This window comes from Penicillium cataractarum (genome assembly GCF_028827025.1).
Source record: "Penicillium cataractarum strain IBT 29864 chromosome Unknown utg000005l, whole genome shotgun sequence".
In the NCBI taxonomy this organism is placed as follows: Eukaryota; Fungi; Ascomycota; class Eurotiomycetes; order Eurotiales; family Aspergillaceae; genus Penicillium; species Penicillium cataractarum.
The window spans coordinates 1,532,567-1,798,680 of record NW_026622741.1 but is presented as its reverse complement, the minus strand read 5'-3'; the positions used below and the strand labels follow the sequence as shown (position 1 = coordinate 1,798,680).

The 266,114-nt window shown below is 49.3% G+C and overlaps 105 protein-coding genes across 105 annotated transcripts; 50 read left to right on the top strand and 55 right to left on the bottom strand.

Moving 5' to 3' along the window:
- Window positions 1–1,185: 1,185 nt before the first annotated feature.
- On the bottom strand, window positions 1,186–2,904 carry N7496_006328 (sugar porter family MFS transporter; the record flags this gene model as incomplete). Its single annotated transcript, XM_056699257.1, has 1 exon — window positions 1,186–2,904. The coding sequence occupies one exon, from the start codon at window positions 2,902–2,904 to the stop codon at window positions 1,186–1,188; it is 1,719 nt and encodes a 572-aa protein (XP_056554670.1).
- A 1,464-nt stretch (window positions 2,905–4,368) lies between these two features.
- On the bottom strand, window positions 4,369–5,340 carry N7496_006327 (uncharacterized protein; the record flags this gene model as incomplete). Its single annotated transcript, XM_056699256.1, has 4 exons — window positions 4,369–4,583; window positions 4,662–4,779; window positions 4,860–5,188; window positions 5,253–5,340. 4 exons carry the CDS (start codon window positions 5,338–5,340, stop codon window positions 4,369–4,371), a joined length of 750 nt encoding a protein of 249 aa, XP_056554669.1.
- Window positions 5,341–6,237: 897 nt separating this feature from the next.
- Window positions 6,238–8,917, bottom strand: N7496_006326 (C2H2-type zinc finger protein; the record flags this gene model as incomplete). Its single annotated transcript, XM_056699255.1, has 6 exons — window positions 6,238–7,180; window positions 7,243–7,361; window positions 7,422–7,478; window positions 7,524–7,904; window positions 7,958–8,702; window positions 8,727–8,917. 6 exons carry the CDS (start codon window positions 8,915–8,917, stop codon window positions 6,238–6,240), a joined length of 2,436 nt encoding a protein of 811 aa, XP_056554668.1.
- A 532-nt stretch (window positions 8,918–9,449) lies between these two features.
- Window positions 9,450–12,506, top strand: N7496_006325 (uncharacterized protein; the record flags this gene model as incomplete). Its single annotated transcript, XM_056699254.1, has 8 exons — window positions 9,450–9,603; window positions 9,647–10,205; window positions 10,274–10,510; window positions 10,565–10,617; window positions 10,664–11,336; window positions 11,393–11,984; window positions 12,106–12,244; window positions 12,322–12,506. 8 exons carry the CDS (start codon window positions 9,450–9,452, stop codon window positions 12,504–12,506), a joined length of 2,592 nt encoding a protein of 863 aa, XP_056554667.1.
- A 448-nt stretch (window positions 12,507–12,954) lies between these two features.
- Window positions 12,955–13,689, top strand: N7496_006324 (uncharacterized protein; the record flags this gene model as incomplete). Its single annotated transcript, XM_056699253.1, has 1 exon — window positions 12,955–13,689. One exon carries the CDS (start codon window positions 12,955–12,957, stop codon window positions 13,687–13,689), a length of 735 nt encoding a protein of 244 aa, XP_056554666.1.
- Window positions 13,690–14,094: 405 nt separating this feature from the next.
- N7496_006323 (uncharacterized protein) lies at window positions 14,095–16,539 on the top strand (the record flags this gene model as incomplete). Its single annotated transcript, XM_056699252.1, has 3 exons — window positions 14,095–14,163; window positions 14,414–14,881; window positions 14,968–16,539. The coding sequence occupies 3 exons, from the start codon at window positions 14,095–14,097 to the stop codon at window positions 16,537–16,539; spliced, it is 2,109 nt and encodes a 702-aa protein (XP_056554665.1).
- Window positions 16,540–17,424: 885 nt separating this feature from the next.
- Window positions 17,425–18,508, top strand: N7496_006322 (NmrA/HSCARG family protein; the record flags this gene model as incomplete). Its single annotated transcript, XM_056699251.1, has 4 exons — window positions 17,425–17,598; window positions 17,710–18,121; window positions 18,181–18,320; window positions 18,386–18,508. 4 exons carry the CDS (start codon window positions 17,425–17,427, stop codon window positions 18,506–18,508), a joined length of 849 nt encoding a protein of 282 aa, XP_056554664.1.
- A 2,053-nt stretch (window positions 18,509–20,561) lies between these two features.
- On the top strand, window positions 20,562–21,474 carry N7496_006321 (uncharacterized protein; the record flags this gene model as incomplete). The annotated part of the gene is made up of 3 exons (XM_056699250.1): window positions 20,562–20,604; window positions 20,666–21,072; window positions 21,133–21,474. 3 exons carry the CDS (start codon window positions 20,562–20,564, stop codon window positions 21,472–21,474), a joined length of 792 nt encoding a protein of 263 aa, XP_056554663.1.
- A 1,239-nt stretch (window positions 21,475–22,713) lies between these two features.
- On the bottom strand, window positions 22,714–23,322 carry N7496_006320 (uncharacterized protein; the record flags this gene model as incomplete). Its single annotated transcript, XM_056699249.1, has 2 exons — window positions 22,714–22,998; window positions 23,257–23,322. The coding sequence occupies 2 exons, from the start codon at window positions 23,320–23,322 to the stop codon at window positions 22,714–22,716; spliced, it is 351 nt and encodes a 116-aa protein (XP_056554662.1).
- Window positions 23,323–23,940: 618 nt separating this feature from the next.
- N7496_006319 (uncharacterized protein) lies at window positions 23,941–24,852 on the top strand (the record flags this gene model as incomplete). Its single annotated transcript, XM_056699248.1, has 1 exon — window positions 23,941–24,852. The coding sequence occupies one exon, from the start codon at window positions 23,941–23,943 to the stop codon at window positions 24,850–24,852; it is 912 nt and encodes a 303-aa protein (XP_056554661.1).
- A 383-nt stretch (window positions 24,853–25,235) lies between these two features.
- N7496_006318 (uncharacterized protein) lies at window positions 25,236–26,076 on the bottom strand (the record flags this gene model as incomplete). The annotated part of the gene is made up of 3 exons (XM_056699247.1): window positions 25,236–25,325; window positions 25,381–25,589; window positions 25,647–26,076. The coding sequence occupies 3 exons, from the start codon at window positions 26,074–26,076 to the stop codon at window positions 25,236–25,238; spliced, it is 729 nt and encodes a 242-aa protein (XP_056554660.1).
- A 1,392-nt stretch (window positions 26,077–27,468) lies between these two features.
- N7496_006317 (NmrA-like family protein) lies at window positions 27,469–28,529 on the bottom strand (the record flags this gene model as incomplete). Its single annotated transcript, XM_056699246.1, has 3 exons — window positions 27,469–27,631; window positions 27,698–27,860; window positions 27,917–28,529. The coding sequence occupies 3 exons, from the start codon at window positions 28,527–28,529 to the stop codon at window positions 27,469–27,471; spliced, it is 939 nt and encodes a 312-aa protein (XP_056554659.1).
- Window positions 28,530–29,227: 698 nt separating this feature from the next.
- Window positions 29,228–29,710, bottom strand: N7496_006316 (SRPBCC family protein; the record flags this gene model as incomplete). Its single annotated transcript, XM_056699245.1, has 1 exon — window positions 29,228–29,710. The coding sequence occupies one exon, from the start codon at window positions 29,708–29,710 to the stop codon at window positions 29,228–29,230; it is 483 nt and encodes a 160-aa protein (XP_056554658.1).
- Window positions 29,711–30,147: 437 nt separating this feature from the next.
- Window positions 30,148–30,801, top strand: N7496_006315 (glutathione S-transferase family protein; the record flags this gene model as incomplete). Its single annotated transcript, XM_056699244.1, has 1 exon — window positions 30,148–30,801. The coding sequence occupies one exon, from the start codon at window positions 30,148–30,150 to the stop codon at window positions 30,799–30,801; it is 654 nt and encodes a 217-aa protein (XP_056554657.1).
- A 913-nt stretch (window positions 30,802–31,714) lies between these two features.
- Window positions 31,715–31,958, top strand: N7496_006314 (uncharacterized protein; the record flags this gene model as incomplete). Its single annotated transcript, XM_056699243.1, has 2 exons — window positions 31,715–31,793; window positions 31,816–31,958. 2 exons carry the CDS (start codon window positions 31,715–31,717, stop codon window positions 31,956–31,958), a joined length of 222 nt encoding a protein of 73 aa, XP_056554656.1.
- Window positions 31,959–33,236: 1,278 nt separating this feature from the next.
- On the top strand, window positions 33,237–34,021 carry N7496_006313 (uncharacterized protein; the record flags this gene model as incomplete). The annotated part of the gene is made up of 2 exons (XM_056699242.1): window positions 33,237–33,314; window positions 33,581–34,021. 2 exons carry the CDS (start codon window positions 33,237–33,239, stop codon window positions 34,019–34,021), a joined length of 519 nt encoding a protein of 172 aa, XP_056554655.1.
- Window positions 34,022–34,307: 286 nt separating this feature from the next.
- On the bottom strand, window positions 34,308–36,406 carry N7496_006312 (flavin-containing monooxygenase; the record flags this gene model as incomplete). Its single annotated transcript, XM_056699241.1, has 8 exons — window positions 34,308–34,441; window positions 34,497–34,660; window positions 34,717–35,250; window positions 35,304–35,558; window positions 35,620–35,688; window positions 35,751–36,000; window positions 36,064–36,077; window positions 36,147–36,406. 8 exons carry the CDS (start codon window positions 36,404–36,406, stop codon window positions 34,308–34,310), a joined length of 1,680 nt encoding a protein of 559 aa, XP_056554654.1.
- Window positions 36,407–37,053: 647 nt separating this feature from the next.
- Window positions 37,054–38,898, top strand: N7496_006311 (uncharacterized protein; the record flags this gene model as incomplete). The annotated part of the gene is made up of 3 exons (XM_056699240.1): window positions 37,054–37,711; window positions 37,813–38,318; window positions 38,371–38,898. The coding sequence occupies 3 exons, from the start codon at window positions 37,054–37,056 to the stop codon at window positions 38,896–38,898; spliced, it is 1,692 nt and encodes a 563-aa protein (XP_056554653.1).
- Window positions 38,899–39,741: 843 nt separating this feature from the next.
- N7496_006310 (SDR family NAD(P)-dependent oxidoreductase) lies at window positions 39,742–40,503 on the bottom strand (the record flags this gene model as incomplete). Its single annotated transcript, XM_056699239.1, has 1 exon — window positions 39,742–40,503. One exon carries the CDS (start codon window positions 40,501–40,503, stop codon window positions 39,742–39,744), a length of 762 nt encoding a protein of 253 aa, XP_056554652.1.
- Window positions 40,504–41,296: 793 nt separating this feature from the next.
- Window positions 41,297–42,109, top strand: N7496_006309 (SDR family NAD(P)-dependent oxidoreductase; the record flags this gene model as incomplete). Its single annotated transcript, XM_056699238.1, has 1 exon — window positions 41,297–42,109. The coding sequence occupies one exon, from the start codon at window positions 41,297–41,299 to the stop codon at window positions 42,107–42,109; it is 813 nt and encodes a 270-aa protein (XP_056554651.1).
- Window positions 42,110–48,270: 6,161 nt separating this feature from the next.
- Window positions 48,271–49,215, top strand: N7496_006308 (endoglucanase; the record flags this gene model as incomplete). Its single annotated transcript, XM_056699237.1, has 4 exons — window positions 48,271–48,454; window positions 48,521–48,636; window positions 48,659–48,765; window positions 48,816–49,215. 4 exons carry the CDS (start codon window positions 48,271–48,273, stop codon window positions 49,213–49,215), a joined length of 807 nt encoding a protein of 268 aa, XP_056554650.1.
- A 745-nt stretch (window positions 49,216–49,960) lies between these two features.
- On the top strand, window positions 49,961–51,433 carry N7496_006307 (DMT family transporter; the record flags this gene model as incomplete). The annotated part of the gene is made up of 2 exons (XM_056699236.1): window positions 49,961–50,347; window positions 50,450–51,433. 2 exons carry the CDS (start codon window positions 49,961–49,963, stop codon window positions 51,431–51,433), a joined length of 1,371 nt encoding a protein of 456 aa, XP_056554649.1.
- A 950-nt stretch (window positions 51,434–52,383) lies between these two features.
- N7496_006306 (uncharacterized protein) lies at window positions 52,384–53,608 on the top strand (the record flags this gene model as incomplete). The annotated part of the gene is made up of 2 exons (XM_056699235.1): window positions 52,384–52,686; window positions 52,787–53,608. The coding sequence occupies 2 exons, from the start codon at window positions 52,384–52,386 to the stop codon at window positions 53,606–53,608; spliced, it is 1,125 nt and encodes a 374-aa protein (XP_056554648.1).
- Window positions 53,609–54,977: 1,369 nt separating this feature from the next.
- Window positions 54,978–56,666, bottom strand: N7496_006305 (choline-phosphate cytidylyltransferase; the record flags this gene model as incomplete). The annotated part of the gene is made up of 4 exons (XM_056699234.1): window positions 54,978–55,109; window positions 55,205–55,610; window positions 55,685–56,035; window positions 56,143–56,666. The coding sequence occupies 4 exons, from the start codon at window positions 56,664–56,666 to the stop codon at window positions 54,978–54,980; spliced, it is 1,413 nt and encodes a 470-aa protein (XP_056554647.1).
- Window positions 56,667–58,122: 1,456 nt separating this feature from the next.
- Window positions 58,123–60,281, bottom strand: N7496_006304 (PP2C family serine/threonine-protein phosphatase; the record flags this gene model as incomplete). Its single annotated transcript, XM_056699233.1, has 7 exons — window positions 58,123–58,468; window positions 58,526–58,781; window positions 58,838–59,044; window positions 59,162–59,246; window positions 59,312–59,385; window positions 59,504–59,825; window positions 60,246–60,281. 7 exons carry the CDS (start codon window positions 60,279–60,281, stop codon window positions 58,123–58,125), a joined length of 1,326 nt encoding a protein of 441 aa, XP_056554646.1.
- A 1,585-nt stretch (window positions 60,282–61,866) lies between these two features.
- On the top strand, window positions 61,867–62,256 carry N7496_006303 (mitotic-spindle organizing protein 1; the record flags this gene model as incomplete). Its single annotated transcript, XM_056699232.1, has 3 exons — window positions 61,867–61,950; window positions 62,021–62,098; window positions 62,179–62,256. 3 exons carry the CDS (start codon window positions 61,867–61,869, stop codon window positions 62,254–62,256), a joined length of 240 nt encoding a protein of 79 aa, XP_056554645.1.
- Window positions 62,257–62,598: 342 nt separating this feature from the next.
- On the bottom strand, window positions 62,599–64,073 carry N7496_006302 (CUE domain-containing protein; the record flags this gene model as incomplete). The annotated part of the gene is made up of 5 exons (XM_056699231.1): window positions 62,599–62,978; window positions 63,031–63,312; window positions 63,374–63,622; window positions 63,680–64,001; window positions 64,053–64,073. The coding sequence occupies 5 exons, from the start codon at window positions 64,071–64,073 to the stop codon at window positions 62,599–62,601; spliced, it is 1,254 nt and encodes a 417-aa protein (XP_056554644.1).
- Window positions 64,074–64,441: 368 nt separating this feature from the next.
- N7496_006301 (putative ATP dependent RNA helicase) lies at window positions 64,442–66,568 on the top strand (the record flags this gene model as incomplete). Its single annotated transcript, XM_056699230.1, has 3 exons — window positions 64,442–64,666; window positions 64,723–66,378; window positions 66,437–66,568. The coding sequence occupies 3 exons, from the start codon at window positions 64,442–64,444 to the stop codon at window positions 66,566–66,568; spliced, it is 2,013 nt and encodes a 670-aa protein (XP_056554643.1).
- Window positions 66,569–66,973: 405 nt separating this feature from the next.
- On the top strand, window positions 66,974–67,855 carry N7496_006300 (PITH domain-containing protein; the record flags this gene model as incomplete). Its single annotated transcript, XM_056699229.1, has 3 exons — window positions 66,974–67,115; window positions 67,191–67,302; window positions 67,435–67,855. The coding sequence occupies 3 exons, from the start codon at window positions 66,974–66,976 to the stop codon at window positions 67,853–67,855; spliced, it is 675 nt and encodes a 224-aa protein (XP_056554642.1).
- Window positions 67,856–68,077: 222 nt separating this feature from the next.
- Window positions 68,078–68,948, bottom strand: N7496_006299 (ESCRT-III subunit protein VPS20; the record flags this gene model as incomplete). Its single annotated transcript, XM_056699228.1, has 3 exons — window positions 68,078–68,302; window positions 68,362–68,725; window positions 68,905–68,948. 3 exons carry the CDS (start codon window positions 68,946–68,948, stop codon window positions 68,078–68,080), a joined length of 633 nt encoding a protein of 210 aa, XP_056554641.1.
- A 183-nt stretch (window positions 68,949–69,131) lies between these two features.
- On the top strand, window positions 69,132–71,468 carry N7496_006298 (putative AAA family ATPase/60S ribosome export protein Rix7; the record flags this gene model as incomplete). Its single annotated transcript, XM_056699227.1, has 3 exons — window positions 69,132–69,188; window positions 69,238–69,483; window positions 69,552–71,468. 3 exons carry the CDS (start codon window positions 69,132–69,134, stop codon window positions 71,466–71,468), a joined length of 2,220 nt encoding a protein of 739 aa, XP_056554640.1.
- Window positions 71,469–71,972: 504 nt separating this feature from the next.
- On the bottom strand, window positions 71,973–73,588 carry N7496_006297 (glycoside hydrolase family 76 protein; the record flags this gene model as incomplete). The annotated part of the gene is made up of 4 exons (XM_056699226.1): window positions 71,973–72,554; window positions 72,622–73,074; window positions 73,155–73,402; window positions 73,489–73,588. The coding sequence occupies 4 exons, from the start codon at window positions 73,586–73,588 to the stop codon at window positions 71,973–71,975; spliced, it is 1,383 nt and encodes a 460-aa protein (XP_056554639.1).
- Window positions 73,589–75,152: 1,564 nt separating this feature from the next.
- N7496_006296 (alpha/beta fold hydrolase) lies at window positions 75,153–75,902 on the bottom strand (the record flags this gene model as incomplete). The annotated part of the gene is made up of 1 exon (XM_056699225.1): window positions 75,153–75,902. The coding sequence occupies one exon, from the start codon at window positions 75,900–75,902 to the stop codon at window positions 75,153–75,155; it is 750 nt and encodes a 249-aa protein (XP_056554638.1).
- A 662-nt stretch (window positions 75,903–76,564) lies between these two features.
- N7496_006295 (putative lipase/esterase family protein) lies at window positions 76,565–77,754 on the top strand (the record flags this gene model as incomplete). Its single annotated transcript, XM_056699224.1, has 3 exons — window positions 76,565–77,155; window positions 77,205–77,598; window positions 77,663–77,754. The coding sequence occupies 3 exons, from the start codon at window positions 76,565–76,567 to the stop codon at window positions 77,752–77,754; spliced, it is 1,077 nt and encodes a 358-aa protein (XP_056554637.1).
- A 162-nt stretch (window positions 77,755–77,916) lies between these two features.
- On the bottom strand, window positions 77,917–80,257 carry erb1 (ribosome biogenesis protein ERB1; the record flags this gene model as incomplete). Its single annotated transcript, XM_056699223.1, is given in 2 exon segments — window positions 77,917–78,384; window positions 78,401–80,257. The coding sequence occupies 2 exon segments, from the start codon at window positions 80,255–80,257 to the stop codon at window positions 77,917–77,919; spliced, it is 2,325 nt and encodes a 774-aa protein (XP_056554636.1).
- Window positions 80,258–80,462: 205 nt separating this feature from the next.
- Window positions 80,463–81,803, top strand: N7496_006293 (Zn(II)2Cys6 transcription factor rglT; the record flags this gene model as incomplete). Its single annotated transcript, XM_056699222.1, has 2 exons — window positions 80,463–80,550; window positions 80,611–81,803. 2 exons carry the CDS (start codon window positions 80,463–80,465, stop codon window positions 81,801–81,803), a joined length of 1,281 nt encoding a protein of 426 aa, XP_056554635.1.
- A 462-nt stretch (window positions 81,804–82,265) lies between these two features.
- On the bottom strand, window positions 82,266–83,727 carry N7496_006292 (Paf1-complex subunit LEO1; the record flags this gene model as incomplete). The annotated part of the gene is made up of 3 exons (XM_056699221.1): window positions 82,266–83,258; window positions 83,315–83,486; window positions 83,543–83,727. 3 exons carry the CDS (start codon window positions 83,725–83,727, stop codon window positions 82,266–82,268), a joined length of 1,350 nt encoding a protein of 449 aa, XP_056554634.1.
- Window positions 83,728–84,349: 622 nt separating this feature from the next.
- On the top strand, window positions 84,350–85,466 carry N7496_006291 (Mob1/phocein family protein; the record flags this gene model as incomplete). The annotated part of the gene is made up of 3 exons (XM_056699220.1): window positions 84,350–84,650; window positions 84,722–84,836; window positions 84,908–85,466. The coding sequence occupies 3 exons, from the start codon at window positions 84,350–84,352 to the stop codon at window positions 85,464–85,466; spliced, it is 975 nt and encodes a 324-aa protein (XP_056554633.1).
- Window positions 85,467–86,090: 624 nt separating this feature from the next.
- On the bottom strand, window positions 86,091–86,489 carry N7496_006290 (uncharacterized protein; the record flags this gene model as incomplete). Its single annotated transcript, XM_056699219.1, has 1 exon — window positions 86,091–86,489. One exon carries the CDS (start codon window positions 86,487–86,489, stop codon window positions 86,091–86,093), a length of 399 nt encoding a protein of 132 aa, XP_056554632.1.
- A 656-nt stretch (window positions 86,490–87,145) lies between these two features.
- Window positions 87,146–91,850, bottom strand: N7496_006289 (uncharacterized protein; the record flags this gene model as incomplete). The annotated part of the gene is made up of 5 exons (XM_056699218.1): window positions 87,146–87,203; window positions 87,299–88,657; window positions 88,923–89,008; window positions 89,301–90,862; window positions 90,923–91,850. The coding sequence occupies 5 exons, from the start codon at window positions 91,848–91,850 to the stop codon at window positions 87,146–87,148; spliced, it is 3,993 nt and encodes a 1,330-aa protein (XP_056554631.1).
- Window positions 91,851–92,957: 1,107 nt separating this feature from the next.
- Window positions 92,958–94,127, top strand: N7496_006288 (uncharacterized protein; the record flags this gene model as incomplete). Its single annotated transcript, XM_056699217.1, has 1 exon — window positions 92,958–94,127. One exon carries the CDS (start codon window positions 92,958–92,960, stop codon window positions 94,125–94,127), a length of 1,170 nt encoding a protein of 389 aa, XP_056554630.1.
- A 1,263-nt stretch (window positions 94,128–95,390) lies between these two features.
- N7496_006287 (uncharacterized protein) lies at window positions 95,391–97,721 on the top strand (the record flags this gene model as incomplete). Its single annotated transcript, XM_056699216.1, has 3 exons — window positions 95,391–95,418; window positions 95,498–97,528; window positions 97,603–97,721. The coding sequence occupies 3 exons, from the start codon at window positions 95,391–95,393 to the stop codon at window positions 97,719–97,721; spliced, it is 2,178 nt and encodes a 725-aa protein (XP_056554629.1).
- Window positions 97,722–99,149: 1,428 nt separating this feature from the next.
- Window positions 99,150–100,775, top strand: N7496_006286 (putative amino acid permease; the record flags this gene model as incomplete). Its single annotated transcript, XM_056699215.1, has 2 exons — window positions 99,150–100,674; window positions 100,741–100,775. The coding sequence occupies 2 exons, from the start codon at window positions 99,150–99,152 to the stop codon at window positions 100,773–100,775; spliced, it is 1,560 nt and encodes a 519-aa protein (XP_056554628.1).
- A 2,186-nt stretch (window positions 100,776–102,961) lies between these two features.
- On the top strand, window positions 102,962–103,377 carry N7496_006285 (uncharacterized protein; the record flags this gene model as incomplete). Its single annotated transcript, XM_056699214.1, has 3 exons — window positions 102,962–103,012; window positions 103,127–103,197; window positions 103,269–103,377. The coding sequence occupies 3 exons, from the start codon at window positions 102,962–102,964 to the stop codon at window positions 103,375–103,377; spliced, it is 231 nt and encodes a 76-aa protein (XP_056554627.1).
- Window positions 103,378–103,548: 171 nt separating this feature from the next.
- On the bottom strand, window positions 103,549–105,557 carry N7496_006284 (triacylglycerol lipase family protein; the record flags this gene model as incomplete). The annotated part of the gene is made up of 4 exons (XM_056699213.1): window positions 103,549–104,280; window positions 104,354–105,134; window positions 105,188–105,318; window positions 105,474–105,557. The coding sequence occupies 4 exons, from the start codon at window positions 105,555–105,557 to the stop codon at window positions 103,549–103,551; spliced, it is 1,728 nt and encodes a 575-aa protein (XP_056554626.1).
- A 670-nt stretch (window positions 105,558–106,227) lies between these two features.
- N7496_006283 (60S ribosomal protein uL6) lies at window positions 106,228–107,303 on the bottom strand (the record flags this gene model as incomplete). Its single annotated transcript, XM_056699212.1, has 3 exons — window positions 106,228–106,278; window positions 106,389–106,870; window positions 107,258–107,303. 3 exons carry the CDS (start codon window positions 107,301–107,303, stop codon window positions 106,228–106,230), a joined length of 579 nt encoding a protein of 192 aa, XP_056554625.1.
- Window positions 107,304–107,704: 401 nt separating this feature from the next.
- Window positions 107,705–108,650, bottom strand: N7496_006282 (glutaredoxin; the record flags this gene model as incomplete). The annotated part of the gene is made up of 3 exons (XM_056699211.1): window positions 107,705–108,018; window positions 108,081–108,477; window positions 108,576–108,650. The coding sequence occupies 3 exons, from the start codon at window positions 108,648–108,650 to the stop codon at window positions 107,705–107,707; spliced, it is 786 nt and encodes a 261-aa protein (XP_056554624.1).
- Window positions 108,651–109,641: 991 nt separating this feature from the next.
- Window positions 109,642–112,463, bottom strand: N7496_006281 (alpha/beta fold hydrolase; the record flags this gene model as incomplete). Its single annotated transcript, XM_056699210.1, has 2 exons — window positions 109,642–110,570; window positions 110,630–112,463. 2 exons carry the CDS (start codon window positions 112,461–112,463, stop codon window positions 109,642–109,644), a joined length of 2,763 nt encoding a protein of 920 aa, XP_056554623.1.
- Window positions 112,464–114,093: 1,630 nt separating this feature from the next.
- N7496_006280 (uncharacterized protein) lies at window positions 114,094–118,087 on the top strand (the record flags this gene model as incomplete). Its single annotated transcript, XM_056699209.1, has 4 exons — window positions 114,094–114,387; window positions 114,480–116,094; window positions 116,153–116,266; window positions 116,328–118,087. The coding sequence occupies 4 exons, from the start codon at window positions 114,094–114,096 to the stop codon at window positions 118,085–118,087; spliced, it is 3,783 nt and encodes a 1,260-aa protein (XP_056554622.1).
- A 1,251-nt stretch (window positions 118,088–119,338) lies between these two features.
- N7496_006279 (cytochrome P450) lies at window positions 119,339–120,816 on the top strand (the record flags this gene model as incomplete). Its single annotated transcript, XM_056699208.1, has 3 exons — window positions 119,339–120,370; window positions 120,427–120,593; window positions 120,654–120,816. The coding sequence occupies 3 exons, from the start codon at window positions 119,339–119,341 to the stop codon at window positions 120,814–120,816; spliced, it is 1,362 nt and encodes a 453-aa protein (XP_056554621.1).
- Window positions 120,817–121,269: 453 nt separating this feature from the next.
- N7496_006278 (RXT2 domain-containing protein) lies at window positions 121,270–122,955 on the top strand (the record flags this gene model as incomplete). Its single annotated transcript, XM_056699207.1, has 4 exons — window positions 121,270–121,342; window positions 121,414–121,535; window positions 121,629–121,782; window positions 121,850–122,955. 4 exons carry the CDS (start codon window positions 121,270–121,272, stop codon window positions 122,953–122,955), a joined length of 1,455 nt encoding a protein of 484 aa, XP_056554620.1.
- An 828-nt stretch (window positions 122,956–123,783) lies between these two features.
- On the bottom strand, window positions 123,784–124,002 carry N7496_006277 (uncharacterized protein; the record flags this gene model as incomplete). The annotated part of the gene is made up of 1 exon (XM_056699206.1): window positions 123,784–124,002. The coding sequence occupies one exon, from the start codon at window positions 124,000–124,002 to the stop codon at window positions 123,784–123,786; it is 219 nt and encodes a 72-aa protein (XP_056554619.1).
- Window positions 124,003–124,484: 482 nt separating this feature from the next.
- Window positions 124,485–126,089, bottom strand: N7496_006276 (F-box protein; the record flags this gene model as incomplete). Its single annotated transcript, XM_056699205.1, has 2 exons — window positions 124,485–125,468; window positions 125,694–126,089. The coding sequence occupies 2 exons, from the start codon at window positions 126,087–126,089 to the stop codon at window positions 124,485–124,487; spliced, it is 1,380 nt and encodes a 459-aa protein (XP_056554618.1).
- A 612-nt stretch (window positions 126,090–126,701) lies between these two features.
- Window positions 126,702–127,510, bottom strand: N7496_006275 (uncharacterized protein; the record flags this gene model as incomplete). The annotated part of the gene is made up of 2 exons (XM_056699204.1): window positions 126,702–127,010; window positions 127,082–127,510. The coding sequence occupies 2 exons, from the start codon at window positions 127,508–127,510 to the stop codon at window positions 126,702–126,704; spliced, it is 738 nt and encodes a 245-aa protein (XP_056554617.1).
- Window positions 127,511–129,397: 1,887 nt separating this feature from the next.
- Window positions 129,398–130,264, bottom strand: N7496_006274 (bifunctional phosphatidyl-N-methylethanolamine N-methyltransferase/phosphatidyl-N-dimethylethanolamine N-methyltransferase; the record flags this gene model as incomplete). Its single annotated transcript, XM_056699203.1, has 5 exons — window positions 129,398–129,470; window positions 129,529–129,955; window positions 130,013–130,029; window positions 130,097–130,136; window positions 130,216–130,264. The coding sequence occupies 5 exons, from the start codon at window positions 130,262–130,264 to the stop codon at window positions 129,398–129,400; spliced, it is 606 nt and encodes a 201-aa protein (XP_056554616.1).
- A 401-nt stretch (window positions 130,265–130,665) lies between these two features.
- On the top strand, window positions 130,666–134,409 carry rgsC (putative intermediate filament protein (Mdm1); the record flags this gene model as incomplete). The annotated part of the gene is made up of 2 exons (XM_056699202.1): window positions 130,666–133,324; window positions 133,382–134,409. 2 exons carry the CDS (start codon window positions 130,666–130,668, stop codon window positions 134,407–134,409), a joined length of 3,687 nt encoding a protein of 1,228 aa, XP_056554615.1.
- A 1,126-nt stretch (window positions 134,410–135,535) lies between these two features.
- Window positions 135,536–136,349, bottom strand: N7496_006272 (uncharacterized protein; the record flags this gene model as incomplete). The annotated part of the gene is made up of 5 exons (XM_056699201.1): window positions 135,536–135,691; window positions 135,788–135,971; window positions 136,068–136,119; window positions 136,179–136,265; window positions 136,310–136,349. The coding sequence occupies 5 exons, from the start codon at window positions 136,347–136,349 to the stop codon at window positions 135,536–135,538; spliced, it is 519 nt and encodes a 172-aa protein (XP_056554614.1).
- Window positions 136,350–140,782: 4,433 nt separating this feature from the next.
- Window positions 140,783–141,296, top strand: N7496_006271 (DUF3759 domain-containing protein; the record flags this gene model as incomplete). The annotated part of the gene is made up of 3 exons (XM_056699200.1): window positions 140,783–140,798; window positions 140,908–141,054; window positions 141,127–141,296. 3 exons carry the CDS (start codon window positions 140,783–140,785, stop codon window positions 141,294–141,296), a joined length of 333 nt encoding a protein of 110 aa, XP_056554613.1.
- A 3,042-nt stretch (window positions 141,297–144,338) lies between these two features.
- N7496_006270 (DUF3712 domain-containing protein) lies at window positions 144,339–145,808 on the top strand (the record flags this gene model as incomplete). Its single annotated transcript, XM_056699199.1, has 3 exons — window positions 144,339–144,559; window positions 144,628–145,052; window positions 145,147–145,808. The coding sequence occupies 3 exons, from the start codon at window positions 144,339–144,341 to the stop codon at window positions 145,806–145,808; spliced, it is 1,308 nt and encodes a 435-aa protein (XP_056554612.1).
- A 125-nt stretch (window positions 145,809–145,933) lies between these two features.
- N7496_006269 (adenosine deaminase family protein) lies at window positions 145,934–147,031 on the bottom strand (the record flags this gene model as incomplete). The annotated part of the gene is made up of 1 exon (XM_056699198.1): window positions 145,934–147,031. One exon carries the CDS (start codon window positions 147,029–147,031, stop codon window positions 145,934–145,936), a length of 1,098 nt encoding a protein of 365 aa, XP_056554611.1.
- A 461-nt stretch (window positions 147,032–147,492) lies between these two features.
- Window positions 147,493–149,126, top strand: N7496_006268 (uncharacterized protein; the record flags this gene model as incomplete). Its single annotated transcript, XM_056699197.1, has 3 exons — window positions 147,493–147,681; window positions 147,737–148,045; window positions 148,101–149,126. The coding sequence occupies 3 exons, from the start codon at window positions 147,493–147,495 to the stop codon at window positions 149,124–149,126; spliced, it is 1,524 nt and encodes a 507-aa protein (XP_056554610.1).
- Window positions 149,127–149,450: 324 nt separating this feature from the next.
- On the top strand, window positions 149,451–150,488 carry N7496_006267 (F-box protein; the record flags this gene model as incomplete). Its single annotated transcript, XM_056699196.1, has 2 exons — window positions 149,451–149,895; window positions 149,956–150,488. 2 exons carry the CDS (start codon window positions 149,451–149,453, stop codon window positions 150,486–150,488), a joined length of 978 nt encoding a protein of 325 aa, XP_056554609.1.
- A 1,099-nt stretch (window positions 150,489–151,587) lies between these two features.
- N7496_006266 (uncharacterized protein) lies at window positions 151,588–152,662 on the bottom strand (the record flags this gene model as incomplete). Its single annotated transcript, XM_056699195.1, has 3 exons — window positions 151,588–152,198; window positions 152,268–152,511; window positions 152,594–152,662. The coding sequence occupies 3 exons, from the start codon at window positions 152,660–152,662 to the stop codon at window positions 151,588–151,590; spliced, it is 924 nt and encodes a 307-aa protein (XP_056554608.1).
- Window positions 152,663–153,534: 872 nt separating this feature from the next.
- Window positions 153,535–154,653, top strand: N7496_006265 (Endomembrane protein 70-like protein; the record flags this gene model as incomplete). Its single annotated transcript, XM_056699194.1, has 3 exons — window positions 153,535–153,563; window positions 153,803–153,933; window positions 154,010–154,653. 3 exons carry the CDS (start codon window positions 153,535–153,537, stop codon window positions 154,651–154,653), a joined length of 804 nt encoding a protein of 267 aa, XP_056554607.1.
- A 330-nt stretch (window positions 154,654–154,983) lies between these two features.
- N7496_006264 (uncharacterized protein) lies at window positions 154,984–157,035 on the bottom strand (the record flags this gene model as incomplete). The annotated part of the gene is made up of 1 exon (XM_056699193.1): window positions 154,984–157,035. The coding sequence occupies one exon, from the start codon at window positions 157,033–157,035 to the stop codon at window positions 154,984–154,986; it is 2,052 nt and encodes a 683-aa protein (XP_056554606.1).
- Window positions 157,036–158,791: 1,756 nt separating this feature from the next.
- N7496_006263 (uncharacterized protein) lies at window positions 158,792–160,780 on the top strand (the record flags this gene model as incomplete). The annotated part of the gene is made up of 4 exons (XM_056699192.1): window positions 158,792–159,369; window positions 159,429–159,539; window positions 159,665–159,959; window positions 160,157–160,780. 4 exons carry the CDS (start codon window positions 158,792–158,794, stop codon window positions 160,778–160,780), a joined length of 1,608 nt encoding a protein of 535 aa, XP_056554605.1.
- A 1,162-nt stretch (window positions 160,781–161,942) lies between these two features.
- On the bottom strand, window positions 161,943–162,550 carry N7496_006262 (uncharacterized protein; the record flags this gene model as incomplete). The annotated part of the gene is made up of 3 exons (XM_056699191.1): window positions 161,943–162,103; window positions 162,146–162,300; window positions 162,393–162,550. The coding sequence occupies 3 exons, from the start codon at window positions 162,548–162,550 to the stop codon at window positions 161,943–161,945; spliced, it is 474 nt and encodes a 157-aa protein (XP_056554604.1).
- Window positions 162,551–163,592: 1,042 nt separating this feature from the next.
- On the top strand, window positions 163,593–164,159 carry N7496_006261 (uncharacterized protein; the record flags this gene model as incomplete). The annotated part of the gene is made up of 1 exon (XM_056699190.1): window positions 163,593–164,159. The coding sequence occupies one exon, from the start codon at window positions 163,593–163,595 to the stop codon at window positions 164,157–164,159; it is 567 nt and encodes a 188-aa protein (XP_056554603.1).
- A 1,522-nt stretch (window positions 164,160–165,681) lies between these two features.
- sonA (putative nuclear pore complex protein (SonA)) lies at window positions 165,682–166,866 on the top strand (the record flags this gene model as incomplete). The annotated part of the gene is made up of 2 exons (XM_056699189.1): window positions 165,682–165,951; window positions 166,036–166,866. 2 exons carry the CDS (start codon window positions 165,682–165,684, stop codon window positions 166,864–166,866), a joined length of 1,101 nt encoding a protein of 366 aa, XP_056554602.1.
- Window positions 166,867–167,591: 725 nt separating this feature from the next.
- N7496_006259 (methionine--tRNA ligase MES1) lies at window positions 167,592–169,606 on the bottom strand (the record flags this gene model as incomplete). Its single annotated transcript, XM_056699188.1, has 2 exons — window positions 167,592–169,401; window positions 169,473–169,606. 2 exons carry the CDS (start codon window positions 169,604–169,606, stop codon window positions 167,592–167,594), a joined length of 1,944 nt encoding a protein of 647 aa, XP_056554601.1.
- Window positions 169,607–169,791: 185 nt separating this feature from the next.
- On the top strand, window positions 169,792–170,364 carry N7496_006258 (Yae1 family protein; the record flags this gene model as incomplete). The annotated part of the gene is made up of 1 exon (XM_056699187.1): window positions 169,792–170,364. The coding sequence occupies one exon, from the start codon at window positions 169,792–169,794 to the stop codon at window positions 170,362–170,364; it is 573 nt and encodes a 190-aa protein (XP_056554600.1).
- Window positions 170,365–171,033: 669 nt separating this feature from the next.
- On the bottom strand, window positions 171,034–172,173 carry N7496_006257 (MYG1 family protein; the record flags this gene model as incomplete). The annotated part of the gene is made up of 2 exons (XM_056699186.1): window positions 171,034–172,051; window positions 172,112–172,173. The coding sequence occupies 2 exons, from the start codon at window positions 172,171–172,173 to the stop codon at window positions 171,034–171,036; spliced, it is 1,080 nt and encodes a 359-aa protein (XP_056554599.1).
- Window positions 172,174–173,254: 1,081 nt separating this feature from the next.
- On the top strand, window positions 173,255–174,634 carry N7496_006256 (ICE2 family protein; the record flags this gene model as incomplete). Its single annotated transcript, XM_056699185.1, has 2 exons — window positions 173,255–173,776; window positions 173,831–174,634. The coding sequence occupies 2 exons, from the start codon at window positions 173,255–173,257 to the stop codon at window positions 174,632–174,634; spliced, it is 1,326 nt and encodes a 441-aa protein (XP_056554598.1).
- Window positions 174,635–176,580: 1,946 nt separating this feature from the next.
- On the bottom strand, window positions 176,581–177,296 carry N7496_006255 (endosulfine family protein; the record flags this gene model as incomplete). The annotated part of the gene is made up of 3 exons (XM_056699184.1): window positions 176,581–176,973; window positions 177,119–177,202; window positions 177,261–177,296. 3 exons carry the CDS (start codon window positions 177,294–177,296, stop codon window positions 176,581–176,583), a joined length of 513 nt encoding a protein of 170 aa, XP_056554597.1.
- A 905-nt stretch (window positions 177,297–178,201) lies between these two features.
- N7496_006254 (SAM-dependent methyltransferase) lies at window positions 178,202–179,207 on the top strand (the record flags this gene model as incomplete). Its single annotated transcript, XM_056699183.1, has 5 exons — window positions 178,202–178,532; window positions 178,659–178,676; window positions 178,767–178,877; window positions 178,962–179,080; window positions 179,151–179,207. 5 exons carry the CDS (start codon window positions 178,202–178,204, stop codon window positions 179,205–179,207), a joined length of 636 nt encoding a protein of 211 aa, XP_056554596.1.
- A 940-nt stretch (window positions 179,208–180,147) lies between these two features.
- On the top strand, window positions 180,148–182,132 carry kexA (serine-type carboxypeptidase kexA; the record flags this gene model as incomplete). The annotated part of the gene is made up of 3 exons (XM_056699182.1): window positions 180,148–180,272; window positions 180,352–180,712; window positions 180,777–182,132. The coding sequence occupies 3 exons, from the start codon at window positions 180,148–180,150 to the stop codon at window positions 182,130–182,132; spliced, it is 1,842 nt and encodes a 613-aa protein (XP_056554595.1).
- Window positions 182,133–182,324: 192 nt separating this feature from the next.
- Window positions 182,325–184,732, bottom strand: N7496_006252 (uncharacterized protein; the record flags this gene model as incomplete). The annotated part of the gene is made up of 3 exons (XM_056699181.1): window positions 182,325–183,996; window positions 184,051–184,214; window positions 184,280–184,732. The coding sequence occupies 3 exons, from the start codon at window positions 184,730–184,732 to the stop codon at window positions 182,325–182,327; spliced, it is 2,289 nt and encodes a 762-aa protein (XP_056554594.1).
- Window positions 184,733–186,361: 1,629 nt separating this feature from the next.
- Window positions 186,362–187,699, bottom strand: cia1 (iron-sulfur cluster assembly protein CIA1; the record flags this gene model as incomplete). Its single annotated transcript, XM_056699180.1, has 1 exon — window positions 186,362–187,699. The coding sequence occupies one exon, from the start codon at window positions 187,697–187,699 to the stop codon at window positions 186,362–186,364; it is 1,338 nt and encodes a 445-aa protein (XP_056554593.1).
- Window positions 187,700–188,169: 470 nt separating this feature from the next.
- Window positions 188,170–191,109, bottom strand: N7496_006250 (IQ calmodulin-binding motif domain protein; the record flags this gene model as incomplete). Its single annotated transcript, XM_056699179.1, has 1 exon — window positions 188,170–191,109. One exon carries the CDS (start codon window positions 191,107–191,109, stop codon window positions 188,170–188,172), a length of 2,940 nt encoding a protein of 979 aa, XP_056554592.1.
- A 1,485-nt stretch (window positions 191,110–192,594) lies between these two features.
- Window positions 192,595–194,804, bottom strand: N7496_006249 (glycoside hydrolase family 127 protein; the record flags this gene model as incomplete). The annotated part of the gene is made up of 5 exons (XM_056699178.1): window positions 192,595–192,843; window positions 192,902–193,123; window positions 193,178–193,603; window positions 193,654–194,338; window positions 194,398–194,804. The coding sequence occupies 5 exons, from the start codon at window positions 194,802–194,804 to the stop codon at window positions 192,595–192,597; spliced, it is 1,989 nt and encodes a 662-aa protein (XP_056554591.1).
- Window positions 194,805–196,261: 1,457 nt separating this feature from the next.
- Window positions 196,262–198,591, bottom strand: N7496_006248 (RING finger and CHY zinc finger domain-containing protein; the record flags this gene model as incomplete). Its single annotated transcript, XM_056699177.1, has 3 exons — window positions 196,262–196,859; window positions 196,910–197,274; window positions 197,332–198,591. 3 exons carry the CDS (start codon window positions 198,589–198,591, stop codon window positions 196,262–196,264), a joined length of 2,223 nt encoding a protein of 740 aa, XP_056554590.1.
- A 750-nt stretch (window positions 198,592–199,341) lies between these two features.
- N7496_006247 (uncharacterized protein) lies at window positions 199,342–199,826 on the bottom strand (the record flags this gene model as incomplete). Its single annotated transcript, XM_056699176.1, has 2 exons — window positions 199,342–199,456; window positions 199,522–199,826. The coding sequence occupies 2 exons, from the start codon at window positions 199,824–199,826 to the stop codon at window positions 199,342–199,344; spliced, it is 420 nt and encodes a 139-aa protein (XP_056554589.1).
- Window positions 199,827–200,291: 465 nt separating this feature from the next.
- On the top strand, window positions 200,292–203,442 carry N7496_006246 (DUF2293 domain-containing protein; the record flags this gene model as incomplete). The annotated part of the gene is made up of 5 exons (XM_056699175.1): window positions 200,292–200,426; window positions 200,482–200,601; window positions 200,659–200,949; window positions 201,030–203,239; window positions 203,313–203,442. 5 exons carry the CDS (start codon window positions 200,292–200,294, stop codon window positions 203,440–203,442), a joined length of 2,886 nt encoding a protein of 961 aa, XP_056554588.1.
- A 481-nt stretch (window positions 203,443–203,923) lies between these two features.
- Window positions 203,924–204,270, bottom strand: N7496_006245 (copper metallochaperone ATX1; the record flags this gene model as incomplete). Its single annotated transcript, XM_056699174.1, has 2 exons — window positions 203,924–204,075; window positions 204,183–204,270. The coding sequence occupies 2 exons, from the start codon at window positions 204,268–204,270 to the stop codon at window positions 203,924–203,926; spliced, it is 240 nt and encodes a 79-aa protein (XP_056554587.1).
- A 470-nt stretch (window positions 204,271–204,740) lies between these two features.
- N7496_006244 (uncharacterized protein) lies at window positions 204,741–207,814 on the bottom strand (the record flags this gene model as incomplete). Its single annotated transcript, XM_056699173.1, has 3 exons — window positions 204,741–205,719; window positions 205,777–206,452; window positions 206,512–207,814. The coding sequence occupies 3 exons, from the start codon at window positions 207,812–207,814 to the stop codon at window positions 204,741–204,743; spliced, it is 2,958 nt and encodes a 985-aa protein (XP_056554586.1).
- A 343-nt stretch (window positions 207,815–208,157) lies between these two features.
- N7496_006243 (kinetochore Spc25 family protein) lies at window positions 208,158–208,995 on the top strand (the record flags this gene model as incomplete). The annotated part of the gene is made up of 2 exons (XM_056699172.1): window positions 208,158–208,389; window positions 208,451–208,995. 2 exons carry the CDS (start codon window positions 208,158–208,160, stop codon window positions 208,993–208,995), a joined length of 777 nt encoding a protein of 258 aa, XP_056554585.1.
- Window positions 208,996–209,138: 143 nt separating this feature from the next.
- On the bottom strand, window positions 209,139–210,398 carry N7496_006242 (SKI complex subunit WD repeat protein SKI8; the record flags this gene model as incomplete). Its single annotated transcript, XM_056699171.1, has 7 exons — window positions 209,139–209,322; window positions 209,380–209,566; window positions 209,619–209,712; window positions 209,763–209,929; window positions 209,993–210,253; window positions 210,305–210,341; window positions 210,396–210,398. The coding sequence occupies 7 exons, from the start codon at window positions 210,396–210,398 to the stop codon at window positions 209,139–209,141; spliced, it is 933 nt and encodes a 310-aa protein (XP_056554584.1).
- A 516-nt stretch (window positions 210,399–210,914) lies between these two features.
- N7496_006241 (mitochondrial 54S ribosomal protein bL32m) lies at window positions 210,915–211,331 on the bottom strand (the record flags this gene model as incomplete). The annotated part of the gene is made up of 1 exon (XM_056699170.1): window positions 210,915–211,331. The coding sequence occupies one exon, from the start codon at window positions 211,329–211,331 to the stop codon at window positions 210,915–210,917; it is 417 nt and encodes a 138-aa protein (XP_056554583.1).
- A 313-nt stretch (window positions 211,332–211,644) lies between these two features.
- Window positions 211,645–213,056, top strand: aspD (septin aspD; the record flags this gene model as incomplete). The annotated part of the gene is made up of 6 exons (XM_056699169.1): window positions 211,645–211,783; window positions 211,852–211,980; window positions 212,051–212,132; window positions 212,214–212,351; window positions 212,439–212,652; window positions 212,718–213,056. 6 exons carry the CDS (start codon window positions 211,645–211,647, stop codon window positions 213,054–213,056), a joined length of 1,041 nt encoding a protein of 346 aa, XP_056554582.1.
- A 598-nt stretch (window positions 213,057–213,654) lies between these two features.
- On the bottom strand, window positions 213,655–214,663 carry N7496_006239 (guanylate kinase; the record flags this gene model as incomplete). The annotated part of the gene is made up of 5 exons (XM_056699168.1): window positions 213,655–213,815; window positions 213,892–214,098; window positions 214,169–214,233; window positions 214,292–214,514; window positions 214,648–214,663. The coding sequence occupies 5 exons, from the start codon at window positions 214,661–214,663 to the stop codon at window positions 213,655–213,657; spliced, it is 672 nt and encodes a 223-aa protein (XP_056554581.1).
- Window positions 214,664–214,975: 312 nt separating this feature from the next.
- N7496_006238 (putative Golgi matrix protein) lies at window positions 214,976–216,868 on the bottom strand (the record flags this gene model as incomplete). Its single annotated transcript, XM_056699167.1, has 6 exons — window positions 214,976–215,217; window positions 215,273–215,379; window positions 215,457–216,172; window positions 216,234–216,596; window positions 216,652–216,761; window positions 216,835–216,868. 6 exons carry the CDS (start codon window positions 216,866–216,868, stop codon window positions 214,976–214,978), a joined length of 1,572 nt encoding a protein of 523 aa, XP_056554580.1.
- Window positions 216,869–218,916: 2,048 nt separating this feature from the next.
- On the top strand, window positions 218,917–219,138 carry N7496_006237 (uncharacterized protein; the record flags this gene model as incomplete). The annotated part of the gene is made up of 1 exon (XM_056699166.1): window positions 218,917–219,138. The coding sequence occupies one exon, from the start codon at window positions 218,917–218,919 to the stop codon at window positions 219,136–219,138; it is 222 nt and encodes a 73-aa protein (XP_056554579.1).
- Window positions 219,139–220,180: 1,042 nt separating this feature from the next.
- Window positions 220,181–220,465, top strand: N7496_006236 (uncharacterized protein; the record flags this gene model as incomplete). The annotated part of the gene is made up of 1 exon (XM_056699165.1): window positions 220,181–220,465. One exon carries the CDS (start codon window positions 220,181–220,183, stop codon window positions 220,463–220,465), a length of 285 nt encoding a protein of 94 aa, XP_056554578.1.
- Window positions 220,466–222,940: 2,475 nt separating this feature from the next.
- Window positions 222,941–224,081, bottom strand: N7496_006235 (uncharacterized protein; the record flags this gene model as incomplete). Its single annotated transcript, XM_056699164.1, has 2 exons — window positions 222,941–223,661; window positions 223,924–224,081. 2 exons carry the CDS (start codon window positions 224,079–224,081, stop codon window positions 222,941–222,943), a joined length of 879 nt encoding a protein of 292 aa, XP_056554577.1.
- A 212-nt stretch (window positions 224,082–224,293) lies between these two features.
- Window positions 224,294–226,626, bottom strand: N7496_006234 (glycerol-3-phosphate dehydrogenase GUT2; the record flags this gene model as incomplete). Its single annotated transcript, XM_056699163.1, has 4 exons — window positions 224,294–224,376; window positions 224,456–225,784; window positions 225,851–226,110; window positions 226,196–226,626. The coding sequence occupies 4 exons, from the start codon at window positions 226,624–226,626 to the stop codon at window positions 224,294–224,296; spliced, it is 2,103 nt and encodes a 700-aa protein (XP_056554576.1).
- Window positions 226,627–230,666: 4,040 nt separating this feature from the next.
- On the bottom strand, window positions 230,667–231,023 carry N7496_006233 (uncharacterized protein; the record flags this gene model as incomplete). The annotated part of the gene is made up of 1 exon (XM_056699162.1): window positions 230,667–231,023. The coding sequence occupies one exon, from the start codon at window positions 231,021–231,023 to the stop codon at window positions 230,667–230,669; it is 357 nt and encodes a 118-aa protein (XP_056554575.1).
- Window positions 231,024–233,467: 2,444 nt separating this feature from the next.
- On the bottom strand, window positions 233,468–234,004 carry N7496_006232 (DASH complex subunit DAD2; the record flags this gene model as incomplete). The annotated part of the gene is made up of 3 exons (XM_056699161.1): window positions 233,468–233,589; window positions 233,669–233,728; window positions 233,794–234,004. 3 exons carry the CDS (start codon window positions 234,002–234,004, stop codon window positions 233,468–233,470), a joined length of 393 nt encoding a protein of 130 aa, XP_056554574.1.
- Window positions 234,005–234,259: 255 nt separating this feature from the next.
- Window positions 234,260–236,350, top strand: N7496_006231 (shugoshin family protein; the record flags this gene model as incomplete). Its single annotated transcript, XM_056699160.1, has 4 exons — window positions 234,260–234,308; window positions 234,390–234,825; window positions 234,889–235,403; window positions 235,470–236,350. The coding sequence occupies 4 exons, from the start codon at window positions 234,260–234,262 to the stop codon at window positions 236,348–236,350; spliced, it is 1,881 nt and encodes a 626-aa protein (XP_056554573.1).
- A 563-nt stretch (window positions 236,351–236,913) lies between these two features.
- N7496_006230 (PPP1R11/YPI1 family protein) lies at window positions 236,914–237,511 on the bottom strand (the record flags this gene model as incomplete). Its single annotated transcript, XM_056699159.1, has 2 exons — window positions 236,914–237,230; window positions 237,304–237,511. 2 exons carry the CDS (start codon window positions 237,509–237,511, stop codon window positions 236,914–236,916), a joined length of 525 nt encoding a protein of 174 aa, XP_056554572.1.
- A 1,071-nt stretch (window positions 237,512–238,582) lies between these two features.
- Window positions 238,583–239,167, top strand: N7496_006229 (uncharacterized protein; the record flags this gene model as incomplete). The annotated part of the gene is made up of 1 exon (XM_056699158.1): window positions 238,583–239,167. The coding sequence occupies one exon, from the start codon at window positions 238,583–238,585 to the stop codon at window positions 239,165–239,167; it is 585 nt and encodes a 194-aa protein (XP_056554571.1).
- Window positions 239,168–239,656: 489 nt separating this feature from the next.
- On the bottom strand, window positions 239,657–243,591 carry N7496_006228 (exportin CRM1; the record flags this gene model as incomplete). The annotated part of the gene is made up of 9 exons (XM_056699157.1): window positions 239,657–239,897; window positions 239,966–240,516; window positions 240,599–240,828; window positions 240,894–242,136; window positions 242,223–242,935; window positions 243,079–243,150; window positions 243,239–243,311; window positions 243,416–243,445; window positions 243,526–243,591. 9 exons carry the CDS (start codon window positions 243,589–243,591, stop codon window positions 239,657–239,659), a joined length of 3,219 nt encoding a protein of 1,072 aa, XP_056554570.1.
- A 3,205-nt stretch (window positions 243,592–246,796) lies between these two features.
- On the top strand, window positions 246,797–249,209 carry N7496_006227 (uncharacterized protein; the record flags this gene model as incomplete). The annotated part of the gene is made up of 2 exons (XM_056699156.1): window positions 246,797–247,679; window positions 247,888–249,209. 2 exons carry the CDS (start codon window positions 246,797–246,799, stop codon window positions 249,207–249,209), a joined length of 2,205 nt encoding a protein of 734 aa, XP_056554569.1.
- Window positions 249,210–249,873: 664 nt separating this feature from the next.
- On the bottom strand, window positions 249,874–251,055 carry N7496_006226 (porphobilinogen synthase HEM2; the record flags this gene model as incomplete). The annotated part of the gene is made up of 2 exons (XM_056699155.1): window positions 249,874–250,776; window positions 250,837–251,055. 2 exons carry the CDS (start codon window positions 251,053–251,055, stop codon window positions 249,874–249,876), a joined length of 1,122 nt encoding a protein of 373 aa, XP_056554568.1.
- Window positions 251,056–253,407: 2,352 nt separating this feature from the next.
- Window positions 253,408–254,700, bottom strand: N7496_006225 (uncharacterized protein; the record flags this gene model as incomplete). Its single annotated transcript, XM_056699154.1, has 5 exons — window positions 253,408–253,684; window positions 253,760–253,793; window positions 253,848–254,257; window positions 254,317–254,471; window positions 254,524–254,700. 5 exons carry the CDS (start codon window positions 254,698–254,700, stop codon window positions 253,408–253,410), a joined length of 1,053 nt encoding a protein of 350 aa, XP_056554567.1.
- A 1,196-nt stretch (window positions 254,701–255,896) lies between these two features.
- On the top strand, window positions 255,897–257,189 carry N7496_006224 (O-methyltransferase; the record flags this gene model as incomplete). The annotated part of the gene is made up of 2 exons (XM_056699153.1): window positions 255,897–256,064; window positions 256,164–257,189. 2 exons carry the CDS (start codon window positions 255,897–255,899, stop codon window positions 257,187–257,189), a joined length of 1,194 nt encoding a protein of 397 aa, XP_056554566.1.
- Between the last annotated feature and the right edge of the window lie 8,925 nt (window positions 257,190–266,114).

The following is a 266,114-nucleotide window of genomic DNA, read 5'->3' as shown; positions in this document are numbered from 1 at the left end:
GGTAGATGGCACTTAGCGTGATCTACCCTATACCCATCTACCCTTCTACCACTAGGGGTCACATGCCGGTTTACCGTTACCTAGTGTTGTGGCATAGTCTTGGCTGTGGTCAAATGGTAGCCGTTTCCTGCGTCTGGCTAACCGTCCAATCATATAATCGAGTATAATTTGGCACGGTTGGGGGAAGGTCATTTCCAGCCGCCTTCCTTGAATGTTCCACTCAGGGCTCATGGTGACGTGCTTGAGCGATGGGTGTCGCACGTGATGGCGCTAATGTATCGGCGCTGGGTTGCTGAGCTCATCTAAGTGCACCAATCGGATTTCAACAGGTCTGAATTGCAAAGAAGCCCCTAGCTAACCTAGTTAGCAATTTGGTGGGCAATACAATGACTAATACATGCGGATCCATAGTAATTCCTTCCTCCGAGTATCCACTACTGGTCTTGCTCCGACATAATGCATAGCGCCCGGGGGTTGATTGGCCTTCGGTTGCTCCTCAATTAGTTGCGGCCCCCGCGCCTTTTTGAGGTTCGCGACAATATCAAGCTTGTTAAACACTCTTACTATAACTATCGACTGGTACTAGGCCACTAGCTACGAAGCTATTTCGAATAATAGCTAGCTGCTAGAAGACCTCTAGCCGCGCGCTTAGTAGTCCTCCAAGAAATTCAATTTATTATATAGTTATAACCTTAGCGCGCAAGATCGCTAACGAAACGGCCGTACGCCTTCTTTAATAAAGCAAAGCAGCTAATATCTAGCGGTTATAGTAGATATAATAAGTGCGTAGGCATATAAAGCGGTATAATTTTGTTATTTTCGCAGACTCGGTCGAATAGTGGTGTAAGGTGGCTACTATAGACGTCAAGATTCAGTAGCCAGAACCGACCGCGTACGCGCGAATTAGTTTATGAAATAAAGTGCTTTTCTAGCTAGCGTAGGCCAATCTTATCCGTAGTCCAGCCGTCATTCGATACTGTTATGATATTCTAGTATCTCCTTTTTCTGGGTATCCAACAATCCTGCTGCTCCGACAATTCCCTTTTCCCTCACTTCGGTGGTTTCAGCGATCTCAATCTTGGGTGCATTGACCTACGTTCTGATACATCAGGAAAGGGGGAAGTTATAGCATCATTTCCCTAAACTTATTTGCACACTTAAAAATATGACACGTAGCGTCGGCAATCAAACATTCTCCATATGCTGCGATTGTCGTTTGTTATGGCCACAAGTCACGTCCCATTCCTGGGCTACTGGGGTGAGTGCCACCCACTCATGCCGTGGGGGGATTTGATACTGTTCACTGTGCCACGGGGCCACCTTCATCACATACATGTAGTCAATCTCTTCCAATGTTCGGCCTTTTCCTTCGATGACGAAAAGGTAGATGGAAAATGTCGCAAAAGCTAGGCAGCCTGCGAAGACATATCCATAGGTAAAATCAATCTTGTCCGTGATGAAAGGGGTAAAGAATCCTATCAGGAAGTTCCAGAACCAGTTGGACGCTGTTGCAAGAGCCATACCCTTTGCCCGGAATTGCGAGGGATACAGCTCTGCGACGATGGTCCAGACCATAGGACCCCAGGTCATGGCAAACGCTGCGATAAAGATGCAAGCGACAACCACCATAGTCTTGCCTGCACCTGGAGTTGCTTCTGGAACTTGAAAGTTGAGAGAAAAGTGACCCACGGACGCGAATATGATGAAGCAGATGAACATCACGACCGCACCCGTCATTAGTGACTTTCGACGACCAAAGCGTTCAATAGCATAGAGGCCGCCAAAGGTTGTTCCGAAATTCACAGCTCCTAGAATAACTTGGGTGACAAAGCTATTCGAAATTCCGGCACCCTTGAAAATGGTTGTTCCCTGTGAAGTTTTGTGAGTATAGAAAACGTCATAGTCAAAAAGGGCAGATAAACATACGTAGTAGAAGAAATAGTTCGCTCCAGTCAGCTGCTGCAAAGTTTGGAGCATCATCCCCAAGAATAATCGATAAGCCATCCGAGGTGCTTTAAATATCTCATACCAAACCCCGTTGTGATTCTCCTCTGATAGCTGAAGTGTGATATCCTCCAATTCCTGAATTATTTGAGTGTGATTCTCTGGGATCCCGTAAAGCTTAGCCATCGTTCGCCGCGCGGAATCAAGCTTTCCTTGACGGACTTCAAAGCGAGGGCTCTCTGGAAAAAAAACCACACCAATACCCAGGAGAAGAGCAAAGACGAAAGTAATGCCCAGGGTGATCCTCCACTGGCTTGATCCTTCCAGCTTCTCGGTACCCAAATTGATCAGGTATGCCAAAAGAATACCGAAGGTGACAAACAATTGATAGCAGCTGATCATAGCACCGCGAATATGCCGCGGTGCACTTTCACCTTGATACATGGGAACAATCAAAGAACAGGCACCAATTCCAAGACCTGTGACGAAACGGCCGACCACTAGCTGGTACCAATGACCATACGGGGCGGTTATCTGCACGATGAGACCGATAAGGATTATACCACACCAGACGGAGATTGACAGTTTGCGACCGAGGTGATCGGCGATAGGAGCCGCTGTCAAAGCCCCAATCAGGGTTCCAACGGACAAGATGGAGACAATCAAACCAGAGCGGACGTTGCTGAAGTAATAATCCCCATTGGCGTGCTGTTGGCCGTATCTCTGAACAAAGTCAGACATGTTTTCGAACCCAGAGATCTGGCCGGTATCATATCCAAAGAGGAGACCACCAATTGAGATAAAGGCACCCAATGCTAAGGTCTTCGCTGTCACTGGTGGTATTGGAATGTCGCTTGTTTCGAGATAGGATGAGCTTTTTCTGTGCGATATGGCGACCAAGTCATTGTTGGGATGGACTGAGGCGACGGGAGCCGTTTCAATACTCGTAGTGGATGCCATGGCAGCTGTCCTTCGCTATCAGAGGCGGGAACAGGAGTTTGGGTATGCAATTAATCGATCGTTGAAACGCAAACTATAAAGAATTCGATTACTGAGTGAGAGACCGTTTCTTTTATAATGTCCAAGGCTACTACACATTCCCGAGGTAGGTTTTTATTTCTGCGAGGCGGTAAAATGTTTCTGGATGTGGTATTCTATTCGGACCTCAGTAATCCGTTGGTAGATTCCAGTTCTCCCAATGGGATGGCCACAGCCATCTCTAATCTACACGACCACACAATGCCTAAGCCACGAAGAATAACAAAATCGAACTGTGGAACCATGCAAAGTTGGGACGAACCTTGTGGCCGTGGGGACTAGTTGGCTTAGTCAAGCCTTCGGGATTTCAAAGGTTCGGGTTTGGGAATTGGACTGTATTGGTCTCGATCGGCCTCGGGCCTGATTCCATAGGCCGAAGCCGTTGCCCTGGTGGCGAACAGCCCGGGACTAGTGACCTCGTACATCGGCCGAAGATGAGTTCTGCATATCTAAAAAGTTCCGAATATTCAACTTGGAGGCCAAATATTGATTCATGTTAGTGAGCATCTGTTGCTAGGCCTTTGGATTTTCAAAATAAATCCGCGAAGACTCCACACTGTCACGACACTTCAGCGTCAGTCGATCATTTTATTGATACCTATGCAAATCCATTTTTTTTTGCCTCGGGGGTCATCGATATTCTTTGTGCCGTGCCAAAATGATCATCAGCAGCTACTATGAATCTAGACTATCCAACCGATTCGTCGCGCGATTCCCGTACAGGTCACTTTCGCGAAACGTATTTGTGAAATGCGATTGGCTACTAGCGACTGTGCTAAGCTTCTCTCGTCGAAGTACCCAATGCTCAAGTGATAGCCTTTGTTCGGGACGTGCTTCGAAACGGAGAAGGCTATAGTCCCGGCATCTGATGCGGAGGAGAAAGCTACTGTTATGAACATGTTGCGATCAATGCTGTCTTTTGAGCCAAACAAGCGGTTGATTGCACATGATGTTCTTAAATGTGAATGGGTGGAAAGATGTGAATTGCCAGAACGGCAAGCGCCATTCACGCCTAGAATTTGATTGAAGGGTACTCCTATCGGAGAGAAGGATAAAAGTTTTTAAGAAGATCCAGCTGTCTTTTCATTCGAGATACACTTGAAAGACCTATGGTAATATGGATATCGCTGTATTCCGTGTATCGTCCAAATTCTCTGCAATGTTACACTATTGTGAAAGGTAGTAAAGAATTAGGAGTAGAAAGTCCAGATTATTTATCAAAGTTTATAATATCCGCGCTTGTAGTTTTAATCTAGTCGTGTTTGGCGATACACCTACTTATTGTGATACAGCCGGACCCTTAGAGACCAAGTGCCTCCTTCGGCAGATATCAAGCTTGATGATAGAAGGGAGAACACATTCTACCATGCGCGTCAGGTGGCCCTTTTATGCGTAGACACTCAACTCAAAGTTAAACCAAGCAATAGCCTGCAGGAAAGCCTGCTCCTTTCCAAACTTATTCTTAGGCTTTGTGAGATCGCTACGGATTGCAAACCCGTGCTCAACGCCGCTAAAAAGATTCAACTGGTAGTGCTGGCCTGTCTCGGAGAGAATCTCCTCTGACTTATGCCGCAACTCACGGGTGAAGATCTGATCGGTTTCTGTATATGAATGTTAGCGGATGCCTTCATTGCTCAATAATTCGTTTTAGAATCCTGTTAAGCATGCAAAGAACATACCCGCGGCGGAAATGGAGAGAGGATTCTCAATTGCGGCAAGCTCCTCATCCGTGATGAAGGAAGGATGAGCAGTATACCCGATATCAATCTTGCCTTGTTTCAAAAAGCGAGCAAGATACTAGAGAGGAGAAGAAATGTGACGGTCAGCGGCGGGTTCTACACATTGCGGATACGAGCTTTTGTGTGCATAGTACACACCTTGCCACCAAAACAGTATCCGGCGCATGCAATCTTCTTGACACTCAAGCTTTCTCTCAGATAACGCAGAACCGATTCCACTCTGGGATCAATGGCATCGGGGCCATTCCGGGAAAGCCACTCAGGAATATTGATTCGACCGGCTTCAAAGTCACTGATATCCATCTTATCACCTGCAAATAGATCCGGGAGCACTGCGAGATAACCATTGGCGGCGAAATCGTCAGCGATAAGCTGACTGTTGGTGAAAATGCCGAAAACATCGCTCAGGATTAAAACAGCCTTTTGGGGCGTGTCATCCCCCTTCGGACGTGCAATGTATGTAGAAACTGTACGAAGGCAATAGGGTCAGTGGATTATCCTTTTGTTGCGAGAAGTGGTTCAATATCTGACTGTTTCCAATGGATATCATTTCTCCAGTGGCAGTTCCTTCATGTTTGAAGCCGGTAAAGCAACAGTTTGATGGGGGGTTGGACGCCATATTTGCGGAAACTCGCCCTCGATAGAAATATAAAGCCGGCACTTGAAGCGTTCTTTCCCAAAACTTGGACGATGAGCAAATTATAAATTAAATGCCAAGGGGCTTCATCGCAGAAGCCTGGTTTTTTTCCCCCAGTGTTCGGGCTTCCTAGGACTTTGTCATAACCCCCGCAGAGCCCCGCTTATCCCACATAACCAAGGACGAACCCAGCTGCGGGGTGGCCACCCCACTAGACTCGGGCTCGGGAAAAGAACCATATGGCAGACTTAAAGGGGATTTGGGAGACACGGACTCCACATGTAGGGCCAGAGATTTCTAAACTGCCTAGTTCTCTTGAGTGATCCATGAGAAACTAGGGGCATTAGGGGCATTCGGAAAAATACGGATCTCTTCGATCTGATGATTTATGGAGAATATCTTGAATTGACGATTTTCTATCGAGGTCAATTTCAACACTCTTCGTTCTATCATCCAATAGTCGCAATTTCGAAAAGCCAGTCGAGGGGAAGAGAATGGATTAGATGCGCGCTAATAATGAAAAAAAAAACAGCGAAACTGGGGAGGGAAACAGGGTAGTCCTTGGGTCGTGTGGTTTCTTTGCCACGGCACGACTCCTCATGCGCCAAGTTTCATCTCGATCTGTCACTTGTTCTATTTAACTGGTATTCTCGGGTCCCCAATTGTCGTAGATCTGCACATTCGTCACATTGTTTAGCACGACATATATTCACAACGTTTTTATTTCCAGTTTACGTCTCACACAGGCCTGTCGCCACTCCCTCTTATTTCGACTAATTCGTTTCAGTATCTGGATACATTGCATATTTCATTGACATCAATTTGGAACTTAAAGTCTTAATCAAAGGATGGCGAGCTTGCCCTACTCGTAACCCCCTTTCATCCCACTTTCCCATCACTGTGAACCAGAGAAATCATCAACGAAGCAAATTTTCGTGAAATTGTCCAATGCCCTATACGCGTCAACAGATCAACTAGCCTTTCGAGGATGCGGGAAGTCATGACTGTCGGCTGTTGACTCTCTGACCATTCTTCCCCAAGAATTAGGTCAGGAATTCTGATTCCAAGCCTGTTAAACTCTTCGAAGCGCAAGTCTTCGTATGCGAGTTGGGTGGATTGGTCCCTTGCAAACTCCAAAAAGCAATACCAAACCAGGGCAGCCCAGTATAATACACGAGGTACATGAATTGCGACATTACTTCCCAAGGGCACCACTTCCGATTTTCGAAGAATAACGACAGCATGGGCGGCACAGCGGGCCCCATTTCTAGATCGTGCCCAACTCTTCGCGTGATCTAGGTGCGGTTGTGACTCCATATAGCCCTGTCGCCCGAGAGCCAGCTCCAGGCGATTCAGGTCAGCTGACATGAGAATAAAAGCTGAATGCCAGAGAATTTCCAGACTGTAGGGATCGTCTGCTGTAGTAGCATCGTCAATGCTATGGCGGAGGTAGGTATCGTGAAATTCCAATAGACTCATTTCAGCGTGGGCAGATGAAGCAGGCCAAGAACCCAGCATTTTAGCTGCGGAGATGGACCCTGAAATGTTTTCCAGTCTGCAATAGATACCAAAGGAGTTCAACCCATGTTCTTCTGCAAGCATCGGATACAGAAATGTTTGGCCAGATGATGGGGTACGTCGTACATTGGTCAAGTCTGTGGGTTCATTTTTCAGAGATTCCTGCCATTCGTGGGCGGTAGCTGCTTCCCAAGACCGCCTGGGAGATATATAAAGGATTCGACACGCGGTATGTCGCAGGAGAGGCTCTACATTTAAAAGCGTGCAGTACTCAGTGTCGTGGATGTGAAGCGCTGCCACAGCCCTGCTTCATCTTAATACGCGTATCCTGCGCGGATATTCATGATCCTTCATATGAAGACTCACCTTGCTTGTTCTTGATTCTGGATCCATAATCTCCATGATCCTTCGAGGTCCTGGTCGCCACCATCGCCGAGACTGGGAGGCCCCAAGTTTTGATTGAAGAGACGGCATGCTTTCGCCCACTATCGGCCCCAGATTAACATTCGAAGCCAGCTGACGATAGGCGGCTCTAGATAGCTTACCGTGATGATGGTTCCATGGAATGATTGCATAGTCAACAGATTCGAGGGTTGCTGGATCTGTTAGCCCACAACCGTTGAATGGATGATAGGTGCCCCACGTACACCTGATAACATTGCATACGTATGTCCGATTAAGGCAGCTTGAATGATCACAAGCGCGGTCTGCGGGCCCCGCGATACATATTTCTCCCACTGCATACTATCAGCTATCGACCTTTTATGGTTGCCCAGGCGGAAGAGCCATGACGGGAGGGGATAATGGACCGTTATCCCAATACGCACCGAGGCTAACGCGGCTTTATTCAGGCGATCGAAGATCTTTTGTCCAAGAACAGCCGCACGAGGAAAGCCTGAGAATAGGCTTCCCACGGTGCAGATGGACATCAACAGCAGAGTGTTCTTCCTGGACAACCGGAAGCTTGGCACATGGAGGATCGGGAAAATAGGATGAAAGCGAGTAAAATAGCTGCGGAGGCAATGGTTCTGTTTCTGTTAACTCCTGAACTCAAATTCAATAATGAGGTGTCACGACTCACTAAAAAGTCGGCAGGTGGAAGTGGTGTACTCGGAGGAAGTCGGCAGAGGCGTTTATGTAAGTCTTCTCGAAAGCTTTCATCGATGCGAGTCTGCTCTGTTTCAATCTCCGGCGTCACGTTGCCGGTATCAACGGGGTCCACGAAGGTGAACCATTGCCGACGAACAAGGTCTTCCTTGTGGGATATGATTGTGGTTGGAGGGTGATGCGGGTCATCAATAATGTTCACCTCATTTCGTCCCCCTAAATCTTGCTGGAGGTGATCGGGAGAGAAAGAAAAGAGGGCATTCAAGTTGGCCGAGTCTAGCTCCAGATTGAAGTCTCTCGCATTCAGCCATGTGGATGGATCTGAGCAGAAATAGGAGTCACTGAATACATCATCCGTAATGCGTCCCATTTCTCTTGAATCCGGGGGATGGACGGGCTGGAGAGGAAAGGGAGAGGCGTCATGGTCGGCGGAGCTCATGTCCAACAGAGACACTGTCTCGAGGGCCAAGGGTACAGTCATTTCAGGCGCCGACGGTGGTAACGAATCTAGCTGGGTTGTATCCGGCCCAAAGGCGTAGGAGCTTCGCCTTGAAACATTCTGCTCGGCTGGTTGTCCAGCCTGGAGGACATAGGAAACTGCGCTCTGGAGACAATCCTGAGAGACTTCTCCTGGGCTGGACTTGTGCGTGCGCGGAACCTGTGCGAGGGGATGGATCTGGGAAGGGTGGTGGGATCGGGTATGGCGAGTGAGGGTATCACTAGAAGACACAAGAACTCAGTACGCTGCTGGATGGAAGGCAAGCAGATTGACGGACTTGCGACCGAACCGCTTGCCACAAAATTGGCAGGGAAAAGGCTGTTCGCGAGTGTGGGAGCGTATATGTCGGGTGAGGTGCTCCTTCTTGGAGAAAGATTTGGCGCAGGCGGAGCAGTAATGTCGGCCTCCTCGCGGCCTTTTCTGCACGGGCAGCATCACGGAAGGTGGGGATGTCGGAGGGGTGGAATGTGGGAGAAGAGGAATGAATGACCGTGTACGACCTGGTTCCCTGGAGGGCCTCGAGAGGCTCGCAACGGGGGCGCCGTGAACAAAGCCACCGCCGATCGCGTTTGCCAGCATTCCACCCCTCCACCGTAAATCGATCATGGGATCGATCATATTCTTCCCCACTCTCCCACTCTGAGCCTCATTTGATGTCAAAGACTCTGATTTGAAATTTCTTCTCTTTCTACGGCTTAGAGCTAGAACAGTTTGGTAGGGAGTTAAGATTGGGAAGGACGGGGAAACCGGACGCCGAAGCAGCCCCAGGGTATGAGGCTCCATGACATCACGATAATCAATCGATTCAATCTAAATCCCCGGTCCCGCTCTCATTCGAACTTTTGACAACTTTTCGTTGATCTCCGTTAGGACCTATCCGGAGGTAGATCTCGCATTTTCCATATGCTAATCTTCCCTACCTCCTGTACTCAAACACCCGTGATCTTAGGAAACACAGCTACTGGCCATGCCTGCCGAGTCATCAAACTCACAGGATTGCCCTGTCAACACTGTCAAGAGACAGACAGATCAAATAGCACCGGAAACATCGCTAGGAACTGTTAAGGATGTCCGTTCACCAGACTCGCACGGTGGATCCAAGGCGGGGGTGCGAAGACTAAGTGAGTACAGGATTGTTAAGGCCAACCAGCCCCTGCTGATCAGGTTATTTCAAAGGTGATGGTCGGATAGATATTCAGCTCGATGAAGATCATACGGATATCACTCCATTCTTAAACTATCTACAACAAAGGACCATGACGTCGCAAGGGGAACAGGAGTTTGCCGACAAACCTTGCCCGCTGCATTTAAATATTGTTATTCAAGTCATCGGTTCTCGAGGCGACATTCAGCCATTTGTGGCTTTGGGGAAAGAGCTCAAAAAGCAAGGGCATCGTGTTCGTGTGGCCACCCACGAGAAATTCAGAGACTTTGTTCTTCAGGCTCATCTTGAGTTCTTCGACATCGGTGGAGATCCTGAACAGCTGATGGCGTTTATGGTCAGCAATCCGACCTTGATCCCCGATTTCCACACTATCCGCAGCGGAGACATACAAAAGCGACGAAAAGAAATGAAAGAAATCATCAATGGGTGTTGGAAATCCTGTTACGAACCGGATGAAAAACGCAACTTTGTTGCGGACGCAATCATTGCCAATCCCCCTAGCTTGGCCCATATACACTGTGCCCAGAGACTAGGTCGTCCGCTCCACATCATGTTTACGTGAGTATAATCTGGAAAAATGTGATGCCATACAAATCCTACAGTACTAATACGTCAACTTGGAGTAGCATGCCATGGTCACCAACTCAACAATTTCCCCATCCTCTTGCAATCACGCATCCCGAACATTGCAAAGAAACGGTGACGAACTATATTTCTTATGCTATTGTGGATATGATGGTCTGGGAGGGCCTCGGGGATATTGTTAATACATTTCGCAAAAGATCGCTGGCTCTTGATACTTTGGATCGAATCACTGCTGCGAGCATCATCCATCGCCTGCGCGTTCCGTGTGCCTACCTTTGGTATGACGAGCTTCCAGGAGCGTTCTGGGATTACTATTAACGACATGATAATAGGTCTCCTTCATTACTTGAAAAGCCTCGAGACTGGTCTGCGGACATAGACATTTGTGGATTCTCTGTGCTCCCCCCCCAAATCCAACTACCAACCCCCAGCGGACCTGCTGGCATTTCTCGAGGCAGGCCCGCCGCCTATTTATATCGGATTTGGATCAATCGTCATCGATGACCCAACTAAACTCACGAAGATCCTTTTCGATACTACCGAAAGTATGGGACAACGTGCCTTGGTATCAGCTGGCTGGGGCAATGTCGGGATGGTTGACAACATCGAAGTCCCGGACAATATACGTCTAGTGGGAAGCCTGCCTCATGATTGGCTTTTCCGACGGGTTTCCTGTGTAGTACATCATGGCGGTGCAGGCACTACAGCAGCTGGTCTCTCCATGGGATGCCCAACCGTTATTGTCTCTTTCTTTGGTGACCAGCAATTCTGGGGGAGAGTAGTGGAAAGAGCAGGGGCTGGCCCAAATCCCATCCCTTACAAGACATTGACTGTTGAGAAATTAACCGAGGCTCTTGAAATGGCCTTGATGCCATCGACAAAGGAAAGGGTAAAAGTAATCATGCAAAATATGGAGAAAGAGTCCGGGGCCCGGGATGGTGTTCGTAGTTTTCACCGACATCTCGACTACGATAAATTACGATGTGCGATTTGCCCTGATCGAGCGGCTTCTTGGCGCATCAAAGACACAGATATTGTTCTGAGCGATTTTGCCTCGGCTGTTCTGGTCAAAAACTGCCGGATAAAGCCTAAATCACTTGTCTTGTGAGTCTTTACGAAAGTGTTCCACCTACGCGAATACATCTGATATATTTTTATAGATATAGCTCCAAGGAATACGATACCTATCGCAATCCTAGCGAGCCTCTGAGTGCTAGTGCTCAGCTATTCTTCAGTGCGGTTGGAAATATCGTCACCGGCCTCGTAACCGCCCCCGCAGGTATTGTTACGAATGTGATCTCCGTACGTCGCGTTCTCACCCGTCCCCACGCGCATGGCGATCCTCAAACCCAGTGTGGATGTACAGATCATGGCACAGATCAGGAAATGCCAGACAGCACAGAGGGCAATGGAGATATCGATACTACCACAACAAGGGATCTTGGCCAGCATCTTAATGAGGACGCACGGAATTTGAATGAAAGGCCAGAGAGTGTTCTTCACCCGGAGGCACCCACAATGATCCGTAGCAACGTTCCAGCCGTTGGATTCCATGGAGTTGTGTCAGAATTAACAGTGCATGGCGTAAGAGGGTTAAAAAAGCTCGCAAGAATGGCCTTGTGGCTACCCACAGATATCACTATTACCCTGGCTAAAGGGTTTCGCAATGCCCCGAAGCTATATCACGATTATTCGATTCCACCCAATCCAATTTTGACTGGATTTCGAAGTGGTTTGAAGGCTGCCGGAAATGTGAGTGCTCTCTTTATCCAGCTTGGGACTTCCCTTTTCTCCTTCGCATGTGTATTTTTATCAACGTGTTCCTCATAATCATGAACATGGCATCGCTTGGATCCATTCTAACTTTTTCTAGGAATTCACGGGCGGCTTGTACCACGGAATCACTGGTTTGGTCATTCAGCCCAGGGATGGTCTAAAATCGGGCGGGGGCAAGGGGTTGGCTAAAGGAGTTGGGAAAGGTATCGGTGGGTTTGTATTGAAGCCTGTTGCTGGTAAGTCGAAACAAATATCAACCTCCTTTTTTTGTCGTTCAAAATCTCTGCATACGGTATCCTAACCAAGAGGCTAGGCATATGGGGGTTGGTAGGATATCCTTTAGGCGGCCTACGCAGGGAGCTTCTCAAATCTCTGGGCAAAGAGGTAGAGAGAAAGATCATCCGAGCACGAATTTTGCAAGGCTCAGAGGAGGTCGAGGCATCATCTTATGTGCAAAGAGTCGAGGTCATCAAGAGATGGGATCGACTTCAGAGATGATTTAAAGAGATGCTCGCAGATTGTCCTTACTCATAGTCGAAACCACTGTCAAAGTACCTGACTCTTTGTTGTCATATATTTATGAGTGATATTTATGCACAATTAAATAATGCGATTCTCGGGTTCACTCCAAAATAGTGGCATGGAATACCTCGTATGGCGTTGCACATCATTTGAGATTGAGAAGAGCTAAAAATGAAGATTATCAAGCCGTCGGTGCTCGGTGTACATTTTGTGACCGAGCGGAACTCCAGTAATCAAACACCGGAGCTCCAAAGCACCGAGCCCCGCCAAGCCACAAAGCCATAGGGGTTGGCTACGTGCCTTTGTTAAAGTGAATTTTGACTGGCCTTCATTTGCTGGTGGGGCCGTCTATATCCTCTACACCCTAGGTGAATTTTCCCTTCAACAGTTTATTGACCAAATCAGTCCTCATCGGTCATCTGCAATGGCGAACGACAAGAAATTACACGATAATCTCTCCCGTGTCAAAGCCCCGTCTCCCGTCGGAAAATCGATATTTGTTGGACTTCGCCTGGCAGATGCACTCTGGCAATATAACTTTCTACATCGCAGCTGGGCCTCTCAGCTTGTTTCTCGACTCAATGGCACACCTTTACCTGCGACAGCTGCCCTCAATGGACAGCTCCGACCCTACTACCAGATCCTCGTTGCTATGTCTCTTGGCAGTGGCATAAAACAGGCGATACATATGGCCTTTATTTCGGAACAGGAGCTGTCGGCTGGATTGGGATTTGGCATCGGATTCTTCAATACGGTTTTCAACTCGACTAATATCCTCTTTGGCATTTGGTCTGCGACGTCACAAGCTCCTGTGTCCGAAGATTGGCGTTCTGTTTTGTCCAAGGTGTCCTTGGTCGCGGGCATCTTAGCTTATTCAGTAGGTATCCTCGTAGAGCTTATCTCCGAGCTCCAGCGGCAGCGATTCAAGAAAAATCTTGCCAATAAAGGAAAGCCATATGGAGATGGATTATTCTCGCTCGCAACCAATATCAACTACGGTGCATATACATTGTGGCGAGGTGGGTTTGCGCTGGCAACCGGAGGCTGGCCATGGGGTCTCTTTACATTCGCATTTTTCTTCTATGATTTTGCAACCCGTGGGGTTCCAGTTCTCGACCAGTATTGCACCGAGAGAGTATGTTTTGTTTCCCGTTATTGAATCGGCTACCCTTCTTATTGTCCCTTTCTAACTGCTGAAATTCTAGTATGGAGAGCCGTGGAAGGCTATCAAAGCCCGTGTTCATTACCGCCTACTGCCGTGGATTTACTAGCCACCAATGGTCCGACAACAGCTCCATTAAAACAGAATAACTGTCAGGATGTGCGGAAATTGGCTTCTACTCCGGGTCCTTGTAGCTATATCGAATTACTCCGTTCCGGTGTTTCGACTAGCAGTGCTTCCATATCTAGATGTCAATACTGTTGGGGAGAAGAGGGAGAAGTGGGCCAAGATATGCATCCTTGTGACACTAGACCAGCAAACGCCAGCAAATCTATAATTGATTAAATATCTCGAATACAATATTCTGTTCACCCGTCCTTAAAACATCTATTTCGTCCAAAGATGCTGCCGGAAGTGGACTGCGGACTTGATAGCCTAGTGGGGTTCAGTACTCCGAGCCCAGAACCAAAGGTATGACAATTCGAGTCGTGACGTTTCTTGGGCACTCAATGGGGGAGGGCCAATGTGGGGCAGCTTCTGAGAGGGGTTTCTGCCCCGGGTCTAAACAATCTTCAAACTTCAACACTCTTATCCCTTCTTCCTCCTTTAGCACTCGCTGACATGGCTGAGGAACCCGACGAAATTATTGATTCACAAGCACCACACGGAGACGGCTCTACGTTCCCCCCCTCGTAGTTGCTATGACTGCCATCGAAGAAAGGTCAAATGCAGCAAAGTACGCCCGTGTGACAACTGCGTTCGACTTGGGGTTGAGTGCACATTCCCGCCGCCTGGACGCAAGCCCCGAAAAATATCGAAAAAGCCAAAGAATGCCGATCTCTTCTCTCGATTGAGCTTCCTGGAGCGGCAAGTTCAAGATCTTAGCGCATCAAATGTTGTCTTTATCCCTTCAAAGTCCCACCTGAAGGGGCTGGTCGATCAGCAGAGTCCAGATCGTAATCACAATTTTCAATCATCGCCTGCAGAACATCACCCTTCAGATCTGGAAAGGCGCAGTGCACAGACGGTACAGACGCAAAATGAGGCTCATAATGAGGAGCCTGGTGCTGCAAGTTCCCCGTCTGCGACAAATACCCTGACACATCAATTCGGCCAGCTGTTCATGGATCGGAACAGCGGACAATCCCAATATGTTAGTAATGATGTTCTAACAGATCTGGGTAGTCAGGTATGTCGCTCTAGCCTTTTATTGTTTCGGTTTGCGAATGAATCTGGCCATATAAGTGGCTTACGAGGCGCTTATGCAACTGTCAGATCAAAGAGCTCAGGGGCCTTTTTGAATCTGTTCCCTCGCCGAATCCATCCCTCTCATCCACTGAAGACCATTTATCGCCTACTTTGACCCCGTCTTCCGACAACAGTAACTTGTTCCTGTTTGGATACTATGCTCAGGCTCATTCCTTACGAAGCTATCACCCGACTCCGACAGACGCATATGTCCTATTGGATATTTTCGCACAAAATATTGCCCCATTAATTTTGATTGTTCATAAGCCGATCCTGAGAAGCCTCATTCACACTGCATGCACGGCTCCCGAACAACTTGACCGAGGCTCTGAGGCTTTGACATTTGCCGTTTATTTCGCCGCCGTGTCCAGTATAACGCGAGAGCAATGCCTGACGTACTTTTCAACCGACCACGATATTCTAGTCCAACGATATCGCTTCGCCGTCGAGCAGGCGCTGTCGCGTGCTGGTTTTATAAACACCAAGAAGCTCATAGTTGTCCAAGCGGCCGTTCTCTTTTTGACATGCGCCTGCCACCCCAAGGATGGGAGATTCGTCTGGACGATGATCGGTTTAATCACTCGACTTGGTCTAGGCCTTGGGCTCCATCGCGATGGCGGTCATTTTGGATTGAGTCCGTTCGAGACGGAAATGCGTCGGCGGCTCTGGTGGTATATTTATTTGTTAGATGTTCAAGCATCTGAATATCAGGCGACGAGCCCGCAGATCCGGGAAGGCGATTACGATACACAACTGCCATCGAATCTTAACGATAGTGATTGGTCCCTTGATTTGGAAAACCCTCCGCAAGAGCGGACTGGCTTTACAGACATGACTCTCACCTTGGTTCGCTGTCGGATCTTGATGGCCCATTGCAAGCTCATGCAAATGAAAAATTCGACCGAGGGTGACCATGCGCTCCTTTTTAAAAATCGCAATGGAGCAATCGACGAGCTTCGGACGACACTGGATCTCCAATATCTCCAATACTGCGACGTCCAAATTCCAATCCACTGGGTGGTTGCAACCATCGCACGGGTTGCCGTTTCACGACTGTGGCTTGTTTCTCATTTCTCGCTGCTGAATTCCCCGGGATTTGACCCGAACTTGTTGCCCGACCAGTGTGATATTCTGGTCAGAACTGCTATTGAAGTCCTCGAATTCGTCTACCTGCTGGAGACCCACCCGAAGACAAAGCAATGGACTTGGCTCTTTCAAGGGCACGCGCAGTGGCAATCGTTTGCTTTCGTTTTGTCGGAGCTTTGTGCACGGCCCACCTCTCCTTTGTCCGGTCGTGCATGGGCCGCCGTGATGAAAGTTTTCGAGCGATGGAAACAGCCTGGATATGAAAAAGAAGGCCTGATCATGCGAATTTTAGAACGTCTGATGAATCGTGCTGCTTCAATTAGAGACCAGGTTCGGGCGCTCACGGTGCCATTGGTGCTTGAATTCAATCCACCGAGCTCAAGCAATGTGGATTTGCCTGCAAACCTTGAGACTGAATATCCGACATCGGTCGCTCCTCCAAACACCAACGGTCTGGATATTTTCAGAGATGTGTTGTCCAACGTGGACCTTTACCAGTGGGGGTTAAAGTGAATGAGACCAGTGTGTCGAAATCGATTCCGTACCACCATACGTTACTGGTAGCACCGTGAGAAGTCTTCTTTCATCGTGCCCCGATGCCCCGTTTTGTATGGTCTTGAATACTGTACAGCACAGAGTATGTAACTTTACGTAAATGGAAACCGTATTACCGTATTCTCACTTGTCCTGTATTTCCACTTTTGTTTGCCCCTAATCGGTTTCTTACTGTCCTGCCAATCTGCACGATCTGTACGATCTAGTGAAGCCACATCCACTAAGACTGGATCCAGCGAGGCGACACCGCGGTCCCATGGCCGTAAACATGGTCGATCCTTGCATCCCGAACAGGCCTTACACTCTTACCAATCGGTCGGGATTCGGATGTAGGTTAAAAGACCGGGGGTGGGGGTTCTCGCGGGTTTGTAACTGCCCAACTGCCCTGTACTCCGTACTCTGCACAGACTCGGTCTCGCGGTCCTTCGGGACAACCTTCGATGACGTCAGCTCCTAGCGGTTGTTACCTGCGGGTTTGGCGTCGATTGAGTTGACTTAGGTCTATCATCACTTGAACCAAACGGAAGTGCGGGGCGCCCGAGCTCGGTGGCGCCCAGCGCCGATGTGGCAATCGGTCTCCCACTTGACGCCGAGATTACTCATAGCCAAAGACTAACTAATTCACTGTCATGGCTGTCGGCGCGACGGAAGTCCAGGTCCATAGTGAGGAACGGGGCCCGTATAAAGGGTGTTATAAAGGGTGTTTAAAACTCATTCCTCCCCGCTGGATTCCAACATCACAGCTCGATCATCCGCTCGCCTCTACTTCCTTTTAGATCACTCAATTGCACAAGTCGCTCAGCCTTCCAACTCCTCATTCCCCCTCAAATCCTCCCCGCCATCATGTCTAAGCTCATCACTGTTTTTGGTGCCACTGGCAACCAAGGTGGGTCCGTCATCGAGGCCATCCTCGCGGATGCCCAGCTCTCCAAGGAATTCAAGATCCGTGGTATCACCCGCGATACCACCAAGAAGTCTTCCCAGGAACTCGCCAAGCGTGGAGTCGAGGTAGTCACTGTAAGGGATGCCCATGGCCTTTATTTCCGGACACTTCGCGGCCAACAGCTCCGACGATGCCCTTGAGATTCACAACAATATGCTGACAGTTGTCGCTCCCCGCTCATCCAGGCTGACCTTAGCTCTCCTGAGTCTCTCACCGAGGCCCTGAAGGGCTCCCACACTGTCTTTCTCGTCACCAACTACTGGGAAACCATGAATGCCGATATTGAGTACGCGCAGGGTAAGAATGTGACCGATGCCGCTAAGGCTGTTGGCGTCTCCCACTTGATTTTCTCCTCCCTCCACCACGTCAAGGAAGAGACCAACGGCCGCCTCACCAAAGTCCCTCATTTTGACAGCAAGGCCAATGTCGAGAAGTACATCCGTGCCTCCGGAATCGGATGCAGCTTCGTTCTTCCTGGATACTACATGAGCAACTACACCCAGATGCTCACCCGCTCCGACGATGGCTCCTACACTCTCTACTATCCCGTTGGTAACAAGGCCAAGTTCCCCCTCTTCGATGCCGCTCAGGATACCGGTATGTTATTTTCTGTCCGACTATCCTTCCTCGGCAAACAACTAACATATCCTCCACAGGCCTTTTCACCAAAGTTGCCCTCAAGCACGCTGGTGGGCTGAAGAACAAGCAGGTTCTGGCCGCTTCTGCGTACTACACTCCCCAGGAGATTGTCGACATTTTCTCTCGTGTTACTGGCAAGAAGGCCTCCTTCGTCCAGGTTTCCGCTGAGCAGTACAAGGCTTCCCTCCCCCTGCTATTGCAGATGAATATCTCGAAAACCAGCTGTTCGTGGAGGAGCCCGGTTACTACCTGGGAGAGCCCCTTGAGCCCAGCCTGAAGCTTCTCGATTCTAAGCCTACCACTTGGGAGGAGTTTGTCAAGAAGAACGTTTCTGCTTGGAAATAAGTTTCCTACCCCTTTTTCTTGCGCAGGGATTTAGAAGCAAAATTCTTGATCATGAACAATATATAATCGTTCCAACTGTTGAGGTTTCAGCAGTCTTCGATACCGCCGAGGCTTCCTGATATATTTCACGTGACAAAGAGCTTCTGTTGTTCTCTGTCCTCCCTAAGACACGCTTCCACTCAGGGGTTGTCTTCGATTGTTAGACATCTTTAATATTACTGAGTTGCTAGCATACGCCTATCGCTTCTTCTAGATCCTATCCCCTCATCTCAACACCAACTACATACTACCCCCTTGATTTCAATTTCTTTTCCCTTTTGTACTTTGGTGATATTCTGTCCTGTATGCGACAACAGCTACTATCAGAAATCCGTGCCAATATAGATACCGTTGCTATCGCTTAGCTGTATTTTTGGGACATATCCAGTCTCGTCCATAACTTTTCATTCCATTCAATCACCTATATTCCTTTTCTTTCAATTGTGTTCTTTGTGGGACTTGCCATTGGGCGCATGTCGCGAAAAAATAGGTATACCTCCCAGTATTTTACACATTGCTTCAGCCAGACATAGCATTCTGACAGCAAGGCCGAGAACTACCCGAACCATCACGACAGCCTTCGTTCAGCTTTACAGCTGGTTTCTTCATACTGGATACCAGATTAATTTCCATTTAGCCAGCTTTGATACGAAGCATCTGTGGCTAGACTGTTACATTCCAATACAAGGTCCAACTCAGATCAAGTTTGAATCCCGTGTTTGTCTTATTAGGAATTCGCTTAAAACCAATAGATCCCATCGGAGTTCATTTTTCCGCTCTTCTCTAATTCCAGCAGGCAGTCCACGATTCTCGTCGCTAGCTGTTCCCCGTATTCGATCCCCACCTTAGGTCTAGGTCTTCTTGGGTCGATATCTCTAGTGACGTCATGACGTAGCCACGGAACTCTGCCTTTTCCCTCGGTAGCATTTCGAAGCTGTTCAAATTCCAGGTCGCCATATCCGCCCCCCACCACCACTGCGTGCACAGTTTTACCGTATTCCTGAGACCCAAGATTCGCCCATTCCCTGGACGGAGGGGGGAGGCTCTGCAAGAGAAATGGAATATCCCTCACTCCCGCGTCTACCGAATGAACGATGTGTAGTGCTTTCAACCATTAGCCATTCCATCGTTATAGGAGAAAATGCTGTTATTTAATGCGATATTATTTAATGCGATACCTTACCTTGATAAATTGGTCTGATGCCTTCTTTCACGCCAACTGAAACCGGCGTCGACTTGCCACACACGACTATGGGCAATGCATTCATCAGCCTTTTGCTAGCCAGAGGCATGCGGTAAGGACAATCGGCTCTCTGGCCGATCGTTGCAAGCAACAGAGCAACTATATAATGGTCCTGTTATGGGTTCCTTTGGAAGTGAAATCGGTTGGTGTAGCTTGCTGGTGGTGGGGGCAGGGAATTTTCTACTTGAATGCGCAATGCCGGCAGATAGGACCTCGGCCGGCCGGGTTCATCTTACTAGAGTGCGGGCAGCAAGGAATCGTTCGTTCTTTCCCGCTGATCATTAGTAAGATCGGGGCTCGGCGTTCTGCTCGGGCGAGCACTTGCTCATCGCCGTTTTCTGTCGAGTCTTTGGTAATCATTAGGCTATATTGTCTTTTGTAATTTACATTACGCTGCCATGGGCAAGAAAATGGCGTCGAAGCGAGGTCGATACATGGCCTAGATTTTCATATATCAATCGCAGTTATATATCCAGTTGTAGTTCTGATGATTTTAACAGCTGAAGACACATCCGCTAGATTAGTAGCACCGCGAACAATACCTGAAACCACCTTGATTGATACCAGTATAATTTCCTTGTCACTTCAAGATGGTTTCAGCTGAGTCCACCCTCATTAATTCGGTCTCACATCAAGCCCGAGCCCGATCTGTGGTGAAATAAAGGATCACCGATCTGCCGATGTTTAGGTGGAGCGATCCGAAGAATTCAACCATAAATTCAGTCCATTGAACCAGAGGAACTCTCCAAACTCATACGCCACTACCCAAAGATGTCTCCAATCTCTCAAAACCTAGCTGGAAAAGTCGCCCTCGGTATGGTTCTCCCAACCTGACAAGTAAAGAAATTGGGTCTGACAACTTTAACTCAATGAAGTGACTGGGTCGAGTCGGGGCATTGGGGCGGCAACCGCTTTGCGCCTGGCTCAACATGGCGCTGACGTTGCCGTGAACTATATCAACTCTGCAGCGGCGGCAGAGAGCGTTGCCGAGAAAATCAGATCATTTGGCGTCAGAGCCATTACCCTCAAGGCGGATGTCTCTAAGGAGACCGATATCAAGTCGATTTTCGAGAAAGTCATGGAGGAGTTTGGACGCTTGGATATTGTCATGAGCAACTCCGGTATTGAGCACTTCGGTAGTGTTCCTACCGTCACTGAAGCTGAAATCGATAACATCCTACGAGTGAATGTCAAGGGACAATTTTTTGTCACCCAACAAGCTTACAAGCATCTGGCCGATAACGGTCGCTTAATCTTGATGTCTTCCATCTCCGCTTTCAAGGTAGAAAACCGAAACTCTAGTAATGAAAGATAATGCCACACTAACATGAATTTTCCCTAGGGTGTGCCCGAACATGCAATTTATGCAGCTTCTAAGGCCGCAATCCACGGCATGATCAAGTGTCTTGCATACGATTTCGGTCCTCGTGGGATCACTGTTAATGCTATTGCACCAGGGGGAATCAAGACCGACATGTATAAGGAGGCAGCAGCCAAATATCTCCCCGGAGGTGAAAATATGTCAGAAGCTGAAATTGACGAAAAAATGTCTCAATGGTCTCCACTTGGCAGACCTGGGTTCCCAAATGATGTGTCCGGGGTGGTAGCGTTGTTGGCAAGTCCCGAGGCCCAGTGGCTCACTGGCCAAATTCTCCATGTTTCCGGTGGCGCTCAAATGAGTTAATCAGGCTCTCATGGTTTGTGACATGCCCAAGGCATTGCAGGGAGCAAAGTGCCAGACGCCACGTGGGCAATCAACCATTTTTTTGTATTTTATGGGATCTGAATGCTATAGTTATTGAAAGAATATGACAAAAACCAACCCCAGCATTCCCTTTGTTGCCAATTTTATATGCTTATTTCAGGGCTCAAAATAGAAACCGAGTGCTGATATCTAAACTGCACGCGCAAAACATATTAAAGAGGCGATGTTCGGTCAAGGAATATCATCGAATAAGTCTGGGTAGCAACTTGAAAGCCGAGTGGTACTACGCTTAAGGAGCCACAGATAGTCGTCATAGACCTTGGTCGTACTTGCACTCATGTGGATACGGGAAACAGAACCTGTGCTTGTGTCGCATAGAAGGCAGAATAGCCGCTGAAATACGGAGAATAAGGGTTTGTTATCGGTCGTGACCAAGACAACACTCATGCAGCGAATTTTATGGGGACCAGAAGCATGCTATCTGGAGTTGGACCCGCGAGATTCATGCTGCTGTACGCGCGTGTGTTGCTCTACTTCGAACAGGGATAACGATAAAGATTAGGTCAGTGCCGTCGCCGTTTGCTTTACTGGGTTAACCAGAAACTGGGAGTAAATCCGAAGAGAGGGGAACTAATATTAGAAAATCAAGCTCTTCTTTTACTTTAGACCATGTGAATGACTTTTTCTCCCGTGTCAGAACTTGAAATAGCGGTGGGCGTGGAACGCTACTCACCTGACCGCCCCGTTACCCTTTACGGTATTGCCAGTCAAATAGCAATTTAGCACGGAGGCAAAAATGAATTTCGGCATGAAAAGTAAGACCGAAATCCCGAAACTGACTAAGACGGCTAACTAACTAACGTTAGTGTTAGTTAGTTTAGTTAGTTAGTTAACTATGTGTAACTACATTACTCAGCCGTAAGCAAGAATCCCCCGCGAGCGTACAGGCTTGATCTTATGAAAATGACAACATACAAGTTTGGGACGGACAAATATGTATTATGTCAATACTGCATCACTTTCTTATGCACAGGAATGAATGGCTCACAGAAACATCGTATCGACCTTGCTGAAAACATCAATGAATACGTATCTTATCCGCCCATAATTCAAACATTTTACTTCACTCAAGCATACTAAAAGCACGAACGTATATGGCAATGCAGTACATTCATTTTATGCATTATGTGTTTTATTTTGTCTGTATCTATAACTAAGTTACATTGGCATCCTTGTCATTTCCTCTGCTGTCCAGTACTTTCGTGTTTGTTCTGCACCCAATTCTCTGACCTCGTCATCTAAATGATCCCATAGGGTCTTACCGAAGGAATCTAGTATCGACTTTATTTCATGCAATTTAAAGTCTTTCTGACCGCCAAGACAGTCTCGTGCATACGACTCTAACTTTTCCAGGCCTTGATGAATCACTTTATGCTGTGCGATCAATTGATCCTGGCGAGCGAAGGCAGGCATGCGCATTGCAAGATATGGAAACACACGGGTCTGGATGAGAGAAAGTATCTTGGTTAGCTCATGCGGGGTATAACTAGATTCATGAATGCATACCTCTTCAATGTTATGATGTCTTTCAAGATTGTCACAAAACTCCAAACATAATTGGAGGTATTTCTTGACTGGCATTCCGGCCGGGCGCTGAGATGATTCAGCCACCTGATATATGAAATCCCATCTCACTCGAAACCATTGATGCTACGAAATTAAATCAGTTCAAGCGATATTAACTCCGAGAAGAATACGTACAAGTGCTTGCATAGTATCTGCCATGCGGTTGAATAGTCTAAATTCATAATCGTTGCGGGTGGTCATGTTGCGCGGCACAAAGAACGTCGATCGTTGCTCTTCAAACCAAAACTGGAGTTCTATAAGTATCAATGAAATAGTCGACTGATACTAAAGTGCCTTGAGCGTGTGGACTATTCGTATATTTTATTTGAAAAAACTTCATGGCTTTATTAACGGATTCTAACTACCACAAATCGATATTCGGTCTCCGTGTTGGATAATCATACTGTAACGTTTTAGATGTAAAACTCTCCTTCGACCGATGTCCGAGCCTCCGGGTCCACTGGGCTGCCAGGGGTAACGTCCTCGGCCTGTGAGTCTGGCCCGAGGCCCCGAGGCCGATTTCAATAGCAGGCTACCAGCCAGCCACAATGACTAATAACGAATGCCCGAAAGCGAACCTCTCAGGTTCAAATTTGTGAGAGCTTGACTAAGCCCTCCGACGGATTGGAAACGGTAGGAACTACGTAGTACGCGATTGAGCTAATCAATACGAAGGATATTTATTGCTGAAGGGGTTTCAATATATATATTCCATCCATATCTATATTTTTCACATCTGGCTTGCTACTTATCTTCTATCCAAAAAGCCGCAACTCATAATATCAATTATCCTCATCTCTGCCTCTAAACAGAGCTGAAATGGCTTCACCATTTGTTGCAGTCGTGGGCGCGACTGGTGGAATGGGCCAGCTTGTCGTGATGGAGCTGATTAAACGAGGCGTGGCTGTGAAGGCCCTCGTGCGCCCGAACACCGATGCATCCCGCACCCAAAAACTCCGCGAGGCCGGCGTTATCATCACTCCAGTCAACCTCAGTGATGTCACATCCCTCACTCGCGAGCTTACCGGCGCTACATGTGTTGTCTCCACCCTACAGGGTCTGCGAGAGGTTATTCACAGTCTGCAGGGCAAACTGCTCCAGGCTTCCGTGGCTGCCAAGGTGCAGCGATTTATCCCATCCGATTTCTCCCTCGATTTCACCAAAACCAAGCCAGGATCCAACAGGAACTTGGACCTGCGTCGTGAATTCCACGCCCAGTTGAGAAACTCCGGCATTGCCTGGACCAGTATCCTCAACGGTGGCTTCATGGATCTGATGGCTGGCGACACACCTATGATCAACCACAAGAGCCACAAGGTCCCTTATATCGGAAAGCTGACCCAGCTGCTCGACTTCACAACTATGGCTGATACGGCTGCCTATACTGCTGCCGTGGCCGCTGACCCGAACCCTGCTCCTAACTTCCTCCGCATTGCAAGCGACATTGTCAGCGTGCAGGATATCGCCAACGCGCAAACCAAGGTGCAAGGTGTGCAATACAAGCCCAGCTGGATGGGCCCTATTGGATTCATGGAGTTCATGATCCGAGTCATGCGCCTGTTCGGCGGTGAAAATGATGTGTTCCCCGCCTGGCAGGGAATGCAATATATGGCAAATATGATGTCTGGCGCTGGCAAACTCGATCCTATCGACAACTCCCGCTATCCAGAGCTGACTTGGACAAAGGTTGAGGATTTCTTCCGTGATTGCAAAGCGAAGGAGGGTAAATGAAATCACTCTTAGTTTAGTCGCGGATGGGATATGCTTTTTTGTTTTCTTTGGGTACATATCATTTCCATATTTTTTCCGTACGTGAATGTATTGATAATATTATAATAGAACGGAATGGTGCTCCAAGACAATTGCATATTTGTCCCGGGCTTTCTTGGACCGAAAGATAACTGCCCTTATCGTATTTTTCGTGCTTCCAAAAAGCACTATCCCAACAAGTACTTGTCGGGGAGGTGGTACAAAAGGAGAATTTTCAGGAGTAAGATGACTGCTCCCGCACGAAACAAGGCACGCTTACAAATTACCATCGCGTACCCAAACACCAACCAGACCCACCCAGAACAATACGCAGGATGTTGCTAGATATAATACCTCTATCCCGTTTACCATGTTTCCGAGTATGGCCTAAGGTCCAGTTCGTGCGTGAACGATGTTCTGGGCTGGGTGTGCAGGAACCAGTATGATTCGGCGATCTAGAAAGAGGTAATTAATATCAATCTATTTATGATTAGTACCGAGATCACTTACCCATTGGGGATCGATTTTGGAATCTGGGATCTCCCGGCTATATTCCTTGGTCTTTTCGGTATCAATGATGCCGTCGATGATGGCGTGAGAGACATGAACACCCCTGGGGCCGAATTCGCGCGCGAGGGACTGTGATAACGCCCTGATTCCAAACTTGCTCATAGCGAAACCAGAAAGCCCCGAGCCACCCTTGAGTGCAGCTGTCGCGCCTTGGAATTCAATTAGAGAGGTTCTGTGAGTCCGTTTTTAACTTCTCTGTGGCGTACCGGTGAAAATAAGGGTAGGGTGATATTGTGCATTTTCTGCCCCCACCATCAAAGGTAGCGTGGCCTGGGCGAAATTGAAAGCCCCCTTTATCGAAGGCTCCAGACTTCCTAGGAAATCTTCCGAGGTCTGTTCCAGGAATGGTTTTCGAGTGAACTTGCTCGCAACGTTATAGATCGCCGCTGCGACACTAACATTGGAGCCAAAATTCTCCTTGATTTTCTCCACGGTTGAGTTCATGCTTGAGGAGCTGGTGACATCGGTGGGTATTCCAATTGCAGAACCACCGCTTCGCGTGATGTCTTGGACCAAAGCATCAAGGGATTGCGATCTGGCAAGCAAAACGACCGGGTATGCTCGAGCGAACCGGCGGGCGACGGCGCTCCCTGTTCCAGGGCCCGCACCGGCAATAATCGCAATTGGCTTCACCATTCTGAAGTCTGGATATGAATGTAAAGGATAATTGGGAGTGCGGGCGGTCCAAGTCTACTACTTATAGTTAAGCTCATTGGTCTGTGTGACATCATCGCAGTCACGGTCCCCAGTAAACCAAGGATGGGGCTTTGCGATTGGAGTACCTATTGGACAGTCTTGGTTGTGGGGCGAATTGCGACAGACACACTAGTTTGGAGTTGTATCGTAATACTGTACGGAGTAAAGTTCCGTATACTGTCCATAGAGTGTTATGGTACGGGTAAAGGAGATACGAGCTCTTTTCACCAAGGCATTTTGACGAAAGAATTGAAAATGGCTTGGACTGGTATGCAAGGAAGTGCGTCAAATTCTTCTTGTCCGAAGAAATCCAACAATCTATCCGAGTACTGGTTTCATAACATCTGCATGGTGCGGTCCTGCTGTCCTAAAATTAGAGGTTAATTAGGACCGCATCGTGGTGAAACCTCAATTGCATAATTATGCCAAGAATTACCTATTTTGGCTGGATATTTACCTTAATAATAATGTGTAATATATACGCGTCACACGTTATATAGTAGCATATACTACTATCTACAAGAAATATTCGTATTCTGGATGAAATTTCCATAGATCCATAGAAAATACTAATATATTAGGCCAATATGATGGCAAAAAGTATGCAGTAGCATATAGTAATAGGTACTGGTGGACCACCTATATTTAAGTATATTTATGTTTGTCATAGGAGCACTACCATTTTCAACAGCAAACGCCAAAAATTGATTACATTAAAAATCTCTGTTTTTTCTAACCGGACTAGACGGATATATTATGTATTAACTAGATATCTCTATATATAGCAATATAACAGTGTATATTTTAGATAAACAAACCACATAATAAACCTTCCGATACACTTCTAAAACAGACGAAATTTTCATAAAACTTGCCTATATGTGATAGTGCATGTTTGTCTTGTTTGCAGGACCGCAGCACCGCCCCGCGGTCCCAAGGACCAAAGACCGCAAGGTGCGGTGGTCTTTTCCCGTGCAGAGACCGAAACATCCCGTACAATGCTAAGCGCGTTACAGTGCAGTTTTCTAGTGCTGATTGCCATGCAAAACTAGCGAGGAAATCGTGTATTCCTGTTCATGGCGAGAGATTTTGGAAAACGATTCTGATATTCGGAAGTCTTATGAGGGAAACAAAGCTTTTTAAATAGGTGCTAGGCCCGTCACGTGGCGTATATTCAATCTCAGCAGTAAATTCCTATCACCTGTGAACCTGCCACAGTCTCCTCCAGTGGCTCCTCGTGGTATTGATATCCCACTCCCGTTTGACAGATTTGAACTCTCAGGACCACAGGAATAGATCGCCAACAGCTCTATATAAAGTCGAGATGATGCCTCAATTTTCCGATCCGACGCCCCAAGCTGCAGTAGAAAGAGATTCCTGGGAATGGCGCTCAAAGAAATCGGCGAACCCCAGGCGTGGAATTTCGGTATGCTCCGAAGGGTCAATTTCTGGGTTCAAATAAGCCTGTCCATTGTTGCAATAGTACTGATAGAATCTGAGCGACGGAGGCTATATTAGATATCTTTTGCCCCTAATGTGGAACTGGACCCTTATCACTTACGGAGGAATCCAAGCCATGGAATTTTCAGTGTCAGCTTCTCTGACCTTGTGCATGTAGCTATGAAGTTCATCCAGAGTACCAAGGTTATGCAACCATGGCTTCACCCCATATTGCTTTTCGAAAGCGCTAGCAATCTCTCGGATGGTTTTACGGTCGCCGAGGACTATCTTGGTTAGTACCAAGATGAATCTTCAGATAAAAACGAATGCTGTTACTCACATCTGTGGACTCCGACTGCAGCTTTGTCTTGGGCAACAGCTGCGACATACTGGGCCGCATTATCGTAAGAGGTAGACTCCCAAATCTCTTCCCCAGTTCCCCAGTAGGAAAACGCTTTCTCCCGAGGCTTCCAGACATTAAAGAATGTGGTGAAAAACGTTTCCATGAAAATACCAATCAGGACATGAACTCCCTGAACCCTCTTGGTTTCCAAATATTGCTTGACATATTTCATAGGATCCTTGGCGGGAAGTTTTCCGAGCTCCAACTTCGTAAAGTCGAGGCTGTAATCACTGGCTACATAGCGGGGTACTCCCTCTGACTCACACGCATCAATAAGCGATTTCTGGCCATTGATCATAAGGTTATGGTCGCCAAGGTAGCAGCAGATGACCACATCATTGCCCTTAGCAAATGCTCTCAAAGCTTTTTCGTCGTCGGATTGGCCTTGGGTGACATTGACCCTTGGAGAAGCACGGAGGGAAGCGGATAGCTTTGCTGGGTCTCGACAATAACCTTTAATTATGACTTGTGGGTTTTTGAGTAGGTGGGCTGCCACGCAACGGGCGAATTTGCCCGTGATACCAGCAATACCAACGGTAATCGTGCTCATTGTGATCGAATTAGAATCGGAAAGGGATGACGATCTAGGATAGCGACCTACACTTAAAACAGAGAAACAGATCCCATGCATTGTTCACGCTTTGCTTTGTCATCGGGAAGTCGGACTGCCGATATTCTACCTCGCTCGGCCCAATCGGGAACAAAAGTAAGACCGAGCACTTCATATTCGCTTTACCGAATCACCGAATCGCCGAATCACTAAGCAAGCTGTCAAATTCCCTGCGTCAACTGCCGATAATCATCGAAACCATAATCCTTGGAACGAGTTAGCCAAGGTGTTATTTCCTATCGGGTTATCCGCCATGCCTTCAGTTGTAGCGAATCCTCGGCATTTCGTTATCACAAACCCTTGAGAGGCTTGCGAGGCTAGCGAAAATTATGGATACGCACCCTTCCAATGTGGTAAAAAGGGATTTTCAGGCAAGCGCAGTAATGTAGAGCATAACCGGGTGGTTTAAGTGGTTTCACGATGCAACATGGCAAGCTAAATCTGAAATTTGTGCATTCTGTCCCCTCGATAGTATCTGGATGCGTGTCCTCCCAGTGTCTATTTGAGTCGATGGATCAAAGCGTATATCCTTTAGGGCGAATTTAGAACATTTTGGATACTAATAATATACAATGAATCATGCGAGTCCTAGCTTACTCTATGTAGATAGTTACATCGTATTTGTAGATCAGGTCTGGTCAAAGCTTGCCACTCTTGACCATTTCCCTCAAAGCAGTAATGGTTCCCTCGACTGCCATCTTGCTCATTCTCTTCTCTCTCTCCATGAAAGTTGCAAGCTCAGCTTTTGAAGCTCCGGGATGTCTCCATTCAAAGGTGTAAGTCATGTAGAGCTTCCCGTCAGCATCCTCACTGACTATGTTTGCGATTGAACTTCCATTGGGCTGGACGAAAATCACTTGCGTAGGCTCATATGCTGTCACTGTTTCTCGAACTTTGCGCTTGTCGTCTCGGAATATCACCTCCCGGACAGTCACCGGATTTCCTGAAGATTGATCTGCAGACTTTGAGATCACAGTAGTCGACTCGATAGCTTTCGGAACGAATGACTCGGCAGATTCAATCTTGAGAAGTAGGCCGGCCCAGATTTGGTCTTTGTTGAGAACTGGAGTAGCCCCATCTGGGTTAAGGGGAGCGGTAAAGGCGAGGTTATTCGTCGACATGGTGATCAGAACTGTTTAGAGAATGTGGGGCTCGGAAGTCCTCAATATCCAATGTCGATTTTTCAGACCCTTAAATATATGTCGATGAAAGTGGCGGCTTGAAAAGTGGTGGCTTGAACGGCGGCTCGGTCATGAGTCATGACATAGTCATCGAGGACCGAAGACCGAGAGGTGACTAATCTCGGCCATACGCGTCCGGACAAATGGTGAACTCTAACTTCGAACGTGAATTGAACCATTCAACCAGCGCCTGCGAGTTAGACTAAGGCTTGAGGGCCTTTGTAAGGCTCGCGCAATTCACTAATCACGCTCCGAGGTAGCGAGGATCCTAGAAAACACGCATTAAATTCCGCCGGAATCCGTGGCTTATCTCACCATCCACACCTTCCTGTGTCTCATCCACACGACTTTCTTATTTCTTTTTTTCAATTGCGACCATGATGCCCATCACTCTATACGGTCACCATGCTGGCCCGAACCCCAAAAAGGTGGTTATGGTTCTCGAAGAACTAGAAATCCCTTATGAAATCAAGTTTCTTGAATTTTCTGAGATGAAGCAGCCTGCTTATGAGAGTATCAACCCGAACGGGCGGGTTCCTGCGATTTACGATCCAAACACAAAAATCACGCTATGGGAGTCTGGAGCAATCATCGAATATCTGGTTGCAAAATACGACACGGAGAGAAAAATCAGCTTCGAACCTGACAGCGCCGAGTTCTACCAAGCAAAGCAATGGGTTCATTTCCAAGCATCGGGCCAGGGCCCGTATTTCGGTCAGGCAGTGTGGTTCAAAATTCACCACAAGGAGCAGATTCAGTCTGCTGTTGATCGATACATCAACGAAATTCGCCGCGTGTCGGGGGTTCTGAATGGATTTTTGGAGGGACGCAAATACCTCGTGAACGATAAATACAGCTACGCGGATATTGTTTTTGTCCCCTGGTTCGAGGTTGTCACATGGGTGGCCGCCGATTGCATCGATTTGGAGAAGGATTTCCCCAATGTGTATGCCTGGTTGACCAATTTAAAGTCACACCCTGCGGTCGTTGAAGGATTAGGTGCAAAGTCAGAGGCCCCTAAAAAGCTGTGAATCATATATAGCTCTGTGTACCTGGGTGATACAGTTGTTCTTCGATATCACCAAGAAATTGGAAGTCACTTGCTCGCGCCCATAGGATGACCCTCGTATGCACCTAAAGCATCGATTGTCACGCGGTTACATGCCTAGGCTTAACGTGACCCCTTCCACTTTCAAATATCACTTGATAATGGTCCTAGTACCCTTATTATGTCTGTTTTTGGTTAAAATTCAGTCTTGCTTTCTGGAACTTTATATAAGCATTGAAACGAATGGACGGCGATTTACTAAAGGTGAGTATAGGCCAGTAGAGTAAATGCTTTGTGATCCCTATTGATCGAGGTTAAAAGAAGAGAAAGAGGATGAAAGTAAATTGACAAGCAGGTTCAAATTCAGCTTTACCTACATTTATTAGTAACCTCACGCAGTCAAGAGGACAAGAGACAGTATTTTGGCCGTAACTGGTCACCTGTCGCTGCGGTCTTAGACTGTAGCGTCAGATAAGGCCGGTCCGCGCTCCCTATTAGGGAGGCAATGGGTCTGTATTGCAATGGTTTCTATGTACGGAGGGAAGGGTGGAGGGAGGAAATCGAGTCTTGAGTGCATGAGCAATGACAAGGTAGCTACAGAGTCAAGCAACTGACTCTCGTGAGGCAGTTGTAAGAAAGTTATATAGATTGTCTAGCCCCATGTTGACTTGATCTCCCGTGCTGTGTCCTCACGTGTTTTCGCATTTGTTCGCATTTGTTTCCTCGCGTCCTTTCAGCTCCATAGGTGATCCCTGCTCTCTGCACCACTGTTGCTGCTGTGCTCGGCTTTAGTCTTCGTGCGCTGGCCTTGTAGGTCCAATCTGGGACTGCACCCGCTAGTGTGCCCCTCCTTGGAATATACTGCCTGGTCTTGGCCTCTGCTTAATATAAAGACCATGCCTACTGCCTCGCCGCTCCTTGCAGAAACGGTGCTCTATCGCTTCGGGCTGTCGCTTATGGCCACCGATCTTTCAAGTCAAAAGCTGTTCTACTCCAGGTGTGCACTTCCATGGCGGCCTTCTCAACATCGGATGTGTGATCGATGCCGGGGCCGAGCCCGAGTCTGCTGGTCGCGATGTCAGGATCGCAGGTCGCCGTCAGGAGGACAAGTTCCACCTCCCACTCACCCGCCCAGGTTGACTGCGTCCCCCCCCCCCCCCCCCCCCCCGGTCCCCATCTGGCAGGCGTCTGCTCCCACTGCGTGCGCCCTTGGTCGTCAACTCGATATAGGACCTGCGATAGTTGCCAGGGAAAAAAACTCGAAATTGACGACACCAACGATCATTCACTCTTACCAATAATGACCAACCTGCCCTTCCTTATATTCGCCCACCGCGAGCTACCTTATCGACCGCGCTATGGCGCGAGCGGCTCTGTCAGGCGCAGACTTCTCATTTCCGCCAGAACTGGTCGAAGATATGTTCCTTCTGTACCACCCTACTCCTCTCCACTGAGACGGACGGCTGGTGCTGTACAGCGGCCAATACTGACCAGGCCGGCAATGGTTGCCTCGCTTGCTACCACTTGACCTAGTTATACAGCCTTTGCTACACCGACACCAAGGCTATATCTCTGCCATGAGTCGTCAGCTGAACAATCTGTTTGCCTTCTCCGCTATCGGGACCACCAGCCAGTTCGTTCATTAGGGTATGGCGAATGTGGTCATAGAGGGCCGCGTCTACCACCGTTTACTCGACGTGGCTGAGCCTGGACATAGCATGCATTGGTCCCTCTATGTTGAAACGGAATGTGGTGTGCGGGCGATGGAGCTTGACATCCCCGAGGACGTTCTATATGGAATTCGAAAATTCTCTCGCCCGCGTTAATCGAAACGGCGAACCCTGCGGCACACCATCAGCCAGGTTTCGGACTACACAGCCGCTCTCGCTGTCGAACTCTCCATCCTTCCTGTGGGCGGAGAACTGGCTGCAGTTATCATCCCGGACAAACTCCACCAGGTGGCCCCGCGATAGGTTATTTTTACCCGAAAAGAGGCCGTTAGCCACGCTTCGTTCCTTCCCTGTCCTATCAGTGTGAGCCACTGCAATAGCCGCTCCTTTTCCCACATGGCTCACTGGAGCTGTCTCGATGAGTCCTACAAAAGCCTACCCTGCACGCAGATCCAATAGTTCCGCCACTTATTCCTGGCCGAACCACACGCACGTCTTCAGCCGTCTGGCGTGTGAATATACAGTGGACATGTTCTCGCGGACGAAAGATGAGCGTTTGCACTATCTCAAGCTAGACCGACGGTTGCAAGCCGCAGCCATAGATGAGGTACCGAACCCCAAAACCCTTGATCTCTTCGAGAACAAGATCCCTGCCGGCTTCATGGGGTCTCGGGCCTAGGCTTCAGACCAGGTGACCGACTCCCTCGCGATCGCCAGACAGTTGGCTAAGCCTTCTCTCTTTCTCACTATGACAACCAACCCCAACCGGCCTGAGATTCAGTCCCAGTTGCTTCCCGGCCAACATTTCACAGACATCTTGGCGGTGGTGTGCTGTGCATTTCACGGACGCCTCTTCGAGCCGAAGGCCTTTTGAGGAAGAGATTTAGAGGTCTTCTGTACGAGATATACGTAATAGAGTTTCGGAAACGGGGTCTGCCACACGCCCATCTAATCATTAAACTTTAGCATGAATTGCCCTTGGCCCAGCTGGACGGCTTTATCTACGCCGAGTTACCAGGTTCCGAGGAGTACCCTGTCCTACATGCGGTGATCTACAGATTGTATATGCACTCTCAGAACCACTTAGACTAGCCCACGTCACGCTGCAACCGGTACGGCCGTTGCATTTATGAGTACCCTCAGCCTATCAACCACCAAACTTACATGGATGATCTCAGTCGTGTCCGCTACTGCCGATGCAACCAGGAAGATCGATGGGTGACCCCTCATATCCCTGCCCTTGTGCACCTAATCGACTGCCATATCTACGTGGACGTGTGCTCAACAGCGACGATCTTCCTGTACCCCTTTAAGGATCCATTCAAGGGACTCGATCGGGTGTGCTTTGGTGTCCGGGCCCTCCATGATACCCACACGGATGCTCTCCTAGACGAGGTGGATGAGTTTACTGACCATGTAAACGCCCGCTACCTTTCTTTGTCCGAGGCTGTCTACCGCATCTTCAAGTTCAATACCGTCTACAAACGTCCTAGTGTCCGCTGCCTCACCGTCCATCTGAAGGAAAGAACTTAGGGAAGATGCACGGTTGAGGCCATCCGGGTTACTCTGGGATGAGTGACCTGTTGTGGTACTTCAGATGCCCATCGACGGAACCTTTCTTGGGTTGGCGACATTGAATAATAATCAAATCAACTCAAATCAAAGCTACTAGTTCTATACTTCCTCGATCTTTGGTTCATTTAAAAAAAGAGCGGCGTTTGGACAGGTAGAGGCCCACGCTTACATGTTTCCAAAATTGTGTGCAGAGAATCGAGGAGTTTAACAAAAATGATGAACTTGAATGACGTTTCATGTAGATCTATCGCTTAAGGTAGTATGCAAGATCGTCCCCATTAGCATCTCTTTGCGTGAATCCATTTCCGAGGAATCGGAACTCATTTCGTGACCTATACTTGATGTCGAAGTCCTCGCCCCGTAGGTCATGAAGCATTTCTGATATTTGAGTTAGTATATTGGAGAACTGGGTAGAGAACAATGATTAACGAACCTCTGTAATGGATGACGCTACCGGCATGGAGAGCTGTGATATTTCCCTTGGTATTGCTGTTCTTATACCAGCTTCGGCACTCTCCGGCCCATACGGTTCGTTTGAGGAATTCTTGAGACCAAACGCTCAGGTCGTCTACCACTTCAGGCTTCACAGTAATAGATCTATGGGAAATTAGTTAGCAATTTCAAAAGTTTTGTTGGAAGGTTTAGCAACATACTTGATATCTTCCGTGGCGATCTTCCGGCACCATTTCAGGATATACAAAGTCATCGCATCCATGGATCCCATGAGAACACCGTGTGCAACGGGGGAATTCGGACCAGCATAGATAAAATAGTTGGGCATGTCAGCAGCACACATTCCGAAATACCCCTTGGGCTCCACCTTCCATGCATCTGATAGTTTCACGCCATTTCGCCCCACAAGGTTCCACGAAGGACGGAAGCTGACATCGAATCCAGTGGCACACACGATCAGGTCATAGTCCTCTGGGCCATTTTCGGTGGCAATTCCCGTCTCGGTGATCCGAGAGATGGGGGTCAACTCAACACGAACATTCTTTTCGTGCAATGCGTCGAGATAACCGTCCCCAGGAGTCAGACGCCGACAGCCGACATTGAATTCGGGGACCAATCGCTGGATAAGTTCGGGATTGCCTCCAAGAGCATCTTCCATCTTCTTGCGATAGGTTTGATCCATTGCCTTTTGTGCAGGAGTTCCATCAATCATCGAATGGAAGAACTGGTTGAATCTAATACCAGAGTTAGCTTGGATCTTCTGGGAGTATGTATACTCAATGCTCACCCATGCTCCAACTTTTTGCGCATTTCGAAAAGCATTTCAGGATTCTCTCGAAGTTCCTTCTTCTTTTCCTCTGTGTAAACAAACTTTCCGTTTTCGGCGAACTCTTGAAGATAGTTTGTAGCGATCCAAGTTGGATTGCGAATGTAGTTGACAACTTCCTTGGCGGTTCGTTGAATTTCTGGAAGGAGTTGAATCGCAGAGGATCCATTGCCAATAATGGCTACTCTCTTACCTGTCCAATCATACGACTCATCCCTAGACCGAATGTGAGCAATTCTTGCTATGAATGCCGATGAATCATAAGGGAGGTACTAACCAAGCAGCGGTATGAAGACGCTTTCCTTTGAAATCTTCAAGTCCTTCGATAGTGGGCCATGACCATTTGCTACAATAACATAATATTTAGCATCCTGAGAAGAATGGACCAGCGGAAATGGAGAAACTGACTTCAAAAAGCCAGAGGCATTGACCAAAACGTCGCATTCGTCGGAGATTGTATTTCCCGAATAATCGACTTTGATTTTCCATTTACCAACTTCATCATCCCAAACGGTCTCGTTGACCCGAGAATTGAATGAGACAAACTTCTCAAGTCCCCACTTGACAGCAGTGTCTTTCATGTATTGCCAAATCTCTGGACCGTGAACGTAAAAGGACGACCAGTTTGGGTTGGGTTCAAATGGAAATACGTAAACATCTAAATTTTGCATATCAGTCCAATAGCCAAGAAGGGAGGGGGAGGAATAAAGAGGTGACTAACGTGCTGGGACGTCACTAATGATTCAGGTTAGGCCAGGAACAATGAGTGGTATCAGAAAAGTAGGCGACTGGAGCATGACTTACCAGGCAGCTCCTGGGTATCGATTCTCGAACCAGGTGCCCCCGATCTCAGGGTTCTTCTCATAAATTTGAAGATCGATCATATCGTCCATCTTTAGCTCATGTTTGATCTTGTGAGCAAGAATCAAGCCCGAAAACCCTGCACCAATGCAGACCAGACGAAGCTTTCGGGGTGTGAACAAAGGCTGTTCAAGAATAGAAACCCAATTCGCCGGCGTATCCGTCGGCGGCGAAGAGTGACTGAAAGATTCGTTTGAAGGCATATTGAAAAGGCGTCTGCTCGCAATAGTGGATAGCCAGGAGAGTAATCTTGAATAAAGACTCGCAGTATTCGATCAAGAACGAGGGGCATCTTATAGGAGCCCCTCCCAGTTTAGAGTCCCAAGCTTCTCGGCTGGTTGTGGGGAGTACGCCGTTCCTCCAGGACTGATACGGGGAAATCTGGGGCCCCACAAACTCCTATCGGTGCCTTACTGCCCACCCATACCGCTCCGCGTATGGCATGGGGGCGTCGGAGATAGTAGGACCGGAGGGCACGGATAAGTGATGGGGTGTCGAAACGTGCCTCTTGCCACCCCGTTTCCCCGTTTCCCCGTTTCTCATGTTCATCCACTTCTCACCCCGCCATGCCACAAGGCGAATCAGCTACCGGCGGTTTGTTATCAAGCAAACGTGCTCGGCCCATGAAGAATGGCCGAGCCCGAGTCTGTCCCATCCTGTGACGATCTACTCTCTATTCGCCATCGCCCCCCTCCCCCATCCCACTCCCCACGGCGACGTGTGTTATGTGAATTCTATCTGGGACCCCACATCCATCTGGGTAGTCGAAAGGTGATATAAATGACTCAGGCCACAGGATTGTGGAATGATTTCTGCTCCTAACTTGGTCAACTTCATTTCTCCTGTCAATATGCCATCCACTACTGAAGAACTCAAGTCCCGCTTCCCGGACTTGGAGTGGTTTCCTCTGCCTACACCAGAAGAGCACCCTCGGTTTATCTACGAACCTTCTCAATCTGGATCCACTATCCTAGGGCAGGGTCACACTCGCTCACCCGGACGCCGAGCATTTCCAATTGAAACCATTTTTGAACAAGATGTCGCGATTCGGATGCGAGACGGCATTACGATCTACGCCGACATATTCCGTCCCGTTGGCTCAGATCAAAAGCACCCAGTCCCGGCAATCTTACCCTGGAGCCCATATGGCAAGACTGGAACCGGAGTTCAGCAGTATGAAAACATGGCCCCTTTCCGAGTTGGTCTGAGATTGGATCAGACGTCCGGTTACGAAAAGTTCGAGGGTCCTGATCCCGCTGAGTGGATGCATCGTGGGTACGCCATTGTAAACATCGATGCTCGCGGCGCCGGTCGATCGGAAGGAAATCTAGTTTTCTGGGGGCAGCAAGAGGCGGAAGACATCTATGACACTATTGAGTGGATCGCCAACCAACCATGGTGTAATGGCTCCGTCGGTATGGCCGGCAACTCGTGGTTGGCAATCTCCCAGATCAACTTTGGGTCTCGTCTAGAACATCCGGCTCTCAAAGCCCTAGCACCATGGGAAGGTCGAAACGATATCTATCGCGACTCTCTCGTTCGGGGGGGAGAAAACACAACCCCGGTCTCCATAAATTCCTTCTCGCTGGATTCGCTGGTCCAAATTCAGCTGAGAATATGCCCGCGATGATTGATAAGCGGCCGCTCTTCGATGAATATTGGGAGAGCAAATATATCAACACCGTGAATATCAAGGTTCCGATTTACGTTGTTGCGTCTTATTCGTCCCAGCTTCATAGTCGCGGCGCTTTCCATACATTCCGGACCGCAAAGTCATCTAAAAAGTGGCTACGTGTCCATCCATATCAGGAATGGTACGATCTGTATCGACCGGACATGGTCGATGATCTTCAGAAATACTTTGATCGATTTTTGAAAGGTATTGACAATGACTGGGAGCTGACCACGCCGAAGGTCCGCCTATCTCTACTCGGGTTTGAAGCTGGAGGTGGCCTGATCCCGACTGTACGCGAACGACCGGAATCTGACTGGCCTGTGCCTCGTCAGAGCCTGAAGACGCTATTCTTGAATGCTTCAACCAAGACGCTTCAAGTTGACAAACCTTCTAATATCTCTTCTTGCTCGCATTCTGGCAAAGATATGGAGGCCACCTCGGTATGTTTATATCTCGACATCCACACTTTCAAATCTAACCACCCGAGATTAGGATTTTATTTTTTATTTCCATGATTATACCGAGCTTGCTGGCTATGCTAAAGCAGAACTCTGGATGTCATGCAAGGAGCATGATGATTTTGACGTCGCGGTACAGATTAGAAAGATCTCGAAAGATGGAAACCCCTTAGAGCATCTTAACTATCCGTGCCCGGTGGAAATCGAGAAGGTTCCGAACGTGAACACGGCTAAGGCTTTGGGGCCGCAGGGCTTCCTACGTGCCTCGCATTCATGCACAAAGGTTGAGGAGTTGTCTACTCAGCAAGAAGTGTTCTACCAACACGATCGGCGCGAACCTGTTCGCCCAGGGTCAGTCGCTAAGCTTGAGATCACATTCTGGCCCATGGGCATGATCTTTGCACCTGGCGAAGGTATCATGCTTCGGGTCTCAGGTCATGATATGTGCTACCCAGAGACGGACAAAATCCCACCAGCATCGATCAACAATGAGAATGTGGGAAATCACGTTGTTCACACTGGTGGCGACCATGATTCGAAATTGATCCTGCCATTTATTTGATCTCCGTTTCGGACTTCTTCTTGGTTTATGCATATATACAGGTAGATGTTCTTCAGTTATTGAAATCAAGGTTTTAATAGAAGAGATAGAAGAGCTGGAATTCTTTCTCAGATTAGTTATTCCATTTGACTTTTACCCGCCTGGTTTACCTTGGGCTCCTCTGTCGAAACTTTTTTGTTCGCCGCAAGAAGAGGGCGTTTTCCTCCTGTTTGATTTCTTACGTAGTACTCACTAATAATGACCAAAATTTCAGTAGGTCGTAGGTAGTTTGTCTTTATCCCTCTGTGCCTTATTCTAGAGTAAGAAAACCAGTGATAACCTTGGTTTGTAGAATGATCTTCTCTTTTTCGACTTGATCCTCCATTTCTAACTCACACTAGGATGGAAATCATCGAAGTTGAGTCAAGGAATTGACCAGTAAGACAAATACAGTATCTCAAACACCAAAGAAGTTGAATATGTGATAATGAACAAGGTTCTAGAAAACGAACATGATGTTTTATCGAGTTAACAAGGGAGGGGGAAAGAAGAATCTATTTAAACAGCTGCTTTGTCTATCACGTCGTTATAGATTAATTCACTTGCCACGGTTAATTCTGATCAAATGGTAAACTTTATTTGTTGGTAGGACTCAGTGTATTCTGAAATCATTTGAAAAAGATACACATCATCGATATATAATACAGTGTACTGATGTGGCAGAATCCTACTACTTCTTCCCCCCTTGCTTTCTCATTCTGATCCCTCTTTTCAATGGGACGTTTAATCTCATCTGTGCGAATCCATAACCCCTTTGAATACCAAGATCCATCTGTGGATATTTTTTTAAAAACGCCTTGTGCACTACCAGGCTGTCAGGCCACCATCGACTCGGATGTCCGTACCCGTGATATATGAGCTTTCATCCGAAGCTAGGAATCTAGCCACGGAAGCTACCTCCTCCGGTTTTCCAAATCGGCCAAGCATAATTTTCTTCAACATCGCTTCAGACCAGTCCCCAGTGCCGATGTGAGGGGCTGTCTGTTGAGAAACGATGACACCCGGAGAGATCGAGTTGGCTCTGACCCCATGCTCCCGGCCCTCCATTGCAAGCTGGCGTGTCATGGAGATAACACCTCCCTTGGCTGCAACATGCGCCAATGCTGGAAGTGCAGAGAGGGCAACCCAACCGTTGACGGAACCGACATTGATGATGGATCCATGTGACGTCTTCAAATGAGGCCAGGCAGCTGATGTCAGAAGATAGACGAGATCCAGCTCTTGACTGATAGTCTTATGCCAGTCCCCATCTTTCATGTCATCCATCCAGGCAAAATAAGCCATCCCAGCGTTGTTGTACAGAACATCGATTCTGCCATGGGTATCGATGGCTAGCTTAACTAGTTTTTCGCACTCTTCACGCTTGGTCAGATCACAGGGCGACATGGATATCATTTCGCCGCCCTGCTTGCGTACAGCCTCCACAGTGGCGGATTCATTGGAGGTGTTAACATCGCACCCCACGATTTTAGCACCCTCCATCGCGAACTTCAGTGCCGCCGCACGTCCCATGGATCCTCCTGTACCGGTAATAAGGCACACTTTATTCAATAGACTCAGTGCCATGATGACGATCGTATGTAGTATTGCGGGTGTGTAATGATGTGGTTTAACAGAAATGTCCAGTCTTGTAGTGGTGTCAATAGCTTGACAGTATTCTGAAAAGAAGGAAACAAGTGACAAATCAAGAAGGATTTAACGAAATTCCATTTCCCGGCGTTATTACATCCCGCAGAAGACCTGCCGGTTTGATATCTGATTTACCTTCTTCCTCCCCCAGAATTTTCACCCCATCAAAGTGGGGAGGTAAGAGGGCGCTCTTCTCAATCCAGTGGGTTGGGTGAACTCAGGAATCACATGAAGCGAGGTCCATTTCCTGCTACTCCAAGCGAGCTGGTATTGAGCACATTCAAGACTTGTATCTTGATTAGATTCGCCTATCAGAGCAACTATCACAGCGAACACAGCAGGACTGTACTCATCCAACAAATTATGAGCTCATTAGGAGCCGTCAAACTTGACATTGCTCGTTATTACCCGATAACTCCTGAGAATTCTGAGTCCCACAATGCACCGTATCTGAGGGGAGCACCCGCCACATGAATCATCTCTAGGTAGCCCCAAGACGGCTCTAAAGTCAACGCCAAGAATCTCGAAAGTGGAATTCCTGATCCGTTGCCACCGTGAATTTGCCACTGCATGAATCATGGACGTGGTGGGGTGAACGCATCTCCTACGGGGCAAGTTGAAGGTTTTGCGGGGCACGCTCGTCCCCAAGCCGTCCTATATAAAATTTGGAACCCTTTTCAGAATAGGCTCGTAACCCCACCAGGCCAATTCAAGCATTCCAGCGAAAACCATGATTACAGAATTCGAGGAAGGCGCCCAAATTCCCCCCATTAGAATATACCCGGACAAGTTTCTTGGTCAACTTGCCGTGGTGACGGGTGGGGCCCAGGGAATTGGTGCTGCGACTGCTCAACTTTTCGCCAAACAAGGAGCCCACGTTGTTCTCCTGGATATTCGAGAGGACAAGCTTCTAGAAAAACGGGCTTTGATAGAGAGCGAAGGTGGTAAAGTCAGCTATTTTGTGTGTGATATCTCGAATGAGCAACAGGTCACCGAGACCATCGGCTCCATTGTTCAACGCTTTCAGAGGATCGATATCCTGGCCCACATTGCCGGCATCTACCCCTTCAACCCCCTCGACAAGATCACCCCCGAAGTCTATCGTCGCACCATTACAGTTAACATTGATGCCTCCTTTTATCTCACTTGTGCTGTCCTTCCCTACATGAAGAAGGCTGGATACGGCCGTATTATTCATACCACCTCATCAACCGTCCAAGAGCCAGAGCCAGGACTTACCGCATACGCTACATCCAAAGCAGCCATAATCGGGTTAGTTCGTGGCACTTCCACCGAGGCCGGATCCGGGATCACTGTCAATGCAGTGATGCCGGGATTGATCCGAACAGACCAAGTGTGGAACTCGGGTGTTCAACCCGACGGATCCAATCCTCTTTTTGAGCGGGTGATCAAGAAGCAAGATGTAAAACGATGTGGGAGCCCCGATGATATCGCGCATTGTTTCTGTTTTGTCGCCAGCCCAGAAGCTTCTTTCATTACTGGACAAATATTCGATGTTAGCGGAGGAGAAACATACCACTGAAACACCAGTTCGATGGAAAAATTCTGCTGGCACTCCTACATTGCATGAATGGACAGGGAAACGACACAATCACTGCACTAGAATACCAGATAAAACTTCAGTAAATTTTATATCCTCTGCGAAGACGAGGTCATGCTACCTAGTCATACTCATGATCTGTCCATTAATCACTTGTTAGGGAAGTCGAGATCATTAAGAAAAACATTAAGGATAGAGCGACGCCTTTTTAGGGAGAACGCGTCCTTCGCGTTCGAAGACATGCTTTACTTTTTCGGCGACTAGAGGCTCCCATCAATAGATATGGCGGGAAAAGAAGACCAGGGAATAGTCATAGCGCTACGATTAGTTAAAAACGCACAGACAAATTATGTATAATAGCAGACCAGGTCGCTGTAGTCTACCAGAGACTTTACTATAGGGTGTACAGACGAAAAGCGTGGAATGGTGGACCATTCCCGAGGTCCAAAAACAATTCCGCTGTGTAAATCTTGGAATGCAATTTCGAATTTAGCTATACAGCGATGACGATGAGGATGATTACATTCGCCAGATGTAGCTCGCTCTAAAAACGTACGGCTCTTCGGGAGCGCTCTCTAACAGCCAAATAGTGGTGGGTATTAGCCGATGAGACACAAGAAGCCCTCATGTGGGTTCCCGATTGCTTTTCCGAGATGATGAAGTAATGTAAAACAAAGTAAACAACGGCCTTTAATTCTCTTCGACCTGTCGGTCGCCATCTGCGCGGGCACAAGTACAGCGACCTTTGATGAATACTTGAATAACACTTAGTAGAACTGTTGCTCCAACCAGGAGATAGCCTGCTAGTGCACTGCAGAAATAATATTTGGTGATAGTATTATAGCGCTATAAACAAGAACCAGATGTATGATGTATAAACTAGGTTGCCATCCGTGGAATAGGTCCATTCTTTCAAGGGGCCAGACAAAATGCTGGAGGGCCCCAAGACCATTATAAACGGCAACTCGAGCAACTTCTAAAGTAAGCGGCACTGGCTGACCCAGTGGCCCTGCGAGACTATGGATAATCGGTACTAGGGTAAGAAAGCCCAAGGAGGCACAGTGATATTGAAACTTCAGACTTGACACCGGAGTGCTCCAGGTTTATACCAGCACCTCGACCATATGTCCCACGAAAACCAAAGAAATAGCGCAAATGTACCCGAGCTGCACCAAAGGGCGAGAGATAGTGTAATTGAACCCACATAGCAAATGTTATTCAAACATACCGTCAGTGAATACTGTACCAAAGAATGTTAAATATCCTGAAAAATTTGTCTAGACGGGAAAGGAGGAGAAGATATATAAGCTAGCGTACTATAGGTGTATGAACACCTGTTTAAACATCAGGAGCCAGTATCCGTGCGCTTTAATTTATATAAGTAAGGAAATCCATAAGGAATGAGAAAGAATAAGAAAAACGTCCTAAGTCCTTAGGTAACGAGAGCGGGATCCTCTAATATGATATTATCTATTGTTAAGAAAGGATTAGGGAAGTTATGATACTGTATACTTGTTACAAGATACCCTGGCATGAGGTTATTCCCAAGTGTTAGTGCCTCATGCTACCCGGACCTGATAAGCCGGTAGGCTTTCGGTGGAGGTCCGCTGGGGGTTCACTGTCAATACGTGTACGAACTCCTGCAGGGAAGATCCCTGGGTAAAAGTTACACAAACCTCATGTTTACCCCGCTCCTATTTCCCTACCAAGGATCTATCTCCTTCCTGTTTTGAGCGATGAGACTGTATATAAATTGGCCTATGTTGAAGAGGTTCTACATTCTTCAAGGAACAGTCTTTGACTTCTTATCATAATTAGACTTATGCATTTTCTACCTTACCTGATCAATAGGATTGCTACCCTGACTTATAGTATCTTCTTACAATACTGCTCTATTAATAATAGGCTATATATATATTATAGCGATAAGATAAAGTTGATTTGTGTTCTAGAAATTACGAACTGAAGCTAGCATTGTCTTCAAGTGACTGAAAGACTGCAGAAAATAACCTACATTGCAATATAAACTGTGTGACTCCTGCCATGGTCTTCAGTACAGTAAGGCTGAAGAATCTCCTACGTGTACTGTAGACCTCACGGTGATTTGGATCAAAGAGAAAGTAGGCATTTGTGAAGATTTTCATTAGTTGACAAGGCTCGCACAGATGAAAAAGTACTCATATATGGTACGGAGGATTTCGAAAACAGATTACCCCCCAGACACACACGCTTTCTTTCCCAGCGCCCCACTAATATTACGCTAAGCTTATTATGGCTAGATAAAGCCCCTTTCTCGAGATATATAGTGGTTCTACTCCGACACACCCCCTCAGCGCTTAGCGAGTGTTAAATAGCTTCGCTAATTGTTGAACTCAATCGAGATGAGCGCTGAGAGCGCTGAATCTCTTCTAATAGCTCTCTCTTTTCTCTCAATTACACCTCAATTAGGTGTTCCACATCCTCCATGCGCAGGATCTTAATGAAATCCTTATGCTTCTGGCGTGGTAGGATCTTTGTGAGCCTATCTGCTACCATCTTGGTAGTAGGTACCTATTTAATTTCGATTCGACCGTCTTTAACCTCTTGTCTTAGCTAGTGTCTATGGATATCAACGTGACGAAGCTTCGTATCGATTTTAGTATATTCTGAGGTTAGCAGATTGACTATCTATTAGTTATTGTCGGACTTTAGGCGGTGACCATAAAGTCGTGGTTATACACACAAGAAGATAGTGTGCATAAGGGTAAATACTCAACGTAGTGTCTGAATACACGGTTATGAGTCTATCGGTCGTGCGCACTTCCAAGAAGAAGAAGAAGTACCACGATTGTGGAAGAGTACCACCGATCAAGAAGAGAGATCACAAAGGATGATAAACTTGATTCAATTTAATTAAGAAACATAGCAGTATTTATATCTTGGAAACATGGTAGAAGATCACATAAGAAAGGATAAAGTATTGGAGTGTTAGATAGTCTCCTGCCTAGATAGGCAATTCAATGCAAGATCGTTGAGGATCAATTCGACAGATCTTATAGAGAAGAAGATCTAGATGTAGAGAGGGGTTATATGAGTGGGTCCTTCGTCATGTGACCCCACAATATCCATATGTTGACACTTTCTCTAGTTAACGACGGCGTCGGCGATAATAATCGGCACTATAAGGTAAATTTTTGCTCTTTATAGATAAAACACGAATGAAGATGGCCTCGAATAGTAGTCTTTTTAAGTAGAGGAGAATAGGAGAGTAAGGGACGGGAAAACTAAAGTTAAGAAATAGTAACGAACTAGAAAAGAGGCGGAAAAGACTGAAGCCTAGAGAAAATCTGGTTGTGAAAAAGACAATAAGGTAGTGTTACACGTAGCCGACCGGTCACTGTGAGTTAGAACGTTCACGGGTTATACTTGCCTCGTTCCAACTGCGGATTCCAAGAGTATCTCGCAACCGTACCGTTGCTATGCAAAGCCTTACGTCGGGTTCGGGTCCTGTTGAGTATTCTTGCAGAACGTGCCAGAAGTGCGCGCCAAGTAAGTCAATCACTAAGTGTTGCCACTGAGTGAATCCCCTACTTGTAGGTTGGGTTGTCTTAAAGGTGAACTGTGAAGTGCAAAGTACTAAAGGTAGTAACCAAGTAACAATGTATGATTAATCGCGAAGAACTAAATACATGATGCTAGAATGAGTGTCCTTATATATCCAGTCCTTCCTATCGGCGGTGAGTCCGGGACTCATCGCTGATGAGTCCTCGTCACGTGTTCCTGAGTGGTTCTGGTATCGCAATAATAGCGTTACCTGTTGATCATCCTTTGACTAGGATGTTGGTCACGTGATTGCTTTGGTCTTTATAACGCAACAATTGTCCCTTTGTAACGTTATCCAATCCGATCCCTTGCTGACTGATCCAAGTTGATTGGGTATCAGTGTTCCTTCCCCCGCATTAGCGCCGTTGCGTGAGAGTTCCGTAACAGGTAGAGGATAAGTGTACTGAATAGGAGCTACTGTTAATGGGGCGCAGTCTCTTTTAAGTATTAAAAGAGATGACTTATAAACGGTCTAGCGCTAAATAGATAGATCTTTTCCTTATTGTAATTAACGGCTATAATCGGATAATACAAACAGACAGACATGACAACGTCCCTAAGTAACTACCCTGAGCATCCTGAGTGAAGGGTGAGCTGATCCCTGAGTAGACCGGAGCTACCTTAAGTGCTCAGGGAGCATACGGAAATGGTGGGCAGAAACAACTCACGTGGGGGTCCGATGACTAATGATTTGGTAAAAAGGACTCTTAAAACAGCGTCAAAAGTAGCCTTTTTCGGCGTCGAATTTACCGTTACCTAGCATTGTGGTGTAACGTTAACACCCTCACGAAATTTGACGCTAGTGAAATTACCTGACTTATGGTTTCTTGATCACTATATATAGATCTGCCAGACTAAATTAACTATCGCGTGTTTAATAATCATAGTTTATTGTCGCGAATTCCGCTAATACTAGCGATACAGTGAGTATCTATGATTTGCCTAAATACCTCGCTGTTATGATATTCGTGATGAGGCTATTCACATGTTGATATTGGTGCCTCAGGCGCGTGAGGCCGGGCGTTCTGGCAAGGCGGTGGCTATCCGGCGGGTCAACCGATAACCCCTCGGCCGCGATACATCGCAGCCACGCGATATGCAGGCTATAGCTACGGTGTGTACGATGAGTTGGCTATACGGTAGCCTCTCGGTGGCGTACCCCCCTTACTTCGTGTTTGTCTCCTGTTTGCACCGAAGATGCTGTATTTAAATTGACGCTTGAGGAGTACATTTCAGGACTCCTCAAGAAACAGTCTTATCACGAATTGCACTAGGTGCTTCCAACCTTACCTGATCAACAGGCTTTCTACCCTGCAAGTGGTTATCTTTACACTCGCGGGTAGGATCGTTGAAGAATAGGTGACGATTTAAACACTGTGAATTAGGTATCGTTAGTTAGGTATAGTTTAGTTATAAAATAAGGATAAGTATAACTCTTTATTGATAGTATCTAGACTAAGCCTATATATCGACCCAGAACACAAAGCCTAGACTAGCACACCACGCCATGATGAAAAAAAAATCTAGCAAGAATAAGATCATTTGGATCATACATTCCGAGCTTAGTGAAGATCTTGTCTTTGCTATTCAGCTTATAGGGATCGACCCCGTATCTCATGAGTCATTAGTATAGTGCCCGTCCAAATAAAGACGGCAATTTTCGATGAGAACAGCCTCAAGTCAGCGCTTACATGGAGCTATTTCTTAAATCCGTCCATTGAACCCATTCTCCAATCTGAAACATGTCAGCATTACTCAATCTCAACCTTTAAGCATATTGCATACAGGGTCCAATCTGAGAACTTGCTAAGCTGCCCCATCTTTGCAAGTACATATAGTGCTCTCTAAGTGTAAGCGATGTTAAATTAGGGGCTCGGCAAATAGTGTCTAGTAATTTGCCGGTATTGTTCGAACTTTGAAGCGTTTTTCTTCCTTCTAGTTGACCTTTAGGCCCACCGAGTACAGTAGCTTCTCTCGACCAAGAAGTATGGCTTGACTATCTACTTGAAAGTGTTGGCTATACACATGTCAACCCAGAAATTTAGATGAAAAATCTTGCACATGGAATCCCAAAGGAGGCGGTAAATGTGACAACCCCTAGCACACTTAGTGGTTCGATCAGCCTCTTTTGAAACTGCTCGGCCTTGGAGGCCACTCTGCCCCACTTCTATAGTTGACGACAAGGTCCTGAAAACAACCGTCTTGAACTACCTAGTTTGAAGGAGCTCCTGGGATGTCAGCTACCTAGTAGGAGATGCTATTCGGAATAACAGATGGATCATGAACGAGCATATATATACCCCCGTTCGAGGATCCCCAGCATGCTCCTTTCTCTATCAAGAAAATCATATTCGTTCCTTCTTTTCAATTCAAATCTTGCCGGCAGGATTTACCCTCGTTCTTTCTCAACTGTATTTACGCTCCCTTTCACTTATCTCGGAATAGCCGCTGTGCTGGCCCACTCCGCTTCGGCGCACTACATCTTCAGTAAACTCGTCTTGAACAACCAAGTCTCCGAAGACTGGCAGTACATCCGCCAAACTACGCGTTCGAAGTGCTACATGCCAACCAAGTTCACCGACACCTTTGACAATCTCACTCCCAACGATGACGATTTTCGCTGCAACCTGGGCCCTTTCAGCAATGCTGCAAAGACCGAGGTCGCTGACGTCGCTGCCGGTGATACTATCGGGATGAAGTTATTTTACGATGGCAGCATTGCCCACCCTGGGCCCGGTCAAGTTTGTATGTTAATGTTTGCTGTTACGAGAATTGCTATCGCATTCAGGGAACTGCACTAACATCTCCTAGTCATGTCCAAGGCACCAACCGGTAACGTCACTGAGTACCAAGGTGACGGAGAATGGTTCAAGATCTGGGAAAAGACTCTCTGCGATGAGAGTGGCGATTTCGCCCACAGGTGCCTGGTGTACCTGGGGCATGTCGCAGTTTGAATTCCAAATCCCCGAGGACACCCCGGCAGGCGAATATCTCGTTCGTGCTGAGCATGTTGGTCTTCATGGTGCGCAGGGCAACCACGCCGAGTTCTTGTACAGGTGAGACCTTCGATATTTACGTGCAAGATTCATCTAACGAGCATATACAGCTGTGCTCAAGTCAAGGTCAACGGCTCTGGCACCGGCTCCCCGAGCACTACCTACAAGATCCGCGGTATCTACAATGACAACATGACCTTATTCGATGGTCTTAATCTTTGGATGGATACGGCCAAGCGTATTGAGGCGGATATTGCGCAGACTCCTATTGGTGATGAAGTTTGGACTGGAGGTGGTAGTGGTAACTCCTCCGTTTCCAGTTCCTCCGTTTTTAGCTCCTCGTTGGCTACATCGACCTCAGTCGTACCATCTGTAACTGCATCGGCTTCGTCGGGTTCATCCGCTATTGCTTCGGCTCTATCCGTCCCATCTCCCACAGCTTATACCTGGGACAAATCGACTTGCGGTTGTTGTACTGGAAACTCGGCCAAATTCCGTCACCCACTTTGATGAACGGTACTGTTGAACTCCATTCATCGTTGCTCGTCTTCTCGAAACTTTCTGGTTTTTGAATTCGCAGTCACAGTGTGCTAACGGCAGTCTATCGGTCTACCAGTCAAGGGGATGTGTTGAGTACCGGGGTCATACTCTCGTTAAACCTCCCAGCCTCATGGAACTCGAGATATACTATACTATTTGATACAAACCTTCATCTTGACCCTTGGGGTGATCACATTTAATTCGATTTCGTTCTTTATAAAATCATCGAATTAGATCTCGTGCACAGACAGCCGTTCAGCCGCTCAGCCTCAGCCAACGCCTTGTAGCCTAGTACGTAGACGGACATGATTTACATACTGCTAGTGTACCATCTCATCTGATAAAAATCAGCCAAGCCTAAGCCACTCTTCATCTAGCATTCCCAATTAATTATTATCCATCTGATCTCTATAAAATAATACAGATTATGTAACTACTGTACAGTACTACTATAACAGTCTTCCCCAGACAGTTTAGCGGGCAGGCTCCACTTCACTCCACTTTTCCCGTCATGCGCGATCCGAACTTGTGATCATTTTTTCTTCTGTGAACTCCTCTGTTCTCTTTCACCTGCTCTCTCAACATCCCCCCTCCTAAGGAGATACCTAAAACCCTCCCCTTCTCCTTCTCCTTCTTCCTATCATCCATGTCTCGTATATAAGAACCCTCGCATATACCCCAAACCCCCGAACCGAACTCCAACCATCCACTCACCATGTCACCACAATCCCTGCCCGAGTCTCCACCCCTCCTCGCCAATAATCAATCCCCAATACTCCCTCAATCCGACTCCCTCATCGATCCCGACCACCCAGACGCCCCCCTGCCGATCGATGAACCCTACCATGACGATCCAGACCAAAGACCAGAGTATCTTGTCCGGTACGAGCCACGACCCATCGACGATGAAGACGGTGATCAGGAGGGAGAAGATCTTGCTGCGGAAATGGCTCGGCCTAGAAAGGCGTGGCGGGCGAGACTGAGGGTATTCTGGTTGAGGAATATGGGGATGTTTCTCGTTCTGCTGGCGCAGATGTTTGGGGCTAGTATGAATGTTATGACGCAGATTTTGGAGATTCATAGTTCCATGCATCCGTTTCAGGTATGTGTCTGGCGAGATATAGATCTTTGCTACATTCCTTGGACTCGGCTAGCACGGTTAGATGGGGAAAGTGAAAGCGAATACTAACTCTGCCTCTATTAGGTGCTCTTCGCTCGCATGTCCATCACGGCCGTCGCCAGTTACTTCTACATGTGGTACGCCAAGGTGCCCGCTCCCTTTGGCACCCGTCCCGTCCGTACATTACTCCTCCTCCGCGCGACGTTCGGTTTCCTGGGTGTCTACGGACTCTACTATTCCGTGCAATACCTACCTCTCTCCGAAGCAACGGTGATCACTTTCCTCGCTCCGATTCTCACCTGTTACGCCTGTTCCCTGCTCATCCCGGGGGAGACATTTTCTCGGCGACAGCAACTAGCCGCCATCGTCTCGCTCGCCGGTGTGGTTCTCATCGCGAGACCGTTCTCGAAGCGTGATGGCGCGGGTATGGGTGATAATGCGGGTACAACGGCTGAAGACGAGAGTCCCGACGACGCAGATGCATTCCACCACGTTCTCGCGACGGTGGTCGCGTTCGTAGGTGTCCTCGGTGCATCGGGCGCGTACACTACCATCCGAATGATCGGTCGACGGGCGCATCCACTCGTCTCGGTGACTTATTTCTCCAGCGTGACGACGGTCATCTCGCTATTTGCCATGGTCGCAGTCCCCTGGGTTCCATTCCGGCTGCCCTCAACGGTCACGGAATGGACTCTGCTAACCGGGCTGGGTGTGTGCGGGTTCCTGCTGCAATTCTTGCTCACGGCGGGACTGAGTTACGTACCACCGGCCAGTGTGCGAGTTGCCGGGGCGAAGGCGAGTCAAGGCTCCAAGGCGACGAATATGGTATACATGCAGATGCTGTTTGCCTTGTTCTATGACAAGGTTGTCTGGGGCAGTACGCTGTCGCCGGTGAGTTGGGCGGGGTCCGTGCTGATCCTGGCATGTGCGGTTTATGTTGCGGTTGCGCAGGAGGAGCGGAAGGAGGAGAAGAAGAAGCCCAAAGCGGAGGGAGATGGTGAAGAGGATCGGCGATTCAATGATCGGGATGACGAGGAGGCGCTTGTGGCTGCACGGGAGGAAGAGTAAATGTGATAGTCTGAGGAGAGATGTGCATCTTGCAGGATCGTCGGGAGGGGAGTGCATTGAGTTTTGGGCGTTTTGGGGCATTTCCTAGAGGATCATTTGCACATGGACTTGAGCTGGGCAGAGTACATTTCTATTGTACAGTACATACTCTTTTCGGTATATATTATGACTATGAGGGATATGATAACAAGAAAGCCAATGAATCCTGATAGAATGCATTCCTCCTAGTAAACCAGTACAATTCCATCGTCTAGGCCTAAAATAAGTACTTTTACTACTATCCCTACTCTATACGATCGGAGCACACTGCTCCATCCTCCCCAATCACCGCATTCAATCCTAAATAATCCCCTTTTATGTCCCTCGACGTCATAACGTTGCACCATCCCGCCGCACCTGCCCGGGATCGCCCGAGGCTTGTCATTGGTGAAGCCATTCACGATCGTCCCGGTGGATCTTGGCTTTCAGCCAGCCTACCAGGTTGGCGTGCTAAGGTACCGGAAATAAGATCAGAGGATGTACCTGTACTTAGGAGTTGCTGTGTAGAGGTACATTCTATACCTTTGAGTCTTTTGATAATGTAATCGTCTCGTTCTGCCACGAGGTGGAGCTGTCGTAACTGGAGACTCCATAAAGAGTCCACCGGCCCCGGGTTTTGGGTGGATTATGCCCCGGATTTTTCTTTTCTTAAGATTGGATTGAACTTTGATCTTGATTGTTTGATCTTGAAGTTATCGGGTTGGCATTGGATTTAAAGCCATAGATCCCAGTCACTGCTATATCAGGCCTCTACTATACCGAGTACCCGACACTTGTTCAAGTACTCTACCAAGTACTCTACTTTTAAGTACTAACTACTACACTATTCTCCCCTCCCGCAACGCCACCCGAACTATACTCCCGTCTCCCATCCAACTCAATCTCTACATCCTTGTCTTCCTCCCACAATCATGCGCCACTTCGATGCCTGGGTCATTCGTGACCCTTACTCCATCTGGCATTACTATACCACCGGCCAACGCTGGAAAGATACCGTCCGCGACCTCATCCACGACCGCAAGATCTGCGCACCACTCAATTCCAATTCACAATCTACACCAATCGATCTATACCCACCATCTTCACCACCAGACACCACATCTACAACCTCCTCCACAACAATCCACCAAGCAAGCCCCCTCCTCACACGCCTGCCCCCAGAAATCCGCGCTATGATCTGGTCCTACGTCTTCGGCGCCGATACCCTGCACCTAGTAACCGTCAAAAACAAAGTCCGCCACGTCCGGTGTCCCTCATCATCCTCATCAACAACCTCCCTAACAAACCACCGCACCTGCTGCCCAACAACCCCAGCCCGCTGGCGTCTCCCCCCATCACCCTCACCCTCAACATCCCCCAGCACAAACACTTCCCTCCTCTACCCACACACTCACCCCCGCCCTCCCAAGCACCCTATCAAACTCGTCCCCAGCCCTCCTCCGCACCTGCCGCTCAATCTACGCCGAAACCCTGAACACCCTCTACAAAGCCTCCACCTTCGACGTAGACGACCTATACACCTTCATCGCATTCACCCAATCCCTCCCCTCCCACGCCCTATCCTCAATAACCCGCCTCACAATCCAATGGAGCCCAATCTGGACTCCCCTCTCCGGGCAGGACCACAAACACTCCATCTACGCACATACACACAGCGACACCCTCTGGCTGCAATTCTGGGCGCGCGTCGCCTCCCTACCCTCCCTGTCCGAGATCAGACTTAGTATTGACCTCGGTTCGTTCACGGGGACTGTCACTAGCAGTGGTGATGTCGTGCTTGGTGGGAGTGGGGTGCGGATTCCGATGGGGGTAGGCGAGTTATGGACTTTGCCGTTGTGTGCGGTTCGCGGGTTGGAGAGCTTTGAGATGGCTGTTACGGCGAGGTGTGATGTTGTGGCGAGACGGGTGCTTGAGGCGGATTTGTGTAGGGATGCAGGGGGGTTGAGGGATTGGTTGACGCGGGTTATGTGTGGAGGGCGGGAGGTGGAGTTGGGTGAGCTTTTGGGGGAGATGGTTGGGGGGGCAGTGGATGGGGGGAGGTTGAGGGTTTTGGAGGAGTGGATTAGGATGGGGAGGGAGGAGGAGGAGGTTATTGGGAAGAGGTCGGGGCAGAGGTTGGCTATTATGGCTGCTTGAATGGGATGGCTATATTGAGTGTTTATTTTTGATACCCTTTTCTTCTTTCTTTTGTTTATTATTTGATCCGTTTGATATTGCCTCGTTGCTAGAGATAGAACACGGGTGGAAGACTAGAGATTCTAAGAATGATATACAAGACTTGAATTTACATCTAATGCTATCCAACTTTACAACTATACGTATGCCTACAAAACGGCACCTAGACGATAATCTCTATATCCAACATCAAACATCGAGTAACAAGTTGGATGGAATTCACGAGCAAATTTTCAAGCCCGAAACCTAGACCTCAACAAAACCAGAGCAATCTATGCATCTAACATCCAAAAGAGAAAACTCCGCTCAAAAGACAACTATATTCGTTGCCATAGCTCTAACCAGGGTTTGCAAGAACCTATCATACCATCCAATCTGACCAATCCAGATCCAATCCCCTTTCTGTAATCCTCAATAATAACTCTCTTCTTGTGTGCAAAAACGAAGTAAACAAGTCTGTGATAAGCCACCTTCATCTAGCAATATCACAATATAACCACCAACCCCATACATTGAGTAATAAGAACAAGATTGAGGCAAAAACAAAGCCAAGTCACATATTCCGAGATCAAGGCTTGATAGATGAACCACCGAGGAACAGCCATACCTCGCAAACCACCAGAGACCACATCAGCAAGGCAAGACATGCACGAGGCAGGTAGGTACAGCCCAAGGACAAAAAGTGATAACACAAAATAAAAGACAGAGAAGAAAAGCAGGGATTCAATTTGCGGAGTATTAGGGGCATCAATTTTGTTTTCAGAGTCCCAACCATATCTATTTTCGGGAGTCCCAAAAGCCCAAAGCCCAAAGCCCAAAGCCCAAATCAAAGCGAGGGTTCCCGTCGTGGGAAGAGGGGATAATAAAACAATCCCATTGACAGCGATACCAACGGAATAAGAAGGAAAAGAGAAGACACCAAGCGCCGAGACAAAAGAAATGGAAAAGAAGAACGAAAACCAAAAGGTGCCTGCAATTTGGGGCAACCACAAACGACAGGGGAAAAGAGTAGGAAGACAAAAGTCGAAGTTGACGTCGGAGAGACCAAGGTAAGACGATAAGACAAGCCAAGAAGTATTAAAACACGAACTGAATGCAAGATAAGGGGTGAAAACATCAAGGGTGCGAGTTGCAAGCGCAGGGTGTAATGCAATTTGTCCATTCCGAAAATGAACCAGAACCGAAATCCATGTTGATCTTTCCAAATTATCGGTTTTTTTTCTTTCTTTCTTCTTTTCAATCCCGTCCGAGATACCCGATTAGACCAGATCGGTCGAATGAAGATATATCAACGCGAAGCAAGAGTGACGAATTCAACGGCGACCGGCATCTAGGGCGCAGTCACACCCTTGCGGCCACGGGTCTCGGTCTCTTCGTACCCGTTTTGCTCGGATTCGTCCTCGTCTGTGGGTGATTGCGGGTGGCTGAGTGGTTCTGTGAGGGAGAGGCGGCTACGAGCCATCTGCAGACGTCAAGAAATACAGTTAGCCACAGATACACTTGCGAAACTTCCTTCCTCGGCGGTTGGAATTCTGTTCAAAGAGACGGATAACTCACCCATGCACGCACACCACCAATCAATCCCAAACTATAACCCGTCGCAAAGTCCTCATTACGACCGACACCGGGACTATCGGGTCGGTTAAGCGCCTCCACACGCGAAAGGTGACTCTTGCTACCACCCGTCGGGCTAGCCAGCGGCCCACGGGCACTACCATAGTCAACACTGTTGCGAGCAGTGGGCGCGGGACTACCGGGCCGACTGTTCTGCCAGATCTGACGGAGCTCGCGACCGAGTTCCTGGCCGGTCATGGTCCAGTTGCTGCGGATGTTGTCGCGGATTTCGGCGACGTGGCGTTTGATTTCGAGTTCGTTCTTCTTCAACCAGGACACGTTGAGTTCTTGGCGCGAGGCACCGCGCTTGAATTGTCGGGAGATGTACTGATCGTAGTCACGGACGATGCTGGATAGTGAGAACACACGGTTAGTTGTTATTCACGGTGGGGATGCAATTGATCATGCTGGGATTGTTCGTACCGAGTGATGATGCCAGTTGTGCTAACACCTTCCGTCCGCTGGGTGACCAGGAACTTGCCCTGCGCCTTGATAGGCTCGTAGATATCATCGCCCTCGTCCGCCTGGTACGGAAGATCATCGTGCGCGACGTAGTCGATCTGATGCTCGGACAAAAACTCCGGGGTAACAATCCATGGGCAATTGGGAATAACCTCGTCCACCCACTTGCAATGCCGAATAGTCTCTGCGCGCTCGGCACCGCTGAGCACAGTGAGACCCTTACGTTGATGCGTTTCGATGTCGCCAGTGACACCAACAATCAGGTAAACTTCGGGGAAAGCCTTCTTAGCCTGCTCGAGCTGTCTCATGTGGCTATATAAAAGAACCAGAGTTAGCAAATCTCGGTCCATTTTGTATGTCGTGTCCTTCCCGCATATTCGATATCCTCAATCTCCAATCCCCTAATTGAATGTACGTACCCAAGATGGAACAAATCAAACACACCATCCGCATACACCCGCACCGCCCGCCCTTCAGGCGGTGGGTTCGTCTTATATCCAACGGGATCCTGTAACCCACCACGCTGCGGCGGCAACATAGCCGCACGACGCTGCTGCTCCTCCTCCGCATCAGGCAAATTAATATGCAATCCGGGACGACTTCTAGGCCGAGCCTCGATATCACTGCTGGCGAGAGTCGTCTCGGATGGCTCGCCAGGATCCTCTTTGTGGATGGTAGTTCCGTTGGAGATTTCAGTCCCGGTCGCGTTGGCATCGGAGCTCTTGCGGGCGCGCTTGGTTGGCGGCACAGTCTCGCCGCTAATGCTAGATTGCTTCTTGTGTCTGGTGATGGCGGCAGTGGCGGGACCGGTTGATTCTTCTCCTTCTTCGCCGGACGCGTCGCGCGAGGATGGTTGGAGCTCGGTGACAGGGACGGGTTGAGGTGCTGGCAGATGCGAGGCGCTGCGCTTGCGCTTGCCGGAGGGGGAGGATGGGGATGTCATTGTGAATGTGAATGTGAGAAGGGATTTGGTAAATGACACGAGCAAAATAATGTCAGAACCGGGAAGGAAGTGTGTGTTGAAGGGCTGGATCCCCTGGCGGGTTTGGAGCTGAAACGGAGAGAGACTCCTCCGCGGTGGCCCGGTTTAGGGGCCCGCGTAATTTTCTGGCTGTGGAGACTCGTGGACTGGGCTGTTTAGTTGGGGTGCACTGACGTATCAGGGTCCCTCGGCAAGGCTGGGCAAGGGGATTTCCCTGATCTTATGGATTAAGGGATTATTTATCTCGTACTCGTACATCTTCTATCATTAATAGCATTGCTCGATTTGCTCAAACTGCCGTTATAGAAGGGAGGGATCTCCAGTATCTCAACTCAACTCCATCAAAACAGTACCCGCTACACTAATTTAACTAATACAGACCGCCTAACAAGATCCGGTTTCATTGCTATGACTGTCTTATGTCTCACTAGAGGAATTATCACTAGAGATGGACAGTCAAAGAATAGCCCCCATCTTCTAGAACTCCACTATGGAAACAAGTTGGATATCTGTCTACAAGAGAGTACAAAGTACCTTCTGCCCGAAAAAAGGAAATGCCAACTATCAATACCGTTGAATGATACGCCATGAGTGTCTTGCAGCGCCGTTCAGTCCATATGTTCATGGAAATTCTATCGCTCTCAGCTCGGCTTTGACTTCGGTCTGTGTGGTTCGTAGTTGTAATCCTACCAGGTTGATCGTGTCCAAGATACCAATATGACCATAATCAGGCATGCCACCATAAAGAAGAACCAACGATCAAAGACGATATGAATAAGGAGAAAAGATCCAGGTGATAGTGTAGTAATCAAGGGAGAAACGTGGAAGTTGTAATGGTTCGTCAATAGCGGGGCATTTTCTGCGGTATCTCGTGGGGGCATAAAAAAAGAAGACAAAGCTCGTGAAGGGCCCAGTTGGCTCCCGGCGAATTGGGCCTTTCTCATACTTCCTAGAAACTTCCACCTCGATGCCATCAATCCTCAATTTCCAAACCCCCGAGAACTATCCTCTTCCCTTCATCACCTCCCTCCTCTTGCATGGGTCCTTCAGTTTGCGAGAATCCCAATCTGACTCGGACAGGTATTCCATCTCAAGCTTCAAGGCGAGCGCAGAAAGGGCTCGAGGGAGAAGCTCCGAAGATAACTAAAGAGAAGGAAAAAAAAAAGAAGAAGGAAAAGGGGGGAACGAAATCAAGGACATGGATCGTAACATCGGGCATAGCGTCGAAGCAGGGTGTAAGAGGCAAAAGGAGCAGAAGACAGGTAAGGAGGGCAAGAGACGGAATCAAAAGGGAAAAAGCATGGGAAAGAGAAGAGACCAAGCCAAAATAGATGAGGAAGGTTCGGTAGGAGAAGGGAGGGAGAGAAGTTGCCGCGTGTGTGTAGATTCCAGGGTAACCAGTGGGGCATATCACAAACTATGCAGAAGTAGACTTCTCCTTGTCATCCGTAGAGGCGGGGGATTCGGATATTTGAGTCGCTCCGCTGGCCTCGTCCTGCTTGCCTTGAGGTCCGGGGGTACCCTCACGCTCATTCCGAGAACCGGTCGGATGCACCTGGTTGGCCAGATCCTGCTCCTCTGTCTGGTTGAACAGCTCTTCCTCGTTCTGATCCGAGATGACCTCGGTGCCGTCGCCCAAGAGAATGATCCGACCCTGGCGCACGCTAAACGCCCGCGAACGCTCCATCTCCAACTCATAGTCGTCGGGCTGGTCCTCGAATTGGTTCCGGATTCCAGGGCCGCGGAACTCGGCTGCTCGCACACTTGACCGTCAGCACGACGAAGGGTCTCCTTCGGGTTCCTCGTGAGACTTGCCGTACTCGGGAGGAGCACAAGGCCCGTCTCCGTTTGCAACCCGCTCTGCAATCTTGTTGTACCACTCCTCCTTGGTCTGACCGTTGAGCAGACCAATAACGGTCATGGTCATGTTGTCACAGCCAACACCACCAGTCTCGCTGTTGGATGCCAGGCAGTTGTCCATCATGTTCTCACAGATCCGGTAAAGATCCTGCTTGGCGGCAATTCCTCTCCGCACAAACTCGACGACTGCTTGGGAGGATTGGCAATCCCAGATACCTGAAAAGTTGTGAGCATTTCGCAATTCTTCATCAGTAGGTGGAATGAAGACATACCGTCACAGGCAATAACCAGGAATTCATCGTCATCGGTCAACTCGTGCACTGTCACATCGGGGTATGCAGTCACGATCTGTTGCTCGGGGGAAAGCTCGGGGCTCTTCTTGAACTCAAAGTCACCGATGGCGCGGGACAGGGCGAGGTTACCGTTGACACGGCCGAAGTCGACGAAGCCACCCGCGGCACTAATACGGGCCTTCTCGCCTGCAGTGGGGAGTTAGCGTACCATCCTCATGGGATGAAAATGCAGCTTCTTTTTCTCGCCATCATGCTGGCTGCAACTGGGAGACAAAGAAGAATGGGAAACTTGGGGGCACAAACCTTCGTTCTGCGGCTTGTGGTCGAAAGAGAGGGGCTTTGCGCGACCCTTGACACCTAGTACTGATCGAGAGTCACCGGCATTGGCCTGATCGTCAATTAGTTTCGCTCTCGAGTCTTTTGTCTCTCGCGATGCCTTTGTTTCAAACGTACCACCCAGATCTTGTGCTTGGAGATGATTGCTGTGGAGGCAGTGCAACCGGACACTTCCTCTTCGTATTTCGGGTCTATACGAACATAAATGGTCAGGAGGGTGTTCTTCCAATAGTTTGATTATGCGGTTCTTTCTCCAGAGAGCGGGGGGGTCATGTCCCTTTCTCACGCAGAACAGACGAGTCGACGAACCTTCCAAAATAGCCCGATCAGTAGCCAAGAATCCATCCTTCAGGGCCTGCTCGATGTCGCCCTTGGCGAATGATTCCTGCTTGGAGACGATCTTGTGGAGGTTCTCCCCAGTGAACAGCGCTACCTTATCTCCACCGTGGCCGTCATATACACCGAAGAAGGCCAGACGCTGATCCGGATCGGTCGGTTTCTCATCGGTAGGTCCCGTGTATTTCGCGTGAAGGTCGAGGATGGCGGCGTGGGCATCTTCCATGCTGATACGCCAGCCCTGCATGGCAGAGACACCATAGATACAGCACTCATCTCCACCCTCCGCCGAGGTCTAGAAAATCGGAAACACGACAAGTCAGTTATGGAGGTCTTTTTTTTCTCTTAAGCTAGACATGTTCAACTCGGAACTTGACGGCTTTGGAAGGAGTGTAGGTGCTGGTTTGTGAATGTCCCCGTGGCCGGAATAGCCTCCTTTCCACCCGAGTTGCTCCTCGACCCCTCCAGGGTCAGCAAGGAACCCCGCATGGCCGATCGGGACGACCTAAAAAGGGAACGTCCGATTTAAATGGCACAAAAGCAGTCCTCGTGAGAAACGACAATCCACTCCAGATAGTGGGAAATTCCCCAGTTGGGGGGCAACAGGGTGGTTGACCGAGGCCGTTGTGAAAAGGGACATCTCCGAGCGACTGGCGTCACATCGCAGTGTGGGGAGGGGCATGGGCGGAACAAAATGGGAATATGGACGACTCACCTTCTCGACCACCGGCTCCGACAAGGTCTGACCCATAATGGCACGGATTGAATAAAGTATTTGAGGGGGAGAAGAGGGGAGTGGGAGGTCAAGCACCAGATGAAATGGTAGAAGGAGAAGGAGAGAAAGGAAGGTCAGGTGAGGTGCGCAGGCCTTTCAGCGCGTCTCTCTCGTCTGTCCTTTGGGTCCCGCGATAAGTCGCCAGCCAAAGTGGGGAATCAATGACGATCTAAGTTAGGGCTCGTTCCACGGGGGGAGATTTATGGAGGAGAGATGGAAAAGAAACAGTAGTGTTGAGAAGAGAAATTGAAAGCGAAATCAGAAATGAGGATCTCGTTGGTCCAGTGGGATTATTCAACTTTTGTCTGGCAAAATTCGGTTTTGGCAAGGCAGAGATTTCTCGTAATCGCGTTACTTTTGTTACCTTACCAGTGCTCTATCGCAGTCACCTGACTCCGGATGAGGTGAGCATTCAGCTCCGCCTGACCTGATTCTACAGGAGAATAGTGCAATATATGACTCTAGAAATTGACTGGCTGTTATGTTAGTCCTTGCCATTTCTCATATCCTTGATATTCTCCACGATACAGCCCCTGCTGACATCCCTGTCCCGAGGCTCTGTGTAAGACAGCAGGCTGCTACCCTCGCTGCCTGCGATCGTCACGCAAGGGCCCCAAAGCCCATCCTGCTGGTGCGGCTAACACTGGAAAAGGTAACGGTCCGTACGGGGAGAACTATCCCCCGCTTGGCTCGGTGAAGGATCTTTCAAGGCTGTTCCTTTCTCGTACTTTTGCTTGGAATCTCCATACTTCATACCTGTCACGCTGTCAACTGTCAAATGCCGACAACTGGTCGGCAGCACGTGCCACTGTCTGCCCTGAGCAGGATGGGCACCAATGGTTAAATAGATTGCCGTAGAGCATGTCCTAGGTTGTCTATATTGAATTATCGTAGCTAGAGGGTAGTAGAAGATCGAATCTTATTAGATATCTAAAAAAAAGACAGCTGCAGAGTCGATAGGTAAGGTCCCGGGTCCGAATGGAATGCATTCATCTCGGGTATCAATATATATAGTGACCCGAATACCTTCAATAACAAGATGTGTAATTTATCCATCACCTACTTGGCAAAAAGGACATGACCTTGAAACCTCAAGGGAATTGAGCAGAGCACTCGAGATCATGAAAATGAATAGGAATATTGCCCTTTAGGACGAAGTAGGTAGCTTCGTATGCCCGAGGTGCAGTATCTAGACTCGTGCCTCAGTCAGTATCCAAACGGAGTCATTAGAGTCGCAGAAGAATGTAATTAAGAATAGTCAGGATGTAAATAATAAGAACATGAGGAACCAAGTCTCCAAAAAAGAATAGGAAGTATCTAACAAAGAAATCAAGTCGTCCCTTTGTATCACGCATACTCCAAGCATGTCAGGCACTCAGTGGAGCCGCAAGCTCCAGCCCTCCAGCCAGACAAACCCCACAACAAAGGGCACCCCAACGTCCAACCTCACCAATACCACAGTACCTCCTACTGTACCGTACGACCATTCTCCAGTCCACATAAGACCCTTAATCCAAGATATACATCCATGCCACCACCCCAATCCACAAACACACCCACCATGCCCCCCCAACTCGACCCCGTCGACAAGCGCCAAGCCGCCCGCGAAGTCATCGACATCCTCCAAGAGATCTCCGACCTGCTGGTCCGTACCCCACGCGCTAACTAACCCAATGCTACTTATCTTGAAACGATAGACTAACTTGTTCTTGCAGAATACAAATCTCGACCGTACAGAACTATCATTGTGCGTGTCGTTGATTGAGAATGGGGTGAATCCCGATGCGCTTGCGGTACGCGTCCATCCCCCGAGACTGTTTAAAGCGCGTTAAGACGCGATTTTGACGGACTTAATTGCTGATTGTGATTCCAGACTGTTATTAAGGATTTGCGTAAGGAGGCTGCTAGTACCAAGCGGGTTTCTAATGCGCCTTCTGCTACGACGGAGTAATCGAGTGTTCTTGCTGGGGATGAGATGATGCATTTTCTTTTGGGTTGTGGCGTTACATGATTGAACGGGTTTATTTGATAGATACCCTCTTTGCTGCTTGTCTTGTGCGGCTTGTTATTGTTCAAAGATGAGAATTCGAGACTTCTGTGGTATAGTCGGTCATGGTTACTTTTACGTAGTGTGTAGATCGAAGCATGATCCTATGTAGATGCTGGAGCATATGAAAAATACCCAGGGCAGGCTGGAATTGGAAGTGTAAACTCGAGGGGGAATTTCAGGGCACGAGAAGCAACGATTACAGATCCAGTAAAGACAAAAAAAAAGTTAATTCGTCCACCTGGTTTACTTGGACGAATCTCCGGTCTTCTTGTCATCCGTCGATGACCCAATCTCGCCGGACATCGCCTCGGCGGTCGCCTTCTTGAGCTGCTCGCTCTCGGGGACGGTGGTCTGCTCCTTGGTCTTGGTATCCTTCTCGTCATCGCTGTCACCGAGGCTGAACGGGTCGTTCTCGGCTACTGGGGAGGGCTCGACGGTGGCCAAGGGTTGCCACTTGCTGGACTTGCCGCTGGTTGGAGCGCTGCGCTTGTTCGGAGTGGCATCGTAAAGGTTATCGATCTCGGTGGGAGGGCCGTCTTGGAAGGAAACCCTCCTACCCGGGGACGGCGATGCAGTCTTCTTGAGCCCGGTGCTGCCGGGACGAGGAGGGCGTGCGGGAGGGACTGGTATTTCCAATTAGTTGTGACCAGAGATTGCCAGATTCAAAACACTCACCTTCGCCATCCCTCAGCTCAAGCGCTGAGAAATCATCACTCAGCACTTGGGGGTCTGCATCGTAACGCTCACGATCCCCACTGCGGCGGCCCATCTCGCCGCTTCGTCGTGGGCGGCCATACGCCGAGGTCTGTTGCTCATAGCGTTGACTAGAGTGTGCTTGTTCCTCTTCCTCCTCCTCACCATTTAATTGCTTCTTCAGGTTCCCGAACCACGAGTTTACCTTTGTCTGTGTCTCCAAGAATCCCTTCTTGAAGTTCTCGCGGATTACCGGTAGATCATCTGCAGATTGCCCCGCGGTCAGCACCAGCGCACCTCTTCAAGAATTGTCTCTATTGGTTACCTTCGAAGAAGTTGTATTCCTTGTCCTCCGAGTCCTCGCTTCCCCGGGGCTGGCGATACCGAGGGTCATTCTCCCATCCTGGGGCTGGAGCCCGGCGTTCACCAGGGGCATTGTAGTGCTGAGCCAATTGGCGCGCATATTGCTCATCGGCTTCAAGTTGTCGCTGCGTGGTAGAGGTGGCGGTCTGAGTGGGACGAGGAGGTTTAGGGGGAGGAACCATATCCTCCTGAGCAGTAGGATCGGTCATGCCTGGAAGCTGGGGGTTAGCACTTGACCACCATTTTATTTCGAGGGCAGGTTACGAACCCAACAGGGCATTGAATGCGCGCTCGACATTCCAATTGCTAGCATTCAAAATAGCCTTGACTACCGCAAGGTCAACCGTTGGGAATGCCTCCTTTAGTGTGTTCACCGACTGTTCTCGGGGGCTCATGGGCCGCGGCGGCTTCGGCGGGGCAGCTGGGGGTGTCTCGGTAGCAGTCTGCTGCGCCGAGGGTGCGTTATTGCCGCTGGAAGTGATGCCAGACTCTTGCGGTTCATCGTCAAAATCCAGAGGTCGTGCAGTAGTGGGCGACTCAGCGCGAGGGCTGTTCGGCGCAACTGCAGCCGAGGGCTTGCTAGGAGTGGACTGTGAGAGTGAGCCTCTGCTTCAGAGCTGCAGGCCAGAGCCTATACATACAGTCTTGTCCTCCTCCGACATGTTGGGTATGTTCGTGAGAGATGAAACAACTAGCGAAAGCACCCGCAGATAATATCGGAAAAATAGTGTTGCCTGTAGAAAGAAAGGGAAGAGGCGAAGCAGGCAGACCACATTTGGGGAAGCTCCAAACAAGTGACGTGGGGGTGCACGTGATGTGCGGGTAACTTTTATAGAGCCATCCTTCGCGGTTGAACATTGCAGAGCCTCCTTGATTGGATCAACAATGAGATAGCAGCATAGTACCGGGTCTTCCAGAATGATGCTGCTATGCTGTCCACAAATATTGTTCCCATAAGTTAGGGAGATTCATTTCAAAAAGAGCCAAGTTTTACCCTTCATCTCAACACATTCTTTTTCCGTTTCCAAAGATGGCTTCTGAGCTGGAACTCTCAAGTGGCTTTATCCCTGCACTGTACAAGCCAGCGACTCTGCTACCAATCGCAAGACACAAGCAGAGCCTACTCTACCTGGTCGAGAAATATCAGGTCACTATTGTTGTTGGGCAGACGGGAAGTGGAAAAACAACACAGCTTCCCCAGTATCTCGACCAGGCTGGTTGGTGCGAAGATGGCAAGTCTATTGCTGTAACGCAGGTATGTCATCTATAAATATACCCTCAAAGATTCAGCCATTGATCGTAACCTCATAGCCCCGTCGAGTGGCTGCCACCACGGTTGCGACTCGCGTCGCAGAGGAGATGCGATGCAAGATTGGCGAAGAAGTGGGATATTCCATCCGCTTCGAAGATGTGACATCTGCTGCGACCAGGATCAAATTCCTCACTGATGGAATGCTTCTCAGAGAGGCGTTAGTAGATCCTCTGCTATCTCGGTATTCTGTGATCATGGTCGATGAAGCCCATGAGCGATCCATTAGCACCGACGTTCTTCTGGGAATTCTCAAAAAGATCATGAAGAAACGCCCCGAGCTTCGTATAATCATCAGTAGTGCGACTTTGCAGGCGGAAGATTTCCTCCGCTTCTTTGCTGGCGATGAATACAAGCCAGATGCCGATCCAGCTGATCTAGGCGGCGGCATCGGGAGAATCATCAGCTTGGAGGGCAGGATGTATCCTGTTGATACGCTATTCCTTGAGAATCCTGCAGAAGATTACGTTGAGCGGGCAGTCAAGACTGTTTTTGATATCCACGCCCAGGAAGCAGAGGGTGATGTGCTTCTGTTTTTGACTGGCCGCGAGGAGATCGACCGTGCAATCCAGTTGATATCTGAGCGTGCTGCATATCTAAACCCAAAGGCTCCTTCATTACTCACTCTCCCACTTTATGCTGGTCTTACCACGGATCAGCAGATGTACGTTTTCGAACCGGCACCCGAGAACACGAGAAAAATCATAGTGTCGACGAATATCGCAGAAGCATCAGTCACGATCGATGGCATTGTCTACGTGATAGACTGTGGCTTTGCCAAGCTGAGAGCTTATAACCCAAGCACCGGTATCGAAACCTTGACGGCTGTACCTATATCAAAGGCATCCGCCACACAACGTGCTGGACGTGCCGGCCGAACGAAGCCTGGAAAATGCTTCCGTCTTTACACCCAACAGACATACGAGCAACTCCCCGAGGCTACGGTACCAGAAATCCAGCGGTCAAACCTAGCTCCGATCGTTATGCAGCTCAAAGCACTGGGCATTGATAACATTGTTCGCTTCGACTTTTTGACATCACCACCAGCAGAGCTCGTGATGCGTGCCTTTGAGCTGCTGTATTCCCTTGGGGCGGTGGACGATTATGCCAAACTTACAAAACCCATGGGAATGCGGATGGCTGAACTTGCCGTTGACCCGATGATGGCAAAGGTTCTTCTCGCTGCTCCTTCGTTCAAATGCTTGAGCGAGATTCTCACTATCGCGGCTATGGTGAGCCTCCAAGGAACGGTGTGGGTACAGCATGATGGCGATAAGAAAACCGCAGAGAGTCACCGACGGAAATTCGCCGTCGAGGAAGGTGACCATCTTACCTACCTTAATGTGTACCAAGCATTTGTGACCAAGGGTAAGAAAGATTCGAAGTGGTGTCGTGATCACCTTTTGAACTATCGAGCCCTCCTGCGTGCTGTCAGTATCCGCGGCCAACTCAAACGGTACCTAGAGCGCTTTGGTATCCAGGTTGACGAGAGTCTCTCGACTCGTCATAGTGCTGGAATCAGTACATCCCCGGAGCAGATCCAGCGGTGCCTCACGACGGGCTATTTTGCTCATGCGGCAAAGATGCAGCCCGACGGCACTTTCAAGACTGTTAGTGGAGGGTTGACTCTCCATGCTCACCCTAGCTCTTTGATGTTTGTAAGTGTTCTTCATTTCCTCTTCTCGTTCTATGGGTAACTAATATATTGGCCAACAGAATCGAAAAGCGGACTGGGTGATATTCCATGAGATCATGCAAACCGGCAACAAGACCTACATCCGGGACGTCACCAAGATCGAGAAAAGCTATCTGCTAGAATATGCCCCAGATTATTACAGGGTTAAATGATAAGCGGGATCGTTTTCAACACAGATATACCATTGGATAGACTATCATGCATGACTTTTACCTTAATTCCGGCCTATCCTCATTGCGGTCAAAGGGAGGCTATTTGTTGATCTTTCTAAATCAAGTAAAAAAGTAGAAATAAACATGAGAGAGGATTCAGGGAATGATTAACTATTTTCGAAATCATTAATTAGCCCTTCTTTGTAGTTTTCGTTTTCGATGGTTAGGCATCTCTATAGAGCTCGGAGCTACGTCACCGGTGCGGAGGAACGCCGCGCCGATAAAACCAAACTTTCCGTTCTTCCCTTTGATTGTTGTTCGCTCGCGTCTCGCGTCTGTGACTCCACTCTCCTCATTAAACATCCGTGAAATCTTACAGACCACTGCTCAACAACTAAGCTCATCATGTCCGGCCACCATCATCACCACGGTGGTGACGGGCATGGTCACTGCCATGATGAGCACGATCATTCCAACGACATCACCCCCGCGCTGCAGTCGCTGCTCTACTCACAGATCGACTTTGATTCGATTACTACCTTGAATGGTATGTAGGCTATGGGATGACTTCTGCTTTGATATCTTATCATACTACACAGTCAGAACTAATGGCCTTGTTCAGAGGCGACTGTTAAGGGCGGCGCCGGCATTGTCAAGAAGACCTGGGCCGAGCGATTGAACGACCACCCCGAGCTTGAGAGCGACGCCGACGAGCAGCTCCTCATGCACATTCCGTAAGCTTTCTTGTTGAGATGCCTGCCTTTTTGCTTCTTTTGTTCCCTGTTACAAAATTCGATATACCTACCCCACTTTATGCCCCTCATCTTATCGCGGAAAGAGCAAAGCTAACACGAAACAACCACCAGCTTCACCGGCCAGGTTAAACTTCACTCAATCCTCATCTACACCGCACCCACCCCCGCTGCCCCCAAGACTCTCAAGCTTTTCAAGAACCGCGACGACCTGGACTTCTCCACTGCCTCCGACCTCCCCCCAACCCAGACCATCGAGGTCCCACAGCCCGTGGCTGGCGAGGACGTCTTTGAACTACCTTTGAATCGCGCCCATTGGAATACCACTACCTCCATTACCATCTTTATCGAGGATAATTGGAGCGATGGTGACGAGGATGTCACCAAGGTTGGCTACATCGGCTTCAAGGGCCAGTTCATGGCGTTGAACCGGGAGCCCATCAGCTTCTTGTACGAGGCTGCTGCAAACCCCAGTGATCACGTTGCGATTCCTGGAATCAGTGACGCCGGAGCTCGCACCATGCCTGGCCAGTAAGCTGTGGCTTTTGTCTACTTTGGATCGTAAGGATTGAGCACTTCGGGAAGGATTGTGATACCAGAATGGAAAGGGACTTTCCAATGTATTAATGAGTTCTACATGAAGAATAACGAATCATGAATCAAACGCAGTACAAATATGCCACCAACGCCTCCCAATGCTTCCGATCAAGTAATGCAAGTGACCGATCTTGTATGAATATCCCCCGACAGAGTATCTTCACGACGCTAGGACAGGCGTCCGGGCCTTGGCCTTAGTCTTGGCCTCGGGCTGCTCTTGCGCTGGCTCCCCCAGCACTTCGTCGCCGTGCTCGGGGAGAGGAGCCTGAGGGACTGCAGGTAAGTCGACAGGTCCAACGACCTCTTGCCGTAGAGCCTCCAGTTCATCTTCAACGTCCTCCTCGTCCTGCGTCGACAAACTGCCCTCCAACATCTGGCTCACCTCCTGAATTTGACCATTAGCCATCCCGCCTTAAAAGAAGAAAGCACCCGCACTATACTTACCTCTTGGTAAGCGCGAGCTTCTGCCGTTTCCTCCATCAACCGATCCACAGCCTCAATCCCACCAATCTCCTTGTTGATAGCCTGCAACACTTGGGTACCTTGCTGTAACCCAAACAGCACATCCTTCTGTACGAGTGCAAACTCGACCTGGCCCGTCAACTGTTCCAACTGTGCGAGTTGACTATCGGTCTTGGAGAGGAGTGATTCTTGGTATTTCTTGCGCCGGAGAGCGAGTAGAGCTCGCCGCCGATCACCGCGGGCGAGACATTCCTTTGCAATCGCGGTTTCCCGGTCGGTGAGGACGGTGATGCGTTTCTGATACTGGTATATCTTATCGCGCTGGTTCTTGAGATCGAGAATTGCTCTGCATCATGGAGAATTATTGAATGTTAGCCAGTGAGTCATTATGTTTTGGCTTGTAGAGGCCGTCCGGAGGGGTCTGATCGGTCTCGTGAGGGGCAACAATGCAGATATGACGCTGCCTGTAGCATATCTCCAAATATGTGTACTCTAGAGGCAATACCAAATAGACTCATGACTTACCGATCCTGTGAAGAAATCTTTTGCGAACTGCTGGAGTTCCCCATCGCGCATTTGCGGTGTTGACGAGGCCGTAGTCTAGCAGGAACGGTCAATCGGGGGATGACGTTGGTCCGTAATGCGGCTACCGCCCCGATACCGAGAGATAACGATACGAGTATTTTTCACCGTCTTCCGCTTCCCCAATTTTTTTTTGCGGACTTGCGATATCGCACTCCGAGACACACATCATGGCGCCCAGATATCGTGGGGGTAGACCGACCCTCAGCCAAGGTTTGGACCGTGAGGTATGGACTGTTGATCGTGCTATCTGAATGTCGCTCACGCCCCGCGCAGGTCTACCAGGTTGTGCGCAAAATTATCGACGATCAGCCCGACGGCGTGGACCGAGTTCGCCTTACAGTCCCGGTTATCTATGCGCGGATCCGAGGATCGAATTCGAGTTTGAACCGGAAGCCGAAGAAATTGTTGGAGGATAGTTTGGAGCGGGTTTTGGAGGTGGTGAAGAGTGATTTGTTTGGTGACGAGGAGGAAGAATCCGTGGAGGGTGACTTTGAAGGCTTGGAGGAGCCTCCTGCTGCGGTATGAAGCATACCCGTCTGAGAAATTTGGTCGCAATGGTATACTAATTAGGTTGGTCTCAATTCTAGGAGCCCAATGGTGTGAACCAAAGCATTGTCGGCGCATGGTCGACACCAGCAGCCTCGAAACCTACTCCCGCACCCAAAGCCGAGTCCGCGAGCACATCCAAAACCTCTTCGAAGCGACGGACACACGGCAGCGAGTCTGTATCCAAGCGGCGCAAGGCCGAGGCTGCGGTTGACCGATCACCCCCCACGCACGTCAGTCTTGCAGACCTGGGCGGATTGGACGATGTTGTCCAGGAATTGGGTGATTTGGTTATTCTGCCAATGACCCGGCCACAGGTCTACCTCTCATCCAATGTGCAACCTCCGCGAGGTGTTTTGCTGCATGGACCGCCTGGTTGCGGTAAAACCATGATTGCCAATGCGTTCGCGGCGGAGTTGGGTGTCCCCTTCATTGCCATCTCTGCACCCTCGATTGTGTCGGGTATGTCTGGTGAATCGGAGAAGGCTCTGCGTGAGCACTTTGAAGAGGCGAAGCGCCTTGCTCCCTGCCTGATCTTCATTGATGAGATTGATGCGATTACACCCAAGCGTGAGAGTGCGCAGAGGGAAATGGAGAAGCGAATTGTCGCTCAGCTTTTGACCTGCATGGATGAGATTGCTCTCGAGAAGACAGATGGCAAGCCCGTTATTGTTCTTGCGGCTACCAACCGCCCGGACAGTCTGGATGCAGCATTGCGTCGCGGTGGACGATTCGACAAGGAAATCAACATGACTGTACCCTCAGAGCCTGTCAGAGAGCAGATCTTGCGGGCTCTTACACGGAAGCTGCGTTTGGCAGACGATTTGGACTTCAAGACTCTGGCCAAGAGAACTCCTGGTTTCGTCGGAGCCGATCTTAATGACCTTGTCTCAACTGCAGGTGCTGCCGCTATCAAGCGGTACCTCGATATCCTCAAATCTAACAGCGGCGAGGAGATGGAGATGGAGATTGAGACCGAGGAAGGAGGAGACGACATTATTAGCCCTAAGGTTCGGGAATTGCGCCGTCTGATCACTCATGCCAAGGAGAACCCCATCGGCGAAGAGACAGAAACCGTTCTTGTTTCCAACGCCGACTTTTTCACCGCACTCCCCAAGATCCAGCCCTCATCTAAGCGTGAAGGCTTCGCCACTATCCCCGATACAACCTGGGCAGACATTGGTGCTCTTGGTGGCATTCGCGAAGAACTGTCCACCGCCATTGTCGAACCCATCAAGAACCCCGAGATCTACGCCCAAGTCGGTATCACCGCGCCTACAGGCGTCCTCCTCTGGGGACCCCCAGGTTGCGGTAAGACACTCCTGGCCAAGGCCGTGGCCAACGAGTCCCGCGCCAACTTCATTAGTGTCAAGGGTCCAGAGCTGCTCAACAAATTTGTCGGAGAGTCCGAACGCGCCGTGCGCCAGGTCTTCGTCCGCGCTCGCTCCTCCATTCCTTGCGTTATCTTCTTCGACGAGCTGGATGCCCTCGTGCCCCGCCGTGACGATACCCTCTCCGAAGCATCTGCCCGCGTCGTCAACACCCTCCTCACTGAGCTGGACGGTCTCGGCAGTAGCCGCCAGGGTATCTACGTTATCGCAGCTACTAACCGTCCCGACATCATCGACCCGGCTATGCTTCGCCCCGGTCGTCTCGAAACCCTGTTGTTCGTCAACTTGCCCTCCCCGCTCGAGCGTGTGGAGATTCTTCAAACGCTGCTGCGCAAGCTCCCTATCGAGTTCAACGAGGACATGCGCCGGCTTGCGGAGGAGTGCGAGGGATACAGTGGTGCGGATTTGGGAAGTTTGTTGCGCCGGGCTGGTTACTCGGCTATCAAGCGTCGCGATACTATCCGTTTGGAGGACTTTGTTACTGCAAAGTCGTTCATCAGGCCTAGTGTTACGGATATGAAGAAGTATGAGCGGCTGAGGAGGGATTGGGGATCTGGTGCTGTTTGATACGGCCCTACATAATGATGAGGGTTCTTATTTAAACTAAAGCTTTTGGTTACTGGAACCATCATTGGACATATATTCTCCGCGTTGAGACTGTTTATTATTTGGGCACCGAATTTATAGAGTTGGTGTTGAGGCGAATCATACATATGATGAGATTTATGAGACAGACTTGGTCTTGTTGGAGGGTCCTCGAGCTTTCTAGGCGCTGTATCTTGCCACCCTGTGTCTTGCCGCTCGACATCATGAAACTTACTAGATTCATGCCTCCGATGAGATGGTAAGGGTGTCTTTATCCACTGATCTTTGTATTCAAACTTCCGTAGGGTGCTGCCTGTAGACCTCTACACCCAAACCAGAGAATTGAGTTAAGGGGCTAGATTCATTGATCATATGTCGATTCGTTTCAGTAATGCCTAATGTGCATGTGCAAACATCTGCCCAATATACAAAAAAAGATCGCTAAATCCCAAAAACTCCATTCATGGTGACCATGAATATCGAGGTTCAAGCCCCCGATCCCAACGCCGCAAAGGCCATCAAAGCAGCCCACCCTCCAACAAGAACCACAGTCAAAATACCAGCACCCGCCTTGTCCCCGGTGGTAACAGGCTTGGGAGTGTTATCCTTCGTGCTCTGCAACCCTGCGTTAGGGTCACTCGTACTATTCCCACCAGTATTCGACGTGACCGGCGCCACAGCCTTCGCCCCAACAAAGGGCAACAAATTCGCACTGAACACTTGACTAACGCTAATCTGCTCTTCCATCCCCGTCCATCCATCCCACTGCGACTTGTACCATTGCACGCCGCAGGTGTAGTTGTTGTTGCCCGTGCAGGACTTTGCAGCTGCGACGGCGGAGGATTGGAGTTTTGGCATGATTAGGTCGTATGTTTTTGGGACAACGAGGGCGACGTAGGAGAGCCATGTTGAGAGGAGGCCTTTGAAGAGGACTTCGTTGTTGTTGCAAATTTCTCGCGGTTCGCAGGTTATGTCTTCCATTACGTAGCCGCTTTCTTGTCGGAAGAAGGTTTGCAGGGTTATGTTTAGGAGGCCGTTTGTTGCGTCGAGCCATTTGGAATCTCCGGTCTGGTTGGGATTGGAGTTAGTTTGATCATTTGGTATAAAGAAAGGGTATAGTATTTCGGAGACTCACGTAGTTGTACATATAAGCAGCACCCATCAGATACGTGCCATAGTTGTACGTCCACGGGATATTAGCTCCATTCTTGCAGTTCTCCGTTCCTTCAGTCGAGTCCTGCACAATCCACGTCTTGTTGTTGACTAGTGGCGAGTTGACGGACCAATCCCAGACCTTACTCGCCCATGTCGCGTATTCGTTGTTATCCGTGTACCGGGCAAGTCGTGCAGCAAGCTGGAAGAAGCCGCCGTTAGAGATGGCATTTTTCATAGTAGACCCACTCCCCTGGTATGAGAACATCTGCCAGGTCAAACCTCCGCCGCACATTGTCGTATCCCATCTACCCTTTTGCGAGTTGAAGACACCTTGTGCGAGCGAAAGCCACGAGAATCCATTCGAGACGTCGGGGAATTTCAACTCGGCTGCAGTCATCGCTGCAAGGCCCCAGAACACTTGGTCATCGTTGCCCTGCACGTGTAACATCATTAGCCTAGATGCAAATAGAGCGATGGGATGGAGGCTGATGCGATCGCAACGGTTTGTCTTACCAGGAAATGGCTATAGTTACTGGGCAAGTAATCCCCATTTGTGCCCGACTGCCATTGCAATCCAACACTCAGTTCGTCATTGTAGGTATTGTCGCCCGTAAAATGCCAGTAATTGAGAAGCGCATAGAACAAGGCGGAGCCTTCCCACCATTTTGAAGGGAAAGCTCCAGGGATTTGTCCGGTTTCGTTGCCGTGATACCAGACCATCATCCCATAGGTAGCGGTTGAAGCGGCATCTTTGATCGATTCTGTTCGAGGCTCGCGAGCATAGTTAGCCAAGTCAAAGAATGTAAACGTAACGGAATTAGGGTGTAGGCTGCAATATATTACTAACGTTCATTGTTGATATCGAGCTCGATAGCATGAGCTTGATAGCCCAGTGTTAGCGCATAAAGAATGACTGCGCATATTGAGCTTGTTCCGCTTATAAGCATCGCCGAGGAAAAGTATCGAACCGAAGCCGATCGCTCGAAAGAAAGACGTCAAAGGGCCGTGGATATCCGTATGATTTGGTTTCAATCATTTGACTCGAGGATAGCTTGTCTGGAGTCCATAAACCAGAAAAGAGTAGTATGTGTGGCCTGCTGCCGACTTGAAAAGTTATGCAAGCCTTGTTATGTCATTAGGGCCCTCAAAGATTTTAAGATGAACATAGGCGCTGGGCTTGAAAAAGTGGGATTCCTACAGTAATAATGTCGGTGGATTCGGTCACAGCCGCATCAGCAGGGTCTGAATCGACCCACGCAATATGTACAGAGTCATTGGTTGGAGGGAGGTTGTACATTGGTTGGTTACTTCACATATGGGGTAAGGTGGGGTATGCTGTAACATGCTGACTTGTCTAGCCGATTTGATTTTCGGGGGCTGTATATGATCACGTCAAATAGTTGGAACCAGGGATCGTCAGGAGCTTCTTAGCCATATACCATGATATGGCATGTTCTAGATTATGGGGGCTAACTATCCGTGTCTCATATTCACTGCCACAGTAGGGCCATATGAATGTCTACAATATCCATGTACATTTATCCCAGTCCAGAGTTGTATCGCATGGGGCCAACTCCAATAATGACAAGCGCCTTTAAGCCGGGGCCATGCGCCCTGCGACCCTGGACTGTGTCATTAAAACCCGCGAGCCTTGAAGAAGCTCCACTAAAGAACATCCTTCCGGATCGCTCGGCCAGTCAATATCCAACGAGCGAGATCGGGGGGCCATCTGAACCGTTCGACTATTTTTGTCTCGTCGATCATTTGCCGTATATATCGAGGACCCTTGACATCATCGGGGACGGACCCTTAAATGCTGACTGGGTCCACTGGCAGGTCTGTCTTGGCGCTTGGCCATGCGTACGTGTACGTCCAGCGCTTGTTTTATAAGGATTGCTTGTCAATTGGAATGGGACTTTGGTGGGGGAAGAACGGGATCTGGTTAACTCCGACACAACGGTCATCTATTTAGTTATGAAGCTGCCTAATTAGATTTCCGTTTCTAGTAATGTTCCTTCAAGATAGGCTGTTCCGGCATGAAAAGAACGTCGCAAATCAACCGTAGGAGCTCCGTCCTAATTTTAAATTAGAAACCATCGATGTCGTTCAATATTCTCCATGGCTTCCAAAAGTCTATACAGTAAAGATCCTGCGCTCTTGCATACATATGATATCTCCTAGCAATAATGTCCCAAACTAATTTGTCGGGAGCAGAATTCAAGTTGTAAGATTTCAAATATGGAAAAACAACTATCAAGATTCGGGCTTCGTGGTTATCTAAGCTCAAATAACTGCTATAGGCAAGAAAGAAATCAAAAATATGAGGGGAGAACTCTTTGCTAAGCTTTTACGATCTTGAAGCTTGACCTCGTCTACGAAGCCATTCTGAACTTTAACTATATCGCGATATGAACGGATTGAGAATTTTCAGACATGATAATCGCTATTCTAATAGTCCAGGCTATGGTTCCTCACAAGGTAGTATAATTTCGTAATCAAACAATGAATACCTCAGAGCCTCTCAAACCCTGCGGGTACATTATAGTCACCCTGAATCCACCCTCGAACGGTATTCGCAAATAGAAGCGGATCTTGGCGATTCCATGGATGCCGCATCAAAGGATGAGTGACAGCTATCGTCTTATCGTTCATCTCCTTGCCAATAGAAGCCAACTTCTTGGCATCTTCGGGATGATCATAAGAAGGTACCAGCCCTCCCCGGCCCGCAGCGATGATCAGCGTTGGCGCAGGCCAGGCAGCCGGATAGGTAGCCGTTTTCATCGTCTCCGCAAACTGACGACACAGTTCCAGCGAGGGCGAAACCCGGCGTATATCTGTCCCATCCATGAGCCATCTAATCGCTGGTCTTGGGGCGAGATTCTCCACGCGATTCATTGTCCACAGGATATACGATAGTCGGTCGCTCGATGGTAGTGAGGGGTATATTTCCCATCCTGAGATGACCATATGATCGACTACGCTGGGGTATTTTTCGGCTAGTCGGATGGCGACTTGAGCTCCTAGGCTGTGGCCGACGACATGGGCCTTGCTGGCGACTGTTGATTCTTGGATCAGGGCGTGTAATGCATCGGCTGCGTTGTCGAGGGTAAATGTTCCACCGGTTGATCCATGGCCGGGAAGATCTGGGGCCAGAATGTGAAATGACTGGTCAAGGTGGGATATAACGGGTTCCCAGTCTGAGGATGTAGTAAACGCCCCATGGATGAGTAGGATAGTTGCTTTGTCGCTCGTCTCGGTCATTCTGATTCTCGCTCGGTTGTCAGGATTTAGAAGTGAGATGGGACTAGCTTCATGTGGATGACTTACCACCAAGGTGATTACGCACACATCCCATAGCGCTGTTTGTTGGGGGCGGTTTTGTGGTCCAAGGGGTAGCGAAAGAGGAATCTAGAGATTAGAGAAACGGCCCAGCCAAATATGCTTAACTTGATTATCTTTCTAGAAAGAAACCGAATTGGTCTTTCTTCATGACTCGAGTATTAGATTTTAGTTAGTTGTTCAATCTGTGCCAGAAAGGATAACGTTAAACACCACTAAATATACTGCATATACCCCACGATCTCAGAACACGGACATAATGTTTAGTTACCATTTGACTCCAATTAGATTCAACTCTGGAAATCAATAGTGCACTTTTAGCTCATTCGTATCTCAGTTACCAGATCAATCTTACCTCTCTATAACCCATTGTAAAAGCCATGTAAAATACCGTTAAATTTCAAAGATTTCAGTTATGCCTAATGCACGGAGTATCGGCAATATGTGGCCAGAGTAATATGAATTGCCTCTTCGGGTTCGCGCCCTCGTATAGAGTGCCGACCCCCTCCCGCAATCTCGTAGACAAAAGCCTTAACATTCGACGCCTTATTCCGATGAGAAGTCTCTAGAGAGCTCGAATCACTATGTCCTTCTTGTATAGATGGATCAGCCCTCTATATGATGCCTTCTTCTGCCCTTCCCTACCATTCACAATACGCTGGCGTCTCATCGCCTTCCAACCGCTCCTCTTCCTAACAAACACGATCCAATACTTCCAGGGAACCACCTTACTTTCGCAGAATGAGACCGTCATATGGATCCCATTAAGTCGTTCTCCAGGCTACTCAGTTCGTGCCATAATCTATCATCCACCTAGACAAGAGTCGCGCTCAGAGAAAAAACCGCTCCATCTCAACATTCACGGCGGTGGCTTTCTCGGTGGTCTACCAGAAGGCAACGCGCCTTTCTGTCGCAAAGTCTCAGCGGAAACCGGAGCAGTTGTTGTCTCCACCTCGTATCGATATGCCCCACGCTATACATTCCCAGTCGCGCATGTGGATGTGCAAGATGTCGCGGGCTGGCTGATTAAAAATGCGGATAGACTTTGGGGTGCGGATCCGAGGCTGATGAGTGTGAGTGGATTTTCAGTTGGAGGGAATCTTGCACTGGGCATTGCGCAACGATTGTTTCGTACGGAGTTCAGGGTCAAAGCAGCTGTGCTGTTCTATACACCGGTAGGTAAGACCGCTTGCTCCCTTTTGTTGGGAGACTATAATGCATAAGCTGATCAGAGGCCTGGTATACAAGGTTGATTTCCGTTTACCACCATGGGACAAGCCGAAGCCGGCTGGGTTTCCAGCCAAGGATCCTTTATCTTTCATATTACCGCTCATGGATGCCTATGCTGGTCCAGAGAGGGCCGAGAACATGGACTATCCCTTACTACATCCTATATTCGCCTATATCGAATCCCTGCCACGCAAAATGCTGATTATTGGAGGAAAGGTCGACATTCTCCTCCACGAGGAGATGGCCTTCGTTAAAAGGTTAGAGGAGGAGGCTGAAATTATTAACCAGAGAATCAAATCCTCGCCCGGCGCAAAAGGACGCTCACTGGATGAAACCTACCACATTGAGAGCGAATTCGTTGATAATCAGATACATGGATGGCTTGAGCGTATGATATCGCAACTCTCTATTAGAGCTCCGAACTCAAGGCTAACTCGAATCTGTACTACCAGTTCCCTCAAAGTTCATTGACGCCAAATTGAGGGATAGAATCTTCAATGATGCCGTCCATTTTCTGAATAACGTCTATAATGAATCTATCTAAGGCGAAACAAGCTCTATTCGTACTAGCATACGTGTATCCTCGTTTGAAATGTTTGAAAACAACTTTTATAGAAGTATGGCTATACAGAAAATACTATGCACACACACATACGACAGAAACGCCTGAAAGAGTATCATGCAAAACAAAGACCGAAAGAAATGATTACATCCACAAACGACACGTGCCATCAGCACCGGCACTAACACACCAAGCCTCCCGCGGGTGCCAATCGATATCGAGGACACCCAGCTCGCCGGTGATCTTGTGGCCCTTGAGAACCTTGAGGGGAACAATGGTGGCGTTGCTGAGCATGTCACCCGTAACGCTGCCGTGGAAGATCTGCAGGGAACCGTCGTCACTGGCGTCGGCGAACAGTGGGTAGCGACCACCGGGGTGGAACTTGACAGCACGAATAGCCTTGCGGTGATACCGGAGGGTCTTGTAAGGGCGCTGCGACAGATCCAGATCGTGCCAGAGCAGGCGACGGTCGTAAGAACCGACAATGATGTTGTCACCACCCGAGGCAGTAGATGAAGTCGGGTGAATATCAAAGGACGAAATCCAGCGGGCACCGGGCTGGACAATCTTGACCAACAATTGCCGAGAAAGATCGTAGCCACGGATGGAGCGCTGGTTGGCGACGAACAGAATCGGTTTCGAGGGGTGGAAGTGGGCAGTCTGAGGGGGGGCCACCACCCTTGAGGCGTCGACGGAAGGGATACTGGGTAAGATGCTTGGAGACGGTGTGGATCGCGATGGCCACGGAAGCAGGGGTCGATGCACCCGAGCACACAGTGACGAAGTAGTCTCCGCGGCGGTGCCAGGAGATCGACTTGGGAACGTAACGAAGAGGAATAACCACGCACACACCGGCGTCCGCGAGCTCGGAAGAAGGTCGGATCCATTGGGGAGGAGTGTTCTTCTTGTTGGCCTCCGCAGCACTCGGGGGAGGGTTGGAGGCGGCGTAACCCCAGCCAGCATCGATAATATCCAAGCTGGCCTTTTCGATCTCGGGGTCGGCAATCATTGGAGGAACGGTAAGGAAAAGGTCGTCACCCGCAGCAGCAGCAAGAATGACGGCATCCTTGCCAGGACGCCAGCGGACAACGTTGACGGCATCCTCGTCGCTGAGCTTAACACTCCAGAGTTGGCGACCGGTAAGAATCTCCCAAACGCGAACGGTACCATCGTCACCACCAGTAGCGAGCCAGATTCCAGTGGGGTCCACGTTGAGGGAACGAACACGACCCTTGTGACCACGGAACACCGTCGCGCAAGTAGTAGGGAACGGCTTCAATTCCTCAGGGCTGGGCAGCTTGGGCAAGAGACTCTCGGGGTCGATGTTCAGCTTGCTGCGGCGCACACGAGGAGCAAGGTACAGATCCAAGCAACGCTCGAACTTCTCCTTGACAAAGTTCTCATAACCAGGAACCCTGCGAAGAGAACCAAAGTCATTGGGCAAGAACTCCTTCTCACGGTCTTCGGGGTCTGTCTGCTCCCACTCCTTGCGCTCCTTCTTATCGGGCAGGTACTCGGGAGGAGGGTGATAACTCTCCTCGTAACCGGGCGGCGGAAGCTTGGGTGCGGGAATGTGCATAATGTGATCGGGTCGCTCGACCTCATCGGCCCATAGATCGTAGTTGATGAGCTCTTCCTCCTTCTCCTCACGCTCCTCGGGGGCACGGTAGGGGAGAATGCGGCCCTCGCGGATCGCCTTCACGATCTTCATCACACGCTTAGCCTCGTGCTTGGATGGAACGAATCGGCGCTTCGGTTCGGGAGCAGCGCTGAGAGGCATGATCTCAAGCTGGCTAGAGAAGGACTCCACCAAGGGCTCATAAGGGTTGTAGCCATCGACAGTGGACTCGTTCATCTGCACCTTCTTCAGCAGCTCCAATTCCTCCTGGCTCAGCTCCAATGGCTTGCCAGTCGAAGGATCGGTAAGACCAGTCCAGCCCTTGGGCACCTCGATACTGTCAAGGAGCGCATCCAGAGCCTCGCCCTTGGCCGGGCGCATGATCCTTTTACCATTGATATCGTAACCGATGTGAGGGTATTGATCGTAGAATGACAACGGGATATCGCCAATAGTGTTGGCATTCTCCTCGACGTCCGAGTAGTCCGAGTTATCGTCCGGGTTGATCTCATCGTAGAGATAGCGCTCGTTTCCATTGGCGTCCTTCACGATACGGAAGTTGGGTTCGTTGTCGGCAGGCGTAGACTTTTGCGTCTTCTTCGGCGCCACGGGCTCGGTGTCGGAAGGAATTTCATCACTGTCTAACTCCTCCTCATCATCTTCGTCATCCTCGTCGCTGAAGTCGTCAATCAACTCGATTTCGGAGTCGCTATCTTCCTCCTCGCTCTCCGACAAGTCGTTGTTGTTGTCGGAAAGAGCTCCATCCAAATTTTCCGCGCTCAGCTCATCGCCGGAAAAGACACCAGCTTCCTCCTCCACATCGCGGGTAACCGCCTTGCGCTTCTTAGAAGCCTTCCTAGCGTCCATTGTTGCTGGCCGTTGAACTTGGAACTCTTGTCGATCTCCACGATTTTTTTTCTTCTCCGTTCAATTGGACTCACCGCTCACATGACTTACCGCCCGCAGTCCTTATCGCCTATCGATGACGGCCAAAGCGCACCTCCATCGTATTTCCAAGACAATGAACATCTACCCTTGCCCTGGTTGCACGGAATGAGAGATGGCGGCAGTCATGGCAGAGCCCGCGGGGGCTTCTCTAACAGATGCAATGTCTTCTTCGATGGCGGAACCAAAAAGACACTCAGCATGCGATGAGTGTAGTGAGTTTTCTGTCAGATGAAGGTATGGCTGAACTATGCTGACCACATACACCTTTCTAGGGAAACGAAAGCTCAAGTGCTCGGGGGAGCCCAGTGGGTGTTCCCGGTGCCTGAAGCAGTCAATAACATGCAACTATTCAGAACAGAAGCCCATGGGCCGACCACCTAAGAAACGGGCGCGGTCAGACGATGACGGAGGCGATATCTCCATGCAGGGCAACCATGCCTGGCCCACTCCAGAAGATACGCCGCCAGACTCTGTCACTATGGGACACGAGCAGGATGTGCCAACAGACGCGCTGTATCTTTGCCCACAGTTCTTCGTCCATCATGGTGGCCCGTCGCAGTCATCGGAATCAGATCTACTCGCCGGCGACGACGACCACAACCATAGCTGGCGCCCTGATCGTCTGAGAAATTCCAATCTGCCAGTTCCCGAGTCTTCAAGTCCGTGGCCTGACTTTGCAACGGTGTCCGAATCAACATCGGCGCTCTTTGCACCCCCAACAAACTTCCTTAACGCCCAATCCTTGCCTTTAACCCCTCCCATGACCAACCTCGCCGACCCCGCCACCCCGCAATGTACATGCTTGTCATATCTGTACCTCTGCCTCAGTCACATATCCTCTATCGCCTCCTTCCCCGTCAATTCTCATACGCTATGCTCCCTCTACATCGCAGCCAGAACCGCGCAGGACGTGATTCGCTGCGAAGCATGCCCCAAAAACTTTGCAACGGGCGTCCAAAACGTCATGTTCTGCGGAACCCTGCTCACAGTCGTCGCAGACGCTTGGCTACGAGTTTATACCAGCGACGCATCCGAACTGGGGCCGCAGTCTGCGCCACCAGAATATACAAGCAAAGTCATGCAATCTGCGAATCCCGCAGAAGGCTGGAAGAACTGGCTTCGTCAGATCGTCCGTCGTGCTGTAGTGGGTGGATCTCTGAGTCCAGAGGCTGGTACCCGCTGTTCTGGCCAGCGCGATCTTCTCTCTTTGATTAGAGAAGTCGAGAACCGTCAGCGACGCTGGCATACACCTGGACAGCACCCGCTACCAGAACGCCACCCCATGTATCCCATGGGCTTTGGGCATCATCAACATGATGGAGAAGAGCCTCCTGATGAAAAGGAGCTGCTGTGCATGCGCGTGGTTGGTAGCGCGAGAGCTGTCCTCTCGAAATTCAATTTCGAGCCTCATGACTTTCCCGAAGGGGTCATACCTGATGATATGAAACGAACATCACCCCCATGATAAGAGATATGAATAATGGATTGGAGTTGAGGGTGCGGCTCTTGTGCTTTTATTGGGGATTGTGTACTGGTCTACATGGAGTTTGATCAATGTTACTTGAAAAGTAATAGTTCATATATGCAAAACGAATACCTCTCAAATCTACGCTATAAGTAGCTCTCTTTCTACCTCTTAACTTTCCCGGAGCGATGTTAATGATGAAGGAAAACAGAATGCTGGTAGCTAGCCGAATTGACGCTACAAATACCAAGATGGACACTTGATTCGATCATCGATCATTTCATTACTTTTGCTAGAGAAGAATGTACTATGCGAGCCTGAAGAATTCAAGCTATAAAAGAGAACCACAGCCCCACTGAAAATGCCAACCGTTGTAAATGTGACGCCCAGGCCATGTTCAGACCGAATTGTGAAAGAAGGATTAAACAGGAAAGAAATTAAGAGATTGATGTGTTGTAGAGATCACTCATCCTCATCGTCATCATCAACCACATAACGGTTCTTCTTCCGAGCTGGTGGTGTACCATCGCCTCGGGGAGTCTCCTCTTTCCGGGTTGGCTTAGAAGGAGCAACTTCATCATCGACTTCACCCTCGGCATCCATGTCCTCATCCTCAAGCTCTTCCTCGTCATCGTCATCATCTTCCTCCTCAAGCTCCTCGTCACTCGGTACCAAGAACCCGTCGTCCTCGTCATACTCGTCTTCGCGAGTGCGACCACCACGACCCCAATCCTCCTCTTCGTCCGTCATGATTTCTCCACGACGGTTGGGGCGACGCGGCTTAGCGCGAGGGCGGGCAGTGCGTAGACCATCATCTTCCAAGCCACCAACGCTAAGACCATTGGCCATCGTACGGGGTGCGGCAACGCGGCGAGTGCGATCTGCCTCGCGGTCTGCCAACTGCTGACGGCGGCGCTCAGCGCGCATAGCTTCCCTCTCCATGAGCTCGGCCTTGCGGGCAGCGAGTTCGGGATCTTCCCTCACGTTAATCATTGGCACACCGCCGTCTGCGGTCTGCTTGTTGCCACGAGCAGCAGCAGCCAAGGACTCCTGGAGTCGCTGGACGGCATCGTCTGATTCCAGGGCCGTCGGTAGAACAGTGAGACCATGCGTGACGTGCGACGTCAGGCGGAAAAGCTCGGCCTGCTCCAGACCAGCGCCGAGGTAAACGTGAGAGTCTAGCTTTGTGGTGTATTCGCCAGACTTGGAGAGAGGTGCGAGAGGTTTGGATGACGTGCGGTATTGCTCGAGAGGTGCGGAGGCGAGCTGGAGTGTGATAGAGCCGTCTTCCCATTGAACTAGCCGCGCGTTCGACTGTAGCTTGTCTTCGTCGGCAGGATCCCTGCGCCAGCAAAGGGACGTCGCGGCCGTAGAATACGCAGGGGCAATGTAGGTCTCGGGGTTGAACTCTTCCGATTCGATGGAGAGGAAGTCAGGTACGCGCATTGTGTAGATCTGGAAATTTATTGTCAGTATAGACTCGTTGGACTCGGTATGATATTGGCGCATACCTCGGGGTCATTGGTAGCTGGCACTGGTGCGCGCGCAATGGTCATTTCGGCGATGGTGAGACTCTCCGTCTCGCCATCCGGCCCTTCGTCCATGCGATCTTCACGTCGGTCATAGCGGCCCTCATCATCTCCCGAGTCCAGTTGCTCATCATCCAAGGTACGGTGAGGTCGACTAGTCAGGATTAGTTTGTGCTTTCTGTCTGGGTAGCTTCAAAAGTGAGAACTTACTCAACATCGTCAAATCCACCGTCTGAGCCGTCAGATCCGAAGAGATCAGCATCGTCATCCATCAGATCATTACCAGCGCCATGGTTCTCAGCACCAGAGTCATTGCCAGCATCGCTCGGGTCGGGACTTTGATTGGCGGCGTTGCGTCCGGGGCGGCGGACAGCCTCCTCGTCGGAGGAGGACATGATGGTGAAAGTGGTTGAGGTGCGAGAAGAGTGTGTAGGAAGGAATAAGAAACTCCAGAGGGAATTGGAAAAGAGGAAAGAGCAATCGATCTGATCGAGTCGTTACTAGAGCTCCCCAAGGCAAGCAATCTATCGAGCCAGCCAACCTGATCCACGGACTTCAACATTCACATTCACGCGGCAATCCGGACTAACCGGATGATCCGGTCCCGGCACCCCCCAAAGGAGTTAAGTCAGCGGGCCAGACCAAAAGGGGATTCCCTGGACATCTTCACCGTCTCTCTCTTGCTTCGTGGTTAATTGCTTTTTTGTTCAAGGAATTGCTCTTTGTCTTCACAATGGCGACCTTCTTCCAGAGTGTGTAAGTCTGCTGTGCAATGGCGGTCTCATGGAGCCCCTGTCCTTCACTGTTTACTCCCCTTCGACCCAGTGCCTTTGCCCCCCCCCCTCCATACTGCATCGTTCAAGCAGTACCCGGCGCCACAAACGCAACGCAGCATTCCGGCTTCCTAAAGTCTATTAGTCGCTCTGTGTTTTATCCTGATCTGCTTCCTATCCCCTGTTTTTCATTTCAATCTCGTCTGCTTCGTCCTGAAACACACCTATTTACCCCTCAACTGTGATGTCTGGAGCTAACCCGCCCGCCTACAACAGTCGTCAAGGGTTCGGCCGGGGAGGAAACAACAAGAACAACCCTCCCAAGAGCCCGGCGCAGGCTCCCCAAGCACCCCAGGCTGGTGCCATGTCCAACTCTCCGTCCCTCACTAACAGCCTCACCATGGACAACCTCGCCGCGAACGACCCCGATGCCCCTAAGTACTTCTTCCAGGAGAAGTACGCCCCGCTGAACGTGAGGGGCAATTTCTTGACCCTGTGTGCTTGTCCGAAGAATGTGGAACTGGGCGAGTGGCTGGCTCACCAGAGTAAGCTACCCCGAGGATGACGCGCCATTCGCGATAATGAAGTCAGATTGCTGATGTGTCGGGTGTTACAGTTGTTGAACAATATCGCTTGCTCCACGGCATGCTCCAAGTCATCCAGGAGACGAACAGCGTCACTGGTCTTCCAATTTGCAATGAGAGCACATGCCCGACTATGTCGGCTGGTCGGTACGTGGAATTGGCAGGATATATAATGATGAAACCCGGGGTTGCGGGCTGACGGAGATCACTCTGAACAGGTTGACCTATACTTGGCTGGTTGACGGCCGCGCAGCCAAGATCTCCGCTCCAAAGTTCATCAACCGCGTCGAGAAGTGGATCGTCAGCAAGATCCATGACCCAGTCATGTTCCCTACGGAGAAGGTGAACGGCATCCCTGAAACCGCCTCGATGAGAGATGCCAACGGTACCTCTGCGACCCCCTCCTCCGCCACTCCTACGGATTCTACAAGCCCCGCGGGCACGACTGGCGCATCAGCAGACGAGTGGATTGGCCAATCCAGTGGCTTCCCCCAAACATTCTACAAGGACTGCCAGGGTATCATGAAGCAGATGTTCCGCTGCTATGCTCACCTGTACCACGCGCACTGGCTGAACCCATTCTGGCACCTCAACAAGCACGACATCCTGAACATGTGCTTCGTGCACTTTGTCACCGTCGCCAAGTACTACCAGCTCGTCTCGGACAAGGAGATGGAGCCGATGCAGCCGCTGATTGACCTGTTCATCAAGCAGCAGCGGGTGCCCCCAGAGGCCTTGAGCGGTGGCCACTGGGCTCAGCAGCCGGCAGCCAACTAAGCTGGCTAAACGATCATACCCATACCTAAACGACACTCCGCAGGCCCGGGAGTACAGCGACCCTCTCTTTTTCCTTTTTACGCTTGACGACACATGACCTGTTGTTCAACCGGGCGTTGGGCCATACAGCTGTTTTATGATCGTGTTTCTGCTTTTTACTGATGCCGGGAAGATGAATCGAATTCAATGTGCGACTGATGGCCAATGATCCGACACATGTCCAAGGCTCTGAGCATTTAGCATGCGGTGTGAATATTCTTTTTCTTTCTTTGTCATGATCTTTGCATATCTTCTATCAGCTAGTCATGGTGGCGTATCCTCGCAATGGAATCGTATCCCTCTGGGTGCAGATTGAATGTTCATGGGTTGGACAATGTGATAGAGTGTAAAATCTTACTGTCTCAACCGACCTCCAGCGAATTATTCGTCTCGCAATATACCGTTTTGTCTGGACAGAGCTTGAGCCCTCTCTAGCCCGGCAGCCACACTGATCCCACAGTCAACCAAATCCATGAATAGGGAGCACAGTATCCAATATCGAACCAGGACTCGGCTCTGAAGCTCTGAAGATCTTTCGTCGAATCATGTATTCGTAAATCGTAGCCAGTGTCCACGGTCTCACATTCAGAGGTACACCCCGTCATCAGCATCTTGCCCACCTGCATTCTCTTGCTCAGCAGCACCATGACCGGCCCCATTCACAACCGGAGCTTGCACCTCCTCATCCTTCTTCCCAGGCTCAATCCACACCTGCCCCCGCTTCTCAACCTCAACCTTCAACAATCCAATGCGCTCTTCCTTGCTCTTCACCACGCCCTCGTTCTCAACAATGACCTCGTCAAGAAACTTGACGCCTTCTTCTGTCTCCACGGCCTTTTCTGCTTCTAGGGCTGCGTTGGACTCGAGAAGTTTGTTGATGTCGTTGTGGAGTTTTGCCGCTTCGGCGTGCAGGGATTCGAGGGGCAGCTCTGTTATGGCTTCCGCGTAGGCTATGGGGCTTATTGGTTGGCTTTCGGCGGACATTTTGGGGGGTGGGATGTGTTTAGTGGTATTTAAGGTTGATTTGGTGTTGAAGAGGTGTGAGGAAGTAGGAGGTAAACGTTTGGGTTGAGGGTTGAAGGTTGGTTTGGAGAAAGTTGGAGATGCGCCGAGCCTGAATTGTTTCCCCACATCTGATGGGTCTCGGATATCACGTGCGATGTATATCTTATGGCACAACCAAGAAGTTGATAGAGCTTTGATGGTGTCATCGACACCTGCGCAAGGAAGCAGGAAAGAAGGGGAATCTGAATCAATTGTCTATCTAGACGATGATGAAGAAGAAAGAAAGGAAAAGAAGAAGAGAAGGACCTAAATAAGGTCTGGTCCTGGAGAAACCCATCAAACCTGCAGACAATCTATGCAGGTACAAACGGATGACTGACTGCACAACCGAACGGTCGAATCCTCGAGGGCGAGTCATCAAGCTTATTTGACGTTTTTGATACACGATATCTTTGCGTTCATAGGTAATGAAATCCTGAATACCTTAAAGGTCCACCCAGTTAACTAGGCTGTCCAGTGCATAAAAAGTCAGCCTTTGCTCAATTTATCTCTACTATTCCAACCTGGCGTCTGACGAAGTTGTAGTCTTCGAGATCAATATCTTCAGTGGAAACTATAGGGACAGCCTTTTCCTCTTACAAGGTAATCCCCTCTTGAACATCATCATCTTTTCTCCCGTTATACTTTCGCCCACTAGACCACTAGCAGAGAGCGTTATGGTCCAGATACGACCCATGCTACATCCAAAAGCAAGTCTTGTCATGTCGTCAGAGATAAATGAATCTGACCGGACAGGACTATAATCCGGCGGCAGCCAGAGGAGCTTTTGTCCTTCAAAGCATATCCAGTGGCTATCCTTCTCCAAGGAATAACCAATGGACAACGCTGAAGAGACTATGTTCCTTAAGTACGGTATGGAAGCGGGAGGTATTTTATACCACGCATCAAATACAGCAATCTCTTTCCGCAGGTTCCAAGCATTGGTGTCAATCCACTTCAAGAAATCGGTTTTGAGATTGAGCTTGCAAAGCCTTCGTCCTGTAGTCGAGTCCCAAATTATGAAGGTGCCTTCAAACCCCCACGACGCGAGCCGTCGGCCATCCGTTGACCATATAATTGGAGACCCTGGAAATTCGGTTTCCCAAATGACTATGCTCTGGCCCGTCGCAATGCCCAATATCTCTATCGATGCATCCGATGATTTGAATGCGAGCCGATCTCCGAGCGGTGACCAGACAAGGGATATATCCGGGGTGCTATGGCACTCAAGAACCGTCCTCTGGCTATTGCTCAAGTTCCAGACTATGATTGTCTGATCTGTTGACCCTGATGCGAGTCGATCTCCGCTTGGGGACCAAGCGATCAATACAGCCTGATTCTTGGGACCAGAGAGGAACTTGCTCTGCTTGGTGTTCAAATCCCAGATCATAATCTCTGATGAGGATGATGCGAGTTGTGTTCCATTCGGCGACCAAGCGACGGAATAGACCCAACTGCTGTGACTTTTGGAGCCCGTGATTTGTCCAGTGCTCGGTTCACAGACTTGCAATATCCCATCTCTCACACTCGATGTCGTCCTACCTGGGTCTTTCGACATATCAATTGACGTAACTCCACTCTTCAGTTTGCCTGTATCGACGGCGGGAGAGCTTGCCGGATCCCAGATCTTGATTAAAGCATCAAACGTGCCCGTCGCGATCCTTCCATCATGGGACCAGGCTAGTGAGACAATTTTACCATAGTGTCCATCGAGAACGGAGATACACTGGCCGTTAACTGAATTCCAAATGCGGATTGTTCGATCTCTTGACCCAGATGCGAGCCTTTCGTCATGGGACCAAGCAACTCTGCTAATATCATCGTTGTGCCCGTTGAGAATGAACTTGCACTCACCGTTTTCTAGGTCCCAGATTCGGACTGTGAGATCCCTTGATCCTGATGCGAGCCTTCCATCTGGTGACCAGGCTGCGGTCATCACTGGCTCACTGTGTCCCTTGAGCTTCAATGCTGGTATCCACCGATCAGTAGCCAGATCCCAGATTTGAATCGTATTATCTTCACACGCTATTGCTAGGTTTCCATCGTCCGACCAGGCAGCGCATGATGCCAATTTGCCCTGGCTCTTGAGCTTCGACGTGATCCATTGTCTAGTAATAGGGTTCCAGATCCGAGTTGTGCAATTTGCTAGTAGCAAGGCTAGCCTTCCATCTCGTAGCCAAGAAATACAACGTATGGCTCCAGTCTGACTCTCAAGGCGTAATTCCCACTGTCCCTTGGATAGGTCCCAAACATGAAGTATAGATTTTGTCTCAATTATATCATCCGAAGCGAGGACCCCATCCGAAGCGAGCATCCCATTTTGCGACCAGGCAATCTTATTGGCTCTACCGGGATGCTGGAGTATGCACTGACCGGTAGCTGGATCCCAGATTTGCGTGTGATCCCACGACGCCAACGCGAGCATTCCATCGCGCGACCAAGCGACGCATGAAACCGGGCTGTTAACATCTTCAAGCGTGAGAAGGCAAGAATCCCAACAAGGTGAAATCTCTGGCTCTTCCAGGACCCACACTGGTTTCACGTAATGGGCCTTTTTGTTACACTCTCAGCTGGGGCGAATATAAGCGAGGTGTAGATTTGTAGAGGATAGCCTTCGATCACAGATCGGTAATATCTGATAACTCGGCAAGCGTCATGGACTCTTATTAATAGTGCTTCAGGGCCCTCGTGTTCCTTCAGTGCCTCCTAGGTTAACAATTGAATAATTTGCTATTTGAAACGACAACTTACCCGAACCAAGCTCTCAAGTTTGAGCATCGCGGCGATGCCTTGCGTTGCACTTCCGAGGAGACTAATGGCTTCTACCCAGTGGAGAAAGTCATGCCTCAGGAACGAGTCCAGTGACTCCCAGTCTTCAGATTCTTCTAGAGCATCCGCAATGTTTTGACAGTCCACAAGATGGTCTACCCAAAAGATACATGAGTACGAAATGCCTGCCAATGGATCGGGGCTTGGTCGAGCGACTTCCAAAATAGAAATCCCGAGATCATTGAGTTTGTAGATATCACGTTCAAGAGTTTTGATTACTTGAAGCGAGCGTGAGAAGATTCTGTGGTGTTCTTTCCCAATGTTTACCTCAAACATCTCATTTGACGGATCAAGTAAGAAATCCTTGGCAGACTGGTGAACAAGGAAGATGAAATCAATGTCGACTTTCAGAAAAGAGCCACATTCATCTATTATCTCTCGAATTGATTCGCCGTCATCGCAGCCCGGATGATCATGAATGGCTAGAACTCTCAGTGTATCGATAGAGATGGGTGTGTACACGCTGAGAACGATAGACAGGATGCGCTTGCAGAGCTCCGAATCCTCAGATGTAAGTATCCTCTCGAGCATGCGGTTGTAAAGCGGCTTCAGCTCCCGTGGAAATCTCTTCAATAGATCTTCTGTATGCCGGATCTTCACACGGAGGCCTGCGAGCTGCTGGCACACCAATGCAACCCATAGAAAAGTACTTTGTGCATTCTTCAGCAAGTATTGAAGAACAGTCTCCTGGAGTTGATAATTGTACCCTTTGAGCTTGGTCAATTCGTCGACTCTTTGATGGATGAAGTGCTCCACCGCCGCAGATATTGAGTCTTCATTCAATTCGAGGACAAGGTTGACTTTGCCCGTGGCATTGTTCAGGCGTTCTTCGATCTCACGCCAGTTCCGGCTCGAGACGAGCCATTTGACGCGGGCAGCCTCGGAAGATCGTTGGGCAATAAGGTCAAGAAGTGGAGTCAAGTCCGTGGTGCATTCGTCGAGCGCATCGATGATGATATAGGTTGTCTGATTCAAGGTCAGGGGGTCGTTGAGAATCGCAAGAAAAACATTTGCCAATGCTTGCCAGGCATTCATACCCGTGAAGGCTGTTCTGTTCTGATCATATTCTCGCCTGACGTGGGTGATGAGCAATTTACGCTGAATAACAAGCATGTAGATCAGACCGCGAAGGACTGCAGTGGCATGATTGATCTTCATCTCTGTCGCTTGACAGAAGAAATACGCCACGGTGGTAGGGTCAGAGCAAGACACGCTCAACTCATCAATTATGCCACACAAGAGCATAGTTTTCCCTTTTCCGGGGTCTCCACGGATCCATAGAAGCTGGCCCGAGTTTTCATCTCTCCATTCGACAAAATCTCCATTGCTTTGTACCCAGCGGTATGAGTCTCGAAGAAGACCTCCCTTGAGCTGCTCGATACGTTCCTTATCGCGACGGGGGTCGGTAATTTTCAAGTCATTGAGACAGGCGAGATCTTCAGCGGTGAAACTGTACTCCTTCTCTTTTGCTTTGGAAGTGTTATCTTGTTATAGGTTTAGCCATTGTACATATATCTGTATTGAATGGATCTAAGCTGCCGTACCAATCTGTTTGACCCATCTTTTGAGCTCTCCCAACAACGCCACAAACCCATCGTCTTCTGCTGTCGCGAACTTCACCATGTCTCGATGATTAGCATGAATGCTAATAGCCGTATATCCCTCGAAAGAGGCAGATTCCTTTGAGACAACTTCCCCAGCTAGTCGCATGGGCAGCTCTTCAAAGAAACAGGTGATCTGCAACCGACCCTTGTCATTCTCTCGCAGTCTTCGCGTCATGGTCAAGAAATCTTCCTGAATAGACTCGAGAACTTCATTCTTGCTTTGTAAGACGTCCAGCAGTTTCGTATTGATGGACTTGACGAAACCTAGCGCGGAAGCTGGAATGCTCGCCCAGTTGGCCAACCATGCCCCTTTATGCGGTGTACCCAAGAAAATTATCCCTCTGACGGAATCGAAAATATCATGCAGATGATCTTCTGCGCTATTTTGCGACAAGAGAATGGCCTTTTTGCAGACTAGGCCTCCGAGGCTGTGGGCGACGAACACGAGGGGGCGAGACGTCGCGTCGCACGACTCTCGATTCGAAGTAAGTTTGTTCAAGAGGCTGGACGCATGGTCGCCCAGTCGATTCGACGACGCAACAGAGCCCCGTACGACGTAGGCATCGTAGCCAAAGGTAAGAATGCGAGCTCGTTGGAGCCGCGAGGGGAGCAGTGCTTTCGGCCAGGGGTCTGTTTGACCATCTTTCGTCCAAGTTCTCTCACGGTCTCCCGTCAGTCCATGAACGAAGCAGATATCGACCGAGGCGTCGGCACAATCATGCAAGACCTTGATGCCATCCGGGAATGGGGTGGTCAGAGGAGTGTGCGCGGGGTTTTCTGCCTCACGACGGTCAAGCGCCCCGACATCGTCTGCGGCTTCTCTCTCTGGGCCGCGTCGCAGCGTGAAAGGATTTGTCCACGGGCTCATATTTCAACATAAGGCATGGCTCAGGAAAGAGTGCCAGATTCCAAAGGAAAGGCCTCAGAAGTCAAGTTTGGAGCAGACCGACTTTTCCTTACGACCCTTCGCCAGCTGAATGCCAATATAGCCGCTGGCCTTCTTAGCGCGGGGCCAGCGCATCCGAGTTGGACCAATAACATGAGATATTGACAAGACCAAAAGTACTTTGATTTACAGGGATTCTGATGTCTTTACGATCACCTTTGGACGAATCAGTAGGTATATTGGACGAAAGTGTGGAGCTAATAGTGATGACTGCCTACCTATTCTATATTGTCCAGTCTATACTTCGTCGGGAATCAGTTATGCTCCCTACAAGTTACTTGTTATACAACTTTTTCTATGATCGCTGAATTCTTGGATTCCAGAATCAGTTATGCTCCCTACAAGTTACTTGTTATACAACTTTTTCTATGATCGCTGAATTCTTGGATTCCACGCCTTTGTCTCACTAGAGCCGGGGTCAAGACTTCATCCATGTGGGCCAAGTCCTTTGTCTACTCTGTTGTCGAGATAAAGTCATTGTGCCGACGAATTTAGCACTTCAGGGAAGTCTGGTCGAGAATCCCTTTGTCCGTTTCCTATTTTAGACCCGAATAATAATGTCTTTATCGACTCGTCTTTCTTTCTTTCAAAGTTTCGAAGAACCATTATATCCGATTATAAGTTGAAAGTCTTCCCCATCGAGAACAAGGCATTATGGGGTTCCCCATACAAAGGCCATTTTTATTAATAACTTCGGTCCTTTCGATAACAGTGTAGACAATGCCTTTGGCCTCGCCTTTGAGGGTTCTCTTCGACAATGAGTTGAAGGAATTTGCATGCTATTTTCAGCGATTGAAGGGAATTGCCTGCAAATAGTTAAACATCGTGCCATAAGAGGAAAGTATAAAAGATGCAGGGCTTCTCCTTTAAGTATCTTCATTTTTTCTGTACAAACACTGGCCTCATCTGTTCTGAGTCTTGTTAGTTGAATACCTTTTTGCGTGAGTTGCATAGCATACACCTGCCCTGCCCTTTTTCTCGACAGCCATTAACATAATTCCCATTCTATACAATCGGCCCAAATTCGAGATGGAGAAGATGTCCTTAACTTCAGCACCCAGCATCAATTGGAGCACATGGGTTAAGCCTCTAGACACCCTCCCCCACGACCCAAACCCTTATCGCCGGTCCTGGTGCGAGGGAGATTCCAATGCCTATGACGCATTCTGGAAAGCACGACACCCTTGGGATCTTGTGGATTACCACCTCTATCTGATTGCGATCGAAAGAAAGTCTCGGAACTGGGAATTGCGGATGTCAGGTAGCTGGTTGATCGAAAGCGATGGGTCCCGATGGGAGAACTTTGGATACGCCATCGACTCTGATGATCGTGACTGTCAGACTGGATGGAGAGATCCTGTTGTGATATTTGCTTCACTTCCCATTCCACATGCGACCGGTTGTCCGGACCGTAGAATCGTTCTGGGCGTCAACCTTCGCACACATTGCCTTGTCGGCTATTTATTTGAGTCTGCACCTGAGAGCATCGCCGAGCTGGTATCGGTATGGAATCATAGAGAGCTCATTATTGATCTGGAATTCAAAAGATTCATCCAAATTGTCAAGCACAGTATCGATGAGAACCGGAATATTCTGACGAACGGCATTTTCAACTACTTCCGCGAAAGCAACCGACACCTGCACGGTGGTATGGACGCGGTCGTCACCATCAAATACATTCAATTCCTCCGTGATGCTATCAGTGGTGCGAATCTCAGTGCCCCCTCTAGTGTGGGAGCAGAACCATCCAACTTGTTTGATATGGAGGAGCATCTTCGCGACCTTCTATGCCGAGGATCAGCCCGTGCCTGGATAAGCTCGCACAGGGGAGTTACAACGGAGGATATTCGGAAAAGCATACTGGCAAAGACTTCAAACTCTGATATTTTCAGCGATCAACTGTTTCCACCTGATATTGTTAACGATGAGAAGAAAGCAGGGCGTAACTCGTGGACCCCCATGGAGCCGGATACCTCGGTGCTGATGCGGTGTGAGGTGGACCTGCCTCGGATAGGACTGACTTCGTTGAAGAATATCAGGCAATCGACATCCGACATGGTTATTTTGTTGGGAATCTTTGGTATCGAGTGCTCGAGCCTTGCTAAGGATGAGGAGGATTGTGAGGTTGCGCCGTGGGTTGAGAGGATGATCCAAAGACGTGGTGATCAGCAGCGAGGTTTGCTCAATGAAAAATGGTGACTGGATTATTGATTGGTGTGTTCTGTGAGAATAGTTTTGTTTTCTTTTTTTGGCATTGCGTCTGGGGTTATTACTTGCTATGGACATGATGGGCATGGCGTTTATGTTGGGAACAGTGGATCATAGAGAATGGAAAGAATAGAAAAGCTTACTTCCAACCTGCTTGTGCATGAGGAATGTTCTTCGACGCTATAGAATTGTAGAATGTAGATAAGATCGACCAAGAAATCGGGCATGCCGATGACTTGAGTTTCAAGCGTGGCCAATTAGGCCATGGCTGTATGATGCCTCACCAACATATACACAGTAGACACGCTGCACCTGATGTGAGCTAAATCAAGCTTGTGCCACTTGAAACGGTTTAAAGTTAATCATAATGTTTAAGCATTTGCCTTGGGACAGTTCGCGTCGTAAATGCGTGAAGATGTTGTCATATGACGTATCATATTGGATATAGATCGGCGATCGACGATCATTGCGTAGATAATTTACTATTGACCCCCTATTTAGTACTATTTATCTTATTTATTCACAGCACATATCATACTCCGTACAGACTATGTATATGCAATGCAGTACACGTAGTCATGCATGAGCATCCGCTCATCTCCGAAGACCTCTCCTATTTTTCTAAAAAAGCAAAGGCCTAGAAGTAGACTGACTGCATGATCGGAGCTCACTCTAGCACCGCCACGCCGTGTATCCAATGGCAACGCCGACAAAACCGGTTTCTGTGGCGCTACGTGGCTGTTGTCCCCAATTGTCTGTTTCTGATTGGCAGTCCATCGTTTCTCCCCCGCGAACGGCGCATCTTGGCAGCGTCATGATCGTATTACGATTGGCAATCAAAAGTTGCGAGTACCGCAGCGGAGCATCCGCTCTGAGCTCAGCGGAAGCTCCTAATTTCCCATTCCAAGCTGCCTGAAGGCTGGGCAAAGGTACCCTGCACCTAAGAACCCAGGACAACCGGATCTGTCTCGCTTGGCTCTCAGCCCTGTAGCCCTACCATATCCTGCGCCTGTCTCATCTTTTTTTACTCTCGAGACTGCCTAATCCTTAATCCCTAATCGTGCTGGTCTTTTTTACTGCCTTCGCTCTCTCCCTTCCCCTTTCTGGACTCAATTGCGCTCCTTCCAAGCCTCCGCCCTTCCGCTCTCCCCCGTGCGACAGCTCGTCCACGGTCAATTTTCAGCTTTTCTCACTTCCCCCCTTTCCTCCCTAATCCGACGCCTTCCGTGAGATCGCGTCGATTACCTGCTGACAATGGCTGACTCTACTCTTCCGGTCAATGGTATGTGGACCGTGGAATCTCCTCTGCAAATGCGATCGAACCAGTGAGCGGATAGTTGTATGCGCACGATGCTGACCAGGTATTGCTTCAACAGGAGTCCTCACAAATGGCGAAACCGCGGCGCCAGCGACGCGCAGCGCTAGCGATCGCTTCGAACTCATCTCCGGCCCTCTGATCAACCTCAAGAACATGCATTATCAGCCCTCCCCCGTCTGGCAAGGCAGTGTGTTGATTGTTACAAAGCCCGGTCAAGACCAGCCCCGGCTCTACTTGCGCCAGCTCGGCCCCGTCGCCGCTGAGGGACAGCCTCCTCAATCCCAAACAAACCAAACAGTCGAGGGTTTGAAGCTCTACGAGGATCCCAAGAAGGCATTCTGGCGCTTCTCCCTGGCCGTACCCGTCGAGACCTATGAGGCGCGCTGGGAGTATGACATCCCCGGTCTGTACAATGAGTCTGCGGAACCGGTCAAGGCGCCTTGGAACTTTGTGGTTCCTGCCGCCGATCAGTCCATGCGCATTATGTTCCACTCCTGCAACGGCTTCTCTGTTGGTACGGATATGGATGCTTGGGTTGGCCCTAACCTGTGGAATGATGCCCTGCGCGTCCACGGTGAGAAGCCTTTCCATGTGATGGTTGGTGGCGGTGATCAGATCTACAACGACGGAATTCGCGTTGATGGGCCTCTAAAGGCCTGGACGTCTATTGCCAACCCTCACAAGCGCCGTACCCACGATTTCAACAACCAGATGCGCGCCGATTGTGATGATTATTACTACGCCAACTATGTGCGGTGGTATAACACTGAGCCTTTCCGCACTGCCAACGGCCGCATCCCACAGGTTAACATTTGGGATGACCACGATATCATTGACGGCTTCGGGTCTTACACGGATCACTTCATGAAGTGCGCTGTCTTCCGCGGTATTGGTGGTGTCGCGTTCAAGTACTACTGCCTCTTCCAGCATCACATCGCCCCTCCCAAGTCGACCTTCACCACTGATGCGCCTGAGACCATGCACGCAGTGAACGGAACTTCTGGCGTAGACCCACGCCAGGTCGAGAACACCTACGTCCTCGAAAATCAGCCCGAGGACGACAGCTGGATCATTGGCAAGCGGCCTGGTCCGTATGTTGAGGAGCGCAGTCGCAGTCTGTACATGCGCTTTGGCAAGCGTATTGGCTTCGTGGGTCTGGATGCCCGCACTGAGCGCACCCGTCACCAGGTCAATTACCCAGAGACATATGACCTGATCTTCCAACGGCTGCAGCAGGAGATTGAAGCTGCCAATGGCGAACTCAAACACCTTGTCGTTCTTCTCGGAGTCCCCATCGCCTACCCCCGTCTCGCCTGGCTTGAAAACATCCTCACCTCGCCTATTATTGCTCCTATCCGGCTTTTGAACAAGCGTTTCGGCTTGGCGGGTGGTCTTTTCAACGAATTTGACGGACAGGTCGATCTGCTGGACGACCTGGACGACCACTACACGGCGCGACAGCACAAGCGTGAGCGAAAGATGCTCGTGCAGCGGCTGCAGGAATTGGCGCGCGCCAACTCCATCCGCGTCACCATTCTCGGTGGTGATGTGCATCTTGCGGCGGTTGGCCGCTTCTACTCGCACCCGAAGTTGAACCTTGCTGGTGAGAATGACCACCGCTTTATCGTCAACGTTGTCAGTTCCGCCATTACGAACAAGCCCCCTCCCAAGGCCGTTGCAAACCTCCTTGCCCGCCGCAACAAGATCCACCATCTTGATCGCGAGTGCGACGAGACTCTCATGTCGTTCTTTGACAAGCAGCCTGGCGGCGTGGAGAAGAGCGCGGTCTGGAATAAGGTGACTATGCCATCGCGTAACTTTGCCACGCTGACCGAGGTTGTGGCTCCCGTTGCGAACGGCGATGGTGTCCAGCCAGTGACCGCGAAGCTCGACCGCCTGCCAAAGGACGGCCATGCGCCTCTCCACAAGGGCGAGGTTAACGCAGGATCGACGCACAGTGCGGCGGATGGGTTTAGCGCACACAGTGGCATGTACGGCGGACTGGATGTGGCCATTCGAGTGGAGATTGACCCCCACGATCGACAGGGCACGACGGAGGGTTATGGATTTAGTAGTAAGTGTTACTTTCCCTCGAAGGCATTCAATGCATATATGGATGATGTCGCGGCTAACCCTTTTTCTTTCTAGTTCCCCCGCTGTTGGCTACCGAAGGTCCGCCCGTCTCGTCTCGTCTAAGCATCCGGTCGCGCATTTCTCGCCAGAACTCGGTCCAAGACCAGCCCGGACGACCCTTGACTGCGGCATAATCGTAATGTCTTTTATTGTTCGTCTTAACAGATACATAATTTCTCTTTTTTCCATGTTTTTACTAACCCCTTGGTTCTACGGCTTTGTTTTGATACCTCTTTACGTCATGTTTCTTCTTTCCCCACATTCTCCACTGTGTTCTTGACTTTCACTTTTATGTACTGTATTTGTTTCTTTGGATACTCAAGTATTCTCTAGGTGTATCGTCTGGATTTTCCGATTCTAGATATGCCAATGCGATCGCGTTTAAATCATCTGATGTTTATCGTGTAGCTTGTGCGGGGAGTAGTCCTCCAGTTAGGGTACTTGTATATCTATGATTACTTATGATTGGCTGTGGCGTGTAGTATGACCAGTAGACTTGCCCAGGATACTTTTCCAGTAGACTTTCTTCCCCTCGCAAGGAAGTGATTACTCGTTGTGGTTTAGAACCGGTGCTTATCAAGCCCGCCTGATTGACTGGTCTTGGTTCTCCACTCAAGCTGTCCACACGAGCTCGGATTAGATGAGATAGTAGTATTCAACTACAGTAGGAGTTCCTATCCTGTTCATAGTAATCGTCTTCCGAGGTCTTGGCCTTCCTTGAAAATGCAGTATTAGCCATGAAGACATTCCCATCACACGATAAGAATATCCACTTCCCCAAAGTCAACCCGACTCGCGGACTAACTAGGATTGACTAGATTCGTCAACTAGCTGACGAGTTGATAAACTAATTAGTTAACTACAGTACTTATGTATTTAAAACCCCAGCAGCTGATCCGATAAGATCCTGCCACTAGCCAACCAATAATCTCCCCCTCTCCTAGTAGTACTAACTGTAACTTACCCCTCTATCCCCAATCCAGCAAGTCTCTGGCCCAAACCCCTAAATCAGCCCCAAATCAAGGTAGTTTTCTGGCCATCCCTAATTAAGCAACTTTCTTGCCCATTCCCAATCCGTACACGGGATCCTGCATTGCTGCGGAGTATCTAAAAAGCTAAAGCTTCGCTTTGGATCTCTCTCGGCTTTTCGCGTCCACTTGCTTATCTCCTGCTTGTTGATGCGATGGTCGCTTATTTGTCTTTGGCTCGGATGAGGCTTTGTGGCCTGTGCGACCGGTCGTAAGGTTTGGCACATTTAATATCAGGAGGAGGTTGTATATAAGGAGGGAGATGGTCGGGCTGGCGGGTGTGACGATCTTATTCTTTCTGTACGACATTGTTGCTGTATGCTGCATGTACGGTGCTTTGGAACTGCGCCTGCATTTCTAATTCCAGTTTATATTATCTGTTGACCGCTGTTGACTTGCCTCTGTTTCCTTGAGTACAAATACTCGTCGCTATTCATTCTTCTCGCGAGTTGACCTCCTTGCATCTCGCTGTCCACATCACAGCTTCAAGTCGGATCAGAACATCCTCCTCCTCCCCCTGAGACTATCGCAAAGATGGGACTAGACACGCCCACCGAAAAAGATATACAAACGAGTAGCGACTCACCGAGTCATGACCACGAGGCCGGCGAGATTGCCAGTGTCGGCGAACGCGATGAGCTACACCATCTCGGCTATGAGCAGGAGATGCGCCGGAATCGATCGGTGATCACTCTACTCTTCCAATCGCTCGCTATCGCAGCCATTCCCTACGGTGAAGGCAGTGCCTTGCTCAGCGCCATCTACGGCGGCGGTCCACTCTCCATCTTCGTCGGATGGATAGTCGTCTGCGTACTCGATCAATGCATCGCAATGTCTCTCGCCGAACTGGCCTCACGCTATCCAACCTCCGCAGGCCCCTACTACTGGTCCTTCCAAATCGCACGAAGCAGCAAAACAACCGTCTCCTTTATCAATGCCTGGATCTGGCTCATAGGTAACTGGACCATCACCCTCTCCGTCAACTTCGGCTTCGCATCCATGGTCTCCGCCACAATCTCCATGTACCATCCCGACTGGAGCGCGAACTCCTGGCAACTCCTCCTAATCTTCTACGCCGTCTGTCTGGGCAGTCTCGTCATCTGCACTTTTGCAAACAAGTACCTTCCCCAGGTAGACATTGCCTGTGCAGCCTGGACCGCTCTAACTATCATCGTCATCCTAATCGCCGTCTCCGTCAAAGCCGATGTAGGCCGTCACTCCGCCTCCTACGCCCTATCCTACTACGATACCTCCTTCGCTGGCTGGGGCAACTTCACCTTCTTCATCGGCCTCCTCCCAGCAGCATACACCTTCTCCGCCATCGGCATGGTCTCCTCCATGGCCGAAGAAGTAGCCCAACCAGCAATTAAAGTACCCAGAGCAATCGCCCTGGCCGTACCCGTCGGCTTCATCGCAGGCCTCTTCTTCATCATCCCGTTAACAGTCACCCTGCCCCCTCTCGAAGATATAATCAATTCCCCCGGCGGCCAGGCACTCCCCTACATCCTACACCGAGTCATGGGCTCCCCTGGCGGCGGGTTAGCCCTCGTCTTCCTCGTCCTCGTAATCACCCTCTTCTGCAGCATAAGCATCACCGTCGCCGCAAGCAGAGCAACCTGGGCCGCAGCCCGGGACGACGCAATCCCCCTCGCCAAACTCTGGGCCCGCGTCCACCCCCGTCTCGGCGTCCCAGTCTGGTCCCTCGTTCTCCTCACGATAATCCAGATGTTACTCGGTTTAATCAATCTGGGCTCGACGAGTGCGTTTACCGCATTCGTGTCTGTAGGTGTTATCGCGCTTGCCGCCGCTTACGCTGTTCCTATCGCGTTGAGCTTGTATCATGGGCGCGAGGAGGTGTCCAGGGCGCCGTGGAATTGTGGCAAGGTTGTGGGTGTGACTGTTAATGTGCTTGCGTTGGCGTGGATTGCGTTCGAGTTGGTTTTGTTTAGCATGCCGACTGCTTTGCCGGTGACACCCGTTTCGATGAATTATGCGTCTGTCGTGTTTGTTGGTTTTATGGCTATTTCGGCCGTTTGGTATGCTGTTTATGCTAGGAAGCGTAAGTTCTTTCCCATCTCTTATCCCGTGGGGATCTTTTTGGACGTTAATGCTAACGGGAGAATAGATTATAAGGGTCCGCCCGAGTCGGATGCGTTGTAGCATGGGTGGGATTTTGGTATAGTTATCTTGTACATGCTTTGGCATGGTGGTATATTGATTCAATACAATATTTTCAAGATGTTTGCTTGGGTTTCTACTATTGTGTCATTCTTTCCATGACCATTCAATACTACACCATCGCCTAGTATACTTTTGAATCCGGGGGGCATTGACTGGGAGAGAAAATAAGCTTGTGGGGCGAGTGGAGCACCTACTTCAAGCTTAATTAGGTGCGTATAATCATCACGTTAGCTCAAGGGCAATTGAGTAAAATACTATCAGCATACAGACCTGGAGATCTCGTGGATATACAATCTGCTCTTTTCTGCGTATCAAAGTACTAAGAAAGCCATCTATCGATACTGCATTTAGATATCAGAGATAGACTTGTATTTTCAGTCTAGCGGCCATCATTTGCTCCCAAGTGTCTAGTCAATCAACCACTCGTAATATTCAGGCACAACGACCCATCCAAGAGACTTCAGAAGCTCTGTCGCTTCCTTGTCCAGCTCCCATCCAGTATAGATAATAACCTTTGTCAGGCTTCGAATGCCTCTGACTAATCTGTTGATTTCCGACAATACCGCACAGAAAGACAAGGGATTATTCTGGTACTCATCGAAGAAGTAATCAGAATTTATCCAACGTATGAATCTCAGTCGAGTCAATCCAGGGCATCCTCCTTGAATTGCACGAAGATAATTCAAGGCAAGTGCGCTGATATCCAGCCCCCCATTCTCTGTATTCTCCGTCATGGGGAACGACATGTCCACGCGACGCAGGAGAGCCGCATTTTCGGGGCCAATACGTCTTGTGAACGTATCCAGGAATGGCATTGAAGGGTTGGGATAATGATAGATGCGCGAAATGTGTTCCTGCCGAAAAAGACGTGTCTTGCTTCCATGGAGATTTGCCGGTTGATGTAGAGCAACGCGAGGAAGTGAGATCCTGGCTTATGTGTGTACGCGTCCCCAATTAAATATCCCAAGGTTGTGGTACCAAACTTGGCGGCGAAATAGGCAGACTCAATGACCCAGTATGACCACATCCGGGCGAGAGGTACTCGTAGATCTTCAGGCGAATTTCGAGAGGGAGACCGAGGAAATGGGCACGCGGCGGTAGAGATGTCATCGTGTCCGACATAGGCGGAAGGTGTTTGAAGGTCAAGGTGGGTAAGTGGACAAGAAGGAGAAAATTGGGGGATGATATTTGAGGTTCTCAAAGTATTTTCCTTGGTTTTAACTCGAAAATCTCGGTGGGCAGGTGGCAGGAAAGCGAATATGGCAATGTTTGTTAGCGGGAGATTCCAGGTGAAAGTGCCTAGCAAACCCCATAATGATTTTTGGTCTTGATAAAGGAAGTTATTTGCTAGAGGTGATACCCGGGTCTTTCGCTGGGATGTTGAAGAGAAAGAAACGGATATAGGCACACAAGCTTATCATGACAAAACCCTTCAATTTGCAGCTTACAGGGCAACATTGACTGGGAAGCCCATCGTCGTGAATTTAAAGATGATCCTTTACAGTTAGCTAAGCATCTTTACGACCTAGATATGTGTGTTGCTTTTTGATCCATGTTAGCAAGATGGATCCGTTTTCAGGACTAGATCTCTTGTCAGCCCCGCCAGTTGGTTCAATGACGGAATGACTTGCGACATATGGAAGAAGAGCATTATCAACGTCGCTTCGATGTACACATTTAGTTACCGATCATTCACAGTCATAATGCCAGCACATCCACCAAAATAGCCTTACCCTAGGACTCCAAATTAGGACTCGCGCATCTAGCGCTGAGAATTCCCCAGGAATCTAACCACACACTCGATCGATCCGATGAGATTACATGCATCCAAACCACACTATCCACCAATACCCATCACCCTCCCCGCATCACCTCCATATACATCCACGATAAGCCCCTCCAACTTTCGATAGCTCACAAATTCCAGCCCTCTCAATGAACCCACAGACAGCCATATACGCAATCGACCATCTTTTCCAAGCAATCACAACTCATGATAGTGAATCCACTTCCCGCGTTCGAGCCAAATAAATAGCCCCTCCTTTCTATCTGCCCGTGTCGACCCGACGCGTCGTGGTTCATCTCTTGACTTTCTTCACTCTCATCATCTACGAGAGAATTATTGAGCTGCTTTTCATCTTGAAAATCCACAGGTATTGAGCATCATGCCTGAAGGAAAGGGTTATAACGTTACTAGCTCCGGCACTAACAGCCAGGTACGTATATCATCGCTAGCTTTTACTACCCGGCGTCCCCATGAGTTTCATCATACTTCGAACAATCTCTCGTAGTCTGCATGTTACAGTGATATACTAATTTAAAGGGAATAGGGCAACCACTACTGCTCCCGCGACTACGGTTCCAGTGCCTCTAACTCGAACAGTTATCACTACTCCAACACGTGAGACTACTCCTCTTCCTGGGTTCTTTCTGCAATGCATATACGAGACTATATGCTAACTTTTCTATTAGCAATGGATCATACTACTACTCCAACCCCAACGGAAGCACCTACTACAACAGTGGAAATGGCAGCTCCACTCATACTCCTCCCTCAGGCTCTGGCTCTGGCAAGAAATAAGTGCCAAGTCACCGAGACATTCATAGCTATTTGATATGCAATCCAGAATGAATACAATGAAACTTACTCTTCGCTGAATCTAATTGAAATCTTCCTGTTCGTAGTTTATATGAATAGCCAGCAAAAAGTCAACCCCGAACAAGTATCTATCCTAATAAAGGTTGCTCTATATTACTTCCCATCACCAAGTATACCGTTCTCAAAATCATTCTCACTGCACCCGCGTCGTTGACGGGCAGCTGCCTCTTTAGGGAAATGTCGAGGCGTGGGGAGAGCTGCATCGCTCGGTCGCCGGCGACGAACGAGCTGGTATCCCCGATCCAATTCGATCTCAATTGCCTCGCGGACTTTTAGGGCACTGATCGCGGGCCAGACGCCTCGTTCACCTTTCAGTGTCCACTCTGCTACCCGTGCGCGGGTAGGTTGTTGGAAGAGCTTGGCTAAGTCGTTGATAGATAGATCCGGGACGAGAGCCAGGTTAGGGCCCGGGATAGTTTCGTCGATTAGAAGCCGGCTCGCCGAGGCAGGGAGGAAACCGATGTAATCAAGTTGGCGGAGTCGGTGGCGTAGTTCAACTAAGGCGAGTCGCATCATAGAACGGGATATATTGCTCCAGCCTGTTTGGTGGCGGTCGAGGAGGTTAAGTTCGGAGCGTAGGAATGGGATTAGGTAGGGACGGGCTTGGGAGACGATGAAGTGGTTGACGTTGAAGAGTTCCGCGATTCGGGAGAGCGGGGACTCGCCGTCGCCGTATGTGACGTGTCTCCATGGTTGGAAGACTGCTTCCTTTGTGTGTGGCCAGGGGACGATTGAGCCCGTTTCATCTTTGCAGTAAATCGTGACTGGTGAAGAGAGTGTAGTGGCGGACGAGGCATTGGAAGCCGCCGCGGCGGACCAGATCAGCTTTGAATGTGTCAGACCATCGCAACAGTGAAATCATAAGATCAAAGATAATCCCAACGGACGAAGAACATACCACATTCGGTGCAGTCAGATAATTAAGCAGATTCGGCGTCCCAGTCTTACCAGCCGTGGCAATCGTAATATTCAAAATCCGCTTGGACCGAGCATACGCCTCTTCAAAGGTCAAGTCACCCACATTAGCCCGAACACATTCCTCCAACAGCTCCATATCATACAAATGTCCCTTCCGAAGCAATCGCTTCATCCGCCGGACAAAAGTCCACACCCAACTCTCCTCCGCATGTTCTTTCCGCCGTTGATCAAAAGCCGATAAATCAATCGTCTCGCCTTCCAACAACGCAAGCAGTTCACTTTCGGGATGAATACCCACCATTGCTGCAATCATTGCCCCCGTCGCGGTACCAGTGATAATCCGCGGTAGAAGACCCTGTAAGTGCAATGCCTTGACAACGCCGAGATGGCACAGCCCAAAAGCCGACCCGCCCTGCAACAGTAGAGTCGTGCGTCCAAACGCCTGGCGAGTATCGTGCAGCAGCTCCAATTTTGCCTGCGACGTGAACCCGCTCGTCTGCATGGGCGCCGGTTGCAGCGAGGCCACGTACTGGATTGACAGCGCGACTTGCGTGATATAGTCATCAATCAGGAGTTTCGTTCCGGCATAGGCATGCGTGAATAACTTTGTGGATGTGATATTGCCCAGATTGCGCAAGAGCCCGGAGCGAAGTAGATTGGCCAGTGTGAGGATGTCCTCGCCTTCGCGGGCACTCATTAGTGCTTCCAACCGCCCGAGGATGAGTCTGTAGTCATAGTGTCGACTGACTGGATTCTGGCGCCTGTATACGATTAGTTGGAGCGTTTTCGCAGAGCTCGCTTGCAAGAACCATACCATAAGTCCTTGCTCAAAAGTTCATCCAGCTCAAACGCAGCTTCTTCCCATTGCTCATAGCTCTGCGCCGTGGCCAGAGTGTAGAACAGCCGAGTTTTGGGGGACTTTGATTTCCACCATGAGAACAATTTCTATACTTCCGTAAGTCTTTGTCCTGCGATTCTCCAGCCAGACTCTAAACTGCTGGCGGGTTTTGACACCGTCGTTGGTTGTTCGGGGTTCATTCCCCAACCCAACTCCCCGCGGAGACCAGCTACTTGGCCCCCCAGGTAAAAGACAAACTCACCTGTTTCCAGAACTGGGCAACATCAAGCATCATACCGAAGACTGCGGAGAGAATACTCCACAGGCCGAGGAACCAGGACGCCATTTCGCGATCAGGGAAATCCCAGCTCGGAGGGGGGGGCGCGAGCTGCCGGTGGAGCGGCGCTTTCACATGCTATTTATGGCGTCACGCGGTGGGCTTTGCAGTTGCAAAAGCAACGGCCGCGATAAGGCCGGATTGAGGACGGAGGACCAGTGGATGTGATAAATATAGCGTCAATGGGAAGATCTTAGCTTGCATAGCATGTATGAGGACTGGAAGTGGTTAGTGTTGGGGAGGTGTCAGCTCCGAGGGACGGAATGCTGAGTTGAAGGTGTGGTGGTGACCGGGCACTGGCCAGTTCATCTACCCGTAGCGGAAATCTTGAACCCCATTTCACCTGACTTGGAGTATGCGATGAAGTTATGACTATTTATACAAGTCTTTACAAGGATATACTCAGATCATCTATAAGAGATCACCTCCAGCACTCGACTCGCCAGGATCATGGATATCCAAGAAAGGTCATGAATAGAAGAAATAATCGACAGATACAATTGCACTTTCGTTACATGCCTCATTACAAAGCCTGAGTGAAGTGGAAAGGGAAATTGTGAATTTTGCAAGGTCGTTTGTTTTTTGTCATTTCGCTTTGCTTCCCTAATATGCAAGTAGGCGAAATTAAAAAAGAAAGCTTCTCCCGGACACCCGAACCCAATTCAAGGCGAACATTTCTTTACTCCTCAATGATGTTGCCCCGCTCCGACACGTACAGACCGTCCAAGAACTAGATAGAAGAATCAGTATAAATGCTTCGGTAGAGAGAGAAAAGCACTTCAATGGCAATATTCCCTTGACAGGAAAATGCCAATAGTGCGGGTTGATCCATAAACTCACCTTACGGATATCCTTGTTCCGGACACGGCAGATCTGCTGAATGTCGGCGGCGCTCTGGGAGACGTCCTCCAGGGAGTTGCCGGAGAGCTGGAGCTCATCCTTGACGTTGGCAGAGGTGATGACCTCAACGCCGGGGCGGGCAGTGACGCGGCGGACGTACTTCTCACCCAAGAAGTTGCGGATCTCGATGTCGGTGCCGCCGGTCTCGGCGTTCTTCTCGATGTTGACGTTGATGGGGAAATGGGCGTAGACGTAACGCATCTTGTACAGGAAGCCGCGGGTAACACCGATGATCAGGTTGTTGATGATGGTGCGGACGGTGCGGAGGGTAGCGATACCCTTGCGAGCACCGTGGTGCAGCTCGATCGAGATAACGTCCTTCTCGGGGCGACCGAAGGTAACGGCGACGTGGGACAGGTCCTTGACGAGCTGGCCGCGGGGGCCCTCGACGGTCACAACCCGCGAACGAATGTGAACCTTCACTGTAAAGAGAGAGAAAAAATTGACAATCAGCCGGGGTTTGTTCCTTTGAAAAATAGTAGTAACTCTCGCGCTTGTGCATTTTTCTTTTTTCCATCGGGGGAGGATGTTCCAGTGTCCAGATTCCAGGAGGACATATAAGTCTAGGGAATTTTTTTCCTCCTCTTGCTGGTGAGTGATAGCGGCGTTGTCGCAGTCGATGTAGAGATTTTCGTTGCGTTCTCTTTTTCGCCATTTTCCTCTCTAGTATTCATGGCTCGTTGTCTTGCCATGTCCACATAGAGAGAGGCGCAACTATCTCCCACCACAGTCTCCCACACACAACACCAACATCCCTGATCCCCCGAATATGATTTCCTCCGAAAAGCAAGAAAAAGTCGATAGCTCACCATTGTCCGGAATGGGCAGCCGTTCCTCGGAGTGAATGTACCGCATCTTGACTGCGTGGGTGGAATTGGCCGAGGGGGTTGAATTGTCGATGTCGGGAGGATCAAAATTCGGGTTGGAGTTGATGGTGGAGCGAAATTGAACGTCACGGGATTGTGCGTCGCTTAGGGCCTGTTCGGGATTAGCGTAGGGTTGCTTATCGGGTGGTCTTTATCATCACGTGATGGGTGTGAGTGGGTATTTGTGGCCTGGTATATATGGCACTCAGTTTGTCTGGTTTGCTTGTGAGGTTATGAAATAGTCACGTGATAAACGGTCGCGCTCAATACCTTCACCCAAATTATGTACAACCCAACAAAGACACAATAGACGCCGGTCCTTGTCCAGGACATGGTTATGACAAAGATAATCGAACAATAGCAGTCACGCAAAGCAGTCCTCCTCCACAATTATACAGATTCCGGCGTCTTATGCACGACTTCTGAAATCCACTTCCCACCCAATTGCCGTAGCTTCGATGCCAGCTCGTCGCTCTGATCCAGGGCAGCCACATCATCTCCACCTCCAATACTCTTTCCATTCACCAATACATTGGGAACAGTACCCCGCCCTGTATTCTCCCTCAGAAGTTGTTGGAGTGCCGGTCCGATCGGGTGCTGGTCGAGCTCGACGACGAAAGGCGCCGGTGTGATATCGTAGTGGCCCAGCAAGATATTCTTGGCTCTCTTGCTGTGCGGACAATAGGATTTAGAGAAAATAATGACTATACAAGAATGACGAATTAGTATCGAGACTGTTACCTCCGGGGGTGCGTAGCAATCATACCTGGAGCTCTCTTCAAAATCGAGTTCAACTCGCTCTTCGCATCCAACTGCTCGGTTGTCTCTTCCTCCTTCTCCTCCGTCTTCTTCTCATCCGAACCCCCAGTATTCAAAGACGAATCCTGAACACCCTTAACCTTCGGCACAGTCATCTTCGTCCGCCCCGCAATAGGAATCTCCTCCATCTCCTCACTCTTGCTCTCCGAGACCTTCGCCACAGGCACGGCCGGTCGCTCGACATCCGCGCTACCAACCTGCGCACCTACAGCGCCAGCACCGGGCTTGACGACGGTATCTTGGATCTTATCCTTCGGTTTCGTATGCTTCGCCTCTTCCTTGGCCCGCATGGCCTCCAGCGTGGATCGGTAGAACTTCTGGTTCTGTATTTTGCTCGCTTCGCCCTGTATCGCAAGAAGACTGTTAGAATCATCCGCTAGAGGAAGCTGCGGGTATGGGGAAAAGTAGCCGAAGGCAAGTAATGGTGCTTCGCATGTCATACCGAGTAATAAAATGTCAGGACTAGCATCGCGATAACCGCGACGACTAGCAGTCGCACACGCCGTTGAGAAGGCATTCTGATGCAGGGTGGGTGCCCCTATCGCACAGCTTTGCAGAACTAGTATTGGTGAATGTCGTTACTGAGCTCAGGGGGGTTAAGTGAGGTTTAGTTCAGTTAGAACCAAAAAAAGGAATCTAAGTCTAGACTGTGGCAACCGAGGCCGCCCCAAACCGACGTGACCCTAGGGGTCCAATCTGGTAGCGCAACGTAACCAGTTTACCGGGCGCCAAGAAATAGGCCGATCAAGCTTCGACGCGCCGTCTTGGCTGGGGTCATGGACGGCGGTAATAATTGATCTGGTGGACGTGTAGTGAGTGTGTATTGGGATATATTCTGAGACGATCTTCGTGTTGATATTGATTCAGAAGTGGGCTGGATTTGGTAGCGTCTCGTGTGAGACATGCGTGTTCTGGGGGAAGATGTGGGGGTGGTTTCTGATTCCCGTTCCAGGGGGGGAACCACTGGCCGGAGTTGTCCTCCTCGACGGTCTGAGCTCGACGCTTGGCATGGGTTAAGCTTGGTGCGGAATGGGATGAAAGGAATTCTAGCCGAGCTACTGTATAATCTGTATTTGATTACCAGCAAGTAGGAGTTGTTATTGAGCAAGGCAGGTTCAGTAAGAATATGAAATTAGATTAGAAAGCTGACATGGGTATTATGCTAAATCACAGGGTTTTGGTCCAGGCGCGACTCCACATGAATCCATAGACGGGGCGTACATCGGCCACTGTTAGGTTTATGTATGATGCTGGTAGGGTGTATATATGTGTAAGTAGGGAGAGGGAAGCCACCGGTGAGGTCCACAGAGCCGGCTGTAGTACCAGGTGGCACGGAGATGGTGACGATTAGGGTGATTAGGGAGTGGAATAGAACCACTGGGGTGAGGTTGAAGGCAAGGGTTAACGTAACGCGTAGAAGGGAGGAGATGGGGGCTAAGTGAGAATAAGGGGAGTTGAAGGATGCTGTTCAGTCATGAACACGAAGGATTTCGTCTGACCATTCCTGTTCAGGTTTGGAGGGAAAGACTTGGTCGTGTAGCCTGTTGAGCAGTCGCTCGACGTCGGCCCTGGACGATGGTGGTCCAGTCTTCCCACTCCTTGGCGATTTCGGTCAGGACACTGCCCATCACGCTAGCAGAGGCCATAAGACCGTGGCCTTCGCCCTCGAGGATACGCACCTCGCAGCGCCGCATCGTCTTGCCCAGCCACTGGACGTTTTCGACGGGCACGCGAGTATCCTTGCTGCCGTGATGGATCACGGTGGCTCGTGTGATATCCACATAGCGGAATCCGATAGTCTGGCGACGTTCCAAACAAGTCAAAAGATCCACTGCGGGGTTGGCATTGGCAGTGGCCAGCGCCCAGATCTTATGAGTGAGTCTGGTGTCGTAGTCTCGCTGTCTTTCCAGCTCTTCCTCGGAAGACCTGGCGCGTGACCCGAGAGTCGCATCGCTTTTTCTGTATGCGGCATGTGTGACATTCGAGGGTTTGGAAGGTTCGACGGGCGCGAGGGTGCTAGGATTGGGGGACTTGGGCTCAACGCTTGAAGAAGGGACTGGTAGGGCAGGCATTTCTTCCTTGGGGGCCTCTTTGGTGGTCTTCTTCTTTGCTCGCCGTTGAGACTTGGGTAAGCTAGTAGTGATGCTCGCACTAGTAGCGCTCATGAAGCTGGTGTTGGCTACCTTGAGAAGAGACGTGGGAAGAGCACGGAGAATTCGTTGCGAGTAGGGGACGGCATTAGTGGGCACGGGCTCCTTCTGGGAGCCGATGCTGGAGAGCTGAGAAGGAGGGATCCAGGGAGCGAGGAGATGGATACGCCCGCGGATATGTTGAGGAATTCGAAGGGCTGTGGCAAGGGCGTAGATGGCACCAGCCGAGTGCGCGAGGATGGAGAATTTCGTCACCCGCAGATAATTACAAACAATGGCAACATCATCTGGTCGTTTGTTAGTTCAAGAGTCCTGCGAGGTGGGAGAAGCAGTTGCAGAAACATACCTGGCCAGCTGAGAGGATTGCTGGGTTCATCCAGTAGATGTGGTCCACTTTCACCGACACCAGGACGGTCGAGGGTGACCAAACGCAGGTTCAGAGTCCGAGCGAGCTCGTCATAGAATGCCATGAGATACCTCGTGAGACCCATGCCGAGACAGCAGAGAACGACGTGGCCCTTGGGGTCACCCACTTCAGAAAAGGCGATGGTGCGGCCTGTCGTCGGGTGAGGTACTCTCTGTGTGAGTTTCGGAGAGAAGATATAATCGTCGACAGCCAGGTCGATCGAGTCCGTACTAGACGGTCGATCGGTGTTTAACGAGGGGCGGCCGACCAGTGTAGGACCGGACGGCGTGCGGCGATGGGACGGTGCGGGAGATAAGGGCTCCAAGGATCGTCTGAACCGGTTTTTCTCATGCTCGAGCTTTTCGGATGATTGCCTTTGCATTTGGGGAGAGAAGTTGGTCGGCTTGGGTGATAACGGTGCCCCCAGCTTTCCTGTACGGCTCTTGCCGGTCATGACTGATGGAGATGGGGCACTTTCATTCATGGCTGAACGTTCATAAACAGAGCCATTCTGCGGTTTGGAAGTGCGACTTTGATCGACTTGGCTGGTGCTGCGTGACGGCTTCGAGAGTCTTACGGGTGTTGTCCCCATAGACTTGCTGGGGCTGTCATCAACCTCCAACTCAGTCTTGATTTTCAGTTGCTGGTCTTTCAGCTCTTGAATTCTCTTAGTCACCTGCTCCGCGTCGTTGCTCGACCCCGGCAATCCATTCTCTGCAAGGGTCGAGTCTCGGCTGGCAGTCGAAGAATATCGGCTGTGACGGGCAGACCTCCGCGTTTTCGAGCCGGAGGACTGGCTGTGACGGTGACGTAGAGAAGAGTCTCGAGTAGGAATGATTCGGCCGCTTCCAATACCACCGGGGTTATGGTGTGCGTCGGGCGTGTTCTGAATTGATGGCTGTTCTCGGGTTGGCGGGGTGCTGGCAACCAAACCCTCACTCGGTTCCTCCATCAGACCATTCCCTGCCAGCCCACTCGGCCCATGTTCCTCAGCAACATCTGCCATGGAGTACATGGAGCGCAAACTTGCTCGACTCCGCGGAGGGTTATGCCGCAAACTATCGTTATGGCTAGTGGTTCGACGCAGGCGATCTGCCTGGGTTTCCTTGTCGTTGTTGAATTCACGCGACGACTTCTTCAGCAGTCCAAAGTGACCCTTGAGACTCTTCGTTCGTCCGGAACTATTCGACGCAATGCTAGGAGCCTTGGACAGACGAGGGGCGGGTTCGGCGCTGATCGTCCCGAAGGCAGTATCTTCCGGCGCAGCCCTTAGCGACGTATAAGAGTCTCTTGATTCCGGTCGCACGGATGAATCGGTTGTTTTGAAGGGTCTGAAACGCGGGGATTTTGGCGTTTTGGGAGATGGGGGCGCTCTGGCCATACGAATAACGGGTGACGAGGCGGCATCATCTGGATGCAAGAGACTATGCGGGGGCTCTTCAGCAGTTGCATATGAGCCAAAGGTCAAGCCGAATCCATTTTGCTTGGAAGGGGGAATAGTGAAGCACGGTGCGGTTTGCGGGACCTCCGGGAGGCCAGGGTCGGAGGAATCTTTAGAATCGATGCGCGGCACGTTGTCGAAATGCGAGTTCAGGGGCACCGAGATGGCGGACAGGGATGAGATCAGCGACGAGATAACTTCGGGTGACGTTGGATCGGTTGAGGAATTAGGTCCCTGGCCGCGCATAGGGAGAGACTTGCGACGGCGACGACGATTGAGCAGGGCGGACTCGGCCTGCTTGGGCGGTTCCGGGAAGGGCTCGTCAAGATGCATGGCGTTCAATAGTTCTGTCGTCTCAGGGATGGTACTACCCGCCCGCGAGTCTTGGGAGGGATTTAGACACGGGGGGGGAGGGGAAGATCAACGAGAGATGCAGGTTTGGAGTCGAATGGCCGCGTGCATGTTCTACTGCAGTCGATATGGATAACTGCAGTTTCGGTCTTTGGCGAGCCGCAATAATAATTGGGAGGGGAGGGGCGTAAACCTAGTTATCGGTTTGCTTTTTGGCCCTAGTGAAAACCCCCCTTACTGGAGGGATGTGACAGCGGGAGGAGAACTGATAAGGAAAGGTTTAAGGAGAGGGAAAAAAAAAAAAAAGAAAGTAGAGAGAGAGAGAGAAATGTAGAAGATGAAGTAGAAAAAGAAAGGAGTGGCTGGTATAGAAAGTTAAGAATTAGAAAGTCGGGGAATAAGGAGTGAAACCCTGGTGACTTGAAGACTGTCAAAGTAGAAAACTCCCGAGCAGATGATCTCGTTCTTTTTTTCTTGACTGAATAATCATAATATGGGGTGGAGGAGGATTTTAGCGTTCGCGTGTTCAGCTCCACCGGAGTCCAATTTCCCACTCGTTTGTGTACAATTCCAATTCCTACTGGATAATCGGGTTGAGTGAACTAAGTTAACTCAGTTAGTTTACTCCGTTCAGCTCAACCCCATTTGGGAAGCTTTAACATCCGATCCATGGGTCCCTTCTTAGTGGTCACTTCTCCAGCCCGATGATGGAATCACGGAGTTTTACAGTATATAAACTATCATAACTCAATGTTTAGTCTTTAAAAATAACATCTTATTTGATGTCCATGTGGACTCCCAGATCCAATCCCACCAAAAATGCTGGGTGTTCTAGAAAGACCCCTATGAGGCCAGAGCACATTCTGGAGAGTTTCCCATGCCAAGTGATCGGCGCGATCTCGGAGATGAGTGCGTCCGGCATTTCTAGAGGCGCAGAATTAGGACGAACTGACTGCATGGGGTATGTATTTAGTGATCTGACAGGGATTTAAAGCTAGGTATAGATGTGCGTCATACTATATATTGTTAAAGACATGAGGTCAATGACTCGTGATAGTAATGTGTATCAAGGTCTGCATGCAAGGTTCCGATGCTTATTTGTGGAAATATATATCTTGTCCTCGTTGGTAGTCCCTGCATCGAAACAATCCCATAGTCCGTCCGCGATATATATCCACAGTAGGGAGTCAACATCTTCAGGTAAGGTATATACTTCCACAAACAATTTCTGCTATTTATACACCCTTCAATAATCTAAATGTTCACTCAATACATCCTATCAATTCTACATGATCCTTTAAAATAAGCTAGGGGTTTGACACAAATGACAGCTCCTCTGAAACGCGTCCCGCCGAGACACTGACCGCCCTGACACAACACGGCAATATGTCTGGACACCAACCAGCAATCACCAACGTTGCTCATATCGTCAACAGCTGTCCTGAGAGCATCCTCCCTACTGTCAGATCTGACTCTCCCGAAATTGAGCTACAAACAGCCTGTTATACTGGAATTATATTGACTTGTTCTCTCCAATAACCATTCCGGACCACTTTCGACCCGTCTGACCGGAGATGCGGTGACCGGTTGCACGCAACACCAATTGTCCGCAATGGACGCCTATCCGCAAGACTACGTCAACCACAATCTCCCTTTGGTCCTGCTCTCAGGGCTAGAGGCAGATGCTGAAGATGGTTCTGGAAATGTGGTGGGCTATCCCCTTCTAGCAGAAAAGGGTTCAAAGATCTTCTCCGACTTCCCACCTCTGAGCGGGGCTGTTGCGGAGGAGTTGCGGAGAGTGCTGCTAGAGGAGGATGGCTCCCAGATGCCTTGGAGAACGGGGACCGCCTCAAATGGGAATGCACCATCACCGCATATTGCATATCGAATTCGAAGCTCTGGTCGAGTAAGCTTCTCTCCGATATAACTGTTAAACGAAACGCGCCGATGTGGCCGTCTCTCGTGCCGAGGATGCTAACTCGTGTCACTGTACTGTAGTCATATCAACTTCCTCCACGCAAAGCCAATCCTCCCCAGACCTCTGCACCAACAAGCCCTAGAGCCGACTCAGACGGAACTCCCTCCGGTTCGACCACACCATTCGTCCTTCACTCACCCATCTCCCCATTGTCCCCGGGTTCCCCCACCTTCCCAGATGGCCTCCTCACGCCGCTGTGGGTGACCAAGCATCAGGAGCTGGTCCCCGCAGCGGTGATCAACTTCTTCCCATTCTCGCTAGACCCGAACATGAATTCTTTACGCGACAATCAGCTCAAGATTGAGATCAACGGCTTGAAAAAGGAATGGGCGAACTCTGGCTTCAAGACGCGTTTTTTGGTTGTTCTGATCTCGGAAGATGGAGATGGGGGTTACGAGGGGGAGATTGATGATCGTGTGGCTGGTATTCGACGGGCAACGAACCTGGATCAGAAGTCGATCTTCGTGATCCCACCAGACGCGACTTCTTCAGAGCTCAAGGATTTCGTCAAGTCCCTGTTCTCTCTGTTGCAACCATCGGTTGTAGAGTACTACCGGGATCTGTCGAAGCATGCCCGCCGCAAGCGAAACCGCAGCACTATTCCTCCCCCGACGGCACCACCGACGACTGGTACATCCCAAACGTTGTCATTGCAAGGCTGGAATGTGCGCTATGAATTCAAACTGGGAATTTTTGCCGAGTTTCGCCAAGAGATGGATGCCGCCTGTCGAAACTACGAGAGTGCATATGAGACTCTCTTTGGACAAGAGGTTTTTGAAAACATTGCAGGTTGGGATCCTCGGTTCAACGATGCGCGCCTTCTGGGCGACGCCCTCGCTATTCGGATCATACGCTGTTTGCTATGGACAGGCCAGACAACCTCTGCGACCCGGTTCTGGGTTGACCATAGAATTCGTACAAAAGACATCGTCAACAGGCGAGGCAAGGGTAGCAAGAACTATGGATGGGAGGCTTGGGAAGCACGGTGGTCTCTAGTGATGGCTCAGCTCATTCGCCGGGCGGAAGTCACTCCTTCATCCCCTGAAGCATCGGGTGACCAAGCAATGATGTCTTCGACCTTTCACCTTCCCGAAAAGTCCATTCCTACGGGCGAACGCGTCAACCCATGGGAGCACCTACATCATGAGGGATACTGGCTCTATCGGTCTGCCAAGCATACTATGGTCCGCCGAGCACTTGCTCTGCAAATTCCCAATGAAGACCGTATGTCTCCTGGGCAATCCCCTGCGTCTCAGATTGCCAACAAGTCATATTTGTATGACACATACCTTGCGCCGGAGACACATATCGAAGTCCCGCAATCAGGCGAAGGAGGCTTCAACCACTCCGAATTGATCCTGAGCTCATTGAAGGCCGCCCTTGATGAGTTTTCCAAGAGACAGCAGACGCGGCAAGTTGAAAGACTAAGTCTCGAGATTGCCGAAGAGTACATGCGTATCGGCTCTTGGTCTGAAGCATACGGCATTCTTGAACCACTATGGTCAACTCTCAGTTGGCGCAGATCAGGCTGGTGGTTCCTGATGGAAAGCTTTGGCTGGGTGCTGAGGGAAAGTGCCGTTCGTATGGAGATGAGTGAGACCGTGTTGCGAGTCGACTGGGAGCTGCTCAACAAGGGTAAGATGACACCGTCCCCATTGATGTCACCGCTTGTTCTAATGTGACGATTGTATAGTATTCCCACCGAGACCTGCGTGGCACTACGATATCCACAAGAGCCTTGAAAATCTTCCAGCCGAGAAGCCCAAACCGTCCGTGGTGCTCCGCGCAGAAGATGTCATGACGAGCTGTAAGCTTTTGACCTCCCAGAACAGAAGTGAAGATTCATCAAAACTGACACTATACACTAGTGACTGCCTCGATCGTGTTTGAAAAGTCAGAGGGCAACGTCGGCGAACCCCTACAAGCTCAGCTGATCATTTCGTCTTGCGCTCAAAAAGCCTCGGCGCCTATTCGACTATCGGAGGTGAAGCTTGTTTTCGAGGGCTGTCTGCGACCCGTGAAGCTGCAATCTGACCAAAATGAGGACGCTAATATCTCCTCCCCCTCCTGCATCTCTTCATTGTCTCTCCGCGAACAAAGCTCCGCCGGTGACATTCAATCCCCGACGGGTGGCTTAACTACGCTTGTTGGAGTGGCAGACCTCACGATCGGACCATCACAAACCAAAGTCTACAATCTCACCTGCATTCCTCGTGAAGCCGGAGAGGCTCAGGTTGCCTCAATCACGATGCTGGTTGACGAAGAAAAGTTTGACCTTGCATATGTGATCACCGACCACGGCTTGCGAGATGCTTACTGGTGGCAACAAACCAAGAAAGGGCCGTCACGGCGACGAGTAGGCAAGGACCGGGATACCGGAAGATGCAAGATCATGCCGAAGCCGCCCAAGATTCGCATTTCGACTCTAAACCTGAGGGAGACGTACTACGCCAATGAGCGCGTGGTTTTGAAAATCGGCATTCATAATGAAGAGGATGAGGGTGCCGACGTCTCGGCAGAGATCAGACTCTTCGGTAGCCCTGAATCCTCAGCCAAGCTGCAATGGCTTGATGGTAGCTCGAGCCCATCAGAGTCGGGGACAAGTTCCCCAACGGAGGGCGCCTCGCATTTCTTGAAACAGACCATCGGAGTAATGGAGCGTGCTTCCGATAGAGAGCTTACTGTTGTGCTGGCCGACACCCAAGATGCCGCAAAGTATTCCTTGGAGATATCGGCCGTGTACCATGTCGTTTCTGACATACAAACCCCCATAATGAAGACCATCACCGTGGATCTCTCCTTCATTCGACCGTTCGAGGCCAATTACGACTTTAAGCCTTCCATCCACCCCCTCCCCTGGCCAGAATTCTTCTCCGTCAGTGACGATCTCATCAGCGACGATCGTACCTCGGCACCCGGTGGCTTGTCGCAGAGATGGTGTCTCAACTCGAAGGTGGTCTCCTTTGCCCTGGAACCTCTCATCATTGACCAAATGTCTTTGAAACTACTCACCCTGACCGGCGGCGCGGTGTCGACGATCAACCCGGAAGTCCTCGTCAGCCCTGAAACACCACACATCGCTCCAGAAGAGCTGCGTGAATCCAACTTCTTCCTCGACATCCAGAAAATCACGCTGGGTGACCGCCGCCCCGCAGCACTCAACGTTGCCCTGGACATAACCTGGCACCGGCGCTCCGACGAGAGCACGAGTCCATCCGACCCCGAAACCAACACTACCACAAGCGTCCTCGAGATCCCCCGCTTTTTGGTACCTCTCGGTGAACCGCGCGTTCTTGCCTCATCATCTCCCTCCACCTCCTTCCCGGGCCTGCTCCACCTGGAGTACACCCTCGAGAACCCCTCAACTCACTTTTTAACCTTCAACCTGATGATGGAAGCCAGCGAGCACTTTGCCTTTAGTGGGCCCAAGACGACGGTTGTTCAATTGGTTCCCCTGTCCCGGCATACGGTGCGGTATAACATCTTGCCCGCAAAACGTGGGCTTTGGATCCAGCCACAGCTCGTTGTTGTGGATACGTACTTCAATAAGACGCTGCGGGTACTTCCTACCGGTGAGATGCGTGCTGATAAGAAGGGGATCCTGGTGTGGGTTGATGCAGATGATTAGGTGCAGACAACGGACGTGGTTGAGATAGGTGTGTTGTCACTGTTTGCATGTGGTGGGGAGAGCTTCACCATCGAGTCTCCGATGGCATTGTCATGAGATATGTAATTAGTTTGCATCTGGCGAACACAGAATAATGTATGTTTTTGTGGGTATGTCTTGTCGGAGTGGTTACTTCTCAGGTCAATTCTGGTGCGATGATTCTAGTTATAGAGAGCCGTCTTAGCTGTACGCATGGAGAATTAGCCCCTGCTATTTACCCGATTCTTCAAGGCAGATAAATTCATTCTGAAATCGTCCACTAGAAAAACACCAAATAACCACCTTTGACTGACCCTCTCACTATGCACATAAAGTTGTTCACCTGCATAAAAACCCACGATGCCGATATTCCCCTCCACCGCATTCATATCTTCTCAAACCTGATTTATCCACAAAACACACAGTATAACTTGCTAGCTAGTGGCCACACGACGGAACAAAAAGAGTGGGGTAACCAGTAGCCTTGCATTGATTAGCCTTGGTGGAACCTTGTTTCGAGATGTCCTTGCCAAGGCTGTCAGGATTGACTTATTTTATGGTTCTCACGTAAACTTTCCGAGGGTCTGAAGATGCTTAAAATGACCGTAATTCCTGAATGAGGCTTGGCTTGACTCGTGGTATTGCTTTTAGTTAGATTAGTATGAACGTTTGCTAAAGGAAAAACTTCTTGAAAGGAGATTAGACCAGGGCCAGAGGCCAGAGCGTTGTGGGACTCTAGCCTGTCGCGACTCGCCTGTCACCCGTCGATGACGGGAATGTGCCGTGCAGAGTGCGGGGTTTTTTCCCTACAGGAATAGCACAAATGTATGTTATGCAGTTTTTTTGAGGCATTATTGCATTATTGTGGTGGTTTCATGCGTCATGAGTATCATCGGGGTGTAAATAGCTAGTAGATAGCGGGGATTTTTCCTGTCGATTGTTTTAAAGAAGCGCCTGATCGCTCATGGCGAATGGGCAGAAAAGCTCTGATTCTCAAAGCAATTTAAGAGCCATGGCTGTTATTCAAAGCTTCTCGTCTGTAGATGGTGGACTTCCGAGTTTGGCTTTGAGTCTATTCATCGTGGGAGGAGTGCTGGTTAGCCCTTTCTGTCTGTCTTTTTGAGGTGAGCTAACATCAAGTCTATCCGGAAAAAGATACTCGTTTATCCCTTCAGCATCTTCATTTATAATGTCTATTTTCACCCCCTGGCCAAGTATCCAGGTCCGAAGCTCATGGCAGCTTCTCGCGTGCCCTATATGCGGATGATTATCAGTGGCCGGTTCGCCCAGCAAATCAAGGCTCTACACGAGAAGTATGGCAATGTCGTTCGCATCGCTCCGAATGAGCTCTCATTCACCGACGGTGACGCCTGGAAAGTGATCTACGGAACTCGCACCGGCCACGGACAAAAGCAAAAGGATCTTCGATTCTACCCTCCCACCCCCGGCGGCGCCCCGAGTATCATATACTCCGACGACGCAGACCATTCCCGATTCCGCCGTCTCCTGTCGCATGCATTCTCGGATAGCTCGCTACGTGGACAAGAGCCAATTATCAAAAGCTATGTCGATCTTCTCATGCAACGCTTAAACGAGAATATTGCCGCTGAAAAGAACGTGCTTGATATGGTCTCGTGGTACAATTTCACTACATTCGATATCATCGGAGACCTGGCCTTCGGCGAACCATTCGATTGCCTGAAAAATTCCAATTACCACCAATGGGTGCACATTCTCTTCAGTCACATGAAAATGAGCGCTTACGCAAATGTAGCCCGGCGTCTGCCGGGTTCTGGTCGGTTATTGAAGCTTATTACCCCGAAGCGGGTCACTGCCCAGCGAGATTGGCATTTTGAGATGACGAAAGAGAAAGTCCAGGCTCGACTGAGCAAATCAAATGAGAGACCGGACTTCTTTGGGAATATCTTGAAACATAATCATACCGAGAAAGGGTTTAGTTTACCTGAGATGATTTCGAATGGGAGTACGCTTATTATTGCCGGCTCGGAAACTACGGCTACGCTGCTTTCTGGAGTGACGTATCTGTTGCTGAGGAATCCGCGTGTTCTTGCGAAGCTTCAGGAAGAGGTTCGGTCAACGTTCACTCGCGAGGAAGAGATTAATCTGGACTCGTGCAATAAGTTGGAGTATTGCCTCGCGACTCTTACTGAAGCGTTGCGAATGTACCCTCCCGTTTCACCTGGATTGCCTCGGATTGTCGATGCCCAGGGTGATTTAATTGCTGGGGACTGGATCCCAGGAGGCGTAAGTCTCAGTCAAACTTATTTCCTCATGGATTGTTGCTCTAACAGCTCCTATAGACAATCGTCTCCGTTAGTCACTTGGCTGCTAGCTATTCCCCATCGAACTTCACCGACGCAGACCAATTCATCCCGGAGCGTCATCTCAATGACCCTCGCTATAAGAATGATGTCAGACATGCAATGCAGCCGTTTAGCTTTGGACCGAGAAATTGCATTGGACGAAAGTAAGTTCCCTTGAGATGGCAGCGTTGAACGTACTATTGCTAATTGGGGTCTTCGTTTAGTTTGGCCTACGTCGAGATGAGGATTATCTTGGCTCGTATGATATTCAATTTCGATATGGAGTTGGCTGAGCCTGAGAAGGACTGGTTGGATCAAGATGCCTTTGTGCTTTGGGATAAACCTGCTTTGAATGTCAAGTTGACTCCTCGGAGTAAAGAGGTGTGATTGGGGATGGTCGATGGCTGGTGTTGGAGAGAAGCATCACGTCTTCGGATGGATTGAATTGATCAAACTGGTTGTCATGATTGATTAGATTGCATAGCATGTATTCAGGTAGCTGTTCATCCTGCTCATATAAATTCCAGCACTTGGCACAAATTATATTCCCCCACTCGTAAGGGCTAACAAGTCACGTGAACCTTATCACAATCAGTCCCGAAGCGGTTAGCGGCGATCGGCCGTCGCAGCTCTCTCCGCGAGCTTTCGTCACATCCTCGCTCGTTGTACTTTTTGCCGTTGACAATCCCTTTCAGACTCTCGTTTTTGACTGCCCTAGACTCGTATATTGCCTCCTTGCCTTTCATAACTCGAGCCATCCCGAGTCCTCCCCTCCAAGACCCCTCACAACGCGAACCCCAGACGTGTCTGAACCGACGGCTCAGTCGCAGACCCGTAGCCATGGCGACCCAAGCAGCGCTGATTGCCGATACTATCGTTGGCATGAAGCGGGCATTACGCAGAGAGCGTGAAGGTAAGTCTGGCACCTTTGTTCGACTTTGATTGTTGAAGAAGTTGTGTTTCTAACCTGCCATCCTTCATTAGATTCGGGCCCGGACGACGCCATTACTCAGCCGACGAATCGCGGTAACAAGATGAGGGCAAACGCAAAGTATGTCCGTGAAGGTGCATTGGGATACATCAATGCAGAGGAATTCTACAAAGAGGTGCGTGGTGTTCTTTCAGACAACAGAGTGGCGGGGGCGCTTGTCTCCACAGCGCCAATTTGAAAGCCGTGCAAACTAACGCTTTGTCAATAGAAAATCGATCATGCCGGGTACACACGTCATATCTTGCAGCGGAACCCCATTCGTTACGACTCCGAGGGCGAAGAACTTGACGAGGAAGATGAAGATTCTGAGGCCGACGCAGCGGCCGCAGAAGAGAACCCGTTTTCGGGGATCGCGCTAGAGAGTAGGTTATACACTTACCCTTGCCTAGATGATTGCGAGGCACTGACTGTTTCAATTTTCTCTTGCAGCGCTGCTTTGCCCACTCAAACACCCCTCCGAATTACCCGTCCATCCTTCGTTGTCCCATCCTTACACCACACAAGCCCTAGAGCAAATGACGCAAACCGTTGAGGAAAAGTTGCGCCAGGAGAAAGCTCTTCTTTGGCGGGCAAGGAATTTGCATCGAAAATTCCTTGGCGATGGCAGTTGGATGCCCTGCGGCCTTGTCGAAACGCTCGACGACCGTTACATCTTCGAACCTCGGATCGTGGATGACATCAGAAACCTGTCTGCTGGACAACAGAGGCAAAGTGCGCTCGGGACACCGTCTGCCATTGGTGATCTGAGTGGGCCACAAGATTTGCTTTCCACGACGGGTCAACTGAATGACAGACAGACTGCGACAGCGGGTGATGTGGAGATGACTGAAGTGCCTGCGGCGAGTAACGATGACCTTCAAGAAGCCGTCACCGAATTCAAATCAGAAGAAACCGATGCTATGGTCAAGGACCTTCCCCAGCATCCCGCCGAGGACCCAGACCAAGGAAGCGAGACGATTGACCGTAATGGGATCGCCAACACAAATGGAGAGGCCGCACACCACGAGACCAACGAAGACGATAACGAACAAGATACCGAAATGCATGAGGGATCCTCTCCAGAGCCGCCTCGCCGAATGACGACCCGAGCCCAAGCCAACGCGACCAACCCCTCCGATGGTAACCAGTCACCACTGTCTGCCGATAACGCCAGCTTCCTACAAACCCCTCATCCACTCTTCGTCATCCCGGAGAACGTCCGCCCCGACGCAAACTTCGGCCTTCCCCCGAGTGAAGCAGAGGAGACTCGTCGCCTGCTGTGGTCATATATTCAGAAGCAAGAGGAAACCGTGCGGGGCTTTGAGCATATGCTCGAATCCCTGCTGCGGGCCACCCACATGAAGGCCGACGTGCTAGAATGGTGCAAGGCCGAGGGACATGTCGGCGAGATGAGTGACGGCGAGGACTGGTACGACCGAGAGAAGTGGGGTCTCGCCGAGGGCGAGGATCTCAAGAAGGGTACCGACGAAGACGAAGTCGAGACTGTCGACGAGAGTCGAACGACGGCGAAGAGGGGTCGTGGCCGGCGACAGTGATGGACTGAATGGTGGATCTGTCAACGCTTTGCCGCTCCTGATTTGGGTTTCCAGGTCTACACCGGCCTCTGTTCTGCTTTTGTCTTCGTTTTTAACTTCGTCGTCGTACCCTTCTTAGTCTCTCATAGCGTGGTGTTGGTGGTGTTCAGTCCTTGCGTGGGTGCTCATCTCCCCCCATATACCATATATTTTTGTCCTCGGCGGATTGCCCTGGACACATGCGGTGTCAATATACCCTCTGGAGAATGGAAATAGTGTTATTTGTTCTAGCGCTTGCAATATACTGATTTGTTTGCAATTGTAATTGGATTTTCTATTCAGTACTTCATGGAGTCCGTATGCTCGGTATACTGATTTAATAATGCATAGCGGCATGTAGTTTTGCCTTTACGTTCTATGTCTTCTATTTGATACTCATATTCCTGCCTATTATTACTCACCACCCCCCTTATAAGCACTTAGATATTAAGTAGATCCATAAGAAGAGAGCTAATGGGACCTAGTAGGTGCCTTATTCAAATAGTCTGTTCCAGCTAAAGTCTTTGCAGAATGGTATAAAGAGTCAGAATATTCTTCTTTCTGGAATACTTCAATCATTGAAGGATCATATGACCTTCACTTTCCTATGAGCACTCACGCCGGTTACTATCAGCTAACAATCAATGACAATTGATTATCCATCATGAGATCTCTCTCTTGTCCCTTTGTTAACTCAAAGGGGAACTTCTAGCCCTTATAATAATCAACAGCTGTAAAAGACAATCTTTAGAATCTACAATAATCTTGTATTCATACTTTTCGCTCTATGTACAAACCATCGTACATAGTTCAATCCACGTCCCCTCCATCGAAATGCATGATTCGGACAACGATCTGCTGATGCCAACCAAGCTCTCGAAGCTGGGCCCAGTCTGAGAGCTCATGATGTTCACCCACAACAACCTTGATCATGCGCAAACCTGGGAAACCATCCACCTCATGCAGCAGGAAACTTCTGATTGCGTAGAGGCCATCTTTGGGGCGGCGGTGTGGGATCCCAGTATCCATGTCACAGTCTTGTAAGACCAGATCTTGGATACTGGGAGGGATTGCTTCCGACAGTCGGATTTCCCAACCATGCCAGCCCAGGAGTGGGGGATGGGTAGATTAAGGAACCTCAGGTTTTCAAAAGAATTAAACAAGCCCCCGGTCCTAACACCTGCCCCCATCGAGAAACGCTACCGTCCTCGGTAAGCGGGACAAAAAGAAAGGACAGCCGGCTCCAACATCGTCATTCAGCCCTCACAAGTAGAACGTAGGTAGAGAGCAAAAATGAAGCGAAAGCAACGGTAAAACGAAATAAAAACAAAGTAAGAAAGGGGGTAAAACAGTGAGCACGTAGGACCTAGCCTAGCATGGTGCGGAGCTCCTTAGCAAGAGTTGCGACATCGTTGCGGAGTACGCCCTGGGGGAGACTCTCGAGGCATCTATCGAGGAGCATGAAAGCTTCACAGAGCGCCATAGCTTGAATGATTGAAAATGGTCATACTTCACACCAGCTCTGTCCCATCGAGCTGGGTGACCCGGACAGCGACTTGATATTGCTGTGCGAGCTCCCGGAGATGAATCTGGTCTGACATTGATGCCGAATTTTGATGTGCACTTCCATTATCCACAACCAGCGTGATGCTGCGGAGAAGTGGGAACCGGTGAACGTCGTCGAGAAGGAACTTGTTTAACAACTGAATTGCCTCTTTCGGCCGGCGATACAAGATTTGAGTCTCCAGAAAGCATTCTCTGAGGATAAGATCTCTGAGAGACGTGGAGAGAGCCTCCGTGAGTTGGTTTTGGTGCGCGCCCCAGCTGAGTAACAATGGGAGAGGGATGCTAAGGGCTGCGAGTCTCTCGAAAGAGTTGAAAATGTCGTGGGGAAGTTTTAGCCCCGCTTGATCTCCTGCACAGACTACCTCTGTTTCGGGTCGGACAACGGAGTAAGCAGGACTCAGACTTAGCGTCTCGATGCTGTTAGAGAGACTGCTCAGGCCTGGGGCCGTTCCTGCGATGCTTTGTAGTTCTTCGAGACAAGTCCCGTATTGCAGACCTAGCATGAGGTATTTGATGGACTTCATCTGCGAGATGAATTTGTTGATATCCCCAGTGTTAGGCATGGCTTGGAGGATACCTAAATGACGGAGTTGGGCAAGGTTCGATGGCTGGATTTTGGTTCCGTTTCCAATGTCTGATGCAAGACATGGGCTTTGAATCCATATCTTTAGGCCCATGAGTCTGGGCAGGAAGAACCAGCCAACAAACTGACTGCGGTCGAATTGTTCCTGGACTCTGAAAATAGGAACGCTCACATGTTGAACACGTAGTCTGGCGGCGTTTGACCCGTAGTCCACAGCCTGGAGCCAGAAAGAATCCGACATGACGCCCGGAGGTGCCCCGAACAGGGCATGTGTCATCATCAGCCCAGTATAACCGTCGTAGTAGATAAAGGAGCTGTCCAGCTTGAGAGTCCGCAGGCTGGATAACTGGGAGATCAGTATTGCTGCATAAGCATAGGGATTTGGTGCATCAAGGGCCTTCTTCCAGAAACCCTCACGAGGAAATTTTCCCAACCCAACCGGATTATGCTCAACTCAAAGTTTTTCATTCCTGGGATAGGTCCATAGGATCCTTCGGCTGGCTGTAGGGTCGACATTTGTGTATTGCTCATCGATTGGACCTCGGGTCGTGTTGTAAGGAAGTAAGGAGACATGCTGGACGAGGGCACCGAGTTCTGGTCGGTCACTGATGGTTTGAATGAGTTTGATAAGTCTTAGGAAGGGTGGCTCTTCATCTGGACCCTGCTGCCAGCCCCAGTCGATGGTTTTGTAGAGGAGTGCGGTAGCAGATGTGTTCAGGCCCCGACACACCAGGCTGATATTCGCTAGATCATTTTGTGGTAGGTACTCAAGGATCTGGAGCCAGCACTCAAGGGGAAGACGGGCGAGGATGGAGGGAGGTGTCTGGAGGGGGGTGTCTGCCTTTTGATGCTGTTCTGAAGGAGAGCTCCCTCTGGAAACTTCCGGGCCAGTCCCAGAGGTAGCTTGAGTCAGAGGCTTAGCTTCGCCGAGAGAGGCAGGTTCCTTGCGACGAGGTCGTGATGACATCGTTAATATGCAGGTTACTTATATATCTCGCCTGTGAAGAAATTAGAGGGGAAGTATCGAATTTGTCGGATTAGGCGGTAGGAAAGGGTTGCTAAGGACGAGCGAAAAAAGACAAGCGGATAGAGACGAGTAGAAAAAGATGAGTGAAGAGAGACCGGCGAAAGGCATAATCTAGAACGAAGATTAGGACAGACGATGCTATGGGGTGATGCTATGGCGTGTGATCGCGTCGTGAATTAGCAAACCTGAGGGAAGAGCTATGATATAAGACAGAATATGGTCACTCTTTCGATGTCAAATAGTGTTTCCTCTCTTGGAGGGTGCCCATGATTGTTAAATACCATGATGAAAGATATCTTATGATTCTCTACTGTCAGATATCACAAGCTAGTGAACGCTCTGTGGGGCATATTGAAACGAGAAAGAAGTTCAGTATATTCAAAGATCTATTCAAAAACACTGGAGTGAAGAAAGAAAAAAAACCAAGAAAGAAAGTCAATATATCACAAAATCAAAAGAAGTGAAATCGCAGAGCTGAAATGACCATCAAAAGCGCAATCATTCTATGACCAGAGCACTGCCATATATAAGAATGTCAAAAATGGTACTCCTTTAAATGCCACCTGCTTTGCAGATCTTCTCAGCCTCAGAAACACGCTCAGCATAGCGAGTAGGATAAGCGGAGCCCTGCACCTTCTGGCAGAGGGTTCCAACAGCCATAGACTTCCAGCCACTAACGTTCTTCATCTTCTTGAAGAACTGGGCAGCAGACTTGGCGGCATCCATATCAGCGGCAATGTCGGGGTAGTACATGGCGCGCTGCTGGAAGATACCAACGCTGTCGTGGTCCGAGCCAACAGCGTCGTGAGGGTAGTTGAGGGAAGAGGGGACAGCCTTGTTGGCATAGATCAGGATGTTCGACTAGAGAAATTGTTAGTTGATCGTATTTTGAGGGAAATTGCTATCAAGGAGCGGAATGTTAATGTTCATACCTCAACAAGGGCAGTCGCAATACCGGCAGAGCAGCCGTGAAGACCCAAATCCTCACGCTTGGCCTCGGCGATGATCTCCTTGGCGTGCTTGGACTGAGTAGCAGTCAGGCCGGGCAGGTTGCCACCGCTGCTGCCGCCGCCGGAGCTGCCATCGCAGTGCTTGGTAACGTAGCTGCTGGAGCCGGTCTTGACATAGTAGTCGCTCACGTAGCAGCCGTCGGAGGTCTTGTCCCAGAGCTTGTCACCGTTGACGTCGGTGCCGGCGGCCTGGCAGGTGATGCTGAGGTCGGTTCCGCGCTTGTAGGACTTCACGATGCCGTAGTTGGTGCCAGGACCGGAGCGGCAATGGAGATCGTCGGCGTTGACGGGGTAGGCACTGGCCAGGGGCAGGGCAATGGCTGCGGAGATGGCGAGGAGCGAGAAGTGCATGGTGAAGGTTGTTGATTGAACTTGGAAAAGTTGTTTTGAAAAAGTTGAAGAGATGAAAGGAAGCTTGGAAGGAAGCTTGATTGATGATTGTTTTTAGTTTGAGCTGGAAAGTTGTTGTGAGGCTGTTGATGATGAAGAAAAAGGAATGTATCGAGGGGAATTTAGGTTGACTTTATAGTTGTTGTTGGAATTGATTGATCATGAAGTCCTAATTGTTGTGGAAGGTAATATCCAGCTAGTTCACCCTTCATGCCGCAGTGACACTAACTCGAATGGGCTTCATTTGGCTTGATTGGAGGTCCCTTGCATGGATCGGAATGTCGATCGCCATGAGGCTCGTATCAAGCCAAGCAGCGATGAAGAGACGAAGCTATTTTTGCATCGTATTTAGAAGTTAGTATTTTATTCGTATTCAAACTCGAGTAGTAAGTTAGAGATGGGCAGTGGGACAATTTCGGCCCCAAGGTGGAATTGTCAAAGAGGTCATCTCGTATGCATGATGGTGATGGGGCGCGATGGAGAATACGGGGAACAATAGCAGGGATACAGAGATGGATACTAAATTTGCTGAGCTACGACTAGAAGGCGACAAACGGCCGAGTATACAGCGAATGTAAAAAGGCAGTTAGTATAGAGTGATAAAATCTATAGATCTATCAGCCTATGTGTGTCATTTCGCGATAGTGCTCGTTGGATAGATCGCAGTCATACTTTAGTTCATATTGAATCATAGTGTCATCTGGAGCATGCAGAATCCTTCTCTCAACCCTGGTAGAACACTCAGGTACGATCTATCCCCGCCGAAAGTATTATGATCGTCCCCATATGATCCCAAAATTATCCTCATCCTTCCCAAAAAACTGCCAATACCACCCTATGGCCCCCAAACGTGCCCCCCAAATCTCGTGTTCCTGGCATAATGGGCCCTCCTAAAAATAGAACCCTCAAAAGGACACAAACTTCACTTGCAGCGACCTGCCGATCCCCCGTACTGGGTGGAACAGCCACGCCCGTTGAATGCGCCAATCAGATCTATTTGGACCTGACGAACCCGAGCTTATCCCACACCCTAAATTTCCGTACAGGGCTGAATTCTCCGAGATGTCAGGGTTGGTGAATGGGGTATACGAAGGGAGGGTGATGGATATAGTGGTTACGATCGGGGATACTAAGAATAGGTGGTAGTTCGTGTTTATACGGAGTTTCCAGCCTTTAGTTTGAAGCTAACTAGAAGAAAAACGTAGGGTCACAGAGCTCGAGGAGCTAGAAGAAGGTCTTTTGTCTTTGTAGGCTTATGACCTAATTGTGAACACGAGATACAGGAATAGAAGGGGCCTCGAGCAATGAAATCAACAGCCATAGAATGATTAGAAGGCGAACACACCGCCGGTTCGTCTCCAAACAAAATTAGATAGATGGTATTATAATCCGCTGAGCATGACTGGAAGAGCTAGCTCATATTTACAATCAACAGGGTGGCCAACGTGTAACGTCTGTCTGCACGGGTATACTGGTCGCATTGGGGATAGGAAACTTTTCTTGCAGTCGCGTAGGGGAAATCAATGAATAAGGGTGGTGCACTCGTCTAGCAATGCGGCAATGGTTGGCCGCTTTCGAGCTCGCTCGGCCGTCTGTGCTCTCTGTGCCGTGGGCGAAATGAGGTTTATCGTCTACTCTTCCAGCATCGTTGAAGATTCGGATTCGGGTGCATCCGTGTGCTGGCCAAATGTGCCATCTCCCAGCTCGGAAAGGGGGTATATCCAAGCTGTGGATGGCATAGTCGTAGGGGAATTGTCTTGTCTCTCGACCGCGGTCTTGGTCTGAGACTTATCAAGCGAGTTGAGGATGTTGAATGTCCCGCACAATCTCGCTATCATGTCGAGTGATTTACTGCTTCTTGCCGCCAGACTTCTTGGCACGCTCACGCTCACGCTTGGCATAGATCTCGGCGGTGAAGGGGCTGAAGATGTTTGTTAGCTTGGATCGGAGAAACTTGGATTATCAAACTGAGCACATACTCCTCCCACTTCAGGGCGAACCAGTACAGCACAAAGACCTGAGCGGTCAGAAGGAGACCGGCAACCTTGCCCTTGTACAGGGCAACGCCGAGGAAGTTCAGGGTGCTACCCCAGTACATAGGCGAGCCAGTGACGTTGAACGGGAAACCGGTAACGGGGGCATCCATGAGGATACCAAAGTAGTCACCGAGATAGGTGCCGGTCACACCCAGAGCCCACATGCTGGACAGCACGAGGACCGAACCGACGGCGAACAGGACACCGCCAACGAGGGGCTGGTGCACCGGCGCGTAGAAGGGTTGCTCATCGAGAGCAACCTGGTAGAAATGATCACGCAGAATGCCAAGAGAGAAGATGACAAAGGCCAGGAAGTAGCATCCTTTGTAGGGGCCACCGAAGATGCGCGTCAAGATGTGGTTGTTGTACTCTGCGATGATCCGTTGTTAGCCGAGTTGGCAAAAGTACGCTTTGTTGTTCGACGAACCTGCGCGGGCAATGATGCTATTCAGACAACACAGGTTAGCTCTTTGAAGCTCGGACTGAAAATTTTGATTGGAGGCCAACTCACTTCCAGAAAATCGGATTGAACGCGATCGTCGCCGCGGACACTGCTGGATGGTTAGTCCCAATCACATGCAAAATGCGGAGAATGAACCAAGGTCGAAGACAGGTTGAAGCTCAACTTACACGCCAGGGACCGGGGGGAGAAATCGACAAAATCAGTCAGACTGGCCATGACGCAGAAACCGTTGGTGCGAGGAAAAGAGGGTGTAGAAGAACAAAGAGAGGGGGAAGTTTAGTTTTGGCCAAGTTGATGGAAACAGCTTAAGTAAACAAATGACGTTCGGCAGTGGATCCTGTAGTCACGGGATCTGTATGCGGGTTGTCGCAAGTCCGTTGGACTCGCGGAATTTACTGCTCGTCGGCCGACAGCCCCTCGGCATCGGTAGTCCTTTCTGTTTTATTGATCGCTTCTTTGAGTTACGTTTTCCAAAGTAACTTGATCTTTCACCTGCCATTCTGCCTCGAAAGCCCGTGTCATTGCGCCGTGAATCGCAACTGCCGGGAAGCTCTTCGCTCCTGAGCTTCACCGGGTGATCGACATGCAACGGGGAGCTTTGAAACTGCTAGGGGAGAATGGTCCTTCAACGTCGTGATCTGGTACGAGCGGGCATCCTCGGCTTCGTCGCCTGGGGTATGGTGGTACGCTGGTTGCCGATCCTTCGATATCTCGGATATGCCTTGGTCCTGGGGGCCGCGTTGGCTTCGGCTGGTTTCCTCGGCGTGATTATTTTGACAACCCGAACTAGGAGCGATAAAACCAAGATCTCGAAGAATGTCTCGGTCGCTTTCATCACCCCGCTTCACTGGCGGAAAGAAGTGTTGAATGCTCGCAAAATCGCTCGCTACCGTCCCAGACCGCTATACCCGCAATCCTTCGTCGTGTCTGAGGCAATCGATGAACTTTTGTCCCTTGTGAATCGCCAATTCGTCACCTCATGGTACCACAATATCACTCCAAATCCTACATTCGCCAACGATATCGATCGAGTCACGCGCGTGGCATTGGACAACCTACGAGAGAGACTGCTGGCAGAAGACTTTATTTCGCTGATTGTGTCGCGCATCTTCCCGATACTCACAGCCCATTTACGAGAGTTTGACATTGCCGAGCGTTCGGTGCGTGGGAAGAACCTCAATCGAAATGTGACGGAATCTGAGGAGCTCGATCTGGCTATTGCCAATAAGTTCCGCGAGGGTCGGCTTCACCCTGCGGTGGGGTTGTCAGCTTCTGACCAGAAGATCGTCCAGCAGGAGTACCTGCGGAAGATCGCCGTGGGACTGCTTCCCCAGCTCTTTCCGGAGAGTGTGCTCAAGAGCAGGATCGTATCCGTTTTGATTCGAGAAATCATAGCATGTGCAGTTCTGCTTCCAATTGTGAACGCACTCTCAGACCCCGATACATGGAATCAGTTGACGGAAGCATACGGGCGGACGGCTCTGCAGGATCGGAAAACCGTGCGCAAGCTGCGAGCTGCTCTAGACGAGCACGCTTCCCCGGCACCGAAATCCAAACGAGTACAATCGTTCCCCAAATTATCGCCCCAAGATAGTGAGCGTGCTTTTGAGCGCTTCGTCCGAGCAATCAGACGCTGCAATAATCTCTCCGATGCTCGCCGATTCCGTGCTCTAGTCACTAGCCAGTTAAAGCGGGAGAGCATGGTCGAAGGACAGGATCAGGTCTATTTGAGGCGGCTGGAAACGGGGAAACGAGTCTTGGACCAAAAGGTTGCCAAGCTTTCCTTACATGGAGAGGCTGCTCCGTTACCCCCTGCACCAGTGCAACCTCGCCGTGACAGCGTCCCTGCTGCTCAGGAAACATCGCTCGTGGAAGTCATGCACAATGCGTCTGGTCTATCGTACTTTATGGAGTTTATGGACCGTCAAGGTCTTATGTCTCTCGTGCAGTACTGGATCGTGGTAGATGGTTTCCGGAATCCACTGGAGGATGATTTCGGCGATGAGACGTCGTCCGGTACGGTTACTTGGACCGCTGCAGACAGGAATGACCTGGCGCTTTTGAGCGAAACCTATCTTACGAAAGCCGAGTTGAAGGTTTCAGAAGATTCTCGCCGATCGGTCAAGAACTTCCTTAGCGCTGGAAAGCGTGCAACTCCCGAGCAATACCGCAAAGCCCGAACAGTCGTATTGACCACTCAGTCAGCTGTGCTGGAGGAGCTAGAGAGCACTTATTATCCAAAGTTCAAAGAGTCGGATCTCTACTGGAAGTACCTGGCATCGGACGAGGCTTCAGGCGCCCAGATACCGGCTCCTCGGCAGCCATCACCCACTGTGACCTTTGACACCCCCGAGAGACGACCCCTGCCACCGCTTATCGTACGAACAACCTCACAGCCCGGTACCAAGCCGCCTAGGGATCTTCGACGAGCTGCAGTGTCATCCAGTGATGTGCGCAGTATGGGCAAACTATTTGACGATGATGACTCTCCGAGACGATCCATTGATTCTGAACGATCTGCACCTTTGTTTGACGATGATTACGACACTGATAACCTTGCCATGTCTACAGCCAGCCTAGGCAAGGACTCACAGAATGGGGAGAATGATGCCACCCAGAGCAGGGTCCTGGAGACCATGGAGGCAGCTTTGAATGATATTATTACGAACGAACCGAAGAACGGCAAGGTGGACGATTTGCGAAATAGCGACCTGAGAAGTAGCGACGGTGCCTCCTCCTCGTCCTTGTTTGGCCCAGATGCTTCATCCGAGGGTCTACGCATGGACAGCCGTCTTCCAATGGACAGGACCAAGAAAAGCATCGCCTCGTTTGGCCTGCTTGACCACGGACCGCGTTTTGGTGTCTTTGAAGATGACCTCTTTCCGGACCAACAAAAGTTTATCGAGGACGAATATGAGGAACCCGTCGGCGACGATGAAAAGGACCCCGCAGACGAGGTCCACGAAGCTGCGCCCGGCGACCTCGGCCTGACGGAAGCAATTGAAGTTCTCACTACCGATATCGACAAGCTCACCGCGCAGGACTCGGTGGTCGAAGCGCTTACCCGTAAAGCTGAGTTGACCAACAATACTGCTGAGCTGCGCATCTTGCGCAAGTCCAAGGCCAGCATCCAGCGTGAGATTCATCGCAAAGAGATGCAACGGCAGCAGTACATTATCCAAGAAAGTGATAACAGTCTGTATGGTCGGTCCACTGTGCGTATCAAGTCTATCGTCGTGGGCAAGGAAGAGGATGACGGGCGCGAATTTGCAATGTGTAAGAGATCAACCGACTCCCAATACCTAACGTCAACCCGCTAATACTTCTTTACAGATGTCGTTGAAGTTCAACGCAACGCCGGCGAACAAATGCCCGCCGCTTCCTGGGCAGTTGCCCGTCGATACAGCGAATTCCACGAGCTGCACCAAAAGCTACGCATGAGCTATCCATCCGTGCGACACCTGGAATTCCCACGCCGGCGCATGGTCATGAAGCTGCAAAAAGAGTTCCTCCAAAAGCGACGTCTCGCCCTGGAATCATACCTGCAGAAACTCCTCCTTCTCCCCGAAGTCTGCCGCAGCCGTGATCTACGAGCATTCCTCTCCCAGCGCGCGATCATCCCCCGCGAAGAAACCACTGCCCGCGGTACCGAAGTCGAAACCAAAGACCTCGTCACACGCATCTACAATTCCGTCGCCGACGGCATGGACGATTTCCTCGGCAATTTCGGCGTTCTCGATCAACTTTCCACCGCTGGACAAAACCTCATCTCAGCCGCAACCGCACAAGCAAACACCAGCGCCGCACACGATCCCGCCCTCGCCACCGAAGACGCAGTCACAACCGCCGAAGCCGAAGCCGAACTCAACGCCTTTGAAGACCGCGAACTAGAACCCTTCATCAAGCCCATCTGCGACCTCTTCCTGGAAGCCTTCGAACTCAACCGCGGAAACAACTGGCTCCGCGGCCGCGCCGTCGTCGTCGTCCTCCACCAACTCCTCGGCGGGACGATTGAGCGTAAAGTCCGCGACAGCGCTCGCTCACTATTCCAGGACGACTCGCTGCTACGCTATCTCACACTCGCCCGAGATAATCTGTTCCCCGACGGCGTCTTGCGTAAATTCGAACCCCGATCCACGCAGGAACGACTAAAGAGTCGTGCCGAAGCGACCGTCGTCCTCGCAACGCTTATCCCGGATTTAGCGGGGAATGTGGTTGGACGGGCGAACGCGCAGGCTGCGGCGAGACGGATCTTTGCGACACTTAATAATCGTCCGTTGAATACGCATCTTGCTTTTACGGTGTTGGATGAGATTGTGCTTGTTTTGTTTGGGAGTCGGGAGACTGGTCGCTCCCGTTGATGTCCGCCTCCCCCTGCTCTCTAGTTTTACCGGACAGTTTGGTTTCTTTTTCTTTTTTCTTTCTCTTTTGTGGTACACCTAATGATTGTTTTGGACTTGCCTTGGAGCGTTGCTAGCATAGCATTTTGCCAATAGGGTATTTTGCGTTTTTCTTTGATTCTTTTTCCTTTTGTTATTGTTTCACGGTTGGACTCGAGAGTTGATGATGTATATATTCATAATGTCTGCACATGATATTTCCATGATTAGTCAATGCGAGCATTGCCTAGCACAGAACAGACTTAGATCTGTATGTAGCCAATGAGCCATGTACAGTTAGTCCTGAATCTGCGCTATGTCCAGGGTCGCTGTCAAAGATTGTGGGAATCGCTTATCGAGCTATCGAGGCTAATGCGCGGGTTGTGGGCCCTGGTGGGTACAACTCGTTAGCGTGACGCCCATTCCGACGTCGATTTGATAGATGAACGAACTACAGCACATTTCTACGAGTATACATTGAGATTCCTACAAAAGAAATAAATGCATCCCCTTGGAAATTAATAGATTGATATTCCCCTTGTGAGTAAAGATCGAAACGGAGACCGGACACGCTGTGTCTCAAATAACCGGGTTGCCTCACACTGGGAGGGCATTCACTTACTTCTCCCCATCTCTTTCCGCCGATGGCATCACCGGAAGAGTGGATAGAGATTCTGAGTGATACCGGACAGCCCACTGGGCATAGATAAAAGACAGGAACAAGCTGAGAGGAGAAAAAAAGATAGAGATAAAATGTTCACCCTGCGCCCTCTCTTAAATCCATGTTTCTACGTCCCGGAACCGAAACAGAAACGCGCGATAGGGAAGAATAGAGGATGGAGAACAGCCGGAGCGTGTTCTACTTCCCGAGGGAAGGAGATGGCAAGGAATGAGATAAGCAGAGAGGAGGGGAGGTGTGGTGTTGGGGGGGTAAGAGGGTGTGGCAACCCTTGTCGTTTCATTGTAGAGTGGAAGGGCAGTGTAGAGAGAGAGAGAGACATAGTGATAGGGAGTAAAAAATAGTAAGAATGTAAGAGAGTTATTGTAGAAGGGGATGCCAGAAGGAGAGGAGGAAATGGGGACTGGCAGTGATGATGGGAGAACCAATCTATGCCTCGTCCTTGTTCTTCTTCTTGGACTTCTTGCTGGAGGGTTCTTTGGGGATCGTGCTGGTGTGGGTCTGGTGGACGATGAGGCGTGTCCAGCACTCCTCCTTGTCCCACTCGAAGCCGGCGAGGTAGGGCTTCTCTAGTTCGTCATCGGCCTGGGAGGTGTTAGTTAGGGTCGGCGATGGGGAGGAGGAGAGGGAGCGAGAGGGAGAGGAAGAGGGTAAGTGATGAAAGGGTATTATGATGCATACCTTCTTCTTGAATTGCTTGTGGATGGCATCTAGTGCGTCCTTGATCGTGACACCCTTTGAATTCCGGGCGGTGACTTCCAGACCCAGTGGGAAGTGCAGGTCGATCCTCTTGACGGGAGGGTTGACGAGGTGCATCTTGAGGATGTCCTTGTCCTCAATCGTTGATGGTGACGTGTTGAGCTTCCTGAGCGGGAGGTTAGTTGCAGTACAAGGATGAAGGGGTGGGGTGATGGTGGTCGGTTGTGGGAGGGAAGAGGGGTCGGAGTCGGTCATGACTTACCATCCTGTTTTTTGCGTTTCGATGGGGAGAGTGATTTCGATCTTCTTTTCCTCTAGAGGGGGAGGATGGTGAGTGATATGATGTAGTCAGTATATCATAAGGGGAACATACCTAGGTCCTTGATGTTCCATACACCCTCTGCCGTTGATGAGGCACGTCGGTGGCCCTTCTCCTCCTTCTTCTTGGGGGCCTTGACCTCTTTCTCAGAGGGGGCGGGGGTTTCTCGTCGTGTATGGACAGACCGGCGATGGCCGAATCAACCTTGGTGAGAGGGACAGTCATGGTTGGAAGAGGGTTGTTGGATTGTTCAAGAAGAGATTCTTGGTAGATCTGATGATTGATGGGGAGGAAGAAGAGAAGAGAAGAAGAAAGAGAAAGGGGGAACGAAGAGGATAAGAAGGGGAAGAGGAGAGGGGGGCAGAGCAGGTGACCAGGTGCCTGGCTGTTACCAGAAGGGAAAGCGAGAGAGAGAGAGAGGGGGAAGTCCAAGAGTCATGGATGTCATTCCGCGTCCAGCATAAACCCAAATTTGTAGAGGCAAGTACCAAATGTACTCCAAAGTACCTCGAGAGTACCAGCCAAAGGTTACTTTTGGCCCAAAGGCTCTTCTGTCCAAGTACCTGCGGGAACGGGCTCGACCTTGTTTAATGGCCACGGGACTTCGAGGGCAAGCTTTGTGATTCGATTCTCCTGATTCTGTATAGCCTCTCTGAGTTTGAGCCTCAATATCTCTATATCGGTCGACTATAGCTTGAAGTCGTTCAACAGTACATTCGGCACCTTCGGATCACACGAGCAACTGACATCAGGGGGCGATGGATTGGCGCTAGTTCGGACCAATCTGGAGCTGCACCCCGCATTCTACTCCACCTTCGACTTTATTTCAGTGATGATGATGATGATGGTAATTGATCAGCTATCTCAGTAGTGAGCCTATAGAGTAGATATAATTGAGGTAATCCATCTTAGATATAGAATAGTCTCTTCTTTCTCGCTAAATCAATATATCAATTGCCCATCATCTCCAGTGTGGCCTGTTCCATGCACCACGAATAGACGATCACCTGATGTCCTGAGCACACGCGACCTTCGAATCAGACCACGTCCCCAACATGCCATCCCTTTCATCATACGCCCCAGTTCTCAATCTCCAAGTCCATCAACAATTCTATATCTTTTCAATTACAAGCTCACAACTCAAGTAACTGACATACCATCTCCTCCTCTCCATCTCCCAACTCACTTCCCCACATCCACAGCTCATTGGGGGCGGAAGATCGTCTAGGATGGACCAAAGTGGATCCCTCTTTACCCCACGCCGAGCTTCCGTTCGTCAGCCACACAATGGTGATGGTGACATTGCTGGTCATATTGCCTCCCCCCGTCCACCAAGCAATCTCTCCAGGATTATATGAGACAAGTCGTCAAATAAGCACACCGGAGAACCATTTCAACCCATCTTCAATGATCGCAAGACCTCAAAAGATCGGGCCAGGAAGGAGAACAGAATTCCCACTGCCAACACATAAACGCATCATGCGCCCGACCGTGGTCGATCCGTCCAAGGGAGTACGACGTTGGCCTGCACTCTCTCAAAGTTTCCCTCTGCAAGCGAGTATTAAGTCAAGTCTCCAACGCGGAATTCAAGGCCCCCACATACTACCCCAGAAATTCCTGACACATTCTGATGTCTCTCCATTACCCAGAAACAGAACCAAAAAAATGGGAGACACTGGGGCTGACACCGTTTAGCAGCATACTAGCATTCCCCCTAACCCTCGTCAATTCTCCGATTGGATATCATGATTTACTGCCACGAATGGAAAGCTACATCTTGTACGGTCGGCGATTCGCACCGCGCCCCCCATCTTAAGAATTCATACCTGAGCTTCGCATGAGAGATTCAAAAGGCATTATTGTTCTTTCTAGACACCCATAAAGCATGGCTCATGTTTTTATCGAACTAGGACGAGTCCCTATCTCATCGTCATGGGCTCCTATCCCTATATATACAGCCTGCCATGGCACTGTAGTTCTTGTTCTTTCGATAGGCGATTTTGATTCTAGATTCTATTAGAAGTCCTTGATGATGCTGACGGATCTGGGTAAAAGAATTGTAGCAATTGCAAGAAGACTGGCTAAACAGGTGAAATAATGGCCCTTCCTTATTCAAAGGTAATTGGTGGGATCCTATATTTTGGTTTCCTGGTATTAATTCTGTCCTAAGAGGACAGATAATTCGGCCTAGGAGGATATTAGTCTCCCTCCGACCGTCCTTAAATACAGATAGCAAGGGTGTAAATATATCCAGCTACAGTGTGTGGAATGGATGATCGTCGCTCCAAATAGACTTTACTACTGATTGCATCAACAATGGCTAAATGGCAAGGGGTCCATGTGTACAGGCTAATAGTTTGAAGGGCCATTCTAGACTGAAAATTGATCGTTTGATTTGACTTTCCTGATACTCAACAGTGGGTCGAGGATCAGATCGTAGATATTTGTGGTGGGTATGTCCAGCAGATGATCAACCTACTGTAGAACGCCTTCTAGATTCCCCATGTCCATTGCAATGGGGTCTTATCTGCTTTTAGGCTTATCTTCAGGCATATAGCTAAGGCTCCAACTACTAAGCTAAACAATGGCCTAGACTCATATCGTCAATGCAGCGAGAAGCGAGAAGCACAAGGTGAGATTTAAAGCTGCGGATCGCGTTTGCCTTCGTGTTGAGTTCCTTGCCGTGAATAACCTCAATGCCACATACTATCGAGCTATTCTAGGACCTTGAAACCCAACAACAGAGTATTCTTCTTTGGGACTATCGTGATTCGTAGTAAAGTAGGATATCCGTGTCGCTGACATGCGGCGATCCCAATTCTCAATATTGCTAGCTGTAGTTTTCCAAAAAGTCACCTCTGGCAAAAATATCGATTTTTAGGAGGTCCATCGTTTACAACAACGGGAAGAATTGAGCCTCAATAGAGGGGTGTAAGCCGAGTCTGATCAACCGCTAACAAACACTGCACAAAGACCTAGGATCAAGTAGCGCCTGGGGTATCTCAACAGCCTGGATGATTATTCAGCGGGTCCTTGTCTTTCGACCAGATTACCAGAAAGCCTAGAACGCTGAAACCGAGTCTATGATCTTTAGAGTCTTTGAAGCCTGCTCTGTACCTGAGTCTACCCCGCGCCCCTATTTCGATTCCAACCAAGGCGTGGTACGGTATGTATAGCTTAGATCACCAGCCACGAAGTCCAGCCACGACGTATGCGCAAGCCCCTATTAATAGTACGTGCTAAATCTTCGGATCATGATTTGATACATGAGATATTGTATGTACTCATTGCTGCATCATATGTTGCCACTATAGACTCAGATTGGCTGGGATCAATACAGTACAATGGGGGCCGAGGTCGGTGACTTCGATGACATCATCTCGGATCGCTAAATTAAGAGGGTAGCGGGGTAGTCCTCATCCGCTGGAAGTTGTCGACTCTACAGAGCACTCATCCTAGGTATACAATCCAAGTGGCGATAATTGTAGCCTACAGAGAGCTATGAATAGTATATCTCTTAATTGATGAGGAAAGTCAACTCCTGATAGGCATTGCTGAGCGCAACCTGAAACACGGAAACCAGCCAACCGTGGGAGGGGTAGTTGCTGCAACAGTAACCAAGCTTCCGGAGGGCCGCAGGATACATACAGACTGACATGTACAGACATGACGATCCTGCTGCAGAGATCAACTTCTGATTTTTCTCCCCTTCTCTTCCCCCTTTTCTAATCCAGATCCAAAACCGTAGCTATCGCAAGTCCGGAAAATAAAATATGACACACCACTGAGCGGTGTACAACACTTGGTGGGGAGGAGGGTATCCTTGGTCGTACTAGCTACGTATCCTCTTCTCCTCTTCTGGCGGTAGTGAATGCCTATTAGTCCTTATTAGTCGTTAGTGAGACGTTAGCTCTTACGAATTGTTGAATTGGGGATGTATTAAATACATAGCCCTGGTAAATGCCCCACTTAGCCAGGCTACAGTACCGAGCTGGGAGACAGAAAAAAGGGAAAATATGGATCCCAAAGAGGGGTCTGCTTTGGTGGACACAAAAAGACTTGGCTTCTATCGCCAAGCAGTGATCAGAGAGCTTGTCATCTTGGCGGTCAACAACCCTTCTATCCAGATGTTGTGTACTTGTACTTGGTATAGACTCACGACCTCAAACACTAGATACTACTCTCTATCTCTTCACTCCTTAACTCCAACCCGGATGACGCCTTTCACCACCCCGCTTCCCCTAATCTCGGGTCCCGGGGGGTAGCTGAAACCGCGCCACAGTGTGATTGGCGGAGCAGTGGGTTTATTGTAAAAATGGAAAACAAAAACAGAGGCGAAGTCAATCGGTCGGCGCCAATGATATCTGGGAATTTCCTTACTCGCCCCCTCCCTCCACCAGCGAGGATCTCAGCCCTCTCAGGTATCACCCTGTGGAGCGTGGCAGCTCCATGCCCGACTGGGAAAAGTGGCGGCCAATTCGACCGACTTGAACGACTTCAGCCACGTAGGACTCTCTCGTGGAGGGGTGGTCTGGTTATCCACCGCGCGCTATTTAGATCCCCTCCTCTCCCCCTCGTCAGACTCCCCTCCTTTCTTTTCCTCACACACTCTTATCTCTTCCTCTCTATCCTTTGAATAACTCTACAACACCGTCACAATGGGCTGGTTCTCTGGTGAGTCCTTCAATGGCTTGACTACTCAGCCATATCCCCTCCCTCTGTACATCTATACCTGCATCTACAATCTGGAAAATCCTCACTAACCCCTTTTTCTTTTCCCTAGACGACTCTCCTCAATCCAACTCGTACGAGCAGTACAACAACGGCGGTGTCACCCGCGAGCACGAGGCTTCCTTCGCCCACGAGCTGATCGCCGGCGCTGCCTCTTACGAGGCCGCCAAGGCCTACGAGGAGCACTGCGACCGCAACGGTAAGATCGAGCCCGTCCCCTCTTGCTATAAACTATCTTGAACACTTAGTCTAACAACCCTCCCTACTATAGGCCAGCCCCAGAGCCACGAGAAGGCCAAGGAGATCATGGCCGGTCTCGCCGGTGCCTTCATTGACCGTGAGGTCGAGACCCGCGGTCTGGACTTCATTGACCGCGAGCGTGCTAAGCGCCACGCCAATGAGCACATTGAGCAGGTCGAGGAGAGCCGCTTCAACTACTAAGTGCTTTTAACTGAGCGTTGCGTCAATATCCCATATATCAATTGAATGTGACTATGTCGGCTACGTGCCTTGAATGAATCTGGAATTTTCAAGTATTAATATGCTCGGTTGGTGGTGTAGTGCGTAGAAAGATAGATGCTCTATTGCCCGGCTTTGTTCGTATGATCAGCTGGGTGCATTGTTGTCCTGGACATTAGTTCCTATTCCACTAAATCTGGTGCATATACCATTTCAATGGGTCAGGCACGTGGAGATGTGTTCCTGACCCGAACGTGGGTTTGACGTGGCCACGAGTCTGGCAAAGGCCACCACAATGGAACCAGGTCTAGATTCCGACAGAATTAAACGCCGAAACATGATATCCACTTGGCTTTGAGCGGTGTGTTCAGAGGTGAGTGTGACTTGGTCCCCAACGTTCATCTTCCAACGGATCCCTTGACTACGTAGTAACAGGTTGTTTCAACTCATTCTATCTTAAATCATTAGGGCAAGGTATTATCTTATCTCTCTTCACTCAATCAAATACTGAGATTTCATTTTCATTATTGTCCATGGATATAATGGTAAGTATGCTGCTGAGTGCTATTTCATTACACGTGACTCCACCACTGGTAAGGAAATGTTATTTGCGTATCACCGGGTAGCTTACATAATGATTTTAATTTCAAATATTACTTTTTGACAATTTCCCTCAACTTTTTCCTTTTTGATGCATTTTTGCCCCCTTTCAATTAAAATATGGTATTAATTGATATGAATTCAATTTTAATAACTTTGAATTGCTTATTATGATATAAATAATGCAGATTTCTCTATGGTGGTGGCCCAGGACATTTCTTTCAATCTTTCAATTCAAGACTTTTTATCGAGTCTCTTGTCAACAATCTCGATTAATTGAAAGTTAATTAATTACAATCTAATCTTAATCGGATTCAATTCAATTATTTCAGTGTTACAGGCGTTTATTTTAATGATCTGGGGGTTGATATCTTGAATTCCAGTGGTGAGTTGAAATTTAAGTATGAAAGAATGAAAGATTGAATGAATCGATCTCGGGGATGAGCTTCCCCATGGTCTCAAATATTGAAAATCGAAATACTAGTTTGCAATCGACCGATAGTTGTTCAGATTATGGTAACTAGTTTGCGCTAGTAGCGCTAAGCAGAATGTCAACCACTAGGAATTATTTAAGTTGGAATAATTTTGCAATATCGACGTGGAATCCTTGATTAATATGTTCAAAGTGGGCGGAACATTGGACAAGCTCGCCTTATGGATGTGGACGGAGTTGAGAGTGTCGTTTGTATTGACTGCCACCAAAAGTACTCAGTTCTCGATTTGTAGATAGTCCACTTGGACTGTGTAGGCTCTATGTCATGTTCTATCTGACCATACTCTAAATTCATAGCGGGGCCGCCGCAAAATCTCCCAGGTCGCAAAGCCTTTGGTGTAGGGCAAATATACTGAAGTGGCATCGCTTAAGCAGAACATGTCAAGTCTCAGTCCGGAAAGCCTATATGGGTCAGAATTTTATTTTCGCTTGCTTCATTTACCTTCTTGTTCTCGAGATATTTCGTTGACTTTTCAAGTCATTCGGAGAAGGAGATTGTAATCTGTCGACCGCGAGAATTCTAGAATCAGTGAAATCCTCAATATGTTCGCCGAGGAGAAGATATCTTGTCAGAAAGCCCGAGAAATCGCCCATACAAAGAAGATATATAGCATGTAAATTGACGCTCGACCGCTAACTTGCGAAAAGGTTGACCTGGGGCGAAGATCCTCTTCTTTATCAGTTGTAAAGGCTATATGGTCTGGTCCGATGACATGTGCTAACTGTTTTAATGAATACCCTTCCCTGTCATTGTGGATCTTCTAGCGCACCGCTCTAACCAGCTCAGTCCTGTGGATCATCTTTGACTAACTTAGTTCTTGCCATTTCGGATCCTTTGCTTTGAATAAGTCAGCCAAGATTGGTCAACATCTCTCAATGTTTGTCAATAATAGCCGCATCTCAGTATCCTCTACGGGGTAAAAGATTGTCAAGATTATGGAATTTACCAGATGCTACGCTTAAGTCTTCATTGTCATTTCGACTTCCAAATAATGGACAGTTTGACAGATCAAACCACACTGATTGGGCAGCTTGTAGAGCTGGCTCTTTGGCCGCTGCGAACATGGGGGGTCAGGTGCTTCGTCGGCGTAAGGGCCGAGGTCTTTTGACGATCGGTGAAATATAGCATGCAAGAGACTGTTGCATTGGCGATTTAATCCTAGTCTTTAAAAAAATTTGACTAAAGGTGCATCGAGCTTTTTACCATGCTAGCTGGGTATTCAAGGAGAGGATTTGAAAGCTGTCATCTTGATGTGGAAATGAGGCATGCGATGTCATTGAACCGATCTTCCAACAAACCTACCATGATCTAGTCACTGATTAAATAGAAACTAAGACACCTCGACAGTCTAGTCTTTCCCTACATTTGAGATGTTCTCATAATATGACATCGATAGAAGTATACCCCGCATAACTCACGCAAGCCCCAAGAAGTCTGTGCGTAGGGGCGAACGAATCACAGAGATCAGTTCCTGCAACAATGCGATAGCTTAACGGAATATCACAAGCAATTGAATTTATGCGTCAAAATACCCGAAGAACCGAGGAGATAACGCTGATAATCTAGCATGGACCTCTCTGAGCCTCGACTTTTTCCGGGATAGAGTTCCTGAGCGGGTGCCTGCCTTGAAGTTGCTCTTCCTTTCACCTTCTAAACACCCCCGCATCCCCGCAATATAATGCAGATCGTGAATTTACTATGGGGAACCCCACTGAATTAGCGATCCGCTCTCCACCTTCCTGATCTAGACTTGCACTGTACCTGTGCACCTGAATATGTCCTCGGCGTTTTTGCTTTTGGAGGAATACCAAGATTCTTGTGTTACCTACCCAATGCAGCCATTTCACATGAGCTAGACGAGCCCCTTTTTAAATAGGGGTCCCTGCCGAGCTTCGCTGTTTTCATTCAAGCATACCAGCCGTCCAGGAATATGCCGAAAACGCCGAAGGATTTCGTGATAGGAGCCCACCGTGGACCATTGTTCTCACGAGAAGAAGAGGATGAAGGGCTCACCAAAACTGAGTCTGCTGGTGGTCTCTCCCTGACCAAAACACCAACTCGCGGCGAAAAGTGGCGCCGTCACTGGCGTCGTTTCTGGCTCGTCTATCTTGTCGGCAATGTGATTTTTCTTGCAATCTTTCTTCCAATCTTGTAAGTCCCAAAGGCCTGCGTGTTTAAGCCGTGCTATCTCTAACGACTATCGTTTAACCGCTTTATAGCTTCCTAGTTGTTATCCCTGCCGTGGCACAACTAGTAGTAAACAAGTCAGACCTATGGCTTGTCAATGCGCAAGTCGTACAGCCAAAGAATGATTCTGTGATCCTAACTCTACAAGCGAACGTGGACTTGAAACTTGCGCTTCCTGTTCGTATTGAGCCGGTGACACTTAATCTCTTTGAGCGAGAGTATGGCCATGATAGTCCATATGCCGCAGTTGACATTCCGGGTCAAACGATCAAAGGCAACTACACCCTTGGGGTTTCTGATCAGTTCACACCGCTACCAAATATGACGGTCTGGGAGAAATTCGTGAAGCAAGTTGTTTTCCAGGAGACGACCTCACTAGCCATGTATGGCAAAATGACTGCTTATTTGGGCGTGCTCAAGTGCCATGTCACGATGGACAAGAACGTTGTCGCACCAAGTAAGTCTAGCCCTCTAGTCGCCATTGAGTTTCAATTTGATAATTCCCTTCTTGGTTTCGTTATACTTTTAAATCCATTGCTGACGACTTTTAGCCTTGAACAAGTTCGCAGGTTTCGCCATGTCCGACTCCACACTACTCCTTCCTGCGAGAAGCGACGGCACAAACCTCATCGGAAACATCACACTCCCCAATCCCACCGTCTTACACTTCGAAGTCGGTACTCTAAACCTGGATATCAAGATTGGTGACATTCTCATCGGGAATGTCTCTATCGAGGGAGTGACCCTAGTACCAGGAGATAACAAATATCCACTTACCGGAGTTATCGACCTGAAGACTATAATTTCAAATCTGGGAGCCGTCCTCAAAGCAGAAGCTTCTGCTCTTACAACCGGAAATCTCAGTCTAAATGCAACCACATCGTCAGTCGTTTGGAATGGTACCGTGGTTAAATATTACACCGACGTCTTGCGCCAGCTCACTCTCACTGCGGATATTGGCCTTGGCGATACCTTGAAGAATACGTTGAAGAACTTTGCGAGCGGCAAGAATCTGACTGGAATTTTGTCCAGCATTACTGGGAACACCAACAGTTCTGGTACTTCACTTGACCGTCGCGATGAAAACGATGGCAAAGCAAGATTTGACTTGGCGCAGCTTCTCAAAGAGGATCACGATGTGCAAGAAGCCTTCCAGGATGTGAGCCCGGAAAGGCGAGACGGCATTATTGATTCTTTGATTGCGATGTATTGAATGCTTAATGCTACCCCTTAATGACCCTATTAATGAAGATATACCTTGATATCATGTCGCCTCGATGAACTAATACAATGTAGAGAAATGACTCCGTTAAACGGGAAATGAATTTCAAGGCCCATCTATTCGAGGACATCCATCCCATCTAGTTCTTTATAGATAGCGCTCTTCACATTCCCCTCGGCCCAACACATATCCACCGCATTCCTTGCTAACTGCACCATTTCAGCTTTACTAAACTTGCAGTATGTGTACACTTTCTGCATATTCCCATCAATCCAAACATCATGCATCAAAGTTGGATCGTCACTGTTGATACAAATCTTCACTCCTCTGTCGCGCAATCGTCGAATCTTGGGAAACAGAACATCTGTCGCCGTTCTCCGGTGATACGCATGAGGACACAAAGTCAAACCAATCTTCCTATCAACCAGACCTTGCCATAACTCCTCTTTGTCCTCGGCATCAAGCCCATGATCAATGCGCTCTGAGCCCCGGCCATCGCACACCTGAAAGATGGCTTCATGCATATGGTCATGCGTGTCCTTTTGTCCAAAATCACAATGCATTGTGACATGCAGGCCATCCGCTTTTGCAAGGGCATAGCCCTCTTCGAACAACATGGGAGGTCGTTCGTAGGCATTGCTGGCGAGACCAACGGCATGGAAAAGCCCCTTGCCTCCCTCGACGGTACCAGCGGCCCAAGGCCTTGCTTCGACATATGCAGCCAGCCCTTTTTTAACAGGCTCGTCACGGAGGAAACACAAAATCCAGCGCGAGCGCACACCAAATTGCCTTGCTGCATCGTGTTGCGCGCGCAGATACCCGTCTAGAACCGCGGTCGCTGCAACGCCTCGACGGGTATGTGCTTGAATATCGAAGAACGGTTCAGCGTAACGCACATTCATCTCTGCACAGCGACGAAGATATGCCATTGCTAGATCATAAAAGTCCTGCTCTGTGCGAAGGACTTCACATCCTGCAAAATACGCCTCGAGAAAGGTTGGAATACCGGGTTGACAACCATTTAGCTCGGGCCGATGATTCAATGTCACTGCATAGGAAGCCTTGAGGTCTTCGAATGTCGCATATGGTAGAGTGATATTGTTTCGATGCGCTAGTTCCCATCGGAGAGCTGGCGTGAGTGTTCCCTCAATGTGAACATGGAGTTCCACCTTGGGCAAGGCTGCTATGAAGGGGCTGATAGCTAAGCCGTTCATGATCGGTGGAAGGAACGGTGTCGACCAAGCTGAAATCAGAGAATTCTCAGGAAAATAAAAGATAGTGAGAGCGGAACTTGTCCTAGACAAGTAACTTTGAAGGATTGCCGAGGCTTTTAGTGTCAAAAATGAGGAGGTTCTAGTTCGAAAATGTCGGCAGATCCCGACAGTTCTTGGAGAAACTCACCAGCCACGGGAATAGCTTCCTGTTAGAGTAGTTTAACTAATTTAGCCTTATGGGGTAGGCTTCAACTACTGACTTTTCATCCAATAAACGGTTCATCCAACGCTGCCATAACAGCGATAAGGTGCAAAGGGCGCGCGGAGCTCGGCCGAACCAATGGAAGTGCGGGGAAAGATAAGACAGGGATGGACATCTTGAGATTAATACACAGCATTTGACCACCTTCTTCGTTCCCTTCGCAAATTCGCCTGTGAAACGTTTCCAGCAGTTTGAAACCATGGCAGAGTCGAGCGCTACTGTCGATGCCTCCACGGTGGAGCAGGGGACTGACATGGCCATGGCGAAGCGAGTGTTGCGCAAGATCGACATGCGACTCATTCCCTTGTTATTTTTCACCTATATGCTCAACTTTATGGACAAGACGATTTTGTCGAGTGCTTCGGTCTTTGGTCTAACCGAAGACACGGTAAGATTCCCATACAAGAAGTAAAGCTTGGTTGCTAACTGTGTTGGTGTATCAGGGCCTGGTGGGGCAGCAGTATAGCTGGGTTTCTTCAATCTTCTACTTTGGATATTTGGGATGGGCATATCCCACCACGCTGCTTATTGCTCGCCTACCGACTGCTAAATATTTGACTGCCAACACACTGTTCTGGGGCGCTGTGGTAGCTCTCACTGCGGCATGCACCAACTTCGGTGGCCTCATGACGGTTCGTTTCCTCCTGGGAGTCGCCGAGGCAACTATTACTCCGGCATTTATGTTTATTACATCGACGTGGTACACGCGTGATGAGATCCCCACGAGAACGGGCATGTGGTTTGCTGGCAACGTAAGTGTCGCTCGGTCTCGTCAAGCTCGTGCCGTAAACTAATTTTTCCGTCCAGAGTGTTGGAGGCATCGCTGCCAGCCTTATTGCGTATGGATTGGGACATGTCGATGACCATGTCAGGCCATGGAGATGGATGTTTATTGTCCTCGGCATATTGACCTTCCTCTGGGGATTCGCTATCTGGATGTTCCTCCCAGATTCTATCTCGACAGCAAAGTTTCTCACAGAAGAGGAGCGTCAATTCGCAGCTAACCGAGCTGTTATCGCTGGAACAGGAGCAACAGAGAAGACTGCATGGAAATGGGATCAGGTGGTTGAATGCCTCCTGGATCCCAAGACCTGGCTCATTTTCGGACTGGAAATTTTGACGCAAATTCCAAATGGAGGCACCCAAAACTTTGCCAACCTCGTGATAAAGTCCTTTGGATTTACTAGTCTCCAGTCTACACTGATCACTATTCCTTATTCGCTGATTACAGTGACTGCAATCACTGGCTCCGGCTGGCTTGCTGGTCGTTTCCGCCAAATGAACTGCCTGCTGATCATTGTGGTCATCCTTCCATGCGTGATTGGCAGTGCGATCATTTATTCCCGTGCCCACGTTGTGCTGGGAGTTCAACTCTTCGGCTACTTCCTGCTTTCAACTGGTCCTGCCGCGATGCCTCTCGCAATGTCGCTTGTGCAAGCGAATTATCGCGGAGTGACGAAGAAAATGACCATGACGGCTTTGCTCTTCCTCGCATACTGCGCAGGAAACATTTCGGGCCCCCAATTTTTCCTCAGTCGTGAAGCCCCAACATACGATACCGCATTCCGCACCATTATGATCTGCTATGCGTTGGCCGTTCTTCTCGCCCTGTGTCTACGATTCTACTTGCAATGGATGAACGCTCGCCGCGTGCGAGTTGAGGGCTTCGAGGGAAGTGCAGGAAATGCAGGAGCAGTCGGTGGTGGTAAGGTCTTGGACGTCGATCCAAACGCGAAGAATGTTGGGCAGATGGTTAACCAGGTTCAATTGGTATCAAATGACTATGAAGATGTCACGGATTGGAAAACACCAGGGTTTAGGTATCGATTCTGATTTAAGAGGGGATGGCTCGAATGAGTACTACAGTTCCACGGACTTTTTTTTCGAGGCTTCGAATTTATTGAGCGTTGCTGTGATAACAAAATCTATTAAAAGCGAAAATACCGAAATACCTTGGATTTCATCAGGCGCTTAAAAGGCATCAATGCCCACCTGCCAAGCCGCGCTAGACTGTATGAAAAATTGGAGCATGTTGTTTTTAGCGTCGTGACTCATTGCTCTACCTACGAATTACCTATGAACCTATCGACTCACTTTCACATTGTCCATCTCTTGTCAAATCATTGATCTGCACAAGAAAGCTTACTAAATTTCACGATGGAAAGGTGCATACTGTTGAGGCTCCCTAACGAGCTTTTGGTGACTCTGATAGAGTACGTCGATACGCCCAGCTATGTGGCATTGGCACAAACATGCCGTGCCCTTAATATCTTGACAACACCGTATCTCTACAAAAATGCAAACATCCAACTCGGCAAAAGCAATGAATTTGTCCGGACAGTCAAAACAAAATACGCCGATTTAGTCCGTCACGTTTCAGTCGTGATCGAAGATGACCAATTCAATATTTCTCCTTGCCGAATTGTACCATGTCTCGAACAACTAGAGAATCTGCAGACTCTCAAGCTAGCTGGTGGCTACTGGATGTGGGACGACGAATCCGAGAATTGGTCTACCCTCGAAGATTTGCTCTGGGAATATTTTGAAAGGGCGAGCCTAAAACAACCTGCGGAATCGAGGCTTTCCAGGAGTCTAAGATCATGTAAGGAATTGATACCTAGAAAGAAATGCTGAACAAAAAAGCTAAGAATTTGTCTATTAGTGACACTTGACCGTGTTGAAGGCAATGGACAAGCAGCCTTTCTTGAAGGCTCGTGCATCTTCATCATTCCGCAACTTCATGATCTCACATTACGAGGTTTTCTGTTGGAGGAAGCAGATGCTGAGGTTGACGTGCAATTCGAACGTCAGACGGAGCTGAAATTCTTGCGTATCGAGCGTAGCTTTGTGAGATTTCCGGCTTTAAGGAAGGCCTTGCTTGCTCCGCGTGCATTACGCTATCTCAGTATTTGCCATGTAGATTGTTACAGGCACCATGAGATCAAGGACGGGAAAATAAACCACGCAACAGTGGCTGAGTTTGTGGATGCATTGTTACCGCAACGCGAATCACTCGAAGAGATCAAACTTGTCGTTGATGAGGATGATAATGATGTGTATAATCCAGAGGTTTCAACGATCAACGATCCGAGCTTCCGTACATATGCGACGCAGCTTCCGGCACTGAAGCGCTGGCTGGGGTGTGATCAGTTCACGTTGAAGGACTATCTGGATCCATGGCGAAGTTATGAATGAATGGGCTGAATCAGACCATCTGGGTCGTTCCTGCCGTACATATCGCAAGGAAGGGGTTGCAGGTGAGAGAAAGGCAAACTTGATCGACTAGGCCAAAATTTTCGAATGTTTTGATGATGATACTCTCATCAAAAGAGCAAATATCACATCTACGCTCACGCCCAGGCTTCCGAGGAGCGAAAGTGCCTGTGAGGGCCCTTTTGCCGCTGAAATTTCTGGGCCTTTAGTTTTCTCTCTGAACGTCGTTCTTAGTTTTGGTTTCGAGGTTTAAACCCCCGAAGCTCGTCACTAAAACAGCATCTTCCAAGTTGTCTCTAAGAAGTCGTCTGGGGTATCAGGTTAACTCTTTGATCAAGTCTCGAAAGCGTGTCATGGTTCCTATAGCTAGGTAACTACTTGTCTGTGTCAATGCCTTTTCTTCTTTCTCGCCATTCTTGCAGTGAAGTGGCCTCCCATCGGCTTGGTCTTATCTGTTGTAGACCAAGTATCCTACCTGTTCCGTCGGCCAGAAGGTTTTTGTTTCAGATAGCGATGGTTATATAGCCATGTCCTGCTTCTCTGTTTTCCTTCTGGTCCAGAGATCTCAAGATTACTAAATTGACAAGATTTGTTCTCTCCTGCTTACTTCCTTTGTGGAGAAATTTCGTCAGCTATTATTTGAAAGACTGTCCAGACCTATGAAGACTCAGAAGCTTCGGTTTGTCTGAATGTGTCTCTCTTGCCATATGCGATCGTACGTATAAGATTATTGTGGGTCCAGTAGGTTTAGATCTTCCGTAGAGTTATTTTTCCTGAATCTGCGGTCATGTATCTTTTGTGGCATGGATTCCATGGCTCGGTGCACGGTGGATTTGCCTGTTCCAGGACCAACTATGGTGCATGCAAGAGCCTTCTTGATTAGCGCGATGACAGTCTGACTGGTCGTTCCTACCATCAGCGCTATGGATGGCTTTGTTCAGTCATTATTCCAGGGATCCAATCCTTTTATCATGATAACTAGTTGATATTTGTGCGTCGCACAGAAACATATCAAGTGCGACATTCCTAATTCTATTATTTTACCAGTCCTAGAAAAACATAGAAACCTTTTCCTGAGATTCTATACATCTTGACCCCCTCCATACCAAAGCCGACCCCTCCGTATCACAAGTCTCCCATCCTGCCCAACAACCCATTCACCTTCTTTCGGATAGCTACCGTCAGCCTGTGGCCAATACTGGCTCGCCAAGATTTCATTGATATGACCAATCTTATCAATCAGCACTTTGACTCGAGAAGGATCGATCACTTCTCCACCTTCTGCTTTATCAATAAGAAATCCGTCATGATTGATAAATCGTGCGATGGTAACATGAGCTGACGGAACGATATAGCGCGAAGCAACAGGGAGATCTGTTTGTCGAACCAAGTCGAAGATGTCGCGGCGAAGGTGATGATATGAGTATTGATCATCATTGCCCTCGGAGATCCTGGCTGGGCCTTCGCCTGCAGCAGGAACGAAGCTAAGAGCAAGTGCAGCGGAGTCAAAGCTCACCATGGGCTTCAAGAGTCGGGTTCGATGTTTGAGGGGATATCCAGAAATATCTGCCTCGGTGACATTCTTTGAGGATTTCAAGGTTTGGACAAGTTCTTCAATCTGGTCCCTAGTCAAAGAATGGGCCACTTCCAGGACAGTGGTGTGAAGATTTCCAGGTGGCATCATCCAAAGAGCTATTGGTGTCTAATTAGTAACCCTGCGTCGAGATCAGAGCTACAAAGGCGTCTCCATGATCTACTTACACGGAGCAACATCCTTCAATTCACTTTGAACAAATGCGATCAAGCGTCGGATATGAGGAGGGGGTCTGGCCCAGATGACGAGGCAGTTGCGAGGATCGACATATCCTTCTTCTTTTGCAGGCCCATCAAGCCGGCGCAGAATCTCGTCTACAGACCAACCGGGGAAGTCTTCGTCTAGAATCTTCTCCTTTTGTTGCGCATTCCGATTCGTGCGATGAGTTTCATATCGCGATTGCAATTGAGCCTTTCAAATCAGGATCAGATGAGTATCAAGCGCCAGTCATGATGAAATTCTTCAATAGCTTCGAATAAAGAACAAAGCTTACCGGATCATCGTTTGACTCTGCGATCAACACCTGGAAGGGGTTGTCTGGGGATATCGATAGAGTAGTCATCTTGACTCTAGACCTTATGTCTCTGGGGTAGCTTGTCAAATCTGGACCCTAATCCGATGTTATACTTCTAATGCCAAGCTTAATTTCCCGGTATACGCAAACTGACTCACGTTGCGGGTCTCAACCACTGTTAATGTTCGGTTAGAGCTCAAAAATAGCCTACATAGCCACCCCCTGGTGGGGATGCTTACCAATCTTGCACCAACTTCCAACATCACAGGGCGTATACTATTGTAGCGAGCTCCACTTCAAAGAACCCCCATGGGGAGTCATATATAGCAAGTTAGCAACGAAGATTGAGACTCCAGAAATCAATTACTAAGCCTGATGAACTGCCCACATCCATGGGATTTTTGTGTTTCAATTTTTGAGAATGGTACTCTACAATATGACTCACTTCCAGGGACTATTGCTTTATCGATTATATCGAGATACTAACTTGAATTTTTCCTAGTTAGGATTAGGGATAGTTATTCTTACGCTGTAATAAGCGTTGGGGTTTTTCGCCGTCACCCCGATGGACTCCGTAGGTAAAGACTGTAGTTAACTGGCTGACTTTGGCCGAACAAATTTAACAAACAAAACAAACAGTGCTAAACACGATATGGTTACAGTTAATGATGCTCTAAATTGGACTAGTCTGGTGAGCAATCATTCTCCGGTATCATTGTTTGGCCAGGTTCTCACAGAACCCCACTCCCCTCCCCCGCTTTTGCCTTGAATACGAGCGCGGCTTACTGAATATGATAAGCAATAAACACAAAGTACAATCTCACATGCTGTATCTAGAATCTCGAATATAAATAATCGTGGATTTCTTCCACTTATCTTCTCTTCCAGAACATCAAACATATTCGAGTACATAGTCAAAGATGGAGACGCTTCGAAAGATCACGCACCGGTATGCATATCACGATATAGAGCTAGAATGTGATGTATATGATGCAATCGATTATACAAATGATGCACCCGTCTTTTTATTCTTCCATGCAGGTGGCCTTGTGGGAGGGAATCGTTCTTGTGTTCCTCCTTGGCTGGTGCAGATAAGAAGCTTGTTCTATCTACCCTTGCAAAGATAGGTAACATGCTGACTTCGTCGCTCTTATAGACTTGCTACGACCAAAAGTGGCCTTTGATCAGCGCAAGCTATCGACTTGTTCCTCCTATCGGAGGCAAGGAGTTACTTGAGGATGTCACGGCTGCCTATCAGTTTGCTAGGAAGCTGGGTGCTGGTGTAGAGAGACGAGTCATAGTTGGCGGAGCTAGTGCCGGTAGGTAGACCACTCCACTATCTCTAAGTCTATCTCTATATCCCGATGAGAGTCTAGGCTTAACATCATAATGCAGGGCTGTTCATGGCAAGCTTAGTTCCTCACCACCTTCAACCTCCACCGTTAGCTTTGTTTTCTATCAGTGGAATCGCCACGTTCCACCACCCCTTCTTCCATTCATCAACTCAACTCACGCCAAATCCGATCCCAACAAGTGATGTGGAACGCTTCTTCAACGGTCCACTGATCGTTGGATCCGCCCCGGACTATGATCCCTGGACCTTCTCTCCCGCGATGCTACTACGATCATCTGCGGCTAAGAATCCGGAATATGTTCACGCAGAGCGCCCTGCAGAGATACCTGCGACTCACAAGGAAATCGAGATACGTGACACTCTTTATGACTATTTCCTCTATCAGAACGCAATTGAAGGTATAGTGGGCGATGTTGATCCCGGGTTTGACTGGGCTTTGGAGAAGGGCCAGAAGTGGAAGGCTTGGCCTGTGACTATTTACATCCAAGGAGATGCTGATGTGGATGTCGACAAGGATGTGTGTGTCTCGGCAGCAAGTAAGCTTGGCGAGAAGGCGAGATTTTTCATGGCTGATGGACAGCCCCATTTGTTTGAGGCGCGCAGTTTTCTGGAAGAGGAGAGTCCGGCGATGGACGTGGTACGAGCAGCAATTGCTGAGTTGAAAAGGGTTGTTAGTCAAGCTTAGAACAACAGATCTAAGTCTCAATTGTGACCGTCGTCTAGCCATAAGGTACAAACATCGAAAGTTATGGCACCAAAAACTCCCGACTTGTCGACATCGGAACTTTTAGAGAATAGCCTAGGCAAACATGGAAGTCCCGGAAGCCGTGACATAGATGGGGAATCGAGAGATTAAGAGGCATTTGATATGTATAAAATTTGTGTCTCATGATGTGGTAAATATTATAATCTTGATTATATACGGGTGTCGGTTAAAACAATAGGCACCTTCGAAATGAGACCTCGAAGAAAGTTGATGTAATATCAACAAGAGGGCATCATTCATGATGCCCCTCTAAGAAAGGAAGAACATAGAGACAACCAACAACAGCAACATATCATAGACGGGAATCATCTTCAAGACCGAGAATCCAGAACCGGTAAAGGCAGGCCCGGAAGCAGTGGCAGTTCCACTTGCTGCACTAGTCTTTTGGGAAGCAGACAAGGCAGTTGAGCTGGGGCGGACACTTGACGCCATGACTGAGGCTGGAGAAGAGGATGCCCGGTGGAAAGTAGTAGCCGAGGTCGGTGCTCCTGACTGGAGAGCGGCGACGCCGCTGGCATTGTTTCCGGAAGAGGCAGATCCGGCGCCGTTGCTTGAGCCATAAGATCCACTGGTTGAGCCAGAGGCTCCGCTAGTAACCGCGGCCGGGAGAGATGTCAAGGCACCTGTGGCAGTCGGCTTTGCCTCAATCGTGACGAGCACTGTAGACGCGACCAGTGTCTCAGTAGTGACAATGGTGCTCTTCACGGATGCAGGGCAATTGGTGATCGTTGATGGGCATGCAGTCACTGTGGCCGTCCTGGTAGTTAACATAGTTGAAGTGGAGACGCTAGGACGCGATTCTCCATTAGAACCATGCGGCTGCGAACCAACTCCAGCAGTAGATGTGACCTCTGAAGCTGCGACAGGGCACACAGTGGTAGAAACCAGAATGGTTTCAGTAGTGACGTACGTGCTCTTCTGTCTCGCAGGGCAATCCACCACGCTGGACGGGCATGCAGTGATCGTGGCAGTGCGAGTGCTGAAGACAGTGGACGTGGTGGACGCCACTGGGGGAACACCGTTGCCCTTAGTACCCGTAGCCGTAGGCTTAGCAGTCTCGGTGATAGGGCAAACGGTGGTAGCAACGACAATGGTCTCTGTAGTCACAAAGGTGGACTTTTCGGAAGCAGGGCAATCAGGAACCGTGGATGGGCAGGCAGTGATGGTTGCAGTATGGGTGCTGAGAATTGTGGAAGTGGTGAAACCTGGCGGAGGTACTGTGGAAGATGGGGAAGATGCCTGAGGAACTGAAGAGCTCAATGAAGACAGAGCGGTAGAAGACTCTAGAGGCACAGATGAAGGAGTGGACGATGGGAGAACAGGCGAGGGGGTGGTGGAGATGGGTCTCCTCGAAAGAGGCGTAGAACTGATCGGATACGGCGATGATCCAACTACGGATGACGATACTGCAGACGATGGTACTGCTGAGGAGGAGATCACCGAAGGGATCACTGAAGGAGAGACCGAGCTTGGTACCGAGATGGGGATGCTAGAGAAGGAAATGGGACTGGACGAGGGAATGACCTGCGACGAGACAATGGTCGAAGGTTGGATCGATACCAATGGGGTCGATGATAGTCTCAGAGGAGTGGAGGTGGGCGCTACGCTTGAGATAGACTGGATTGGCGATGAAGATGCGACAGCGCTTGAAGGAATAAACTGGGCGGGCGTGCTTGATGGTGCAATTGATGAAGGAATCACCGAGGAAGTCGGAGTCACATCCACAGTTGAGCTGATGCTGCTGGTCGGGCACACCTCCGTCTTCTCAGGACCAATCAACTTGGCATTGTCAATTTCCAGAATTCCTCCCTCGGACCAGATCAAGATTGCCACTCGATGCTCGGTCTCGGTCGCCTTGAAAGTACCGGAGATGGTCTTCCAGTGAGCCCCATGCTTGTAAACCGAGGCCGCACTCGCCAGCAGATGGCCGTTTTCTTCAATGAACAAGTCGAACTTTCCAGAGGTAGTAGGTTTATAGTCGAAGGACAAGGTGTATTTCGTGCCAATTGTCAATTCTGTCACGGTCTGTTGTGCTGTCCAGTAGCCACCGGCTGGTCCGATCTTCATGACGAATTTCCCATCATCCGAAGAGTCGCTAACGACGAGCGGTAGCGAGCAAATCTCACTATCAAATTTCACCCATGGGCTGGTATCGCCAGTCTCGAAAGACGGATTGACGAGGAAGTTTCGGGGGATTGTCTGGCAGGTCACGTCGTGGCTGGGGTGGTCTTTCTTTTCTGCTACACTGGACTGTCCTTGGAGCAAAACACCCAGGAGCACGGCAACCCATGCAGTCTTCATTGTGAAAGAGCGAATAGTCCGAAGACTATGAATATAATGAGTGTGATAAAAAGAATGGACGGCTGTTGAGCCAAAGAAAGGAACGTGAGGGTATAGTTCTACACTATACTCTTGGACAGAACGAAGTCGACAAGATCACAGAGTGTCAGACTCGCAAGGCGCCATCGTTTAATTATATACCGAATGCTAATTATCCCCTAAACCTTGCAGTAGCCTCACTTACAACAATCTTATTGGCGGGTCAATTATTTGTGTATTTGACTTGGGGTTCGCGCTTTGCCTTCCACACGCGCAAATGGAAGAACTTAGCGATAGCTTCAACTTTAGCAGACCCCTAAAATTACAAGCCGGGGATACTAGCCACACTACACGATGTGGAGTTCAATAGTTAGTGAATTGTGCAGATTAGCGTTCCTTCGGAAAATAACGTGGCAAGAGAAAGCGGACCCAAGCGCCTATCATCATGCGCCCTCGCGTGTTTATTCCTGACTTTTCTAGCGAGGAAGTGGATCTTCTGCGCCGCCAGGAACGTGCCACGCCACGAGGGTCCTGTGCACTTCGGTTGACCTGATGAGGCTCTCGTATGTTCATTTTGATTGAAATGATAACGGGCCAGAGCCCGTGGGGTTGGAGGATGTTTAACGGTCGGGTCCTGGAAGTGGACATGGATTGGGTGAGATCCGGAAGTCGGCTATGAACGATGAAGTACAGCTCTATGCTATTAATAAGTTCTGTGGCCCAAACTCCAGGATCTAACAATCAACGAATCAATGCCAGAAAAAAGACTGGCTACAGGTACTTGTTTGAGCTAGGCCCAGGAGCCTTGTCGAGTCCTTTGTTCAATACCACTGCATCCGTCGAGGCGATACTCCCTTAGTATGAACTTTTTGTTCTTTGTGCTGTTGTCAGTGTCCTTCGGCTCCTTCTCTGCTTTCTATAGAATTTTCCGACTAAATTTCGAAAGAATTTGTTCCTCTTCGCCCAATAGTTGGCCCGATAGACAGCCCATACTCCTCAAGCTGTCTAGAGAAATAGTTCAGAAGACTTCTCGAAATACTTCTTTTTTAGAATATCCGTAGTTAAAGCGTATCTCGCTAGACCTTTGTCTCCTGTCGCTAGAGCCAGTAACAAAACCCTAGATGTATAAATGGGACATGGGGACAACTGTACGATTCACCAAAGGGTGCCCGATGGGGAATATTCCATTTGTATGAAAGAAGTCCGGTCGCCAGACCCAGAGCAGGCATAGCAAAATTGAATAACTTCCATTGAATGGAGAGAACGAATGACTCTCACAGCACTGCCCTGCTATGGATGTAGGGGAAAGCGGACCTTGGAAGATGCCTTCTCTCTTTGTTGATGACGCCGTTCCTTTCAAACAAAAGTTTACGTCGATGTTACGGGCCATTCTAGGTCAAAGAATTCATATGGAGAAGAAAGTATACCTTTTGCTGGCAGTCAGGATTTGTTTCAACGGGAAGGATCAAGTTTCCAGAGAGACTTGTATAGGAAATGGCTCGATTCCCTGATCGAGTACTTTCTTTGTTTAGCTGGGACCTGCTGTGGAACTCGAAGCTTCCAACCCCCTCATCCCCATCGGTTTCGCCTTTGTCTATACTTGTCTATAAGTGCCTGCTCCTGCTCGAGGTGCTGTTTTCTCATCATCTTTTCTGTCAGGTTCCCTGCTTTTCTTATTTCCAACATTTGACTCTCATCCAACTTCCCACTTTTCAAGCTTGTCAAAGTCACTGTCAAAATGCCCAGACAACGCAAAGCACCAGCCAAGCGGCAAAAGCGAAAGGCTCCATCCGACACTGAATCTGAGGTATCTATTTCCTCGATGGAGTCGAAGTCGGAGACCCCAGTAGACACGTCCGATGATGGAGAGGAACAACCTGAATTGCCCGGGCCACATAAGGCAGGGGCACAGGTTCTGAACCCATTGCCGTCGCTGGGATTCGGCCCTTTCCCAAACGTGTTCTCGAAGAAGTCTGACTTGAGCAACCCTGTGGATCTGTCGTCGCTTTCCAAGCCAGTTCCCTCCCCGATGCCTCCGCTTCCCGAAGGACCCAAGCGCCAGCCGGTCAAACGGAGAAAGACTAAGAAGACCGAGGTCGCAGACACAAAGGCGCTTCTCACGGATCCCACTGTGAGCAAAGAGATCAAGCTTGAAGAGCTAGATCTCAATGTGTCGTATGTGGACGCTTATAAGTCCGTGGCACCAGCAAGGCCCCCGAGACAGCAAAGATGGCGGCATCGCGGGTCTCAGCCTCTGGTTGATCCCATGAAGTTCCCGGCTGGCTGGAATTCCAACGAGCCCGATCTTGATCCTGAGTGAGTTCCCCTGACATATCACAAGCTTTGTTGGAGGAAGGCTAACTGTTCGGGTACAGTGATTTCGAAGCTCAGATCGCTAGGTGCGATGAGAGAATCAAGGACAACATCGTCCCTCATTTCTTTGAGGCAAGGAAGAGAGAGCATCAGGATGTTAAGGAAGCTATTGAGTGAGTGTCCCCTTTTTTCAATCAATTTTGAACCCGCATATACTGCCTCGAGATGTCCAAACACGGACACAATTCTGCACCAATTTCTCTTTGTGAATCATCTTGCTCATCAGCCAACTCCATAGAACCTGGATGAAGGGTGAGCCTAAAGGTCTCAGCAGAAAGACCTACGAGCGTCTCGATACACTCAAGTTCATTCAGACGGCCATTTCGAAACCCGAAAATGATCCTTTATCGGAGAAGAAAAATGTGACAGCGATTATCAATGCTTACCGAAAGGGCACACTGGAGTGGATCTCTGGTCTTGTTACCTACTGGTCCGATGGGAAACAGCTCTGTGAGCCACGACCATTCGACTGGGACGAATTTGATGCTATGAACAAGGCTTATTCTGGCCACAAGGCATTCTGGGTTGAAGGCGTATGTAAAAATTCTAACTACTTGACGGCATGAGACTAACATTCGTCTTTAGGTCGGAGCAACGGGAGGATCTGGTAGGAATGAGCGGGTGACCATAGACCCTGATCAACATTCAAAGTATCTGAAATTTGTATGGCTTCGCCTATTTCCAGCATGCCGTGACTCTGCCACTAACAACTGAATCTCCCTCGATATAGTACAAATTCCACGTGCGATTCCCCGGTCACAGTTTCTACGCCGAGCTCGAATTCCTCCATGACACCGGGGCAAGTGACATGGGCATTTACCAGGATGATCTACCGGCTATCATGGGTCCCTCTTCCTCGCCATACCTCAGAGTTGCAGGATACACCAGAATCGTGACTCCAGGCCAGGAACCAACGCCCAATAACAGCACCGTCCTTCCAATGGTCGCCATCGAAGCCACCATGGTAACCGAGCATGAAGATCCAACAAAGGAGCGCCTCCGAATGACGTCCTGGACTCGAGCATGGACAACTGTGAACGTTGGTCGCGCGAATAAGGCGCTTGGTGCCCATCGACTGGACGGTCCTTGGCTGCGTCATCGGTTGTATATGGGATCTGCGCCGGATGGATTTGACCAGGTGCATGTTGCTACTTCCAAGAACGACCTCGACTTGAAGAAGGTTGATCTGAAGAAGACGCCAGGATTGGTGAATGATCCTCCGAGAATTCCAGCTGTTCCAGGAGCCAAGATGCCTGTGGCTGGGGCTCGTGATCAAATTCCAATGCCGAACTTGGGTTCTATCAGGCGGTTTGGGCGAGCTGTCTTCACCGATCAGCGCTTTGAGGTGGATTGAGGTTGGGTCTTTATGTGGATTTCTTTAGTGTCTGAGCTTGTCAATTGCTGTTTTTTTGCTTTTCCTGTTCTTGACTTTCCTTCGCTTTCTGTTTGTTGATTAACGCTGTTGCTTTGTCAAGATCTCAGGTATATCTTGTTGTCACATATTTTCTTGTGCTACAGGCCGATCAATTTCATCCATCTATATTGTCTCCAAATTCATCTGCCGTATCAGAAGTTTTCCTGAATTGGGCATCTGATATCTTTGATGCCATGGCTTTAACAACAAAGCCTAAGATTGTAGCTTGAGGAGACGCCAACATGTTGTCGCCGAGTACTTGGCCGAGTATCAGGAAGATTTCAATCAATCTGGATACAATGAAGATGATTCTTATTACTCGCAGGACAAACTCGGCTTCATCAATTCAGCTCCTGCTCCACTCTTTTGTATTGTTTCCCCGCGCCAACTGGATAGCAATCTACTTTCTGGCAGAATTCAGATGATCACCACCCAAAGAATAGTCCGGGACACAATTTTAAAGCTAATCAGAAAGACGACTCAAAAGAGGTTTAAAAATACCTTTGAAAAGAGAAGCAGCTGCAGCGTAAAATCTGTAATTCATGAGCGATGCCCCGCAGGGACTTGGGATATCTATATAAACAAAAGAAAAAGAACAGGTACACAAACAAAGAGACAAACAAACAACAACAAAACGACTCCAACACAAGACAAAAGAGATAATACAGGAAAACCCACGCCATTCTAGCCGGTTCCATGGCAGGCGGGCACTATATACACAAGCAGCAGGGGATGAGGGCCTGCATGAGGAGGAGGATGATGATGAGGCGAATCCACCATTCCGGCCGGTTCCGGGGCAGGTGAGAGGAACAGGAGGTGGTTGTATACATGATCAGCAGGGGGTGACGGCCTGCATGGGGAATATGATGATGATGCGAATCCACCATCCCGGCCGGTTCCGGGGCAGGTGGTAGAACAAGAGAAAAGAAAAACAAAAGACAAGGAAAACACGAGAACGCCCAAAACCTCCACTCATCTCCATTCCTCCTTCTCTTCTCCAGCCCTCAGGGCATCGGCAAGGGAAGAAAGAGTGATGTGAGGTCCCGGACCGGAGAGCTTCGTGCCAGGGGGGCCGGCGTAGAAGGCGACGGGGATTGTGGAATCATCGTGTAGTATGGGCAGTCGGGGGGTGGACGGGCTCCAGGTACTCCAGAGAGCTTGTGGGCTGCATGTCACTAGATCCCATCTCCTCTAGCTCCATGGACGCTGGATGGACGATGTCAGCACCTGCATTGATCCAAAACAAGATCTCCCCAAGGACATCTCGTAGCACAGTCACAGCAAAGTGGTTCTCGGATTACTTACAGTTCTTGATCCCCCAAGGCCAACTCCATTTTCTCTTCTTTTCTAGTCTCCGCTTCTCCTTTTCGTACTTCTTCATGTCTTTGCCATACTGCTTCATCTGTCGATGGTACATCCACAGTATGGCATTGACAGGATGATCGCGTGGCATTTTGTGCCTTTTGTATCTAGACATGTCAGATTGGTATTGCTGTCTTCGCATAAAACACGTCATCTTCTCGACACCTCGTAAAGGAAGCCTCTTGCATACCAGACGGACCATACGACAACACCGAGGATATCGATAACGCCAAAGAACGTAGGCAGCCCTATGGCCAAGGCCATCTTCCAATCCATCGGCTTGTTTTCAACCTTGGGGAGGCCACTGATCTCAGCGCGGAGGTCTTCAATGGTCACAGTAGGAGCCATTGCGAGAGAGGTTCAAGAAGAGGTTTGAAAAGACGTCTAAAAAGATGCTCAAAAAGAGCTTTGAGAAGAGCTTTGAAAAGACGTGGACTGGAGGTGTACAGGACAGGGAGCTTATAGATCTCCGATTCTGGGGGGCAGAAGCCTGATTATAAGTTGAAAGAGACAGATAAGGCAGGCGCGTCAGGTCACTTAGATCACCGCCGTAACTTCGCTTAGTTTAAGGTGAGTATGAGATGGTTTGATCTGAGCACTGCCTCGGATGGAGTGATCTCGTCAAATCTTGATCGATTCGTATGGATCTTGATTCTCTAGGTAGCCTGAATTATGAATTTTATAAATTTCAACTCTCATCAGAGTCTTCCCTGTATGAGAACTGAGATGTGATTGAGAGCAGACTGACCGTGTCCTGATCAAACTGTTAAGCTGTTATGATGGGACCATGGATCCATGAGGCTCAAAGTAAACAAGCTGAGGAATCTAAATGTAGATCAACGGGCATTTTGGAGGCTGATCTTGCTGCTTCCACTATGATTGGTAGATTGGTACTTTACAGCCGACTCTATTTCAACATACTCTATATAGTAGAATTTTTAATCTATTTTTTATCTTCAATATACATAGAGGATCAGAGAGAATCTGTTACGAGTGTTAATTTGTATGTGAAGTATACCGTCGATGCTTTAGGTCGTGTCGCGTTCCTTCCTTTTTGACGTCTGTTCATGAAATTGAGCCGCATAACGGTAAAATTGCATAAATGGGCTCGGTCACATCAACTGTATTGAATACGGGAAACACGGTAACATTGGTAAAATAGAAATCCCCTAAAATGGAGTTGGAGTTCGGCTGGTGATATTGGGCGTCGGCCTTAAGAATTTCTAAACCGGGGGAAATGCAGGAGTAACTTGTCCGTCATTTAACCTCTGTACTCACTTAAAACTTCAAATCATGTTCCAACCCAAGCAGTTTTAGATAACCACCCGCGTTCTTATATCATTCTAATTTTCAAACTTTGATCGGCTACATAAGCAGAAAACTCTCCAATATGTCTACGGCATTTCTATGGAAAGAGGTGAGATATAGTTATCACCCTAGTGATTGGTTCCTGGCCTACGGGTCAGTTAGGATCGACTCAGAACAAGTCATCAATATACTTGTTGCCGAATACGCAATACGTGAGCTCAGGCAGCGGGAAGAAGCGCTGAATAACCGTATTGTAGCCTTACAAAAGGCTAAGGCTATTGACTTGGAGTGCTCCGAGCTCGACAAGGCCAATGAAAAGCTCGAAGAAACCCGCGCGAAAGTTCCAGGAAAGGAGTACGCCCTTTACCGAGCAGTTTCTTTGCTGAGTTCGTACTTTAAAGATGAGTATGACCGTCTAAGGCGTGATACTAAATGGTTCATGCGCGAAGAAATGGTTCAGGATTGTGTGGATCGCGGTGGGTGCTGTAGCAGAGGATGCGGCTGCTGCTCACAAAGGCCACTACACAACGGTGGGAAAGGTGACGGTCACTGCACTACAGAGTGCTGGTGCTGTACCGTCTATCGGGGCTATGAGGTCCCCGAAGATGACAAGGAGGAGATTAGAGCGGATTTGAAAAAAAAGACTTGAACACGACAGATCAGCATACTTGATAAACATGGCCAATTGCTTCTTTCGCCCATTACCAAAGCCGGAGGCTGAGGCTCCGAAGGACAAAGTTCCGGTCTTTACGCCTCCAAAACCGAAGTCTTGGTGGCAAAGAGTGTTTGGATGCTGAAAGTGATGAAGATCACCTGCCTACTTCTAATAATGGTTTACTGAAAACAATAGCTGCAATCATGGGGCGACTCTTAATGACGCCCTGGATCCAGACAATGTGTCCAACAGGAAGAGGGAGAGGGTGCCACAATGTCTAATTCGATATCAATGGGTCTTCTTGGGCAGTCATACAGAGGCTCTTCTATTTTGGTTGGTTGCTTGTCAACACTACCCTCGCTCCGCGCTACTATATCAGCAAGGCTGGCTCTATATGGCTAGGGTAACGTTGCTCGCATGTCAAACTTAGCCTAATAATTACAGCTCCTTCTGTACTCTGTGAAATAAAACCCGACTGAGCTTCATAGAAATGTTGTCAATCATAATTCAAAATATAACCAAAGAGATAATTCCAAACCCCTCTAGAGGCTCTAGAGAGACGATTCAAGAGGCGTGCAGAAGATCTTGCATAAGAGAGGTATTTAAAATTTATCTTACTAGAGATTTTCTCTGATTCGTAGATTTAGAATTGTAGACATTACAGTGGTCAGATGTGTTAGGTCTAATTTTCGTGGGAGCTGACACTTTTGTCATGCCAGTGACATGGTCCTATCCTTGTTGACTTTCACATGACAATGCGAATTTTGACAAACTCAATCGAGAAAAATGGTGTTCAAATAGACATTACACACTTGCAGAGGAAAAGGCAAAAGCTCCATCCTACTTGTACTCGCCCAGAACTATCTGGCTCGGTATGTTTTGGTTATGATGCCTTATGTGGGGTGGGTTTTGTGATTCTCGGAATCAACATGATTATTTCCAACAAATTCAACAGATACAGATGATAATGTGAAACTCTAATTGTTGCCCATTCTACCAGATTCACAATAGTATAACAGTACCTGGAAATCTAGTGGGAGAACTGCATGGTCGTCACCTACATCAGATAAGTTTTGTTGGCCCTCCACTTGATGGTTGGCACCAATGTCAGTTGTGATCAAGACTCAAATTCTACAGAATCTTATACGATATAGTTAGAAAACTATCTCCGAAGCTCATCTTTCTAACCCCAACTTATTACTATTTCTTCCTCCTCCCAACGAGATATACACTTCACCTACCCATATAAGGTAGGCGGTGAGGACCGTTTTCTGCCTGAGGACGGAAGCCCATCGCGCATCCCAAACGCCTCTCAAGACAAAAGCATCGCGAATTCCTTTATTTTTCATTCTTCTCCAAGCCGCCCACCTCGACACCTCCCTCCCTGTTTCACAATCTCAGACCTACATATCCTTGATTCCACTGTCAACCAACTGCTTGCAACTTCCCTCGACCCACATTTCTTTCTTGTTCACGACAGTATCATTTCACGCAGCTCTCCGGCGCGCCCTTTCCGATGTCCCTCTTCGGCAGCGTTGGTGGTGCCACGACCTCCACGTCGGCAGGCCAGACCAACACTACGGGCGACATCTCCAAGGATGTTGCGCTCAACCAGCCCCCAGAGGACAGCATCTCCGACCTTCGTTTCTCGCCAGCTAGTGAGCATCTAGCTGTCGCATCGTGGGACAAGAAGGTCCGCATCTACGAGATCAACGAGCAGGGTCAGAGTGAAGGAAAGGCACTTTTCGAACATGAGGCCCCCGTGCTAAGCTGCTGCTGGTCTCCGGTAAGCTTCATTTCTATTCTTTGAGTTCCGCAAGAGGCCCATTCATGTCCGCAAGCTAACCTGTGAGTCTTTTTCATTTACCAGGACGGAACCAAAGTCGTCGGTGCAGGTGCCGATAAAGCTGCTCGTCTTCTGGACCTCGGTGCCGGTGCGACTACTGCTACTCAAGTTGCTGCCCACGATGCTCCTATCCGCAGCTGCCACATGATTCCCAACCCAACCGTCGGTGGCTCTCCACTTCTCATTACGGGCTCCTGGGACAAGACTGTCAAGTACTGGGACCTGCGACAATCGACCCCTATTGCGTCGATCGAGTGCCAGGAGCGTGTGTACACAATGGACGTGAAGAACAAGCTCCTAGTCATCGGTACTGCAGACCGCTACATCAACGTCGTGAACCTCGACACCCCGACCAAATTCTACAAGACCATGCAATCTCCCCTCAAGTGGCAGACGCGGGTAGTCAGCTGCTTCGCCGACGCCTCCGGCTTCGCTGTCGGCAGTATCGAAGGCCGCTGCGCTATCCAGTACGTCGAGGACAAGGATTCCGCCTCCAACTTCTCCTTCAAGTGCCACCGCGAAACTCCCCCAGCAAACCGTGACATCTGCAACATCTACTCCGTCAACTCTATCTGCTTCCACCCCGTCCACGGCACGTTTAGCACCGCTGGAAGTGACGGCACTTTCCACTTCTGGGACAAGGACGCCAAGCACCGCCTGAAGGGATACCCAGCTGTTGGCGGACCCATCTCCAGCACCGCCTTCAACCGCAACGGAAACATCTTCGCCTACGCTGTCAGCTACGATTGGAGCAAGGGCTACTCTGCCAACACCCAGCAAACTCCTAACAAGGTCATGCTCCACCCCGTGGGGCCTGATGAGTGCAAGCCTCGACCCGGTACCCGCAAGCGGTGATCGAGGTAAACAAAGAATCGAGGAGGATGGACGACTGGGATCAAGCCCAGCGAGCATCGCGGCGCGACTGGCGCAACGAGCATGTAATGAAACCCCTTTGTTTTTACCATATCGGCGTGTTTGCTTTTTGCTTTACTTTTTTAAAAGGAATCTGCCAATGGGATTTATTTTGATCATAGTCATATCTGTTTCTCTGCCTGGGTGTCCGCTCCATTTTTTATTTTCGTATTTCTGGGTTCCGATCCGAACTCTCCACAGCACGAAGATGGAGGCGTGTCAAAGAGAAGATACGGAACACATCTGGAAAGACAGAGAAAACAAGGGGGCTTTGCGAGGGATCTGTCTCTGATGGCGCATAGGAATCAAGGTCTACAACGTTGGAAACAGAAAGGAGGAGCCACCCGGATGATCCATACTACAGCAAATAGGAACTAAGTAGATAGATCGAACCATCAATCAAATCAACGAACAATCAAATGCAAATGCAACTCCGGGGCTTTCTTCCAGAACACCTATTCTCGTGGATTCATGTGTATGATAAACAAAAAGACAACATGCCAAAATCCAACGTCCAGTATATCAGTATCAGTTCGCGAAAACCACGTCGCTCATCTCAATCATGACCTATGACCCGTAACATAATCCCTCACAATGTCTGCGCCGCTGGGGAACCCTTGCTCTTGCCCGAGTTTCCCCCAATTCCCTCTATCTCATGGGGTGACCCTTTAAGAGGTGGGAAGGGTGACCTGGGCGACACCGTCGGCAATCTTCTCAACTGCCTCGTCGTGGGGTCCATCGGTCGTCACGCTGGGCTTCTCGGCACCACCCTTGGCAGTAGCCTCGACTCCACCGGGGGCCTTGCCCTTCTCCTTCTTCTCCTTCTTCTTAGCCTTGGCAGCGGCCTTCTTCGCGGCAAGCTTAGCAGCCTCCTCGGCCTTCTTGGCGCGCTCGGCCTGGGAGCCACCGAAGGCCTCACGCCACTCATCGGCCTTCTTGGGGTCAATGCGCGAGAAGAGGTAGGCGGCCTTGCCGATCTTGTGACCAGCCTTCAGGCTGTCAGCCTTCCAGCCATCATTGAGAGCCTCCAGGGAGGGGATCATGAGGAAGGGAGCGTTCAACTGCTCCAGGATAGAGTCCGAGGTACCGGGCATGTATGGAGCGAAGACACTGGCAAGCAGGTGGATCAGGTTCAGGACGGAACCGACGACGGCAGCGGCGCGCTCGGGCTCGTTGGCAATCAAGGAGTTGTCCAGACGGTTGGCCTGGATCAGACCGTTACCGGCCTCGGCAAGACGCATGGCGGTGTTGACACCGGCACGCAGGTGGACGCTCTCCATCTCCTCGATGTACTGCTTCAGGAGGCCGCTGACCTCCTCCTCGAAGGGCCTGAAGCTCTCGGGAACGGTGAACTCGGGGATGACGCCGCCGAAGGAGGCGTTGACAAGCTTGATAACACGGTTGACGAGGTTACCCAACTTGGCGAGCAGCTCGCTGTTGTTGGCATCGACGAAGGGGCGCCACTCGAACTGAGTGTCACCGGTCTCAGGACGGTTCTTCAGCAGGTAGTAACGCCAGACATCGGGGCCGACACCAGTCTCCTTGGCGTTCGTTCCGAAGACACCGATACCACGAGACTTGCTGAACTTGCCGCTCTCGTAGTTCAGATACTCAGTAGCGCTGAGGTGGTGGAGCATAGTCCACTTATCCCGGGTACCCATCTGAGTAGCGGGGAAGATGACACTGTGGAAGGGAACGTTGTCCTTGCCCAGGAACTGGTAGAGCTGGACATTCTCCGGGTTGCGCCACCACTGCTCCCAGTCCTTGGTGTAGTTGGCGGTGATGGAGGGGTAGCCAATGCATGCCTCGAACCAAACGTACAGCACCTTGTTCTCAAAGCCCTCCAGAGGAACGGGGACACCCCACTTGAGGTCACGGGTAATACCACGGTCCTTCAGACCCTCCTTCAACCAGGACTCGGTGATGACCTTGGAGTTCTTGGGCCATTCTCCCTTGCTAATGGCCTCGGTGGACCACTTCTCAACCTCAGGCTGGAGCTTATCCAACAGCAGGTGAATGTGTTTCGTCTCGCGACGGACCGGGGTGGCTCCGTCGAGCTTGCAGCGGGGGTTGATGAGGTCGAAGGGATCGAGGAGGTGACCGCACTTGTCGCACTGGTCACCACGGGCATCGTCGTAGTGGCAGCGGGGGCATTCACCCTCGACGTAACGATCAGCCAGGAAGGAGCCGTGCTTCTCGCAGAAAGGTTGCTCGGCGGTGCGCTCGTCAAGGAATCCGTTATCATAGAGGCGCTTGAAGATAGCCTGAGAGATCTCGGTGTGCTTCTGAGTAGGAGTGCGGCCGAAGTGATCGAATCCAATGTTGAACCACTTGTAAACCTCCTGGTGGATCTTGTTGTACTTTGCGCAAAGCTCCTCCGGCGTCACCTTCTCCTCCAACGCCTTGGTCTCTGTAGCTGTGCCATATTCGTCCGTTCCGCAAATGAAAAGGGTAGGTCGGCCGCAAGCCTTGTGATACCTATTATCCACGTGTGAGTCCTTTTGGTCCTTTGGTTTATGGTGCGGTGATGGTGCGATTTTGAGTCATACCTCGAGAATACATCCGCACTCAGCACAGAGCCGACGACGTTGCCCAAATGGGGGACATTGTTCACGTAAGGAAGTGCGCTGGTAATGAGGATATTCCGCTCGCCCTCCTTGGGCAGGATTGGGTCTGATGCCATTGTGGTTTGGAGAGCTTGAAAGAGCGTAGATGGAGGGGTTCGGCGGGAAATTCGATAAAAGTGGGCATCTCGTGACATGCCCGCCCCGCATATCAAAATTTATGAGTTCTCTCTTTGCTTCTTACCCCAATTCGACTCATACCTCACCCCCCTTGCATCTTTTTCCTATCGCTTATTTCTCCGCAATGGAATCTAATTTGCTAGATAGTCTTCTCGATATTGAGGAGCAGTTCTATAATGAAGGCTATAATCTCGGTGTTGCCGATGGCGCCGAGGCGGGCTACACTGAAGGTAGCGTCTTTGCCGTCGAGAAGGGCTTCGAGAAATTTGTGGAGATGGGGAGATTGTATGGCAAGGCGCTTGTCTGGGCCCAGCGACTAGCCGAGTCCAACCCATCGGAGACGTCCGATCAGCCATTGGACCAGTCGGTGGCCAGTGCCGATGCCATCGGTCTCGATCCATCAATCTGCAAAAAGATGGCTACGCTGCCGGCGCATAGTGCGCGACTGACCAAGAATCTCTCTACCTTGTTGGAGCTCGTTGACCCGGCCTCTCTGGATATGACCAACACGGAAGAAGCTGTCAACGATGCAGATGAGCGCCTGAAAGGTGCTGCGGTCAAAGCAAAGCTCATCCAACGGGCAATGGGTGAAGGCGAAGATTCTTTGGATGCTCGACCGGGTATGAAAGAAGGTCAAAAGCCCGGAGATGGAACCGGTAGCATTGAAGACATCAGCTCGCTCAATGTCCGTCACTGAAGTCTTACACGGTGTCTATCAACATTATACGACTACGTCATGTCTACCCTGCCGAAATTGGCAAATGCATGCACCGCGATTCGCCAACACCAGGGTCGCTCGGACGAGCAGATCCCTCGATGACAGCAATATTAGAATCCAAATCTCTGCTTCAGTTCCGACAATAAGCAGCTCGGGACACTTCCTGGACGTCGCCTGCCCGCGAAGCAATCTGGCTCTCATGGAGACCAATATATCGACGAAGGATTGTGTCCACGAGCTCGCTCTGCCCTTGATATCAAATGATCTCTACATCAATTCAGCATCGGTACTAGGGATGAAGCGACCAGGCAAAAGACTAGGGACGTCGGCGCCAAATTGGTCGAGCAAAAGGACCAGCTGGACACGATCCTGCTCCTTGACTCTGCGAACGGAATATATCTCCAAGGCTATCACGCAATGAATCAAGGCAAGGACGATGAGGTCTTGGTAAATCAAATTCAACGTTTCTCTATAGCTAGAGCTTCATAAAAAGAGCTGGTCATTAGGATCCCAGTAAAAGCCTGGAGATTGAGCCTCTTCATTTCAAAAAAATCGTCATCATGTCTGAAAAAAACCGATTACGTCCCATCTCATAAACCGGCATAACTTTTGATTCTCCATATAGTTTTCTCCACGTAAATTTCACGTTTACTCCAGACTGCGCACAGCCATGGCCATAGCACCCTCCTTAGTCTTGTGGCCACCAATGAAGCCACTGGCGTGAACGAAGATCGCGCCTTCGGGGAGCTTGGCCAGGCCATTCTTCTCGGCCTCAGCGGCCAAGACACCGTCCAGATCCTGGTCACGCACGCCGCGCCACGCCTCGGGAAGCGGCTTGCGGGACTCGAAGCTGCTCTCCGAGACGGACACGCACTGCACGCGCCACTTGGAGTCCTCGGCCGCGCTCTCGGGGTAGAGAACGTAGTAGACCTGAGACTCCGCGCCGGCCGAGGCCTCGCGCTCAAAGTTGTACAGGTGCTCCTTCCAGGGCACGCCACCTTGGGGCAGCACCATGATGCGGCCGGAGGGGTGGGCCTCGGTGCGGGAGATGTAGGCGTTGCAAACGGTGGCGCGGGCGGGCATCCACGAGGTAACGGCGTGGTGGAGCTTGCGCGCGAAGACAGTGCCGATGAGCGTGCTGGCGCGGCTGAAGAGGCTATCCTCGTCCTGGGGCTCGCCGGGCGGGCTAGTCGGGTCGGGGTTGTTCATATCGTTGACGATGGAAGCGAGGGTGACGCCATAGTCCTTGAAGCGCTTTTCCAGGTTGGCAGCGGCCACGGCTGTCTGGTCATAAGCTGGGATTCCGTTGTCGTTGGCATCGATGGCCTCGATGAAGTCAGTGTACAGCTTGTTGTGAATCAGCTCGACATCGGCATGGTCCTCCGGCAGCGACATGTGCTGGGCGATGATTGCGCAGCCAAAGTGCATGTATACAAGACCAGCGGAGGACAGCCTAGTGTTGTGCTTGGGGAAGACGGTGTTGAAGGTGCGCTGGTGGTGATCATAGCGGTGGGTGGCGGCATCGTATACTCCACCGACGTCCACCACGGTGTGGCATGCCTCCAGCTGGGCCGGGTCACGGGTGCGAACAAGGGGAGAAGAGGCGTAGCCGGGCAGAAGGCGCAAGAGGTAAACAGCCAAGGCCTCGTCGGCGTGGAAGTGGCCGCTAGGATACCAGGTTAGAGGCGGAACGGAATGCCTTGGGATTAAATGGCGGGGTACATACTTGTGGGTGCCAATCAAGGGCGAGGAAGTCTTGATCTTCTTAGCTGCTGTTTGTTCGGCCATTTTGAAGAGTTGGCGCAGACGTAGCATCCACGAGAAGATAATATCAAATGAGAAAGCAAGCAGCTATGAAGCTCTTATGATTTGCTTTGCTCTGGCTGGCTGCCCGCTCTTATCAGTGCCATATCGGGAAAGTAGGGCTGGCCACCAGGGCCTGGCCAAGTCACCTGATAGAGCTTCGAGCTATTAAGCTTAACCGTTTTGGGCAACGTGGGTTTCTTTGTCACAGTAGAAAGTTGTTGCATCTGCTTTGTTGTTAATGCAGGAGGGTTTGGTGTGGGTAGTGACTGTCATGATAATAATTTGTCGAATGGGAATTCTAGACCCTTCATTTCAAAGTACAGTTACATCAAGGACTATGCTCAATCCACTTCGGTTGTAAGGACTTGGTACTTTACTCAGCCATCGGCACTCCCCCTCCATTATGGCGTTATCGACTTGACGCCATCACAATGAATGAATAGCCCAGCTTGCATCTGGAATGGATCAGATTATACCACTACGAACCTCTTAAATTCGTACGCACTGAGATAGTGTATATCCCCACAGTACTTTTACCACTCGTAATACCCCCAACCCCAGTTAGCACAGCTCATCGCAATACGGTGCTTTGACCGCCAGTCTTGCCCCTTCTAGGTGCCTTAGCTTGGTTACTGAAAACAGAAGTCGTTGTTGGAAAATAAAAGAAGAAGAAAAAAGTCTTCCGCTTCACGTATGCAGAGTGACTACATCCTGCTGCGGAGTTAGTTTGTATACCTATCAACTTTTGCCAAACTATACGAGGAACCATCGATCGACCATCCCACCGCCTGCAGCAAGCAACCACTCATTTCTCGGTGCGACTCTGTCTAAGGCCAAGGCCCAAATTTCCCCTTCTCTTGCATCGCTGGTCGCCCCCCAATTTAGCGGGCCCACGTGAAAGGGCGATAAGCTCGAGAGAAGAGAAAAAGAAAAACAGTCGTGTGCCTTCCCCTCCTCTCTTTCAACCTCCTCCTTCTTTTTCATCCTCTCCTCATCATCTCCTTCCAACCTCGACCACTATCCCCTCCTCCCGCCGCGCGCTGCGCGTCTCCCACCACTCCCGATGTGGCTCTTCCGCGTCTTCTCGTCGGCCGTCTTCCTCACCGTGGTCGTCTCCTCGATCCCACTGGCCTTCGATGTAGGCGGCAAAGTATGCGGTCTGGCCTTTTCGCTATCTCTCGCCACGTTCTACTTCCTCTTCTCGCTGTTGAAGGTCTCCACTCCCGACCGCTCGTGGTTCCGTTCCTCTCTGGTCGTCGTGGTTAGCTCCACACAATGGATCTTGATCCCGATTCTGTTGATCTGGTCTTTGAATCGCTTCTCGGTCGATGCGGACAGTACCGGTGGATGGGTTGAGCGCACTTTCACAGGAGAGAGGGCAGCGGACAGTTCAATCCAAGAGTGGCTCTTTGGTCGGGATGGTTTGGTGGAGACGGTGACCCTGGGCAACTGGGATCGACTGCTGCGCTGGTCCACCCCCGTGTTCCAGCTCGTGGAGGGCTTCTGTAGCTTGCTGGTTATCCAGGCTGCTGGCCAAATTACGCGTTGGCTGGTGAATCGAGGTGGGCGAAGTGACAGCTGGATGGTATGTCTTCCCTATTCCCCTCTTCTGTGATACGATCGCTAACTTTCATGAAAGATTGGCCTTCTCGTTCTCTCTGCGACCGTCATTTCCAGCTCCGTCTACTTCCTCTGGCGCGTCCTCCAGTTCCCTGAAATATCCAATGTTGATGCGGCCTTGATCGGTGTCTCTATCACATGTGCAGTCATTTTGTGCGCTTGGGGTATTGGCAGCGGACGTGGAAACCCCGTGGAGAGCTCTCTGCTCTTCGCCTACATCGTCCTATGTATCTACCAGATCTTCACGGACTACAAGCCCTCGTACCCGGTCGAGCAGGCTCCTTCGCCCTCGCAAGCGGGTGAATTCCCCCCGCTTCCACCAATTATCATGGCATCGTACACCACTCTCATGCACGCGCTATCTCTGTTGCCTTCAATCATCCACGCCGCATTCAACGTCATCACCGCCGTCTTCAGTGCCGTTACCCCGTCAGTTCTGATTTCACTCGCGTACCGGTTACTCGTGTTGTACGCGTCAACGCGCATTATCCCCGCCGTGCGGGAATCTGGCGCTCGCGCACTGTCGCAGGAGGCCTCTCTGGATGATACTGACGCGGCTGGCCAGGTTCTGGGATTCCTGAGCTATTTCGCCCCGTCTATTCTCATCGCTGTTTACACGAGTCTTTTGATGCAGCACTTCTCGTCTGCATCGCAAGCTATGGGCGGCAGTGGTGAGTGGTGGAGCAGCCAAGGAGCCGGTGGAGGCAACCTTTGGAGATGGATCAACCTTGCTTGTACTATGGGCCTTTATGCGGTCGAGCTTTGGCTCGGAGAGCATGACGACCTGGACAATGGCCTGGCTGGGCATTGGAAGACTGATTGAGTTCAATATCCTTGTGGAAGTCGATCGGAAGGTGCATTCTGAGGTGTTCCGTTCTATCTTCAAGAAGATCTCAACATTTTCCGGTCGCCTTCCATCATACCTTTTCTTCCATGATCAAGAGGCCATCTGGGTTTGAAACAACGGTCATGATCCCTGTTTCCAGAGTATCTCCTTCGGCCCCTACCGAACTCCCACAGGCATCAATATCACATGGGAGACACTCCAGTTTGGTCATCACATGATCAGCCTGTCTTCCCAAGCAACAACCGTATGGGGCCACAAAACTTTGCTGCTATGTGGTGTCCGGTCTCATTTCAAATAGAGATTCTCTCCTTGCTCTCTATCCCTGCACCTTCATGCCCAAGCCCCCAGTCAGACAATATACTCGCGCTTGGACCATTCCTCCTTTGGGACTACCGCCTGCTGCTAAAGCGATGTCCTCCTCGCGCGCATGTATAAGTCTTTACCCTCATTCCCCAATCCTGGAGATGTTTACCTCCACAAGATCACCCTATTCCGGGTACATTGCCTCTCTTCAATTCCTGGCTCCAGGATTGTGTTTCTAGCTTCCATCCCCCAATCTCCATGACAGCCTCACCTGTACCTGTACTACCACAGGTGCTAGCTACCCTTACAATCCTTCACCACATCCCTCTCATGACCTTCCCCATGATACCAAATGCAATGTTCTTCACTATGTCTTTACATTCTTGTCATGTCTTCTCCCTGCCAGCTGTTTGGCACTTTTATACCCTCTGTCGCCCATGATCTTGTCTGGCTCTGCTCTCGTTCCTTTAATGCAAGCTTGCTCCGTCTCCTTCTTCCTCCTTTCCCAGTAATGTGTCTAACACTTCGCCTCTACCCCCGCCTTTTCACTTCTATACTTGTACATACTTTACCATTCAGGGTGGGTGTTTTCGGGACTTTTTCTTATCCCTCTTCGTCCCGGCTAAAACTGCGTTTGGATGATGCGCGTAATTAGAGATCCGTGTTCTGCGCAGAGTACCCCCCGAGAGTTCACCTTTGGGCCCTGAATATGGGGGATTGCTTTCTCGGGGTTCGGATCCTGTTTATACTTGGCCGGGTTGAAATGGGAACTCATAGAGCCGAGATCACTATCATAAGATATCATCAAAGAAAATTGAAAATGTTACATTCAAATGAAACGCTACACGATTTGGTAGAAGAACAAAAACGAATAAGAATGAGTTCAGTTGAGAAGAAGGAAAGCAGCGTGATATGCAAATTGTTTAAGAGAAATGGTCCGGGATAAGAATCATAACAATAACACAGGTGAAGATGAAGATGATAGAAATCGCATAAACTCAAGTATAGACAAGTTGTAGAAAGTAAAAAAAAAAAAAAAAAGGAATTGAATTGATGCCCGGACAATAAGGGAGATTTCCGGTGTCGGATGAAGATGGTACTCTTCGAGTATGGGTTGACTTGTTGATCTCAGTTTCGAGGATCCCAGCAAGAAGAACCCAGTCCATCGACATGCCCAGTCCCCCAGTAGTCTCTCTCTCCTTCCATGTATTTTCTCCCCATTTCCTTCTCGAGAATCTGTGTTTTTTCAAGGTGAATTTTCACTTGTTTTTTTCCATCCTTTCCATCTGTCCAACGTTTGGCCTGTCCTGCAGTGCGCCTCGTTTCCAAAGAAATAAAAAAAAGAAACCTAACATTCCCATGGCGCCAGGCTTTTGAACCCGAAAGACAAAAAACATAGTAGGAGATCGTAGATCGCAGATCGAGAATAACCCTCAATCCCTCCCATACCCAACCGGATAACAGTGTGGGAAAGCACAAAATAACAAAAGCATAAGGGTACCAAATAAGCCATGCAATGTAAAATGCTCCATCAGGAACAAGTCTCAAGCCTCAAATCTGACCAGGGTTTCCACCCCAATCAAACCCAGACAATACAATCCCCTCCCATTTCCCTAAAGTCACTGGCGAATGGGAACACCTTCCCGGGCGGCTGGTGGGCTAACGTTAGACTCCGTGGCCTCGTTGCTACCACCAGCACCATCATCATTCAGACCCGAAGCCTCACTGAGACTCGAACCGCGCTGCAGATAGCTACCCTCTTTCACGGGCGAGCGGCCCTGGAAGCCGATCGAGCCTGGATGTCCACTGATACTGCCGGGGATCGCTTGGCCGAGCCCTGCGGTGCTACCTCCATTGATGGCGCCTGGGTTCGTGGCTCCTGGTGAGGTCGCGGTGAGGTGGGGGATGTTCTCCGGGACCGGGTGGCGGGAGCCGATGCTGGTGACGCCGACATCCGAGGCTTTGCCGGCTTTGCTGAGGGCGTAGTCGCCCGAGTCGAAGTATTTGCGTTCCTATAGGTGCCGAAGGATGGGGTTGTTAGTTTGGGTGGTTGGTTGGTTGGGCTGGTGTTGTTTTTGGGAGTGGGTGTGGGTTCGAGGGTGGGTGAGGTGTGAAGGTGGTTGGGTACGATTGGAGAGGGCCCGACTGGGAACGTACCTTGAGCTTGTTCTGGAGGAGGTCTTTCTTGGTGGGCATTTTGCCGTACAGGCGCAGCAGACGCTGCTCCTCGGGGCTCATCGACTAAGGGAAGGTTTGTTAGTGGGAGGAGAGGGAGGTTGGAGGTTCGGCGTGGGCTCACGTTGATATCGACTTTGTTCTGCTGGTGGGGATTCATGGTGGATGGGTGTTGTGGGAAGAGTGCCACAAAGCGAGAGGAACGAAGAGCTAGTCGGGGTTGATCTCTCGATATGAGGAAAGCCAGGGGAGTTCGAGGGGAAGCCGAGAGTGAAGCTAGAGAGGGAGTGGGAAGAAGAGATGTGGATGAAAGTGAGTTTGGAGACGGAAATCCAGTCGGGGGACTAATCGATAACGCGGGGCTTTCTAATTTCCTAAACCCAAAGACTGCAGAGTATATCCGGTACTCGTTTCGTACACTCTGTACTGTACTTTATTTTATTCTCCCTTTAGCCTATTCATCTCTTTACTCTGATGATGATAGTAATTATCCCTCTATCAGAAACTATGTGTCTATTGACGAACAGCCTCCCTCGATGACCCTCCCTTAGTACGTCATCAAGGAGACCGTGACGAACACAGCAACAGCAGCAGCAATGTAGTTGTACCTCCAATCGTCGGGATTAGAATTTCGTGGTTCAGGATTAGCTTCGAGAACCTAGTTGATATAATCAAATAATATCTATTCATTTTTCGTCTCCTCCCAGTCATGCGGGCCAACTCCGAACGCAAAAAGTCGCCGCATCCGCACATTTTTGGGGCCCAACGGCCAAACCGAATGACGGCAAAGAGGCAAATTAGGTTCTGATCATTGGTGTCCCTTGAAGCCAAGATAGTAAGATTATTGGTGTATTAGTGTATTATATATGCAGTTTACAGTATTATTTGTGTAAAGTGTAGAGTAATAGAGTAGAAAATAAGAAATCAATCTACAAAGTCCTCCCTCCAAGTGATCCACGGGGCGCCGCCAAACTCTGCTGCGCTTCCGCTTCTTCAACTCGACGACGAACTTTCCCCCCACTCCGACATCCTCCCCTCCAGGTTCAACATTACAGGTTTCTCATCATGACCGATCAGAAGACCCAGCAGCCCAAGGCCTTTGTGGTCGAGCACCTGGATCCCGAACTGGGGCCATGGTCCGCCTTGGAATACGCTGCCATTGCCCGTGAATCCCATGCTAGCGGCGCTCGCTTCTTGCTCAGTTCGGTGCCCGCCGAGCTGCAGATGCCCGCCGATCTGGCTGCTACCAAGGGCTTGGAGGTCGAGCAGCGCAGTGTCGAGGACATTTTTGCGGATCGCAAGGACAAGGTCTGTCTGTTGGATCCTGCCGCCACGACGGAGTTGAACCCGGAGGATGGTGATATCTTTGAGGTCTTTTTGTTTGGTGGTATTCTCGGTATGAAGCCTTCTTTTATCATTTTTGTCTGAAAATGTCCCATTGGGTGCTCCCCCCGCCATTCGTTGCGGGGGGCTTGATTGAATTTGGGCTAACGCGACATACTTGGTTTCTGTGGGCATACAGGTGATGACCCGCCTCGGGGTATGTATATCATGATCTATATCATCCCCAATTGCTGAATCGCGCATCAGCGCCTTTAGCACAATAGCTTCGAATACTAATTTTTGGTAGATCGCACTTCCGAACTCCGTAAGAAGGGCTACATTGGTCGTCGCCTCGGGCCCAAGCAGATGACGACCGATACCGCCGTGCGAGTGACTCGCATGGTGGTTCACGAACGAGGTAGGCCATTTCTCATCGACTTGGAATTGGACAAAACTATGGAGGCAATTCGCTAACTACTCACCCCGCTTCGCGCTCGTGCAGTGCCCCTCGAGAAGATCTCCTACGTGGATTACCCGGAGATTCTGATCAACGAGCACGAACGGACCGAGATGCCGTTCCGCTACGTGACAGATGCCAAGGGAGAGCCTATCATGCCCGATGTAAGTTATCCCTCTGCAAGTAAATATGTTACCCTCCCAAGTGGCTCGTTAGCTTACCCGGTTTCTTCAGGGGATGGTGGATCTGATTAAGAACGATGCCGACAAGGGCGTCGGTGATCTTTTCTGAGCCGGGACTGGCTCCACGTCTTAACACCCAAAAAAACGAATTCATCAAGGTCAAAACGCCGCGCGGTTTCAGATGATGATCCCGATCATATTTAAACCTATATTTCTGGAATTATGATTGTTCCATGCTTTCTACAGGGGGTTTCACCCTATCTTGGCCTACTGCGTTGGTGGACATGGAATACATGGAATAGTCGAAGCAGTTAAACTACTGGAGCCTTGCAGTTCCGACCAGGGGGAGATCGAGACACTTCGAAACCACGGATTGTAGCGGCCGTAAATAGATGTCAATAGGGAAAATTAACATTCCTTCTGCCAATGCTCGTTGAGGTTCTTTGTGAGCTAGCTTCACTAGCTTGCGACTCCTATTCTTCCTGCTAATCATCGGTCGGTGGCGCATCTTATAGAACTACGAAATAGGCAACGGGCCATTCGACCACCGGTATTGTTTGGAGAAGTACTGGGAAGTGTAAAACAAATTATAGATAACGAAACCATACAAGTGACTCACAGGGTATGGTATGTAATATACATGTAATACACATACCATACATAGTCCCGTGCCGAGTCGAGGCCACGCCAGCAGTTCGTGCCGTCATGGGGATTCTTCTTCTTTGACCTGCGCACTTTCGGAGGGTCCTACGACCAACCCTTTGATTTTTCTTTTCTTTCGTTTCTAGCGCTGGAGAGCTTCCTATAATCCCTTCCCTTCTCCAACTTCTACCCCGCGAGGGACTCGTCCTCTACTTCAGTTCGGCTTCCGATGGTTGTTTAAGCCACGCCTATCCGTGGCGGTCCTGTCTGACCGGCTCTCAAACGTGACCAACACGGACACGTTTCGTCGCAATTCTTTGTTCGCCTCTTCGCCGGAGAGCTATTCAATATACTTATCCCTTCCCATCCTATTTCTCACTCGCTCGAAGAAGGGCGTCGCCCTCACCATGCTCTCATGGTCCCTATCCCTGCTGCTAGCCCCGGCGCTGGCAGCAGCCAGTTCCGCGGCTGATTATTATGTTCATTCCCTGCCCGGCGCTCCAGAGGGCCCCTTGTTGAAGATGCACGCTGGGTAAGTTCATGCGACGAGCCGGACAATTCGTGGAGACCCTCCCACGTGAGCACTGGCTAACAACCCGGATTCTGGCTAGACACATCGAGGTGGACCTCGATAACAATGGCAATTTGTTCTTTTGGCATTATCAGAATCGTCACATTGCGAACCGACAAAGGACCGTTATTTGGTTGAATGGTGGGCCCGGATGTAGCTCGATGGATGGCGCGTTGATGGAGGTGGGACCGTACCGACTCAAGGATGACCATACATTGGAATACAACAAGGGTTCGTGGGACGAGTTTGCCAACTTGCTGTTCGTTGATCAGCCAGTTGGAACGGGGTTCAGCTATGTGAATACGGATAGCTATATTCATGAGCTGGACGAGATGTCGGCCCAGTTTATGGTCTTCTTGGAGAAATTCTTCCAGCTGTTCCCGGAGTATGAGAGAGACGATGTGAGTGTTGCCCTACCACTTGAATTGTCGGATTTCGATAATGTCAGTACTGATCGAGTTCTAGCTCTACATCGCTGGTGAATCTTACGCCGGCATGCATATCCCCCACATCGCTACCGCTATCCAAGCGCGCAACAAGGACGCCGAGAAGGAAGGAAAGACGAAATGGCCCTTGAAGGGGCTGTTGATTGGCAATGGCTGGATCTCCCCCTATGACCAGTCCCCCTCCTATTTCGAGTTCGCGCAACGCATGGGCTTGGTCAAGGAGGGAACTCAGGCCTACCGCCAGATCGAGGCTCTGAACTCGGTCTGTCTGGCCGCACTGGATGACCCGCGTAGCAAGGAGATGGTCAACATTCGCCAGTGTGAGGATGTCTTGCAGGGACTGACCAGATTGACCAGTAAGGATGGCAAATGTGTCAACACCTACGACATTCGCCTACAAGATACATACCCCGAGTGCGGTATGAACTGGCCCCCAGACTTGACCAATATTACACCTTATCTTCGTCGCCAGGACGTGAGACAAGCCTTGAATGTCAACCCTGCCAAAACGGCTGGCTGGATGGAGTGTAACTCTGCTGTCAGCCAGACATTCCTGGCCTCCCATTCGACCCCAGGCGTCAAGCTACTTCCCGCCTTGCTTGAATCAGACATCAATATCCTCTTGTTCAGCGGTGACCAGGATCTTATCTGCAACCATCTCGGCACAGAGACTCTGATCCACAACATGAAGTGGAAGGGTGCCACTGGTTTCGAGACTGACCCGGGCGTCTGGGCCCCACGCCACGACTGGACCTTTGAGGGCGAGCCTGCCGGCCTTTACCAGTACGCCCGTAACCTGACCTACGTGCTATTCTACAACTCCAGCCACATGGTCCCCTTCGACCAGCCCCGCCAGACCCGCGACATGCTCGACCGCTTTATGAGAGTCGACATCGCCAGCATCGGTGGCCGCCCTGCTGACTCGCGCATCGACGGCGAAAAGCTACCCCAGACTTCGGTTGGCGGACACCCTAACAGCACCGCTGCCGAGGAACAGGAGAACAAGAAACTGAAGGAGACCGAACTCCACGCCTACACCAAGTCCGGCGAGGCTATCCTCGTCGTTGTCATCATCGGTGTTACTGTCTGGGGCTTCTTCATCTGGCGTTCTCGCCGTTCCCACCGTGGTTACCGCGGCGTCAAGAACCCTGATATTCGGGGTGGATCCGTCCTCGACCGCTTCCATAATAAGCGATCAACTGCGGATGTCGAGGCTGGTGACTTTGATGAGTCGGAGCTTGATGCTTTGCATTCACCCGGCCTCGACCGTGAGCATTATGTTGTTGGTGACGATTTCAGCGGAGATGAGGATGAGGTGCATCGGCCGACTGGGAAAACTGGGGACCACCGCCAACCCTCAGCATCATCATCGTAATGATTTTGAACTCTGCATCTTTTGGCGCGGTGGGTCGGGGTTCCTATTTTCTGGGTCTGGTTTCCTGATTGCCTCGTTCTGTGGGGTATCTTTTTTTCTTTTGCAGTTTGATTGCGTGCATCTGTGTATAGTTGGGCGTATAAATCAACATAGACTCAATATATTCAGTCATCCAATGTCTCCTTCGCCTGATTACTGATACACTACCTCTCCTTTTTGAGGCATCTCAACATCGCCACTAGTAAAACTACAATGGCCAATAGACCCATGTACAGGTATAGCCCCCCACTGGACTGGTAAAAGTGACATATCATCCTCCTCCTCCTCCTCCGAGTCAACATCTTCAGCTCCTCCCCTATTCTCACCCCCTTGAAAATTCGGATCAAAGGTCGGATGACAAGCCGCCGCAATGGCAAGACTGCAACTCGATGCAACGGGCATAGCAGAGTCAAACCGCCGTTGACTCAACCACAATAGACACGAGAACATAACCACGCCGACGACGACAGCACAGACTATTCCCACGGGGGACCAGCCGCAGGTGACAAAGTCCGTCGACGGGTCGCGCAGTCCATCAGTACCGAATCCCTCGACACCAACCATGAACAAGCTCTGCGAGATGAGCCAGTGCAGGAGCGTTGAAATCACTAATAGCGGGATTGAAAAGCGATAAGGGATAGAAAGGAAGTAATTCGTTCTCTGGGCTCCTCTTGGGTTATTCGAGACTCTAAGGCCTTTGCGGTGCTTAGCATAGCCGCTCCACTCTGTGGCGAGAGTCATTGCTATTAGAAGACCGTTGAAGGCGAAGTAGAGGAAGGAGAATATGAGTTGGGGTGAGTTGGCAATCATCACGTTCGATATTAAGGATGTTGGCCAGCTATCACCGTTGATTAGGGTTCGAGAGTTGGATGATCCGAGGGATTGTGACCAGGGACTTGTTCCATTTGCGTTTTCGCCCACTGCATGTAGACCGTAGATTAGGAGGATGAGACAGACGATGATTGCGAGGACCCAGAGCAAGATGCTGAATATCCATCGTCGAGCGGAGGCGGCTGTACTCCACCGTCTGGGGGTATCCTCGAAGGCTCGCGGTTGGTGTAAGGGTTTTACGACGAGGTTCGTATATAGTCGTTGATACATTTCTTTCACGTCGCGACTCGTCAGAAGACAGCCGTTTTGTGAGTGGGGGTCAGGACGATGGAGAAAAGAAGCGATTGCATCGCCGATGGTCAGGATTGGAGAAGTAGATATCCCGAACCACATATATGCCAAGACACTGGTCTTGACAAGATTGAATACTATCACGACAATGGTAAGTGGGAATGAATACTGCAGTTTGCAGGACTGCTCCTTCTTCTCTGCCATGCAGTACTGGATTCGGTACTCGGTCGTGTTGTAAGCATTCGGAACGGATAATGTCCAGTCATCTGTAGCTGTCCGTGGCTGTATCTCGGGGGATGAAGCTCGTTTGCAATGACTAGAAATGCTCTGGGACCAACCGTCACACAGCCATGCATATGGACTCGGATCCTGGTTGGTGTTGAAGAGCGGACTGAAAACGGGATTCTCGTAGACAAAGGAATATGTATCGTTCTCCTTGATATCATCGGTAACGACCCATAATTTCTTATAAGCTGTTTGAAATGTCACTCCAAAAGCGTCGATGCAGCCGCTATTATTCAGACGAGTCAGGCTCCCGTTTCTTGCCGCAGAGTAGAGTTCCTGGAACGAAGAGTCCATTCCCCATTGCCCACTGGGATAGATGAGACTAAGGCTGGAAAGGTTTTTCTGGGCCAGAGAGCTGGGTCCGGCGAAAATATCGTAGGCTGTAGCTGATGTAGTGGAGTAGATGGCCGAGTTGTACCTATAACATCAGTTTGGTGACTGTTTGATCTAGATACGTTGTGGGGGGATGTACATGAGATGAAATGGGAGAGATGAGAATGCCAGGCATAACCATAGACAGAGACGTTTACCGGGGATATTCGATAGGTTGTGAACACTAGGCACGCCAATATCAAACCAATGACCCTTTGGATGTCGTCGGTCTATATTCTGCCGTGTTGGTGCAGCTAAACATTGCTATAAAGCCTTATTAGCTCTGCCCCAAAAACGTTCAAGCAAGAAGGAAGATCAATTTCCCCTACCATTCCAAAGTTACTGGCACTCAGCAAGGCAGTGCTCAGCACGTTGATTAACAAGTGGAACCCGATGCTGAGGTGGTGCACTGTATCACACTCTCCCTCGTACAAGATTGTACTCAATTGGTGCTTTATCGTTTCCCGATAGGCGTCTTGGTTTTTGACGGAATAAAGATCGATGGCATCATGCTTAGGATGCACGACGCAGTAGAGTAGAAACCCGATATTGAAGAATAGAACGACCAGGCTTGCTATAAAGGCGCAAAATATAGTAAACTTCCAGCCTTCGAATCGGCGCTCACTAACGCGGGATATGAGTCTGCTTCTCTGTTTTTGTGTCGCTTCCTTTTCAAGATCCTCCTCGGGCTTGAGCAGTGGATCGGATATCTTAAATTGATTGCGAATCGGCATTAATTCAGTAGCATCATGTTCAAGATCTGGACCATCCCTTTCCAGCATCGTTGTATTTAGAAGCTGTTCTGGAAAGCGAAAACTAGGCGCTTAACTTGAAACAACGCTTCTCGCGGAATCAAAAGAGCAAGAAAGTGGGTAAAATACGTGAGATTCAGCTCTTGGGGCGGTCTCCATTAATAACGGGTTGATTTAAACCTCAAGTCCAGATTTGACAGGGATTCTATGATAGTGCGTTTTATGTGATTCCCAAATTTTTACCCCAAGGGCAATTTTAAAGTGATAAATACGAGTGAACGGGTTAAGCTTGCGAGACTAGCCCCTAATGACGGCTGATGCTTTGGGGGCCATGCATTAGTTTATGAACTCCCAATCAGGGGGCAAGGAATTTGGCCCGCGCTAGAGCTGTCCAATATGCAAACGCGGTTTAGGAAATGAGATGTATGCTAGTCTATTAGCTCACGTTTAAAGGGTCTGCAGACCCTAGTTGTATGAAGGGGCCAAGAGTCCCTGTCAGGGAGCCAATCGAGTTCCTTAGGATGGCATATTTCCTTTCTAAACTCATGGTCTGGTTCCTGACAAGTTCAATTTTATTCTGGCGCTATTAATTTTCATAAAGTCTCTTGATATGAAGCTATTCATAACATCCTTTCCCAGTGGCCCAGGGCATCTTAATCCGATTCCACGAGGCGGGGGCTCAGTGGGCAGTGGGGGCTTATTCGCCCGTGGCTTAGCAGAATGACGCTAGGATCTTGGAATGGCTTCATGGGTTTAAGTACCGTTAAAGAGTTGTTGTTATGGTAATGTTTATTGATGAAGTTTCCAGGGTAAATCCATTAGCAGAATGTGGTAGCGCTAGTATAGCTGCTACTTGTCAGCCTTTGAGTCCTAGGGATGTTTTCTTCTGGCCTTGCGGAAGATGTTGAAAATTGGTTATTGATTGTTATTTTGAGACAGGGTCTGATATTGGGCAAGCAATCTTCACTGCCGATGAGGCCATACTACTGCAATTGAGGAAGACGGATGCGTAGAGATGTTGCTCTCGTCTATATCGATGTATTTATTCCTTCCCTCACTTCTATTGTGACATAAAATGTGTTCATTTTACAAACCGTCTGCAGGCCCCGGACCCCGTTCCGGGTCGGTCTCGCAGAATAATTGAGTCGCGTACGGCTTAATCTTATTCATTAAACGACCCCCTCTAAAACCCCCCGATCACGCTGGTCACTTTGCTTTCGCTTAGTAGTAGAAGGAGTTAAAGTAGGGGTAGTAGAAGTAGTAGTAGTAGGTAACCAATCTACCAACTAATGTGCTAACTAATCTACTCACTATGGAGCTAGTAGAGATAGTAGGGGCAGTAGTGGCAGTAGGGATATCTTAATAATACCTAAAATCTAAGATTCTCAAAAATACCATATGGATCACGGACCTGACGCTAAAAAGGAACCGATCAATCATATCGAATCAAGCGTCAAGTTTGACAATATATTGCTCTGCTTCGCTCCGCAATGATAAACATGACTTCTAGTTGTATTTTGATACATCCGTTTTCGCTGGCTGTCTACATGCAAAACCTGTAAAAGTCCATCTTTCCTGGGGTATACCCTCGCTGCCCGATAAACATTTTTCAATAGACATTATATCACATCATGTCATGCCATTTCCCTTGTAGATACTTCACCGCTGGAGCGTCCACACCTTCACGCTGCCATCATCTGCGCTTGTCACAAGAACCTCTTCCTCCTGGCCATCCGTAGATCCACGATCTGCTCGCTTCGCCCAGGCAGCGTGGTTGATCTCATAGATACCGTGGGCGCCATCAACCACCGCAATAATCGACCACTCCGTCTTGACCGACGGCTTCGGCGTGGTTTCAGTGTCCATGGCATCCGCATCGGGTGCTGGGGCATTGACAAGCCGCTCCTCGTACAGCACAATTCGCCCATCAGCACCCACGGACGCGACGAGTCCGCTTCGGCGACTCCATGCAACTGCGTACACTGCCAGCTCGTGAGCATGCGGCAGCACGGCATCCTCTTCCCAAGTTTCGTCGGTTCCAGTAGGCCGGATAATACTCGGGATTCCGGTCGCCGCAGACGAGTTCAAGCCAGGTGCTCCGTTTTCTTTAGGCAATCGGCGCCAGACCCGCACAGTTCGGTCATCCGAGCAGGATAACAAACGAGGACCAGACAACGCACGCTGCTCGCGCCACTGGCTCACCAGGTCCGCGCTCTCATCTGGTGTAGAGGAAGAAGTTGACGGCACATTATCCACACTCTCCCAGTCCAGGAACCAAACCGTGCCGCCGTGCGCTTTGATACACGCCACTTGGCCCCAGTCATCCAAATCCTCGCGCCATACTCGGATCGTATCGTCGTAGCCTCCACTCGCAAGACACTCCTCTGCAGGATGCCAAGCAACACACTTCACATCACCGCCATGCTCTTGCATGACAGCCACCGTCTCAAAGTTGTTATCTCCGTCATCAAGGTCTTCCCAGATCCAGATTGACTTATCACGAGCACACGTCGCCAGCAACATCCCCGAAGCCGACCACGAGACGGATTTCACCTCGCTATCGTGTCCATCCAGTAACACCGCAAACCGCCATTCTTCGTCTTCCTCATCGTTCTCTGCGGCATTGCCATTGGATGCCAACGCATTGTCACCATCGGCATTGGCCCCGTTACCACCCCACCCCGCGCTGCCGCCTTCCGCCCGCCCATAGCTATCCCACCGTCGCCAAACGCCGACTGTGGCGTCGAAGGAGCCCGTTGCGAGCACGCTTTCGCCGTTCACGTGGGGCTTCCAGGCGGCAGTGCGTACGCTGCGCTTATGACCGCCTGTAATTGTGGAGAGTAGCTTGAAGTTTGTGAGAGAGTATACTCGCACGGTTTTGTCGGAGCTGCAGGTTGCGACGATGGGGAGGGTGGGGTGCGGGGCTGTGAGCCATGCTCGTTCAAGGGAGGGTGGTGTGAGGTCTGAGAGGAGGGTGAGGGCTGGCTTGGTGGCCATGGTGGGCGTTTTGGAGATGCAGGAGGTATTCGCTCCTGCTTAGGGTGGTGGTGGAGGGGGGAATTTGAGGTGAGGGTGGTCGGGTTAAGGATGTGGATGTGGGGTGGATGAAGGTTGATAAGATAGCGGATATGCTTAGTTATGTCATTATCGTATCTACTGGAAGATAAGGTGGTTCAACGTAAATCAATAAGTTCAAAATTGAATCTGTTGCATCTGTCCAAACTCCTGAACCTCATGTCATGGTCTCAAAGTACAAGCAATTCATCCATTCCCATCCCAATCCTGAAGCCAGTCCTGCCAATCTGCGCATATTGCAAGCCTCCCGAGCAAAACAGATCAAATGCGATTGCGAGCTGTATGAAAGAAATGAACAAAACGTAGCACTAACACTAGCAATGAAAAAGGGGAGAAACAATTAACCCCCAAGGTCACGATATAATAATATAATTAGAATGCCTCGACGCCATTTACTGTGGGGGAACGCCTTCTTCACAGAGACGCTCATACACGCTGTTATGGCAGAGCCAATCGACCTCACGCACTTTCTCCAGCTCATCAACCAACTTGCCGACTTCGCTGACAAACTCCGGCATACCCGCAGCGGCGAGGCTCTGACTTGCGGTCGTGGTAGCTCGGACTCTCTCGGAGGCGCTTGATGCACTCAGGCGAGACAAGACATGGCTCCGCAGGCGGGAGAGAATGAGCTTGGCCACCGGGTCAGAGAAGCTTGGTGCAGAAGGCCCGTTGGCGGCAGGCGCGGCGGTCGACGGCTCGGAAGATGCATCCGCATGAACCTGCACCGCAGGCTGGGATGCAGCGGAAGAGCTTGCGGTAGCAACAGGTGTAAGAACTCGTCTAATTGTGGCCGCAAGCTGGGCACTGGCAGCCGGCGGCATGGGATGCGTCGACTCGAGGATGGAGTGCACTCGCTCTGCACTAATCTCGTTGAAGTTCAGAGACAGGATCCGATCGGCCTCTGGCTTCCACTGAGACCGTGCATCCCGCTTCAGCAAATTCTTGGCAGTCAGCAAGATGGACGCTGTCGCCACAATTTGGAACGCTTTCGCGTGTAGCCGCTCAAGTCGCTGCTGGTCAAGCGCCAGCGTCTCCGGGATCAGATCCTCGGATACTATACCGTTGCTCAGGACCAGGTCCGCAAGACCGTGTGCATACACTCGGGACGCAGGGGGGCGAGGCTCTCCGTGTATATTCTCCGGGTCTCGCTTCTTCATTTCGTCGACAATAATCTTTCGATTGGTGCGCCAGAAACGTCGGGTCTTTCCAAGTGTGGTCGTACCATCCGCAACACCCTTGTCAAAGGTCCGCTGTTCATAACCTGGCGCCTCCTGGATAAGCTGTGGCGCGGCGACTTGGATCATGAAATTCGTGTGATCCAGTGACAGCAGGTCAATTATACTCATCAATCTCGCCAGTCGATCGATGGCGTCGCCAGAGGTATCCTCGGCGAATGCTTTGACGACTGGGTCTCGATATGGCGCGCAGAGGCGAGGCAAGATATTGTTCATGAAGCTGAAGAAATTCTCATAAGAGAATGAGCCCGCCTTGCACTGGCTCTCAACCAGCTTCGGGTCCAACACTTCGCTGATAAGGACGTAAAGGGAGTTGCCGGGTCGAAGTGAGCGTAGTAAACGGTCTTGGATCACAGTGGCCATGGCAACAGTCCAGCCAGTGCCATTCCCTGCTTCCACATCCCGTCTCATCTGTTCGCACATATGCTCCATAATTTGCCGTCTAGGATCCGTGTATGATGCCTCCTCTATCTTGTATTCTTTATTAAGCAGAAGCTCGTGTACCAAAACCCGATTCTCGGGAAGGGCAGTAAGAATCTTGGTAAATCGTTCATGTGGAGACGCGCGCTGCTTATCCAGCTCTTGGAGAACGGCGGCATCCACATTGTTAAAGGACTCGCTGATGGGGGATGTAACACTCTCGGTCAGGACGTCCGTCGACGAAGCTGCCGCTACTTCGGTAGAACGAGGAATGGCCTGCTTCGAGGCAGAGCGTTTCTTCTCTCGCTTGGCCCTCCTGAGAGACTGTCTGATCATCTCCATGGCTTTATCCGAGCCTGCAAGTCGCTTGAGCCGGGCTAGGAGAAGGATCTGATTTTGCCGAATGCCCTGACGATAATCATCAGCCGCGCCCCCGGCTTCGTCATCTTTCACTGTCTGCCAGATAAGTTCTAGTTCGACAAACTGCGCAAGCATAATTTCAATCAAAACGGTCGAGTCGTGAGACTTCCAGGCATGAAAGGCTGAGAAAAACACATTATACGATTCGCACAAAGACTGGAGATCCGCGGTTATCACAGTTGGTGAGCAACAACCAGACGAAAGCAACGCAGTGACCTGATCAAATACCACCAGAAGCTCACGCGCCTTGTTGATCAAGTCCTGCTCCTGTTCTCCATCACCGCTCAGAACCTCGGTCGGATGGGTGACAATTAAATAGCTGCTGAGAAAGGTGCGCACTGCGCCTCTCTCACCCATCGCCCCGCCCTCCATGTCTTGTAATCCGCACAGGCGGAGGACCTTGGTCATGGTATCCAGCACGGCCTTGTTCGAGAGAAGGGCTCCCACCTTCTCGAAAGACATTTCGCGAACTTGGCTGACTGACAGGTTCAATGAGCGGAATTCCTGCATCACAGCCTTTGCGTGGTGTGTTCTCCAGACTCGCTGGACCTTCCGAGCAGCAGCGTCCTGCGTCAAAGACTTGGTGACCGCTCGGGCCATTTTCTTCTCCTCCGCAGCCGGCAAGCTGCTTGTACGCTGGCGTCGATGAGTTTGCTGGTAAAGTACCCGTCGCTTCTCTGCCTCTGCAAATTTCTCGGCCATTTCAAGCCGGAGACGTGCGTGTTCAGCGGCCTGTTTCTCCCGCTGGTCCTCGGCCTTCTTCTTGGCTCGCTTGACTTGGTCCTCGCACTTGGCCGCAATGTCAGCCAGCAGACGCTCCCGGGCTTGTTGAGCTGCCAAAGCGCGCTCTTCGCTATGCAAATTTCTGGTTGCTGCCTTTGCCAGGGCGGCGCGCAGCCGCACCTTTTCGGCGTGTAGTGCGCGATCGGCTAGTCGGGCTTTGCGGGATTCGAGGATAGAGGTGCGCCGAAGATGCTGTGCAATATGATCCGTGCTCGTGGAGCCATTTGAAGATGCGTTGGAGTGGTGTGAGTGCAGCGAGGAAATAGAACTGCGTCGTGAAGAGGCCGCAGAGGAGCGCCGAACCTTGCTGTTTCGGCGGTAGAAGCGAGCGGCGATGTGCGGTGGGAGGGTAAGCGGAGGTGCCGGTTCCTCGGATGTCATTTCCACGTCAGGTTCGTTCACGGAGTCGGGAGAAAGGGGGGTTGGCCCCGCATCAGGGAGTTGGATCTCGATGTCGGAGTTACGACGCATCATCGTCGAGTCGAAGAGAGAGAGACGGGACCAGTGCGACACGCTGTAGGGGGAGCAAATGGGAGGAACGCGGCGGGGCAGCTCTGAACTGATAAGCGATTAGACGAGGCCGTGAACTCGGAGCGAAGGGCACTTTCGGACCAACCTGGTCTCTGTCGCGCTCTTTATAGAGTCAAGATCTCAAATGAGGAGGCAAGCAATCTGGAAGCCTGAAACTAAACGCGGAGGAGTATGCTCATAACAGGGCGGCGGCCGGGGTTGCGGAGGGATCCGTGCTTCGTTTCAGAATAAAGGAGAGGAATCATTCCATGTTGGAAGAAGGAGAAAGGAGAGAAGAGATAACCGAAGAAAATGAACGTTATTATTAGGCTTGCCCGTCCACGAAACCGGGCAGGCCTGACTGTTGATTGCTGATCCGATGGAATCGCATGGCCGCAAGCAGAAAGACGTCAACGATGCTTAGCTAAGCCCACGGCCGTGACATTTGGGGATGGCACTTGACCTTCTTGGGCACCAGCAGACTAACTTCTAGGCCTATTATGGTTTGGATATATTGGATCGGAGTCAAATATGCTATCGAAGGTTTGTATTTATTTATAATACCTACTTGGTTGCCTTGTCTGTGGTATCGAAGCCTAGCAGTTTAACCCTACGCAGCATCATCTCATGTATACATCTGCTGTCGGAGCTATAGAATACTCGAAGTAGCGTCACCAACATAATAACTGCAAGCGGAAACCCTCACATAATATTCGAGAACTAACCAATAAAATAAACTTATCCACGACACTCTAAGTCTCCTGACTTCCACCTTCCTGCCACCTCCACGGCGCCTGATACTTATTGGTCATGTGTGATCCTGCAGCAAGGCCCGCCCTCGCCTAATAAGGCCCGAGTTAAGGACTCAACCTTGAAGGACTTAAGGACTGAAAGATAAGGAACTCGGTCATCTATTTGGAAATCACCAGTCAACTTCTCGCTGCAAGGAGTTTGATTGTAGGCAACCCCCCTTCCAAAGATCTCCCCATCACACGTCCAATTGCCCCTTCTTCCTACCTGCCTTCGCCGCCATTCTTCCTCGTCTTTGTAATCCTTGCAGAACTTGCATAGCGCTAAATTAATTATGAGAAGCTTAAAAATTTTGTCTACAACCTTGTTCACAATGAAATTAAACTTCCTGTTTTGACATCCTCGTTCACGATCCCTCGTTCGCCCAGAAGGAGGATGATTCGAATTGCATCTTTCCAAACACTTTGCCAGGTCTCTCTCGGGACATGCTTTGCAAGAGTGATCAATGGAAATATCTTAGCATAATGTAGGATAATTCCAACAATGTCTCTACGTTTACTTCTTCAAGTCGACTCCGTCGAGGTTGAACCGAATATTGTGTCGCACGTAGTCGGTCGCGGTATAGCCCCATAGAGCCTTTTCACTTGGTCATTGATATATGATCATTGTAGGCTTCTTTGTCCCTATACATATCCTGCTTTAGAGTACACGCAGACCCACTCTCATCTGACCCTTTCCACCCCGGTTGGCTCTAAGATAGTAAGGGATATAGTTCAAATCCTTCGAGGACTTGGAAACTTCATCACTAGACTCGGCTACAATTTGGCCCTCCCAGGCTGACGTATCGAGTTCGCCCTTCACACCATTCTCAGCCACAATGGCGACATAAGAGTCTGGCTCAGATTGCGGCTCTTCTTTCAAAGTTGCGTTCAGGTCAAGAATCGTACGCTAGTCTCATGTCAGGATGTTTCATGTTTTCACAACACCCCCCTCAACTTATACATACCTTAAAATGCTGGTTCTCCCATGGGTGATCTATATCCTCGACACAGTAGACGATCGGGCCGCGTGTGACATATGCGACGGGCTGCATAGTTAAAGGATTAGGGCGAACGAATCGTGGCTTCATTGGGCAGGAGAGGCGGAATTTCGAGTTTTGTTGTAGCCACTCGGTACTGAGATGCAGGTAGCCATTTTCGATCTTGAGATTGTCGAGGCGAGGAGTAATCTGATTTGATCTTGATTAGTATCTGGATCTATGGCAAGCCTGGGTTCTACTCACCTCCCATGACGTTGCCCAACCAGGGATTCTCAGACGTAGCTCGAGATCAACGGGCGGTCCCTCGGTGCGAGTCTCAAATTCCACATCCCCATTCCATGGCCAGTCGGTCTTTTGAGTGACAGTCAGTGTTGAGTTGGAAACCTTGAGACTCAAAGTAGCGGAAGTATACATGTGCACATTGACCACCGCACTCTGCTGGCTTATAGCGTGAGTCCAGAAGTAACCTCCAAGGAAACCTAGAGTTCGAGTGACATTTGGTGGGCAACAAGCACACTCAAACCATTCATAACGCTCCGAGAGATCTTTATCTGAGGAGGCTAGCTGATTCACGTATGTGAAGGCTTTCCCATCCAGACTCATACCAGTAAGAACAGCATTGTACATGCATAGCTCCATGATATCAGCGTAGTGGCTGTTCAGTTCAATCTAATATATTGTCAGCGGTCGAAGCTTTTGCACCACGGGGTAAAACGCACACGTAGCAAGCGCTCAGCCAGCATCATAACTCCGATGGCGGCACATGTCTCTGCATAGCACCCGCCTTCGTCTGTGCCTTGAGGCAAGAAGTAGTCGATACCAAACCCTTCCCATTTCTTGATTGCACCAATTCCACCAGTAACATAAGACTTCTTCTCAACCATATTTGACCAAAGCTTATGGAGAGCTGGTAAGAACTTCGTCCCGGTTTCACTGGTAGGTTCATGAATGCGAACAAGATCTGTAACTGCTGTGAGGAGATACATCGCTCGAACCGAATGGCCCTCGATAGTTTCCTGCTCGGCGATTGGCTTATGGGCTTGTTGATACCAGTAGCTTCTTGCGGCTGGATAGCACATGGGCAGTTCATGTTCGTTTTCACCCCTCGCTTCCGCTTCCACGTCGTAGTAAGGGCGTTGCTCTTTGCCACCTTTTTGGTTGCCTCTTTCCTCAATGAAGAATTGCGCCAACTTCAGATGCTTTTGATCTCCTGTGACTTTGTACAAGCGCAGCAGAGCGAGCTCAATCTCCGGATGTCCTGGATACCCAGCCAGCTGGCCGTCCTGGTCTCCAAACGTAGTCACAAAAAGATCTACGTACTTGAGAATCGGAGACAGCAGCTCATCATTCTTGTAGTACAGGTGATGGGCAAGAGCAGCCTCAATGAGATGACCTGCATTATATCTAGATCGAACATTGTTAGTATAGTTCCGATGCAGGGTAGCGTATTCGCAATGACCTACAACTCATGCATATCCCGCAGGTTGGTAAACCTCTTGCCTGGTTCCACGACAGTGTAATGAATGTTCAAATATCCATCTGGCTGCTGCGCTCCTCGAATCATCTGCACTAGCTCTTTCACTGCGGCATCGATCTCCGAATCAAATGAGTCCATGAGCAAGTAACAGGCTCCTTCAATCCACTTGGCGACGTCAGAGTCCCAAAATTGATGGTTTGGAACCGGATAGACGGTGGGAGGATCATCGTAGCTTGGATGCCACTTCAGCTTGAACGCATCATAGCGGCCAGTCTCCTTGAGCATTTTCAGCTGGTGCCGCAGGGTCTGGCTTCGCACGACTTCACGCCGGCGCGCCCAGAAGGACCCTGGCGTAAAGGTTGTGCCGACAAAGCTCTCCTGAGGATATTCCATGGCTGATTCCAAAGCTCAAGTCTCAGTCTAGAGAATTCCGATATGCGAATGTACTTTTTAAACCTATGGAGCAGATCGTAGCCCTTATAGCACTATCGAAGATCGGGGACTCTCCTATCCCGAAATTATCTTCAAATCGGAGTTTGAGCGAACAGTATCCCACATGTTCCGGCTTTCTCTCGAGTTGAAAAAGCATTCGGGAGGAGACTCAGCCGATCGTGTCACTGCAGCCTCCGAAGCGGGATGTCCAGTGGGATGCCCGAAGAGCCAACACTCCGGCGGAGGCGCTCCGGCGGGGTGAAGCCCACCGAAGATGAGTGAATGGCCCTGAAAGCCGAACTCACGTACCACGGTAGATGCAAACTAGTGTTTTCAGGCTAACTGGAGTTTTGTATTAACGGCAATGCGCCGAGGACCCCGCATATTTCGACGCTTAGCTCCTGAGTGGCAGGACCACGGTCAGCCGTTATGTACAGCCATATATAATGGATTCCGAAAGCTTAAACCCCTAGGTAACTAAGCTTCTAAATTATCTTATTAGTTATTAAATCGAGAGATCTTACTAGGGATCTCTAAAAAGATGATTAGAAATATATTCTAAAAGGCCATTAGCGTGCCTAGCTAGGCCTAGGTCGTGTTTCAGAGAACTGAACTTTCACGAACATACAGAAGGACGGATATATCGAATATACTAGATGCTACTTGTCAGTTTCGGCCCTAATTAGACTTAGAATCGTAGTATCACTGGAGCTTTTTCGTAGTGCTACGAGTATGATCCTATATGATCCCCAATACTATTCAAGGCTCCTCAATCATCAACTCAATTCCTAAGGCTACTAAAGTATATCGAAAAAATGATTTCCATTTCGCCGTAATGCTAACGCTTCTAGATGAGAGATATGCAGGCGCCATGCCAAGGAAGGCAGGCTTTTCTAAATGCAAAGAATTGGACAGAAACGTCCAAGTGGCCATTCAACAGCTGGGAAGCTCGAACGACAGAGGGGATTTCCAGTATGGGAGCGATATTTCAAAGACATCACCAAGATGCATCTTTGACGGACTACCCGAACTGCCCTTGAAAGTCAAGCATAGCTGCTGTGTGGCCTCTGGTCCTAGAGAAGGTGCTGCGAGTCTTGTGAGGTGTTTGCAGAGAGAATAGTCCACGCTCCCACGCTTGCTTGATGTTCAGAAGCTCTTTCCTTGAGAACACGAGGTTGAGGGCAGATCGTAAGCATGGGAAGATGAAACTGCATTGCAAGGCACAGGGTGCAGCCAGGCTGCTCGGTGTGAGAGAGCCGCGAGTGGAGCGAGAGGACGACCAAAGCGCCCGTAAATGGACCCCAGTTGTAAAAAGGATCAAGCCATTCCGACTCGCTCGCTGCATTATTTCGCAGACATGTCTGGTCCATGGGCTGTGAAGAAAAAATTCGGGCGTTGGGGAGGGTGAACGGGTGCGATCATCGATGGCCAAAAAGGTCGATATATTCCCCTCCGTCGTCATCGTCATCCTCGTCATTCTCTTCTTCATCTGTGTCTGAAGAGTCTGAAGACTCCACGTCATCGTCTTCTTCGTCATCCTCATCCTCATCAATTGCTGATGAGGCGGCCTCGGCGGTTGTCGCATCACCTGCCAGGAATCCATATCGATCACGAAGCTTTTTGCTCAGGAAATTCAATGCGCCGTACTCCGTTTCACCTTCAGTGCGGGATGCGCCACCGAAGAAAGGCAACGAGGACGGCTTCTCCGACTCACGCTCAGTGGGTAAACCAAAGTAATTGCTAACCACCGGCGAAATGGCACGCCCATGAGTCATATTATAAGAGACAAACCGCCTGTCATCGCCAGCGCCGACAGATAACGGAACGCTCAAGCGTGAAGAAGCAGGATTTGTGTTAAGATGCAACGCTGCCAATGAGGTTGCAGGTTCCCCGTCCGGGTTTAAAGATGCTGAGCGCGGGCGAGACGCGAGTTCTCCGACGCCTTCCTCCTCGAGCACTTCAGTAATGTCTCCCCCTTGCAGAACCCGAAGTTGCGCGGTATTATATGATTCACACCTGCATATGTCAGTGTTCGGCTCGTCAATAAGAACTCATTTGGTACTCACAGGTCACATTTCAAGCCCAACCAGTGGTACTTGACGACGGATTTGGCCCCACAATCATTACAATATATGAGACCTTTCGTGTCCTTAAATGCAGCGGGCATCGGTTGGCTCTCGATCGTGCGATCCAGATTTCTGAAGGTCGACTCCATGTTCGTTATAGTCTTGCTGCAGATTGGACAGCGGAACGATGTTTTTGAATACTCCGAGAGACACTTGTGATGAAGACTATGTCCACATCGCATCACGACCACGGTTTCTGGAGAGGTGAACATGTAATCTCCGCAAATGGGACAATCGCACTGGGTTGATCTTTCAATGCATCTATGAGTGTCTTCGATTGAGATAGGCAAGCAAACGGAGCATGTCTAGGTATTGTTAGTACTGGGATCATGTATTTCAAGGAGCTCATGGTTGGAATTTACCTTGCAGTGGAAGAAATCCTTTCCGAGTCCCTGACCAATTCGACAAATCCCACAGTCGTAACAGTGATATATGCTCTTCTTGCTGTCATTGTCCCAGAGCTTACAAATATCGCAGTAGTACTGGGCAGTCTGCTCGTCGCACTGTCTGCAGTTCTGTGCCGCAGGCTGAGCATGTCCACACATCATACATAGCATATTCTCAGTGTCTCGGCGAATTAGAGGATGATCTTCGACAGCGTCGTGACAGAATCGGCAGGTGTACCATTTTTTGCAAGTATGGCACTGCAACTTGACATTTCGATGATAGTGCTGGCAACCTAAGATCGCTTCGTCGCATTCTTCCGTATCCGGATCCTCGTCGGCAGCATCAACAGCTTCAGCTACTGGCGATTCGGGCTCAACTTTTGGAACGTATGTTGGTCGTAAGTCATCGGGGGTAAGTGAGAACTGAGTTTCATATTGGGGGATCGACGTTGGAAATGTGGGGCTCGTCGGTGTTGGATCTGAAAGTTGTCTCATCTCCGAAGTGGGAGAACTAACGGGATGGCCTACACCCGGGGAGCTCAGCATTGGCGAAAGCATTGAGGGAGAGACTGGTGGTAAGGTTCGAGAAGAATTGTAGCTCTCTGTCATCAACTCGTGGACCATGCGGGCCTTCTCGTTATTGTTGAGGTCCAGATCCCGAATAGCGTGGATCTTCTTCCTTAGCCAACCCATTCCATCATCCGCTGGCAGTGACTTTTGGCCGAGTTCATCAATATTCAATGCACCGGTTGGTGATTGCCCGACGCCGTCCTGTCTCAGACCCATATCTGTGCCCAATGGCGGCGCCTGTTGCCCCAATGTCCCACCCTGCTCGGGTCTCTGTCCCTCCAAGGCCGCTGAAAGTACGGAGCTATCATTTCGCGTGATAGGGCCATTCGGGTGGGTGTTGGTCACCGGTATGGGTTGGTTGTCGGCAATTTGAGCATGATGAGGCGCTAGTCGACTGCCCTCCGGCTCTGGGATTCGGCCATCCATCTCTTTCGGTAAGGTTGTAAAGAAGGGAGGCGCAGGCAAATTTCCTGCATCTCCGCTGGTCTGATCTATTACCCCAAGATCTTTGCCAATCTCAAGACTCGAGGAATCACCGGTTTGGTTCGAAGGCGCGTACGTCTGTCCGTTCGATGAGGCCTCCGCTTCGGGTCGAGGTTGGAGGGTGCGGGGAAGGCGTGTGCGGAACCCGAGCTCAGTTAGAAGTGAGGTGATAAAGCTGCTCATGAAGGGCTGAGGTGAATCAGATTGAATGCAATCACAATCACCTTCAACCTCTTTCCTTGCAGTGGAGGAGACAGTCGAGAGGTGCGGAGGTCCAAGTTTGGCATGTGACGTCGGGCTGCTGAATCATCATCATCACATGCCCCCGCCATGGCCTTTGGAAGTATGAACCCAACTAAATTTACATGCGATTATTCACGGCGCCATGGAATTAGAGTCTGTTGGAGATTGAGCTCCAAATCTGGTAGTAAATGAAGCTGCTCAATGTATTGACAATTCTACTTTTGACTGGACTATCCTCCACAAATCACAGGCTTGCAGCAGACTGGAACCAATCCGATTACAGCTCCTTGGCTCTATAGATCCCTGGGGATAAGGCGAACTGCGTGGCAGAAAATAGCTCTGAGAGGTGGTAAAAACCGTGTGGACTGCAATTTGCAGATCCTCCCTAACTTATTGTTGGTGAACAGTGCGATGCGACAGAGGGTAGCAGGAGAATGACGATCTGCCCTGGACAGACGGTCAATCCGGGAGTCTCCCGTGAATCCAGGCGCAACGGAGGTAAGGCGACTAGATTGCAGAATAAGGGAGAGATTGATGCTCGATCCCCATTCCGGAAACCTGCCTCGTGGGTCTATACATCTCGGTGTCTGCCCAAACTGAAGTACGGAGGCCCAACGTAGGATTGAAGTGGTGGTGCGGCGAATCAGACGGGTATCATGCCACCATCACCTTTAATGTAAGGGTCCCATTTCACTTTAGACACGTCCCTAGGCTCTCGTTCAGGCGCTCCACTGTCAAATTAAGTTGGTCATAGGCACTTTTCCGCAGTTGGTGCTCTGCGTTGCCAAGTCCAAGGCTTCGTAGACTAATTCGCAAGTCAGCGATGTTCTCTCCACTTTCCATGCTAACAGGGTGTGACGGGCAACTTACATGCGACTCTCTTTGGCAATCTGCGGCAGTTCCCAATACCGAGATAGTAGCAAGTTCTTGAAAATCTTGTGTTCTAGACCCGTCATGTCGGCGGCGCGTTCAAGAAACCGGAGAGTGTTGGCGATTCTTGACGGGTTGAACTCCGCAGGTGGAGAAGCTCGAAAGGACGTCCGCAAGGTAGTTCGAAGGACATGCCGGCTCGGGGCCGCATATCTGATGGCCTTTAGACCTTGTCGGTAGAGATGACGGTATGCATGAACGATCTCTTGCTGGTTGACCAGCGGTCTGATCTGAGAAGCGCTCATGGTGGAGTAGTTGTTAGTTTGATCTGTTCCGTTTGGCTCGTCGGGCGGTGGCAGCTTCACTTTTCGTCGGCCTCAGGCAACGCTAGTCCCGTTCGAGACAGGTGACTTTGGGCCGCAATCGCTTCGTCTTCGCATTTCCCCCCACCTTACTTGGGATGCGAACCTGCAGTATTCGTGCTTTACTTGTCTTTTGTCGACCTGGCTCCAGTAGCTAATAAGACGTGTTCTTCTGCAACGTGCCGTGTTCCTCCATTCCCTTCGTGCCTCCCCTCGAGCCCTGAAGTACACCCACCCGTTGTACCCCAGTGAAACCCAACCCCAGGTTTATGAACTGACCGCTCCGTTCCTACGAATCTGCGCTCCTTCTCTCGACGTCTCCTCCTTCGAGCCACCCGCGCCGATTCAGAAAACATGTGTTGAAGAGAACTTGTTGCCGGGCTGCATCGAAAGCCGATTTACGAAGAAATGGCACGGGTCGTGAGGGGGGCCATGTCAGCTTCGGCTCGGCGCGCGCCCAGTCGCGCTGTCCAGAGGAGAGCTCGCAAGCATAAGGTGATCATGGAGACGGTCACTCAAGAGAAGAAAAAGCTACGGAGCGTGGTACGTGCTTGAGAATCAGCTTCGTACGGAACGATCACTAAACGGTCAACTATAGATCTGTTTTGAAGCCCAGGCACCCAGTGGTTATACATTCATCCCAGCGGGAAACCCGCTTCTGACCACATCTTGCAAGGAGCGTTGTCGAAAAGATGGGCTCCAGGTCTACGCGGTCTCGGTAAGACATATACATCTTCTCCTTCCCTTCTCCTCGCACGTTGCTCAACTCGACCAGACAACACCTCACATGGGCACACATAATCTATCTCAACATGTCCATAGGATAGGGTATCATTTCCCAAGCACAGTCGTCGCCGCAGCTTGCTCAGAGCTAGGCCTTTACCTTACAAGTGCTGGGAAAGCAGTCCCCTTCCACACACTTGGTACTCTACAAGAAAACCCCCAAACGAACCCCGAGGTCGATCAAATTACAATCAACACCGAAGCGAGAGATGCAATCAGGGACCTGTTCCCTAACATTCCTGACAACGATCTCAACCAGATTATCAAGACGGCTTTTCAAAAGGTGAGTCCGCTGAGAATATTCTATGAGGCGAATGGATGAGAAAGATCGGAGGTACCTGATATCTATATGTACGGTGTCAGGGTCAACGGAAAGTCGGCACAGCATCGGAGTTGCCTTTGGCTCGCAGAGCACAGCTGGCAGTGGTGGCACACATTCGCCACCTCTACACTGATTATGATCGCCTTTTGAAGCAGAAATCATTTCATGAAGCTAGGTCGGAGGTGGAGCAAGTGACCCTATCCAAAGTTATCGCATGGCGTGGAGACGATGAAAATGGACAGACCGCTCTTGAGGATGTCTTCCGCGAGGTTATCGTCATATCGGATGACGATGACAGTGAAACAGAAGAGGAAGAAGGCCTTGTACCATCAGGTACTAGGGACCGCAGCATGGAGATTCTCTCGCGTAATGCCCGGACCCATGAGATTCAAACTCAACCGATCAGTGCCGTGCATTTCGCCACACAGGATCCATTGCGAGAGCAGTCTGAGGAAGCCCCGCCTGGATATCGGATTGTCACTAGGGTACCGGCCCAGAATGCCATCAACCGCCGTGGATTCAACAGATATCAAGCCTGGAATCGCGCACTGAATCGGTATCGAGCCGAAGCCAACGGTACTGGACAGATCCCTGTCAGCAGTGCTACGTCCGGTGAAAAGCAGAGTCCGCGGTATGGGAAACGTCCTGTTGTTATTCATGATATGCCAGATCCCCCCAGACGACGAGAAGTTGCACTGCCTTCCATGGAGACCGTCCCCAGAGTTTTGTCAGGCCCCGTTTACGTTGATAATTCTGGACAGCGACTACTTGCCATGCCACCAACGGATCCCCCATCCGGGAGGAGCCATGTAGGTGCCCAAGAAAGACGCCCTCCTTTGGAGCCCCCAGCGATGGTTGCCCAATATGAATCCAGCGGGCGACCGCCACCACTAATCACACAGAAATCGCATGAAATTCGTCATTTGGATGCGGGAAACTATCCTGCTGCTAATGCTGGTTACTCTCAGGGTATATCATCATACCCGAACACAAGTTCTAGTGCTCGGTTGGAGAGGTTCCCCGTGTCACTCAACAATGGTGCCGATGCGCCGGTGTTTGTGAGCGGGCCGCAGGAGCTACACCACCCAACAAGGGATAGCCATTTTGGACCCCGGACTGATCTTACTGGTCCCTTTCATCCTAGGACAGGACCAAGTCGTGAGGACGCAATCCCTTCAATTGAATTGATGGAGTCACCTGTCCTCGCAGAAAAGCGCCGAGCAGATGGCCGCTTAGTGCATCTGACCAACAGGATGTCGCTTTGTTCCGTAACCCCCGGTCATTCTCAGAGTGAGACCTCCCGGCACGCTCATGCCATGGCCCCAGACAGCCCGGATGATCAGAGCTGCAAGAGGAGACGGCTGGCGCATTATGCTGCCGGCTCTGTAAACCCACGCCTCCATGACCGGAACGCAAGACCCACGGGGCATCCTATCCCCGAAGGACCGCGAGGACCATACCGCCGCGATGAGGTTATCCCGCCAGAGCCTCATACGCAGGACAGGTTTTATCTCCCTCGGGATCTTCCTTTGCTCGCAGAACAGCCTCTAGCTATAGGACACCCCCACCAGAGAACCGCCGCCCCTTTGGCTCCATCTCAGGTCAACGCGAATGTCAGGCCCCCTCTAGAGCGGACACGTATGACCGATCCCTATGGACCAATATCCATGCATTCATCCCAGCCAGGTCTCCCTGGATACAGCAGCACTGTTACCTCTAGTGATCGCGCCATCGGGCTACCGGCCGATGCTTCTTACTCGGAACTTCGTCCAGCTTACTATGAGGATCGTAGTCCCCGTTTGGACCGTGTGCGGCCGACAAACCCTGAAGAACAACGAGCGCCCATTTGGAGATCTCATACTGATGCCGAACATCCCGTGGTCCATTCTGCTCCCTCCAACGGGAAGCTGTACGCCGACGGCTTCGTTCGTCAGGTTGATTACCGTGAGGCTCGCCCAGTCCCAGTGGAATACTATCTTCCGCGGCCGAGGCACCAGCCACTCCCTCGTGTGGAAGAGGACCGTGGCCAACCGGCACGGACGAGGATTTCTGACCCCCATGCCCCTCAAGATCTACCTCACTCCCAGGGCCCGACAGAAAACCGTCACCCTCGAAGCCCACGGTCAGCGATAGTCTCTCACGGTCAGGCGCCTCGTCATCCCAATGCCGGATCTAGTCCCCGCGAATTTCATAGTAAACCCAGTGGCACTTCTCGTGACAGACGCCCTGGTAGCGGGCTTGGCGCACCGCGGTAAGCCCTCCGGGACTGTTGTCTCATGCTCACATAATTAGTGCAACTTCCTCTTGAACTAACATGATTGCAGACGTGTCCATGACCCACGATCCTTCCAAATGGTTGAGCAAAATCGTCCAATTTATGTGCAACGAGTCGAGTCGCAGCCACCATCGCAGTACACCGTCCCGGATGGACGGCCCGTTGTGATTGTGGATTAAGGAGCAAGAGAGATTGTGTTCAAGGCGTTGTGGGACTTTCCGGATGGGGATTGATGCATTTTTACGCACGCATTGTCTACGATACTATGATACCCAGCTGCCTATTCATGTTCTTAGAGTGCCTGTTATTATGATTCTATGATGCCAAGGTCAAGTTCATATGTTAATTCAAATACATTATTATCCTCCACTACAGCTATGTCTGTGTACCCTTGAATTATACAATATATTCTTAGGCTAAATCGAAATGTCTCGAAAAAAAAAGGTGTATCAAATGTCTCTCTTTAAGGAATGCGAAAGGTACATTGCGCTGCTAAGACCGTTCTTCTCCAGGAAGCACGCGATCAATCAAGTCTTCCAAGTAAATCTGAAGAATACAGCACCCTTCTAGAATAATTATTCCGACTGCCATGCACGACACTGTCTCTTTCTCATTCTCACTTCAAAGCTCCCTTCAGCCCCGTATAACCCAATAGTCATCTTAAACGCTCATAGTCTGTCCATCAGCCTCGCCACTATTCACCGTCTTGCCAGTCTTCTTGATCGCGGCCAGCACGGTATCGTACGAGACAGTAGGTTCGGTGGTGATATTCGCAGTCTGCGACTCGAGGCTGACATCGAAGGTTTTGACGCCTGTAAGACTTGAGCGTGAGCGACAGACATATTAAAAGGACAGCAACGGCGGATCGACGGGGGATCGACAAAAGGTTGAAGTCGGTCATTTTCGAGGGTATACACACCTTCCAGACGCTTCAGGATTCGCTCGACGGCGCCGGAGCAGCCGCCGCAGGTCATGGTCACATTGAACTTGTACTGGTGGTCGGACATGGCTGCGACGAGTGGGATTGTTGCAAGGGGGAAATGTTCCGCGGGGCTGCGGGGAGATTGAAAAAGGGCGGGAAGTTGGAAGTGGGCGAAGTAAGGAGTGGGGAAGATACAAGGATTATGAAGAGTAGGAGGGAGAGGTGATGAGACCAGCTGGCCTGTTTGATGTTATATAGATGGATATATAGTTTGTAGTCTTATTAGTACAGGGGTTTCTGCTTTAATAATGTTTACTCTTGTGTTTATCGATCGCATTCCGACGCAATTTGTCAGAAAACTAGTTCGAGCCATTTCCGCGATTGGCTCGACTTTCGACTAGTGCATTCATAGAGTTTATCGCATTCGCAGAGATCAGTCGCACGTCATTTCTTATTGAATTGGTGGTGGATATTTACTTTTTTTTATTGAAGGAACTATGTCGTATGTACAAGGTGTAATCAGTAATCACCGCAATAATCGCGCTCTGATTAACGCTAAAATCCCGCGGCCCGCCGCTTCTTCTTGGATTTCTGGCTCTTCTTCACTTCGCGTGCTCCGAACTGCCCGCGCTCCATTTGAGTCATCGGGAGTTCATCCAGAGTCGGTTGACTGCTCGGCAGTGGGAGCGCTGGGAGTGCATCTGCAGGCTGACTGCCCCAAGTTCGAATGGAGGGTGCAATGGGAGTGCCTGGCAGGGATGTAGCGTCGGGCATAGATGGCTGCTGCGATTTCCTTCGTGACCGGCTCCTTCGGGGTAGACTCGGTCCTCCTGTACGTCGTGCCTCTTCTTCCTCCAACATGTGTGAGGTCTTTTGCCATTCGTAGGCGGATGGATCGGCGCCTGGTTTCCAGTGAGATAGCAAGTTGGCCACATTCCGGGCCATAGGACGGGGCGCTTTAAACGTAGTGAATGCGGCTAGACCACGATAGGATGGTGTCAGGTTTTCCTTCGAGGAATTTCTTGATGGTGCTTGCGAGCTAGTTCCTCCCGTGACCGTCATCTGGCTGCTGGGCAGTTGTGAGGATGGCAAAATCTGGCTGAGATTCTGGGAAGACATTGGCTCATCTTCCACAGCTCGATTTACGTCTGTGGTTTCCGCTTCCTGCGGCACGTCGTTGGCACTTGTGTTGGATATCCGGACGATCTGTGATAGAAGGAGATCAAGTGCAATCCCACGAACGACTCTCTCTTTCATGACGCATGTAAATCGGGGGATTTCGTGCGAGACGCTAGTCACCCACTCCTCCACCAGTCGGTCGTACGTTTTCAGGAAATCCAAGCTTGAAGGTCCATCTGAGGAGCTGGATGGCATGCCAGGCAAGACATGTGAGAAATTCTGCGGCAGTATCATATATCGAAAGGGGGCCTGTTCATCAGGCGTCTCGGGAAGGATGGTAGAGACCAGACGTGCCAGATGGAAGGCGGTGTCATCAATATCCTCTAGCACCGGCCGGCCACGGTTCAGCTCAAGCCTGTATTGAATTATCATTAGTCCGTCCGAGTTGAAAATGTTGTTGCAGGCTACTTACATCGTTTCGGTTGAGACCCAGCCCGCCGAGCTGTCGGTAAGGTCATTCTCCCGATCGAGGATGAGCTGGTCAAAGGTAGATCCCAACGGATCAGAGTTGTCAGGACTTCTGCCAATAGCCAAGTTTGCCACAGCAGACGCGTAGATAGACGTCATGTCCAAAGTCCACTGGAGATCTATATCGGAATCACTGGAAAGCTTTTGGTGGATAGCCGCCAGGGGAGGTGCGACAGTCTCATCCCAGTCATCCACAATGAAGTTCTCATCACTCATGTCCGTTTTCTTTTTGGGGATATGGTGTCGCTTCTTCAGACGTAGGACCTTGCTGGTCTCAAGGTGCATCTCGTCCTCTTCCTCGGGCTTTCCATCCGGAAGCCTGAAAAGGCTCTCATGAACGGCAAGTGTTGAGTCAATCCAGAATAGCTTGGCGAGCTTCATGTCAGAATTGTAATGCGATTTACCCACTGTTGCAGGTGTGTGGCCGATTTCACGAAAGAGCAAGGTTGAGTAGTGGACAGGCGAGTCTTTCTCGACTAGTGACTCGTTGACTTGCAATGGTACATCTAACAGGAAGGGATCCGGCGCAGGTACTAACTCTGTGGGCTCGTCTGCTAGAAATGGACATGGGAAAACCTGAACAAGCTCGGTAAGCTTGGAATACAGGACCATATGCAATTCTAGTTCATTTAGTATACGCTCAAGAACCAACAGTCATATTGAAAGAGAGTTCACATACCTCCATTGATCAGCAGATCACTCAAACGTAGTGTTATGTCTTCAGAGTCTCGGAAATGGCGCCAGGCCTGTCGAGGCCGTATCGGCATTCTTGAACCGTACTCATTTGATGCTGCCGTAGTGAGATCAAACCAGAGTAGCCGAGACGTTGTCAGGACAAAAAAGTGAGACACATTCTGGGTACTTCGTTGTACATCAAGAATCCACTCGGACTGCCTTGTCATACCAAGTTCAACGATATTACTGTCACTTTCCCCATTCGCTAGCCGATACAGCATGAGGCAGCGTCGATCAGAGACTAAAAGGGTTGAGAAATCGGCAACCCATTCAATGGATGCCCAGCCATCATGTCGTGGGCGAGTGGAATCAGGCTTATCATCCGTCTGTGGCAAGGTGCCTTTCTTTGCACACGTAGCAGCCCAGGTGGCTCTTCGTCGTCGTTGTCTACCAGATATTTCCCAAATGCTCCAGTTGCCTCTGGTATCAACGATAGCGAGCTGTCTCGGATACCATGGGTTAAAGGTCACGTCAGCATGCGGGAAACCGCCAGTGTGCGAAATTGATATGTCCACTACGGGATTTGCATCGAGTCGCGAATTTCGAAGAGGCGCGGAGAATGCGGCCGTGTCATCGTCTGGGATGTACATGGGCACTGGATCTCGATGGTACAGAGGTCGGAATATTGTGGTCGTCTCTTGAAGACGCGCGGCCATCCATGTACTCTTCTCTTCTAATGGCCGCGCGAAGCAAATGTGCTGGATCGGGGCTCCTCGCTTGGACCATTCAGTAACCTCTGCATGGCCGATACATGGCACACGCAGTGCAGATCCTTCTGACGGTAGCTCTACAGGCTCATCCGTCAATACTCGAAATGAGATTGTGTTGCCGCACTCCCCGGTAACCGACGCCGCGATAGCGATTGGTACTCGACCTCTTGTGTCTTCCGCGCCATGATACGTTGCATACCCTAGATCGAGCAAAGAGGATACTTGTGGATCGCAGATATTGCTTGCATTAAGGACGACTTTGGAAAAGGCGTCATCTCGAAGAGAAGACCATTGAGAGGCAAGCTCCGGGAGAACGTGCGGGATGAGTTGCGAGTCTGCCGTTCGAATAGGTTTCGACGAGGTTTGTGACTGGGAGACAGGATCAGGTGGCGGTACAGTCGTCTTTGTAACTCCAGTATATGAGATCGGAATATCTCTGGCGAAAGATCGCGAAAAGGACCACGTTTGTGTCTCGGGAAGGTAGATAGCTCTTCCTACGTGCCCATAGTGGAGAGCACTCTCGGGATGTTCATCCATCGGATCTTGCTTTGCTCCTTGCAGTATGCGCAAGACCGGACCGGAGCATGTCGAGAAGAATCTCGAGACCCCAACCGCGCTAAAGCAATCCGAACGTCGCAAAAGACGAGTATGCTTATCGCATCTCTGACGTGGAGGTTGATCAGGTTGAAAGTCCGAAAGTTTTTTGATTGCTTATCGATAAGCCCGCTTTCTGCGCCCGTTGCGCCGCAACCCAAAACACCCGCCGATCCCAGCGCGTCAACTTCCTTCTTGTCAGTTGTTACCCACCACGTCGCAGATTTCGCGCATCGGACTTCCTGTATTGACACCATTGATACTATACCTGCGGTGATACCTAGTCATGGCTGCTTCATTTGAGCCCTCCCTCTCAACGAGTGGCATGCGCCCTCCCCTCGCCTCGGCCGATGCCCCCTCCATGGCCGACTCGCTGCCCAGCATCAATTTTGGATTCGAAGACCTACGCAATCGCATGGCGCAGTTTACCGCCAAGTTTGACGCTTTCATTGAGCGAGGTCGCAAGCGGGTTCTGGAGGAGCGAAACCAATTTCACATCAATCTCGCCGAGCTACAAGGTATGGAAAAAGCGATTCTCGAGGCGCATCCCCCTAGCCCATTAGCTAACTCAATATATAGAGGATGAGCGAATGCGCCAGCGAGATATTGAAATTACCAATTTGAAGGTCCAGACCCACGAACAAACCCTTCAAAAGGAGGCCGCCGAGGCAGCTGAAATGCACGCCGCGATCTCCTCCATCACCATGGAGCGTGATGCCCGACTCGCCAAGCGCGACCGCCTCAAGCAGCAGATCGCAGAAACGCAAAAGGCGATCAACCAGAAGTTGGAGGCACAAAAGACACATGCAAAGCACCTGGATGCGCAATCTCGACTCAATTTCCCCGAGTTGGAATTTTGGCAGGATTACCTTTGTTTACGGATTGAGGGTGCTGGTCGTGAGGACCGATTGAAGTTTGTTTACAGTCACCTACTGGAGAAAGATTGGGAGTCAGAAGCCTGGTTTGAACTGGGCACTGCCAGTCGTGACTACGAGGTGTTCCACACGAAGCCCAGGGTAGATAGGGACGCCTTGGAGCGTGAGGTGGATTTGGTCAACGATGACCGAGATTTTGGAGCATTCCTCAAGCGGATGCGCAAGTTGTTTATGGAGACGATGAACTGAATTTGGGTGTATCTGGTTGTAAAGATATCTTTGTTATGACATTCATGAGGTAAATTAATGCACAGGGATCATTGTGTTCATTGAGGTCATCAAACAGTACGTAGACCAGCGCAGGCACCGAGGCGATATTGTTAAACCCGTGCTCAACCGCCAGTAGCCTCACGGTAGAAGGCGACACTCCGATTGGCACCTCCGGTAGCAAAGCTTTCGGACCGAGCAGTCTTGGGAAGCCACTTGACACTCCACACTGCCTTTTCAGTCTCGGAGTGTGTAGCAACGCACATCTTGGTATCAATTGACCAGACCTTGACCTTGCCATCGAAGGCACTGCCAAGCTGGTTAGTATTCTATTTCATTCACCATTACAAATCTATAGTCACTCACCTGCTCAGAAGGTACTCGCCTGAGCTGCTCCATGAAAGAGACAGGACCCAGGCCGCGTGGCCGGAGAGATTGGCAATCTGTTCACCAGAAGAAGTGTCGTAGAGGACGATAACTTTGGAATCTCCAGCTGCCGCAAGAATCTTACCGCCGGGAGAGAAAGCCACGGCGCGCACGGGCTTTACCAGGCCTATATGTCTTGTTAGATTTGGCGGGGTCATGGACGGCGAAGTGGAGCGCACCTGATAGAGAGAATGGCATGCGGCCAGTGTCGGTTAAGAAGATATAGACAGCGCCGTTTTCATGGCCACTGGCAATGAATCGGCCATCGGCAGACTGGAAATGTCAGCAGAAGTCAAGGCTCAGCAATGCCAGAGAGGGCCTACCAAGTCGATGCATGTGCCGAAGCTGCCCTTGGTTTCATGGTCTCGTATTTGGGCACCTCCTCCATTAAGGTCCCATACACCAACACGACCACTCTCCGAGACACCTGCAAGATACTGGCCATCTCCTGACAAGGCAATGGCCCACGGATGAACATCTTTGACGAAGGCTGTCGAGTTCTGATTAGCACTGATGATACCCCTCCTCATGGGCGTGGAAGTCTGTTATGTACCTGTAGTCGCGGCATCTGCCGACCAGTAGCTCTCGATGCAGGACCAGACCTTGAGATTCCCGTCGAATCCAGCACTGATGGCGCGAGAACCATTGGCATCGGTCACGATGTGGTGGCAGCCCAGTGGGTGAGCTGCATCGATGGATTGGACCAGCGGAAACTCTGTATCAGTAGTCGAATGAACTTTGATTGATGGTGCCCCCGACACGGACAGAACTTGCTTCTCGGTCACTGCCAGGGAGAAAATGTCGACCGGGTGCGCTGGGCCTCGGTCAGCTTATATCAGTTGAGTTTGAGATCTTGTCAACCCACCATTGTCGGCTGAGCCCCACGCAAGGTATTGTCTCGACTAGGCGGGGTTAGCAGTGATGCGGGCTCATGGGGGTTTCTATTTGGACAATACCATGCTGGGTGCGGTCTCAACTTGGAGAAGAGTTGTTCCAGATCCAGAGTGCAACCGCCCTGTTCTGTTATGACGTTGGGAACCCGCGACTTCGGCGAAGCTGTGGTTCCGCCTTCGCGCCTCAGGCGAACATTGAAGATGCTGAACAAAGACGACTCTACAACTCTACGAGTTTACCAGTAGATCGAGAATTGCTTTATGTTCAGTAGTGCAATCTTACTCCCAAGGTATAATTGAATAGAAATAAAATTTTCAAATGGGTCATTACGACCAGTATATTGAACATAGCGAATTCACGCTTTTTTTTCCCACGTAACCAGACGCCAGATGCCATGCAGCAGATATATCCACAACTAATTCCTAGAAATACACAATGCGCTTCGTGTCTCCTCCATCAAGGCCACTCTAACCGGCCTGTCGATAAGGAGACGAGAAGGCACGCTCCTGTTTAATGTTCGGTCGCAACTCATGCGGCTTGCGCCGACTTCCAGGACTGCTTGATATCTAGAAGAGAAACAGTTAGCTTTCCGAAAGCTCGCAAGAAGTCCAGGCACGGTATCCTCCGGAGATCGCCAACTCGACATCTTTCAGATAGATCAATGCCGAGTGTGCCGACCTCTGCTTTGAAGGGAGAGGGATTCCTGTTGTACCTTTCACGCAGTGGGGACACAACACATGAGCCCGCTTGACCTGGCCGCAGCCGGGGCACTTGTTGAGGTTCTGTACATCCTTCAAGGCTTTGCCAGCCATTTGACGGTGGCGCTTCTTCATGTGCGAGGTCTTCTTCTTGGGAACGGCGCGCAGCACAGACTCCCAGAGGTCGGCGAGAAGCGGAGGAATGGTGATGGAGATGGGCAGGGAGAAAGCGGCGGTCGAGAGGAAGCCGAGAGGAGGCAATTGGGGCAGAGCCCGTCGGAGAGGAAGAGAGAGGGCCATTGTTCGACTCAACACAGAGCTGATCGTGGAGGCGAAAGTGGTGGAGATGCGGAGAAATCGACTGAAGCTTTTGAAGGTCGAGCCTGCCTCTTTTGGGCCAACTCGTTTTGCACAGTTCGGGGAGAGTCACGCTAGTCCTAATTGGGAATAGCGCCACCCCTGAGTTCGATAGGGAAATAACAACGCCGAACTTAAGGGGCTCTCCAAGCATCTTCACCTTGGGGAATTAGTTCACCTGTGCTGGTTTCGGTCTTGGTCCTTTTCTCATCTCACCTTCTCCTCCGTCGATCTTCAATCCCCCCAACCTCCAAACATGGCCGCCGCTACCAGCGCTGCTTCGGCTCAGCAGCCCACCGTCTTCCCCCACAGCCACGTCGGTTTCGACAGCATCACCTCCCAGATTGAGCGGAAGCTGTTGAAGCGTGGTTTCCAGTTCAATGTCATGTGTGTTGGTATGTATGCATCCATTTGGTGGCTCTGAGATCTCAAACTGACTTGGCTTTCTTCCCCTTGCTTCTAGGACAAACTGGCCTGGGTAAATCCACTCTGGTCAACACCATCTTCGCATCCCACCTGATCGACTCCAAGGGTCGTCTTACCCCCAACGAGCCCGTGCGCTCCACTACCGAGATCCAGACTGTTTCGCACAGTACGTGTACCCCGTGAAGAAAGCTTGGGACGCGATTGGGAGATTGCAATTGCTGACGACGTGGCGATAGTCATTGAGGAGAACGGTGTCCGCCTCCGCCTGAACATTGTCGACACACCTGGCTACGGTGACCAGGTCAACAATGACCGCTGGTACGAGTACACCCCGGATATTCTTTGATCTTATTCGGATGCGAGTCCGATTCTTATAGATTGGAACTGACGTGGCATTAGCTGGGACCCCATTGTCAAGTACATCAAGGATCAGCACTCCGCATACCTTCGCAAGGAGCTCACTGCTCAGCGTGAGCGCTACATTCAAGATACCCGTATCCACTGCTGCTTGTTCTTCATCCAGCCCTCAGGCCATGCGTGAGTCTTGCATTGCTTTCTCAATCGGCACACTGTAACTGCCATTGATTAGACAGCATGTACTAACGAGTCCTCTGCACTCTTCAGTCTCAAGCCCATCGATATCGTTGTCCTGAAGAAGCTGTCCGATGTCGTCAATGTCGTTCCCGTTATCGCCAAGGCCGACTCCCTCACCCTCGACGAGCGCCAGGCTTTCAAGGAGCGTATCAAGGAGGAGTTCGCTTTCCACAACCTGAAGATGTACCCCTACGATAACGACGAGCTGGACGATGAGGAGCGTGCCATCAACGCTCAGATTAAGGTATGTGATGATACCCCGCAAATTCGTTTCTTCCTATCGTCCGTGTCTAACTCTTCCCCGCACAGGACATTATCCCCTTCTCCGTCGTCGGCAGTGAGAAGACCATCGTTGTCAACGGCAAGCAGGTTCGCGGCCGCCAGAACCGCTGGGGTGTCATCAACGTCGAGGACGAGACCCACTGCGAGTTCGTCTACCTGCGCAACTTCCTGACCCGCACCCACCTCCAGGATCTGGTCGAGACTACCAGCCAAATCCACTACGAGACCTTCCGTGCTAAGCAGCTGTTGGCTCTGAAGGAGAGCAGCGCCGCCGGTGGCCACTCTGGTGGCAGCCGGCCCATCAGCCCCTCTGCGGACCGCGAGCTCAGCCGCAACTCCCAACGGGCGGCCATGAACGGCTACTAATTTCCCTCTTCCCCCCCCCCCCCCCCCTTCTCTTCGGATGGTGTTGCGGTCGTCTATGTTTTTTGTGGAGTGAGTGCTTCCTGATACACATTCGACGGTAGCAGACCTCCTCTCTCCCTCCACGGGCAAGGCTCTCATTTTCCCCTTCTCCGAAAATTTACTGTCCTTTCGACGCCAGCAGGCCCTTGCAGATATCCCCTTTTTTTTCCCTTGTGCGTCTCTTTCGTTTTTCGTCCTCCCTCAACATTTTTTGTATTAACTCGAAGAATTCGAAATACTCGAAATGCTTCGATTTTCATCGGGCTCCTTTTATTGTCTCTTTTTTCTCTAGGATTTTGTATTGCCGGGAAAAAGAGTCTGGCATCCAGCGCTCGTGCCATTTGGTCTTTTCCATGTACTTAGTTTCCTTAATTATCCCTGATGAGAAACTCTTATTCTTGGACGGTGTTTTTAGTTTGGCGGCCATGTGCTGACCCTGTGGTATGATTTGTATAATTGTGCAACATAATTTTCATTGGCTTGTTTCAGCCGAGTCTGTACGAGTATTCAAACGCTTGACAATACTATGTTCTATATGGGAAATCAAAGAACTACCTCTTTATTGCGGCGCACCGAAACGGCCACCGTCCACAACCCAGTCCCGCAGCTCGGTATAGGCCTTCTCCAGATCGTCGTTCACAACGATCTTGTCGTGCGCACCGGGCTGCTTGGAGAACGCCAGCTCGTTAACCGCCTGGTCCAGACGCTGGCGCAGACTGTCTGTATTTTCGAAAATGCAAGATTAGCGCATGAACATGATATATTGTGTGTTTCGATGTTCGCGGTGCATAAATACCTTCAGTCTCGGTTCCACGAGAACGCAGACGACGCTCCAATTCCTCCATGGAAGGAGGAGCAAGGAAAAGGAAACGAGCGTTGAGATCGCTGTTCTTCACTTGCTTGACTCCCTCCATCTCAATATCCAGAACACAGATGCGCTCCTTCTCGGCGACGGCCTTGACTGCTTGCTTAGATGTGCCGTAGAAGTTGCTACCGAATTGAGCTGTTATAGATGGTTAGTCCTGCCCTGTACATGTTGCGCGGAAACTATAAAGTGATGCGATGCCACATACCATGCTCGATGAAGCCGTTCTGAGCGACCAGCTCCAGGAAAGCCTCCTTAGTCACAAAGTTGTATCTTGACAGGTATTAGCACGCGATCAATGCTTCTCTTCTTTCTTGTTGTGATCCCTCACTCTCTGCCATCTTGCTCGCCGGGGCGGGGGGCCCGAGTAGTGTTGGACACGCTGAATCCGAAACGATCTTTATAATTCAATGCTATATTAGAAGTGTGATCGAGGACGAGTAGGGACAGGAACTGAATTGTTGTCGTACCAGGGTATTCCGCAAACAGGCGCTTGAGAAGTGTGGACTTTCCACAGCCCGAAGGGCCACTGATCACGACGGGGCGGAACTGGGCTATACACAATCATGCAATTAGTCTTGATTCTTGAGCTTGTTCGGACGGAAAGTGAGAGAGTGATGCATGGATAGGACGAGTAGGAGGGGTAAGTATGCGCCAGGGCGAAAAGGGGGGGCTAGAGATTCGTACCAGCGTTGGAAGCCATAGTAGAGACGAAGCGATTCGTATAAAGGAAAGGTCTTGAAGAAGCTGACAGGGCACGGAAAGCCGCCAAATGATTCATAAGAAAGTAATTGGCAAAAGTTGCGACAGAGCGAAAGCACAGAAAGTGAACTCCGGAAACGATTGTCCGGCAGAAATACAGGGCGGTGTGGATTGATGATAGCGCCCATCTCTATTGGAGGGCTATTTCTATACAAGACAGAGAGACAACAAATACAATAAACCACCCTGAATAAACACTCCACACAGTTGGAATGGTAGAAAAGAAAAAGACCGTGCGCGCTTGGCGCTATCGCTATGATTTCGCTGGTCCCGGATGACTTCCGCGTCTAATCGTGTTCCTGTCTCCAGCCTCTGCTTCTTGCTCAAGGAAATTGGACCACAGCTCGGCTAGTGTTTCCTTGCTGGATGCTCCGTTGTCCATGAACTCGGTAAGGTTCGGCGTGCTAGGTGTGCGTAAAGGTGTACCAGGGACTCGAAGCTTGCCCGGGATACTCGAGGTTCCTGGTCGAGCCAGACCTGCTTGCTCGCGTTGCTCTGTAAGGCGGGTTAGCAGACAGTAAGTGCAATGACTATCAGTAGCGAAACTTACCGTCGTCCCAACCCAACAGAGCTGCAATGAGCTGGAGAATTTGGAATTTCTTGGGATCTGACCGGTCGAGTGCAAGGAAATGCAGGAAATGGTTTGTTACAATTTGCCTAGAAACTCTAGTAGTTAGCAAGGACGTGTTCTCTCAAAATCAAGTGAAAAAAGTAGACTAGGAAGGATATCTCACCGGTCGACGTTATCTTCTGGCTTGCCCTTCTTCAAGAACCGCAGTGCCTTCGTTAAATGGTCATTCAACGTAACCGCTTCATGTCGTAGTTTGCCAATGAGGAGGTTCTTCTCTTTAACCTCCTTCTCGAATGGCCGCACTCGCTCCAGTTCCTCCTGAGCCGTAAGGAGGTTCTTATCAGCGCTCTTCGCTTGCTCCTGTGCTTCTCGCAAGGACTTCCGCAAATCTTCGAGCTGAGCATCGGAGGTCTCGACTAGTTCACGAAGCTCCTGTTTCCGTGCTAATTGAATTTCCTGCAGCGCCCGCTGGAGACCATCCACCGTGGATTGTTGACTATCGCGTTCGCCAGATGCCCGTTCATAGGCATCCCGCAGGTTGGCAAGCTGTTCCTCGAGATCGCCCACTTTCTCCGCTAGGTTCTCACGGACGGATCGCTCCTCCATGGCCAGCACCTCCCAATTATGCATCGCGTCCTTGGCCTGTTCGAACTCGGACTGGAGGTATCCATTCTGCTCCATTAGCTCCTCTTTCTCTTGAATCCAGTTTTGCTGAGACAAGTTCGTTCGATCTCGGAGGGTGGAAATCTCCTTGGTCTTTTGTGCCGATTCTTCGGACAGTTCTGCTAGTTCTGTAGACTTGGATTCCAGCTGCGACTTTAGTGTGGCGTTCTCATCCTCCAGTTCTTCAATCTGGGATCGCGCTTGAGCTAGTTCCTCCTATTTTGTGCACCGTGAGTATGGCTCCATTCAGGGAAGTATGGGGGATATCGTCACGCACCTCGTCCTCCTTAAGGCGCTCGCCTAGTTGCGACTTGATTGCATTCACCCGCTCCATGAGCTTCTGGAACTGCGTTTCAGCCTGTTCCTTCTTAGATTCCGCATCGTCCAATTTCTGCTGCAAGGCTTCCATGTCGGCGCGGTGTTTTGATTGTATTTCCTCCAAGGATTTGCGCATGTCGGTCACTTCGGCTCGGAGGGAGTCGCGGTCTCGAACGAGGGCATCGAAGCGATCTTTGGACTCGGCGTCGTCCGAGCCGGGCTTGTCGGCATGTTGTTCGGCTGTATGGTTCTCATCTGTATCTGGCTTGGTAGTATTGGTGTCTGCGGTCTCGACGGGGTCGCTGGGGTCCTCGGCGTCGTCCTAGAGTAGTCGCTTAGCAACGGTTGCAATGGCAGGGCGGGGGGTTAGCACCCACCTCAACGGGGCCATCGTGGTTCTCCGGGGTTTCTGTTTTTTCGGAGTCGGCCTGCTGGGCATTCTCCTTGGCCTTTGCGCTCTTCTTCTTGTTCTTCTTGGATTTCACGCCTGGACAGATTGAGCGGGGTGAGCGAGCAGGCAGGAGGAAATCAGGGGAGGGATAGGGCGAGGTTCTCCGTACCTTGAGCACCAGACGGGGGGTTATCTCCAGGCATAGTGGCCGCAGTGTGAATTGGACCCAGTCGGAGGAGGGGAAGTGGGAGAGACGGCGGGCTGGGGTTTCCTGGACGGTTTCCAACGTTCGCAAGTTCCAAGCTGTCAACACCTCCACTAGCGCGCGGGCTGGCCGTTCCGCCCGAGAATCACGATGATTAATCGAGATGGACAGCCTCTTTAATGGTCTCGATCTGCGATCTTCTGGGATGATAATCAGATAGTTAGTTTGATCAGGAGTCTAGATCATATTCCTCGCAGTTCAATTGGGGGTTATGCTTGGTATCCCTCGTCTCTTCTTCTCTTGTGGCTGGTCCAATTGCGGCCCCAGCCACATATCCGGAAAGTGTACAACACATAGTACACGTTTTATGAGGAGTTAGCTTCACGATAATAGATATTGAAAATGTGGCATTTGCCCTCTCTAGTCGAGGAAAGAAACGAACCTTCTAGCTCCTTCTAGTGGATGTTCAGATCAGACTCTTTATCACTTTGTGTGCTATAAATAGTATCTAGCAGTCGATAGTCGATAATCTACGATCTATAGTCTACGGGGATACGGAATACATAGTAAGTATATGGAACTCAATATATAATGATATAATGATATATAGTATGGCAAGTGCAAAATCGAGTTCCCCGTCCCCGGAAGACAAACCACATACTCATATTGACTATTTATTAGAATTTTAGAAATATTCCATGAACTCCGTCCTTCAGGTATGATGGCGATGGCAATCAGAGCAACTGCTCTGAGACGATAGCATACAGATAATCATTCGCCGCTCTCGAGCTTTTCAATCCACACTGTCCGTTTCATTGATTCCTTCGAGCATCCTTTGCTAAGAGTTTATGAACTTTGAGAATCTGGTGGGTGCTCACGTAGCTCGTTCTCGGTCTATAGTTAACTGTTCGTATAGTTCGCGTATTGCTGATGATTCTCCATTTTTTTTTATCTCAGTTCGGTCAGCCACAAGTGTCTATAAGGTTTATTATTTTTGAGGTTTTCACAATTCCGTAGTTTTCCCCAAATTTTTTAGTTTTGGGGCAGATTCTCGTGGAAAACAACTTTATTTCCTCTTCCTTTTCCAACTCCCCGTTCTCTCCATTGCCCTCTGCCGTCCAAACATTGCCCTCTCGGTTACATTATTGATCAAAATCCCAGAAGAATTAAGGTTTGCTCAAATTCGGCTTTTCCGTGCTTCGTTGCCGTGGAGAAACCCAATGGACAGTCATTCCGGCGCAATAGCCTTCTCTGGGAGCTTAGCCGGCATCGCGTCAGTGCGAAGCTTTCCAGCTGTTCTACTCTCATCCACCTCCCCGTTTCGTCTTACCTGCACCTGGCCCGCCACGGCATTGATGATGTTTTGAGATTCCGAAACGCATTCGCCGATCGACTCTGCTAAGCGACCTTCATGCCGCGGATGGTGGAGGAGAAGGTTTCGGAAGCTCTCTGAGGACTTTTCAACATTATATCCACATTCTACTATGCACGCTGGCGAGACAAGACATTCTGAAACGGGCTTCAACGGGTGATCTAGATGCAAGGCCGCCAGGTTAAATAATAAGAAAGCGCCAAAATCGGGACGATGATGGCTTGATGACCGGCAGTGTGGGGGACCAGAGAACATGCGAATGTGATATTGACCGCTAAATCTTTTTTTCTGGATCCTTCAAGTCCTTCGACATGACGAGGAGATGGAGCTAAAATTGTTACGCGGCCGGCATTTTAGATCCAGATCCAGCTTCAACTCCAGTTAGTATCGGCTGACTCCTGAATTGCCGAGCTCGCCTGTGCAAAGACTGTCCACCTGAGTCAGGAGCCAAGTCAACGGTCAATCCTCGGGCCAGACGATCATCTTTTGGAGCCGAAGCACCCGAAAAACAATCACGAACCATTGCCTCCATCTTGGACAAGGGCTAAAAGCCGGAGACGACTACTGTTTATGATCACAGGGCTGGCCCCAGTGACGGCGAAGCCCTAAGAGTGGCTAAGAAGCCTAAGGAGTGGCCTCCTCGGGAGGAGCCTCACGGCACAAATCCACCTAAAATGTCCACTGGACCGCGCATAACCACCGATGGTCTCCTCTTCCAGTGCTTCCACTTTCGTTCCATTCTGGATCCCCCCTGGCGGGCGCCAAAGGATCCCCACCCAACTGATGCGCCGGACCTGCTAGGCTTCTGGGGGGGTGTACACCTGCACCGTGCCCACTCGCGAGTCGGATTGGCCCTTCAATCTAAATTGCACTTAAGCGACGTGTCCGACCCTTGAACCCTATATCTCCGTGACGAATCAGCATGCCGTCTACGTGGTCTCGTCTCGATCCTCCCCGGCTAGCTCGATCCTAGCCGGAGCATGTCATTTTCTTCCGAAAAAACCGTTACGCCAAGGGCGCTGGCTGCATAATGAACGTTGTCCACCAGACGGGCGAGCCCGTTGGGTAAATTTGGCAATTGACAAACTACGGAGATACCCAGACGCCTTCTCTAGTAGTCTCTCTCCACTCTTCCTCCGGGTCCTTTCTGGAATTTTACTTTTTCAAAAAGAGATGACCTTGGACTTTTCATGGGTTTTCCGGACTCCCCGTTGGCTTCCTGACTCTCTTGGCTTATGTCCCATTTTCTCTGTGCTGCTAGTCAATTGGACTTTCTTTTGAGTTTTGAGTCCTTGTTTTACATTCTTTGAGGCGGCTCTCGTCATCTTTTCTTTCCCTAACCCGTGATTCCATCCGTTTCTCCGCGTATATATCCCATTCTACCACATGCCGTTGATACGACTCTATCATAATTTCTTCTAATACTCTTAACACCCCTGGCCCCTTCTGACTCGCTTCTTCCCTGTCGGTATGAAGTCCGACTACTATACCTAATCTTGTACAACGGATGACATTTAAGTTTATTAAACCCTCCCAATCCTCTTTTACCATCTTATTTCCTTTTTTTTTCCCGACTGTGACGACGTTTGGCATCTTCGGAGGGGGGCTTCTCCATCCAAGTCCACACCACCACCCCTTTCCCACTTATTCCCACCCCCTGCTCCACCTCGGCTCCGTTATTCATTATTTTATTTTTGCATTATTGTCTTATTTCCATGATTCAAATTGAAAAGATTCCCAACTCCCCCGTCTTGGTCGTGTGCAGAATTCCTTTCTCTATTTCCCACGTTCTTATCTTTCCTCCGCTTCGCCATCGACAACTTCTTTCCTCGCCCGTCAGCGGCGGTTCTCTCGTTTACAAATCTTCCGAGCTATCAACCTTCATTCCTTTTTTTCCTCTTTCCCTCACGCTAAGGATTTCTCTTTCTATCTTCCGCCATGTCAAAGGACTTAGCCGGTATCCGACAAGCGTTGGAACGTGCGCGGAACTGTGAGGATGGCACCGTGGACCCGCAAACCACCGCAATTCTCGAAGCCGCCATCACCGAACTATGGACGCGCATTCAAGCAGATCCGGATAGCTACGTGCTCAACCCGGATGAGTTCGCCCTCTTCAATTACTTTCTCGAACGCTACCGCGGCTCGACTGTCGCCCAGCGGGCTGTGGCGCGGTTTTGGAACAATTACCAGGGCTCCTCCCCCAATGCTGGAGCTAAGAAATAGTCCGGAACCACTTTGAATAAGAAAAAAGTGGTTCGCGATCTGCAACTGGGCTTGAACGGGGACTACGTCACATATCTCTTTTCTTTTGTTTGTTTTCCATATCTTCCAGTTCTCTCTCTCTGTCTCCCGTCTACACATGTCTACAACCTCTATTTTCTTTTCCCTGCCCTCCTCCATAGGTGGAGGGGGCAAGAGGAATCGAGGAAGCCAGGCAGCCAAGACTTGTCCATTACTTTCTCTGGACGTGGCTGGAACCAACCAGTCTGCATGATGCAAGCCCTGGCTACTGCCGCTCCCGCTGTTCGTGTATGCCGATGCAGTCCAAGACGAGAGAGCTGCAAGAAATTGGAGACAAACCCATGAACTGCCCCGCGCCCATGGAAATCCCTGTGACCACACCGACAATTTTGGGAAGAGCACGAGCAGCTTGGCCCCTCTCCAATGGAATATGGACCATGGACTACGGACTATGGGGAAAGCTACCCGGGGAAGAAGGCAGAGGTATGAACAAAAGGACCGAAGTAGAGACGACATAAGTAGCGAGAGGGATCCCCCCCTCTCTGGTTGGGTCGCTCCCCGGTTTGCCTGCTTGCCTCCTCCCCAACGATTTCCAACGAGTCACCTCCAAATTGGAGAAAGTGACCAATTGGGGAGAAGCATGATGCAAGACGTTTTGCGCTTCCTGCGGGAGTGGAGATGGTGCGGTCAGGGAAATTGGCCTGGATCCCTGCCCTCAGGTCGGGACTGCATGCATTTGGGCAGGGCATCTCCGCATTTAACATGCCACCCGAAGCCTTCTGATTGAATGGGTTTTTTTTACTATGAGGAAATAAATCAAATCCTCTGTCCAGCTGGAACTACTTGGTTGAGAACTCCTCTTTGAAGATCCCGAAGGGGGGGGGTTATATTTGCCCTTCTCATTTTGCATTTACATTTGCCTTGCCTGTTATTTTAATGGTCAGGCAGGAGACAAACCAAAAAGACCGACAGGATCAGTCATTGATTGGATGAACAGATATAGCTTAGCATGCTATTTCTGTCCTATTTTTATCCTTCTCCCTCTCCCGCGATTCATTTCACACTCTATCCTGTATTACTATACTACTATACCCTATACTACTTTATTATCTATACCATAACCCGGCATATACCTAATTTCAATCTGCGTTAGACTGCTTGTTAACTACTGGAGAGAGCCGCCGTATGACACACAGGCTGCACGGCCCCGTCAGCAATTCTCCGACTGGCTCGGCTCCGACGGGCTATTCCGCCGTGTATTGGTCTCTTTCTTCTTTTTTTAAAATTAATCATCCATTTGGTGCACTTAATCTATTGAACTTTACACTTGGCCCTTTAGGTTATTTAGTGTCGGTGGTCCCGTGGTGGGCGGATGACGCCGAGACGTTACAATGAACTATGGACGTTTAAGTATATAGAGGACGCTAGAGGGATTTCAATGATGACGGGATAACAAGCTAAAGTGAATACTATTCTCATTCTAGATTATTTAGCTTATTTGTGGTGTTTAAGGGCGAGTGGGGGGTTATGCCACTCGTGTCTTAGTTATGTTGGTCCTGCCTAGGATTCTCTGATTTCCCCATTGCTGAAGGCTTCAAGTTATGGATGGGCTGCAAGGCACGAGCCTTATAATAAAGGTAGTGTATGAGGTATGAAGATAAATAATATACCGCTAATGAATTCTGGTGAATTCTTATCAAAGTTGGAAACTCCAAAGAACGCCCATTGTCCGCTGTTCACTTTCCCCCAAAATGCATGACTGCTAATGATACAATTCAAACGCAGTTAGAAAACGCCCATGCTCTCATGCTTTACTGGAAACCAAAGACGCCATATGGTCATCCACCATGGAAAGAAATCAGGGACCACTCAGTACAGCGAGTTATCTACACAAGAGAAACTGCCCCCTCTCGCCCCGTCCCGTAGGTTGTGGAAGATGGACCGAGCCGATGAATAAACGCCAATCAAACACTACAGCAAGTCAATCTCTGCAAAAAGTTGGGGCAAAGGAATGGATGGAAACTCACAATGAGAAATCCCAGAAAAACCAAACCGATGTTGATGCAGAAAAAGATCATCTGATTCCTGGTCATGAACCAACGGTGTCGGTTTAAAAAGAGCCAGAACATGCCTGGCAGACCTAGGGTGAACCAGCTGGCAAACAGGGAGCTCTGATACACCGGTTAGTGGGCGATATCCTCGAGGTAGTCAGAAACTGATGAGTACATACCGCCAGACCTAGGACATCGTTGAAAACCGGAATCGCCTCTGCAAGGATCCATGACAAAATCCACATAACAACACAAATGCCTACCCATGACGCTCGAGCCCGGCATGTTTGGGCATGTATCGCTTTTGACCCCCGGAATATGTGAACATACATGTACTTCGCTCCCACGTGGGCGTTGACAACACCTCCGATAACGATCTACCCCGGGGTCAACACTCGAAGATAAATCACTTCCGCATTGACTCAATACATACCGTTGGAATGGCTATACCCCAGGAAATCTTCCGATAGAGGTAATCAGCAGAGTTCAGGGCAGGTGATGTGACGGCCGGGCCAACATATGCATAAATGACAATTGCAGTGATGGTATACAGAATCATCTCGCACAAATGCAGCAGAGTCAATGCTCGAGGATAATCTTTGATCTCCTGCAATTCAGAAAACATGGTGAAAAAGGCTACATGGCCGGCATATGCAAAGACAATGTTTGCAATTGCCAGGCATGCCTCATGCATCGCGGGAGCAGGAGAGACGAGAGGTATAGTGGCCGGACTTCCTTTGGAGACGACTATACTGATCATGGTGACCAGAATTGCCATCACGATGCTCACAAAGCTGACTGATGACAAGTGTGAGAGCTTTTCAAGTTGCCGCGGAAGGGTCAAGATAAATGAGACCAGCAAGCCCAGGGCAGAGTACAAGAGTGTACAACTGGCATGGTCGGTGAGAACATTCATCATGATAGAAAACGTCAGCACGTGGCTGCCCATGACGAAGATGTAAAAGATAATTTGGGCAATTCCCAGAGCCAGCTGGCCTGCCCGTCCCATCAAGAGACCCCCAGCATCTGCCATGCTGTGGATCTGCATGAAATGGCTCTTGAGGTTACCAATAGTAAAGCCGGTGTAGATGGAGATGATGCCAACAGCAACGATCGTCAATATGCCCCTGGATGATGAAGTCAGTGGTGACTTTCTGGAGACTTTCAATGGTTCCAGAGAGGAGATCAAGATACGGAATCAGTCCCAGAGTTGACAGAACCTTGGGAAGAGCCAAAATCCCCAGCGATATAGTCTCTGCAATCATGACTGATTCTGTCAGCTTTGGCATCGTCAGGGAAAACGACCGTTGCCTACCCATTCCAGCTTGCCTAGGGGGAAAGAGTCAGTTTCCGGATGCTTCTCTGTCCCTGGACTGAGTCAAAACTTACCACCAGGTCATTGTTTTATACTTCAAACCAGCATCGCTTTCGTCTCCGAACGGGTCCAGCTTTGCAATGCATGGCGCCGGGGTCGCAACAGCCTTGCCAATGGGCATACCCAATTCATAGTCAACAATGCCAGTCTTGCAGGGATTTTGGGTATCCATTTTGAAGAATAATGTGAAGATGTGTAGTTTGGAAGAGGGAAACGGGATCACCGTCAATGGACAGCGGACAAGACAGCGCCTAAGCGCGTGCCTGCCATTCTAGCAGAATATCCTAAAAGGAAGGCAAGACGGGGACAACAAGGTACCATTGAAGATTAAGGAAAATTTTCTATTTGTACAAGATCGCTCTATAATATTTACCACATACATGTCTATTTGTTGGCCGGAGAATCCGCGGAAATCACGGGATCAGCATTGGGGTTGGCATCTCCCTTGAGAATGTCCGCCGGGGGGTCTAGAAGAAAGAAATCAGGTAAGCCATTGAATGATTCAACAATCACATGTAATAATTGGGATGGACGGAAATCACTTACCAGTTCGAGAGAAGTGCTTGCGCTCTTCGTTATCGAGCTCCTTGACCCGGCCGTTTGAGACCTCCTGGCGAGACAGGCCCAAGAGGCTCTTGGGAAGACCCATGGAGGACAGGTATGAGACCGAATCCTTCCACTCGAGATCCTTGCGCTTGTTGGACCACTTCAACTCCTCGCCCATGAGATCAATCACACCGGGGAGGGCCTCCAGAGCGGCCTCGGCGTTGAGGAAGGCCAGACGAGTACGGCGGGCGATAACATCAACCGCGGTCTGAGCATACTCGTGACGGACCGCATACCGAACCTCACCATCGATGAAGGGGTACAGAGCGGAGATACGGCAGCCGCGCACGGGGTAACGAGCATTGGTCGGGGATGAGAGAGCGGCGACCTGCCAGGCACGGTCACCGTAGGACTGGGTCAGGTGCTGGGCCACGTCGGTCTCGAGACCAAAGTGCTGGATCAGGTTGATGAAGAGGGTCTTGGAGTAGCCGTGGGCACCGATCAGGCGCACCTGGTGGGTCTGGCAGGAACCGTCGAGAACGGCGCCGTCAGCCACCAAGCCACTGCCGCCGGCACCACTGATATCCGGCATATCGTTCAGCTCGCGAGTCTTCAACTTGAAAGAATCGATCGCCTCGTCGACCGCCTCCTCGGCCATCTGGCGGTAGGTGGTCCACTTGCCACCAGCACAGGTCAACAGACCCGATGGGGACACGGTGATCAAATGGTTGCGGACGAGAGCCTGGGAGCTGGTCTTGTTGGGGTCGCGAACCAAGGGGCGAATACCGGACCAGGCGGCCAGAACGTCCTTGCGGTCGACCGTAATGTCGGGGGCCAAGTAGCCACGGATCTCCTTGAGGATCCAGTTGATATCGGCTTCGGAGGGCTCGGGCTGGGTGGTGATCTCAGTAGGGGCATCGGTGGTACCGGCGATGGTGTTGCCCTGCCAGGGCAGGAAGAAGATGACACGGCCGTCGGAAGTCGAGGGGTCAATCAGACCCATGTTGGAAGGGCTGTAGTAACCGGGGAGGATAACGTGGACTCCGGAGCTAGGAGCGACAATCTCCTGGGTGCTGGGCTCGTCCATCTTGCGAATGGAGTCGGTGAAGGGACCGGTAGCGTTGATGATACCCTTGGCGCGGATTGTGAACTCCTCGGTCTGCTCGCCGTCCTTGCCGGGGATGACATCCTTCAGGCGCGCACCGTTCAGCTTACCGTTCGCATCCTTAGTGAGACCGGTCACCTCCATATGGTTGACCACGGTACTGCCGTAGAGGGCAGCGGTCATGGCGAGAGAAACGTTCATACGGGAGTCGTTGTGGGCGCCATCTAGAAAAGTCAGATCAACCCAATTCGATGAATATCGGGTTTTCAATCATTCTCCAAAAAACTTACCATAGTAAACCATGGCACCGATAACGTTGTCGCGCTTCAACATAGGGAACGCATCAATGGCCTTGCTCTTGGTCAGGAAGTAGGAGCTCTCAATGCCCTCGGAACCAGCCAGAAGGTCATAAGCCTTGCAACCCGCCCAGAAATAGGGAGCCTGCCACAATTTCTGAACGGGCACCATAATGGGAAGCCATTGGGACAAATGGGGGGCGGTATTTAAAAAGTACTTGCGCTCGCGAAGAGCTTCCTTGACCAGCGCATACCTGCGATGACATCACCGGTGAGTAGGGGTCTCCAACGAAGAGAGAAAAAGTCGAAAGATCAAGGTAAAGATGGAAAATAACTGACTGGTTGTAATCCAATTCCCAGAAGGCCTTTTCCAAATAGCGCACACCACCGTGTACCAACTTGGTACTCTTACTGCTGGTGCCAGCACTGAAATCATCGCGCTCGACTACCGCCACCCGCAAGCCTCGGGTCGCCGCATCCAATGCAATACCGGATCCCGTCGCGCCGCCACCAATGACCAGCAGGTCGTAAGGCTCTTCAGTCTGGCTGCGCTTCAGGTCCTTGATCTGATCAATGCGACCCTTGATGGCCGGGAAGCTGGGGGGAACCAGCTTACCCTCATGGTAACCGGGAGGAGGGACCGCGGGGGCTTCCAATCCCGGAATATTGCGAGGACGATAGGAAATGTAGAGAACTCCTGCACCGGCGGCCGCGGCCGCCGAAGTGTAAAGAAGAGGTCGCAGAAGCTTGCGCGAATGACGAGCGGCCATTATCCGATCGGGGGGGGATTGTCTTTTTGGGGGAGATGGAGAGGGAGGGTGAAGTCTCTAGCTAGAAATCACGGTTAAGCTCGTCTATCTGCTCCAAAGCAGGTGAAATATGACGAGTTCCGGGATCAATTGGGAGGTGTGGTTGATGAAGGAGAGAGTGTGTGTCGAGGTTGGAGAATCAATTGCGGCCTCGGAGAAAAAGAGGGCGGAGACTCTGAGGGGAAGAAAAGCGGAGTGGGGGGAGAAGTGGAAGACAGGAATTGGCAATTATTAGGATGGAGGAAAGGAGAAGTAGGATAATGATGAAGATGGGAGAGAAGAGGAAGAAGTGAACAAGTTATGCCGGATAGTTTGAACTTCCAATTCTCTTATTTCTTTTTTTCCCTTGCCTTTTTACACGTCGACCAGAATCAACGTGAGTCAAAAAAAGAGCTGACGGAGGCAGGATAAGCGGCATGGGATCCAACGTGATCGCTATACCTTCCCAGGTCCAATCTTTTCCACCAAACCGGTTCCCCGACGTCATTCGAGGCCTGGGCTGGACAACGCCCATTGCTCTCCCTGATGGACTCCTAATGGACTCCCACTGGACGCCAGTGGTCCCCATTGGCGGCGGATTCACGGTGGGTTCCAGCCATGACGGGGTGCCACCAACTGGCATTCTCCCACCAATCAGTCTCTCGGCAGCCAACTCATGCCCACAAATTTATTCAATTCAGTCCGGATTTCCACCCCGATCTTCCACACTGTTAACAGTGCTTGCACTGCTTAGAGCCTTCGAGCCCTCGACTGCTTCGAAACCTTGGCGGATCTTCCTCAATCCATGTGACACGCAGAAATTTCGACATCTCCAGCAGTCCAGCTTATACTGGCCTATCCCTTCCGGAGCTTCTGACTCCCCCCTTTCCTTCTTTATGGACGTGCTTCGGCATACCTGACTACTGATTTATTTTCGGACCATCTGACACAACCCCGACCCGTCTCGATACTGGGCCCGGGGTACACCACTCCGTATGCGAAAGCTACACCTCTATACAACAGCTGGCCCCTTAGGTTCGCGACAGTCTCTGCATGAGCAGCTGACTTGCGGCTCGATCCACCCAGATCGCGGCCCCAGTTTTCAGGGGCCTGCCTTGTTCGTAGATCCACTTGAAATAACCATCCTGGATGATCATCATGTTGTGACCTCAAAAACCTGTCTGTTCCCCTCATGAGTTGCGCTGGTTTTCCGTCTGCTCTTTTCTCTTTCTCTATAATATGTACATACTGTACTCTTCTCCCTGGGAATACAGGGCAGGATTCATATTCGGAAACCTGAAAAATTCGGGTCACTGATCCACTTACCACTCCACTAGGATTCCTGGTTCCCTTTGCGTGCCTTGCAGGTCGAAGGAAACATGTTATCATCGGATTCATCCTAAGCATTCTTGTTTGCCTAGTGGAGTCGTAGAGACTATTTATTTTCTACTGCTTTGCTGCATGACTACATAGTCCTTCTACTGTCTGAGGAACTATGCCTGATTATCTGTTATGGTGGCAGGACTATCAACCGCGGGTGGGGGTTCTACTTACATATATTGAATTAGGGCCGTCATAGTCTCAAGCTTTTATCTCCTTCAATTTTCCCGTGTCTTCTGTAAGACGGAAGATATTTACGGAACAAATAAACACCATTGGACTGGTGGAAAGGTACCCCCAAGTCCACCATAAGATATATCTTTTCAGGTGGGCCAGCTAGTTCAATGGTGCCCCCACGCTCCAACGGAAAAATCGAACCTACTGTACTTATGAACTGAAGAATGGCATTTGAGAGTCCAGGCTAAGCCTCGCGTGATAATGGATTCCCACCAGCTACGAGGTCGAGGTCCATGTCAGTCCTTGTAGTCCGTTTGGAAACCAGGCTGAAACGCGTCACCATAGAGTACATAGACAGGCTACTGATCAGGTGATCTACCTTTCCGTACAGAATCGCACCCGCGAGAGTAGAGTCCACTGATCTTCAATATGGGAAGGTATTATAGACCGGTGCATAATAAAACTGGTCTCTGGCGTCATCTGGCTCCAAGTCACACCCGCTGACTCACGTTAGATGATTCCCGTCAATAATAAAGCCACGGTATAGGAAATCCCACCGGCCTAATATAGTCCCCGCGCAACCGCGCCATGCCAAAACAATTTATCTAGTTTCTTACTGTACCCTGCTCGTCTATCTATAGCCAGCGCTAGACAGGCTACAAGGTAATCAAAGATAAATATTCACCTCCGGCTATCGCGGCCGGAGAGGCCCGGGTGTTCCAGGATAAGACTGGCTATCTACCAGGTACATACTCCGTACATACACAGTGACTACACTCCATGTACTTATCTCTATTGGATCAGATAACTATCTGCAGCGACGGAGTATATCTCTCCGTGCGTCTTTTACCCCGAACACCCTCGAGATAAGAAGAAACCCTTTATCACGCTTGGTAAATCCCCGTCCCGTTAACTTCCCCCCACACCAACTCTGTCTGGGCATACATGGCACCGTCACAGGTTCCAGCGCTAGGCTTCAGAATACCCACGGAGTACATACTGTAGCTAATGCAGATGCAGGGAATGTGGATGGAGAGATAAGGATCTGTACAAGGTTACAAACCTCCACTCTTCTTCTTACTCCCGCGAATCCCCGAAAAGGACTCTTCGATACAGTACACACTCATGGGTGAGACGATAGTACTGTACGGAGGAGTACATACCTGTGAAAACTCTTCATCTGCAGAATCAGAATTTTCCACAAAATTGGCCACTCGGCGAACGGACACACACATCAGCCGTGCAGTATCGAATCCCACGATGACACACGGACACGGACGATAGGCGATCATGGTGGGGTGGCAATGCCGATCGAGCCGCCGACTCCTGCAGGTCAATCTGGTGTCAAACGTTTAGTGGTGGTGGCCGACAGTACCTACAGCACGGAGACTTAAAGAGATGACTGCATGGTGGAAAGGTCCAAGCACTAATCGCAGTAAGCCCAAGACAGAGAGCCTGAAGGGGAGCCCGGGTTTGGCGTTAGCATAGCCCGGGTGACAAGGACGGAGTACATGAGGACTGTATACCGAGTACGGAAGATATAGTCGTGCTACTGGTTTAGTAAAGTTCCGTGTGGTCAGGTCACTAGGTTTAGGGTGGCTGGAAGAAGGATCCCCCTTTGATCGACCCGTTGACAGGTGGAGTGATGCCAGGTTTAAGTAGATCAAACCACCTGGGTGGAGACCAGTGGTTCCATGACTTCAAGGGCCCGAGAATTAACCCCCACTACGGGTGCTATACCCTGTATGTATGAGGTAGATGAGAATTTTTGTCGAACGTGGTGCTGACGTGGGAATATAACATTCTGGACCGTTGGGAGAAACCCGGGTTTTGATAAGTGTTACTGTACGAAGGGATGGAAACTTTGTCATTCAGTCAATCAATGCTCCATCGAGCAGTTCATTCCAGTTATCATAATCGACTGTCATAGTTGGTGCTTCACTTTGAGCATCGAGTCTTCAAGTATAGAGTATTCTACATTCTGCACTGCCGTGCACAGTCCAAGTCAAAACAAAAGGAAAAAGCAAGGCCAGCCAAATCTCAGCCTTCAAAAAAGGCATTTCATTCCTCCCAAATGAGACATCGTAACATTCTGGTGTGGGCATCGTAGGCCCCATGAGAAATTCCCCAAATAAAAAAAAAACTCCGAATATATATCACAAGGTAACGGCGAGGGTATAGATGTCGTGATGAGCGGGAGAGAGAAGATTCCAAAAAAAGCAAGTCCATAAATCCATAAAATCCATATTCCAAAAAAAGAAACAGTGCAAAGATTCTTTCTGCACGGAGACGCCTGGTTCATTTTTCCCGGGTGTATGCAAGTTGTGTCGCTGAGATGGGGGAGAAGATAGCAAGAAAGGTGCGGGGCGGAGAGGAGTCAGAACCCCTCCCGTAAGAGGAGGTGATCATTATGGTAGCGGAGAGGTCGGTCGGAGAGGAGAGGATAAGGAGAGAGCGAGAGATGATTAGGAGGAAGTCATTCGTCGCTTGAGATCTCGAACATGATCGAAGCAGCTGGCGTAGTCTCGCAGTTCCTCTTGAAGATGACCGGAGAGAGCGGCATTGGAGGCATGACTCCGCAGAGAGGATAGTGAGGTTTGCGATGACGAGGCTGATAGGCTGCGAGCCGATCGGGAATCGATGGAGTCGAGGGTAGAGGATCGAGAGTGAGTTGCGCCCTCTCGAGGCTTGGGAGAGGATTGCTCGTCCTCGCCCGATGTACGATCCAACTCAGCGAGTCGGCAGGTCTGTGAGCAGTAGGGACCGCCGGAGGTCTGGCGATCACAGACGAGACAGAAGTCGAGAGACCAGTCGGTAGACATGATGGATGAGATGATGAGATATGAGATGATGAGGTGATGGTATGATGGTTTGGATGGATAGACCAAGAGAGAGGAGGGTGGATGGATATAGGATAGTAAGATGGAGGAAGTAGAAGAAGGCAGAAGCAAAGAGGATTAATAGAGGATGATATACTCGAAAAGAATCCACCAGGTCGTTGACAGGCGTCAATGTTATCAAGTCGGCAGAAATGACGAAGAAAAGCGGACGAGAGAAAGAATAAGAAAGAATAAGAATGCGAGGAGAGTCAGAGTTCCACGCCAGAGAAAAGGTGCAGCGTGCAGGTTGCAGACCCGAGAGCGATCACCTCATTAGGGGGAAAGATGGGGGGATCCACACTGTCACAATCATGCCACACCCGCTGAGGCAATACTGTTCAAAGTATCCTTCGTCCAGGAGTGTGAGTGACCTTGGGAGTTAGTGTATCATCCTCATAATCTCAGGTACCACCCAAAAGCTGAAAAAAAAGAGGGGGACAGTAAAAAAAGAGACACCAAAACCCAAAGAGGAGATCGTCGCACGGATGACCCCTGGCGAGGAGCCAACCACACGAGGAAGTGCGGGGTGGTACCTCCACTTCCTATGGATTAATACCTGGTACCGTATGTACCCCGTACAGAGTGAATGTGCACCGGGCACAGCTGAGGAGATTATGGGAGATTATGGCGTGGCTCGGGCGCTTAAGGCGAAAACGAGAGAGAAAAAAAAATAAAATCAAAAAGTTAAACCATGGACCTGACCCTGACTATTTCGAGCATGCAATCCACAGACAAGATAACATGCTTTGGGAGTCTGATAGAGTGATAGGATGACGAGAAGATGGAAAAGTTAGAAATTTGAGATGATTATAGAGTACCATCTACGACTTGGTCACGACATCTCGAGTTCTTTACAAGAACAAGGAGGATCCTCCCCCAAAAGCAAACATCTTTAATGTGGATAACTTGGAACCACCAAGTGAACACTCTATAAACTGGATCCGGGGTAGTAGCCCCCCCCTCATTTACCACTCCACCAATTTCCCAACACTGAACATTGCCATTCAACGTTTAATTATACGAGAATAAGAAAAAAAAAAGAGCCCATCCCAATGCGTAGAATAGCTATAGAACATTTTCTCCTACAACTACTGTGACTAGTACTAGCGATATCAATTCGGTCCATTTCCAAACCAATTACACAAATTAAACGCAAGAAGCGAAGTATATTAGCACATAAAATCACTCTCGTTCGCTATCGTCAATGAGCGAATTTTTAAAAGGGCCACGAATATGCATACCTCGTGGACTGTCCCACTGGTATGTACAGACTCAGAGAGTGTGCAGGATGACGAGGCTCACTCGAGACTAGTTGCCTGCGCGTCGCCTGCAGGAACCTCGAACGGGTAGTCATCGGCCTTCTCCACTTTGTTTGGTGCCTCTCGGGTGGCCTCTCCAGTGTCCTTTGCGGTGGCTTACCAGCCCGTCATCTGCGCACGGGCCTGGGCGTGCACTAGTGTACTTGTACTACTGTGGGTTTACTATTGTTATGTGCAAACTTAGTAGCCGTACAGGTAGTTAGCACGGTGCCTGATTCATGTAAACCTGGGGGCCAGCTTAGCTTGGCTGATTATTTTCCCAGGAGCTGATTCCATAAGACCATAAGATATCGTTCATATGACATCTTGATTACAATGTTAATCAAGGGAATTGTAGCCTACCTCCCGGATTGCCCATACATAGGATACCTAGAGAAGAAGAGTCATCGGTCTATTGAGTACCCATTCTGATCATTCAACGTGTACTGTAATTGAATACATATGTACATAGCATAATTCTGTAGCACTTTCTGTCCGGTGTTTCATTTTGCTTCTACCTAGTATCTACTGTCCCACCTTTAGCCCCCAAGGTCCCCCTGCTAACACTTGCCCACCATATGCACGTCCCCCCCTCCGATAAACTTAGTTGCAGTTTGCATTTTTGGCGCTAAAGAGTCACGCGAGGAACGCGTGAGGAATGCTCATCCCGTCTCGCAAAATGCGGGGAAAGGATCGTGCTCGGTCCTGAACTCCTGAACCTTGGACTCTTGCCCTGATTGGGGGTGATCCCCAGTGGTAGATCCCGTGGAACGTTCTCCCCATTCTCGCTTCGGCAAGCTTTCTCCGAGCAGGGTTATCCAGCATGAGAAGCACACTGATTGGATAGATAATCAGCTCTTCCCGGGCATGTGCAGCGGGTGATCAGGGACCCCCAATGTGGTGGATAAGGGAATTGTGAGGGGGGAGGGATTTGGGACAGGAGAATCAGACTTCGCTTGGCACTTGATAAGAACCGAGACGGGTGAGGGTGGGGTATCCCATTTTTCTTTTCGAGTCACAAGAAAAAAAAAAGTTAATATATCAACGGGATATGACGATGATTGCTGCTGCTTGCGGTCGTTGCTTGTTTCACTCGCCAGTCTTTTCCCGTGGCTCGGCCGGGATGCGAACCAATGTGGCTGGCAAGCGAGTTTCGCGCGCGGGGTCCTCCGTCTCGTCGGGTCCAGTATCGTGAAGTCCACTGGCTTTGGCTGTGTGAATCCCGTAGCGTTAGTCGAAACTGCACTGGTGCGATAAGGAATTGGGGGGGGGGGTTTCTCTTAAGCTTACTGGAGGCCAGACTGATGGCACGAAGCACATTGTCCCAATTGGCAAGCACGCATGCAACCGCTGGTTCGAATCAGTTTGAGTGCCCTCAATTTGGGACTGGGAGGGGCAGGAGATAGTAAACTGACCTTCCGTACCATCCTTCAACGTGGCAATCTTGCTCTCTAGCGCCTGCATTTGCATGGCCAATGTTCCACTCAAATCCCGTAGCTGTCGGAGGTTTTCGAGTTCGGCCTTCTTTGCGGCGATGCGCGTCGACAGTGCGGACGAGGGTTGGGAGGCCGGCTGACGAAGCCCACCACCGGGCAGCATTGAGGTTGGGCGTGACGAGTACGCCATGGCAAAGGTAAATGGAAAGAGGAGGACACGAAGAGAACGAGGCGCGGTCAGATCGATGAAGGGTCAAAAGACAGAAAGGCTGATACCCAAACACTGACAAACAATCCAAACACTCCATCTCCCGCCGAGGGGTTGCTGAGTCAGCCAGAAATTGGACTAGTCCCAATAGGGACAAACATCAACAGTCCTGTTTACACTTTACACTTCACCCAACTTGCGACCGTCACTCTACTTTCTTTGTGGCCCTTCAACACCATGGCCAGGCTAAACGACTTTGCTGCTCCGGCAGAGTCTGTCGAGGCTTGTAAGTTGATCCCTCTCCTCTTCACTCGATGAGAATACCCGTTCTTTCCCACGAGTCAGAAATTGACGCGATCGTGACTAGTGAAACGGCGATTCGTACGACAAAACCGTGACATCGTGCGGGTGAATTCCATGCAATCCCTTCGCATCCGCAGCTTGGAATCGGAAGTCTCGCACCTTTTGGCCGAAAATGTATCTCTGCGTGAACAGATCATCAACCTCACTCAGGAGAACGAACGATTCGAGTCCGCCAAAATGCTCCACGAGGGGGTCTACGACATCAAGTCCCGTCTGGATACGAAATTGGCTGAGTTGAGTAGCTTGGCTTCGGAGCTTGGAATGTTGCCTCGCAAAGTAGGCAAATCAGCTGGGGATAAGACGGGAACAGACTCCGACCGGGCCAGAGCGACCGCAGAGTCAAAGCATCGAGCCACGGATTCGGAGTTCAATGCAGGCCCCGAGGATGGAAGGCTTCCAGCAATCGTGGAAGACAAATACTACCCCCGAAGAACCCTCGAGTGAGTTTGGCGATCTCTTTCCTTACTCAGTGGAAAGAAGGCCTTTCTGACTGATCCTCACAGACAACAAGAAATTCAGAACCTCGTCCACGCCGAGTCTAGCTTGGAATCCCCACAGAATGATCGTTCAACGCGCGAAGATCAAGATCCGATCATGGAAAGCCCAATGCCCGAGCTGAATGATATGCCATCGGAAAGTCGCATAGACAACAGTCCCTCCCAGGACGAAGCCGCCCTACCACCAACGCTCGAGACTCGGAAGAAGAAAAAGAAGACCGACTCGGCAACTCATACATATAAACCATCATCCCAAAATGATCAACCACCCACAACGAATCAACCCCGAGAGCCGACGAAATCGGGATCAAAGCGCAAATTCAGTCCAGACGAGGACGGGTTTTTGTCGGATCCGACACCAGAAGATGACGAGTTCCAGTTTAGCCGCCCTGGTGGAAGCCCCCAGAAAAAGACGGATCCGTTTGATTTTATGCGCCAGGACTTTTCACCCAGCAAAACCTCCGTGGGCATGAAACGATCTGCCCAATCTGGACTTACCAAGCGCAAGGTCCTTGAGCCGAGTATGTAACACCTCTCAGATGTATTCCCTTCCGGGGTTGAGTCTATCAACTAACAATATCGAACAGAGAGTTCAAACTCTAATCTAGGCTCCCCCAAGAAGATGCGGGCTTCTTTGAATCCAGACAACAAAGTCCTTCCAAGACCCGGTGCAGATGAAAACACACGCTCGCCCCAGAAATCCAAGGCGATCGATATTCAGAATACGGCAATCTTGAATCAGAAACCCCGCGTTGCTCGGCTGGGTGGTGTCTCGCAGAAACCAAGGCGCGCTGGCCGGCCTATTGAAACGGATGACTCTCTCGAGGCCGAACCCAAGTCCACATTACCAAAGGACTCACCAGTGGCAAAGGCAGGGGACCAAGCCTTTGGGATGTCGGATACGAACGCCGGCTCTCGCACTTCCCGGCGTCGTGGAGCTGTGGTCAGTTATGCAGAGCCTAACTTGCGAGACAAGATGCGTCGCCCGTCCAAGACCATGATTGATGCCGTGGCTGGAGCTGGTCCTCGCCGGTCATCGAGTTTCCAACTTGCCCGAGACAGCCTTGGCAACGAATTAGACACTTCGCAATCAGGCGCCAGCCCTCATCCATCCTTGAACGCGACTCGTTCTGCTGATTCGGTACTTTCGAATCACGCCGCCGACCCGTTCGCTCAGGATGACGACTCGGACCACTTACTGACGAGGGTGTCTCGGCGGAGACGAAAGGTATCGTCATCAACTTCGGATGCTTCAGACTTGGCCGATCTATCGGCGGCACTAAAGCAGAGGGTGTGCTCAAAGGGGCCATCTCGACGGCATTCTTCGAACCCCAAGAGCACCTCCCTCGACACGTTACGCCGTGAGGCAGAGGCGGCCAGCGATATAGACAGCAGCTTCGAATCAGATGATATGGCCTACCGGCGGGAGACTCGAGTTGCAGCGAGGAGAAAGAGTATGATGGTTTAATTGGCAGGAGTTCCCGGTGGTATGGGCTCTGGATTGGGCGCGGTTTTTTAAGTTAATACTGTATTTACATTAGCCTGCATTGGGCGCAGTCCTCGTACAGATACCCTTTTCCTTTTCTTCTTCTTTTTTCTTATCTCTGTTCGCAAAATTTTGCCTGTCAATTGAACTATTTGGATTTGTCTTGGGATCTCGATGTGCATTCATTGTAGACGATGGGTGGGAAAGGTCAGTAGGGCTAGACACTCGAAGCCGGATACTGTGGTAACCTCATCGGTCACCAATCCTCGTTCACATAGATATTCAATCTTCCCTCAGCTTGAAACACCCGATTGTCATCTAGGTGTATCTCTCCCGTGGCGAGAGTAGTTCGACATACGAACAAGTAGCCCGGTTCTTTGCTTTCGCTGCTTGTCTGTACACTAGGGTATTGGCAAACTCTATTACCATCTATCACCGTCCGAGAGTCTCGAAATATGAAAATATCAGCCGTGGCGACGAGTCTTGCACGTAACAAACGACCTTCGCACGCCACACGGCCATGATCTAAAAGGTGGGGTATCTCCTCAACTGCCCCGCGGCTGACTATTCTTCGACGGCTTGGGCATCTTCTCGTACGCATTCGGACTGGGCTTCCTCCTTCTGCGTTTCACTTTCTGGTGGTGGTCTGAGCAGCATGTCGCCGAGTCTCCATCGGCAGACTGGTCAGCCTGATTATCGCCCGACGGTCTGCGTCCTCGTGCGTGGGGGTGATGGGCGTGACGGGCCATGTGGCTTCGACTATCGGTCTCGCTGTCACTTTCTGACTCGGATGAGCTGGAGGAGGACTCGGATTCGGAACTGCTTTCGCCCACGGGTCGGGCTTTGTGGTAGATACAGCAGACTGTGTCAGAAGGGTGGGTTGGTTAGTATGGACTTCTGGGTGAGATAGGAGACTGGGAGGTAGGGGATTTTACCTTTTGAGCTTTTCTTGCCCATGCCTTCATTGTCCACGACGTCTTCGCTCCATCGAATGCGGCGCGCTGGGGATGGTTCGGTGGTTGTGTCGGGGGTATCTTCGGCTCTCAATCGGAGGGTGCCTGTGAGTCGGAGTGTGGATGATTCACGGGATGTCTCCGTTGTAGACTGTGGCTGGAGATTTACCGGTTGGCGTGTTCGAGACATCGTGTGGTAGGGAGGGTGATTGTGGTGAAGGGAATGAGTACAAAGCTGAGTTGGCGATGGAGCCACAGGAAAATAATGATGCAACTGATAAGACGATAGAATCTCTCACCGCCTAGCAAGGCTTACCAAAGCAGCCCTACAGTGGTATTGCAGTGGCTAATATTATTATACAAAGTGTTTTATTGTAGATGTTTGGAATTGTGAGTAAAGTCTTAGATTACCTAATGTCATAGACTATTGGATAATTATTCTGGTCAAGTCCAGCTCCTTGCCTCAACTCGCTCAAAACAATGATCCTGCACTTGAATATCCCACCATCAAGATAAGATTGATATCGAGCTGCAAGGATCTCCTCCTTCCACCACATCCGAATCACTACTTACAACATGAACCAGTCAAACCGGTTTACCTTCCTGACACTAGAGATCAAGTCATACTTCTGTACAATTCCCTGTTTCTCGTAATCATTCCCCATAAGCGAAGGGCGCGGCCAGAAAATTTCAGTTACTATAGATTAGCCAGGGACCAATACTGGCCATTCGATCGATAATTGACTAGAGCCTCTCCAGGTGTGGGGGCCAAAGTAGAGCCGTAACTCCGAATCATTGGTTGTTCAAATCTGTCAGTCTCTATGATAAGAGTCCCTTAATATATTCCCATACGTGTAAGACGAATATAAATGAATGTGCATCACATTCGTAGTCATAAAAGCAAAGAGACCTGTCTCAGAGAGCAGCCTCATGTCTCCTTGAACAAGACAACATACCACAAGATGTGAACCAGACTAGTGGGATACTAATAGGAAGCGTCGGCCTTGCTAGCCCAACGGGGATTATTTAGTTCGGTTACTATTTACTCCCGAAGTGTGGCGTGGAGCAGAGCCGAGAAGCTCAGCGAAGAAGTAATTTCGAGCCTCGTGCCAAGCGATGATCAAGGCTTGTTCTCACTAACTCTGAATCATTGAATGTTCATAGAACTGCGGCTCTTCCCTACTAAACCTCGTAAAAGGTGCTCTCTGTTTCCACAATTTTCGACACCCATTGACCATCCATTCATTTCAAAAAGCTCACTATGCTCCTCCAAACCCTAATTACAACTCTCCTTCCAGCCGTGGCCCTAGCCATTCCCGCCTCGCAAACCACCTCCAACGACGGAGAAGATGCCTACGGAATCCCCTCGTCTGTCATCGCGACCATATTCAACGACCCATCCTCCATTGATGCCGCTTACTTCGAAGCTAGCCTAACAACTTGGCTCTCCTATGTTGCTAACCACCCTGCATTTGCATCCTCCGTCCTCGCCGAGGAAGAAGCAGGCATCAAACCATCCTGGTACAGCAATGAGCCCGAGAGTGTGAAGGAATACTTCTCCACCCGCGACGAAGCCATTGAGTCCTACTACGCTAAGGCGTCTTCCTCTTATTGCGCCACCGCTTCGGTTTTGACTACCGATATCTCCGGCACTGTTGTTCCACTCTGTACCGCTGGTAGTGAAGCTGATAGTACCTCGGGATCAAGCATTACCTCTAACTCTGCTTCTGCCTCGGGCTCCCAACTCGGTTCGACTTCCACTGGAGGCGTTCCTGCTGCTGCTACGGGTCTTGCCATGGGCCTTGCTGGTACCATGGCAATTCTGGGTCTTGCTGTCGCCCTGTAAAAAAGATATACCTGTTGGATTAGTTTAGGGCGAGATATGTGTACATGAAACCGACCACTTCTTAATTGGCGGGATTCAGTTGTCGTACGGATCTATCTTATGGCGAACAAATGTATTGGCGCGAATTTCCTTTTTTCCCTTCCAAATAGCTATGATGAGAAAAGAAGAAAGATATCAAACATGACCACCCTCAGCATTCCAAGGGGTTTGCAAAATACAGGAAGCGGAGGAAAGGAGACCGGGTAGCATCGTGGCATCATCTTTGCGCCAAAAAAAAAACATAAACAGCGTCTGAAAGGAGAGGGTCGGTTCTATGCTGCGTAGTATGCGCGTTCCGGCTCTCATATGCATGCCCCCTCCAATCATCTAGAGCTCGTAGAGAGACCAGCCGTCAAGGCTATCGTTCCTCATCGAGTTTGGATCCCCCGACCTTCCAGAAGAGCCAGCCGACGCCGGTGGGGGAAATTCAGTGCGCAATTCCTGGTCCAGTCATAGCTCGTCCTCCTGATCCATCTCCGATGGCTTCAGCAAACCTCCCACCTTCATAGCCCGAGTCCGCTCGGCGGCTTGCGCATCGCGCACGGCCTGCTCCCGTTCTTCCGCATAGAGGTCGGCGTTGTCGTCAGAGAACTCCTTGAGGGAGATCAAGAAATCACGCAGATGGGTCTTGAACTTGTTCAGGTCATTAGTGTAAGCGAACAAGCCGAGGACAAACTGCTTGATTTGAGCCCTGAATAAAAACAAAATTAGCGACTTTTCCCACACTATTTCTCATAACGGAGGAGGGCTGAAACGTACTCTTGCAGATTCTTGAATGCATTATGTAGCAGGTTCGCGACGTATTCCTGCAAGAACTGCTTGTTGGAAGTGCCCGCCGGCGCTTGATCGGCAGCATAGATAGGCTCCTGAATCTTGCCAGTTTCGACGAATTCGAACATGCGGGACAACAGCATAGCCTGGGACTTGAAGCCAGCCTTGTGATCACTATCCGTGAGGACGAAGAAAACGTCCTGGAGGATCGGGATGTAGAATTGACGGAAGAAGATGCTCGAAGTTTGCACATCCGCCTCGGCCATATTGTTCATCAGTTCAAAGCACATGGTGAGACCCGTGTTCTCCACCTCGCGGTTGTCGTGTTTGGAGGCCCACATGCAGGAATCAATGACAAACTTGAACTGAGTGCCATCAAGCTTGAGGAGGGCCTGGAAACAATACAGGTTGATGGCCTGCAGGAGCTTGAAGAACTGAACCCGATGCTCGGGGTATTCATGGAAATCCTTGTTGATCATCTCCAAAGTGCAGCTGAAGACGCTGTCCATAATCGCAGGAATCTTATCCTCCATCAGGGTCTATAAAAGCAAAATGTTAGTCACGTCGTTCAGAGCAGTGAGGGGGAAACATTTCAGGGGATAATGCATGATCAGAACGTACATGAAGCTTGTGGATGATGGTAGTCATGACATTCAGAACCTCGGCCTCTCGTGCATCGGGAACGTTTCGGTGGTAGTCGACCAAAACAGCCTCAAGCAGCGGCGGGACCATATTAGCGTTCACCATGTCCGTATCGTCCGACTTCTCCACGTAGGTATCGATCAACTTAAGGATCTCCTTCTTGATGGTGCGAAGCCCACGAACTTTGGGGGTCTTTGGGGCGATCGTTCCTAGAGTAAAAGGTTAGTATCTTAGATGGCAATGAATGATGGAATGGGCAGAAAGGGAGAATTACCATCGTTGGCCACCGCATCGTTGATGAGCTGACTGGAGGCACGGTACATGTTCAGCATGTCGTGGTAGATGCGGCCAATCTGAGAATAGAAGTAGGTTCCAATAGACGAGCATGCCGCAACGTTCGTCTTCATAATGTTGCCAATGATTTTAATCGTGTTACCATCCTGAAGAATGGCAGCGTTCTGGTTGGCCTCCGCAATAATTTGATCCCAGGCGGAATTCGGCAGTTGCATCAGGTTCTCGATCAACCGATCTTGGAGTGTCTTTTGACCCTGGGCAGAGATCATGTAGCCACATGCTTCGTAGAATGTGTGGATCTGCTGTGGAGAAAGATCCATGGTGATCTTTCTCATGTTGCGAACAATCTCCTCAATGAATGGCTCATTCTCGCCCGGTTGGAGTGCCACGAAATGCCGGCGGCACTTGTTGGCGATCTTGATGAAGGTATCGCAGGCCATATCCTGGACACCCTCGTGCGTCTCGTGCATGAATTCGAAAAGCTTGTTCACCACCGTCTTCAGGAACTTCCAGTGTGCCTTCAAGAATCGAGGGTACTGGCCCACGATGTACATGATATTACTGGCCACCACAGCCTTGTTGTCCTTACCACGCTTCTGCTCCGTCAGGCCGAGAAGATCCTTGATGACGGTGACCAAGAACCGCTTTTCGGTTTCCTCGTTCATGGCACCGGAGATTGAGCCAATAGCCCAGCACAGGGTGTTGCAATTAGCCCAGGACCACTCAGACCCGTCCACTTGCTTCGCGAGCTTGTCGATCATGATCGTCTCGGTGTCAACCACATCCAAGTGGGTGAGGTAGACCAAGCACTCTCGAATGGTCTTGTAAAGCTGAATGGTATCGCTCTCCTTGACGAATTCACGCACGATCTCGCCCTCATCGTTCTCGACGATCAAAACCTCCTCGGGGCGGACCATCTTCTCAATCATGACAGTGCGCAGGTTTGACAGCACAGTCTCGTACTTGTGCTTGCGAAGCGGGTAATTGGCGAGGGTGCTCGGGTGTGGCGCGCCACCGTTGGACAGACCACTGACTCCCATGGTCACGAGGGGGTTGATGTCGGTTATGGGGAGTTGCTGCATTTCTTCGTAAAGCTCCTGAACAAGACGAGTCCAGTAGTCCAGGCAGATCTTGAACACCTCACGGTCTTCGATTTGGCTGATGCGAATCAGGTAGAAATGGGCGTGGGTGAGGAAGTCTTGGTTGGGCAACTTTTCGATAAGCTAGATAGAATGGAACAGTCAGTGTCAGCACAAAATGGGCGAAGGCCCAAAAATAAAGAAAAAAGGAACCGCTTGGCCACACTTACATCCAAGTGGGCGCTAAAGAAACTGGAGAGGAAAAGAGCCAAATTGGCAACAAATTCCTGGTCTCGTCCATTGCTTCGTGCGTAGGTCTCCTTCAAGTCCAGAGACAAGGGAATGACGTTCGAGACCGTTGTCAGGGTCTCCGTGAACATGTGCACCAGCCTCTCGTCATAGTTGTACGGGGTGCCAATCTGCAATCCCCCAATCTCCGTGAGACACTTGAGGGTGACGTTCCGGAAGTCGGGAACATCCAGGAATCGGGTCAGGAGGGTATTAATGATTGGCGTCTCGAAGATGTACCCCAAAGGAATCCAATTCAAGAAGCGGAGCAAAGTCTCGAGGGTCGCCTTGACGAGACTCGGCTGGTTGGCGGTGTTGAGGACTTCGGAGCACAGTTGGAAAATGGAGGCGAATTCCTGGGTCATGGAGGTCTTCAAATTGCGGGCCTTGACGGAGGTCATCTGGTCCTGGGAAAAGTCAAAGACCTCCTCCGACAACAGGCGAAGGATAGCCATGTTGTTTTCACAAATGGAAAGACTGGCATGGCAAGAGGAGACGATCTCGTTGATGAATGTGGGCCAGTTGTGTGGCCATTCCTGCTTGAGAATCGAGACCAGGACCAGATTCAGTTTGTTCAAGAAGGCGCGCTCGGTCCGGAGCTTCTCTTCGGACCCGGAGTTTTCGATGATGAAGTTGACGATGAAGTTCCGAATACCTAGAGAGGAGAAGCGAATGATGTTGTTAGCGAATGTTCTTCATCTTCCTGTTTTCCTGTTATTCCCGCAAAAACGAAGAAAACCCGTTGGCACGAAAATCTAGGAAACCCAAGGAAATATTGCTGAAGCAGCACGTCGTTACCTTGACACTGGTCTCTTGGTAGGACCTTCCATCGGGTCATAATCACATCGTCGAGAACTTGCAGGGCGATATCTAGTTTTTCTCCGTCAGCGCATCCCTCAAAATCGGTTCCTTCGACGCAGGTAGCCCAAGGATGATAGGGTATCTCGTGTTAACCCACATTTGGTCTGGGGGTATGTAGCCTCCTGGAGAATGTTGCCCACGGTGACCCAGGCATCGGGGTTTTGCTTGAACTATACGAGGACAGATTTGTGAGCCGGCAATCCATAATCCATTTATCGCGTCGTCGTAGATGAGGGGGGTTAACTGGGAAGGCGGGAGATGGCGGCGAGCTTACTTCGGTCAAGGTCTGCTGGGCTTGCTTTTGCTGTGTTATTGTTAGCTTCGGGTCCCAAAAAGGAATCCAACGCGAGATGGCAAAAACTTGAGGATAGTGACGATACATACCACATCGCCCTTGCCTTCAAAGAAGGCGCGGACCGTGTTGTCCAGCTCTTGTACGGAAACAGACATGCCGGCGCAGAGATTGGCGCTTTCGCCCTCACGAAGTGGCCGTCACCGAGGCTTGCCGGAATGAAAGGAGGGGAGCCGAGAAGGAGGCGGGGGAGCGGAAAGGAATTGAGCGAGGCAGAAGCCAAATCAGCAATGGGAGTGGCCGATGGTCAGAGATAGAGTAGTGAAGGAAGAAGCCAGGGAGTAGGCCGAGAGTGGATTTGATGGTAGTTCGTTGACTGGTGGGGCAAGCAGAGGGAACGAGTTGGAGGGGCTTGGGTCAGCAAAACACCTGAGCTTTGACCGCAGACAAGGCCCCAAACAAAAACCGGGAGGGGGAGGGGAAGAAGGGGAGCTCTCTCGAAGGAGTGGAATGAAAAACAAATCGAGATCGAGATCGAGGATAAGATTCAGCAACAGCCAGTGGGGGGGAAGGAGGAAGAGGGGGGGGGGAGAAAAAGTTCTGGAAGTGGTTAAACACTGGCGGTGAAGGCGCGTCGGGAGGGTTGGAAACAACGTCTTTTTTCGGAGGAGTTAGAGTGAACTGACGAGAAAATGGGGAGCTGACCTCAGAGAGGAGAGCTTAGTCAGCCGGAGCTGGAACCTAGGTAACGTTACCGAGAGAACATGGATCAAGTTTGCTATAGTATAGAGAAAGTACATAATAATAACAATAGTAATGAATAAATATATCTAATTAGACCACGAAAAAGAGTGACCAAGATAATGGTTTTATATACGACTTGACTATCTAAATCATGTAAACATGATGATATACCCATTCAGTGTCGGTAAAGTATAGCTCTCTTGTTCCTCATGTGTATACTCCATCTTGGCTACCTGAGGAGGAAGATCTGGAGAGCCAACGATCTACATAAAATTTGATTCTATACTTCATATTCTTTTTTTTTCGACGTTCGTCACTTCTCTCCAACATAGTGACGCGCATCAGGCCAAGTTGGGGCGAGGTTCTGCTCTAGAACTGAGCCCGAGCAATGCCCATACAAAGTACCCAATATAATCCACACTTGAATCGATCGAGATGGAATTCGACCAAATGAGGCAATATACTATATATTTATTAATGTATACCAGCATGGATATTAGCAGTACTATTCCACATCCTACCAATCGAGTAACCTCCCCCAGAGTTATGTTGGCTCTGCCCTGCGACCGGGATGATTCAAATATTCGAATGAATATACATTTCAGGCATTAAGATTTATAAACCATACCTAGAGATTAAAGGACGCCAAGGAGATATATATACCAATGTGTATGTGTAATAAATAGTCATGTGCACCAATCCCCGCTTGAGCCGATGTTAGAACGAAGACGGATAATCTAGATCGGGCCATGAGAATAGGAATGTGGACTGATAGTTGAGGATGACGTATTTATTCTCATCTAGACAATGGCATTTTATAGCGCGATGGCTTTTTTTGGAAATCATTTCATCATCATCATCATCATCATCATCATCATCATCATCATCATCATCATCATCATTCATTAATTATTCTTACCGCCGTGGATTGACCATGAAGTATGTCCGCGGGGGCCGAAAGAGAGTAGAGAGGAGACGGAAAGGATGATGCGCAGGAAGGGGGGCCGCTTTGGCGACGTGCGCGCGGGAAAGCAAAAAGGCCCGAGAAAAGGGAAAACAAAAAGGTGACCAGCTGATAAGCGATGCATAACCGCCCAACCCGCGCGGCGCCACCGTAGGCGTCACGCCCCACTCCAAGACGGCGCATGCGAGAGAGCGCGCGCAAGGATGTAAGGTGGGTGGGGGAGAACTTTGAAAGGAGAGGGCGAGACCATCGAAGCTGGGGGCCTGGACCTCAAGGGGGGGGGGGGGGCCACTACAATAATGGTAGCACCTTTGCCTCTTCAAGTGGGAAGAAGGTCTATTTGGGGTAGGAGATATACATAAGAAAGTAGGCCAAAAGTAGAGGCCAAAGGACCGAGGGAGGGGGGCGCAGGAACGCCATTGACGCTAGCAGTCGGTTGTCGCCAGTCGGGAAACGAGAGAAAATGAGTCGAGGATGTCTCAGACCCGCGTAGCTTTCACCAGACGGGCGCGCTTTGCTCTTCCGATTGGCGGCCGCAGTGACGCCGGCCGTGCCGATCGCGCGCTAACTCCTCTTTTTTCGCGCCCTTGTTTTTTGGTTTCCTTGTTCCGTCCTTTAGAGGAGAAGGGAGGGATATGGGATGGTGTTAGAGAAAGCAAGGAAAGGACTACAGTATATTCTATACTACTATACTACTCTATAGTAGAAGAAACGTGACTTTACTCTACGGTACAGTAGTATAGTACTAAGAAGGATGGCCTTAGGGCCTAATGGCTCATAGCTAGTGAATTCTTTCTCTTTTTCTACAGTTCTTTCCCTCTTGACATCTCCCCCCCCCCCCTCCCCCTCCCCCCAATCACTCCAATCACTTGCATCACGCCCGTCACGCCTATCACATCCTCCTCTCTTCTTTCCCGCTTTCTTTCTTTTCCTCCTCCATCCCACTCTCCCTCACCCTCCACCCTCTCCACCTAAATTAGGATCCTCTCCTCCTCTCTCTCTCTCTCTCTCTGTATCCTCTTCAATTAAGACTGATCTTCCGGTCTATCGATACCATTTCCGGGCGCTGCTGCATTGAAGCGCGACTCCGTCTCGGCCGTCTCTTATCCCTCTCCTCCCAAACGCCCCACCCCCAGGCGAGGTTACCGCGATCCTCTTTCCCTCCTCTCTCCAACGAGAAATTAAGGAATCCATCCAGAAACAAATTAAAGAAAGCTATCTTTCTCATCACGCCATACACAGTTCCTCGCTCTCTGGTCCTTTTGCCCAGGCCTTCTCCCTCCCTGCTCCGTTGTTTTATCCGCCTCGGCAACTTTCCGCGCGTCTCTGCGTCGTTCGCTCAGGCACCGTCCCGAGTTTCCCCCCCAAATCTGCGGCTGAGACTTTGGACTGGGGGCCGCTCCCGGTATTATTTCCCACCCCCCTCCTTTTATCAAGACCTCGTCTTGTTGTAAGCCTGTTTCTTTTTTCCATTTTTTTCCTTTTCTTTTTTTTTCCTTTTCCTTGCTGGTGTCTTTTCCCAACCCGCTCAAATCGTGGTGGGGAGGGAATCCCCCAGCACTCTATTTACCTTCCCGCTCTTCTTTGTCCTTAATCCCCTCCCTGAGGATCCATTTACTCGTGGGGATTACCCGCCCACGTTTCCCCAAAGAACCATGACGGCTGTCGCAACCGCTCCCGTGATGAGTAACCATGACTCTGGGTCGGAGCCCCGAACAGACCATAGCCCCTCTCGCTTTACCGCGGTCAACGGTAGAGACTCGGTCGCATCAAACCCCCACGGTCCGACTGTGGTTCCTGGCACCCCAATGAACCAAGGGGACAGAGTCGTCGCGGCAGCGCCAGCGCCAGCGGCACCTTCAAGCGACAATGCGGAACCACCGCGCGACAGCTTGGGCGCCCGGGGCGATCATCACGACGACTCACAACGATCCTCACCGTCTGGATCTAACAAACACAAGCGGAAGCGATCGGGGTCGGGTGACCAGGAAGCTCGACAGCAATCAGAACCTGGCTATCATCATCATCATCACCATCACCATCACCACCCTCACCATGTCAGTCGCAGCTCGATTGGCCATTCGGAAGAACTGTCCCCTCTCCATGCCAATGGGGCCGGGCCAGGATCGGTCTCCTCGGAGATGGACTCGATCAATCCGGTCGCCGCCTCGGGCCACCGATCGGATACGAATGAGACGTCACAGCCCCCATCCACGGGCCCTTGGCCCGATTATGACACTCAGTTGATCAGTCAGGCCCAACGGGCGCAACAGATCGATCCCTCCGATGCACACTTGGCCGATGCCCTCCAGCGAGAGGCTCAAGGCCAGGAAAACTCCCGCAATGGGGGAACTGATCGCTCCGTGCCGCCAGCCCCCAACGTGCAGCCTGCATCGTCCCCGACCTATGTCTCTGAGCGCGCTGCTGGGGCTGTTCAAGTCGCACCTAAGCGAAAGCGTGTCTTCAGCAACCGCACCAAGACAGGTTGTATGACCTGTCGCCGCCGAAAGAAGAAATGCGATGAGCAACACCCTGCGTGTGAGTCGACATAATGCCTACCTCTCCCTCCCCTCCCTCTATTTCTCTCTCTCTTTCTCTGCCGTCCCCTTTCCTTCACCGCGTCGTTATGTTGTGACCTCGAACAGGATACATCATCCATGCCCAGGTTCACAGTCTTCAGTATCCGCACCGATAGTTGTTCCCGGATTAGGAAAACATGTCCGACTAACTTTCTCATTAATTCCAGGCAATAATTGTATACGTGGCGGGTTCTTGTGCGAAGGATACACCTCACGAAGTACCTGGCAGAAGCCTTCGACAACGAAACCACCCGTCCCGCTACAGTCCAAGGAAGGTTATCCAGATATGAGCGGCCAGTATCTTCCAGAACCCATTGCTCATCATGACCGGCCACCCGCAGGAATGCCCGATCATATGGAATCGCGGAAAATGCGACCATTAGGGGAGGACAATGAACGTGTCCCTCAACCATATACTACGAGCCCATCCAACAATACAGCACCCAACCATGCGGCATCGTCCTCATCATCGTCCTCATCATGGTCAAAACGCACCTGGTCGGGCCCGGGCCATTCGGCGTACGCACCGCCCGACCACCTGACTAAACCCGATTATCGAGAAGTGGCCCCAATTCACGAGCTTCCTCCTCGAGAATCACATCCGAAGCCAGACTACCCCATGGTTCCTCCTATCCGGGAGTTCTCGCATGCGCCACCACCACCGCCGCCACAGAAGCCCAATAGTTTACCACTGTTTCATGGGACAACCGCTGAGCAGCAACGGCCCATGCCCCCGGCGCCAGCACCTGCGCCAGCCCCAGCTCCGACCCCCATGCCAACATCCGCGATGGACACCAGCAGTCCGCAGACGCAGGCACGGATGGCGCTCAAAATCGAGCATCAACTATCATCCCGTGCAATCAACGTGGAAGAAACGGAAAAGGACAAAATGATTCGCGGCGAACTGTACCGGCCTTTCGATCTCCAGTTAGTGGAAGAGAGGGATCGGTGCAAGCGCGCACTGTGGCGATTCAACAATGCTTGCAATCCACACTACGGGTTAAGCTCGAAGGAGCAGAACCGTCTCCTCAAGGAAATTCTCGTTCCCCCTTCGGGTTCGGTCGCCAATTCTCCCTCTGGAGTCGCGGTGCCTCATTCCTCGGGGTCCATTGGACAGGGTGCGGTGGTGGAATCCCCCTTCAATTGCCATTACGGATATAACATCCAAATCGGAGAAGATGTGATGATACATCAGAGTTGTCTGTTTGTCGACGACTGCGGCATCAGCATCGGTGCGCATAGTTGGATTGGCCCAAATGTCACCTTGCTGAGCTCGATGGCCCACTCCAGTATGCAGGAGCGCAAAGGGTCCCAGAGTCGCTATCAAGGCCGACCCGTCATCATCGAGGAGGACTGTTATCTAGGCGCGGGCTGCACCATTTATCCCGGAGTGCACCTACATCGAGGTGCCTATGTCGCGCCTGGCGAGGTTGTGAAGACTGACATCGTTGCTTATGGGTTCCAAGGATACAAGCCCAGTTATATGTGAATACCCCCTCCTGTCTAGATTTTTGTTCCCCCTTGCTTCTTCTTTCCTTGGGCTATCTTGTGGACGCCACCCCCAGCCCTCTTCTTTGTTTTTTTGCCCTCAAAGGCCCTGGTGGCGAAATGGATGATCAGAGCATCTGACTCGAGTCAATGGCTTCGTTGAACATGTTTTGAACTGTCGCATGGTACAATCATGTGGATCTACCCGGGGTTTTTTTTCGCTGTGATATCTTTTAACCCTTCTTGTCTATTGTCTTTGATGCCATCATGTCTTGATTGTTCTAGCGCTCTGGGTATGTGATTAATGCAATGTATAGATAATCCTTAACTATGAACGATCTCCAACCATGACTTCTCAGGGACATGCAGTATATATCCAATCATGGGCATTAAATAGGTCCGGCTGGCCGAGAGAGGAGGTGAGGTAAGGCCAATGCAGAGGAAGTAAATGAAACAAAATTCGAATGATGACGATAAAATGCAATATTTGATTCGGTCAAATTATGGGTATCTATTTCTTTCTGGAGTGGAGTGATTGATGGCCGAAAGTCTCAGCTCGGGGCTGCCTTCTCCATCCTGTTTTCGGTCACGGAGTGTTATACTACAGAATCCTGCTGGGCATCTATGGCCCTCTTCTTCTCCCCTCTACCTCCTGAAAGTTCGGCTCACAGCCAGTCCAGGAATTCCGGAGCAAAGTAGGTCACCACAATGCCCGCACCTGCTCGCAATATTCCCTGCGTGCTCTCAAAGGCCATCGCTTTCAAGTCGAAAACTCCGGCCTTCGCTCCGGCGTGGATCATTGCAAATTCACCACTAACCTGGTAAGCTGCGACTGGCATATCCTGCGCCAAGTCCTTGGCATCACGAATGATATCTAGGTAGCTACTCGCAGGCTTCACCATAATGATGTCGGCACCCTCGGCGATATCTCTTTGGATCGCACGTCGGGCAAGACCACGGCCACCAGGAGGAAGCTGGTAGCAACGGCGGTCTCCAAATGATGGAACTGAGCCAGCTGCATCGCGGAATGGACCGTACAGGCAACCGCTGAATTTAGCGCTATAGGACATCAGCAGCACGCGATGGGCTATCCCAGCCTCGATCAGTTTAAGCTTGATAGCGCGTACTCGTCCATCGTTCATGTCTGACGGCGCAACACAGTGAGCCCCGGCAACGGCATAGGCTAGCGCGACATCTGAAATTCGATCCACCGATTGTGTATTATCAAGGGACCCATCTTCCCGGAGAATACCACAGTGGCCATGTGACGTGTACTCACAAAGGCAGACGTCGGTTGTGATATAGAGCTGAGGGAAACGAGATCGGAGAAGGCGAATGGCTTGGATAACTGGGCCCGCCGGGTCATCGGCTGCGGTTCCTAGCGCATCCTTGGCCGATGGGTGGAGGGGAACTCCAAAGAGAATCACCGAACGTAACCCCTTCCGAACCAGTGGGGCCAGGAACGGCACCAGACGATTGACACCACGGCGATACTGATTTGGTAGAGATGGAATAGGGGTCTCCTCGTCAGGGTTATCCGTGATAAAGAGTGGGTAAATGAGCATGTCCTAGACGTGACTGTAAACGACAATTCCGATGGTGAAGAGGAAGAGGTGGGGTGGTGATACCTTGGTCAGTTGCCTCTCTGCCTGCCATGACCTGCTCAAAGGGTGACTGTATCCGGCATGTAGCTGGCTAGAGATATCCCCAGAGATGCTCACACTGGTCGCAGTGGTACTGGTGTAGGATCGAGCAGTGCGGGATTGAGCATGCGAGATCTGTGAGGCACGATCGTCCGGGTTGGAGTCTCGGAAGGCGATGTCAGACACTAGGTTCGAGAACGACATGGTGGAGGCTCGTTCGACCTAAAAAGGGACCGAGGGTTGCAGTAAGACCGAGAGGGCTGGCAGTGGTTTTATGGTTTCTGGGTTTTGTGGGGGAGGAGAAGAAGAGGAGCGTGGGCGGAACAAGACAGGGAAAAAATGATCGGCCGAGGGTCCGGCGGGTAAGGCGAATGCCAATCGTTATGATTGGACAATTGGATACCGTATATAGTAGCAAAAACTTTTAAAGGTTAGAATCTAGCGACAGGAGCAATCATCTAGCGAGGTATGCTTCTATTTTCACTCTTTACAAAGAGCCCAAATAGATATCTCTATGGTCTGGTTGATGAGATAATTTGGTGAAGTTCAATCGAAACCGATAGAGCCCCACTACTGTGCTACTGTGGCGTTCCTAACCCGGTGCTCATCCTCTCATGTATTGATGGGCGACTTGAAAAAGGTAATTACTGGGGGATTCAAAGAGACTAATCAGAATTTCATTTCAAAATATTTGTTATACATTTTTATACCACTGAATTAATTTTCATCTTGGCCATGTCTCTTACTACTTATCCAATCGTATCTGAAGGTGACAATCTATATACGCAATTCATGAGAAGATAGCAAGATTAGCATGCGATGCCATATACACGGTAGCTAACTTAGTGATTTGCTCTATTAGATACTCTTACAGATATCTCTAATGTGCCTAGGGCCTAAGGGCCATAAATCGCACACACCCTTCCTCGTGGTTCAACATTTATTACAACCTTCATAATTAATACATATGTTGATCTGCTAAACTATTCTTCGGTGCTCTATAACAGTTGCTCCATCCCGCGCTGGCTTTATGTCGAATCTGTTCCATCAGTCTATTCTACTATCGATTTATCGCAGTCGTTGATTCCATAAAACTCTATATCTCATTAAAAGCCATCGAGTCCTCATTCTACGGACTAGAATGAAGCAATTTTCTTAAGTAAATCTATGAAGACCTATCCTTTTGCATGAATCTAAATATAATTTACCTGGCAGTCTTGAGAAAGGAGATAAGACCATACACCAAATAACTATCTCTTGGAGAAATCAATTTCTTGATCCATCTCGAGACCTAGGGCTTATTACTTAGGGGTCTTTCAAATTATCTGTAACTTCACGCCTTATTATCGTATACCGGTTTTGACTAGGTATGGCCGTGATGTGTTAGTAGCAAATCCGAATGATATTCTTTCTACTACCCTGGTTTACATGATATGAAGGTTCAAATTGTAGGATTTTTAATCAATGAAATAAATCTATTTTTAGTCTATTATAATTGAAAGTGTACAAATACGCTGAAGCTCGAGTATTAGTCTCTTAATAAAATCCTGGTAGTGAATAAGACTGTCACTAGGAACGAACGATTAGGAAATAGTAGTCCGCCTAAATCAACACCGGTAAGCCACTACTTATATTCAAGAGGAATACTACGTTAGCACGTATGTCGTGGTTGCTATCCTTCACAGGTAGAGTAGCGGCAATGTAAGGATTTTCTGGTTCCCCTTTATAACCATTATAGCCATAATTATTATTAGATGAGGTCTGAATTAGGTAGAATTGATCAGGTTAGTAAGATAAGATGAATTAAATGAGGGACGCTGCGATAGGCGGAACTTGCAGAGTTAGCCTAGGAGTTTCGAAGAGAACATATAGTATATAGTCGAATATTCTATGTAGGAATGTTTTAAGCATGCTTCCGTATAAAGGAAAGCTAATCGAAGGTAGTAGTTCCCGGAGTATACGCAATCTAATAATATTCAATATCAACCTTAAGTTGGGGGTAGGTGGTAGGCTACTATAGCTCTATACTATAGATATATCTAGAGAGTTTAGAGCTATACCTACGTCTATAGTAGGATATAATGAGTTCATAACCTATAGCCCTCGAACTCTAGGTCTTATCGCTAGAGTTAGACCACTACAATAGAGGATAATGTACGAGAGCGGCTCCCCTTTAGTAAGTAGCATTTTTATTAATTTAATGGCAGGAATCCTAATTAGGCTAGATTACTACCCAGAAACCTAAAAGATTGGGCTACTTAAGACTAATAGGTAGTTAATAAGAGGCCACAGTTTTTTGATAGCCTATGACGTAGGTAATTTGAAGCAATTTAAATCGGTTCCTAGGGCTCGCATCGTCTAGTCTATATAAATAAGCGACTAGATAATATATAATTTGGGAAAATCTATTACTGTTATAGAAAGATATCCGGAAGGATACTTATAGCTATAGTCTATTTTTGAATTATAATGATCGACGTATTAAGATAAGTTACATACAAAAATCTCAGATCATGTCGGCTATTTCGGACTACGATCTAACCACTACCTGCTTCATCATTCCACCGTTACCTCCCTCGTACGCCATATACCCTGCCGGCTGCTATTACTTTCTTCATCCCCATAGATTTCATTTTTTGTGCTCGTCAGAGGTATATCCGTTCTAAAGGGATTAGATGGATATGAAGGGTTAGATGAAAGCTTGAAGGCGGAACCTGAACGGTTTCGCGAAGTAGTCACGCCGGAGGAACTCTTGGAGGATTTAAATGTCCTGCGAAAGAACGGACGGAGTGTTGGGACGCACGCGGCGATAATGACAACGTTTTGCTCAATACTAAATATCGATGTTAAAAGACGGCAAACCGAAAAGGGAAGGGGGATTTGGGGGGTGGGGGGAGGGAAGACTCACAGGCCCCAGAGAACCAATGGTACCACATTAAAAACTACAGAAGGTTAGTCAATATTCCGAAGAACTATAACAAAAGAGACACACTGACGAGGGTCGATGTGGTCCGTGAATAGGTGCAAATATGTTGCTTTGATGATAGTGACAATCGCTGAAAGCATTGTCAACCCCATCATAACGCAGACCCCGACTTTGGTTGAAGTCGGCATTTGTAGCTTCCAAAATGCGTTGATTGGTACAATGGCCAAAACAAAATCAGTCATTGTCGTATATGCGCTAACCCAATAGGAGAAGTCATCGAAAATATCGGAGCTCCAACATGTGCCCTCGAGGGAATGGTTCCACAACTTCGCCGTCGGCTTGCACTGAAAAAAGACGATAAACACGGATATCATAGCGAATATAACTTGGAAGACGGTCATGGCGTAAAGGAGTCGTGTGCGAAGCGGGTTGGGATCGAGGAGGTGAACGATTAGGATGGCGATGGAGATATTTGGAAAACTGAAAGCACCTACATATTTCACGTTAGTGCCAAATACTCTCTGGTGAGAGATTCATACAATATACCAATATTGAAAGGGAATCCTAAGATCTGCCAGTAAGCTGTTTGTACGTATCGTTCCATGCCATGCTCAGCAACGACTGCTGCAGTGTGTCGACCTAGACCGAGGGTGACCGAATACGAGACAAAAGATGTGGCAATGATACTCAGTGTCTAATCAAAGGTCAGTTCAATCCAGGAAATTGTCTTGGGGATGTCCGTTCACTACCAAAGAGAAGAAAATGAAAAAGTCATCCCACCCAGCCCGTTTGCTCTCCATACGGGCGAATAGCTTCAAGAATACCGCTGCAATTGCAATGCCCGTAAAAACCCACCCGACAGCATTGATCTCTGCCGCCCGTGTTTCGCTATAATCCACATTTGTATCGAAGGCGGCGGCCATGATCAAGAATCACGTCGGACCGCGGAGCTTGGGATCTTACTTGAGGCATATATCGAGGATGGAATCTTAGCAGTGGGCCCCTGGACAATAAATATGAAGAGGCAATAAAGTTCTGCTCAAGATCGCCGTTGCTAGGCCTAACATTTGATCTTGACGGATGATGTTAGTGCTATAGACTAAAGTGTAGTCGGGGCAATGGCGTCCCAGCAGTACGGTCCTGTCCGATCAGACGCCGCCTACATCCTCTCTTCTCCGTATAGAGTCGTGAAATGTGACATGTAATAATCTACCACTGGCATATTGCTTTTGCTCTGCGGGGCTCACTGGCGAGGTTAGTAAATTCTCAGCGCACAACGGAACTCCGCGATTCGAAAATGCGGCGGCGACGCAAGCGAACAATAGGTTCTGCAGAACAGCACGGCCCTTAAACATCACCATCTGTGACCTGTTTGTTTCCCATAGTGGGGTTGGCGGCACGGGGAACGGCACGAACAATTGCCGGTACTCCGCACTCTGTATCCGAGGCACATACGAGTTGTATAGAGCAGGGCGGAGCAGAAGCACCCACTGGCTATCGCTCAGCGACGTAGAGACACGCTATATCCCGTGAAGTATCGTTCAAGTTCACATGAGTATCCTTATTAGCTCTCAACTAGAGACGCCAGGTTGGGCCGAAGGATTCACACTACAATAGTAGTGCAGGCCATAGCGCTACCCGAAAAGGCAACGATTGGCCTTTGGGCCAATACTAGCGCACTCAAACACACGGCAACGATTCTCTGCGCGAGACGATAAGGATTCTGTCAGGGGCTCTTGAATCAGCAAATCTGCCCAAGCTCACTCTGGCAGGAGTCATTCTAGCTTGAGGCCCCACCACCCGTAAACAAGAACATGGTTCGCCCGGTGCAATGGCACCACAGGAGCCAAGTTTGAACTTGCTTGGTAGCGCCACGTGGGTGCTTGAGTCGGCTACTAAGCTGGCAAATAGTTACGCCAATTTTCTGACTACCCCCAAACTAAGTCGTAGAAAAACTGGTGCGGTGGTGGAGAAGGCTTCTCAGAACCATTCAAAGGGAAATTACAACGTATGGGCTTTGGATAGCGAGGTGTTCTTTTAAATAGCCGCTGGACCCCCGAGCAGTGCCTGGTCACTTGATATTCTTCTATCCTCCCAGACTTCAAACCCACGTCCCATCATGGCTAATCCATCCGCGTCTGCAATTCTGGACGGGATTGCGTCTGCACGCACGGCATTTGAAAATAACGAGGCTGGCTCAAGGGAAGCTCTGATTGACCACAGCCGTGCATTGATTGCAGCACTGGAGATCCCCAGTGAATTTGTACAGCGCACCTTTTGGGCAGAAGTGAGTAGCCATTGAATTTTCGGAGCGGCCATTCTTGGCTGGCCGCGACAAGTTTCACGAGTACGCTTTCTTGCAATATTGACATGCATTGAACGATAGCCGGCTCAATCAGCCATTATCCGCCTCGCCGTCGATGTCAAACTATTCCAACATTTGCAGGAAGCGGCAGATGCGGGCCTCACGCCTATAGCTCTATCCCAGAAGACCGGGGTCGATGCCGTCCTTTTGTCACGTCTAGCGAGACATCTAGTGGCAATGAATCTTCTCGCATTCCACGACGGGGCATTCCATGCCACGAAGTTGAGCAACGATCTCGCAGCGGAGAACTTCCAACACAGCATCTCCTTCTGTTACGATGCGGCTCGCCCTTCGTTCAATGGATTCCCAGAATATTTTAAGAAAACTGAATATAAATCCCCGACGCTGGGCGGAACCGATGGTCCCTTCCAGGAAGCTCACAAGACCCGGCTCCTATTCTTCGACTGGCTCGTGGCAACCCCGCCGCACCTCCAGCATTTTGATTCCTTTATGAGTGCGTATCGCGCTGGGAAGGCAGATTGGTATGACTTCTACCCAGTGACCGAGCGCATGATCACGGGCTTTGATTCCTCCGTGAGCGATGTTCTCCTCGTCGACGTCGGTGGCGGAAGGGGTCACGATGTCGCTACCTTTGCCGCGCAGTACAATCCTTGCCCGGGCAGAATAATCCTTCAGGATCGCGAGCCCGTTATTGCTAGCGTGTTAGCTAATAATGTAGAGCAACCCTTCGAGGCACAAGCTCACAACTTCTTCACGCCGCAGCCCGTCAAGGGTGCACGCGCCTACTCTCTCCACTCCATTCTTCACGACTGGGGCGATGATGATGGTGTCAAGATCTTGGAGAATCTGGTTCCGGCACTAGAGAAGGGCTATTCGCGTGTTTTGTTGAACGAGATTGTTGTCAGCGAAGAGAAGCCCACACTAGCAGCGACAAGTATGGACATGATGATGTTGGCGCATTTTGCAGTCAGAGAAAGAACGGAGGCCGAGTGGAGAAGTATTCTGGAGAAGGCTGGATTGAAGGTAGTCAATATTTACAACTACCCGGGGGTTGCAGAGAGTTTGATCGAGGCGGAGTTGGCATGAGGGTAGATTAGATTTCGGCGGCAGAATATATTGAGTGCTCTCCTAAGTAATTTTTGATTCACGCAAAATGTTTTCCTTTTTCAAGGGGGCAAGTGACACTTTTGAAGTTTCGAGTGTTTTGGTAGGGGTTATTATCTCACTCTATCGCGTTCTCCTCGAGGTCATGGCCGACTTCGGGTCGGCGGCCAGTATCTAGGTGTCCACTATTTACATGGAGGATATCGATAAGTAGTTACATGATCGTTTGATGGCTTAGGTAGACTTCTTGGCCCTCTCTCAATCTATCTTCTTTACCTATTGAACTCAGCCTCATGAAAGACTATTAGCTCTAGTCTGTCATATAACTAGATCCTGTTATTTTAGGAAATATCCATGTATCTTTCATTGTTTACACAATTACATTCTAATTGAGTAGCAATTGTTATTATTATTATTATCAGTAGTACAGGTTTAATTGTTCTGAAACATAATATTGTTTAAGTCTAAAGATATATATTCTACTTCGAGGACTCTACCAGGATTTCTCTAAGTAACTACTTCTGGTATAGGTATAAACATAGACCTAACTACCTAGTAAGCTTAATTAAAATCTATACGTATCCCAATCTTGATTGTAATACTATTAAGAATATACTATTTCGTAATTAAACTAGGAGAAATTTTAGTAATCTTAAATTAATAAGTATAAATGGTTATTAAGATTAATGCCGTAAGCTAGTATAAAGGGACCCGAAGGGTAAAATCTTTTTAATTAAGCAACTTCCTAAAGCCCTAGGGAATTAGTCTTGAGGAAATTCCGTGTGTATAGTATAGCTAGTCGGATATTTAGATTTTCTTAGCCTATAATAGCTAATTATATTGCTATTAATACGTAGATAGGTCCCTAGTTACGATTTCGTAGTCTCAATTTATCTATTTACTTATAAGTTTTAAGTTATCTCTATAAAGACTACCTTATACGTTTTAGCTCTTTACTTCTCTACCTAGGAAAATGTCCTAACGTACTTAGGATTATTCCTCGCCTTTCTATTCTAGTAGTTAATTAATTAAGCCTTACGGGAATATATTATCTAAGCTATTCGTTTTTAAACTTAAATTCGTTAGCCACGACGTCCTTAACGCTCTTAATTAAGCTATAACGCGTATTAGATAAAGCTATATCCTTTATCTATACTATATTATTCTTATCTCCGCTAGTAGATTATAATAGATAAAAAAATTCTAGATTTAGACGAGAAAGATAGAAAGGAATCTAATAATTATAATAATTATATCTTAATAGAGTTACGTTTAGTGTAGCCTACTTATATTATTAATTCGGAATAACTATTAGTAAGCCTCTAGTATCACGGTCTCGGAAGCTTTTTTAAGGATATTAGTGTTAGAAAGCGAGCTAATTACTTAGCCCGATATCACTAATACTAATTATTCTAAAAAGGGCCTTAGAACCTACCCCGACTTAATTAAGATAGACTTTAGCTATATAAAGTTATTAATACTATATAACTAGCCTTCCCTTATATTCCTACCTATCTTATAACTACTAAATATAGTATCCTTCGTAATAGTCGGGCTAGTATAATTTATACCTACTAAGCCCGCCTATAGTGCCTTAGATATACGTACCGTACGATCTAAATCCTTAGTGAAGACTAATATATATAGTCTAAAGTTAGTGTCGTTAGCTTTTTATACTATCTCCTCTTCTATCTTAAATATATTAATCGCCACGACTAGACTAAATACCTCCTCTCGTATTAACCGCGAGTCCTCCGGAACCTCCTCGAAGATAGTTAGCTTTATAAAGCTATTATTCGCGTTATCGCCTTCTATTAACTTAGTATTTTTCTACTTAATCCCTAGATACTCTTATATACGCTTATACTATAGAGTATCGATCTAGGGGCCGTATAAAGTGGATAGATCTAGGGGGCTACCTAACTTAACGATAGTAAATCTCTCTTTAAAAGCTATAACGAACTTATCGTATATACTTTCTGTCAACATATGGATGTTGTGGGGTCATATGACGAAGGACCCACTTATATAACCCCTCTCTATATCTAGATCTTCTTCTCTATAAGATCTATCGAATTGATCCTTAACGATCTTGTATTGAATTGCATACTCGTACTGAATTGCCTATCTAGGCAGGAGACTATCTAACACTCTAATTCTCTATCCTTTCTTATGTGATCTTTTACTATGTTTCTAAGATATAAATACTGCTATATTTCCTAACTAAATTAAATTAAGTTTATTATCCTTTATAATCTCTCTTCTAGATCGGTGGTACTCTTCCACAATCGTGGTACTTCTGCTAGTGCGCACGACCGATAGACTTATAACCGTGTATTTAGACACTATATTGAGTATTTACCAATCCTTATACACACTATCGTCTTATGTGTATAACCACGACTTTATGGTTACCGCCTAGAGTCCGATAGTTATAAGCCCGACGCCTCTACTCTAACTATTGAACTAATTTAATCTTCTCTTACTCTACTCTCACTTTCGCTTTACTTCCTATATAGAAGTGATAGATTTAACTACTCTATAAGCTACCTAGCTTTACTACCTACTAAAATATTATATACACTAGGTCCTATAGATTACTACGGTTAAAGACCACGCACTAGCTAATAATATATAGAAATATGCTGATCCGGACTAATCTATACCGATTACCCTGCCTTAGGAACTAGTTAAACTATAGATATCTGATATAATTAGAAACCCTACTAATATATATATATCTAATCTTCCTAAATAGCCACTAAGGCTTATCGATCTCACGTCTAACTAATTAGCTATCTATAAGATACTACTAAGTAAATACGAATCGTTAAGATTAGACTACCTACGATATCCTCGATCTATCGAATCTCTTAAGTAAGGTATCCGATCCTCGCTTATACTAGAAGGACGTTAAATCGTTAATAGCCTATTAGCACACGAAGCTATAGTAAAACTACGTACTACCTTCGCCCTATCCGACTAATTAAAGAATCGTTAAATCCTACGCGACTAGGATAAGCTAAAACGATAAGCTCTACTAACTAAATTATCTTAACTATCTATATAGGGTCAGAAGTAGCTAATTAGCTAATTAGAAGGTAAGAAAGTAGTAATCGCCTACTTCTAAGACTATCTATCTCTAGTATACGATTTCCTAGAGATAATTTAACCTAGCGACTAAGGATTCTATACCTTCTAGTATAATACGATCCTATAGGGTCTAAATAGACCTACCCTAACCGAACTAGTTAATTAATTCGTCGATTAATACCGACCGTCTACTACTACTAGTAGTAGTAGAAGACGACCTATCGCCTATACGACCTACTAAGGACGTTGTCGGACTCTAGGCGGTGACCATAAAGTCGTGATTATACACACAAGACGATAGTGTGTATAAGGATTGGTAAATACTCAATGTGGTATCTGAATACACGGTTATGAGTCTATCGGTCGTGCGTACTAGCAGAAGTACCACGATTGTGGAAGAGTACCACCGATCTAGAAGAGAGATCAAAAGGGATGATAAACTTGATTCAATTTAACTAGGTAACATAGCAGTATTTATATCACAAGAAACATAGCAAAAGATCACATGATAAATCAACAGAATCAGAGTGTTGAGAGTCTCTTGCTTAGGTAGGCAATTATATGCGAGATCGTTGAGGATCAATCTGTTAGATCTTTATAGAAGAAGATCTATATGTAGAGAGGGGTTATATGAGTGGGTCCTTCGTCATATGACCCCACAACATCCACATGTTGACAGACGTTAACCTAATAAATTAGACGAAGAAGGACCTATATAATTAACTAGAAGAAGGAAGTACCCTTATAGGGATATACCTAACTCTAGTAACCACGATTTTAAGACGTATTACTATATAAATCCTAAGGTAAGACCTAGGAGGTAGTAACCTAACCTAGAGGTCTAAGAGCGATTTAAAAAGCGATACGATAAATCTAGAGGATTTAAGATAGCCTATTAACGTATAATTCGACGTTACTAACCGGCTAATTTAACTAATTTAACTAATTCGACTACTAGAGATACTTTCTCTACCTATATACTAAAATAATAGGTCGAGACTCTCTTTCGAGAGGAAGATAGTATTATAATAAGTACTATCCGGATTCCTACTAAGAAGAACGATACCTAGTACTATAATACTAGAGTATTAATTTATATTACGAATAATAGGGACCTACTATTAAACTATAGGCCTATTATATCCTCTATTATAGTTAGAAATACCGAAACCACTATCCTTAGTTATAGTAAACTATCCGTTAAACTATCAGAATCTCTTAATAGAACCACTTTCCCTTTAAAATAAGTTATCTATTATCCTAGATTCTATATTAACCTAATCTCTATAGAAAGAGCTACTAGCGTAGATATCGATCTAAATAGTAAAGATTATCTACTAGAAGAGAAGGATAGAATATCTATCTATAAGCTTAACACGAAATTAGGTATCTACCTAATTCGATAGGACGATTTAGTTACTAATCGACTAATTACTACTAACCACGCTTACGTTTTATCTATCTCTTACTTATCTCTTACTTCTATCTTACACGATTAAGTTATACCTATCACTAAGTAATTTAGTAAGGTTACCCTATCTTCGTATACTAAGAAGTACCTAGATAGGATAATCGACCTATAGTATAGACGACTAGGATATATTAGTAAGGAGGTCTTATTATATCTACTAGGATACTTATTAGGTATTACTATTAAAGATATATCTTCGCCTATTAACTACTACGAGATATATAAACTAGCTAATTTATATCGTTAAATCTCTTAACTACCTATATAGTATAATCGCCCTTTCGAATCTCTATATTAGGATCTTATATACTTTAAACTATTACTTAGTAAAACGACCTATCTATCTTACTCTATTAACCCTATTACTAAATACTAACTAGCGGAAGATCTATCTACTAAGGTAGATTTAATATAATCTCTCTACGACTAGATCGATTTCGTATAATACTAATTTAACCTATATATCCTTACTATCTATTTAGATAACGAGAGATCTCTATCTAAATTCTTTAACTAAGAAGTATAATTATATAGTATTAACCTAGAAACTATACCGCCCTACTAACCTAACTAAAACGGCTATACTAAGCGTTATAGCGTATTAATTTTAAAGATAGCTAGGTAGATAATTATCGATTTAAACCTACTAAGCTATCTCTAGTACGAAGCTACTAGAACTACCGTCTATATATAAAACTACCTACCTTACCGTACCCTAAATTAGTAATCTCTATATAAAGACCTATCGATCTATCTTAGTGATAAAGTACTATATTAGCTATAGATAAAGCTAGACCTCTCGAATCTTCGAATCTTTAGATATAAAGCTTATATACATATTACTAAGCTACCTAGATTAGCTAAGCTAGTACTACGTGCTACTATTGGCTATCTAGTAGGTTATAAAGCCTATAATATCTAGTATATCTAGATACCTACTAAACGACGTATAATTCGCGCACAAGACGTCTAATTTAACGAGGAAGAATCCTATAATCCTTCGCTACCTAATTAACGTATCTAAATCTATAAGGAAACTAATCTATCTTAATAGATTAATACTCTTAATAACGAAGAGATTAATTAAATCCTTAAGGATATAGATATCCTATTTAACTAACCGGTAGAGTAAGATCTCGAGGATAATAGTAGTACTACTTTCGATTATACTATACTTATACTAATAGACGAAATCCTCGGAGATTAACTAATTATACCGCCGATTAAACCGAAATCGGACGAATCGATAAGATCTAGCGAATTAAAACTAGAGGATATAGTCCCTTTCGTCTTAATTAATAATATAAACTTCGACCCTTCTAGATATAAACCTCTTAATATACTAACTAAACGCTCACGATTAGATTCTAACTTAACTAACGACGAAAGTGAGAGAAAACGCCCTTACTTATCCCTTATAACCTATTTCTAAGCTTTCTTATCTAATTAACACTAATAACTAAAGATTACGATCTTATTAATTCCTCCGTTACTACCTAGCTACTACTAATTAGCTAGTTATCCTTTCGAAAGCTAATTCCGATAAGCTATACGAATCGAATTTAATAAGCTTCTAGATATACACGTATTCGAACTTATTAATAAAGATCTCGTTAGATATATATACTAATCGAATTATAAAGATCTTAACTAATTAGATTACCTACGCTACTAGCTTATACTAATAAGATAGGTCTTTACCTATAAATCTAACGAATTAGGATACCTTATACACTTTAAAGCGCGTCTATACGTACGCGGAGATATATAGATACCTAACGACTAGGACCTACGTACTAGTACGCTTACTACTAGGACCTTTCGCACGCTTATAGTAATTATTACGTATTTTAACCTAGAGACCTTTTAGATAGATACTATTAACGCTTTCCTAAATAGTAATCTTAAAGAGGAAGTATACTACCGATACCTACTAGGACTAGGACGAAAGTTAATAGTCTTACGCCTATATAAGGTAATATATAGTCTTCGAATCGCTAGTAAGAGATAGGAAGACGACGTAAAAGAGATACTTCTCTTACTAGGCTTTAAAAGCTATCCTAAAGACCCTACGCTTTATACTAATAATCGTATAGTTATTATAGTGTTTATTAACGATTTCCTAGCCGCCTACTATCGAAGTAAGAGATTACACGCTTACTAGATAAAGTAACTTCTCTTATAACACTTTAAGATAAAGGACTATAGTAAACTTACCTAATTTATCGGTATTTAAATTATATATAACTAATAGCGACGAAAGACCTAGCTAAACTAATTAGCCTATATTAAAAAGATCGCTACTAAATTTAACCTCCTAGGTAGAAAACCGCCTAATATATTACTAGTTAGTAATTAATATCTTAATCCGATTACTAGCTAAATTAACTAATTAACCGTTAAACTATACTAATAGAAGTATAGTTTAACCCTTTTCCCTACCGTATAGACTAGACTAGATACCGCTTTCGCTAATTAGCTACTAGCTAAATCTCTTATACGCTACGATAAGAAGTACCTAGCTACTATTAACTACCTAATTTCCTACCTATATAGGACAAAAGACCTAGCTATCTATTTTAGTAGTAGCTAATTAGATTACTAGATCTTTACTACTTCGTCCGATATAAGCTTTACTGATTATCTTAATAGGAAGTTATTAGAAGGTTTTATCTTCTTATTATTTATTAGTCTAATCGAGTAGAAATCTCGTAGACAGAAGACGATAACTATATCTACTATAGAAGCTAAATTACTAGCTATCTCACACGTAGCTAAGTAGCTATACTAGGTTAAACGCCTATTCGAATTTATCGAATTTAATACTAAATAGTAAGAAGTGTTAAATTACGATAATAAGTAAACCGTTAACCTATTAAATCGCGAGAAATTAGTATTTTAGACTAAACTTCGTTACGTAGATATTAATCGCCTATAGATTCGTTAAGAGGTATAGGCAAAGCGCCTATCTATCTAATAGGTTAAAACTACCGATATACCTATAGACAGTCTTACTAAGTACCTACCTAGGTAGAAGCACGACGATTTTATTAGATAACTAGGAATAGAGATACCACCTCCTATCTAGTTATTCTATTTCTCTTTTCTATTATTTAGTACTCACTTTACTCTTATTCTACTCTTATATCGAGAACTAAGGGGGTATATTAATATATAGATATTATAGGGTCACATAACGAAGGACCTACTTATATAACCCCTCTCTACGTCTAGATCTTCTCTATAAAGATCTATCAGATTAATCCTTAACGATCTTATATTAAATTATATACTCGTACCGAATTACCTACCTAGGTAGAAGACTATCTAACACTCTAATACTCTTTACTTTCTTATATAATCTTTTACTATATTTCTAAGATATAAATACTACTATATTTCCTAACTAAATTAAATTAAGTTTTATCATCCTTTATAATCTCTCTTCTAGATTAGTAGTACTCTTCTATAATCGTGGTACTTCTCCTTTATAGAAGTACGCACGACCGATAGACTTATAACCGTGTATTTAGATACTATATTAAGTATTTACTAATCCTTATATACCCTATCGTCTTATGTGTATAAACCATAACTTTATGGTTACCGCCTAGAGTCCGATAGTAGTTAAGAGATTTAACGATATAAATTAGCTAGTTTATATATCTTGTAGTAGTTAATAGGCGAAGATATATCTTTAATAGTAATACCTAATAAGTATTCTAGTAGATAAGATAGGACGTCCTTACTAACGTATCCTAGTCGTCTATACTATAGATTAATAGTCCTATCTAGGTACTTCTTAGTATATAAAGATAGGGTAACCTTACTAAATTAGTTAGTAAGAGAGGTAATATAATTATATAAGATAGAAGTAAGAGATAGGTAAGAGATAGATAAAACGTAAGTGTAGTTAATAGTAGTTAGTTAGTTAGTAACTAAATCGTCCTATCGAATTAGGTAGATACCTAATTTCGCGTTAAGCTTATAGATAGATATTCCGTCCTTCTCTTCTAGTAAGTAATCCTTACTATTTAGATAGATACCTACGCTAGTAGCTCTTTTTATAGAGATTAGGTTAATATAGAATCTAGGATAATAAGTAACTTATTTTAAAGGGAAAGTAGTTCTATTAAGAGACTCTAATAGTTTAACGGATAGTTCGCTATAACTAAGGATAGTAGTTTCGGTATTTCTAACTATAATAGAGGATATAATAGGCCTATAGTTTAATAGTAGGTCCCTATTATTCGTAATATAAATTAATACTCTAGTATTATAGCACTAGATATCGTTCTTCTTAGTAGGAATCCTAATTATACTTATCGTAATACTATCTTCCT